This window comes from Sphaeramia orbicularis, chromosome 5, assembly GCF_902148855.1.
Source record: "Sphaeramia orbicularis chromosome 5, fSphaOr1.1, whole genome shotgun sequence".
NCBI classification, from domain to species: domain Eukaryota; kingdom Metazoa; phylum Chordata; class Actinopteri; order Kurtiformes; family Apogonidae; genus Sphaeramia; species Sphaeramia orbicularis.
In genome coordinates this window covers 31,215,733-31,501,116 of record NC_043961.1, presented here as the reverse complement: position 1 = coordinate 31,501,116, position 285,384 = coordinate 31,215,733, and the positions used below count along the sequence as shown (strand labels likewise).

The 285,384-nt window shown below is 36.9% G+C and overlaps 21 protein-coding genes and 1 long non-coding RNA gene across 61 annotated transcripts; 10 read left to right on the top strand and 12 right to left on the bottom strand.

Annotated features, from left to right (window-relative positions):
* Positions 1-3,571: 3,571 nt before the first annotated feature.
* On the top strand, positions 3,572-46,909 carry LOC115420014 (voltage-dependent calcium channel subunit alpha-2/delta-3-like). Of its 3 annotated transcripts, XM_030135132.1 has the most exons (40): positions 3,572-3,701; positions 4,002-4,260; positions 5,990-6,071; positions 8,243-8,467; positions 9,920-10,036; positions 11,942-12,001; positions 17,924-18,086; positions 19,216-19,347; positions 21,289-21,349; positions 21,466-21,616; positions 21,813-21,887; positions 21,991-22,080; positions 24,076-24,189; positions 25,109-25,187; positions 26,242-26,375; positions 26,817-26,834; positions 31,625-31,696; positions 31,806-31,886; positions 31,983-32,057; positions 32,900-32,983; positions 34,786-34,857; positions 34,951-35,012; positions 35,117-35,184; positions 35,302-35,347; positions 35,454-35,551; positions 35,661-35,754; positions 37,521-37,616; positions 37,738-37,859; positions 38,427-38,504; positions 40,010-40,071; positions 40,156-40,200; positions 40,300-40,362; positions 41,994-42,064; positions 42,175-42,250; positions 42,367-42,407; positions 43,303-43,358; positions 43,490-43,607; positions 43,759-43,871; positions 43,981-44,063; positions 46,063-46,909. In XM_030135132.1, exons 2-40 carry the CDS (start codon positions 4,136-4,138, stop codon positions 46,153-46,155), a joined length of 3,495 nt encoding a protein of 1,164 aa, XP_029990992.1. In that variant the 5' UTR covers positions 3,572-3,701; positions 4,002-4,135; the 3' UTR covers positions 46,156-46,909. The 3 variants fall into 3 exon arrangements, with proteins under 3 accessions (XP_029990992.1, XP_029990995.1, XP_029990993.1); XM_030135133.1 differs by lacking the exon at positions 3,572-3,701 and having other exon boundaries at positions 3,998-4,260; XM_030135135.1 differs by lacking the exons at positions 42,367-42,407; positions 43,303-43,358; positions 43,490-43,607; ... (1 more) ...; positions 43,981-44,063; positions 46,063-46,909 and having other exon boundaries at positions 41,998-42,064; positions 42,175-42,256.
* Positions 46,910-66,192: 19,283 nt separating this feature from the next.
* Positions 66,193-71,751, bottom strand: LOC115419888 (uncharacterized). Of its 2 annotated transcripts, XM_030134955.1 has the most exons (10): positions 71,715-71,751; positions 71,427-71,453; positions 70,993-71,289; positions 70,250-70,546; positions 69,371-69,427; positions 68,719-68,787; positions 68,171-68,230; positions 67,982-68,065; positions 67,400-67,501; positions 66,193-67,291 (listed from the first exon to the last, which is right to left on the bottom strand). In XM_030134955.1, the coding sequence occupies exons 1-10, from the start codon at positions 71,743-71,745 to the stop codon at positions 67,239-67,241; spliced, it is 1,077 nt and encodes a 358-aa protein (XP_029990815.1). In that variant the 5' UTR covers positions 71,746-71,751; the 3' UTR covers positions 66,193-67,238. The 2 variants fall into 2 exon arrangements, with proteins under 2 accessions (XP_029990815.1, XP_029990814.1); XM_030134954.1 differs by having other exon boundaries at positions 66,193-67,501.
* Positions 71,752-77,183: 5,432 nt separating this feature from the next.
* LOC115419977 (uncharacterized) lies at positions 77,184-84,371 on the bottom strand. Its single transcript, XM_030135054.1, has 16 exons — positions 84,083-84,371; positions 83,821-83,847; positions 83,340-83,612; positions 82,741-83,031; positions 82,326-82,625; positions 81,957-82,007; positions 81,713-81,790; positions 81,504-81,575; positions 81,355-81,429; positions 79,557-79,664; positions 79,351-79,369; positions 78,600-78,619; positions 78,471-78,511; positions 78,284-78,338; positions 77,455-77,495; positions 77,184-77,355 (listed from the first exon to the last, which is right to left on the bottom strand). The coding sequence occupies exons 1-16, from the start codon at positions 84,114-84,116 to the stop codon at positions 77,260-77,262; spliced, it is 1,581 nt and encodes a 526-aa protein (XP_029990914.1). The 5' UTR covers positions 84,117-84,371; the 3' UTR covers positions 77,184-77,259.
* Positions 84,372-86,407: 2,036 nt separating this feature from the next.
* LOC115419975 (uncharacterized) lies at positions 86,408-129,949 on the bottom strand. 10 transcript variants are annotated; one of them, XR_003935479.1, is made up of 25 exons: positions 129,862-129,949; positions 129,596-129,622; positions 129,115-129,387; positions 114,687-114,977; positions 114,156-114,446; positions 105,467-105,757; positions 105,052-105,351; positions 104,599-104,649; positions 104,356-104,433; positions 104,153-104,224; positions 104,004-104,078; positions 102,200-102,307; positions 101,994-102,012; positions 99,783-99,802; positions 99,654-99,694; positions 99,467-99,521; positions 99,314-99,354; positions 99,153-99,216; positions 88,821-89,070; positions 88,389-88,679; positions 87,973-88,272; positions 87,504-87,554; positions 87,260-87,337; positions 87,077-87,151; positions 86,408-86,471 (listed from the first exon to the last, which is right to left on the bottom strand). XR_003935479.1 is itself a non-coding variant. In XM_030135051.1 (19 exons), the coding sequence occupies exons 1-19, from the start codon at positions 129,893-129,895 to the stop codon at positions 98,107-98,109; spliced, it is 2,175 nt and encodes a 724-aa protein (XP_029990911.1). In that variant the 5' UTR covers positions 129,896-129,949; the 3' UTR covers positions 97,870-98,106. The 10 variants fall into 10 exon arrangements, 3 of the variants coding, with proteins under 3 accessions (XP_029990911.1, XP_029990912.1, XP_029990913.1); XR_003935481.1 differs by having other exon boundaries at positions 104,356-104,427; XR_003935480.1 differs by lacking the exons at positions 129,115-129,387; positions 129,596-129,622; positions 129,862-129,949 and adding exons at positions 115,119-115,391; positions 115,595-115,621; positions 115,869-116,025.
* LOC115419979 (uncharacterized) lies at positions 111,077-138,296 on the bottom strand. 7 transcript variants are annotated; one of them, XM_030135064.1, is made up of 14 exons: positions 138,040-138,296; positions 137,775-137,801; positions 137,294-137,566; positions 136,861-137,151; positions 136,446-136,745; positions 135,983-136,033; positions 135,739-135,816; positions 135,539-135,613; positions 135,151-135,252; positions 133,730-133,748; positions 133,324-133,355; positions 133,184-133,221; positions 132,969-133,025; positions 130,920-132,637 (listed from the first exon to the last, which is right to left on the bottom strand). In XM_030135064.1, the coding sequence occupies exons 1-14, from the start codon at positions 138,071-138,073 to the stop codon at positions 132,566-132,568; spliced, it is 1,449 nt and encodes a 482-aa protein (XP_029990924.1). In that variant the 5' UTR covers positions 138,074-138,296; the 3' UTR covers positions 130,920-132,565. The 7 variants fall into 7 exon arrangements, 6 of the variants coding, with proteins under 6 accessions (XP_029990924.1, XP_029990922.1, XP_029990925.1 ...); XM_030135066.1 differs by having other exon boundaries at positions 132,498-132,637; positions 132,974-133,025; XM_030135062.1 differs by lacking the exon at positions 133,730-133,748.
* LOC115419983 (uncharacterized) lies at positions 114,678-122,208 on the top strand. Its single transcript, XR_003935488.1, has 3 exons — positions 114,678-114,689; positions 118,675-118,680; positions 122,135-122,208. It is a non-coding gene; the product is annotated as an uncharacterized LOC115419983 (long non-coding RNA).
* Positions 138,297-140,518: 2,222 nt separating the features above from the next.
* On the bottom strand, positions 140,519-146,465 carry LOC115419982 (uncharacterized). Of its 6 annotated transcripts, none has more exons than XM_030135077.1 (14): positions 146,211-146,465; positions 145,945-145,971; positions 145,464-145,736; positions 145,033-145,323; positions 144,618-144,917; positions 144,156-144,206; positions 143,912-143,989; positions 143,712-143,786; positions 143,323-143,424; positions 141,901-141,919; positions 141,491-141,522; positions 141,351-141,388; positions 141,136-141,192; positions 140,618-140,808 (listed from the first exon to the last, which is right to left on the bottom strand). In XM_030135077.1, exons 1-14 carry the CDS (start codon positions 146,242-146,244, stop codon positions 140,737-140,739), a joined length of 1,449 nt encoding a protein of 482 aa, XP_029990937.1. In that variant the 5' UTR covers positions 146,245-146,465; the 3' UTR covers positions 140,618-140,736. The 6 variants fall into 6 exon arrangements, with proteins under 6 accessions (XP_029990934.1, XP_029990935.1, XP_029990937.1 ...); XM_030135079.1 differs by having other exon boundaries at positions 140,669-140,808; positions 141,141-141,192; positions 146,211-146,464; XM_030135074.1 differs by lacking the exon at positions 141,901-141,919 and having other exon boundaries at positions 140,519-140,808.
* Positions 146,466-148,502: 2,037 nt separating this feature from the next.
* On the bottom strand, positions 148,503-154,664 carry LOC115419980 (uncharacterized). 6 transcript variants are annotated; one of them, XM_030135070.1, is made up of 14 exons: positions 154,410-154,664; positions 154,144-154,170; positions 153,663-153,935; positions 153,231-153,521; positions 152,816-153,115; positions 152,353-152,403; positions 152,109-152,186; positions 151,909-151,983; positions 151,520-151,621; positions 150,098-150,116; positions 149,669-149,700; positions 149,529-149,566; positions 149,314-149,370; positions 148,503-148,983 (listed from the first exon to the last, which is right to left on the bottom strand). In XM_030135070.1, the coding sequence occupies exons 1-14, from the start codon at positions 154,441-154,443 to the stop codon at positions 148,912-148,914; spliced, it is 1,449 nt and encodes a 482-aa protein (XP_029990930.1). In that variant the 5' UTR covers positions 154,444-154,664; the 3' UTR covers positions 148,503-148,911. The 6 variants fall into 6 exon arrangements, with proteins under 6 accessions (XP_029990930.1, XP_029990928.1, XP_029990931.1 ...); XM_030135072.1 differs by having other exon boundaries at positions 148,844-148,983; positions 149,319-149,370; positions 154,410-154,663; XM_030135068.1 differs by lacking the exon at positions 150,098-150,116.
* Positions 154,665-155,073: 409 nt separating this feature from the next.
* Positions 155,074-162,811, bottom strand: LOC115419978 (uncharacterized). 6 transcript variants are annotated; one of them, XM_030135058.1, is made up of 14 exons: positions 162,615-162,807; positions 162,349-162,375; positions 161,869-162,141; positions 161,437-161,727; positions 161,022-161,321; positions 160,559-160,609; positions 160,315-160,392; positions 160,115-160,189; positions 159,726-159,827; positions 158,305-158,323; positions 157,885-157,916; positions 157,745-157,782; positions 157,530-157,586; positions 155,074-157,198 (listed from the first exon to the last, which is right to left on the bottom strand). In XM_030135058.1, the coding sequence occupies exons 1-14, from the start codon at positions 162,646-162,648 to the stop codon at positions 157,127-157,129; spliced, it is 1,449 nt and encodes a 482-aa protein (XP_029990918.1). In that variant the 5' UTR covers positions 162,649-162,807; the 3' UTR covers positions 155,074-157,126. The 6 variants fall into 6 exon arrangements, with proteins under 6 accessions (XP_029990918.1, XP_029990916.1, XP_029990915.1 ...); XM_030135060.1 differs by having other exon boundaries at positions 157,059-157,198; positions 157,535-157,586; positions 162,615-162,804; XM_030135056.1 differs by lacking the exon at positions 158,305-158,323 and having other exon boundaries at positions 160,315-160,386; positions 162,615-162,811.
* A 2,576-nt stretch (positions 162,812-165,387) lies between these two features.
* Positions 165,388-166,519, top strand: h1m (linker histone H1M). Its single transcript, XM_030134994.1, has 5 exons — positions 165,388-165,481; positions 165,625-165,878; positions 165,958-166,066; positions 166,163-166,206; positions 166,283-166,519. The coding sequence occupies exons 1-5, from the start codon at positions 165,388-165,390 to the stop codon at positions 166,517-166,519; spliced, it is 738 nt and encodes a 245-aa protein (XP_029990854.1).
* A 2,105-nt stretch (positions 166,520-168,624) lies between these two features.
* Positions 168,625-183,958, bottom strand: tmcc1b (transmembrane and coiled-coil domain family 1b). 4 transcript variants are annotated; one of them, XM_030133355.1, is made up of 9 exons: positions 183,862-183,958; positions 180,873-181,044; positions 178,775-178,818; positions 177,216-177,991; positions 172,791-173,210; positions 172,336-172,356; positions 170,999-171,483; positions 170,089-170,224; positions 168,625-170,005 (listed from the first exon to the last, which is right to left on the bottom strand). In XM_030133355.1, exons 4-9 carry the CDS (start codon positions 177,813-177,815, stop codon positions 169,691-169,693), a joined length of 1,977 nt encoding a protein of 658 aa, XP_029989215.1. In that variant the 5' UTR covers positions 177,816-177,991; positions 178,775-178,818; positions 180,873-181,044; positions 183,862-183,958; the 3' UTR covers positions 168,625-169,690. The 4 variants fall into 4 exon arrangements, with proteins under 4 accessions (XP_029989215.1, XP_029989216.1, XP_029989218.1 ...); XM_030133356.1 differs by having other exon boundaries at positions 177,216-177,986; XM_030133358.1 differs by having other exon boundaries at positions 177,216-177,478.
* Positions 183,959-188,622: 4,664 nt separating this feature from the next.
* LOC115418834 (proline-rich transmembrane protein 3) lies at positions 188,623-193,979 on the bottom strand. 2 transcript variants are annotated; one of them, XM_030133350.1, is made up of 4 exons: positions 193,669-193,979; positions 192,542-192,768; positions 191,176-191,722; positions 188,623-190,660 (listed from the first exon to the last, which is right to left on the bottom strand). In XM_030133350.1, the coding sequence occupies exons 3-4, from the start codon at positions 191,690-191,692 to the stop codon at positions 189,048-189,050; spliced, it is 2,130 nt and encodes a 709-aa protein (XP_029989210.1). In that variant the 5' UTR covers positions 191,693-191,722; positions 192,542-192,768; positions 193,669-193,979; the 3' UTR covers positions 188,623-189,047. The 2 variants fall into 2 exon arrangements, with proteins under 2 accessions (XP_029989210.1, XP_029989209.1); XM_030133349.1 differs by having other exon boundaries at positions 192,548-192,768.
* Positions 193,980-194,429: 450 nt separating this feature from the next.
* qrich1 (glutamine-rich 1) lies at positions 194,430-201,418 on the top strand. The gene is made up of 12 exons (XM_030133347.1): positions 194,430-194,890; positions 195,639-195,898; positions 195,998-196,072; positions 196,318-196,455; positions 196,630-197,421; positions 197,583-197,742; positions 198,349-198,503; positions 198,580-198,694; positions 198,773-198,881; positions 198,985-199,136; positions 200,132-200,222; positions 200,328-201,418. The coding sequence occupies exons 2-12, from the start codon at positions 195,650-195,652 to the stop codon at positions 200,515-200,517; spliced, it is 2,226 nt and encodes a 741-aa protein (XP_029989207.1). The 5' UTR covers positions 194,430-194,890; positions 195,639-195,649; the 3' UTR covers positions 200,518-201,418.
* A 203-nt stretch (positions 201,419-201,621) lies between these two features.
* Positions 201,622-204,603, bottom strand: rpusd4 (RNA pseudouridine synthase D4). Its single transcript, XM_030133367.1, has 6 exons — positions 204,126-204,603; positions 203,650-203,857; positions 203,447-203,540; positions 202,955-203,105; positions 202,769-202,866; positions 201,622-201,849 (listed from the first exon to the last, which is right to left on the bottom strand). The coding sequence occupies exons 1-6, from the start codon at positions 204,532-204,534 to the stop codon at positions 201,649-201,651; spliced, it is 1,161 nt and encodes a 386-aa protein (XP_029989227.1). The 5' UTR covers positions 204,535-204,603; the 3' UTR covers positions 201,622-201,648.
* A 460-nt stretch (positions 204,604-205,063) lies between these two features.
* LOC115418852 (WD repeat-containing protein 82-like) lies at positions 205,064-212,346 on the top strand. The gene is made up of 9 exons (XM_030133374.1): positions 205,064-205,441; positions 205,536-205,636; positions 205,752-205,818; positions 207,574-207,673; positions 209,825-209,941; positions 211,338-211,493; positions 211,591-211,660; positions 211,751-211,893; positions 211,986-212,346. The coding sequence occupies exons 1-9, from the start codon at positions 205,281-205,283 to the stop codon at positions 212,013-212,015; spliced, it is 945 nt and encodes a 314-aa protein (XP_029989234.1). The 5' UTR covers positions 205,064-205,280; the 3' UTR covers positions 212,016-212,346.
* Positions 212,347-218,559: 6,213 nt separating this feature from the next.
* twf2b (twinfilin actin-binding protein 2b) lies at positions 218,560-225,843 on the top strand. Its single transcript, XM_030133370.1, has 11 exons — positions 218,560-218,737; positions 219,534-219,611; positions 219,698-219,876; positions 221,196-221,291; positions 221,366-221,470; positions 221,565-221,579; positions 221,670-221,711; positions 222,387-222,512; positions 223,183-223,333; positions 225,381-225,502; positions 225,616-225,843. Exons 1-11 carry the CDS (start codon positions 218,713-218,715, stop codon positions 225,781-225,783), a joined length of 1,107 nt encoding a protein of 368 aa, XP_029989230.1. The 5' UTR covers positions 218,560-218,712; the 3' UTR covers positions 225,784-225,843.
* A 2,667-nt stretch (positions 225,844-228,510) lies between these two features.
* cishb (cytokine inducible SH2-containing protein b) lies at positions 228,511-232,808 on the top strand. 2 transcript variants are annotated; one of them, XM_030133380.1, is made up of 3 exons: positions 228,511-228,880; positions 229,610-229,769; positions 230,221-232,808. In XM_030133380.1, exons 2-3 carry the CDS (start codon positions 229,631-229,633, stop codon positions 230,730-230,732), a joined length of 651 nt encoding a protein of 216 aa, XP_029989240.1. In that variant the 5' UTR covers positions 228,511-228,880; positions 229,610-229,630; the 3' UTR covers positions 230,733-232,808. The 2 variants fall into 2 exon arrangements, with proteins under 2 accessions (XP_029989240.1, XP_029989239.1); XM_030133379.1 differs by having other exon boundaries at positions 228,512-228,880; positions 229,613-229,769.
* Positions 232,809-234,227: 1,419 nt separating this feature from the next.
* Positions 234,228-245,719, top strand: LOC115418861 (transforming protein RhoA). The gene is made up of 5 exons (XM_030133384.1): positions 234,228-234,345; positions 235,323-235,480; positions 243,275-243,395; positions 243,738-243,868; positions 244,974-245,719. Exons 2-5 carry the CDS (start codon positions 235,325-235,327, stop codon positions 245,145-245,147), a joined length of 582 nt encoding a protein of 193 aa, XP_029989244.1. The 5' UTR covers positions 234,228-234,345; positions 235,323-235,324; the 3' UTR covers positions 245,148-245,719.
* Positions 245,720-247,270: 1,551 nt separating this feature from the next.
* tmem43 (transmembrane protein 43) lies at positions 247,271-252,607 on the bottom strand. Its single transcript, XM_030133366.1, has 12 exons — positions 252,449-252,607; positions 251,655-251,801; positions 251,381-251,515; positions 250,827-250,921; positions 250,651-250,700; positions 250,440-250,509; positions 250,294-250,364; positions 249,514-249,641; positions 249,326-249,400; positions 248,733-248,834; positions 248,474-248,591; positions 247,271-248,373 (listed from the first exon to the last, which is right to left on the bottom strand). Exons 1-12 carry the CDS (start codon positions 252,464-252,466, stop codon positions 248,171-248,173), a joined length of 1,212 nt encoding a protein of 403 aa, XP_029989226.1. The 5' UTR covers positions 252,467-252,607; the 3' UTR covers positions 247,271-248,170.
* Positions 252,608-254,007: 1,400 nt separating this feature from the next.
* On the top strand, positions 254,008-258,240 carry LOC115418844 (rab GDP dissociation inhibitor beta). Its single transcript, XM_030133363.1, has 11 exons — positions 254,008-254,268; positions 254,466-254,573; positions 254,662-254,758; positions 254,867-255,001; positions 255,826-256,024; positions 256,109-256,240; positions 256,755-256,854; positions 257,254-257,425; positions 257,561-257,705; positions 257,799-257,853; positions 257,938-258,240. Exons 1-11 carry the CDS (start codon positions 254,227-254,229, stop codon positions 258,082-258,084), a joined length of 1,332 nt encoding a protein of 443 aa, XP_029989223.1. The 5' UTR covers positions 254,008-254,226; the 3' UTR covers positions 258,085-258,240.
* A 745-nt stretch (positions 258,241-258,985) lies between these two features.
* ndufaf3 (NADH:ubiquinone oxidoreductase complex assembly factor) lies at positions 258,986-264,717 on the bottom strand. 2 transcript variants are annotated; one of them, XR_003935364.1, is made up of 6 exons: positions 264,588-264,717; positions 261,640-261,835; positions 261,482-261,548; positions 260,538-260,638; positions 259,710-260,413; positions 258,986-259,671 (listed from the first exon to the last, which is right to left on the bottom strand). XR_003935364.1 is itself a non-coding variant. In XM_030133387.1 (5 exons), exons 1-5 carry the CDS (start codon positions 264,674-264,676, stop codon positions 260,306-260,308), a joined length of 561 nt encoding a protein of 186 aa, XP_029989247.1. In that variant the 5' UTR covers positions 264,677-264,717; the 3' UTR covers positions 258,986-260,305. The 2 variants fall into 2 exon arrangements, 1 of the variants encoding a protein (XP_029989247.1); XM_030133387.1 differs by having other exon boundaries at positions 258,986-260,413.
* Positions 264,718-265,831: 1,114 nt separating this feature from the next.
* On the top strand, positions 265,832-284,205 carry nckipsd (NCK interacting protein with SH3 domain). Its single transcript, XM_030133348.1, has 13 exons — positions 265,832-266,168; positions 266,956-267,068; positions 267,158-267,368; positions 270,922-270,997; positions 271,161-271,711; positions 273,086-273,256; positions 274,482-274,568; positions 277,175-277,313; positions 277,430-277,510; positions 279,281-279,409; positions 279,493-279,582; positions 281,418-281,590; positions 281,666-284,205. Exons 1-13 carry the CDS (start codon positions 265,998-266,000, stop codon positions 281,888-281,890), a joined length of 2,217 nt encoding a protein of 738 aa, XP_029989208.1. The 5' UTR covers positions 265,832-265,997; the 3' UTR covers positions 281,891-284,205.
* Positions 284,206-285,384: the final 1,179 nt, after the last annotated feature.

Below are 285,384 nucleotides of genomic sequence, written 5' to 3'. Positions count from 1 at the left end.
CCTTTAAATAGAAGAGTTTTGTTACAGTATACAGTAAACACCGCACAGTTAAACAAATGCTGATTATCTCTTTTTCTGCCTCTCATTATCTCCACTCCGAAGTGTTTCTTTTTTTCTCCCTGTCCCTATGAAAACCAGGGGTCAGTGAAAGTTACATCACTATTATTAGCAAATTGACTGTTTATTTCTGGGGCACATATGAGGATCACAGAAGAATACATGTCAATAATTTAAAGAAAAGGCATATGACTATACTGTTAGAATACTATTAATCATGTAGATATTTAACAGGAAAAATCTAAGTAATAATGTAGGTAGCTTTGCAGTTTAATTGTGTTCTTTCCTCTTGGATAGGAGCCTATTTCACTCAGAGCTGAAGGTGTGGAACAAATATCTGACTGACTCACAGCTGTCAAATAGTGATTTAAAAAAAATAATAAACCTCAGGGGAAACATGCATTTATCTTATGTGTCTTTTGATCATCCATTGATACTTCCTGATTACTTATCCAGAGCAGTAAAACCACTGTACTGCACTGTGCTGTAACAAACATCAAGCACAGATCTAAACACATTATCTATGTTTTTATGATTTGGTTTTTATAAAGCAAAATGATACTTCTGCATATAGATAATACAACCCTCACTGAGAGTTAAGTCACTCAGTTTCCCTTTTTTTGTTTTTGTTCTGCACCTCGTCTTAAGTCAAGAGGATACAACAGAGCAACCCGGTTTAACCTTATAGTAGTATTACCAGAGTGGTGAAGTAATGGGTTAAGCTTTTATTTATGTAATGTGTTGTCTGGACCCATGATCTCTGCATTAGACTGAGGCAGAGTTACACAAGTAATAATTAAAACATAATGAAACAGTGTGAGATGTGAATTTTGCTGTTTGGGATGATGTTTGACAGATTAAAAGGTCTGACAAAATAAAATAGTTTGATGCTGTTTGTTGGAATATTAAACTATATGACTGTTTCATATATACTGTATAAATCTTTACAAATGGACACTTTGCAGCAACTGATGTAATCTTTCATCAGTCACAGTTCACTTCTGTGACACCGCTGAGCATTTGAGGAAAAGCCAAGTGTCGCAGGTGGCCTTAAAGGAATTATTGTACATGTCTGCGACGAGGTTAAGCTGTGGGACTTAACAAGATTGGATGAACCACGTGCCCGTTGTTTAACCTTCTAAGAGGTTTACATCCAATCAAGTCAAGATGGAGATTACAACTGTTTGGTGTGAGAATACAAATAAGTCTGAGAAGAGAGTGGTTAGGAAACTTTTTTGTCTTTTGCTTTCATTTATTTCAGAAAAATACAAAAATATAATTACAGTTATATTAGATTCTCAAAAATGTAAAAAGAAAACAATTCTAAAATGGAGGGTTTATGTGTTTGCTTTTTAAAATATTAGGTTGAAGAGTAGAGTAAGTGAAATATACATGCTATAATTCACCTCAAATGTTATATTATTGCTTCTCTCTGTAACTTTTTATACACTGTTGCCCGTAAAGTTGGAATAATTTTGTTTTCAGACACATTCCTCGTTTTATGCCTATTCATACGCATCAGTAATTACCTTTGACCAGGTGCAATGATTACATTCTGAGTTCCAGTTACATTTAATCTATCAAGAATAAATCACTTTGTCACAATCAATTCATGAGGAGAGGTAACAGTATTTTATTCTAACTTGGTGGGCCACAGTGTATGGCAGTTAGCCTCCAACTTCTGTCACAAAGTTCTAACTTATTAAATTCTTATTGTCTTGTTGCATTCATATGCAAATAAACTAAACTCAGCTAAAATAAGCTACGGAAGGAGTGTGGAATACTGCTGAAGGAAATGGAAAAAGAGTTATGGTCTTACTGCTTATTCAGATTCAGCACCATGGACAGCACCTAAACACTGACAACACAAGGAAACAGAAATGTGGTCTGAACATAAACATCAGATATAGAAAACGGAAACAGATCATATTCTGTCTCCACTGATGCTGAAAGTCAAACCTGTAGAAAATAAATGTGTAAAGGCTTGTGTGTGTGTGTGTGTGTGTGTGTGTGTGTGTGTGTGTGTGTGTGTGTGTGTGTGTGTGTGTGTGTGTGTGTGTGTGTGTGTGTGTGTGTGCATATGACTTATAACAGTGCAGGCGTAGGTCATGACATTATGTAAGGAACCCAGTGAAATGGTGAATTATGGTTTGTATCCTCATCCTCAGATCAGGGATCACAAGTCTTGCTCAATGACCCTCCGGCAGGACTTGAACCTGAGTCAAACCCATCCCATTAAAAGAATAAAACTTGACGACTCTGTCCAGTATCGTGACAGAGAACCGCTTTTATTTGCCGTCGATACTTAATTAAAGCATTCAGAGAACCGGGTGTAAGCGGGGCCGGATGATATTGTCCGTCATCCAACACAAGCCTTATCGGCAAGTCCCAGACAGTACGGGCTCCTCACAACTTTGATGTACGATGCAATTACTAAACTAATAAAAGCCTCAAGTGGAAACAGGACTGCTGAGGTACTGGGATGGGGTGTAGGAGGGAGAGGAGGATGTATAGGGATACGGTGCATCATCCCGCCTACTATCTGACATCATTATCGCTTCCTAATCAGGGCGCGCGCAGATGGGAGTATCTTATCAGAATATGGAGTACCAACCCAAACTTTTTTTTTTTCTTTTTCTTTTTTTTTTGAAGCATGATGAGTTTAGCTCAAACATCTTGTCCCTGCAGCGATCATAATATAACACCATCAGTCGATTTTAAAATAAGCATCCAGTCTGAATGAATGAATGAACGAATGAATGAATGAATGAATGAATGAATGAATGAATGAATGTTTATTTCAGTTAAATACAAGATACAAAACACACACATATAAAAAAGACAACAAAACAAAACACCTACATATTAAAAAAGAAACAAACAAGCATAAAATTAACACATTTTGTAACTGAAAAAGGAAGAAGCTGAAGCCGGAGGCTTATTTCTGCTTCTCCTATTTACATCCTTAGTCCATGTCCACACCTTAAGTTGCAGCAGATAAATACTTAAACTTAAATTATACTACATTCAGTGTAATAAGTTATTTAATATAAGTCTGAACAGAGAAAAATGCAAAGTTTACATTAAATATTGCCCCTGGATATGTATCATTTGGCTTGTTTTGTAGGATGCATTATCCGACTCTGAGTGCCAGTACACTCCCAAACTCTCTAAAATGACTCCTGTGATAGATAAAGTGCATGCTTTCTTTTTCATTTTGCTGCTGGCAGTGCGGAAGCCTTCATCAAGTATCCGCAGTCTCATTATCACCCGCTCAGCCATTTTATGTCCCATCTTAAAGGCTTCTTTAAGCTTCTTATTTGAGCATTTGTGTATCTTAAAAGAACCAGTTTTGGTGTAGACTTATCACATGTTGGATATCTCTGCAGACACAATACAGTTCACTGAGCATGTGTGGAGTACTGTACTATAACGCAGCGTCAGCAAAAAATGCAGCAACTTAGGAAGAGTTCGGTGCAGATTTAAGTCAAGACATGTAGACGTGGTCAGGAAATGCATGGAGTGCGTCGCAAAGGAGAGGCAAAGGCGCAAGATTTTGCGATTTTATGCAGCTTAGTAGCACATGTTGTCCGTGCTAAACAGGTGAAAGCCAGTGGAGGAAGAACAGAGTTTCATCTTTTCAGGTAAAGAAGGATTCCACAAAATAAAAGCGTGCGTATTCTTATGCCATAATAGGACGGGATTCCTTTACAGATAAATAGAAAGAGCAGAGGAAGGAAGGAAAAACTGGAGGGTGAACCTCTCTCTCTCTCTCTCTCTCTCTCTCTCTCTCTCTCTCTCTCTCTCTCTCTCTCTCTCTCTCTCTCTCTCTCTCTGTCCGTCTGTCTTTCTCTATGTGTGTGTGTGTGTGTGTGTGTGTGTGTGTGTGTGTGTGTGTGTGTGTGTGTGTGTGTGTGTGTGTGTGTGTGTATGTGTGTGTGAAGGGGGAGGTCTACAGTCAGATACAGTAGGGGACGTGTCGGCCGGAGCGCAGCAGCTGGACTAGTCGCGCCGGTGTCCAGTTAACGGCGCTCTGACAGGATTTTACCGAGCACACATTTCCTTTACAGAGTTGAAGATGCAGGGGAATTGGAGGATCCTATTCTCGCACAAATGCAGCACCAGCTTCCTTCTGCTCTGGATTTTCATCGGGTTGAATGTGCTGGAGGTGGCGGGTTCACAGCAAGGCATCCCTCTGTCAGTGTGAGTAAGAAACAGCTCTGCAACTTTGTTTCCCATCGGCTGAGCTCCCAATCAGAGGAAATACCATCAGGAAGGCATGTTATTTAACCTGTCAAAATTAATTTAAGTTCAATCAAACAATTTAAAGTTGTAAAGAGCTTCTCTGGTTTCATTTCTTATTTGCCTCCTTTGTTTTTGTCTTGTGATGACCAACATTTGACCAGATCCAGATCCAGTCCTAGTCCTGCCTTTGTTTCTACACTCAGGCTGTTCACTTATTTAACTGAACACTGGTGATTAAAGTAGACACTGAAGGTGCTGAGGGGGAAAACACTCCAGGTTAATTTAAGCCACAGGATGTAGAAAAACAAAACCAACTCATGTTGGCAAAACAGCAAAGAAATGAAAACTATCTTACTCTGTTGAGTCATAATGTTTAACATATTCTTCAACTATTCATCCTACAACCAATAAACTGGCAAAAAATTATAAAGGGTATGAATAAGAAAAATAAGAGCAAATGCTACATTTAGGGTCCACTATATAGTTCTGCTTAAAACATGAAAAACATTTTCCAATCTCATGCACTTGAGGAAAAAAGTGTCTAAAAGTGTTTAAAAACATATCTTCATTTAATCCTACTGTTCTTTGAAAAGTACATAAAAATCATTGAAAAGCATCTATTTTGCACATTAGTTCTGTATAATTTTGTGGTGATGGAAATGTTTGCAGTCAGAGTCATACATTTTCAGCACTTCATATAATCCCAGCATGGAACACTGAACTCAGAATATATGTTTGATCTGCTGTGTATTTGGACATATACAGGAGGATTTCATATGGATACTTATTTGGGGCTTTTTTTTTCATCCTTTTGTTTATTAAAACAAACATCCCAAATAATCAACCAAAGATTTGCCCGTGACACCAGTTCTAATGAAAAAGATTTTTTAAACTCTTAATGGAGATGTGATTTCTTCATTTATTTGTCAGTAACGTTCACTTGCAATTTTCAAACAAAACACATCTTTGACCAGCAGTGTCTTTTATGTGATAAATTTAATGTTTAATCAGCCAAATTGCATAAAATAAACCAACAGAATACAGGACATTTACTTACTTACTTACTTACTTTGAGTTAAGTTGTTTTCCTTTTGATTTTAGGAATTATTTGGAAAAAGGCTGCAGAACCAAGCTTAGTAGGCATGCTTGGTTCTGCGGGCACTTGGGTTCTTTTTCACACTTTAAAGTCCTGCAGAATTTGGCGTGAATCGGCCTCTTGGACAGCTTTCTTCACCTTACATTAAAGCGCAGTGTTTTGTCGCCAAGCCGACTCATTTACAGTTTATTCTATTAAGAAGAAGCTCCAAGAACCACAGTATAGATCATCAAAATTACATACATTCATCTTTTGGGCGAGTGAAGGTCAGGGCCACTGGGGCATGACTATACTCATTTGACTGATGGATCTGGGAGAAAACACAGGACAAAATGATAGCTAAGGAGAAAGGAAAGGTGATTAAAGGCAGCTGGGGTGAAGGGAGGATAAGTATTCAGAGTGGAGAACAGACTTAACTTACATCAGTCTCCAACTTCAGACTTCCAAACATTTTTCATAAGTGTATGGTGTCAAATGTGTTTTTGTTAAACCATGCTTCCATGATGATGTTTTGTTACATTTCAGTCTGTTTTTCTGTTGTGGCACATGAGTTAAAGGGGCATTTGTCTTTCTGTGTTTTCTGTGTTGTAGTGTAAAGCTGTGGGCATCAGCATTTGGTGGAGAAATCAAATCCATTTCTGCAAAATATTCTGGATCTCAGCTACTTCAGAAGGTATCCCTTTTGTTTCCCAGTCGTTCCTTTGTCTGATGGCTATGTAGTTACACACATTGTACTGTACGCTGTAATGCTCTATTCTCTGCAGAGACATTTGGGTGTCTCAGCTGAATGCTGATGCGTTATTTTAGAGGAGACTCAGGTGTGTTTGGCAGAGATAGAACGATGTGTGTTAGTATGTGTGTGTATTTGTACGTGATATGGCCCATTAACCACAGCGCTGACCCCCCCCCCCCCCCCCCCCCCCCGCCCCCGTCTCATCCCTCCAGTTAAAAACTCTGTGAAGTCAAAAGTTTCAACCACTGGAAATGAATGTGACAATAAAACAAACTGAATAAGGGTTCAATAGGTCATAAGGGGGTGTTTTGAAATTATGAACAAGTGATACCAGCAGAGAATATGAGCACAGATTTAACTTTGTGGCCACTTGATGGCAGAGGTGGGCTCTGTTCACAGGCCTCATCTTTAAGAAGGTCGTCAGGTGGATGAATTGTGAACTGTCTGTTTCACTTAAATAGGACCAGAGCAGTGAGTGTGAAACAGCTGGAGGTGGAGCTACTCTGTGTGAATGCCGAATAACTGCAATGCAGTGTGAAGTGTGTGTCCAGGGTTAAATACTGTACACTGTGTGCATCTGTATGTGAGCTTCATGTGTCTCTGGAAAATGAACCTTTTTGTTTTAAATGAGATAAACAGCATAAATGCAAATGTTTAGTTATGCTTAATTTTGGCACATAATCCATAATACATTTATCACCACAACTTTTGTAAAGGAATCATGACGCTCATTGTTGTTCCTTTAGTACCGCCTTATGAAAAAGAAGGCTTTACATTTTCCAAATAGAGAAAAGAGATTATAGAATGATGAGACAGAAAGAAAGACGGACAGAAAGTTAAAGTAATAACACATAAAAAGACTTCATAGTTTAATAATCTACATATTTTATTATGTTACGCATTAAGAAATTCAAACCCAGAACACACAGCTGTGTTACATACTAAATACTAATTTAATGTCCAATATATATTTTACAAACTCTCCAGTATAATAAAAACACACCAACAAGTCATAATGTTCGATAGCAAATTATCAATAAAATATACAGTTAAGAGGAACTGATATTTTTACTAAGACTGTAACGTGACCAGTATAAAAATATTGGAACTGGATACATAATATGAGCTCAATGAGTGCTTATTGATATATGTAACCTATAGTGTACCTAGAATAACTCTGTACAATACTATGAAGAGGCCTGCTTCAACCTTTTTGTTAGCTTGTTAACTTAAAAAAAAAAAAAAAAAAAAAAAAAACATTGAAAAATGTTTAATGCAAAAAAAAGGGGAAAAAAAGTTAAACAACAGCTGTCAGACATTGCATTGTGAAAGACATTTTTCTGTTATCATCTCAGGGTGGATACGCAAAATGACTCCTAAGATAAATGTGAGATTACACCAGGTTATAATGTGATAGTTATTTAATTGGAAGTCAACTGATGTTTATTAAAATTATTGGATGTAAGTTTAAATACAAGTACTTCAGATATATCTTGTATAATTCTAATAATTCTAACAATGTATTGATCATACACCTTCAGTTCTTGACAGTGAACCAGAGGGAAGGTGTGTGTTTGATGGATTTTGTAGAAGGACGTAGACTTTAATCAAAGCAGTGGGGCTTTGCAGAGGTCAAGTGTTGACTTAGATGTCTAGGTTTCCTTTTAATGAGAAGCAAAAACCTGTGTATCTGTCATGCTGAACACTTTATTCACCTTTGTTGTGTCTATGATCAGCCTACAGGATATGACTTGGCTAAAAATGGTAATTACAAGATACACTGTTTTATTTTCACATCACTTTCATGTTAGCACATTTATGGGCTGTACTTGTATTCTATTATACTGACAAGTATTTTCTTCTGTACAGTGTCATTTAAAGGTGCATATACAAGGGACGTCATGTAATATACTGCAATCTATCCATTTTTCTGGTCTCTTAATGCACACAGAAGCCATTTTGCTCATGTTAGAGCATAAATCCTGTTTAGACCACTAACACACTGACCCCCTCATCTATAACACTCTTTACATGTCTCTTGTAGGTTAAATTCCTACGTAAATCCCTGCTACTCTTATTAATCCTCTGCATTTGACCCATTACTATTTTAGGAGCTGTGGGCTATCACAGCGCCTCGACCAGGGACCAACTCCAGTTCTGAGGCCACCACCACGATCAAGGTCAGCGGCAGGATGATGCCTAAAACCACAGTTGCGTGTCCTGGAGGGTGGGACGAGCCCATATCACCCAGAGGTCCACGAAAACACGGGGAGAGCGTTCAGACTGCGTTCAGAAAGAGGCTCCTGGGTTCAACCATCACACCAACCTGCCCTGAGGTGACAGCTCCTATGAATAAGAGGATTTAAGATGGAAATGCAGTGGAAGTTGAAGCACCATGTGTTATTTCCGTCCATTTTAATTTGTGTTTCTAAATGTGTATTCCATCTTTGTACAAAAACATTCGTTTTTTTCAATATGCCCTGCAGATTTGTTCCTTTTTTTGTGTGTATGTAAGCACTTTGCTCATGTTCCTGTTCATAGAGGCATGTCTGGAGAGAGCAGTGCAGAGCCAGTCAGCACAAAGCAGTGAGCTGTGAGGGAGCTGACGGGTCGTTAGGGGCTGGTCATTAAGGCTGATCATTAGATGCTTTTATGGTGAATTACCCGATTTCACAAGGATTTCTGTAAGAGGGAAACACTAGAGTTCTTCAGGCTCCCAGCAGGCAGGCCTCACTCTACACTGGTCATTACTCTAATCAATAATCATGATCAGTACCTTTGATGGATGGGGCTTAACCTCCACTTGATGACTGGGTGACTGAGGGAGTGGGGGTGCAGGGGGGACATGGCACAGGGGGTGCTGAGGCGAGGAGGACAGGCGTGAAATGAACTGTTCTGCTCCACTGCAAGCCCACACTCTTCCTTTCAGTAGGTAATTTGTCGCCTCATGTACTGGTGTGCGTGTGTGTTTTGTGTTCACACAGTGTGTTTGAATGAGTGCTACAAGCCCATCGTGCTTTATGTTTATTTTTAGATAAGGTTATGTGTGTGTGATGTGGCTGAGTGGACAGCGTGAGGGGATCAGCCTTTTGTTTTTAGTTGGTATTTGTGCATGCAGTACCAGGTACATGTGAGATTATGTAATGTTATATTCCTCCGAGCTGTGGCGGGCTTTGTTCTGTATCAGTGAAGGTCCTGTGCATCCGGCAAAATCAGCATTATGTGAGGTGTAGTTCATTACCCAGAATCGCCCAAGCTTGACACGTTATTATCTTTCTCCTGTGCTTTGACTCCATTTCAATTACCCTCTTACCATGCATAGCCCTCAGATCCGGCCCCGCCCCTTGGCCACCCAACATGGCCATCTCCAGCCAATCAGAGCCAAAGAGGCGGCATGTGCAGCCAATGACTGAGACCAGATAAAGACTATCAATCATTCTGTGTTGCAGCGTGGGTTTTATCAGCCGTTCATCTGAGACTGGCTGTGTGGAGCTTGTCACCCAATACATGGAGGCTTATAAGCCTGGTTTAACAAGTCTCTGTCTCTGTGTGCTTTGATGCACTAAAACAAGAGTCTCCTAAAATACTGCAAAACACAGAAGGAAAAGATAAGCATATAAATGTGTTTGTGTGTCTTAGTGTTAAGTAGCATCCAACTGTCACTTTGAATGGGTTTGCAAACCATGTGAACTCAAGGGTTTCATGTGTCCATTTTTATTAATATTTTTTTTATTTTTTCCCAACCAAATTCACAGATATTCTCTCTGCCAAACACTCTTTGTTTTTAGAAATATAAAGAGCTTGAAAAGTCAGTCAAGGTGGAAGAAATCGATGGTGTGAAACTGGTGAAAAACCTGGCAGTGAAGATGGAGGAAATGTTCAGGAGAAAAGCAGAGGCCACCAGGGTAGGTGTATGAAGTTATATTAATTATGTGAGCTTTCACATTTATTTCACAAAGGTTTAGCTCAGTGGTTCCCAACCTTTTTTGACTCGTGACCCCATTTTGACATCACAAATTTCTGGCGACCCCAGACATTCAAAATGAAGACATTTTTTCACAAAAATGCATTTGTTTTTGATCATGTAATAGTTTGCTATACCATGTTTCAAATAAACATTCATTTTAGATGACATTTAGACTACATAAAGTATGTTATCATGGACTGAGGCAGTAAAGCCAGGTGTAGATTACTGCACAAAGTGAGACTTTTATTTTCCTTGGTCAGGATATGTACAGTCAGTCCAGCTTGGATTTACAAGGCTGACAATTGATACTGAACAAACAATAACTCAAACTTTGAATTATGGAAGAGCTGCAGCGTCTGAAACCAACCACAACGAACATTTGACAGATAAACAGTACCACAGTGCTTCAGTTTCAGACTCACAGTTTGTCAGGTCTTTTATATATTGTGATTATCTCTCTCAACTCACCATAGATTTTTTGTTAGTAACTTTTTTTTTTTTTTTTTTTTTTTTTTTAAATCAATTACTAGAAATTTCAGGCGACCCCATTTGAATTCCAGGCGACCCTACGTGGGGTGGCGACCCTACGTGGGGTCCCGACCCCAAGGTTGAAAACCACTGGTTTAGCTGGTTAAAGAAGCAGGTTCACTGTTAAAAGTCTAATTCGGATGTAGAAGCTCCTTTTGGAATACATAATGTATCATGTAATGTATTATACTGTTGTCACTCTCAGCCTGGCTGCGACCTCATAGTGCAGAGGAGCTTGTAACCATTTTAATACTGCACCTCGCAGGGACTGCTGGGAAATGATAACGTTTATCTCGCGCCGCCTGATTCCCCTGCGCGACAATGTCATGACAATTCAGCCAGTAAATTACTCTCATGGGAAGAAGGTTAATTTAATAAACCAGGTTCGAATCCGCCAACAGCGAAAAGCGTGTTGATTATGAATAACATAATAATAATAATAATAATCATAATAATCATAATAATCATAATCATAATAATAAAGTCTACATTTTAATCGTAAATTGTGTCTTTAAATTGAAGCCATGACCTCAATAATCGGTGAAGGTGAAGGGTACATTTCAGAAAAAAAAAAAAAAAGAAAATATTGTGCGCCTCAAATCAGAAAATATCGTAGCCTATTTATTTAATGGTTTTTCTTTGCCGAGTGCTGACAACATGAGAACCCACCATGGGGTCAGTCTGGGCACCAGCCTCAGTTGTGTTTATATAGCAGTTATTTTGACATATGTGACAGATGTTAATTACCTGCTTGGCTCCGAAGACCGAACACCGTGTAGCGTTTTAGGAGGTGACATTTTCCCGGAAATACAGAGCCAAGCACTTTTCCAGAATCGAGTTATTATAGAAGCTGTGGCTGCTCGGTGCACTGTATGAAACCCTGCTCCACCCTGCCTCCATCAATCATTTCACAGCTGCTCTCCACACTAGTGGCCTACATTTTATGCGTAATTTTATTCTGAAAAAACTTGTCATGGAAGATGAAAATAATTTGGCACAATGTCCTTTTTTTATCGGGGTTTAACGTGAAACAAAAACTGAAGTTGCGGTTGATTTCATTAGGGATTAATGTGGAAATGGTCCTTGACCCTACTTCTCTTAATGACTTTTTTTTTTTTTTTTTTTTTGTAGGAATAAAAATATAAAGTGACAAAAGATTCTCTGTGGGTGTATTTACTTGAGGCCTTTACGAGTGCGATTATAAGGAAAGTTCATTTTATTTAGTCCATAGACTTAATAGGAAAAGGCTGTATATTTGGACTATCACCTTGTTTTGTTTTTTTTGTCATTAACTAAAGGTTTTGCCTCCTTTTAGCGGCTGGTGGAAGCTGCAGAAGAAGCGCACCATCAGCATGAGGATAATCCTGATCTGCAGGTAAGCTCTGACGGACAAAAGAAAAGAAAAGAAAAGAAAAGAAAAGAAAAGAAAAGAAAAGAAAAGAGGGCTCAAATTAGTAAAAATGTGGTGCGTCACTGCGTTAGATCAGGATGAATCATTTTTAGTCGGAGTGAGGAGGAGCGGCATCAAGGTGACACAAGGGTAATAGGCCCTAAAAGTCTTTAATTGCATTGGCATCGTCCTTCACACCTCTGTCCCGTCAGCGCTTTGATACATAATGCTCCTCAGATAAGAAATGCCGCACACATTGAAGGCTGCAGCGTCATCCCGTCATAACTCACACTGACTGTTTGTAACTGTAATCATATCTCAGAGGATGCGCTGCTCGACTTGTACTTTACCCCACAGCTGGTGGATGCAACGCCTATTTTTTTTTTTTTTTTTTTTTGGTCGGGCCTGTGCCATGATAGGATTCATCGTTCATAGTAAAATAATAGCAGGCCCACTTTTTTTAAAAATATTTTTTCTGCGTTATCTCATAAGTCTTGCATTCACAGAGGCAGAAACAGGCTTAGTTTACTTCTAAATTAAATCTATTTTTAACAGAAAACGCTCATGCGCTCTGGCTCTCATTGCGCATTTCCAGGACGCACGGAGCTTCTTCAGACTCTGCAGAGGGAATGCAGTATTTCTGTCGTTTCTTGGTCTTTCTCTCTCCCTCTCCTTCCTCTTTCTCCTTCTCTCTCTCTCTCTCTCTCCGTCCACTGGACAAAGATAAATGAAACTCTTTTGCGCGGCGCATTGTTTCACTTTCATGGCTCTAGATTGGAAACCCAGTCGAGCAACAAAACACTAAAATAACGGCAGCACTTTACACTTAATGGAAGCATTTACATCATATGAATACATTTCAGTCACCTTGTTCCCGGCCCGTTTCTCTGCTGTTCACATATCCAGAACAAGGCAGATTTTACTTTTAAAGCCTCTGGCGATAAACATGACAACTATTTCTTATACAAAAATATCACTCTATGTTTTATATGATGTTGTATTATCGAGACAGCAGTTTGCATTTTCTTAAGGTTGCATCATTTTATGGACAGTTTAGTATTTTTTTTATTCTCCATGAATATAAATTATACACAGCCTCTTCATAACTGAAGTCATGACTAAATTCTTAAAAATAAAACAATATAAACATATATATTCATAGACCTATATATATTTTGCCAAAGACATAGAGCTGAGACATCTCCTTTATGGACAGTTTAGTATTTTTTTTTTTTATCTCCATGAATATAAAGTATACACAGCCTCTTCATAACTGAAGTCATGACCAAACTCTTAATAAATAAATAAATAAATACATAGGGCTATATATATTTTGCCAAAGACATAGAGCTGAAACATCTCCTTTTTTATTAGCAATAGGTAAACATTTTGCTGTCTCAGATTGGATTTTGAGAGTATTTATGTAATGTGAACTGCTCCAGAATAAAATAATGATTGTTTTAATTTCAGTAAAATTCTATTAAGCTGTTTAATTGTATCCCCTAAGCTTCTGACAGTTCTCAGTGTGCAGCAAAAGGCCCATATCACTGAAATTTCATCTTTAAATACATTAAAAATAATAAGCAAAATCAATATCCACCTGTGATAATGATGCAGTGTCATGATAATCCTCCTCCTGGCATCATTTAGTCAGCCTCGCCTCCTCTGACACCACACATTTTTCACGCACCATTTCACTGACCACGGAGATAAGCCGGCTGCTCTTATCTCAGCTGCTTCATGTCAGGACGGTCGAGTGTTTGCATTGACCCCGAAGCACCGCTCAGTTCAAGGGTGTTCAGATCAGGGCTGACAGGTCCGCAACTTCAGGCTTACTTCAAAAATTTGCAGCTCTCTGTTTCTTAACAAAGAAAATCTGCTAGCATTTTGTGGCTTTAAAGGCCTAAACAACCACTAACAGATTTGTTCATAGGAATGTTGATTTAGAAGCAGCAGACTGTACTTCACATTGCAAATAAACCACCAGCAGAAGAAAAAAAAAATCATTAAATGTTTTTGAGTGTATTATTAACCCATAAACCAACCTCTCTAAGTTCAAGGCCTGCATTTCCAGTTTATTGATGGTCTGTAAATACTTGAACTATCCATGATGTGTATTAATTCAACCCCGTCCTGCCAACACAACAGAAACAGACAACTGAACTCCCTGGGGAACTGAATAAACTAATGCTAGAAACAACCATTTTAGAAAACACTAACCTTTTTCTTATCAAAACATTATTATTTCTGCAATTAATGCCATCTGAAATAGGTAAGAGATTATTGTGTCAGTTATTACTAATTTAGTCTACAGAGCACATAAGAAAATCTGTGTATTTTTATCTGTCTTCTTCAAAATAACCACCGCTATCCTTCGAATAAACCTAAACTTGACCTAGTACTTACATTTAATAACACTACACTGGCAGAAATTGATTATTTTGACTGGAATTCCCAAGGACCCACATTGAAAAGACAAATTACGACAGAAAATAATAATGTGTCGTAGGTAACCACGTTGGTAGGATTAAGGTTAAGAGACGGTTTTTGTTGTGCATTTGTGTTTTGTCTGTGAAAGAACAAAAGACAAAGGCTGCAGTTCCTGAACATAATCACTTTTTGACTTATCAGTGACTCCAAAAATAAGAAAACAACTAGGTACATTCATTTAAGTGAACGTGTTGTTAAACAGTGCCTGGGCTTTAGAAATACCTACTTATGACCATTAACCCTTAAAGACCTAGAACTAGTTTTGTGTCGACATCCAACTGAGTTTTTTTCTTAACATGTAACCTTTCCCACATGATTTATCAGCATTTATCATCTTTTTATTTTCAGTATTTTGCATTTTCAGTGAAAATCAGATATTTCCCTTCAACTGATGATGAAAGTCTTCATAAAACCTCAGAGTAAATTCAAAGATTATTTTATCAAAGCAGAAAAAGATGAAGAAAGAAGAGCTTTTTCTGGAAAATATATCATTAACTAAACATAAAAACAAGCATCTACAACCACTGCTGCATGTGTTTTAATAGTGAATTGATGTTGGAGAAGATGACAGTGTTTTCACGTTCACTACAGAGCTTCTGAACATCCATATGGGTCATGTCTGACAATGATGAAAAGCTGTATTTCATCTGAATTATTTCAATGTATTGATGAGATTAGTGATAAAACATATTAGATCAGTAGATGTTTTTGGTTTCCAGCAGCTGTTAAAATGTACTCCCTCAGTAGGGACATATATCATGCACTCCCACAAAGCAAGCAATAAATTATCTAATATCTATTATCTAAAAATGCATCAGGTAATTGTGTCATGAATCAAATTTTCACACTCTAACACAGCTCCAGTCACTGTTAAACTGACATTTCATTCTTTGGTGGATCCAGTGGATTCGATGTAATCCACAGCATCAGAGGAAGAAGGTTCGGAACAAACTTCCATGAAGCTGTTAGTTATAACAAACCCTCTGAGAGTGTGGGAGTTTCAAACAGGATGTGCACAGAATAAATCTTAGTGAAAGTGAGCCCCACTGTGTGCAGGAAGTGGATGCACTGTGGGGCCTGGTGGTCTGTGGTGAAGGCAGATTGCTGCAGTAGGGCCTCCAGCTAACTGCAGTGGTGTAAGAGTCAGTGGGGCGGCTCGGAGAGCTGCAGTGTCCCATGGCCTGCTCTACAGTAATAACCCTGGTGGTTAACGTGCCTCTCTACAGCACTATCAGTTCTGCTGAGGGTGCACGTTTCTCTCCCCCGCCGCTCCCCCTCCTCAGCTCTCAGCCCCCCCCCTCACCCACCCCACTGCAGCTCGTCAGAGAGCTGCTCAGGCGTGGTATGAGCTGTCAGGGGCTGCTTGATGGTGATGCCCATGCGGCCTCCCCCGAGTGTGATGCTATAGAGTCCATCACCAATCTCTCCCTCCTTCCTCCTTCCATCTCTCGTTCTCTCAGTGCAGACAATAAGGACCACCAGAGGCCACAGAGAGGCCGCTCAGACAGGATGAGGCAGCCTCTGTTCTGCAGCAGCAGCCAGTGAAGGACAGGACACACTAACTGCCAGATTTCACTTTAGGGAGGCCAGGCATTTCACTGGCAGTTACTCAGTTGTCTTTGTAGATCTAAGTCCTTATCATACAGTTAAGTGTGGCGATTGCAGCCACGGTAATACAAACGCATTTTGAGCAATAAAATACATTTCCATGTAACATAAAATCTGCATAAACTCATATTTCTGTGTAAAATTCTCTAAATTTGCGGCTCAGTTGCCAGAGGACATTATTTATCACCACTTTTTCCTGTACGTCAAAGCGTCCCTGAGCAAGACTTTCACTTGTGTATGTACTGAGACTGCCTCGGCAAAAAAGTATGAAACATATTCTATTCCATTATTTAAATTATATGAGAAACTGCGTCTGCTTTATATTCTTATTCTCTTTATTTATGATGCTACTTACTGATGTTGGCTTCCTTGGTAATATCAAATATATTCAATAATAAGATGCACATAATCACCATGCCGCTTATTAACATAGATATTGGTAGACTATTTTGCTAGTTATTATAAAGCACTTATTGATGCCTTACCCTGCATGGCCATAATCTACAACTACAAGGCCATTTAATAACTCTTTTCCCTCAATAACTTCTCAATTGCTACTTATCTATAGTAAGGAAAGCAGATGGTGTAAACAAAAAATATATTTATTGGGTGCTGTTAAGGGAGAGTGATGCTTCTTATTAACTTATAGGGTTTCACAACAGTTATTACAAGAGCTTCTCGGCTAATGAATATTAAAGACTCATTGTACTAAAAAGCAACCAGTAAAAGGTAAATATAAGTACCTTAATGCTGTTTTTATTTTAATCATTTTAACCTCTCCTTTCCCAGCAGATTGCTGGTGATCCAGTCACCATTTTGTATTACATACATTAAAGTTTCTACAATAAAATTGCTGTCAATATAAGCACCTTGCCTTGTCAGAAAGCTTAAAATCTTCACAGTTCAGTTTATTTTACCAAAACAAAACTAGTTCATCAATCAATAAGGTGAGGTGTCATTGATTAACTATGGCCTTGTGTTTCTTCAGTTATGAGCTTTGGAACTTGGTATGGTAAATAGGCAAAAATTAACACAAAGTAGGTGGGAAAAAACAGGTTAATGTATTTGTGGCCCTTTTTTATCTGTTCATTATCAAACCAATGCATTGATTTTGTTTCCCAATACATTTTTTTGTTTCAAAACTTTTTTTTTTTTTTTTCTGAAGCAGATAATTTCCTGAAATTTGTGTAGCAGTGTTATCATTAATATAGTTCAAAAGGATTCAAATGGTTCAAAGATTTTTTTTGTCATACCAGCACACATTTACACATGAGATGGCATGTAATTTGGTACTCAAGGTCCCAGATTTTAGCCCAATAAGATCTATATATAAAGAATATGTACATAAAAAGACTTTTGTATAATAATAATAATAATAATAATAATAATAATAATAATAATAATAATAATTATTATTATTATTATTATTATTATTATTATTATTATTATTGTTATAATAATTATAATACTATATTAATATACAGGGTGTCCCATAAGTCTCCATACATAGGAAAAATAAACGTTTCTTTACATAAACCATTTTTATTTATATAATATGCTCTATATGACTGCCATTTTGTCGGGAACACATTTCAATGTGTGTCCTCCACTGCTGAAGAATTATAAAGAAGAAACAAAGAAATACATGTTAGAACCATATGTATTATGTCTCCTATGTATAGAGACTTATGGGACACCCTGTAGTTGTTCTTTTTTATAGATAAATGAGAGCCAGGTTGCAGCCTTACATCTCTGCAGGCTTTATTTAACTTTTAATAATTTCTAACAATAATTTTCTATTTTCTTTAGTATGAATACTTCAATGCTGTCCTGATCAATGAAGTGGATGAGGAGGGCAATAATGTGGAGTTGGGAGGAGAGTTCCTCCTGGAGCCCAATGACCATTTCAACAACCTGTCTGTCAACCTCAGCCTCAGTGTGGTGCAGGTTCCCACCAACATGTACAACAAAGGTGAGAAATCTGCCAAAATATACATGTTCTTTATTCAAGTAGAGGTACAGATACATATGTGAGGGAAGGCTGAAAGTTGAAGGACTGATCAATTTCTTTACTGAAGTAGGAAAGAAAAGATATGAAAGTCAAAAGCTAGATGTTTATGTGAGTGGTTTCTGTGCAAAGCTACAGAACCTTGCATCACATTAATATGAGTCGATGTCAAATGAATTAATTAACACTAACAAAACTACAAATCAATATTGAGTGTCAGAAACAGACTCAGAACATCACACATTTTTTTTCATGTTTTTTAATGTTAAATCTGTTCATTGTTCTTGTTGCTGCATTTGTTATTGTTATGTACTGATGGTTACACTAAAGGATTTTTTATGCATTAGTTTCTCATACTTTGTCTTTGTCTGACTTTGATGCAAACTAAAACTAAGTAATTATTTCCCTCAGATGCTTCAAAACTGGAGTAGCGAGCCTGCTTAGAAAATGAAAGGAGAAATTACAGATATTTGTGTTAACATGTAGGGTGTTAAAATAGAAAGTTGACAGAAAAATAAATACTCAAGTTAAGTCCAGTTACCTGCTACTTCCTAGCTCTGCTGCAGCTGAAACACTGCTAGAGGGAGGGTTTTCAGAGTGTTATTGACCTGCAGAGCTGATGAGAAACGTGTAAAGAAGAAGGGCGAAGAGTAAGTAGTGAAAGTGAGAAATGGTAGCTGAAGCTGTATCACTGTCACAGGCTGGGAAAGGTGTAGTTTGAGGATCGATAACAGTCCAGACATAAAGCGAAAGCAACAGCAGACCTCTCAAACACTTCGGAAAGACTGCAAAGAAGGGGGGATGGGAAAGATGTTTCTCACACGCTAGCTGTCTAGTCCCTTCTTGTTTTATAACGGAGTGTGTCAGGCCGGCTGGGCTGCTTTTGTTTGGCTGTAATAGACTCCCCATAACTCTCTGTTTACAGCACAAAGGGAGGCTCCTCCAGAAGGAGCAAGGGAGGAGATGATGTGGTCACAGGCTTTGTATCTCCTTCAAAGGGGTCAATAAGGGACAAAGGTCAACTGTGCGGTCGGTAATGGTGACCAGGATGATTACCATTATCACCATTTAATTTACTTGTCTCTCTCCTCAGATCCTGACATCGTGAACGGGGTTTACTGGTCCGAGGCTCTGAATAAAGTGTTTGTAGACAATTTTGAGAGAGATCCCACACTTATCTGGCAGTACTTTGGGAGCGCCAAGGGTTTCTTCAGGCAGTACCCTGGTGAGTGTCAGTCTGCCGCTGTGTTTGTGCATTGAACAGAAAGGTCTGTCTCAAGGGAGCCGTCAGTGCGAGGAAAGAAACAAATCAGAACAAATGATAGAGAATGACTAAAAAGGGTAATTTGACTAATGTTGTAATTTTACAGACCATCAGAGAGGATGCATATATACAGACTGTAATTAATCAGAATTTGCTGGTGTGCATCTACAGCCCGTCTGAAGGAAAATCCAAGGGAGCTGAATCTAACCAAAGTTATCAGACTGTTACAATGGTATTAAATCTGTTCATTGCAGGGCTGCAGTGAAGGCACAAAGATGAGATGCAACTGATTATATAGGCCTATAAAAAAGCTTTGAACTGTCTGTGTTGAATGTAACAGGAATATAATAGATATTCTAAAGAAGAGAATGTTTGCAGCTGCTGGAAAGCACTCCTCATAATTCATAGTATATTTAAAGCCCTTTCTATGGCATATATTCTGTCATGTCTAAGTCAGGAGAAGTTAGTTTTATTTAAGCAAGATAAGAGATTAAGAATCACACTTAACATGCTTAAGTTTTCAGTCAGGATTGTATTTATACATGCATAACAATTTATGTGAAGATAAGAAAAATAATTGTATGCACTCTACAGCTCAGTAATAATTTGGTAACTGTGGGGTAATACAGAGGTAATAGTAATACTATGTAACTACCAGAGTAATTAGTATGTGATAAAATATAAATATTTTTGGAAGTAAATATTGCAATGACTATGTTATAAAAATTAAATTAAATTAAATTAAATGTTGCGACTTTCTGGAAACACCTTTGGTAGTTTCTGTAAAGATGAACCAGGGCTGAAAAACGGAAACTTTTTGGTTTGGTGTAGTTTAAGACTACTTTTAAAATTAAATAGACACAAACTATCTCACAGCTAGAAGGTTCCAGGTGGGGTGTCCCACTGATCTGAAGCCTTTCTGTGTTGAGTTTGCCTGTTCTTTATGTGCCATGCATGTTTCCGTCACGCCCTTCAGTTTCCTCTGCCATTGAAACAGTAACATTTAGGTTAATTCTCCTGTCATTGACCTTGACAGAGGTACTGATGAAGAGCTAGCATGCTAATGCTAATTGCTAACGCTAGGTGCTGTGTGTGTGGATGGGTAAAATGGAGAGACTAATGCTCCTACGGGCATACTAAAGTGAGTTAACCTTTAACCTTTCAAGCATAAACATTTGCATTCTGCAGCTTTGATTTGCGGGTATTACAGAGAAACTACTAAAAACATATTTCAAGGTTACAAATCACAGCATTAATTATATGGATTTACTACATTTTTTACCTGTGTATTACCAAACTATTACCATATTATTCCTGAGTTGTTACATAACGCGCTACCGAAATTATGCAATCATAAAATATGAGAAGTAATAACAAACCATCAGTGTGATTTTTCTATGTCCAAGTCCCTTGAAGCTCCTTAAAAAGGCATTCAATGACTGCGCCTCCAAAAGGTTAAGGTTGTTTTGTGACTTATTCCAAGCAAAGAGAGAAGTATATTTAAATGTCCTTTTCCTCAGCTCATTGTGGACTTTGGGGACGCACAGTATAAAGAAGTCACAGGACTCAAGGCAATAGCAAGGCTGTACGATTTTAATGGATGTAAATTTGTAGATGAGAATGAGGCAGACTAAGTATAATTTAATAAATAATAAAAGGCAGAACAATAAACAGTGATGACTGAATGCCTTGGTTAATATAATATATTCATCATGATCTAATAAATAGCAAGTTAAACAGATGTTTGCTTTGGTTACATGCTAAGTACTGTTAGACTTTTACTCAAAACCTTTCAATTCAATCAAGTATTGCTGGTGAGACTTTATGTAACACTGTGTTTGTCCAACTTTGCCTTTTTCTGCTTCTGTATTCAGTGAGTTCAGTTCATTATCTTCTCCCTAGGAGTAAAATGGCACCCAGATGAACACGGAGTCATTGGTTTCGATTGCAGAAACAGAAAGTGGTACAGTATGCCTCTTCAGACTTCACCAAATGACCTGCTTTTGTTAGATTTTCTGTCGACTCGCTCGCTTGAACACTCACAGAGTCCAACAATGTAATGTCCCTTTAATGTCACAGGTACATCCAGGCGGCGACATCTCCTAAGGATGTTGTCATCTTAGTTGATGTCAGTGGGAGTATGAAAGGACTGAGGCTGACCATCGCTAGACAGACTGTCTCCTCTATATTGGACACTCTGGGAGACGATGACTTCTTCAATATCATTGCAGTGAGTTTTGAATCGATATAAGTGCAGTGTTAGTATTTACACATCTACAGTATGTTTCTTTCCCCTCCAGTGTTAGTCATTGCTGCTGATTATTTTTAAGAGCTTTATATTTTTGGATACAATAACTGGAGTCTTACATGATAAAGACGGTGGTTATTATCTTTCTACCAGCTAAAAGTCATTTATATTTTCACAGTATAATCAGGAGATCCACTATGTAGAGCCTTGTCTGAATGGCACGCTGGTCCGGGCCGACAGGACGAATAAAGATGTGAGTCCTATCAAACAGACACATAATTAATGTATGTGGATCGTATCAGGTTGTGTGAGTAATGTTTAGACCTTCCCTTTCCACTCTCATCATTATCTGTCAGCATTTCCGTGAGCATCTGGACAAGCTGTTTGCCAAAGGCATCGGGCTGCTGGGTGACGCTTTGACCGAAGCATTTACAATCCTGAATGATGTGAGTTCCAGTACAGTAAACATCTTTTCATCAACCTGTTGATGTCTGTTAATAGGGATGCTTTATAAACATAAATCTTTCCAGTCTATAGCTCATAGAAATATTGTATCACGAAGAAAATCAACTTAATGCTTTTTCACTGGTTGGATGATTATGTGACAATGTGGTGGAGTATTTATGAGTTTTCTCAAAATGAATCATTCGTCTGTGGATTCATTTGACATGAAGTAATGAATCTGTGCATGTTCATGTGATCGGCTATCACAAATGCATTTTGTTTTCATTTAATTCATTGGCTCCACTTGACCAGAACATGGGGAAAACTTTTATTTACAAGCCGCATTTGTTTTAGCAAGCAAAGTGTTCAAGTACATCACTCTGTATGTTTTCAACTAATCATGAAAAGTAGCACACTCTAGTCAGATATATTAGAGTGTTTGGGTGGTGTGTTGCCTGTCGAAACGCTCCAGTGCTATCCCTGTTCCGCCCTCCAAACACAGACACATCTATTCTGAAGAGTGATTAATGGCTCTAATTAATGTCAATGATTAATAATGTGGCTGATTGGAACACAAAGCAGATAAGACCAGGAGCCACGCTGCACTCCTTTTATCTCCCTGTTTTCAGGCGAGCTTGGGCTGCGCTGCTGAAGCTGAGAGAGCGCAGCTTTTACCTCTGCTTTTGTCAGATTAATTAAAGCCCTGCAATGAATATGGTAATCAGGTAGCCAGTAGCCTACTGTTGAAATTCATTGGTACGCCGCTGCCAAGAGAATGAAGTTAGCCTCCAGCCTATCAGAGACCAGATCAAAAGCAAAAGCAAAGTCACTTCAGTTGAAGAGTGCTGCAGCATTTTCACTTGTGGTGCTTGTCAGCTGAAAGAGAAGCAATGATGTGATCCAAGCTGCACCCTCTCATGAGAGGATGGAAATAAATTACACTTACCTTTATTCATTTAATTATTTACCTTCTTATTCAGCAGGAGTATTCATTTAACTCTCAAGCCAGGGTTTGACAAGGCTGGAGATGAGTGTTATGGATGATTAATCTGACCTCACAGTCGTTCTGTTAGTAACTGGAAGTGTTAATTATATTTCATATGACCAAACATTTTCTGAGATAAGTAGAGTAATACTGAATAATAAGATTTCTTTTTTTTTTTTTTTTTTTTTTAATCCCATTCCTGTTAAACTGTACTTTACACAAGACAAGGCATTTGTTGCACTGTGCCCCAGTTTTGGAGGTGTGTGTCCTTTAGTTTGATCGAATATGGATAGAGTCACAAACTGTAATTCTGTAAATTCACTATTGCTGTTTTAATGTTTGGGCTGTATGCATCTATGTTAATATCCAGTCTATGTATGTCAAGTCAAGCCTAGTGACCTTTTAGACAATTTAGCCTCAAAGCACAATATAATCCATGCATTACGTGCTTTCTATCCTTGCTTTTCTCTAATGAATTGAGAGTCAGAGAATTGATTGTATAATATGCATGCTCCATCCTGCACTGCATTAGATGAAAAATGAGAAAGAACAAAGAGCAGAAAGGAGAGATACAGGCAATGTTATTACAGGACAAAGAGGCATAAGAGGCTGCAGGTTGACAAAAGGCCTTGTGATGCCTGACCCATGTGTTTGCAGAGCAGCCGTGCACAGCAGGTTTGAGCCTATGATCGTGTCACTGTGGGCTCCTCTTTCTCTTTCCACCCACCCCGTTACAGGTCAATAAACTGCTTAATTACTGCAATGCATCTTCTTCCATTAGAATAAAGACCACCACATTCCTGAGATGTATTTACCCTGAGAATCAGTGCATTTTATTATCTGATGATGTTATAGTTGCTGTACCAGATAACTTCATAATACACAATAGAAATGGATATTTATGAAATGATAATGTAGAAAAAGGTGGGGTTTTATATTAAAAATGGTTATAATATTTTCAAATACGTGCTTTATTTTTCATGTGTCTTCATATGTGTGTGCTTTCCTGCAGTTTAACCAAACTGGTCGTGGCAGTGTTTGCAGCCAGGCCATAATGCTTGTGACCGATGGAGCGACTGAAATGTATGATGATGTTTTTGAGAAGTACAATTGGCCAGAGAGAAAGGTGAGACTCTATTCCCTCTCGTCTATATTGTAGCTAATTTCTGATGTTACACATGTCCTTTTTGTGGATTTTCTGCTTACTCTGCAGTTTTTTTCCCTGCAGGGAATGATGTATATTTTAATACAATGTGCCAGGAGGAGCTCATGTCTTGACATTTTGAGGAATTGGTTTTTACTTCATTACCTGTGATGTAAAATCCACGTTGATATTAGGTTTTTCAGTGTGTTGACATGTTACAGAGCAATATTTTTCCCCAAGAGAATTAAGCAAGGAAATTAAGCACTTTCAAGGGCAAAGCCTGTACAAGCAGCTCAGTCTCAAAGGCTCTGAACCTCATTTCCCACAGCTCTGCTCTCCACACACTCACACTCAACTCTGACTTTGAAATCTTTTGTTCAGTTTCCCAAATGCAACTGGAATAAAATGAACTGCTGAGCCATTCATAGAGCGGTAAAAACAACAGCTTAGGGGCTTTTGTTCAATTCTCTCAAGCATATGTGTGTTGGCAACGTTTGGCAGGACACAGGGCAGTATTTGGCAGGATACCCATCCCCCCTCACACACCCTCAGGGTCCCTATATGGCAGCAATTCAGTGTTTTCTATATGCTTTATGCTTAGCAAAGCATCTGGAGTCAATGAGCCGTGTAGGTTTGGCAAAGTGTCACACAGCGTTCTTTAAAAGGACAGTGGGACATGCCCTTATGTCCTACCCCCGACAAAAGAAAATTAATTCAATTTAACTGCATAAATTCCTCTTTATCTAGTGTAAAAAAAAAACTAACATGGTAGGCCAGGATAAAAAATGAATGGCTAAGAATGAAAAAAGAAGTATAAAGGTAGTGAAACATTGTATGTTAGTCATGAGGATTTTTCATCCTGCCTTTATCTTAACTGTTAACATCTCTGTCCTCTACACAGGTGCGTATATTCCCTTACCTGATTGGACGAGAGTCTGCGTTTGCCGACAACCTTAAATGGATGGCTTGTGCCAACAAAGGTTTGGGACATTTTTTGAGTAACACTTTATTCGACAGCTCAGTATCAGATTGTTGAGTCTGATGTATAATTTCTGTACTTTAATGTGATAGCTGGAGGATGTGTAGGTATCTGTGTGGTTTGGTCGTGTATGTTTATGTTTTATGCGTGTATGTGTGTGTGTGTGTATGTGCTGGCTCAGGCTCCTTCTGCCAAGAGGCAATGAAGTGGCACTTGGGGGGTCAGAGGTCAATCCGCTCTAATCCCTCTTCCTGTCAGAGTGTCTCCCCCTCGGCTGCTCACTGCTGATGGCTCCCACGTGTCGATGCTCCGGATGAGTGCCCTCTGGAAGGGAAAGTCACAGCCAGGAAAACAGATCACAGAGGGATTGTGGGGAGACGAGCCCCAAACCCCCTTCCCCGTACAGTCCCCCACTGTGAAGTAACCTCACATGTCCAATATGAAAGATTGTCAGCAGCAGCAGGAGCTGACAGCAAGTCAAATGGCCGCTGTGTCACTAAAGCACAGCACAGTAGAGTGCAGAAATGTGGGAACCATCAGCAATACTGCAGCTTTTCACTAAACTGCACTTTTGCATTTTAGTTTTTTCTTGCAACTGCAAAACAGGGGAGTTTTTTCTCCTTTTGTTATTACATTTATGTCATAATTATACCAAGAGATTACTTTTCAGGTGGGATTTTAATAAAAACATATGATCATGTAAAGTATAGACCCAAAAGTATGACTAATGGAAGTCTAATATTACAACAGTTTTATGTAATTATATAATCTTTCAAGATATATTGGATTTTTTTTTTTATAAATAGAAAACTGATCAAATCCTGTTGAGACATTATATAGGCAGCACCAGGTCAAATGTATGGCTTTATAGATTGTGTATAGTGTTAAGACATAATAAACATCAAAGTTTTTATTTAGATTTTCTTTTAGTGAGGTATTTAATATGTTAACGTTTATAATAATTAAATACATCAAGTGCTCTTTTACTCTTAAATGCTTCATATACAGGTTGGACAAACTACAGAGGAGAATGTGAGCTTGTGTTTTTATTGCAGGTTATTTCAGTCAGATCTCCACCTTAGCAGATGTTCAGGAGAATGTCATGAGGTATCTTCATGTCATGAGTCGCCCAAAGGTTATCGACCATGAGCACGACACAGTGTGGACCGAAGCTTATGTGGATAGTGCAGTAAGTGTGTTTTACAGAAATGAGTTCATATTATCAGTTAACCACACTGTGTGTTTGTATGTGCAGTTCAGTAACATGCCTGCAGAGTGTGAACAAAAGAATAACAACGGATTATATGACAAGACAGGATATAATTTGGTCAGAAAGTTCTCATTAAAGTGCTGTTGGTGCTTATGGTGTAACTGTGCTGCATTGCAGGACATTGTAAAGCCTTCATGTTATTTTGTTCATCCTCGTACAGTATGTGTGTACATGTGTGTGTCTGCTCCCTCATCATTACTCTTCATGCAGCTGAAACGACTCCTCATTATGAGCTTCATTAATCTGCATGGATTTCCCCTCCATGTACATCTGTGTCCACAAAGTCAGCACAGAATATGAAAGCTTTAAAAATGCTGCAATGGACACTTCAGTCTCCATGTGTCTCTTCTTTTCCCTCAGCTTTCCCAGGCTCATAAGGTAAATATAAACCTACTTGTTACTTTTGAGACTTTTAATTATCCAGTAAGTGTGTGATTTTGCTATTACTCAACATTTTTACATCCTCACAGTTATAGGTTGATTGAAAACAGGTTTTTAAAGCAGATTTTTTGTTGCAGGAAAAAGTCAATACCTGACTATTCGGCCATTATATTACCTGCAGTCCTGCCCCTGAGCAATTATTTTCCTTCAAATTAAGTAGTTCTAATTTAGAAGGCCTGAATCATATAGCAGGCCTTTAATATTATCAAAGGCTTGAAACTTACAGAAGCATACTGCTGCCATATCAGAAATATAATAACTGGTCAGTATATTGTTAGAACAAACAAAGTTTCACATGATACTGTGATGAATTGAAAATTATCAAGTTATTATGTGATTATTTTGACACTGAAAAATTAAAACATTCATGTTACAATGCAATAAAAACTTGAAATTTATGCTTTAGTAAAAGAACAGATAGAGGGACATAGATTATCAAGATATAAATCAGTGTGTACTTTTCATTGATTGCATACAACATGTTTGATGTTGGTGACTTGTGTGTATTTGGAGAACACTGATTAGTCAGTAATGTCACATGACCATCACCCACTGTCCCTGGAGTTAGTGTAGTTGATACAGTTCATTTTGTAAAGGTGTAATATCACATTTGTAGATCATAAATTGACTCCTTTAGATGTACACCACAGTACATGGTTTTGCTGTTGTTGTGCAGATGATGTTATATGTGACTGAATAGAGAGTGAATCCAGTCAGCTCCAGGTGTGTTTGTTTGTCATTGATCAAGCGGAGGTTCAGGAGGATCTGTGGATGTGGTTCATGGGTGTATTAGAGACCTGCGCGTCCCTGATACCTTCAAATTATGATGTTACATCCTAATCTTGTTTCTCTTGAGCCCTATGCATCATAAAATCATCCTCAATGTGAATAAACTAATCCCAGTATTATTTATCAAGTTCATTACAGCACAATAACATAGAATTTAGATAAACTGCATAAATGATCTACATTCCTCTATTTATCTGTTCTCCATGCCTTTCCTTAACCATCAGTTTTGTGTTTTTACAGTATATCACATTACAGCTGTAAAGTTGTTATGTTATGCATCTCATCATGTTATGTGATCATTTTGATATCTATATTATAAATGCTAAGTGACCTCTGTGTGCATGCATGTATGTGTGTCCGCTTTATTTCTGAAAAACCAGAGAGAGCTAGCCTTTGCCTTTTGGAGTACTTATGTATTTTGGGTCAAGGATCAGACAGGCGAAAACTGCTTATTGATACAACCAATACTTTTTGAATTATTAGTTGTTTTTTCACGCAACAATGCAATACACCAAACCCCATTCACATACGTGGGGAACAGAATGCTGACAGCTGATTGGGTGAAATCATCCCTACTCTAACTTAGAATGGAGAGGGTTGGGTTGTATGTTATATGTTATAGAAACAACTCTTCATAACTCATATTTCTGGGATTTCAGCAATAATTCATACATCAAAATGTTGGGAAAACTCTTATCTTTGAAAGACTTTTCACAATTTAATCTTCAAATGTTTCATTTTCCATCTATGGGCCCCTAACTGCACAGAATGCCGATTTTCCGCTCATTCACTCCAGTGTTAAATTTTTGTCACTGACATGTTTGATGAACTCCATATTCCCACAATCACTAATTATTCAGTTCTGACTTTTTTCTGACATATTTTACATCAATATATTCAGAAGATTCACTACAAGCCTCACCTTCAAAATTTTTTAAGACAGGATGTACGGTTATGGATTGACAGCAGTTTGTTTGACAGGTGGTTTCTTAGTGAATTTAACACAGACACCAGGTTTCCTCCATGAAGACCCATGTTAGAAACTCTACAAACAAGTCTTTATAACTCACATTTCTTGGATTTAAGCAACAAATTATATATCAAATTATTGGAAGGGCTCTTTTCTTTCAAACATCATTCACATTTTTATCTTAAAACATTTCATTTGTGATCTAAGCACCAGATCAAGCAATGACACTGTGATGAAGTCATACAATAATGATGTAAAGCCCTTTCAAACCAATATATGAGGTCACTATGAAGATCCAACTATCAGCGCTGCCACCCAATAAACTCCATGACCAACTTCTAAAAAAACTCAGCTCCCCATTTTATCAACTCTACTGCTTCTAGAACCTGTGGATTCCCATGGAACATGCTAGCTATAACATATCTCTCCATACCTCAGGGTAGACCACGTTGTGCACCTCCATATTAGAAATCATGGCACCAGAAGAGCCACGTTAAGGCTAACATAATTTATTTGTTGAAATGAATTATCCAGGTTTGAATTATTTCTGAAATAGTAGCCACTGGCATCCACTGAGACTCTACATCACGTTGTATATAGTAGTGTGTTTTTCTGTTTGTCATTGTTTTTCAAATGTGTGTGTTAGTATTTCCTAGGAAGTATATAGTGAGTGGAAGCTCTTTTCTCTAAGGGGCAGAAGCAGTGGAGAAGCATTTATTGTACTTCTCCTCAGTATGGAGTCGATGAGCGTGCACACACTCACGCAGACACACACACATAAGGTTTGGGAGATTGTCCTCTGGAGTGTGTGCTCTTGTATCTCAGCCTCAGACACACCATTCATCATTCTGTGGATCATTGCATTTTATCTCCTAAAGCCCATAATAAAACTGACATTGGAGGAGAGACCAAGGGAGGGAAAGAGGGAATAGGAGAGCGAGAGAGAGAGAGAGAGAGAGAGAAAGGGAAGGATGGCAGTGGTGGTGGTTAGGCGTCCAAGACAAGCGTTACCTGTGTGTGTGTGTGTGTGTGTGTGTGTGTGTGTGTGTGTGTGTGTGGACTGAAGCGGTCCAGTTTCCACTACCATTGTGTGTTGTGATGAATATAAGGCCCAACCATTCTTCATTTTGTCAAGCAAGCTAGTACACACAACCATTCACAGCTCATTTGCCTCATATACATGCACATACACAAATGAACATCAAGTGTACACACACACACACACACACACACACACACACACACTCAGCTGTGTTCTGTGTTGACTCATGAGGTGAGGGAATAGCAGACCTACTTTAACAGTGCTCATGTGTTCATTTATGTCAGCTTTCATCCCACAGAATTAACCTTGTCTAACCCGGCTCCACATGAGCTGCACATGGTTCAGGTTTGACAACAAAAAGACCACAACCAGGATCAAAAAATCACAGTGCAGGACTTCACTCTGATGCATTTAAACATTTTGACCGGGAAACATGTTTATCTGTGTCCAATCTCTCTTGTGATTTTGACATGTTCTGTATTTGCATTCACTTACAGTAAAGTCATTATCAAGTACTGATGACACTGAAACCCCCTGGACATTTTTATAACACTAAATGTGAATTAGGGCAGGGATGGGCAGTGTATCAAGATTTGAATTTATAGCAACAAGGAATGTACTGATTTATCTGCAAATCAATATCAGACATATATAGGCCTATTAACTGACATTGGCCATTGGCAAATAAGAAGTTACTCCACCAATGGTACAAGCCAGTGTTTATCTGTTGTGTTCAATCGTAGTTTGTTGAAGACATTTCATATAAAGTCATTCAATGATTGTAAGGCCTGAAAGACTTATAATGAAGATCTCTGATGACGATTTCTTTATTTCTTCGGCACTAAAAAGCAAATAAACAAAAAATAAATTAATTAATATACTAAAGATAACATTGGTATGGGATATCAGTCCACTTACAGAATTTGGGCATCTTTTATTGCAAAATGTTTTAGGGTGAAATGTAGGAAGGACAGTGTTTTTTGCATTAATGTGAGGTTGCATTCCACACAATTTTATATGATTTTTCATTTACAAGTTGAAATGCTTTATATGGACAAACATATCGGGACACACTAATGGTTTTCCCATTTCTGTTAATGTTGAGTATTTCCATGATAAAAATGTTCACGTCAGTTTTTGTCAGTAATTATCAGAAAAAATGTAAAATCTTAAAGGCAGCTTTTTTTTCTCCCTAAGTCAACATTGTTGACAATGTAAACAAAATGGACTCCAATAGATGAAAAATCAGAGTTGAGGTCATTTTTTAATTTAGTATAGGGTGATTTTTTTATGTAAATGCTCATTTATGTAGCAGTCTGTTTTAAAATAAAGTGGTTGTGAAACTTGACACAACTGAACTCACTTGATAGAACATACATATATAGAACATGTCATCATTTGACCTAAAAATACAAAGGTAGGACTAAATATTAGATGTCTTTAAGTTATTGTACAGAATGAAAGAAAACAAATAAGTATTTATTATTAAATTAAATGTATTATTATTGATTAAAAAAAGAGTGCATTTTGTTTACGTTGTCAACAACGTTGACTCAGGAAGAAGAAAAACAGCCTTTAAAATTTGATTTTTTTTTTTTTTTTAATTGCTGACAAAAACTGATGTGAACATTTTTATCACGGAAATTTTCAACATTAATAGGAATGGGAAGACCATTGGTGTGTCCCAATATCTTTGTCCCTATAAAGCATTTCAACTTGTAAATGAAAAATCACATAAAATGGTATGAAATGAAACCTCACATTATAGCAAAAAATACTGTCTTTCCTACATCTCACCTAAAACATTTTGCTATTAAAAAAATGTACTGATGTTGAGTAAACCTTTAACCTTTAATGCAAAGTATCACAAAGTAAAGTAATGAATGAAGAACCTCAATATGAACTCTTTTTTTTCCCTTTTTTCAGCTGAATGATAAAGCTGGTCCAAGTCTGATGACGACAGTCGCCATGCCAGTGTTCAGCACAAAGAACGAAACTGTGAGTGAGTGAGTGAGTGAGTGGGTGAGTGAGTGAGTTGACTGACTGACTGTCCGTCCATGCACATTTCTGTGAAGTTTTTAATGTGTGTCTGAATCTTTTCATGCAGAAGAATCAGGGTATTCTGTTGGGGGTTGTAGGAACAGACATCCCACTGCAGGAGCTGATGAAGCTCATCCCCAAACATATGGTACAATCAGCTGTCTTGCACATTCACTCAAATGAAATGAATGTATTAATTAATATGCATATATTTTTTTAAATTCTTCTTGATTTGTGTCTCCAGTTAGGGATCCATGGGTACGTGTTTGCCATTACAAATAATGGCTACATCCTGACACATCCAGATCTCAGGCCTCTGGTAAATCATTTTCTGAACTTTTTTTTTTTTGCAACACGGCACAGCATTCCCTGACTTAACCCTGTTTTTCCTTTTTGTTTTGTCCATGCAATTGTATGCATAACCAAAATGATGACAAGGGCACACAGAGACAAATGTGTTTTCTGGATAAGAGTCTGAATGGGCTCGTATAGTCTGTAATCCCCACCTTTTCCTTTGATGTATGCATGCAGGGATAAAGGCCACTCATAGGGCTGGCTGGCCTGAGATTTCCCAGAGGTAACTTAACACTCGCTGGCAGAGACCACAGCCGCTCGCCCTGGGACCGCTGGTTCCTCAGGAGCTATGGCTGTGCTAGTGGATCTGTGTGTGCCAGTGTTAGTGCTATTCCTCTATGTGCAACTCTATCTGTGTGTGTTGGTCTGTGTTAGTTTCTTGTGAGTGTCTCTGTGGCTAAAACTGTGCTGTGGTTGTAGTCATTGACTTGTCGTTTTTTGTGGTCTGGACTACATACAGTGATATGACATGTACAGTCTAATGCACTGATGTAGACTTGCTTGAGCGTGAATTTCCTATCAATCATATTAATTATTTTTAATTTACCTGACAGTGTTAATTTCACAGATGATTTGTTAAATAATTACTCAGCAAAAACCTCCATCAGGGCTTAATAAATAACAGCCTACAGTGAGCCTTCAGCGAAACAAGAAAGGCATTTCAAAGTAAAAATCTGTAACATACTAATTTCACAGTTGGGTCAGGCTACATTAGTTATTTTTTCTGAGCCATGACTTTTAGTTAAAATGAAATGTCTCTACACAAAAACAATCTTTAAGTCTGGTGCATTGTGTTCCTCTGTGCAGTATCAGGAGGGTCAGAAGAGGAGGAAGCCCAACTACAGCAGTGTGGATCTTTCTGAAGTGGAGTGGGAAGACAAAGATGACATAGTATGTGTCAGACATACAGCATTCTGTAGATCTAGAAACATTTGAGCATATGTTTTGTACGGTTCACAGTGTTCTTTTATAGTAAATGCAATTTTATGGGATGCCATATTAGGTTTTCACCTTATTGTACATGCCTGAAAGAAAGAAAGAAAGAAAGAAAGAAAGAAAGAAAGAAAGAAAGAAAGAAAGAAAGAAAGAAAGAAAGAAAGAAAGAAAAGATAAGAATAGTTTTCAACGTCATTGTACAATGGCTATACAATGAAACTGGGTAGAGCTGACCCTCTTCAGTGAAAAGGGGGAAAAACATAAAATAAAAGAATAAATAAAAGGAAGAAAAGCAATAAATAAAACCCCCAATAAAATCTGCAAGTCAATAAAACATTCTATAAAATCCACATTTCAGACACTTTGCACACACATACGTATATTGCACAGGATTAGGGACAAAGAAAGAAAAAAGAAAGAAACAAAGAAAAGACAGCATAAGTTCACACATTCTTTACTTGAGTAGAAGTACTTATGGTTAAAATAAAAGTACTGTTTTAACATTTTTAATCAAGTAAAAATGTAATAATGAAGTGCAGGTATAAAAGTAAATGGTGACCAGTGAAGGACATTTATCTCTTATTTAACTTCAGATAAACAACATACTAGAAATAATAATGAACCTTAACTTTACAATAGTCCACAATTTATTTGTTCGATGTCAGCAACAGAGCTCTAAATGTGATGATGCCGTTTCTTTACAGTACAGTGATTATCTATGCTGTCATCATCTTTTACACCGTATTCATCTTGTTAATTTTATTGTGCATAATATTTAGAATTACTGTTTCATCACTTTAGGTTGAGATCAGCCGTGCAATGATGCAAAATAAAAAATAGTTGATGATTAAAAAACTAAAGAATTCAAGGTGTTTTGTTGCTAACAGGGAGCTGGGCTACAAAATGATAAAAGTCATAATGTCATACTATGGTGAATATTTTTATTTCATCTTTAGGATAAATTTGGTGATAGTGTCATCTATGCTGTCAGTATGCTTCAGAGTTTGTTTTTATTGTATTTTGCTCATGTCAGAAATATGTTTCTATAATATAAACCATAAGAAATCTTCTGATTCCTTCTACTAAACTATCCCTCAGGAATAAAAAACACCCTTAAAACTTTACATTTATTATGGTAAGTATCAACAACAACAAACTTAAACATTTTTTATCATGACAATATTTTAAATCAATAGGATTGGGAAGTCTTAAAAGCTGTAGTTGTGATGTGTCCCAATATTTTTGTTCATATCCTCCTGAGACTCAGCAATGCATTTGTGTCATCTGTAGGGGACAAGAGTTTCACAACTTTACTGAAAGAAAAAAAAAAAAAAAATTAAATAAATGCCATCCACTGCAAAGGACATTCTATAAGATATATATATAAAAAAATGCAGAAATAAACAAACAAACAAATAATGTATCTGAAAAAACTGCTGCATCATGATGTTTCAAATCCAGGCAATTATTTAAAGTAAAATAAAAAAAAATTAAAAAAAAGCCAAAACTTTTACTTTCCTGGATCTCAGGAGGATGTAGTGTAATTGTGTGAAACTGTAGGGACTAAAAGGTAAAAATATTAAAATGAAGATACCTGAAAGTCCTCCTCCCACATCCATATCCATGAAGTATTTGTACTTTTCATCTCCTCTCTGTTCTTCAGGATGATCAAGCTGTGACTGCACTGTTTTCAGTATCTCACAATCAATGACCTGCGACTTCTGCGCTCCGTGTGTCTCTTGTGCTTTATCTTTCAGCTGCGTAACGCCATGGTGAACAGGAGGACAGGGACGTTCTCCATGGAGGTGATGAAGACAGTGGATAGAGGGGTGAGCATGCAGATAAAGGTGTTTGATGCTTATCAGACGGAGGCTGTTCTCCCTGTTGTTTCTGCTGCTACGCTTCTTTTTCTGTTCCCTTAGAGACGTGTCTTAAAGATGCACAATGATTATTACTACACTGACATCAAAGGGACTCCATTCAGGTGCAGAAGACGTTTATTACATTCTTCATAGACATCCTGTCAGTTCACGTCTCAGTTCCTGACTGACTCAGGTTGGTTTTTCTCCTCTTTGTTTGTGTCGTCAGTGTCGGAGTGGCTCTCTCAAGAGGCCATGGCAAGTACTTCTTCAGAGGAAATGTATCAGTCGAAGCAGGTATGTCACTGTTTATTGACAAACGTCTGAGTACAGTGGGTTACGAGACCAGAGAGCTTATTGCTTCAGTCATCGAGGGCTGGCATTGCTGAAGCGTTACTGACTTGTGTTTTTCAGGGCTCCGTGATCTGGAACAGCCAGATGTCGCCCTGGCAGATGAATGGTAACACTGGGGTTATGGAAGCGGGCAGTCATGCGTTATGTAGGTTATTCCTCTGTGTTCATCGGGGATGATGTGATGTAACTATGTGGCTCTGTTTGGACCACAGGACTTACTGCAACACAGAGGAACAGCATGAGCATCGTCACCTGACCCAGATTCAAGCCATCAAGCTCTTCATGACGGGCCGTAGACCGCATCTCAAATGTAAGGACTTTATCAGACTGCATCAAAATTCACCTCAAGCACAGGCAGTAAATAAAACTCTTGAGGACAGATGAGTTGCATGATGTAGGTGTGTGTTTGTGCTGTGCAGGTGACAGAGAGCTAATCCAGGAGGTTTTATTTGACGCTGTTGTCACTGCTCCGCTAGAGGCCTACTGGACCGGACTGGCCCTCAACAAGTCAGAGTAAGAACAGTGGTACCACTTCACAACACAAGAATAAATACATGGTTGCAGGTTTTGTCATTTTACTGATTTAATTAAGGATGCACCAAATGTTGAATTCTATGTCAATGCCAACAGTGTAGTTTTTTTTCTTTTTTTTTAATTCCCCCTTTTATATGAGGGAATCTAAGAAATCTATATTATATTAAAAAAAAAAAACATTTTAAAGTCTTTTAGCCCTGACATAAATTCAGTCATTGATAAATTGTTAAAAAAAATGTTTTGCCACTGTTTAATACAGTTTAAGGTGGTACACAGAGCTCATATTTCAAAAGCAAAATTGTCTTCCATATACCCTGATATTAGTCCATACGGTGTCAAATGCCAACATGCAGAAGCTTCTCTCATCCACATGTACTGGTCCTGTTCAAGCCTTAACAAACATTGGACTGAAATCTTTCATACACTTTCTCAGCTGTTAAACATCAAGTTACAACCAAACCCCTTGACTGCTCTATTTGGTGTAATGGAAGGTGAAGTTAAGCTACCTACAGAAAAACAATACACTTTATCCTTTGCTGCCCTTCTAGCTCGACGAGCAATCCTGTTTAGATGGACTGATGCCCCCACCACCACCACCACTCATGCACAGTGGTTAGAAGACATTATGTCCTGCTTAAGACTGGAGAAATTTAGATACTCACTTCAGCAATCAAATGGGAAATTCCAGGAAGTGTGGGGTCCCTTCCTAAAAACATTCCAGACCCTGTAAATGCTTGACTTTTAAGTGCAGTTTAACAATGCTGCTAACTCCATACTTACTCCTAGCACAGGTTTCTGCCATGATAGTGACCCCTTAGTATTTCTAGTGCACTGGCAATGACTGAGGAGGGATTATTTTATGTAGATTGTTGTTTGCTCTGCTTTTTTTTTGTTTGTTTTTTTGTTTTTCTATGGTGCTAGCTGCGTTTAATTTACACCCATGCTCACTTAAGTTTTCTTTAATGACCATTCAGGACTGCACTTGTATTATATTGAGAAAACTTCAATAAAAAGATCTTGATAAAAAAAAAAGTTTAATACAACAAATCAGATAAATATCAAGCATTGACATCTGTGACATTGGTCACTTTCAGTCAACAACAGTAATACTGGTCAATTCCATGTTGTGATTTTAGCCTATTACTGTAAAATCAGGCATAATTACAAGTGCTTATCAGTTGTCATGGTCAGACATGGAACATATTGGGAAAGAAACATCCTTTTATGCCGCTAAATTCACAGACAGTCAGAAAAAATACAACATGAAGTACACTGATGACTGTAAGAAAATGCATGTTCTCTTTGTTCATATTTTTTAGAGAATTCATTATTTACTCTGGATAAACTTTAGCTAAAATAACTTTATTTCTGTTGAATATTTCATATTTGAGGGCAAATCCTTGTGTTTTACATAGAAAAATGCTTCCAGGTCAATAATCAAAATATAAAAGTACATAAATACTAAGAAAGAATAATATTTTTAAAATTTGCATTATATAAATAAACTAAAGTACAGAACTCAAGGCTTATAGTGCAAGCAAATGGTTGTAAGTTTTAGAGTTCAGTCATAGGTGTTTAATCTAAGAGCTACCTACATGTCAGACATGAATTCTGGGCCTAAACCATTTAGTGGTTTATAGACTTGTTAAAGGACGTTTTTAGTAGAAGGCATTTTAATCAATAATTTAAAGATTATTCCCGACACATTATCAACCTCCAATCCTTGATCTGCATTTTACGGACAGGAACTCAGACAAAGGAGTGGAGATCACCTTCCTGGGAACTCGCACCGGCCTGTCAAGAACGAAGCTGTTTGTAGCAGCAGATCAGCTCTCCAATCAGTGAGTGCCACTGCTCAACATTTCTCTAATCATTACTTACAGAGCGAGGCGCGACTGTGATTGAGTCTGATGAATCTAATCCTTGGCTCCTCACATCACTTCTCTCTGTGTGCTTCCTCAGAGATTTCCTGACAGCGGAGGACAAGGAGGGTGTGTTTAATGCTGATCACTTCCCTCTGTGGTACAAGAGAGCAGCCGAGCAGGTCCCTGGCACATTTCTCTATTCCATCCCCTTCAGCACAGGTACGTAGAACAAAAAAAAACAGCATCATCAAGAATCATCATTTATAATGTGCAGCTCTTTCACTGAGTCCACCTCTGTATAGTTTCTATAATCAAAATCAGCAGTATAAAAAGTACTGGAAAGTCATTTTGCATTTTAACATGTAAATCTGTCTTTTTCTACGTCCCACTTTCTGCCATGGTTTGTGGTTTTTACTGGTTTCCACTGATAGGATGCGCAGCACAGCAGTTAATGTGGCTCCTACTCAGAGGATGGAGAATTCAGATTCATTCTCTAGGGCATTTACCTCCTTCCCTCTGTTAATGATGACTGCATCCACTCAGGCTTTGCCATCATAACATAAAATGTCCTATCACAGCACCCATTTCAGAATTATTAGAGGCATCTGGCTGTAGAAAAAGCTGTGACTGGACTCCATTACAGTAAAGTAATGGACTGGTGCTGCGGTTACTTTTTAGCCACTCGGCTGAGGCTGAGTTCAGGACGCCATCTAGTGATCTGGAAGTGTAATTTTCTACACACACTTCCATCTGAATGATCTTTTTTCCCCTGCTCTATCACTTTAGCTCGGGAAAATAAGAGCGTGGTTCTGGCGAGTACAGCCATTCAGCTACTTGATGACAGAAAGTCTCCAATTGTTGCAGGTAAAAACATCTAAAACCATCTGTTATTTACTGCAGCTCTTAACATCAGTTATTATCCTGCTATAACTATTTTTAAAGAGGAGTTTAAAGTGAATGTATGTAGTATTATTTGTTTAAAATATTTAAAAATTGCCTGAATCGATCATTACAGTGTTGAGAATAAAGACATCTGAAGCTAAGCCAATGATACCAGAATGTATTGGATTGTACAAATATACAGTGAATATGAAAAGAGTCAGGAAGTGATAAGATGGGGTGAGAACTACAAAGAAACAACTTGTAGGGTCAAAGAAGGTGACAAAGTGATAAACCTAGAAGCACTGTTATTGTTTTCACCCCTGGACACAGCTCTAAATGTAAAGAATGGAGTATGATGCTGAAATCATTGCAGTTCTTCTAAATGACTGAGTTGGATTATGAGACTTATGCAGGTAAACAGTGATTATGTGATGTTATTATCTTTCCTAAATTGGCATCCACAGTTCAGACTAAACTGTGACACTTCTGTTCTTGTTTGGATGAGTCCAAACAGATCTTTAGGGACACTATTGACAACACAAATCATACAGAAAACTGATGTGATCTGTGATTTCACTGAGTCTGTTTTCTGTCTAAGAACAGAGCTAACAGAGATATCATATAAACCAGTAGTTCCCAACCTTTTTTGGCTCGTGACCCCATTTTAACGTCACAAATTGCTGGTGACCCCAAACATTCAAAACAGAGACTTTTTTTTGATCGTGTAATAGTTTGCTGTGCTATGTTGCAAATAAACATTAATTTTAGATGACATTTAGTCTATATAATATGTGTTATTATGGACAAAGGCAGAAAAGCCAGGTGTAGATTACTGCACAAAGTGAGAGTTTTATTTTCCTTGGTCAGGATATGTACAGTCAGTCCTGCTTGTATTTACAGGGCTGCAAATTAATACTGAACAAACAAGAACTCAAACTATGAATTATGAAAGAGATGCAGCATCTGAAACTGACCACAATGAACATTTGAAAGATAAACAGAACCACAGCACTTCAGTTTCAGCTTCAGAGTTTGTCATGAAAATTTATGTATTGTGATTGCTTCTCTCAACTGACCATATATTTTTTTATCAGTATGTTTTTATTTTTATCAATTACTAGAAATTTCAGGGGACCCCATTTGAATTCCAGGCGACCCCATGTGGGGTTCCGACCCCAAGGTTGAAAAACACTGATGTAAACTATCAGCTCATGTAGCACAGGAAGATTAGAAGACACACAGTGTTATTTTACAAACTGTCAAAACAACTGGCTGAGTTTTTGTTTGAAGAAAAAACTTGATGATACCAAAAAACAGATGAGCTTAATACTTTATCCAGTTCATACAGTTTGTCGATACATAGCCTTGACTTGTTGGTGGCTTTGGTTAACTTAAGTGTGTTCTGGAACATGACCACCCCCTGCTGTTGAGAGTTTGTAATATTATTACTACATGGAACCCCTTTAATATCCTTGTTTTGTGCTCAGCTGTTGGGATTCAGATGAAACTGGAGTTTTTTCAGAGGAAGTTCTGGACAGCCTGCAGACAGGTAGCAACACATCTACTGATGAAGTGTAAGAAAAACATGTATTTCATATAGGTATAAACTAAATACCATCTGTTTTGTGCTTAGTGTACAGCTCTTGATGGAAAATGTAGCATCAGCTGTGATAACGAGGTGAGAATGAGAGGAACTTTTCACTCTAGCCAGTTCCATTCAGTTTTATGTTTATTTTATTGTTGTGTTCACAAAGTCTTTTTATTTGCCCCCTGACAGGACATCAACTGTTATCTCATTGACAACAATGGCTTCATTCTTGTCACAGAGGACCAGGCTCAGGTACTGTGTACATGTCTGCGGATACAAATCTAAGAAAGTGTCACTAAATAATGGAAACAAACACACACCGTTTAAAGAGATACTGATCCAGTCACACATCACAACTGAAAATGACTGGATTTTGAAGGCAGCAGGATGACAGAAGCAGGTGAAAATGGGTTTAAGATGCAAGTTTTCATTAATATAAAATGTGATGAGCTGTGTTAATGACGACTTTAGAGCCTGGAAGAGATCAGCAGGATAAACTCCTCACTGTGTTGATTCAGAGTCTACACTGCTGTGCTATGAAGCTGATCTGTGTGTAAAACTCTTAATATTGGGGGTTCATGAGCAAAAAGAGTCATACTTGGTTTTTTTGTTTGTTTGTCTTTTCACAGTCATTTTTATTGAATTTTTTTACAGCAATAGTGCAGGAAAAACGTCTAAACAATAGGAACTGTTTTAATACAGTACAGAGCATATACAAAACACACATACAAAAAAAACAAAAACAAATTGCAAAACAGGCCACCTACCCTCCTGGACAAAAGTAACAGAGTCATACTTGAGCGCACAGACAGAAACATAGATGGCTTTTAAGGTGACTACAATCACAATACAATGTCTGGGTCTTGTTTACCAAAGTAGGATTAAACTCAGGATTTTATGTTTCACAAAGGTGGTTTACTGACTGGGGCAAATCGTCATGGAAATTTACCCTGTACCTAACTTTGTCTGGAGCAGGTTCTGTTTGCAATCTGAGAGTAAAGGCAAGGCAAATTTATTTATACAGCACAATTCATACACAGGGCAGTTCACAGTGCATTACAGAAATGGAAAAGAGACAAGTTAAAAACACATATTTAAAACATAATCTGTAAAACCTAAATAATAATCAATAAATAAAGTAAAGAAGAAGAGTAGCTTTGGCTCTGGAGGTAGTGCGGGTCGCCCAGTGACCAAAGGGCTGATGGTTTGAATCCCGTTCTGTCCTAGTCATATGCTGTCATGCCCTTGGGCAAGACACTTCACCCTCCTTGCCTGCTGTGCTGCTACTCAAACTGGTGTATGAATGTTCGGTGGTGGTTGGAGGAGCCGTTGGCGCAAATTGGCAGCCATGCTTCCGTCAGTCTGTCCCAGGGCAGCTGTGGGTACATGTGTGGTTTACCACCACCACCACAGTGTGAATGTGTGAGTGAATAATGGATCCACTGTATGTGCTCTGAGTATGCATTCATAGTAAAGCACTATATAAATCTAATCGATTATTATTAAATAGAACCCTTTCAGTTGTTATATTGACAGTTGAACAGAGCCATTTTCAACCTGGACTTAAACATTGTTAGAGTAGAGGTCTGTCTCATGTCATCAGGAAGACTGTTCCAGAATTTAGCTGCATGGAACTGAAACGCAGCTTCACCGTGTTTAGTCCTGACTCTGGGCACCAGCAGGAGACCTGTCCCTGAGGTTCTCAGGGTCTAAAATGTTTCATATGGGACCAATATGTCAGAGATGTACTTTGGTGCATCTAAAAATCATCTGAAAGCCTCTTAGAGCTATTGTCAGTGAGTTACAACCAGATGCTCTTTCCATCAGCGGCGGCAGTATTGTGTTTGTTAACTTCATAACTTGTGACAGTCCTTCTCTCTCAGACAGGGCTCTTCTTTGGAGAGGTTGAAGGTGCTGTGATGAACAAACTTCTGCAGATGGGCTCATTCAAAAGGTCTGAGCAGTAATATTTCCCAGAAGCACTCAACAGGACATCTCAGTAAAACTAACCTGAGCATGGTTTTATTTACTAATGACCTGTACTTGTTGCTGTTTGTGTTGCAGGATCACACTGTATGACTACCAGGCTCTGTGCAGAGAATATGCAGGAAGCATCGACAGTGCACGCATGTTATCAGATGTAAGAAAGATGCAGACATCAGAACAAATGATTTCACCCTGTGTTACATTCCATCTATATACATGCAGGATTTACTCTAGTGCGTGACAAAATGTTCTTCTGTCTCTTTGTTTTAGCCTTTCTCTGTTGTCAAGTGGCTCCTGACGGAACTTGTCATGTAAGGATTTTAAGAAACATGTATAAATGCATCACATGATCAAATTTAATATTGTAAAAGTATGTGAAAAAAAATCTAGAGAGATGCAAAAGGTACATTGGAGAGTATTGGTAAACTCTGGAAACAAGAAAAGCTCCCACACACTGTTTTGTTTCCCAGTAACACGTAAAATATCTATATACGGATGAAGGCAATGTGCTAAAAATATTCATTGGTTAATATTTAGTGGATCCTAAGGTAAATATTTACAAAGTCATGTAAATCTTTTAAAAATTGAAAATTTGCATGAAGTCCTCCCTAGAAAACTTAAATATTACATTTAATCAACTCTACGTTAATGTTCATCTTACAGTAGTGGAGAAAAGTTTTCAGACACCCCTCAAATTTTACACAATCTCAAATATTATCATGAAATACTTGCAGAAATATCTTTTTTGTATTTCAGAAGGTGTGGCTACATCAGACAGATACAAATAAATATAATTGTTTTTGATTATTATTACAAAGAAAAAATAACTAAACTAAATTCTTGACAGTTTCAACTTTTCATGTCCTGGATGCATTTCATTATTTTGCTGAAACATGCAGTTTTGACCTTGATTCAACAGAGCATGTGCAGAAGGGAACATGTGGGTTTGGAGAATGGAACAATACTTGGTAGAGTTCAATGACTAAAGAGTGATTCTTAATGCAATATATCACAAATACATGGGATGAACAAAAACTTTTTACCACCACTGTATTTGAGCACATCAACCAAAATAATTCCATGTATTATTAGTGTCAAAAATCCAACTATTCATTAAACTATCATTAATTAAGTTGGTGCTGCAAATTCATTGGATTACTCTCAGTAGAAATATTGTTTTTAAAATATTTGTGTTTCTTTCTCCAGTTTCCTGTTGGAGTTTAACCTTTACAGTTGGTGGAACGTTGATCTTTCAGTAAAAGGTAACAAAAGCTGATGGTCATAAATATAAACCAAGATGGATGTGAGACAGTGGAAGTGTCTTCTTAGATTATTTAGCTGCTTTGTCAGTCTTCTGTGCTTAAGTTAAACATTTAGTGTTTTACACATTCAGCGCAGAGATCTCGGGGTAAAACCATGATGGTGCCGTGCGACACCGAGTATCCCGCATTCGTCTCTGAACGCACCATCAAAGAAACAACAGGCAACATCGACTGTGAGGGCTGCATCAGGTACTGCTTCAGGCCGACTTAAATTAACTACACGATGACTCATGATGATTTTGTTTGTTTTCTTACCCTCATTAAAAGAGAAGCTGCTGAGTTTTTTGCTTGTATTATTATGACATTGTGACTCCGGTCTTTGTTTCTCCTTGGGCTGCAGATCTTTTGTCATTCAGCAGATTCCCAGCAGCAACCTGTTCATGGTGGTTGTGGACAATAAGTGTGACTGCAGCAGCGCACCCCCAGTGACCATGGACCCCATTGAAATCATGTATATCCTTTCAGTGATGAGCGATGTGAATCTGACTTCATGTCATTCTGTATATGTTATTGTTTGTTGAGTTAATATTTTGCACTTATGTTGCCCTTGACACCTCTGAACACAACGAGTCACTAAAGTGTGACAGACTGAAGTTTCAGAAGGACAGAAAGAAGCCCGAATCATGTCACCCGTTCCATCCCGAGGTATGACTGTGTGTTTATATGTAGTTACATAATGAACTTTGTACTCAATCACACGAATAACAGGAGGTCATTGACCAAAAGGAAATTAAGTTCTCAATTTTGTCTCAAGTTTTTCAGCTTGAGACTCAAAATAGTAATTGTGTGTTACATGTCTACACTGCCCCCTGCTGGACAGAATTGAATTAGCATTTTAAACATTGTTAATGAAAGACACTTAACAGGTCATATTTGATTGTATGTAAAATCATTAAAGTATCGTAATGTGTTGTTTTTTTACTTATATTTTATTGTTTCATTTTTGACATTTTACAGCACAAACATATAGAACAAAGTTTCAGTTGTCTTCCTGTATATTGTCCATTTTTTCCATCGATCTTGACATGTTGCTCGCTGTAGTCTTATGATATAAGTAAGTCTCTCCATGTTGTGAATTTCTTCCACAATGTCTCTCCAATTATTTAGAGTAGGGGGGTCTTCTTTACACTGTTTTCGTGTGATGGCTTTTTTAGATGCTACCAAAAGGATTTTAATCAATTATTTATCCTTACTTGGTATGTCTTTTCCTGTTAAATGACCCAGATATAGTACAGAACATGTCCTTGGTAGTTTGTATGCCAATGTTTTTCCACTTTCTTCACTGATATTATTCCAATATTGGGATAATTTTGTGCACTGCCAAAAAACATGCACATGACCCACATCCTGTGCACCACACAACCTCCAACAGGGCTGAGGTAATGATAGTAAACCCTTTTTGATCTTTGGTGTTATAAAAAAAAATCTCATTATGTTTTTCCAACAAAATATTTTCCAATTTCTGGAATTAGATGTAGTCACTTGAGTTTCACGTTATTTCATACCATGCATCATCATAATGTTAATTTTAAGTGAACATAAACTAATTTAAAGCTGCTTTTAGTGTCAGTTTTGTAAAGACTATGATGTGTCCTAAAGTCACTGCTCTGGCCATCGACGTAGGGGAGCCTCTACACAAAAACAATCATATTACAGCCTGAGAAGTAGTGAATGAAACCTCAGTTTGCATCTTTTATGAAAACTGAAACTTGGTGACCTCATGTGAGGATGCAGAGGGTATCAAAATGTAACCTCTCACTCCATTCTGTGTCCACATGTAGCTGGATGATATCCCAGTTATTATTTCCAATTTCTCCTAAATGTGTTTTCAGTGTTCCCAGTTAAAGAGTTGCAAACATACAAAAGAGGACCATTTAACCAGAACATTTTACTGGGCAGATCAAACCTTATTTGTTTTGTCATTTCAGCTCTGATTTTTTGGTCAAGCCAAACGCATTTCGCTTGACTGGCCTGTCCCTGAACTGATTCACCCAGGCTACAGTTGGACAATGTCCCTATGAGTTGGATTTACAAATGCCTAATTTTACTTATAAATTAATATAGACTTGGACTTTATTTGTTATTCCAGATTTTACATCAAAAATGAAATTTCAATGCAGTTGGCTCAGCAGGCAGCAGCAATAAATACAAACAAACACTATATATACAGGATAATATATGCAAGATAGAATAAATATGCATTAAAAACTATAGAATATGGAAAATAGAATAAATATGCATATAAAAAAAGAGTTATGTGTGAGTATAAAAACTATGGTTCTCTGATTTAAAAAAAAAAAGAATATGAATAATAATGAATCTTTTTTTTCCTGGTAAGTACTTTAATACTTAGATATTAAAGTGAAACTGCAAATGTAGGAAGAAGTACACATTTTAACACTCTCCTCCTCTACTGTAATGACTAAGTTCATGGGAAACTCCTATGATTGATGAAAAAAAATCACAAATGTGAATTAATTTGGTGATCTGCAGTTTTCTTGATGTTTTGGGGAAGAATAACTGTTTGACTTTTTTGAGATGCCTGTACAGTTTTACAGTTATTCTCAGATACAACCAAGTTACTGTTTGTTACTAAACTACTGTTCAGCTCAGTGTCTTTAACATATGATTGCATTTTTTCCAGGAAAATGCCATGGAGTGTGGATCAGCGACACGTCTCTCCAGCGCTCTAACGGCAGCTCTGTTCCCTCTGATAGCAGCGACCATCAGCAGGTGACCATGAAGCTGACACAGACTCAAGCATTAAAACTGGACTCAATCTGCAACAACGATGCTTGTAAACACATAGAGAACATGGTCAATCAGAAATGAATTGCTCATACCTCTGCAAACAGGCAACGCTCTACATCTATTACATTTATTATTAATGCAGAAAATATAAACAACGTGGTGCAAAATAAACTAATGTGAGAGCTTAGTGAGTTTGCACATCATGCCACTGAGAGTTTATCATTTTGTCCTGACTGTGTATTGAAAGACAAAAAAGAAAGAAATCTGTTAATAGCAAATAAAAAAAATGAAATGAAATCCTTTGCACAAAGGGTGACAGTAAGATATTAACTCTATATGTTTCTTTGTTGTGAGAAAAAAAAGGCTAATGTGACAGTCTGCAGAATGTAAAATGCACTTTTGTCATACATGAAAAGAAAGAAGAACGATTTATATTTTTGGCAGCAAATTGCTAAAAGCGGGTGTCAGCAGTGTCATAGTTCACAGACTTCAAATGTTTAAAGTTTATTTGCTGTTAAGTTATTTCTGTAAAATACCAGAGAGACAACAGTAAATCTGAAGTTGCTTTATTCTGTCAGTTTTGAAGCAGACAAGATAAAGATGCATGATGAAGATGAAAGTGTTTCAATGAATGTTATATTGATATGTCCATCCATAAGTTGTCGACGTGACCACATACTCTTAACCACATGTTTCAGAAAGCTGATAAATAAATACAAAGAAATATTTTCCTTCATTTATCCTGGGGTGTGTATATGTTTGTGGCAAATCACACACATGTGAGTCTCAGTTTCTGTGGTGAAAGGAAAGCTGAGTCACCGCTACAAGCCAAGACACAAGATCATTTGAACTTCTGATTATCTGTTCTACATGAAAATTTAGCTATAAATTATGAACAACAAGGAGGAGAGAAAATATACTGTAGACATATAGGTTTAAACATCTCCCAAGTGAAAACAAGTCATTGTTTCTATATGTTTTTTTCACACAAAAAATGTTACTTCAAAGCTGAAATAAACTGAATAGTAACCAATAATATGGATGAAATGAACCACTTTTACTGCTGGACAGTATTTCAGTAGCATTCTGAAGGCTTCATACATTACTTGAAGGAATGACAGCATACTTCTTCCACCACTGTTGTCATTACTAAAGCACTGAACCATGAAAACATATTTGAACTATTCAAGTGGTTTGAGTGTCACTAAACACTGATATGAATATTAGTACTTATGATACACAACATAAGTATATATCACTAATAGACCTCATGCATTCATCTTTCCTTTTCTATCCGCTAATTTCAATAGAGGCTGCTTAAAATGACTGATACACTTTGCATTAATAATCATCCAATCATGTCTTCGAAAAAGACTTCAAAGACATATCTATCTAAACAGGATGACTTCTCAAGCTATCCTCCACCAATCAAGATGAGTCAGGTGAATACTACATCTGAGTTGGGTGTCAAGTCCTAAAAAATGTGACTTCAGTCTGGCATATGTCAGGTCATGTTCTTCTAGGAGCAAGTAGCGATATGTGTTTAAAATGACACTTTAAATCTTGATCAAATTAAACTTCTATTAACACAATTATACATTACATAAAAAATACCAAAAATAAAACTTTTTAACCCATACAGACCCAAACAGCCACTGGCAACCAAAACCATCTACTGATGTACAGTGTTTAATAACTTCTGAACCACTAATCCTATTAATACTTTGAAATAATTGGTGTAAAATGCAGTTTGTCATCTTTTCATGGTCATCAGATATGACTCACTTGGACGTTCAGAAGCTCCGTGGTGAACATGGAAACACCGTCATCTTCTACAACATTGATTCACCAGTAAACCCATGGAGTTGGATCAATGACAGTGGTTGTTGAAACTTGTTCTTACATTCAGTTGCTCATATTTTTGCTGAAAAAGTCACGTTTTCTTAAATTTTCTCAGTTTCTGATATAATAACAATCCACTTTAATCTGAGCTTTTATGAACATCAGCAAAGAAAATATAGAAAAACATTATTTTCACTGAAAAAATGCAAAATACAGAGGATAATATATAGCAAATGGTGATAAAGCACATAAGGAAAGTTAAGTAGAGAGAAAAAATCATTTGGGAAGTGACATAAAAGCAGCACTGGGTCTTAACAAGCTAACTCATTTTGTTCCAAACTGAGGGAAACATTACACAACTACATTTGATTGACTTCTATCGTACACATCCTCGGTGTATTTTCTGTGCTCAGTGTTCTAGTTTACACATTTTTCTTCAGGCTATTGACTTTCTCTCTCTGAAAAAGCACCAATAGTTTCTCAGTACTTCCTGACAGTGCTGTACAGAACAGGCTGCAGGGCTGATGCAAACGCCTCCTCAGGGATGGTTTCGTACGTGTGAAACATGATAGACTACAAATAGAAAACAAAAACACAACTGCAGCAACAATGCAAACATATGGGACACAGCTTTAATACAGCCTCTCAGACTTACATTCTGCTGTTGAAGCTGTTGTCTGTTCGGTGCCTTTGAACCTGCACAGAAAAGTACATGTTAAACTAAGAGGGTTGGTTAAATGAATATATTTCAGCAAGAAAAGTAACAACAGAAATAAAAACTTCCAATCAAATAGATTTAAGAACATGATGGGCATGCATGATTATTGTAACACATCACAAATACATCCATGTTCTATGAGGAGCCAAAGTAACTGTTTTTTATCCGTTCATAGAAAACAGTGAATAAAGTGGATGTAAGAGCAGCTCACAAAGGAAAGGCTGAACACAGGAGGTTATTTCTGTTTCAGTGCAGTGGTCATCTCCCACGTATGAGGTTTTCACTTTCAGATGCATGTCTTACACACTCGAACTGTTATTTTAGTTGCTGTGAGTTACAAGAATTCTATTCAAATAATACCGCGCCAGCAATTTGTCGAGTACAAACTGCAAATGTCTTTTAATATCTAGAGCAGAGTGTTTGTGGTCCAAATGATAGACACTCACGAACATTGTACTGCAATAACTGCATATTATAATATACCACAACTCCTAGAACACGTTTCTGTTAAGTTAAGCTAATTGCAAATGTAATGTTCACAACCACTGTCTACCTTTAGGTGTTTGACCTGATCATCTCAGTCTGAAGATGTTTGTGATTTTGTGTCAATACAAGGAATACATTTTACACTCTTCACCTTATGCCAAATGTCATGATCAAATGGAAATTCAAGCCCAAAGTAACTATGAATTACAGTAAAGTCCATAATATTTTGATGAGTATATTTGGGATTTGTCTGCAGAAGTTTATAATTATTTAAAGTTAGATTTAAGCTTAATTAAACAATCTCACCAGGTTTTTTGTTGCATAAAAGTGCAGAAACTAGCAGGATGGCCCCCACACCTAGTCCACAACCAGCCACAAGTGGGATGAACTTCCAGACTGAAGTTTTTATCTCTGTTCAGAGGAACACAGGTCTGTCAGTTTAACTGCTCACAATGTGAATGTAAAATTGTATTTAAGGTTACACTTAAACTCACCTGCAGGTTTTTTTGATGTTGTTTCTGAGACAGTGCTGCTTTCAGTGGTTGCCTTTTTTACATTTGGATCTTCAATACACAGAGAGTTTTAAAATATCAATAGAAATCTGTTTTAAGAAGATATGTAGTTTTTTTGTGGGGTGTGTATATAATCTTTTGTCAGGGTGGATGCAAAATGTACTCATTTTCATCTAAAATGACTCAGTTAATTGGAAAAGCACTTTGACGGACATTCAGGATAATGTATATTAATATTTTCCAAAGAGTAACTGAGAATCAGTGGAAAAATTGTGTTTATCTGACAGTAGTTTTACAGAATTTATAGATGTGAACTTTGAACTAAGAGTGAAACATAGGTTGAGTAAAAAATTCTACATCAGAATAAATAAATACATGAAATTCACAATTCACTACATGTCTGTAGTTTTCTTACCTGATGTAGGTCTCACAGAACGAGTTAAAGAAGCTCGGGCAGAGTGAACAGTCAGAACTAAATAAATACAAGCACACACATGTTAAAACACTTAAACTAGTCAATATTTGAGAAATATGTAAAATATGTTATTAGTTAGTAGAGACTATTAAGTAAAAAATGATCAACCTGTAGATGGACTAAATGTCAGCTTCGTTTGCATCAAACTTGTTTTTGTTTCAGCAAAATCTACAGTAAAACAGTTTAATATGAACACATAAAAGGAGCAGATCATGTGTAGCCAATATCTGTTCAGTGTAGTGTTTGTGTTATTATTGTGTACCTGCACCTTATACTGTGTGAGTTCACATGATTAATGCATCTGACGTGATATTTGAAAGTAAAATTAAAAACAGACACAAAAGTTTATAAATACAACATGATTGCTGCTGCAGTTTCATATTTTATATAACTTACTGGAGAGTGTAATTTATGAGTGTGAGTGTAAGAGACAGCAAGGTTACAAACGTAGGAAATGTTTCACTATAAAAAGAAAAAAGACAATAATATACCTTTACTGTTTCCTCCCACTGCTGGAGTGGGAATGAAGGTTGTTAATTTCACATTTTTCACACCTAAACACAAGTTATGCTTTGAAATTACATGCTCTCATTTAAGTTGTAATAATGACAATACCTGGAAATAGTGTTTACTTACTGTGAATAAAGATGGAGGAAATGGAGCTGTGTGGAGACTGAAAAAGAGCTCCTCCACGTTTTCCAGAGTAGTAGCATTTTAGTTCAATTTTAACTAGAGGACTTTGATTCGTGGTCAGCATCAGGTCAGTTCCTCTCAGTGTCTGGACACAGGATGAGTCCCTGACGTTTATTCCACTTAATGTGTAGAAATGACACCTTGATACAGACACAGATGATGGAGTCTGACAGTTTAATGTAACTGAGTTTGTCTCTGTGATCACTGGAGGATCCACGGTCAGAAGAGGAGCTGAAAGAAAACATGTAAGTACAGCTGAATATTAGAAAGTTTATATTATGGTAAGTTCAAATAATGGAAACTGAATTAGCTTGAAATCATCCACAATCATAAATTCATAATGTTTTGATATGTTCTTAAAATATTTTAACATTTTATTTATACTGTACTCATACTTGTATTCACAGTGTCACTATTACATGGTTTGAATTAAATACCTGAAAATAGTATTTACTTACTGTCAATAAATATGGAAGAGGTGTCACTATGTGGAGATCTGGAATTCGTTGTTGCAAGTTTTACATTGTAGTAACATTTAATTTGAACTTCAGCAGGTGAACTTTTACATGCTATCGAAACCAGCTCAGACCCTGTCAGTGTCTTATTCTGCAGACAAGAGACACTTCTGATACTATAACTTCTTAAAGCATAGAAAAAACACTGAGAGGTAGAAACAGATGGTGGAGTCCGACAGTTTAATGTGACCGAGTCTGTCTTTGTGATCACTGGTGGATCTACAGTGAGTTTAGGTGGAGCAGAAGCTGAAACAAACACACAAAAAAAGCTTAAAATCTATGTCCAAAGAGTGTCAATTTAATAACATATAGTCTACAATTAACTTCAGGTGTGGTACATAAAGGTAGTAGTGAAAAATGGAAATGAAAACTAATAATCAGAAACTGACCTTGAACTTTGAACCCATAAAAGAAACCTGTTGAAGGAACAATGTGTCAACAAGGCCCTTTCATGGAATTTTAATCAATCATAACCTTAACATTGAGACGGTATCTATATCCGTATCAGTACATTTACTACATTAGTAATAACTTACAATAGATCGAACTTACAAATGAGAACAACCAACAGCAGGTGTCGAGCCATGATGAAGCTGAACAGTCTGTAATCTCCCACAAATCAACTAAAGACCCAGTCTGTCTGACTCTAATGCATTGTTTAGTAGAACCTGGTCTCAGGAAAACCACAGCAAGCAACTGAACCAAATAAGACAATTAGACAAACCACACAGACACATTTAATGTAGTACATGATGACCTTCACTAAGCCCCAAGTACATGTTGTGTACTTAGACCTTCTTTCACACAGACAAATGTTAGAATGCAAATGTTGTCCATTTTTTGTCTTATTTCATTTTGAATAGTTCTACATGTCTCTGCTGGTAATTAACACTGTCTGTTATAACACTGTCTAATATATAAACATATGTAAATATTTCAACATAGAAGGAAACTTTAAAAACCTTCTGACTTCCTAATGTCATATTCTGACTCAGTATCAAGAATGACTTTATTGTTAAACTGTATAATATGCATATTTAATATATTAGTGCATCAGTGATGATGAGACTCATACTCAAGGCAGACAGTCTGGGATTCATGGAAGGTGCTTTATTATTTCACATTCTTTTTGCATATTCTGTATATATGTGTGGTTTACTCTCATATGCAGATACATGACTTGTAAAGGCTGAATAAAAGAAAGTGTGCAGCTTATGTAAACTGTTAAAAGCCTGTTGACTGCAGATGTAAAAGGGCAGCTTTCCCAGGAAGGGGCTGTGGATTTTCTTTCTGATCAGAAGGACAATCAGTGATTCAAGGCAGGGATTTGTATTAAAGAATCTAGAGTTGTAATTAAAATACAGAGTTAAGGGGACTATCACTCATTGTGGTTTAAGAGGAGAGTTGCATCATGAAACTATCAAACTGAAAGTGCTTTTACTTCCTTCCTCCTTAAAGGCCATGAACCTAAAAAGGCTGGAACGTGGCTTGCACCAAACATTAAAGTCACACACGAAGAGATATTAAAATGTACTTTTTATTAAAGCTCCAGGTTTTACAAAACACAAGGCAATACCAGCATATCCTGCACAGATTAACAACACTGACCCTCTAGATCAGTGCACACAGTTTTACAGCTTACAAGCTACTTAGAATAACAAAATGATTTACTAACACTAAAAATAGCTAAACATATAGTCATTTATACATATATACTGAGTATACTTTAAATATACAATATAAATGGCAGACCTTGCATAATGCCAATGACACAATGCAGTTCAATACATTTGTGGTCAGTCCTGTTCTCTGATGACTTCCACTGAATAGATTCATCCAGGGTTTCAAAGTGTGGACAGTAACTGCTGGAACCAGCCTCAAGCAGATCAACAAATGATCATCAGTCATGGTGGGATGGTATTTGGACTTAATAATGTCTATATAGGGGCGAAGTCAAGGCAAGGTTAACATCTGGTCAAAAAAAATAAAATTACAATAATCTAAACCAAAGTTATATTTTTGGGTAGGTAATTACTTATATTTTCAGAAAAATTTATTTTGAAAGAATTGTGAACAAAAAAATTGAGGAATTTTATGAGAGTGAATGTGTGGAAAGTGACTAAGTTTTCTGCCGTCATTCTGTGTTTGTTTTATAAACTCTCATTAATAAACTACATTTATTCCAAATACACTGATATTTGACGATTATATTATTTTTGGCACATTCTAAATACACAGTGTATAAAATTAATAAAAGCATATATCTATGCAAAATACATTTGAATATGTTAATATTATTTGTATGTTGTAAATATTGTAAAAATTTATATGATATTGAAATATCATATACATCATATATCACTGATATAAAAAATATTTAATTTGATATTTACTTTTGTTGTCCATCCGTGATGTTTTTGGCTTTGTCCATCTGAGACACTGACATTTTTCAAACCTCTTGCTGTTTACATATGATCAAATATTTTTTTCCTCTAACCAATTATTAGGTTGTGAAATAGAGGGTTTAAGGTATACACTGGAAACATTTTAGAATGAAAATGTCATAGGAACTTCACTTTTGAGAACTTTGTAATTCTTGCAAAAAAAATATATGTTAATTTTTTGTCCATCTGTGACACAGTAGTTTTTGATATTTTTCATTTAAAAATATTTGAAACTAAATTTTCCCTTTTGAGAATATTTCAAATGGCATTTAGACCCTTCCAATTACATGTAATATTTGTCTTAAACTTGTCTGGTTCAAAAGTTATGAATCAAAAAGTAGTGGGCTGTCCATCTGTAACGCCCTTTACTTCACCCATTGGAAAATGACTGCTCTCTGATTAACTGTGATTTTAGTTCCCTCACCGTTCTCTTTCTAGGCTTTTTGGAGGGAAGTCAGTGTTACAGTTTTTATAAGCAGTTCCAAAGTGCCTCTGTACATTTCCCTTCTATGGAATAGCAATGATAGACTGATAGATCAGGAAAAAAAGTCCTCATCCCATTCTGCATGGAAGTGATACGTTTTTGATTTTTTACTTGGTCCAGCTCTCCCAGTTATTCTTGTAGCCCTTCTTTAGTTGATATAAATGGGAAGTGTAACTAGTTCATTGAACTCACTGGAGTTTTGCAGGAGCTGGCTGATCACATGCTTGACCACATGTATGAGGTGACTCTGTGTTAGAAGAGAAAAGATCTCAGACTGGACTCAACATTTCAAATGAAAGAAATATCCAAAAATGTGGATGAAAGGTAATACATCACAGAGAAGGACATCACAGACACACATTTATACAAAAATACACAAATGCAGCTGAATAAAAAAGAATCAATGAAAAAGATTGTTCTTCAGGTGAAGCATTGAACATCATTTGAAGGTTAAACACAGTCCATTATGTCACTCTTCGCTGGTCCTGTTGGTTTGTCTGAGGTGCTGCTGTTGACATTTATCTACAAAATTAAGTTTTGTATAAAGTTTAAAAAAATCCCACAATGAAGTTTGATTTAACATCCAACTGTTTGTGTTGAATATTATTAGTCTTACCAGTCATCCATTTGGTGTAAAAATGGGTCCACACCACAATGAAAACACCCACTACTATTCCACTTAAGATCACAGCTGATCTGATCATCCATATGAGTTTGTCTGTCGCAGGAGAGAAGAAATGAACAAGTCTCACTCTGAATTTTCATACTGATTTTACTCACGACAACTTAACACACAACACACAGCTGGTTTCCTTCACTCACAGACTCTAGATTCAGTGGGTTTAATATGTCTCTTGAGGGTCTAAAAGAAATTAATAATGTGCAGTGGTTTGTCAGGCTGCCACTAACACTCATTTACATGTATCACAGAGCATCCATTATGTCCCCAAGACTTCAACTGGCATTTATTTTTCATACAACTATTCAGTCTAAAACATGAGGATGATCATTTATCAGTGTTTCTTAAGGAGAGAGAATGAATACTGGATAAGACTGAGAAATTACTTCACCTTTTTACAGGTTTTTTGAGAAATGAACATCAAATTAATAGTGATTTATGTTGCATTTATGGACCAGTTTTGGGAGCCAACAAAGGCATATTTAATTTCCCTGAAATAAACATAACATGTTTGACAATAACCGTAGGTTACAGTATGTGTTGATTTTGTCACCTGACGTTGGTTTCACAGGATGAGTTAAAGCAGTAAATGCTCTGGAAGTGTTAACACTCAGATCTAGTGATTAAAACAAGGAAATATGTTAAAACTCTTTAAGTGATCAGTACAGAACATGTGTGAAATAAATGTATCTTCTTCAAAGGTGAAAATGACCTGTGGATGGTCTTAACATCAGCGTTGTCTGAGTCACACTTTTCTCTCTTTCAACAGCATCTACAGTGACAGAACACAGCATTGAACAGTGAATCTGTAAAATCTAAACACACAAGAATGAGAATGTACACAACTGCATGGACAGTCAGACTGTGTGTTTATTACTTCCGCCAAGAAGGTTATATTTTTGCCAACGTTGGTTTGTCTGTCTGTCTGTGCATGAGATAACTCAAAAAGTTATGGACGGATTTGGATGAAAGTTTCAGGAAATGTTGATACTGACACAAGGAACAAATGATTAAATTTTGGTGGTGATTGGGGGTGGGGGGCCATGGGGGCCCACTGATCTGCCTTGGCAGAGGTCTGCGCTCTCCGAGTGCTTTTCTAGCTGTATATGATAAATGTAGTAAAAGCAGAGGCTTCATGCTTCTTGTTTGTGTGAGTTCACATAATCCAAATCTTCTATAATGATTGAAATTTAACTGTTAAACAATAAAATAAATAAGATTAAAAAAAACAATCCTGAACCTAAAATTATTCTAAACTGTTTATTCATAGTTTAATATGTTACATCATGTACCTTTTTCTGAACTCCACTGTTACTTTTGTCCTCTGAGAATAACTGTACATAAACTATCTTTTTTTGTCAATATTATGTGACATCCTACAATTATTGCTGATGTAGTTTAATATTTTACATAACTTTACTATAGAGCATCCTACTACAGACACCTCAGTGGGAGATATGTAGTTAATTGTATTAAAGGTTACACGTAAACTCACCTCTCGGTTTTTTTGATGTTGTTTCCGAGACAGAGCGGCCTTCAGTGGCTGCCTTTCTTACATTTGGATCTTCAATACACAGAGAGTTTTAAAAGAAGACAGTTAAAACACAAAAATGAACAAAACTACACTTTTGTCATGTACTCCCACTGTGGGATTGGGTATGAACGTTATTAAATCAACATTTTTAACACATAAACACAGATTCACACCTGCAGATTACACCGTATCATTTATGATGACGAAGATGTTATAATGAAAATACCTGTAAATAGTATTTACTTACTTTGAATTAAGATGGAGGAAGTGGAGCTGTTTGGAGATGGAGAATTTTTTTCCCCATGATTTACAGTGTAAAAGCATTTTAGTTTCACTTCAGCCGGAGGACTTCGATTTGTGATCAGGATCAGGTCAGTGCCGCTAAGTGTCATCACACAGGATAAGTCTCCAAACTTGATTCCACTTAAAGTGTAGAAATAGCAACGAGACACAGATGGCGGAGTCTGACAGTTTAATGTAACAGAGTCTGTCGCTGTGATCACTGGTGGATCAATGATCAGTGTAGGTGGAAGAAGAGCTGAAAAAAAAAAAACAACAACTTGAAAATATGACTTATGACTTTATTTTTCCTATTTTTTCCTAATCTGATCCTTTAAATGAACATTATTTCAGTAAATCCTGATTAAAACTAGAATAATAATGCAGTGTTGACATTTACAGAAGAATATAGCAACTGGAACTGAGGATGGAAACAACCTGGTTATTAAACAGATTTTAACTCTGAATTCACTGTAGACACTTACTTTGTACAGTGACAGATGTAAAGGCACTGTGTGGAGACGGAGAATCAGTCTCTCCTTGGTTTACAGTGTAATAACATTTTAGTTTAACTTCAACAGGAGGACGTTGATTCACCACCAGATCAGTCCCTGTCAGTGTCTGTACACATGATGAGTCTCTTAAATTTCTTCCACTTAATGTGTAGAAATAACACCTGGATACAGACACAAATGAAGGAGTCTGACAGTTTAATGTAACTGAGTCTGTCTCTGTGATCACTGGAGGATCAATGATCAGTGTAGGTGGAAAAAGACCTAAAAATGGAAAACGGCTGAGTCAAATACTTGCACTGTATTTACTTTTTTAAGTAATAGTTAATTTAGAGTACACAGTTATGCAGTACAGAGGTTCATATCTATATTAAAACTCAACTTGTTGCTTTTGCTGATACTTAGGTTGAATGGTGATGGAGAACGAGTCACTGTGTGCCGATGCATATGTGTGAAGGTAAAAACATTTTACATTAATTTCAGTTGGTGGACTTTGTTTCACAATTGACAGCAGTTCAGTTCCTGTCAATTTCTTCAGACATGAAAACTGTTTGGCAGGATTTCCTTCAATAATGTAGAAACACTGAGATACAGACACAGATGATGGAGTCTGACAGTTTAATGTGACTGAGTTTGTCTCTGTGATCACTGGAGGATCCACGGTCAGAAGAGGAGCTGAAAGAAAACATGTAAGTACAGCTGAATATTAGAAAGTTTATATTATGGTAAGTTCAAATAATGAAAACTGAATTAGCTTGAAATCATCCACAATCATAAATTCATAATGTTTTGATATGTTCTTAAAAATATTTTAACATTTTATTTATACTGTATTCATACTTGTATTCACAGTGTCACTATTACATGGTTTGAATTAAATACCTGAAAATAGTATTTACTTACTGTCAATAAATATGGAAGAGGTGTCACTATCTGGAGATCTGGAATTCGTTGTTGCAAGTTTTACATTGTAGTAACATTTAATTTGAACTTCAGCAGGTGAACTTTTACGTGCTATCGAAAGCAGCTCAGACCCTGTCAGTGTCTTATTCTGCAGACAAGAGACACTTCTGATACTATAACTTCTTAAAGCATAGAAAAAACACTGAGAGGTAGAAACAGATGGTGGAGTCCGACAGTTTAATGTGACCGAGTCTGTCTTTGTGATCACTGGTGGATCTACAGTGAGTTTAGGTGGAGCAGAAGCTGAAACAAACAAACAAAAAAAGCTTAAAATCTATGTCCAAAGAGTGTCAATTTAATAACATATAGTGTACAATTAATGTCAGGTGTGGTACATAAAGGTAGTAGTGAAAAATGGAAATGAAAACTAATAATCAGAAACTGACCTTGAACTTTGAACCCATAAAAGAAACCTGTTGAAGGAACAATGTGTCAACAAGGCCTTTATTTGCGATATTAATCAATCATAACCTTAACATTAATAAAGTTAACTTTAATCTTAGCTTATCTCCATTTCAAACTGTATCTGTATCCGTATCAGTACATGTACTACATTAGTAATAACTTACAATAGATTGAACTTACAAATGAGAACAACCAACAGCAGGTGTCGAGCCATGATGAAGCTGAACAGTCTGTAATCTCCCACAAATCAACTAGAGACCCAGTCTGTCTGACTCTAATGCATTGTTTAGTAGAACCTGGTCTCAGGAAAACCACAGCAAGCAACTGAATCAAATAAGATAGTTAGAAAAAACACAGAGACACATATAATGCAGTACATGATGAACTTCACTAAGCCCCGAGTACATGTTGTATATTTAGACCTTCTTTCACACAGACAAATGTTAGAATGCAAAAAATTTTCAATTGTTGTCTCATTTCATTTTGAATAGCTCTACACGTCTCTGCTGGTAATTAACGCTGTCTGTTATAACACTGTCTAATATATAAACATATGTAAATATTTCAACATAGGAAGGAAATGTTAAGAGTTCACAAGGCTTGGACCCAAATGCACAAGACAGAGACTGATGGAACTTAATTTGAGTATTTATTTACTCCAAAGGAGGAACAAAAATGTCTTCACAAACATGGAATCAAACTAACAAAAGATCTTCACAAATCAAAAAACAAGGCAAGGCAAGGCAAGTTTATTTGTATAGCACATTTCAGCAACAAGGCAATTCAAGGTGCTTCACACAGGACATTGAAATAAAAGAAACAAAAAGAAACACATTTAAAACATTATAAAAGAAACATATAAAAGGTGATTAAAAACAGCAAGTAAGAAAACAACACATAAAATAAAAATAAATAAATAAATAAATAAATAAAATAAAATAAAATAAAATAAAAAATAAATAAAAACACACACATATTAAAGTAAAAGTTGCAGTGCAGAGTTTCAAAGAGAATATAAAATTTAAAAAGTCAAAAGCCTTTTAGTCAAAGGCAGCAGTGAACAGGTGAGTCTTTAACCTGGACTTAAAATAACTCAGACTCTCAGCAGACCTGATATTTTCTGGTAGTTTGTTCCAGATATATGGAGCATAGAAACTGAACACTGATTCTCCATGTTTAGTTCTGACTTTGGGAACACAGAGCAGACCTGCACCAGATGACCTGAGTGGTCTGGATGGTTCATACTGGACTAGAAGGTCTCTAATATATTTTGGCCCTAAACCATTCAGTGCTTTATATGCTAGTAAGAGAATTTTGAAGTCTATTCTCTGAGAGACAGGGAGCCAGTGTAGAGACCTCAGAACTGGGCTGATGTGGTCCACTCTCTTGGTCTTAGTGAGGACTCGAGCAGCAGCATTCTGGATCAGCTGGAGTCGTCGAATAGACTTTTTAGGCAGACCACAGAAGATACTGTTACAGTAGTCAACTCGACTAAAGATAAATGCATGGACAAGTTTTTCAAGGTCCTGCTGCGACATCAGTCCTTTAATCCTAGAAATGTTCTTGAGGTGATAGTAAGCTGACTTTGTAATTGTTTGTATGTGGTTTTTAAAATTCAGGTCTGAATCCATGACAACACCCAAATTCCTGGCCTGGTCTGAGGTTTTTAACTGAAGTAACTGGAGCTGTATGCTGATTTTAAGATGCTCCTCCTTGGGTCCAAAAATGACTACCTCAGTTTTTTCTCTGTTTAACTGAAGAAAGTTATGGCCCATCCATTCAGATATTTTCTCCATGCATTTACCCAGTGCTTGTATGGGGCTATGGTCACCTGGGGACATTGAAATGTAGAGCTGTGTGTCATCTGCATAGTTATGGTAATCTATTTTGTTTTTTTCTATGATCTGAGCCAGTGGAAGCATGTAGATGTTGAACAGAAGGGGCCCCAGGATGGAGCCTTGGGGGACTCCACATGTAATTTTGGTCTGCTCAGATTTAAAGTTACCTATTGACACAAAATAATCCCTGCCCTTTAAGTAGGATGCAAACCAATCAAGAACTGTGCCAGATAGTCCCACCCAATTTTCCAGTCGATCAAGTAATATATCATGGTCAACTGTGTCGAATGCAGCACTGAGGTCCAGTAACACTAAAACTGAAGATCTGCCATGATCTGTGTTTAAGCAAATGTCATAAAATACTTTGAGCAGAGCTGTCTCAGTGCTGTGATGTGGTCTAAAACCTGACTGAAAGACGTTAAAGCAGCTGTTGACTGTTAAGAAGTAATTCAGCTGTTGGGACACAGCCTTTTCAATGATTTTACCTAAAAAAGGAAGATTTGATATCGGCCTGTAGTTGTTCATTGAGGTCTTTTCTAGAGTGTTCTTTTTTAGGAGCGGCTTAATAACAGCTGTTTTTAGGGTCTGTGGGAAGACTCCTGAGCTGAGAGACACGTTTACAATCTCTAACAGGTCAGATGCCATGACGTGAAACTTTTTTGAAAAAATCTGTGGGTAAAACATCTAGACAGCAGTAGGAAGAGCTCAGCTGGTGTAGAATGTCCTCCAGATTTTTGTCATTGATTGGATTAAAGTGTGTCAGGGTGTTTAAATGGTTTTCAGACAGCACAGATCCTGAACCTGGTGTTGAGGAATTCACGGCCTGTCTAATATGCTGAATTTTCTCTGTAAAGAACAAGCAAAGTCATTGCAGGCCCTGGCAGAGTGAAGTTCAGGTGCTATTAACACAGGGGGGTTTATTAGTCTGTCAACAGTAGAAAACAGTGCTCGAGCATTATTTTTGTTTCTGGTGATAATGTTTGAGAAGAAAGACTGCCTTGCATTCCTCAGCTGTAGATTATAAGTGTGAAGTTTCTCTTTGTAGATGTCAAAATGAATCTGGAGATTTGATTTTCGCCACCTGCGTTCAGCTTTCCGACACTCTCTTTTTTCATTTTTCACTGCCATGGCATTTCTCCATGGAGATCTTTTCTTGATAGACACAACCTTCAACTTAATGGGAGCAATGGCGTCTATCACATTTAACATTTTAGAATTAAAGTTATTCACTAGCTCATTGACTGAACCACAAGGCAGGGTTGCTGTAGAAGAAAAAAGCACATTAAACATTTCACTGGTGTTTTCAGTAATGCATCGCTTCTTGATAACTTCTCTCTGATTACTTACTGTGTGCACAGAGATAGAGCTCTCAAAGAAAACACAACAGTGATCAGACAGGGCCACATCGCTCACAACAACCTTGTGTATGTTTAAACCCTTGGAGATAAGCAGGTCCAGAGTATGCCCCCTGTTATGTGTGGGTTTTGACACATGCTGACTCAGCCCAAAGCTGTCAAGAGTACAGTACAGTTCTTTAGCCCCTCTGTCCTGGGGGTTGTCAACATGGATGTTAAAATCCCCAACAATGATTATACAGTCATATTCTGTACAGATTATGGACAGCAGTTCATTAAAATCATTGAAAAAGTCTGCACAGTATTTAGGTGGCCTGTAGACATTTACTAATATGGCTCGAGGGGAGGATTTTAGCTGAAGAGCCACATATTCAAAAGTAGAAAAATTACTGAAAGATAATTTTTTAAATTGGAAAGAGTTTTTGAATAAAACTGCTACTCCCCCTCCTCTCCGATTTACTCTGGCCTCACTAATAAAACTATAGTTGGGAGGGGTTGACTCAATGAGAACAGCTGTGCTGTTGTTTTGATCCAACCAAGTCTCAGTTAAAAACATAAAATCAAGGTTGTGTTCCGTGATAAAATCATTGATTAAAAAGGTTTTTCCAGCCAACGATCTGATGTTCAGTAAAGTAAGTCTTAATGTCATAGGAACATCCTCTATAATTGTTGGGACAGACTGTGATTCACAGGGAATGTTTTTTAAGTTTAACAATCTAGTGCCATCACTTTTGTGCCCCCAGTTTCTCAGCACATTCACCCTTGTTCTTCTGTGACCAATCAAGACAGGAATTTTGTAAACTGAAAGCATACAGGGCCCCGGCTTGGCCTGGGACGACTCATGACTGCTGGTAATCCTGCAGCCTGGACCCAGGGCACATCAGTTGGTATGAGTCTTTGGAGTCTGTGTTGGAGGTGGTGGAGGGGCGGGGGGTGCTGGGCGGTGAGTCTTTGGAGCCTGTATTGGAGGTGGTGGAGGTCGACGTGGAGTGCTTATAGGGGAGAAGATAGGAGAGGGATGGGGGGTGCATCTTAGTCCAGCACTGACCAGTTCCTTCATCTGGTCAGTGAACTCCAAGTGGGGTGAGGAGAGAGAGAGGGAGGGTAAGGAGGAGAGAGACCTGGTGGGGGTTTCAGGGGGTGAGGCAGGTGGACCATCAAAGGTGCTGTGGTTGTTGAGGGAGATGGAGGCCTGTGGAGACCCCTCCGCTTCTTGACTCTGACACCTCTTTGGCTCAGAGCACTTCTTGGGTGGGGGTGAATGTTGCTCTTCCTCTGGGTTTTTAATCAGTCGTGTTTTGTCTTTGCCTCTGGATGGTGCCTGTTGTTTAAAGTCCTTGGCAGAGGCGACTGATGGGTGATGCAGGAAGTAAAATAGATTAGATGCCAACAATTTTACTCCAGGCTTGTTCAGGAAAAGTCTGTTCCCTTTGAAAAGGTGTCTTCGCTCCCAAAAGATGTGGAAATGTTCAATAAAATTCACTGGGTAGGCAGTACAAGCAGTAGCAAGCCACTTATTTAGAGCCCACAGCCTGCTGAATCTCTCCCCTGCATATCTGACCGGTGGTATAGGTCCGCTGATAAACACACCCGCTTTCACAGAGCTCACTGTATTCAGCAACTCGGTGAAGTCCTGTTTTAACACTTCAGACTGTTGTTTAGCAACATCATTCCACCCTACGTGTATTATGATGTTCCTCACAGTTGGGTGTTCAGCCACGATACTCAGAATCTTTTCAGTCATGTTGGAGACCACATCCTTGGGGAAGCAGATCACTTTGGTGTTTTTACTGCACACCCTCTGTACATCTCTAATAGTATTGTCACCCACAATCAAAGTTTGAGGCCCAGGCTTTAGCTTTCCCTGTAGCCTTTTACTGTTCGACATGCTATCAGTCCTTACCCTGCTGTCTGAGGATGGATGGTCTGATGGAAATTCAGGGTCCTTCATCAGTGGAGAATACTTGTTCTGCATTTCAATGCTTGATTGTTTAGGAGGTTTGTTGTTCATCCTCCCTTGTACAGTTTTCCATGGCTGTGTCCTTCCAGGTACGGGGGTTGAAGAGGCACTTTGTCTGGGAGGGAGTGCAGGCCAGCCGGTCTCATCACATACCTCAGCTCGCTGTGCTCTGCCTGTTTAACATCCTCCCATTACCCATGGAAATGATTTGTTCTTTGGCTTTGCTCCAAGGTGGTTCCAGGGAGGACTACAGTACTATTTGTAGATTTATTAAACAGAACAGAGCCTACCTGTTTCGTGGTAACTTTGTCTGTGCTCATTAGCAGTCTGTTAGCCAGCCCCTGTCCACTAATTTGAGCCAGGGGTAGGATGGTGTCATTTCCACCTAGTCCGTTTACCTCCACATTAACTTGTAGGCGGTGAATTTTAGTCTCCAGCACAGCAATTTTCTGCAGAAGTTTGTCGAAGTCGTCGGCAAATAGAGGAGGCATCTTGAAGCTAATTAGCTTAGCTGAGGACTGTCTTTCCAAGTGAGGTGGTACAGGCCTGTGCTGTTGACAGCCCATGGTCAAGAAGCACTGAGGTGGTCATAAAACAGTAAAAATGGCAAAAAAAAAAAGTCCTTTGTCTTTTAAGAAGTGTCTCTGCTCATTAAAGAATATCAGAGACCTTCTGTCTGCAACTTTTAGTCCAGAATAAGAAAAAAAAATCATCGAAAGAATGTAAGCAAAGCAGGGAGCAAGCAGCAAAAGCGTCTGCACTGTAGCAAAGCAGGAAGTAAGGGAACAAAAAGTCTTCACGAATGTCGAATCAAAAAATTCACAATAAGAACTTGACAACACAGCAGAGCAGGAGAAGGTCGAGGGAGATCTTGGCTTGGCATGAAAGGCGCACCAACAACAGACAAGAAGAGAGGAGGGTATATAAAGGAGTGAGGTAATGAGCCCCAGGTTCAGATAATCAAGGGAATCAAGGAGGATGCAGACAAGACAGACACAGTGCACATAAGCAAACAGAAACCCCTCACCAAAATAAAACAGGAAGTGAACAAAACCAACTAACATAAATTGCTAACACTGCTGAGGGCAGTGCCGCACAGGAAAAACCTTCTGACTTCCTAATGTCATATTCTGACTCAGTATCAAGAATGACTTTATTGTTAAACTGTATAATATGCATATTTAATATATTAATGTGCCAGTGATGATGAGACTCATACTCAAGGCAGACAGTCTGGGATTCATGGAGGGTGCTTTATTGTTTCACATTCTTTTTGCATATTCTGTATACAGGTTGGGGAAGCAAAATTTACAATATTTTGAGGCAGGGATTGAAAGACAGTGTATGACCAATTAGTTTATTGAAAGTCATGAGAATTTATTTGCCACAAGAAAATGTACATAATAGAAAATGTTTTTATTCTATGTGTCCTCCTTCTTTCTCAATAACTGCCTTCACACGCTTCCTGAAACTTGCGCAAGTGTTCCTCAAATATTCGGGTGACAACTTCTCCCATTCTTCTTTAATAGTATCTTCCAGACTTTCTCCTAATAGTTTTGCTCATAGTCATTCTCTTCTTTACATTATAAACAGTCTTTATGGACACTCCAACTATTTTTGAAATCTCCTTTGGTGTGACGAGTGCATTCAGCAAATCACTCTTTGACGTTTGCTTTCCTGACTACTCATATGGGCAAAAGTTTCTGAAAAGGTATGGATAATAGTGTTAGGTATGATTATGACATCAATATATGTTTGGTTTCAAAACAATTGACGAAGTGCCTGCTGAGAAAAAACAACTAAATGTTCATTGTAAATTTTGCTGCCCCACCCTGTATATGTGTGGTTTACTCTCATATGCAGATACATGACTTGTAAAGGCTGAATAAAAGACAGTGTGCAGCTTATGTAAACTGTTAAAAGCCTGTTGACTGCAGATGTAAAAGGGCAGCTTTCCCAGGAAGGGGCTGTGGATTTTCTCTCTGATCAGAAGGACAATCAGTGATTCAAGGCAGGGATTTGTATTAAAGAATCTAGAGTTGTAATTAAAATACAGAGTTAAGGGGACTATCACTCATTGTGGTTTAAGAGGAGAGTTGCATCATGAAACTATCAAACTGAAAGTGCTTTTACTTCCTTCCTCCTTAAAGGCCATGAACCTAAAAAGGCTGCAATGTGGCTTACACCAAATATTCACACACATGAAGAGATATTAAAATGTACCTTTTATTAAAGGACCAGGTTTTACAAATGTAATGTATCAGCTGAGTTGCCAGAATGGCACTAAAAGCTAAACTTTTAGCTTTAATATGAACGTAACATTACTGAAAGTGACTGAAAAAGGTTTTAAAATGACATGAAACATCCAGTGTTTCTGTAACAGAAAATGATGGTTATTTGATGACAAATGACCAACTATTTAAAAACAGGCAATACCAGCATATCCGGCACAGGTGAACAACACAGACCCTCTAGATCAGTGCACACAGTTTTACAGCTTACAAGCTACTTAAAATGTAAGAAAGATTTACCAACACTAAAAATATCCAAACATACAGTCATTTACACATATATACTGAGTATACTTTATAAATACAACCTAATAGGCAGACCTTGCATAATGCCAATGACACAATGCAGTTCAATACATTTGTGGTCAGTCCTGTTCTCTGATGACTTCCACTGAATAGATTCATCCAGGGTTTCATAGTGTGGACAGCAGCTGCTGGAACCAGCCTCAAGCAGATTAAGAAATGATCATCAGTCATGGTGGGATGGTATTTGGACTTACTAATGTGCATGTAGGAAAAATGACTGCTCTCTGATTAACTGTGATTCTAGGCTCTTTCTAGGCTTTTTGGAGGGAAGTCAGTGTTACAGTTTTTATAAGCAGTTCCAAAGTGCCTCTGTACATTTCCCTTCTTTGGAAAAGCAATGATAGACTGATAGATCAGGGAAAAAAAAGTCCTCATCCCATTCTGCATGGAAGTGGTACGTTTTTGATTTTTTACTTGGTCCAGCTCTCCCAGTTATTTTTATAGCCCTTCTTTAGTTGATATAAATGGGAAGTGTAACTAGTTCATTGAACTCACTGGAGTTTTGCAGGAGCTCATATGGTTGATCACATGTTTGACCACATGTATGAGGTGACTCTGTGTTAGAAGAGAAAAGATCTCAGACTGGACTCAACATTTCAAATGAATGAAATATCCAAAAATGTGGATGAAAGGTAATACATCACAGAGGAAGGGCATCACGGACACACATTTATACAAAAATACACAAATGCAGCTGAATAAAAAAGAAGCAGTGATAAAGGTTGTCTTTCAGGTGAAGCATTGAACATCATTTAAAGGTTAAACACAGTCCATTATGTCACTCTTCGCTGGTCCTCTTGGTTTCTCTGAGGTTCTGCTGTTGACATTTATCTACAAAATTAAGTTTTGCATAAAGTTTCACTTGTGGTAACAAAAAAAATCCCACAATGAAGTTTGATTTAACATCCAACTGTTTGTGTTGAATATTATTAGTCTTACCAGTCATCCATTTGGTGTAAAAATGGGTCCACACCACAATGAAAACACCCACTACTATTCCACTTAAGATCACAGCTGATCTGATCATCCATATGAGTTTGTCTGTCGCAGGAGAGAAGAAATGAACAAGTCTCACATTGAATTTACACACGACAACTTAACACACAACACACAGCTGGTTTCCTTCACTCACAGACTCTAGATTCAGTGGGTTTAATATGTTTCTTGAGGGTCTAAAAGAAATTAATAGTGTGCAGTGGTTTGTCAGGCTGCCACTAACACTCATTTACATGTATCACAGAGCATCCATTATGTCCCCAAGACTTCAACTGGCATTTATTTTTCATATGTCTATTCAGTTTAAAACATGAGGATGATCATTTATCAGTATTTCTTAAGGAGAGAGAATGAATACTGGATAAGACTGAGAAATTCTGTCACTTTTTACAGGTTTTTTTGAGAAATGAGCACTGAAGTAACAGTGATTTTTGTTGCATTTATGGACCAGTTTTGGGAGCCAACAAAGGCATATTTAATTTTCCTAAAATGAAAATAAAATGTTTGACAATAACCGTAGCTTACAGTATGTGCTGATTTTGTCACCTGACGTTGGTTTCACAGGATGAGTTAAAGCAGTAAATGCTCTGGAAGTGTTAACACTCAGATCTAGTGATTAAAACAAGAAAGTATAGAAAGTATGTTAAAACTCTTTAAGTGATCAGTACAGAACATATGTGAAATAAATGCATCTTCTTCAAAGGTGAAAATGACCTGTGGATGGTCTTAACATCAGCGTTGTCTGAGTCACACTTTTCTCTCTTTCAACAGCATCTACAGTGACAGAACACAGCATTGAACAGTGAATCTGTAAAATCTAAACACACAAGAATGAGAATGTACACAACTGCATGGACAGTCAGACTGTGTGTTTACTGTATATGATAAATGTAGTAAAAGCCGAGGCTTCATGCTTCTTGTTTGTGTGAGTTCACATAATCAAAATCCTCTACACTGACTGAAATTTTACTGTTAAACAATAAAATAAATAAGATTAAAAACAATCCTGAACCTAAAATGATTCTAAACTGTTTATTCATAGTTTAATATGTTACATCATATACCTTATTCTGAATTCTGGTGTAATTTTTGTCCTCTGAGAATAACTGTACTTAAACTATCTTTTTTTGTTAGTATTATGTGATGTCCTATTATTATTGCTGATGCAGTTTAATATTGTACATAACTTTACTATAGAGCATCATACTGCAGACAGTGGGAGATATGTATTTAATTGTATCAAGGGTTACACTTAAACTCACCTGTAGGTTTTTTCAATGTTGTTTCTGAGACAGAGCGGCCTTCAGTGGCTGCCTTTCTTTTATTTGGATCTTCAATACACAGAGAGTTTTAAAAGAAGACAGTTAAAACACGAAAATGTACAAAACTATTGTAGGTGGAAGAAGAGCTGAAAAGAAAAAAAAAATTACAATAAAATAAATAAATAAATACTTGAAAATATGATTATTTTTCATATTTTTTCCTCATCTGATCCTTTAAATGACCATTATTTCAATAAATCCGGATTAAGATTTGTGTTGAATCTTTTAGTGTTTGTACCCTAAGTAAACTAAAATAACAATGCAGTCTTGACATTTACAGAAGAATATAGCAGCTGGAACTTATTATGGAAACAACCTGGTTATTAAACAGATTTTAACTCTGAATTCACTGTAGACACTTACTTTGTACAGTGACAGATGTAAAGTCACTGTGTGGAGACGGAGGATCGGTGTCCTCGTGGTTGTTCTTACTCAAAAAATACTCTGGTGCTCATTTTGTAATAATCTTTCCTTCATAATTTCCTTCAGATCCCTATGTTCAAACTCAACTAGTCACTTTTATTGATATGATGTTTTAAATGATGGAGAAATATGAAATAGACGTTGGAATCCAGAGGTTGAAGTGACCTACCTGTGGACGTACTAAATGTCAGCTTTGTTTGGGTCACACTCGGTTTTATTTCAGGATCTACAGTAAGAGATGATATAGTTTGGTGTTAAATCTCTAACAAATTCACTGTTTCCAATAAAGTTGGAATAAAACGTTTTTACCTTTACACATGAAACGAGTGTGACAATGTGATTTATTCTTCACAGATAAAGTGTAACTGGGACTCAGTATGTAGTCATTGCACCGGGTCAAAGGTGATTACTAATGTGTATAAATGGGAATAGAAAGAGAAATGTGTCTAAAAATAAAATTATTTGAACTTTATGGGCAATAGTGTACAAATAAATATAAACACAACATGGGACAGCCAGTTTATGTGTAGACCATATTTTTGTACACTGTGTGTGGAAAGGCTGAGACGTTCAGGAAATCAGCAAAAGTGGGTTTCAAGTTCCTCAAATGAACAAAGACATAACTTGCAACAAAAGCCCTATAGCTTATTGAATGTGTTGAGTTTGTCACCTGACGTGAGTCTAACAGGATTAATTGTTGCTTAAAATAAAAATATATGGTAAGTCTTAGCCCTGAAACAATATAAAACAAAACGATCTACTGTGAAGTTGAAAATGTCCTACATGTCAATCTCTAATATGTACAAATAAGTGAATACGAACATGTACTGTATGCATATTCTAAACTACTGTTTTTAATATAATGTCATAGTCTGTCAGTTACACTTCATCTGTGAGTGTGAGATATGTAAAAGTAACAGTCAGTTCAGTCAAATCTATACATAACCAAAAAAGAAACCCTAGACCTAAGTAAAAATACACACATGCAAATTATGCCATACCTTGTAAGATGTTGTATTGATAATACCTGAAAATAGCACTTACTTACTTCCAATAAATAGGGAGGAGATGTCACTGTCAGGAGATCTAGAATTTATTTCTGCATGTTTTACAGTGTAGAAGCATTTCATTTTCACCTCAGCAGGTGACCTCTGATGTGCCATCGACAGTAGCTCAGACCCTGTCAGTGTCTGCAGACAAGACAAGGTTTTGACAATCCCACCACTCATAATGTAGAAAAGACACTGAGACGCAGAAATAAGTGACGGACTCTGACAGTTTAATGTGACCGAGTCAGTCTCTGTGATCACTGGTGGATCCATGATCAGTTTAGGTGGAAGAAGAGCTGAAAGATGAATAACAACGTGTTTTAAAACTTAGGTGTATTATGGTTTTTAACTGTGAAAACTGCATTTGTTAGGGAGTTGGGGTTAGTCAGATGCATAAAATACAATAAGGTTAGGCTGTTTAAATGTCTATGATTCAGATTAATTTTATTTATATGCCACAAATTATACAAATCACAGATCCTCCTCTAATGGCTTTATAATCTGCACAAATATAACTCAGTGTATCCCTTGAAATGTCCTGTTAATAAGCTTTAACAGAAAAAAATAAACTAAAGTCACAAAGCCATAGAGGAGGGATTTCTCATTCAGTATAATAATAAAAATATATAGAAAATTATATAAATGTAGTCATTTCACATAAATCCACGCCAACAACATGACACCATTACAATCTTAGATGTAATACAGAAGCAGACAACAGATTAAAACAGTATTTACTTACTTGCAATGAAGATAGTGGTGGTGTCACTTGGCATAGACGGAGACTCAGTTCCTCCGTTCTTCACAGTGTACAGACATTTCACTTTAACTTCAGCAGGTGAGCTCTGGTTCGCCATCAACAGCAGCTCACTGCCTGTCAGCGTTTGCAGACAAGAGACACGTTGGAGAGTTTGTCCTCCAACTGTGAAGAAATAACACTGAGAGAAAGGACCCGATGGTGGAGTCCGACAGGTCAGTGTTACTGAGTCTGTCTCTGAGATCAGCAGTGGATCCACAGTCAGCTCAGGTTGAAAAGGAACTGAAAGAAAAAATATTTAAGATAGATGTTAACATATATATGTCAAAAAATAACTCACTCATAATGAGCCTCCACCATTATTTGTAGATGTAGCAGTGCAAAATTGAAAAAGAAAAATAATAAAATCAAGAGCTGACCTTGGACTGAGAACCCAAAAAAGACACCTGCTGAAGGAACAATATGTAAATGAAAAATTTTAAGCTTGATGGTGGTTATTAAAATTAAAGTTACTAATTACAATCGCAAAGACTCAAATACATGCTAATTCTTGTGCAATTCTGTCAGATTTCCAGTGCTGCAATATAATACAAAGCAATAAATATCATCACCGTCAATTTGTTCCTTGCATATTGGATTCTACCTGTAGATTTGTATATTGGTTACATTGGTTACATTAACAGTAAGTGAAAAGAGATTTAACTTACTGAGAACAACTAACAACAGCTGTTGAGCCATGATGAAACTGAACAGTGTAATTATTCAGATGTCAAGACCACGTCTGTCTGAGTCTGACATATTGTTTAATATATCCTGCTCTCAGAAAAACCACAAGCACCTAAAACAAATAATACACTCAGAAAAACCACAGCACTGTGCACAGTTGAATATGTGACAACCTTTATAAAGCCCTGAGTACATCTGGTTTATTTGCTTCACACAGACAGATAACCAAGAGAAAATTGTATTGGTTTTGGTTCAGTTTGTTTGTTTGTTTACACTTTAGCAGCAAAACTATTGGTTGAATTCATACCAAATTGGGTTTATAGATTACCAGTGACTCAGAATAGATGTGGTTACATTTTGGGGAAAAGTAGGTAAAAGTTAAAATAGATTAGATTATAGATTTAATTTATTGGTCCCCGTGGGGAAATTCGTCTTCACTGACTGAAACATTACAAGAAAGACATTACATAACATACAAGAAAAAGATAACATAACATTACAAGAAAAAGACAGTAACATTATACAACACAGACAACAACAACAAAAGTAGATCTATGTACGTATGTTTGTATGAATTGTTTAAATCTTGTTTTTCTCCCATTTACTTATAATGGGCGAAATTTAAAATGTCTAGAAAAATATCCATTTTGTTGCAATTTACTTCAAATTTGGCACATATACAGAGGCAATTGATATTCTGACATCACCACATGCATAGACATGATGACATCAGCTGGATCGATGCCAAAATAAGCTACAATATGTGCGAGGGGTGGGGTTTGTTGTGCCTGGTACCATTTGTTTCATTTTGAGTAGCTGTCATTAAATATTTGCTGTGGAAAACAAGCTTGGGATGTCTTAAAAGTGAAAGTATTACACTTAAAGGGGACATATTGCAGATTAATGTAGGGCAAGAAAGTTCAAAATATCTCACAGATTGTAAAAAGTGCATGTTAAATACTTGATGCAATATTTTACTTTTTTTGTTAAAAAAAGAAAAGGATCATGTTTAATTTATAAAATGATGCTTTGAGGCAATATAACAGTCATTATTTTTTTTAAATTGAGGTGAAAGTGGTCCTTCCTTGTTAGCTTCCTCCATCCAGATGGTTGTAACAAGATGCATTAACACAAAGTCTCAGGTTTTACAGAATAAACTGGATGAAATAGGTAAGTTCAGTTGAGAAATTCTGGCACATGGAAAGGAAAGATTTATAACTAAGGAAGGCTCTGACTGAAAATTTCAGTCAGCAGTGAGAAAAAATGACATATCTTCTTATTTCTCTATAGTTAGAAATAATTTGTGCTAATCAACTTAAAAGTCCATAACAAAGTCTAACCCACATCATTTTTTACAACTCCATATCTAAGCAATATTATGGTTTTATACCAAAGTCTGACTTGGATTAATTTAATTATCAATAGCATTTAAAATAGTATTAAAAGGTGCCCTCAATCCAATGCTTAATATAAAGTGTTTGTTAAATGTTCAGTGGTTCATCATTAAAATAATTATTTTAGTATAAACTCTCATCGCTTGTTTATAGACAGTTGAAGCCATGCAATATTGACATTTAGAAAAATAAATAGATTAGTGTTTATCAGTAGCTTACTTTGTACAGTGACAGATGTAAAGTCATTATGTGAAGAAGGAAAATTCAGCTCAAACTGAAGCAGAGTCAGAGGCATTTTAAAGTCATAATACCACTATTAGCCACTAGGAGCAACTTAAAAAAAAAAAAAAAGACAGACACAGAACTTCAAACTTCTCTGAAAATAGCTTTATTTATAAAGCACCTTAAAACAACCACAGTGGACCAAAGTGCTGTGCAGAAGACTAAAGCACAATACATAAAATTAATAAAAGCATTAAGAAGCAATAAAATCAATTAAAATAAAACAAGTTAAAATATAAAAACAGAAACAAAATGTCAACATTGCAGGAGTGTTAAAAAGCCATGGAGAACAGGTGGGTTTTAAGAAGAGATTTTAACATCCTAAGACCCATGAAATGTCACCAAAGAGCAAGCTTTTTTAGTTTTTTATTAAATAAGTGCCTATATTGGAAACATCATGATGCAACAGTTTTTTCAGAAGCAGTTTTTAAAAATTTTATGGAATGGCCTTTGTGGTGGACAGTTTTCTTTTCCTTTTTTTTTGTATAAAGTTGTGAAACTCTTGTCCACAAATGTGGACAGAAAACCCATAGCTGGGTCTTAAGAGGTTAATAAAAACAGGCAACGAGGAGGCCTGGGAGCAGCAACAGCAAAGGCCCGATATCCTCAGAACTTACAGGTTGTTCTCGGCACCATCAAGAGCAGCTGATCAACTGATCTGAGAGAGCGAGTCAGTGTGTATGTGTGAAGGAGCTCAGAGAGGTGGGGTGGTGTAAGACCACCAAATCCACATAATGTAAAGAATACACTTTGACAACCTGAACTGACACTTAAGAAACTTCAGTTTGTAATATAACTTGTCTCTGCTGCTCAGTTTTATGACAGATTAAAACCTCTGCATGTGCTTTGTTCAGGATACTCCACTGTGTCCACAGTTTTAAGTCCACCTGAAACAAGTCTGTCTGAGCGTTTGCATCACTTCATAATTATTTCTGCATTGTCATCTGGACAGAATTATTTTTCGAAGATGGGGTGTAAGATCGAAAATTAATATCTTTTAAATCTCACAATACTTTGTATTTTCACAAAAAAATATTACCCGGCTTTTGTCACATTACCATTCAAAAGCTGTGTTAAAAAGTAATGCTTTAACATATATAACAAGGAACTAACACTTCTTGGTACTTTTATACACGTACACTGTGGCCTTTGTCTTCTCTATGGTTAGCTAAAAAAACTATGTGGTCTGTGAAGAGACCGGTAGTGTTAGTTTCACAACCTAGAAGTGTAACAAAGTGGTTATACAAAAAAGCACCATATGTTAACTGAAAATGCACCTGATGTTTAGTGCAAAGTTGTTCCATGTATGTTTTACAAGCTGGAGCTGATAAGAACACAGTCAGCATGGTCTTTGTCTTTGTCGTGCTGGAATTAGTTATTAGTCCTAAGTTTGTCATTAACAGCAGTAAATACAAACAAAACACTGGCTGGAAGTTTGTTGGATCATGATGATTTTGCTTTAATACATGAGTTGGATATACATTTAGATGCAGGATTTTAGGTTTTGTTATCACAGATGGAGATGGACTGAATCATAACAGTAATCTAAAAATGTAAATTACTTTAGCTGTTAATAATAAATGAGCAATTGTAAATGAATGTAATCACCAGTAGAAACAACTCTAATAAAAATACTGCTGCCCATTCAAGCAGTAGCATGTGACATGTAAATGACTTCATAAAATTATCATCATATACCAGTAACAGTAACATAGATAAATGCAAACACAAAAACAAAAGCTCAGGTTATACTAGAAATGATCATTTATCTTGTCATTTTTGCCATTAAATACAGCTGATTGACAGAGACACATTTAAAGACAATGAAAACCCTGCTGCTTTAGATATAGAGGACATTTCATTTAAGAATAAGTTTAATACAGCCTTCCTGGTCATATTCATGTTCTTGCACTGAATTATAGGCATGAAAAGTACAAGTAACAGTTGAAAAGACACAGTTTAACTTCAGCTATGTTCTCTCTTCCACACAGCTTAACAATCACAACAAGAGATGGTAATGAAGGTAAAGTCAGATTGATGCTGTTGAAAAATTACACAATCTGTCAAAGAAAATGGTCCAAGTTCAATGTTGGTAAGGTGCTGAGTGAGAAACTTATTCAAGAAAAAAATTCATCACTGTTTCATGTTCCACAGACTTATTATTGTAGCCCAGTGGTTCTCACTCTTTTTCTGTCAGGCCCCCCTTTGGAGAATGAAAAATCTCCAGCCCCCCTCAACCCCAACAACATTGTAACAGTGGTGCAATTATAAATTTTATTCAAAGAAACATCAATATTGTAACAATACTTTTTACTCTTCGTTGAATAATTTGTTGTGCAAATTAAAAATAACTTACATTTTTGTTTGAATAATGCAAATGAACTCAATAAGACTGCCCCCTGAGACAATATTTATCCAAATAAAAATAGGAAATGTGCAATTATCTTACAACTATGACAATAAAGTTTCTTTTTTTAGAACAGCAAACAAATTTTGGCAACAAAGATGAACCTTTTAACCATATCAGTGGCTGCAATGAACATACATTACATTGCACATCTCAGAACATTAAAGTACAAACTGTGCAAAAACACAAACATTGCACATTTTTCATTTACAGTCAAATCCTTGTCCATTCTCCAAACCTAAACTCTTTGTCTAGTCTAGTGACATGTCACCATGGCAGTAGATTTGTTTGTTGTACGTCCCTAATACGAGTCCCGGGTGCTCCAACACTAAAACATTAGTTCCACCTGTTACATTTTTTAACCTGAAGAAAAAAAGATTCAGGAGTGATCCCATGCCCCCCTGGCAAGCCTTCGCATCCCCTCTATGGGGACCGCCCCACAGTTTGAGAAACACTGATGTAGCCCAACACAACCAAAAGGTAAGATCCTTACATTGGATAAATAATAATGCAGTGATTAATATGTTTCATCTGGGACAATTTATTTAATCCTAACTGGTGCAATGAGTAACTTCTCATTTCTTAAACAAAATATCAAAAGACATATCCCAATATTATTCTCTTTCGGATTCCATGACTAAAACCAGGAATGATAGTGAGCCATCGTCTGCAGGGAAGAACTGGTGTCAGAAGTGATCATGACTAGAAATAACGTGAACCTTTGAAAGAAATTCCACAGACACAGTGTGAAGAGAACTAAAGGGATAGGGATTAAATTTATCAGTGACTCTAATCAGAAAAATGGGATCGATATGCTAAAAAAAAACAAAAACAGAGACTTCTTCAAAACCATAATTTTGCTGGAGAGCAAAAAAACTGGACTATGTTTCAGGTCATGTGGTCTGAGGAGTCCAGACTGACTCTGTTCCAGTGTGGTGGGGGCATCACGTTGAGAGGAGAAGGGGATGGAGTGATTACCCATCATGCCTAGTGCCTACAGTACAGGCCTGTGGGGACAGTGTTATGATCTGGGGTTGATGTGTTTTGTCAGGTCAAAGTTCAGCAACTTTATGTGTCAAAAACATGTGGTTAGCTGAACCTGAATATACTGAATGAGCAGGTTTTTCTATCAAAGGATATTTATTTTGGGAAGATGCCAATGACAGGATTCATCAGACTAACACTGTGAAGAGCAATTCAAGGAGCATGAGACATCATTTTCACACATGGATTTTCCACCAGAGTCCAGACCTGAACTCCTCTGAGAATCTTTACAAAGCAATTTGAGTCTCCTATCACTGATTCAAGAACAATTAATGCAACAATGGATGGGAATAAATGTTGTGATATTATATAAAATTCTTGAAAAGATGCTACAGTGAATATTTTCATTTTCTGCTTTTTTTTTTTTTTTTGTTTTTTTGGCCAAGCTGTGCATTTGTCTCATATTGCCTGTACAGTGCTATAAAACATACCCAGTCCATCAGCAGGTGAGGTTTGATCATCAGGGATAGTGGCATAAACATGGTATACATCAGGCTAAAAGAGAAAAAAAAACAACCGTAAGACATCTTCACATAGATGGTATCTCTTAACCTGTACAGTAGTCATGTTTAGTACAGTGCAGGGCTCACTCACATCTGTATTTTGAGGCTTTTGCTCGTTCAACATTTCAGAACCTGCCAGAAGAAAAAACACTTGTTTAACCAAAGAAAAAAAGAAAAAAAAAAAGAATAGTCCCATAAAATGTGTAATTGTATTACCTATAAACCTCAATGAACACTTTCAAACTGTTGTAGGTTTTCAGTTCCTGATACCTGGAACAAGCTTCAGCCTGATCTCTATCAACAGACACTGATTCCTTTGACTGATTTTAAAGACAGTGTTAAACCTCTGGAATCAAGGCTGTTGGTCTGTAAATGTTTGAACTGATTGTTCCTTTTTTTCCTGTTTGCAAATGCTTTTATTATTGTAAAACTGTAATTATGTGACTGTATGGCTGCCGCCTTGGCCAGGTCTCCCTTGAAAAACAGATCCCCCCCATATCAGTGGGACCAACCTGGTTAAATAAAGGTTAAATAAATAAATAAAAAAAGGAAGTGACTAAAACTAAAAGACCTTTATCTTGATTGACTCAAAAATATACTCCAGATTTAGATCTCTAATAGATCATGAGACCTGTAATTCTTTTCAAGCATTTCCTCTCATTTATGTTACTACTGTTTTTATGTTGAATTTATAGAGGAAAGGGATTTATTGTTGCCTTTTCTTATGTAATGACCAAGTATTAAAAGCTTTTCCAAATTACTTCATATTAAAGTTACATTCTACACCCTTCACTCTGCAAATGGGCTGAGAGCTATGACACTTGTAGAAAAAGTATTCATAGAAATATGCAGATAAAAACATAATCTCTGTCTGTACATATAGGTGAAAATGAAAAGCTCAACAGTAGAGCTGAAGGTACCAGGTACACAGGTGATCTGACTGTAGGCTGTGTTGTTAGCAGGAGGATCCTCTCCCTTAAAATGGAGAAAGTCTTGATTAAGCGAGAAAAAAACACAATAATAACAGAAACTGATTCCCATGAGGCTGCAACTCAGTTATTTTATCATTGTAATATTACAGAAAATAGATCAAGTCTGTTCAGTTACCATTTCTCCACAGTGAAGTTGTGTTGTGAGCATTAAGTCGCCTGCAACAGAGGCCAAAACACATAAAATATGGAACAATGTGGTTTGCAAATACTGTGATGCTGCATGACCAATGTATGTGCACATTACCGTTCCCTTTTGCTCGTGACCTGAAGGAATAAAGAAAGAAAAAATGTTTTTGATAAAGACCATGTTGTCAGTGTACAAGAATGCAGGACAAACAAACAACAGATGAGACCAACACAATTTGGGGCATTAAATAGTCTAATGTAACACTAATAAGTAATTACTTCATCAAAATTTAAAAAAAAAATAAATAAATAAAACCTGTCCTGATACTTTCATTTTATTTCAACTCCAAATACAAATTTATATGGAAAAAGCCAATCAAAAAAGAAAAGTAAATGTACTTTGACATGATGTATTCATTCATATATCACATTCATGTTTGTAAGTATAGATCCATTCCTCATGTACATTCAGGCTCTTACACATTGAAGAAAATGGGACAGTAAAATATTTATCACCATTTCTTTCAAGGCTGGAGGCACCAAGTGATAAAGAAATGGTGAAGGTGTGATTTGGCCCCATTTTTTCTGCAGACAAGTCTACAAACATGGTGTGCAACATAATATAATGGATGGTCTGAGCACAATTCATGTTTCCACTGAGTGGTGGACCATCCCAGGTGACTCCGAGTCCAGAGACGACACTTCTGGACTCTGTCAACATAAGGCCTGTTTTCATTTCAGTAAAGCTGGGCCTTTATGTCTGTAACTCTGGAATGTAGATCTTGAACATGCTTTGATCTGTGGTAAAGTGTGGTGATGGTGAAAAGAACCCAGTCACACAGTTTGAGAAACTTTAAATTAAGACTTACCTCTTATGAATGCACTTATCTGTAAAATTAAACAAAGTAAGCATTTAGATCACAACATTTGGGGGAAAACAAAACACAGAGGGTAATCTGAATACTTAATGGATGGAGGTTGTCATGGAAAACACAACTTTAACTGCATTTGTATACACTGGATGTACATGTTTATTCAGACTTTTATGATACAACACGATCGAGAGCGTTCTCACCACTTTTTCCTTTGTTGCAACAAACTACCAGTCCCAGAGAGATGACTCCCAGAATAACTCCACAGGCAGCCACTAATATTACCCACTTCCATATCCATGGTACTGTTTCTAAACAAAAGGCCACAAACAACCATCACTTTCAGTTCTTAATGAAAGTAGAAAGATTTACATAATCTACAGTACCGCTCACATCAGAGCCTGTCACAGCACAATGTAAACTATGCAATATACAGTGATGCTTTGGTGATAATGTATGTGAATATGTAAATTAAATTAGAAATATTAAAAACAGGTATCTGGACTGTGACATGTCAATCCTGCAAGAAGTCATATGTATTTTTTGTGTTGTAGAAATAGGGCCTGGCCAAGCGAGTAACAGAGTGGAAAAGCACTGTGCAGCAATACTAATCATTCCATATCTGTTATTAAAAATTAATTTAGAAACAACCATAATAGCTCAAATTATGGGTCTAAGCAAGTTCTTTAACATGCCATTAAGGAATAATTAACCAAATATTTAATAAAAACATGAATTTATCATCACTGACAAAGTAAGGAAGTGAGGAAAAAGATACAGCAGTTATTCAAGGTTTGGAAAAAACAAATATTTAGCATACCACACTTTTCTTAATATATGAAAGTACAATATATCCAAAAATGTAACTGATATCATTTTTAGTTTAGTTTTAAAGACATTAATTCATGGTTATGGAGTGAGAATCCAAAAAAGTACAGTGGCGACTCGAGTGAGGTGATGCACCATAAAAATAATCAAAGATTTTATTACGATACTGATCAAATGATCAGTCTTTGGCCACATATGTTTCATTACTATATTTAATACACATCTTTCAGCTGTTTTTTTTTTTTTTTTATAATAAATAACATTCAAAATCATTATAGTATTTGATTATTATAAAATATAAGATTAGACACAGGCATATATTTTGAACATATTTATTTACACATTGGTATTTACACTCTGAATTTATGCTGTATACGTGCATTTACAACCTTTACCATTCTTAATTTACATTTTATTCTCATATATTTTCTTATCCACTTGTAATTCAGGTACAAATTAAATTAAGACAGTTTTAGAAACTAGAAATAGTTGTCTTTTATGCTGAGTAATCAAAAATATTATTTTAGATTAAAAAGAAATTGAACCTGATGTTCAATTTCGTTTGGCCAGGCCCTATAATAATAATACTAATAATAATAATAATAATAATAATAATAATAATAATAATAATAATAATAATAATAATAATAACAACTTCTTTGTACTATGACAGTAATCGGGACAGTTAGAACAGTAGTGAGTTACCAGTTAACTAAACAGTAGTGAACGAACAAAACCAAATTTTTTTAAAGGCAAAAATATAAATATTTACTTTAAATAATTAAAAGGAAATAAAACAAAAATGAGTGGGAACTATACCCAATCCCGATAAAAGTGCAATAAAAAAACAAAAAGAGACAACATCACGTCATAAAAATAGTGAAAGTGGTTGACAGTCATTGTGATGGAATGTACTAATTATTATCTTATGTTATTATATATTATATCTAATAATCTTATTTGTATTTTGTTTAATTTAGCTAAAGGACAGTCATATTTCCCTTTGGGATAAATTAAGTGAATCTAAATCTCAATGTCTTCCAAACTCCTACTTAGTTCAGAAACTACCAGCAGAAAATAAAATGTGGAAGAGACTGAATATCTAAAATTAAAGAAGTATTTAAGTATTTAGTGTTAGTGAGATGTATGAGGTATTTTGCTTCATTTTCTCACCTTTATTACTTGAGTCTTGCTTTTGTTGGGTCACATTCAAAACACTCACTTTAGAAGTACACAGAGGTGTCTGATCTAATAAGTAGAAACATTTATAACAGTGTTATAATGTATCTTGGAGTATTTGACGCTGTTGTTGTGAATCTCACCTGTAGGTTTGTGTTCTGATGTTGGATGTAGAGCAGCAGAGGTCAGACTGATGGTAGGATCAGTCATAATTTCTAAAGGACACAAACAAAAGTGTGAACCTGTGTAGTAGGCTGAGGTGACTGATCTAATGAATAGTCGCAAAGATTTATAACATATATAGTGTTGTGTTGTATCTGAGAGTATTTGATGCTCTTGTTCAGAATCTTACCTGCAGTGTTGTGTTCTGATGTTGGGTTTAGAGGAGACTCATCAGAGGTCGGTATGTTTGTGAAATCAGTCACTAGTTCTCAAGGACAAAAAACAAAAGTAAAGTCAATTTTTATCATATACATTTCTTCTCTAGAAGTGCTACTGTCACATGGTTTATAAATGGTCAAAGTATCTCACGGACAGGAGTTACAGGATCAAAAGTACCAGGTCAGAATACAGTGGACATGTAGAGTGGATCCTACCTGGTGTCACTGTGAGAACTGGTTTCTTGTTGGACTCTGTGTTCACAATATCTAACAATTAAAAAAAGAAAACTCTGATTGGTGTCTGTCAATTTAGTATGTATTGAAATATCTTGCATACAAAGAAGTGACTCTAAACTGAAACAGTTTACAGTTAGACATCTTAATAACTGTATTCGTATTCATCACAGATACAGTGTGGCCATAAAATGTCATTTTGATTATATTTTTAACCATTTTAATTGACATAAGTACATTTTTGTAGATACAATATGTGATAGTTTTCCATTTCATATATTTACCTGCAGCTCATTTTAGAAATAGAATCACATACAGTTCAGTCTCTGCAGCGTCTGAATGGTGACTTACCAGTCAAACTGTATCCATCACTACGAGGAGACACAGAGCTGTCTGACAAACTGTAATCACAGCTCACATCTTTCTTCTGGACTACATCAAGGAATCTCAACAACTCATTCACTGGGACAGAAAACTGGCAGATCCTCTGTTTGTTTGAGGTCTTTTTACCCCAGGTAGTTGCTGTTATTTGGGGACGAGTTGATTCTCCAAAGTACAGGTTACATCGTGTGTCATCCTTCACATGTTCAGGTAGTGAACACACAATGACAAAACTTTCATCACGATGAACACTTATCTGTGGTTTTTGACCTAAAAATTATAAGTAGTTTAGTATAAATGACAATGAATAAGCTGTTGGAACAAACTAGTACAGTCACTGACAGAAGACTACCTTCAAAGATAAAAGAAACATAAGAACACTTACTTTGTACAGTGACAGATGTAAAGGCACTGTGTGGAGACGGAGAATCAGCCTCCCTGTGGTTTACACTGTAATAACATTTTAGTTTAACTTCAACAGGAAGATGTTGATTCACCATCAGATCAGCCCCTTTCAGTGTCTGTACACATGATGAGTCTCCTAAAATTCTTCCACTTAATGTGTAGAAATAACACCTGGATACAGACACAGATGAAGGAGTCTGACAGTTTAATGTAACTGAGTCTGTCTCTGTGATCACTGGAGGATCGATGATCAGTGTAGGTGGAAAAAGAGCTGAAAAAATATACAATAAAATAAATAAATACTTGAAAATATGACTTATGACTTTATTTTTCTTTTTTTTTCCTAATGTGATTCTTTAAATGAACTTTACGTTAATAAATCCTGATTAAGATTTGTGATGAATCTTTCAGTGTTTGTACCCGAAGTAAACTAGAATAACAATGCAATGAAAAAAGGCTGTGCCAAATACTTGCACTGTATTTACTTTTAAATTATAGTTAATTTAGAGTACACAGTTATACAGCATAGAGGTTCATATTCATATTAAAACTCAACTTGTTGCTTTTGCTGATACTTACATTGAACAGTGATGGAGAATGAGTCACTGTATGATGATGCATATTTTTGAAAGTAAAAACATTTTACATTAATCTCAGTTGGTGGACTTTGTTTCACAATTGACAACAGCTCAGTTCCTGTCAGTTTCTTCAGACATGAAAACCGTTTAGCAGGTTGTCTTCCAATAAAGTAGAAACACTCAGATACAGGTGATGGAGTCTGACAGTTTAATGTAACTGTGGCTTTCTCTGTGATCACTGGAGGATCAACCAACAGTTTAGGTGCACGAAGAACTGAAAGATTAAAAATACATAGATTTAATACCTGTATGATCACTTAATGAATAGAAAATGTGATTTAAATGTGATCAATGGAGGTTATTATACTATCAGAGTATAAAACTGCATGAAAATATTACAACAAAATAATATTAATAGACTACAATAATACAATTATAGCAGTACATCAGACTTCGTAAAGTCAAGTCAAGAACTTACATACCTCGTCCTTTTACTTCAAAAACTAAATCTGTTGGGGAAAAAAAACAAAGAAATACAAAATGTACTGTTTTTTCCACACAGTTTACTAAAATCATTCATTCTAATATAACAGCCATGTACATTATTTGACTTTAGTAAAGTTATACAACTATGTTCCGTTTTTGCTGAAAACAGAGATGTTTTATGCTTCATAGAGACACAATTTGAGTTTGATTAAATGGATCTGTTTTGAAAGTGAAAATCAAATAAGAGATTAAACTCACATGTGAGGATGAGTATCAGCAGATGTCCAGCCATGATAAAAGCATAAAAATGTAAATGTCCTATAGTCCTTTAAAGGCTAAACTGGTTTATCTGACTACACAAACTACAGATCACTTGTCACTCCCTGATTCACTCTAGAAAACCACACACAGAGGTGAAAAAGGCCTCCCACACCAGTGACACCACTGAAAAGACCCAATAAGTGCTTTGTATTTAGATCAACTCTAGTGTAGTGTTGAGTTTCTCATACACAAAACTAAAGAGTGTTCATCACCTTCCCCTTTTTTCTTGCTTATTGTTTGTCTGGACGGACGGACGGACGGACGGACGGACGGACGGATGGATAGATAGATAGATAGATAGATAGATAGATAGATAGATAGATAGATAGATAGATAGATAGATAGATAGATAGATAGATAGATAGATAGATAGATAGATAGATAGATAGATAGATAGATAGATAGATAGATAGATAGATAGATAGATAGATAGATAGATAGATAGATAGATTACCAGCCAGTGGTGGCTTTTGTTACAATGATGATAGCTGTTTTTTTTTTTTTTTTATCACATTTTTTTTTTTTATTTTCTTGAAGACAAAAAAGAAAAAATGTATAACACAGCAAATTTACAATACATTTCATGCATGTATGATATGTTAAGATAAAATGATGACCCCAGTGAGTAGCGGATTTGTATTCTCTCAGTGTTAAACTAAGCTATGCTAAGCTAACTGGGTGCAGCTGTGAGTTCAGTGTGTAAGATTCAGATTTTTTTTTTATTGATGCACAGAGAAAGAAACATATATATACATGAGCAGTTTACAACAGATATACATGAAAGGGAACCCCAAAGAAGCAAGAGTGCTTATAGATAGGGGATCCAAGCAACCAACAAATAGAATACAAACTCAAGTGGATCAAAATAAAGAAATAGAATATAATATTCATAGCTACGCTTCTATGAGTATATAATCTCCAGAAAATAAGGACAATATTTCTGTTATGTAGAAAAGGCACTGATATGTGAAGAGTGAATGTCCCACCTTCATGTTGAACCACCTTGTTTTGCTGAATTTTATTGTCTTTTCTTTTTTCTTTTTTTTTTTCCGTAACAAGCAGTAACTCTGAGGTGCCTTAAAAGCTCCTACCAAGAAGGGACCGGTGCTATTTTTTCTTTAAATATACAACCCAGAACAGACCAAACACCTACTCCAAGGAGGGTCTGTCATGTTTTTAGTGGCCACAGCTGGAGTAGCTGGGGGTTTTCAGTCTGCATCTTCACCACTAGATATCACTAAATATCATACATTAAACATTTAAGGAAGTAGCATAGTTTAACAATAAGAAAACAGATTCCCAAGAGAATATGAACACAGCAGTTATAGTTTTGTGTCAGTCGGTTGCTAATTCATAATCGTATATGACTGACATAGTTGAAAAGCCAAGTGGTGTTTGGCCTCCTACTCCAGTCCTTGTGGTGTAAAACCCAGAGGTGGAGGTGACTAAACAGAGATGTAATGGACTGAACACGACTAAACTTTATTATCTGTGACATCAGAGTGGGTTAATCAACTACTTCCTGTTATTTCTGGAGTCCTGAAAGTGTATCTCACTCAAGGCAACTTGGCAATCCTGCAAAAATCATCCAATCATGTAACAATGACAAGTAAAAACAACTCTGATTGGCTGCAGGGCACAAAAATGCACCCAGAATGAATCTTACATTCTCCAATGAGAGCACAGCCTTGTATCACCTGCTCAGCAACAGTTTTAACAACCACGTATACACTGATCAGTCCATCACCCTGAAACCAGGAAGTGAACATAGTCATGCAGAAGTTAAAGTTCACTTACAAACAACATGACTAAATGTTGATGTGAACTATAGGAGACAGGATGAGTATTATAAGACAGTAAATTAACATGTAATTTTAATTTTCCTGAAAATAATATGGTTAAACAGCTCTTCTACAAGTAATTTTAAGTGGGTGCAGCTCTTCCTTTGGAGCAGCACTCAGATTATCTTATCATTTAAACTAACTTTTATTTAAACTAATAAGACAAAAATACTTTATATATTTATTTCAATTTCTTACTATAATTATGCACAGTTTTTATATTTCTTAGTCATGTTGTCATTTCATGTTTTCTTATTTACATCTATTACAAATCCAATGAAGTAAATACAATTTACAGTTATATACAGTAAATGTGTTTTCTAATGATTAACATCTATTAATTTACATATAAATGACAACATGTCTTCTTCTTTGCAAAATAAAAACAAGACACAGTGATTGGATTTGACGTCTCAGTCCTGCACACGGTGGGTCTGGACTGATGAGCTCCCTCCTTTGGTGTGATTCTGGTTGTATTTGTTATTCTAAAAAAAATAGTGAACCAGATATTAATGGGGGTTTTTCTGCATGGTGTTTTAGTTAAAATCATTACATCTTATATATCAGTTTTTTGAGATCCAGTTTACAATATACAGTTTACCTAATACATTTTTATGATAATATAAGTATATTTATTTGATGTCCACTGTCCATCAGCCACTGAAATATTTGGTTCTCACCAATACATTTCTGAGCGAACAGAGCTATCAATCCCAGCAAGACGACGCCCACAGATCCCTCACAAACACATACAACTATCAGCAAATTCCACATCCATGTTTCTGTTTTTAGAAAAATAAAGTCAGTTTCACCTCTTCCAGAATGTAAAAAGACTTTCTGTCAGTCTATGGCATCCATCCCATGATATTATAATAATATACAGTAATATATGATATATCAAATACATGATGCCAGTTTTTGGTGAACATGTTTAAGACAATAAAAAATAGAACAAAAATGTATGATAAAAATAATGAATTTTTAGTGTTAATAAGAAGCATCATGTGTGAAGTATTCTGTTCTCATTTCTCAACTGAGCATGTGAAGTAGGTTGAGGCTGAGTATTTGATGCTGTTGTTGTGAATCTCACCTGTAGATTTGTGTTCTGATGTTGGATATGGAGGAGCAGCAGAGGTCAGACTGATGGTGGGATCAGTCATTATTTCTAAAAGGACAAACAAACGTATGAGCCGGTGACTGATCTAATAAATAGTCACAAACATTTATAACATATATAACATTTTATTGTATGTGCTCTTGTTCAGAATCTTACCTGCAGTGTTGTATTCTGATGTCGGGTTTAGAGGAGACGCATCAGAGGTCAGTATGTTTGTAAAATCAGTCACTAGTTCTCAAGGACAAAAAACAAAAGTAAAGTCAATTTTTATCATATACATTTCTTCTCTAGAAGTGCTACTGTCACATGGTTTATAAATGGTCAAAGCATCTCATGGACAGGAGTTACAGGATCAAAAGTACCAGGTCAGAAAACAGTGGACATGTAGAGTGGATCCTACCTGGTGTCATTGTGAGAACTGGTTTCTTGTTGGACTCTGTGTTGACAATATCTAACAATTGAAAAAAGGAAACACTGATTGGTGTCTGTCATTTTAGTATGATTTGAAATATCTTGCATACAAATGAAAAGCTATTTATATTATTTGTCTGAACTTTTCTCTGAATTTGACTTTTTGTTATACAGTATATACTGTAAATTTCACTGAATTCACCAAAAAAAAAAAAAGTGACTCTAAACTGAAACAGTTTACAGTTAGACGTCTTAATAACTGTATTCGTATTCATCACAGATACAGTGTGGCCATAAAATGTTATTTTGATTATGTTTTTAACCATTTTAATTGACATAAGTACATTTTTGTAGATACAATGTGTGATAGTTTTCCATTTCATATATTTATCTGCAGCTCATTTTAGAAATAGAATCACATACAGTTCAGTCTCTGCAGCATCTGAATGGTGACTTACCAGTCAAACTGTATCCATCACTACGAGGAGACACAGAGCTGTCTGACAAACTGTAATCACAGCTCACATCTTTCTTCTGGACTACATCAAGGTATCTCAACAATTCATTCACTGGGACGGAAAACTGGCAAATCCTCTGTTTGTTTGAGGTCTTTTTTCCCCAGGCGGTTGCTGTTATTTGGGGACAAGTTGATTCTCCAAAGTACAGGTTACATCGTGTGTAATCCTTCACAGGTTAAGGTAGTGAACACACAATGACAAAACATTCACCACGATTAACACTTATATGTGGTTTTTGACCTCAAAAAATATAAGTAGTTTAGTATAAATGACAATGAATAAGCTGTTGGAACAAACTAGTACAGTCACTGACAGAAGAATACCTTCAAAGATAAAAGAAACATAAGAACACTTACTTTGTACAGTGACAGATGTAAAGGCACTGTGTGGAGATGGAGAATCAGTCTCTCCTTGGTTTACTATGTAACTACATTTTAGTTTAACTTCAGCAGGAGGACGTTGATCCACCATCAGATCAGTCCCTGTCAGTGTCTGTACACATGATGAGTCTCCTAAATTTCTTCCACTTAATGTGTAGAAATAACACCAGGATACAGACACAGATGAAGGAGTCTGACAGTTTAATGTAACTGAGTCTGTCTCTGTGATCACTGGAGGATCAATGATCAGTGTAGGTGGAAAAAGAGCTGAAAATGAAAAAAGGTTGTGTCAAATACTTGCACTGTATTTACTTTTTTAAGTAATAGTTAATTTAGAGTACACAGTTATAGAGTACAGAGGTTCATATCCATATTAAAACTCAACTTGTTGCTTTTGCTGATACTTACGTTGAATGGTGATGGAGAACGTGCCACTGTATGATGATGCAGATGTGTAAAGGTAAAAACATTTTACATTAATCTCAGCTGGTGGACTTTGTTCCACAATTGACAACAGTTCAGTTTCTGTCAGTTTCTTCACACAGGAAAACTGTCTGGCAGGATTTCCTCCAATAATGTAGAAACACTCAGATGACAGTAACTGTGGCTTTCTCTGTGATCACTGGAGGATCAACCAACGGTTTAGGTGCACAAAGAACTGAAAGAAAGAAGAGCTTAAAATTCATGTCCATGAAGTGTTATAGTTTATTAATAAAAGAGTACCATTAGTTACCAGTGTTATATACAGAAACAGTAGCAACAAACTTGAAAATAAAATAAAATAAAATAAAAGATAAAAATTAGAAAATAGCTGAATACACTTAATACTATTCAGTGTAACATGGGGACATATTGCAACCATGGAAGTTAAAGTGGATCATGAGTGCATATGAAGTTGAAGACGTCTCACAGATTGGTCATTACACACAAGTTCATTAGAACCTGATTTTAACTTTTCACACTGTTTCAGTTTCTGTCACTTTAAAAATATGTGAGCTGCCCATGCCCATGCCTTTCCTGTTGGTGCCATTCGATACCATTATCTAGACACCAAAGGTTAACAACCACAGCTCAAACTGAAGCTGATTCTGGGGCTTTTTAAAGATATAATACCATTATTAGCCACTAGGAGCAGCTTAAAAATAACCAAACAAACAAGAACTCTGGCCCCATAGACTTACACTGAACTTCTCTCTAAAAATATTAATTCAGTTTGTTTTTTTTCCAGGACTCTGGTCTTGTGTTTTACTTGAAACCTCTAGTAAGTAATGTGGTGGTCCCCCCTTAAATTACTGCTCTGTTAATGAGATCTCAGGTCACATGTAAATCTTTGATATGATGTCATCATGGTTCCTCTGTTCCATCATAGTTAGTCTATGATTAACACCCTGCTACCCTGCTAGTATGCGAAGGCTGGGTCCTGGAGGACACACCACATACACCAATATCTAAATGGCTTGTTCCAGGTGCAGTTATCTGTAGGCCTCAAATTTCTCTGTTGAGGAGACTTTTGGACAGACTTTCTGTTTAGAGGCCCTAGTTTTATAACTGAGAAACAGATTCAAACCTTATCTGTCACAATCAGACTTGGGAGTAATGTGTTACAAAAGTAATACATTACAGTAACAGATTACTTTTTGCTGTAACACAGTGGTGTAAGGCATTACTAATCAATTTTCAGTAATATTTTACTTGGTTCATGTTCAACAGCGCTTGCACTATAACACACTTTTCTCCTATAATTTAACAGCTCAAATGAAAAAAAACAAAAAACAAAAAAAAACAAAAAACAAACAGCAAGACCGTGAGACCTTAAGGAATCAAAAATGCAGCAGGAAAGTTCTATTTCCTGTTGGTGTTCACCCAATGGGTGAAGATGGCAGAAGCCAGTACATTCACGGCATGGATGCAAGGTCATTACTAACCCTATCCCTACTTTCAAAAAGCTACTTAGCATGATCCCTGTGATCAGCAGTTCATCAGATTGGGTTCTACTGCGTTGCGTACACACCATATATGATGAGAGCTTGTATGTAACTCAAAAGTAATACAGGAGTCATGTAATGCATTACAATTCTGAGACAGTAATATTGTAAGGTAAGGAATTACTTTTAACTTCCTGAGACCCAGGAAATGTCAGCAAAATACAAGCTTTTTTTGTTTTTTTATTAAATAAGTGCCCATATTGGAAACATCATGATGCAACAATTTTTTCAGATGCAGTTTTTAAATTTTTTATGGTTTGTCCTTTGTGATGGACAGTTTCTTTTTTTTTGTTTTTTTTTTTTGTATAAAGTTGTGCAACTCTTGTCCACAAATGTGGACAGAAAACCCATAGCTAGGTCTTAGGAGGTTAAATAACAGTAACAAGTAATCTGTAATGAATTACAGTTTGGAAGTAACTTGCACAACACTGGTCACACTGTGTCTCCTGTAATAATACATTACAATAGTGTTTCTGCTTTACACAAATAATGACTAAATTATAATATAAGTGTAATGTCATCAGAAAGGCAAGAAAACTGACCTTGTCCTTTAACCTGAGAAAGGCAATCTGGTAATGGAACAACAAAACATACAATATTATACATGCAGTATTTTATTAAAAAAAACAACAACAACAACTCTAAAGCAGGATGTTTCATTCACTTACATATCAGGAGAACTAACAGCAAAGATTGAGCCATGATGCAGTTAAATACTGTGAGTGTCAAGAAATATCCCAGACTATACCATTCTTTTAGATACAGTAACAAGGTATCATTTCACTGAACGTGCTCTGCAAGAGAAAAAGATGCAGAAAAGCATGATATACAAACATCCACGTGCACGTCTAATGTAACTAACAAAGTGCTGTTTAGATTGGATTAGTAACACTGATAATTCTGTAACAGTAATAATCACAGGTTTTTATAGTGACAATAAAAACTACTGTAAATTTCTTCCAGCAAAGTAATATTTTGATATAAAAATGTTAGTTTGAGTGCATGAGGATTAAAATCTCTGAGACAACTGCCTTTAGTAAAATTACTTGTTAATCTGAATGTAAACAATGTTTTGCTCCTTGACCTATCAGATCTAAACATCATTGAAAGCTGCACAATAAACAGATGAGTAAAGATACAGTAAACACTGAGGCAACAGAAACTATTTTTAGGCAGAAATAATTCAAAGACATTCCTTACTTTGATAAAGTTATGATCCTTTCTGCTCTGCTTTGGTCTCCATTATTGTGTGAATGACTAGTTTTAATTCTACTGTTTCTCTGCTTGTTTCCAACACTGTCTCTGGGGCTAAGCAGGTCACAGAAATGCTCATGGTGTTCAAAATAGCTTCTAACTGCCTGCTGTGGCTGAAAATGAGAAAACAAGAAACAGCAACAGTCGGTGTCACATTCTCACCAGGTTCAAAACTGAACACACTCACTGAAGACTGTTTTGGCCTGAACGATAACCTGTACTGGCTTCTGTCAAGACTCAAGACTAGCAGGAAGTTCACAGATGATACTAATAATATTTATGACGACGCATATATGACAGTGAGGTATATCAGCAAAACCAATGCCTCGTCCACACTAATGCAGATATTTTGCAAAGCTGACATTTTCCTCTACTAGCGGAATTGTACCCGTGGTGCCGTTGTATGATCTTGTGGTACAACAGCGGCATTGTACCCTGTTATGTTCATTGTAGATAATGCTGTTCACAGCTTATCAAAATACGCCATCTAGTGGCCATTGTCAGTTCGCTTCGTTTAGAATAGTAGAAGAAGAGTTAGACAAGAAGTCATTAAAAACGTTCTCACCGCAGTACGTGGCAGCTCTACTTTCCTTAGTTTCTTTTATTTTGGTGTTTGTTAAAACATCGTCTGTAAGTATTATACAGTACAAATGATTCCACACTTTATACATTGTTGTCTGGTTGTGCATTTGAGTGTCAGAACGTTCTCAACAGGGCCGTGCAGAGAGCTATAAAGGGGCAGGAGCTCAAACTTCCAAAAGGGCACATGAAAACGAATAACCCCCAATTACATATGATTTGAAATGTTTAATAAATCATTACACAAAGTATATATTTTTACATTAGTTTGGCAGACAGCTACAATAACAATATGTAATAACTTACGAAGTTGAATAAAGTGATAAAAATTAGGTTTGAAATTCTTTCTTGTTGTAGCCTCCTTGCAGGCCAGGTGAGGATCACTCTGAAAAGGATGGTCTCACTGGTCTTGAATAATCCCCACCCCAAATTGGCAAGTTCTGGAACTGCAGACATTTACAGGAAGATAATTAATGCGTGTGAATGGTGTCCCTAATGCCCATGAATTGTATGTAATGTTATTCCTTATATTGTGCTTACCTGTAGTACTTTTTTTCACCCAGTGGGTAAGGGATCTGCTACTTTTAGCAGCTTCAAGTAGCTCCTTTCTTTTTTGTTTAATGCGTCTTTGTTTGCGAGGCATCTTCCAACTAAATAATAAAACAATAAAATATATAAGAAATACAACAAATACACCCACATACACACCATGCATGTCAAGTTATTTTATTATTCATGAGGGAATGCAAGTGGTGAGTGAGTGGTTGGTGGTGGGCAGATGTGGCTACAACAGTAGTTTGCCACCAGTGTGTATGGAATGAATACAAAATCCAATGAAAAGTGTCACTGAGTTTCCAAAAAAGATATATAATACTAATGCTACATCTTCATCATCATTATTATTACTGTATTTATTATTATCATTCAGTATTATCATTATCAGTATTATTATCATTCAGTATTATCATTATTTTCCATACTCCACATTCTAAGCAAGTCCTTGGAAATACCTTGTTAAAATTATTTGAAAACTGTGAGCTGGCTGTTGCTTATTTTCATTCAATAAATGTATCTGACTAATTAGACTTGACTCAGACTGCACCTATTCTGTGTATAGTAGGCTACTGTAAAAGATGTGCATTTTCTACAATGTAAAAATACATATATCTCAGTCTCAACAGTGAGGACTATTACCATGTGTTACAATTTTGCGGGTATAACTCAACAGTTTATGGAAATAAAACATAAGCAGACATGCGAGTGCTGCAGCAGGACTCAGACTCAGGTGGGCACCAGCTGTTACAGTGGGCTAGTCTGGGAGCTAATGCCATGACGTGATGATGATATTGAATTATTTACTCACTTACGATCGGTTTTTGGCCCCAAAACTATAGTTGTTGAAGAATAGGACCAGGACTGAAAGCGACAAGTGAATGTTTTGCCACATAATGGGGTGGACTCTCACGTACCTTGAATCACGGAGCTCCTCCTCCTCGTTCATTCTCCAGACCAGGACATGTGCGCGTGTGTGTGTTGCAAGGTTGTACAGGAGGAAGGGGCGGGGCGTGACAGAGATGAAAGGGCACCATGACCAGGTCCAGTGACAGCCAAAGTAAACCACTCTAAACATTCATTATCATTGAACAGAAATTTAGTCACGAACATTTTAGTCATGCAGTTTTTTGCTAAAAAAAAAAAAAAAAAAAAAAAACCGGTAAAAAGGGCACTCAAGGGGCTCAAGCCCCCCCCCCCCCCCCCCCCCCGGCCCTCTGCTTTGCACGTGCCAGCTGTGACCTTTGTCTTCTCTATGGTTAGCTAAAAAACTATGTGGTCTGTGAAGAGACCGATAGTGTTAGTTTCACACCCTAACAGTGTAACAAAGTGGTTATACAAAAAAGCACCATATGTTTATATAAAATGCACCTGATGTTTAGTGCAAAGTTGTTCTATGTATGTTTTACAAGCTGGAGCTGATAAGAACACCATCAGCACGGTCTTTGTCGTGCTGGGATTAGTTATTAGTCCTAAATTTGTCATTAATAGCAGTAAATACAAACAAAACACTGGCTGGAAGTTTGTTGGATCATGATGATTTTGCTTTAATACATGAGTTGGATATACATTTAGATGTAGGATTTTAGGTTTTGTTATCACAGATGGAGATGGACTGAATCATAACAGTAATCTAAAAATGTAAATTACTTAGCTGTTAATAATAAATGAACAATTGTAAATGAATGTAATCACCAGTAGAAACAACTCTTTAATAAAAGAGCTGCTACCCATTCAAGCAGTAGTATGTGACATGTAAATGACTTCATAAAATTATCATCATATACCAGTAACAGTAACACAGATAAATGCAAACACAAAAACATAAAGCTCAGGTTATACCAGAAATTAGGACTGTAACGTTACACGAACCGAACCGTTTCGGTACACACCTGTTCGGTACACAGCTGTTCCGAAACGGCACAGTATATTGAGAAAAAGAAAAAGGAACGAAAGGCGTCGTTCGATGCGGAACTTTAAATCCGCGCAAGTTCCACATGGACATATGGAACTAGCGCACAATGACTCGAAACATAAATAGCTGCTTCCATAAGGTTAAAAAAAAACAACAAATATGATGTGAACCTGAAGGGAAGACACTGAAGACCCTCCACCATCATTACAGTCCTGTTTGGGATCAGTACGGGTTCAGGTGAAAGACAACAACGAGGAAAGAGACGTTAATAAGACGGACGTTATCTGGTCCCTAGGAACTACGGTAGTTCTAAAACACTGACACTAGCTCTCTCTCTCTCTCTCCCTCTCTCTCTCTCTCTCTCACACACACACACACACACACACAGACACTCACACTCACACACACACACTCACCTACACACACGCTGTATAATAGAGGAATAGAACCCGGGAGTTGGAAGTTGTAAAGGAGTTGAAAGGATGTAAAGTTTCACTTTCGTTTCACGCCAGCGTTAGTTATTACGTTAGTTATGGACCAAACACTCACGTATAACACCCCACCCCACCCCACCCTTTGACGAAAAAAAAAAAAAAAAAAAGAAATCCCCCCCTTCTGTGTTTTTGACAAATTGCACCCTGCACACACACACACACACACATACACACACACACACACACACAAAGTGGCCTAAACAGTTTATCTATCCTAAAATAAATAATTAGGTTAATTTATTTGTCCATGTTCCTCTTCAGTTTGTTTTAACAGAATACCAGTTTGCTCTCTTGTTAATGTTGCACTTCATGTGGAATTTTTTTTTCTTTTTTTTTTTTTTAAAGCAGAATGTGAACTGACAGAAAAGTGATTAGATTTTTGTTGTTTGTTCAAAACTCCCTTTCAGGAAAAAGTGCAATACTAATGTTTAAAATACATTTAGTAATATTTTATTTTCTATTTGATTTATAGCAGCAGAATTATATTATTCCTGTTTTTCTATATTCGATTGTCTCCAAAAATCAGTGGAAGAATGTTCAAAAATTCATAAATGCATTAAAGACATTTTGAGGGGTTTTCTTTCTTCCCGTACCGAACCGAAAAAAACTGAACCGTGGCTTTCAAAACCGAAAACGCACCGAACCGAAAATTTTGTGTACCATTACAGGCCTTCTAGAAATGATCATTTATCTTGTCATTTTTGCCATTACATACAGCTGATCCACAGAGACACATTTAAAGACAATGAAAACCCTGCTGCTTTAGATATAGAGGACATTTCATTTGAGAATAAATTTAATACAGCCTTCCTGGATCATATTCATGCTCTTCCACTGAATTATAGACATGAAAAGTACAAGTAACAGTTGAAAAGACACAGTTTAACTTCAGCTATGTTCTCTCTTCCACACAGCTTAACAATCACAGCAAGAGATGGTAATGAAGGTAAAGTGAGATTGATGCTGTTGAAAAATTACACAATCTGTCAAACAAAATGGTTCAATGTTGGTAAGGTGCTGAGTAAGAAACTTATTCAAGAAAAAAACTTCATTGCTGTTTCATGCTCCACAGACTTATTTATGTAGCCCAGTGGTTCTCACTCTTTTTCTCTTGGGCCCCCCTTTGGAGGATGAAAAATCTCCAGCCCCCCTCAACCCCAACAACATTGTAACAGTGGTGCAATTATAAATTTTATTGAAAGAAACATCAATATTGTAACAATACTTTTTACTTTTCGTTGAATAATTTGTTGTGCAAATTAAAAATAACTTACATTTTTGTTTGAATAATGCAAATGAACTCAATAAGACTGCCCCCTGAGACAATATTTATCCAAATAAAAAAAGGAAATGTGCAATTATCTTACAACTATGACAATAAAGTTTCTTTTTTTAAAACAGCAAACAAATTTTGGCAACAAAGATGAACCTTTTAACCATATCAGTGGCTGCAATGAACATACGTTACATTGCACATCTCAGAACATTAAAGTATAAACTGCAAAAACACAAACATTTCACATTTTTCTTTTCCAGTCAAATCCTTGTCCATTCTCCAAACCTAAACTCTTTGTCTAGTCTAGTGACATGTCACCATGGCAGTAGATTTGTTTATTGTACGTCCCTAATATGAGTCCCGGGTGCTCCAACACTAAACATTAGTTCCACCTGCTACATTTTCTAACCTGAAGAAAAAAAAAACACCCAGGAGTGATCCCATGCCCCCCCTGGCAAGCCTTCGCATCCCCCCTATGGGGACCGCCCCACAGTTTGAGAAACACTGATGTAGCCCAACACAACAAAAAGGTAAGATCCTTACATTGGATAAATAATCATGCAGTGATTAATATGTTTCATCTGGGACAATTTATTTAATCCTAACTGGTGCAGTGAGTAACTTCTCATTTCTTAAACTAGAAAAGCACTCGGAGAGCACCGACCTCCGCCAAGGCTGATCAGTGGCCCCCCCCACACCAAGGAGGTTATGTTTTTGCCAGGGTTTGTCTGTCTGTCTGTCCGTTAGTGTGCAACATAACTCAAAAAGTTATGGAGAGATTTTGATGAAATTTTCAGGGTTTGTTGGAAATGGGCCCCCCGTGGGCCCCCCCACCCCCGATCACCACCAAAATTTAATCATGTCTTCCTTATCCCATTTCCAGCAAACCTTGAAAATTTCATCAAAATCTGTCCATAACTTTTTGAGTTATGTTGCACACTAACGGACAGACAGACAGACAAACAAACAAAGCCTGGCAAAAACATAACCTCCTTGGCAGAGGTAAATATCAAAAGACATATCCCAATATTATTCTCTTTCAGATTCCATTACTAAAACCAGGAATGATAGTGAGCCATTGTCTGCAGGGAAGAACTGGTGTCAGAAGTGATCATGACTAGAAATAACGTGAACCTTTGAAAGAAATTCCAGACACAGTGTGAAGAGAACTAAAGGGATAGGGATTAAATTGATCAGTGACTCTAATCAGAAAAATGGGATCAATTTGCTAAAAAAAAAAAAAAAAAAAAAAAAAGAGATTACTTCAAAAACCATCATTTTACTGGAGAGCAAAAAAACTGGACTATGTGTGATAGGCTAAGTACAAAGGCTGAACCCAAAAGCAAGACCACAAAATACAAGTAAAGTTGAGTGTTTTTATTAAACACTTTAACAGGTGAAATTATACAACACAGATATAATATTAATTCTGTGATGCCACTGAGTCCGGGGATAAATGTCTGGGCTGCGGGAGGATACGGCTGACGACCGGCTTGGCCGGGCCGGGAAAACCCCAACGGAATCCCCCAACGGAATCCCCACTAGGGACAAACAGAGGGTGGTCAAAAAACAAGCCAGGTCATACACGGGGAAGCAATCAAACAAGCAACGGTACATGGGGGACAGGCAGAACTCATGGTCAGTAATCCAGGCGGTGGTTGAAGCACAGGTAAACGGTGGAGGCTGAGGTATCAAAGGGAGTAGGCAGAATCAGAGTCGGGTACACGAACCAGGTCGTTGACGAGCAGGCAGGATAGGCACAGACAGAATCAGTGGTCGAGGGACAAAAACAGGTCAAAAACGGCAAACAGACTAACAGGATCCAAAAACGCTGGTGAGTGAGAACAACAAGTTGTAGAACACAAACTGGCAAATAAAAAGGGGAAGACACAGGGTTTAAATACACAAGAGGGCGGGAAGACAATTGGACACAGGTGGAGACAATCAGGGAGGAGTCAGGTAATCAGCACAGGTGGAGCAATCAGGGAAAGGAAGTAAAGACACCAGACATGACACATGAGGGAAACTTAACAAAATAAAACAGGAAATGACAGACAAAACAGAAAAGACAGACACAGTCTGGGAGCAGACATGACACTATGTTTCAGGTCATGTGGTCTGAGGAGTCCAGACTGACCCTGTTCCAGTGTGATGGGGGCATCATGTAGAGAGGAGAGGGGGATGGAGTGATTACCCATCATGCCTAGTGCCTACAGTACAAGCCTGTGGGGGCAGTGTTATGATCTGGGGTTGATTTGTTTTGTCAGGTCAAAGTTCAGCAACTTTATGTGTCAAAAACATGTGGTTAGCTGAACCTGAATATACTGAATGAGCAGGTTTTTCTATCAAAGGATATTTATTTTGTGAAGATGCCAATGACAGGATTCATCAGACTAACACTGTGAAGAGCAATTCAAGGAGCATGAGACATCATTTTCACACATGGATTTTCCACCAGAGTCCAGACCTGAACTCCACTGAGAATCTTTACAAAGCAGTTTGAGTCTCCTATCACTGATTCAAGAACAATTAATGTAACAATGCATGGGAATAAATTTTGTGATATTATATAACATTCCTGAAAAGATGCTACAGTGAATATTTTTATTTTATGCTTTTTTTTTTTTTTTTTTGGCCAAGCTGTGCATTTGTCTCATATTGCCTGTACAGTGCTATAAAACATACCCAGTCCATGAGCAGGTGAGGTTTGATCCTCAGGGATAGTGGCATAAACATGGTATATATCAGGCTAAAAGAGAAAAAAACAACTGTAAGACATTTTCAAATAGATGGTATCTCTTAACCTGTACAATAGTCATGTTTAGTACAGTGCAGGGCTCACTCACATCTGTATTTTGAGGCTTTTGCTCATTCAACATTTCAGAACCTGCCAGAAGAAAAAACTTGTTAAACTTAATATAACATATATATAATATAACATAATCTCTGTCTGTACATATAGGTGAAAATGAAAAGCTCAACAGTAGAGCTGAAGGTACCAGGTACACAGGTGATCTGACTGTAGGCTGTGTTGTTAGCAGGAGGATCCTTTCCCTTAAAATGGAGAAAGTCTTGATTAAGCGAGAAAAAAACACAATAATAACAGAAACTGATTCCTATGAGGCTGCAACTCAGTTATTTTATCATTGTAATATTACAGAAAATAGATCAAGTCTGTTCAGTTACCATTTCTCCACAGTGAAGTTGTGTTGTGAGCATTAAGTCGCCTGCAACAGAGGCCAAAACACATAAAATATGGAACAATGTGGTTTGCAAATACTGTGATGCTGCATGACCAATGTATGTGCACATTACCGTTCCCTTTTGCTTGTGGCCTGAAGGAATAAAGAAAGAAAAATGTTTTCAATAAAGAGCATGTTGTCAATGTACAAGAATGCAGGACAAACAAACAACAGATGAGACCAACACAATTTGGGTCATTAAATAGTCTAATGTAACACTAATAAGTAATTACTTCATCAAAGTTAATAAAACCTGTCCTGATACTTTCATTTTATTTCAACTCCAAATACAAATTTATATGGAAAAAGCCAATCAAAAAAGAAAAGTAAATGTACTTTGACATGATGTATTCATTCATATATCACGTTCATGTTTGTAAGCATAGATCCATTCCTCATGTACATTCAGGCTCTTACACATTGAAGAAAATGGGACAGTAAAATATTTATCACCATTTCTTTCAGGGCTGGAGGCACCAAGTGATAAAGAAATGGTGAAGGTGTGATTTGGCCCCATTTTTTCTGCAAACAAGTCTACAAAATGGGTGTGCAACATAATATAATGGATGGTCTGAGCACAATTCATGTTTCCACTGAGTGGTGGACCATCCCAGGTGACTCCGAGTCCAGAGACGACACTTCTGGACTCTGTCAACATAAAGCCTGTTTTCGTTTCAGTAAAGCTGGGCCTTTATGTCTGTAACTCTGCATTGTAGATCTTGAACATGCTTTGCTGCAGTGATCCTGGCCCATGTGGTTCTGTCATCTGGATGACGGTCCTTGATACAGCGCCATCTGAGGGATCAGTGATTGTTTGCATCCCCTTAGAATCCTTCAATCTGTAAATGATCTTCACAGAAGGTGAAATATCCCAAACCTTTCCCATATTTCTTTCAGGAACATTTTTAAACATTTTAGTGATTTTAACAGTTCACAAAGTGGCAATCCTTATTATTTTCACACATTATTATTAGTCCTAAAATTGTCTTCAAATACGTCACAGCCTGAATGTGAGAAATAGAAATGTATCTACAAATAAAATGTCAACCATATGACACGTGGAATATGTTGTGTTCATACTGTCTACAATAAAATACAGAATGTAATGTACCTTACAGAATGAAAAAACAAATTTCATTGCACTGTACAAGGTATTTTGCAATGACAGTAAAGTCTATTCTTTTGTATTCTATTCTGTTGTATTGTATTATCATAGCTTTAATAATAACAGCTTTATTTATATAGCACCTTTAAAAACGAAGTTTACAAAGTGCTTTGACAGACAAAGTAGAAGGGCACAACAGGACACAAGATAGAAGTAAAGACACTAAAACAGAAACAATACAATAAAAGAGATATGTTCAGCAAAAGCAAAAACATGACACTTCGAATAAATTGAGTGAATTGGAGTAAAGAGGGCAGGGATAACGTAACATGATGCTGTCAAATCAATGCAAAAATGAAGGAGTGAGATAAAACAACATCATGTATGAGAATATAAATTAATAACCAAACAAGATAAAATGAAAAGTAAAAAAAAAAAAAGAAGAAATATCACATAAAGGCAAGTCGATAAAAATGTGTTTTAAGTAGTGATTTAAAAGATGTCACTGATTTCACAAGCCTTATCTCCTTGGGCAGGCTGTTCCAAAGTCAAAGGGCCCTGATGGAAAAGGGGCAGTCACCTTTCAATTTAAGCCTCAACTTTGGAACTGGTATTGTATTGTATTGTATTGTATTCTATTCTATTCTATTCTATTCTATTCTATAAATTAGAAGTCAAATTATATGTTAATATCACTACTGTGTTTTTAATTTTCATTTTCCATACTGTCTGAACTTTTTCTTTCTTGAGTTGTATAATACTATTAAATACTTCAATGACACACTGAAATGTAAAAAGTCGGCACCTTACAGGGTGCGAATGATTCACTGCATTTTTATGCTAGTTTACATTCTAGTAATGCATACTGTATGATCTATATATTTTGAAAGTATAAGTGAAAGTAACATGAAATAAAATTGAAGAATAAAGTCTCTTAACTGTTTATTTGAAATATAAAAAGGTAGAAAGCTGCTCATCAAACACTTATTGAACCTTTGAGTACATATCAGCCATTAAAGCAGTAAAATCTAGAACTGTCAGAGGAAGTGTAAATGGAAAATGTTCAACAGTAGTGAGAACGTACATGAAATACACAAGTAGAAGTGATCTGTGGTAAAGTGTGGTGGTGGTGGAAAGAAGCCAGTCACACAGTTTCAGGAAGTTTAAATTAAGACTTACCTCTTGTGAATGTGCTTGTCTGTAAAATTAAACAAAGTAAGTATTTAGATCACAACATTTGGGGGAAAACAACACACAGAGGGTAATCTGATTACTTAATGGGTGGAAGCTGTTATGGAAAACACAACTTAAACTGCAATTGTATACGCTGGATATACATGTTTATTCAGACTTTTATGATACAATTCAATCGAGCGAGTTCTCACCATTTTTTCCTTTATTGCAACAAAATGCCAGTCCCAGAGAGATGACTCCCAGAATGACTCCACAGGCAGCCACTAATATTACCCACTTCAATATCCATGTTACTGTTTCTAAACAAGAGGCCACAAACAACCATCACTTTCAGTTCTTAACGAAAGTAGAAAGATTTACATAATCTACAGTACCGCTCACATCAGAGCCTGTCACAGCACAATGTAAACTATGCAATATACTGTGATGCTTTGGTGATAATGTATGTGAATATGTAAATTAAATTAGAAATATTAAAAACAGGTATCTGGACTGTGACATGTCAGTCCTGCAAGAAGTCATATGTATTTTTTGCGTTGTAGAAATAGGGCCTGGCCAAGCAAATAACGGAGTGAGAGAGCACTGTGTAGCAATACTAATCATTCCATAACTGTTTTAAAAATTAATTTAGCAGCCACCATAACAGCTCAAATTATAGGTCCAAGCAAGTACTTTAAAATGACATTAAGGAATGATAACCACATATTTAACAAAAACATGAATTTATTATCATTGACAAAGTAACAGAGTGAGGAAAAATATACAGCAGTTATTCAAGGTTTAGAAAAAACACCAGAAAGTGCTGTTCCTCAAGGAAAGTGCAAATGTTTAGTATACCACACTTTTCTTAATATATGAGAGTATATTAAATCCAAAAATGAAACTGATATCACTTTTAGTTTAGTTTTAAAAGACATTAATTCATGGTAATGGAGTGAGAATCCAATAAAGTAACAGAGTGAGGTGTTTGTCCAGTGTAATGCACTATAATAATAATCAGAGATTTTATTAACATACTGATAAAAGTATCAGTCTTTGGCCACATATGTTTCATTACTATATTTAATACACATCTTCCGGTTGTTGTTTTTTTTATTTTTTATTTTTATAATAAATAACGTTCAAAATCATTATAGCATTCAATTATTATAAAATACAAGATTAGACACAGGCATATATTTTGAACATATGTATTTACACATTGCTAGTTCCATTCTGAATTTATGCTGTATACGTGCATTTACAACCTTTACTGTTCTTAATTTACATTTTATTCTCATATATTTTACTATCCAGTTGTAATTCAGGTACAAATTAAATAAACACAGTTTTAGAAACTAGAAATAGTTGTCTTTTATGCTGAGCAGTCAAAAATATTATTTTAGATAAAAAAGAAATTGAACATGATGTTCACTTCTGCTAGGCCAGGCCCAGTAATAATAATAATAATAATAATAATAATAATAATAATAATAATAATAACATCTTTGTACTTTGACAGCAATCAGGACAGTTAGAACAGTAGTGAGTTACCAGTTAACCAAACAGTAGTGAACAAACAAAATAATTTTTTAAAAGCAAAAATATAAATATTTATTTTAAATAATTAAAAGGAAATCAAACAAAAATGAGTGGGAACAATACCCAATCCCAATAAAAGTGCAATAAAAAAACAAAAAGAGACAACATCACGTCATAAAAACAGTGAAAGTGGCTGACAATCATTGTGATGGAATGTACTAATTGTCTTATGTTATTATATATTATATCTAATAATCTTATTTGTATTTTATTTAATTTAGCTAAAGGACAGTTATATTTCCCTTTGGGATAAATTAAGTGAATCTAAATCTCAATGTCTTCAAAACTCCTACTTAGTTCAGAAACTACCAGCAGAAAATAAAATGTGGAAGAGACTGAATATCTAAAATTAAAGAAGTATTTAAGTATTTAGTGTTAGTGAGATGTATGAGGTATTTTGCTTCATTTTCTCACCTTTATTACTTGAGTCTTGCTTTTGTTGGGTCACATTCAAAACACTCACTTTAGAAGTACACAGAGGTGTCTGATCTAATAAGTAGAAACATTTATAACAGTGTTATAATGTATCTTGGAGAATTTGACGCTGTTGTTGTGAATCTCACCTGTAGGTTTGTGTTCTGATGTTGGATGTAGAGCAGCAGAGGTCAGACTGATGGTAGGATCAGTCATAATTTCTAAAGGACACAAACAAAAGTGTGAACCTGTGTAGTAGGCTGAGGTGACTGATCTAATAGTCACAAAGATTCATAATATATAGTGTTGTGTTGTATCTGAGAGTATTTGATGCTCTTGTTCAGAATCTTACCTGCAGTGTTGTGTTCTGATGTTGGGTTTAGAGGAGAAGCATCAGAGGTCGGTACATTTGTAAAATCAGTCACTAGTTCTCAAGGACAAAAAACAGAAGTAAAGTCAATGTTTATCATATACATTTGTCTCTAGAAGTGCTATTGTCACATGGTTTATAAATGGTCAAAGCATCTCATGGACAGGAGTTACAGGATCAAAAGTACCAGGTCAGAATACAGTGGACATGTAGAGTGGATCCTACCTGGTGTCATTGTGAGACCTGGTTTCTTGTTGGACTCTGTGTTGACAATATCTAACAATTAAAAAAAGGAAACACTGATCGGTGTCTGTCGATTTAGTATATCTTACATACAAATGATATGCTATTAATAATATTTATCTGACCTTTTCTCTGAATTTGACTTTTTGTTATACAGTACATGCTGTAAATTTCACTGAATTCACCAAAAAAAGTGACTCTAAACTGAAACAGTTTACAGTTAGATGTCTTAATAACTGTTTTCGTATTCATCACAGATACAGTGTGGCCATAAAATGTCATTTTGATTATGTTTTTAACCATTTCAATTGACATAAGTACATTTTTGTAGATACAGTATGTGATAGTTTTCCATTTCATATATTTATCTGCAGCTCATTTTAGAAATAGAATCACATACAGTTCAGTCAATGCAGTGTCTGAATGGTGACTTACCAGTCAAACTGAATCCATCACTACGAGGAGACACAGAGCTGTCTGACAAACTGTAATCACAGCTCACATCTTTCTTCTGGACTACATCAAGGAATCTCAACAACTCATTCACTGGGATAAAAAACTGGCAGATCCTCTGTTTGTTTGAGGTCTTTCTTCCCCAGGTAGTTGCTGTTATTTGGGGACGAGTTGATTCTCCAAAGTACAGGTTACATCGTGTGTCATCCTTCACAGATCCAGGTAGTGAACACACAATGACAACACTTTCACCACGAAGAACACTTTTATGTGGTTTTTGACCTAAAAAATATAAGTAGTTTAGTATAAATGACAATGAATAAGCTGTTGGAACAAACTAGTACAGTCACTGACAGAAGAATACCTTGAAAGATAAAAGAAACATTAGAACACTTACTTTGTACAGTGACAGATGTAAAGGCACTGTGTGGAGATGGAGAATCAGCCTCCCCGTGGTTTACACTGTAATAACATTTTAGTTTAACTTCAGCAGGAAGATGTTTATTCACCATCAGTTCAGCCCCTTTCAGTGTCTGTACACATGATGAGTCTCCTAAAATTCTTCCACTTAATGTGTAGAAATAACACCTGGATACAGACACAGATGAAGGAGTCTGACAGTTTAATGTAACTGAGTCTGTCTCTGTGATCACTGGAGGATCGATGATCAGTGTAGGTGGAAAAAGAGCTGAAAATGAAAAAAGGTTGTGTCAAATACTTGCACTGTATTTACTTTTTTAAGTGATAGTTAATTTAGAGTACACAGTTATACAGTACAGAGGTTCATATTCATATTAAAACTCAACTTGTTGCTTTTGCTGATACTTACGTTGAATGGTGATGGAGAATGAGTCACTGTGTGGCGATGCAGATGTTTGAAGGTAAAAACATTTTACTTTAATCTCAGTTGGTGGACTTTGTTTCACAATTGACAACAGCTCAGTTCCTGTCAGTTTCTTCAGACATGAAAACTGTTTAGCAGGTTTTCCTCCAATAATGTAGAAACACTGAGATACAGGTGATGGAGTCTGACAGTTTAATGTAACTGTGGCTTTCTCTGTGATCACTGGAGGATCAACCAACAGTTTAGGTGCACGAAGAACTGAAAGATTAGAAATACATAGATTTAATACCTGTATGATCACTAAATAAATAGAAAATGTGATTTAAATGTGATCAATGGAGGTTATTGTACTATCAGACTATAGAACTGCAAAGAAATATTAAAACAAAATAATATTAACAGACTTCAATAATACAATTATAGCAGTACATCAGACTTTGTAAAGTCAAGTCAAGAACTTACATACTTTGTCCTTTTACTTCAAAAGCTAAATCTGTTGGGGGAAAAAATCAAAGAAATATAAAAATGTACTGTTTTTCTCACACAGTTTGCTAAAATCATTCATTCTAATATAACAGCCATATACATTATTTGACTTTAGTAAAGTTATACAACTATGTTCCGTTTTTGCTGAAAACAGTCAGAGATGTTTTATGCTTCATAGAGACATGATTTGAGTTTGATTAAATGGATCTGTTTTGAAAGTGAAAATCAAATAAGAGATTAAACTCACATGTGAGGATGAGTATCAGCAGATGTCCAGCCATGATAAAAGCATAAAAATGTAAATGTCCTGAAGTCCTTTAAAGGCTAAACTGGTTTTTCTGACTACACAAACTACAGATCACTTGTCACTGTCTGATTCACTCAGGAAAACCACAGACAGAGGTGAAAAATGCCTCCCACACCAGTGACACCACTGAAAAGACCCAATAAGTGCTTTGTATTTAGATCAACTGTAGTGTAGTGTTGAGTTTCTCATACACAAAACTAAAGAATGTTCATCACCTTCCCCTTTTTTCTTGCTTACTGTTTGTCTGGACGGACGGACAGACAGAGATATAGCTAGACAGCTAGACAGCTAGATAGATAGATAGATAGATAGATAGATAGATAGATAAACAAACAGCCAGTGGTAGCTTTTGTTACAATGATGATAGCTTTTTTTTTTATCACATTTTTATTGCTTTTCTTGAAGAAAAAAGAAAAAAATGTATAACAGCAAATTTACAATACATTTCATGCATGTATGATATGTTAAGATAAAATGATGACCCCAGTGAGTAGTGGATTTGTGTTCTCTCAGTGTTAAACTAAGCTATGCTAAGCTAACTAGCTGTAACTGTGAGTTCAGTGTGTAAGATTCAGATATTTTTTTTTATTCATGCACAGAGAAAGAAAAATATATATACATGAGCATTTTACAACAGATATACATGAAAGGGAACCCCAAAGAAGCAAGAGTGCTTATAGATAGGGGATCCAAGCAACCAACAAATAGAATACAAACTCAAGTGGATCAAAATAAAAAGAATATAATATCCATAGCTGTGTTTCTATGAGTATATAATCTCCAGAAAATAAGGACAATATTTCTGTTATGTAGAAAAGGCACTGATATGTGAAGAGTGAATGTCCCACCTTCATGTTGAACCACCTTATTTTGCTGAATTTTTTTGTTTCTTTTTTTTTTTTTTTTTTTTTCGTAACAAGCAGTAACTCTGAGGTGCCTTAAAAGCTCACCACTAGATATCCCTAAATATCATACATTAAACATTTAAGAAAGTCACATAGTTAAACAATAAGAAAACAGATTCCCAAGAGAATATGAACACAGCAGTTATAGTTTTGTGTCAGTCGGTTGCTAATTCATAATCCTATATGACTGACATAGTTGAAAAGCCAAGTGGTGTTTGGCCTCCTACTCCAGTCCTTGTGGTGTAAAACCCAGAGATGGAGGTGACTAAACAGAGATGTAATGGACTAAAAAGGACTAAACTTTATTATCTGTGACATCAGAGTGGGTTAATCAACTGTTTCCTGTTAATTCTAGAGTCCTGAAAACGTATCTCACTCAAGGCAACTTGGCAATCCTGCAAAAATCATCCAATCATGTAACAATGACAAGTAAAAACAACTCTGATTGGCTGCAGGGCACAAAAATGCACCCAGAATGAATCTTACATTCTCCAATGAGAGCACAGCCTTGTATCACCTGCTCAGCAACAGTTTTAACAACCACGTATACACTGATCAGTCCATCACCCTGAAACCACGAAGTGAACATAGTCATGCAGAAGTTAAAGTACAGTTACAAACAACATGACTAAATGTTGATGTGAACTATAGGAGACAGGATGAGTATTATAAGACAGTAAATTAACATGTAATTTTAATTCTCCTGAAAATAATATGGTTAAACAGCTCTTCTACAAGTAATTTTAAGTGGCTCTTCCTATGGAGCAGCACTCAGATTATTTTATAATTTAATCTAACTTGCATTTAAACTAATAAGACAAAAATACTTTATATATTTATTTTAATTTCTTGCTATAATTATGCACAGTTTTTGTATTTCTTAGTCATGATGTCATTTGATGTCTTCTTATTTACATCTATTACAAATCCAATAAAGTAAATACAATTTACTATTATATGAATGTGTTTTCTAATGATTAACATCTATTAATTTACATATAAATGACAACACGTACAAACTGTTTTCTTCTTTGCAAAATAAAAACAAGACACAGAGATTGGATTTGACGTCTCAGTCCTGCACACGGTGGGTCTGGACTGATGAGCTCCCTCCTCTGGTGTGATTCTGATTGTATTTGTTATCCTAAAAAAATAGTGAACCAGATATTAATGGGGGGTTTTCTGCATGGTGTTTTAGTTAAAATCATTACATTTTATATGTCAGTTTTTTGAGATCCAGCTTACAATATACAGTTTACCTAATAAATTTTATGATAATATATGTATTTGATGTCCGCTGTCCATCAATCACTGAAATATGCATTGATGAACAAACATTACATTATGACACACATATTTTTTTAGATAAATCTAACTATTGAGCTCCCACTGCTGGTTAAACTTGTTTATATTGTATGCATACTAAGAAATAGCAGCCACCAGATGTGTTTAGACTGAAATGAAAAAAATCACCTTACCAGTAATCTTTGATTCATAGGTGACAACACTGTAAATTTCATCATAATCAGCCTGCAAATTGTGTCAAACAGAGGGGAAAAATACTCTGATTAATATAGAAATTAGTGAAACATAATGACTGTATATTATATTATTCTAAGGCATGATTTTTAACAAAGCAAGGAATTTTAAATCTTTTAATAGGATGGATGTAGAGGAGATTATATTACCATTCCAAAGTTGTCACCTGGCACATATCCACAGTCATCTGAAACAGTAAAATCAAGAGACACAATATATAATACTGAACTAAATAAACTGTATTAAAATCAGTAATTTTATATAGACATGTTGTTGAAGCATTACGTACATTTACTTTCATCAGCAATGCTGCTCCTTGACCTAAATGTTAAAAAAGAAAGAAAGAAAGAAAGAAAGAAAGAAAGAAAGAAAGAAAAGGAACATTCATTTAAACAGAAGATGAGGAATTTGCAAATATAGAAAGGATAAAGCATAATAGTCTTGTCCAACATCTATATAATGTAATTCTTGAGTCTGTTACATTGATTCAAGTCAAATTGTTTAGAAACAAGGGGAGATGTGTTTCCATCAGTGTATTAATAATAACAGGATATTGAAAGGAAAGGAAAGGAAAGAAAAGGAAAGGAAAGGAAATTCTCACCTCAGGGGTCCACATTTCTCTAAAAAAAATACAAAAAAAAAAATGCAGTGAACACAAAAGACTACCATCCCACTGGGTACCTTTAAAGGTCCCGTATTATGCTATTTTTCAGTCACGTCATATAGGTCTCAGAAGCCCAAAAACATAGTATTTAAGTTTGTTCGCCCCAAAATCATCCTTTTTTCAGAGTTTCAGCGGTCGAAAAAGTCACTCTCACCAGCCCTCCTCAGAACAGGCCGTTTCTGGGCCTGCTTCCGGGTATGCAAATGAACGCATCTGTCCACGCCCACTCCCCCTCCCCTCTCTGGGAGAGGACGCGGCTTCCGCTAGCGGTACTACGCGCTAATGTTGACTGTGAAGCCATGGCTCTCTCGTCTACAATACACATGTCTCAGACAGAACGTCTTTCCAAACACTGGCTTTCTTTGCCTTGAGGCGTGATTGAGCCCCGACGGAAAACGGCGGTGTTGTGTCGGGTTCATGGACCTGACACGGAAAGACACCTGCCGCCACTAATGCAGGCAGCTACTAACAAGCTTGATGCTAACTATACTGATGCCAACCACAAAAGGCCCGTGTTCAAAGTAGTTCTGTTGAATGTCTCTCGATATTGTCAGCTCTTGCATGTTAACGGGGACGCAAACGTTAGCAGCAGTAACCGAGCTATGTTAGCTGCCATGCTAACGTTAGACGTACACATCAACAAACACAAGCTTATCCGTAATGTAGGGTTATGCAGTAAAGATACAAAAAAAATTATAAGAACTTACATCTCCCACACTTGTACTTGGGTCACGAAGCGTTGTTACTGTGTCCTTCTTGATTTGGAGTCTTTGTGCTAAGCCGGAGCTGTATGGGCCCATGTTCGAAAAACACTCATCCGTGAAATGCCGGGCACACACATACAAGCGTTTGGGAATGTTGTTTGGTACATGACCATCACAGATATAATCCAGCCACTTTTTTCGGAGAGGCTCGGAAGTGGGGAGCAAAAATAAACTTTCGTGTTGGTGTGTGCCGCCAACAACACCACAACTTGCGTGTCTCGCCTTCCCCTTGTTTGTTGTCCAAGAAGTACTTTGCCAGGGCGGGGCTCGCTTTGCCAGGGTGGGGGCACAGTCAGGGGGAGGAGTTAAATCCGCTTATGTCGTCATAAGCGGACCCAACTCAAACTCGGCCGTTTGAGCAGGCATTTTCACTAAATGTGGTGTTGCAAGGCAGGGAGGAAACAGACAGTTTTCAAATTCGAACCTCATAATGAGGCTACTGCAACACACGCTACTGTAAGAAAACTTTCACAAAGTGAGATTTGCATAATACGGGACCTTTAATTAAATAACTGTTCAATCACATCATTATCACTAAGATAAAAACACCATCATGTGCAAAAGAACTTTTGGGATTTCTGATTTATTATTAAATAGAGATGGCCAGTTATTTACTTATTGAAGTCAAATAATTAAATCAATTTAAGTCCATTAGTCTTGGTTAATAACAAAAACAAAAATCATTGCACAAAATCACACAAAATCATCACAGCATTGGGTGGGACCTCATGCAGTTCGTTCCACCTCCCGTCACCATCGACACCTCAGCTCTTCTCAAACCTCTGTGTCCCAGCTCCAGCCCCCACCCTTTCATGTCCATCCTCCTTTCATCCCTACAGAACATCAGAACCCCTCTGCTGAAACCACTATCACCTTTTAATGAGGCTTTTATTTTGAAAAACCCTACTGTGTCTGTGTGCGTGTCTGTGAGAAAGCATCATATTTAATTAATTAAAATTGTACAAACAGTTGAGTGGTTGGTCATAAAAATCAAGAAAAGTTATTACTAATCATTATTTAGCTTTTTTAAAGAGGCTTTTATTTGAATAACTCCACTGTGTGTACGCTGTACTCTGTATACAAAATGTCACATACCCTCAATCAGCCAATCAGCTTTTAGTGTTCTGTTCTCATCTGTGCCTGTACGTTTGTAACATGGCCCCTTATGGAGCAGACGTGCGTCTGTTAAATTCAGTGACAAACCACCTCTCAAACAAACTGCGATAACTCCATAACCGTACATCCTATCTGAAAATTTTTTTCACATGAGGCTTATGGAAAGTCTTTTGAACTTATCACTGTATAAGTTGGAAATATGTTATAATATATGCTGAAGAACACATCCAATGTTTCTTATTGTTTGAGATACTGTTTGTCATGGGAACCAAAGACACATTAAATAGTGACTGTTTTCTGTAGAAGTCATGTAGTTTTTTTTTTTGTTTTTTTTTTGTGAGTTTGTGATGCTGGCCACAACATTCCCCTCTATTTTTTGCAGAATTTTAATAAAGAGACTGAGAGACATTCTGCTCATTACAACCATGTAAAAATAACTATGGCCAGGACTTCTGCACAACACTGTATGCAGTACTCTGGCACTAATAGTACCAGAGGCATTAGTTTTACATCTCTATGAAATAAAACATAAATTGTCTATATCAGCCTTCACAAATATAAATTCAACTCTACTGTTTTGACTGAGTAATTAGCTGATCACATTGTTTTGCATATCCCTATTATTTCTACACTGAAAACAGCAGTTAAAGGATTCCAACATTTGTGTTATCAATAAAAACAAAAAGTAGCATGTGATGTAATATATGATTAGAAATATCTGGTTCTCACCAATACATTTCTGAGCGAACAGAGCCATCAATCCCAGCAAGACGACGCCCACAGATCCCTCACAAACACCTACAACTACCAGCAAATTCCACATCCATGTTTCTGTTTTTAGAAAAATAAAGTCAGTCTCACTTTTTCCAGAAAGTAAAAGATTTTCTGTCAATCTATGGCATCTATCCCGGGATATTATAGTAATTTACAAATAATATATGATATATCAAATACATGATGCCAGTTTTTGGTGAACATGTTTAAAACAATGAAAAATAGAACAAAAATTTATGATAAAAATAATTAATTTTTAGTGTTAATAAGATGTATCATGGGTGAAGTATTCTGTTCTCATTTCTCAACTGAGCATGTGAAGTAGGTTGAGGCTGAGTATTTGATGCTGTTGTTGTGAATCTCACCTGTAGGTTTGTGTTCTGATGTTGGATATGGAGGAGCAGCAGAGGTCAGACTGATGGTGGGATCAGTCATTATTTCTAAAAGGACAAACAAACGTATGAGCCGGTGTAGTAGGCTGAGGTGACTGATCTAATAAATAGTCACATACATTTATAACATATATAACATTTTATTGCATCTGCTCTTGTTCAGAATCTTACCTGCAGTGTTGTGTTCTGATGTGGGGTTTAGAGGAGACGCATCAGAGGTCAGTATGTTTGTAAAATCAGTCACTAGTTCTCAAGGACAAAAAACAAAAGTAAAGTCAATTTTTATCATATATGTTTCTTCTCTAGAAGTGCTACTGTCACATGGTTTATAAATAATCAGAGCATCTCATGGACAGGAGTTACAGGATCAAAAGTACCAGGTCAGAAAACAGTGGACATGTAGAGTGGATCCTACCTGGTGTCATTGTGAGACCTGGTTTCTTGTTGGACTCTGTGTTGACAATATCTAACAATTAAAAAAAGGAAACACTGATTGGTGTCTGTCAATTTAGTATGGATTGAAATATCTTGCATACAAATGAAATGCTATTTATATTATTTGTCTGATCTTTTCTCTGAATTTGACTTTTTGTTATACAGTATATGCTGTAAATTTCACTGAATTAACCAAAAAAAAGTGACTCTAAACTGAAACAGTTTACAGTTAGACATCTTAATAACTGTATTCGTATTCATCACAGATACAGTGTGGCCATAAAATGTCATTTGATTATCTTTTTAACCATTTTAATTAACATAATCACATTTTTGTAGATACAGTATGTGATAGTTTTTTCCATTTCATATATTTATCTGCAGCTCATTTTAGAAATAGAATCACATACAGTTCAGTCTCTGCAGTGTCTGAATGGTGACTTACCAGTCAAACTGAATCCATCACTACGAGGAGACACAGAGCTGTCTGACAAACTGTAATCACAGCTCACATCTTTCTTCTGGACTACATCAAGGTATCTCAACAACTCATTCACTGGGACGGAAAACTGGCAGATCCTCTGTTTGTTTGAGGTCTTTCTTCCCCAGGTAGTTGCTGTTATTTGGGGACGAGTTGATTCTCCAAAGTACAGGTTACATCGTGTGTCATCCTTCACAGATCCAGGTAGTGAACACACAATGACAACACTTTCACCACGATTAACACTTATGTGTGGTTTTTGACCTAAAAAATATAAGTAGTTTAGTATAAATGACAATGAATAAGCTGTTGGAACAAACTAGTACAGTCACTGACAGAAGAATACCTTGAAAGATAAAAGAAACATAAGAACACTTACTTTGTACAGTGACAGATGTAAAGGCACTGTGTGGAGACGGAGAATCAGCCTCCCCGTGGTTTACAGTGTAATAACATTTTAGTTTAACTTCAACAGGAAGATGTTTATTCACCATCAGATCAGCCCCTTTCAGTGTCTGTACACATGATGAGTCTCCTAAAATTCTTCCACTTAATGTGTAGAAATAACACCTGGATACAGACACAGATGAAGGAGTCTGACAGTTTAATGTAACTGAGTCTGTCTCTGTGATCACTGGAGGATCGATGATCAGTGTAGGTGGAAAAAGAGCTGAAAATGAAAAAAAACAAACAAACAAAAAAAAAAGCATTAATTACATTACAATGCTGTAAATAAACTGACAAACTGCTCAATATTACTTCAATAACTCCTCATTAAAATGTACCTTATATAGAGTGTATTAACAGTGGAATACTGACATTTACAGAAGAAAGTAACAGCTGGAACTGAGGATGGAAACAACCAGGTTATTTAACAGATTTTAACTCTGAGTTCACTGTAGACACTTACTTTGTACAGTGACAGATGTAAAGGCACTGTGTGGAGACGGAGAATCAGTCTCTCCTTGGTTTACTATGTAACTACATTTTAGTTTAACTTCAGCAGGAGGACGTTGATTCACCATCAGATCAGTCCCTGTCAGTGTCTGTACACATGATGAGTCTCTTAAAATTCTTCCACTTAATGTGTAGAAATAACACCTGGATACAGCCACAAATGAAGGAGTCTGACAGTTTAATGTAACTGAGTCTGTCTCTGCGATCACTGGAGGATCGATGATCAGTGTAGGTGGAAAAAGAGCTGAAAATGAAAAAGGGTTGTGTCAAATACTTGCACTGTATTTACTTTTTTAAGTGATAGTTAATTTAGAGTACACAGTTATACAGTACAGAGGTTCATATCCATATTAAAACTCAACTTGTTGCTTTTGCTGATACTTACGTTGAATGGTGATGGAGAATGAGTCACTGTGTGGCGATGCAGATGTTTGAAGGTAAAAACATTTTATATTAATCTCAGTTGGTGGACTTTGTTTCACAATTGAACACAGTTCAGTTCCTGTCAGTTTCTTCAGACATGAAAACTTTTTGACAGGTTTTCCTCCAATAATGTAGAAACACTGAGATACAGGTGATGGAGTCTGACAGTTTAATGTAACTGTGGCTTTCTCTGTGATCACTGGAGGATCAACCAACAGTTGAGGTGCACGAAGAACTGAAAGATTAGAAATACATAGATTTAATACCTGTATGATCACTTAATAAATAGAAATTGTGATTTAAATGTGATCAATGGAGGTTATTGTACTATCAGACTATAGAACTGCAAAGAAATATTAATACAAAATAATATTAACAGACTACAATAACACAATTATAGCAGTACATCAGACTTTGTAAAGTCAAGAACTTAGATACCTTGTCCTTTTACTTCAAAAGCTAAATCTGTTGGGGAAAAAAATCAAAGAAATACAAAAATGTAGTTTTTTTCACTCAATTTGCTAAAATCATTCATTCTAATATAACAGCCATGTACATGTACATACTTATTTGACTTTAGTAAAGTTATACAACTATGTTCCGTTTTTGCTGAAAACAGTCAGAGATGTTTTATGCTTCATAGAGACATGATTTGAGTTTGATTAAATGGATCTGTTTTGAAAGTGAAAATTAAATAAGAGATTAAACTCACATGTGAGGATGAGTATCAGCAGATGTCCAGCCATGATAAAAGCATAAAAATGTAAATGTCCTGAAGTCCTTTAAAGGCTAAACTGGTTTATCTGACTACACAAACTACAGATCACTTGTCACTGTCTGATTCACTCAGGAAAACCACAGACAGAGGTGAAAAATGCCTCCCACACCAGTGACACCACTGAAAAGACCCAATAAGTGCTTTGTATTTAGATCAACTGTAGTGTAGTGTTGAGTTTCTCATACACAAAACTAAAGACTGTTCATCACCTTCCCCTTTTTTCTTGCTTATTGTTTGTCTGGACAGACGGACGGACGGACAGACCGATCTGATAGATAGATAGATAGATAGATAGATAGATAGATAGATAGATAGATAGATAGATAGATAGATAGATAGATAGATAGATAGATAGATAGATAGATAGATAGATAGATAGATAGATAGATAGATAGATAGATAGATAGATAGATAGATAGATAGATAGATAGATAGATAGATAAACAGCCAGTGGTAGCTTTTGTTACAATGATGATAGCTTTTTTTTTAATCACATTTTTATTGCTTTTCTTGAAGAAAAAAGAAAAAAATGTATAACACAGCAAATTTACAATACATTTCATGCATGTATGATATGTTAAGATAAAATGATGACCCCAGTGAGTAGTGGATTTGTGTTCTCTCAGTGTTAAACAAAGCTATGCTAAGCTAACTAGCTGTAACTGTGAGTTCAGTGTGTAAGATTCAGATATTTTTTTTATTCATCCACAGAGAAAGAAAAATATATATACATGAGCAGTTTACAACAGATATACATGAAAGGGAACCCCAAAGAAGCAAGAGTGCTTATAGATAGGGGATCCAAGCAACCAACAAATAGAATACAAACTCAAGTGACAGAGTCACTCAAGTGACTCAATAAACAGAATACAATATCCATACCTATGTTTCTATGAGTATATAATCTCCAGAAAATAAGGACAATATTTCTGTTATGTAGAAAAGGCACTGATATGTGAAGAGTGAATGTCCCACCTTCATGTTGAACCACCTTGTTTTGCTGAATTTTATTGTCTTTTCTTTTCTTTTTTCTTTTTTTTTTTTCGTAACAAGCAGTAACTCTGAGGCGCCTTAAAAGCTCCTACCAAGAAGGGACCGGGGCTATTTTTTCTTTAAATATACAACCCAGAACAGACCAAACACCTACCCCAAGGAGGGTCTGTCATGTTTTTAGTGTCCACAGCTGGAGTAGCTGGGGGTTTTCAGTCTGCATCTTCACCACTAGATATCACTAAATATCATACATTAAACATTTAAGAAAGTCACATAGTTTAACAATAAGAAAACAGATTCCCAAGAGAATATGAACACAGCAGTTATAGTTTTGTCAGTCGGTTGCTAATTCATAATCCTATATGACTGACATAGTTGAAAAGCCATGTGGTGTTTGGCCTCCTACTCCAGTCCAAAACCCAGAGGTGGAGGCAACTAAACAGAGATGTAATGGACTGAACACGACTAAACTTTATTATCTGTGACATCAGAGTGGGTTAATCAACTGTTTCCTGTTAATTCTAGAGTCCTGAAAGTGTATCTCACTCAAGGCAACTTGGCAATCCTGCAAAAATCATCCAATCATGTAACAATGACAAGTAAAAACAACTCTGATTGGCTGCAGGGCACAAAAATGCACCCAGAATGAATCTTACATTCTCCAATGAGAGCACAGCCTTGTATCACCTGCTCAGCAACAGTTTTAACAACCACGTATACACTTATCAGTCCATCGCCCTGAAACCAGGAAGTGAACATAGTCATGCAGAAGTTAAAGTTCAGTTACAAACAACATGAGTAAATGTTGATGTGAACTATAGGAGACAGGATGAGTATTATAAGACAGTAAATTAACATGTAATTTTAATTTTCCTGAAAATAATATGGTTAAACAGCTCTTCTACAAGTAATTTTAAGTGGGTGCAGCTCTTCCTATGGAGCAGCACTTAGATTATCTTATCATTTCACCTAACTTTTATTTAAACTAATTAGACAAAAATACTTTATATACAATAAACAGATGAGTAAAGATACAGTAAACACTGAGGCAACAGAAACTATTTTTAGGCAGAAATAATTCAAAGACATTCCTTGCTTCAGTAAAGTTATGATCCTTTCTGCTCTGCTTTGGTCTCCACTATTGTGTTGAATGACTAGTTTTAATTCTACTGTGTTTCTCTGCTAGTTTCCAACACTGTCTCTGGGGCTAAGCAGGTCACAGAAATGCTCATGGTGTTCAAAATAGCTTCTGACTGCCTGCTGTGGCTGAAAATGAGAAAACAAGAAACAGCAACAGTCGGTGTCACATTCTCACCAGGTTCAAAACTGAACACACTCACTGAAGACTGTTTTGTCCATGAACGATAACCTGTACTGGCTTCTGTCAAGACTCAAGACTAGCAGGAAGTTCACAGATGATACTAATAATATTTATGACAATGCATATATGACAGTGAGGTATATCAGCAAAACCAATGCCTCGTCCACACTAATGCAGATTTTTTGCAAAGCTGACATTTTCCTCTATGTTTGGGCCTCTTGTCCACATATAAGAGTTAGGTTGCAAAAATAGAGATTTTTCAAAATGTTTTTCAAAATGAACATCATTAAAAACTCTGGAAATAGATAGACTGGAAAATGATGGTGTCACACCCTATTTCCCTTGTGTTTGTTATTGCTTTGTGTAATAAACTTGCACCTGAAACATTAAATCCAGGTGTATAAATCACTGTATGACCCGTCGTAGATCAAGGTCAGCACAGGTACCTCTCAGAGATAATGTGGACTGGCCCAGTGAACAAATCCAATCCAATCCAACTTAATTTATAAAGCACTTTAAAACAACCACAGTGGACCAAAGTGCTGTCCAGAAGACTAAAAGAACAATACATAAAATTGATAAAAACATGAAGAAACAATACAATCAATTAAATGAAACAAGTTAAAATATAAAAACAGAAACAAAATGTCAACATTGCAAGAGTGTTACAAAGCCATGGAGAACAGGTGGGTTTTAAGAAGAGATTTAAAAACAGGCAATGAGGAGGCCTGTCTGATATACAGAGGCCGGTTCTTCCAGTCCGGGAGCAGCAACAGCAAAGGCCCGATATCCTCAGAACTTACAGGTTGTTCTCGGCACCATCAAGAGCAGCTGATCAACTGATCTGAGAGAGCGAGTCAGTGTGTATGTGTGAAGGAGCTCAGAGAGGTGGGGTGGTGTAAGACCACCAAATCCACATAATGTAAAGAATACACTTTGACAACCTGAACTGACACTTAAGAAACTTCAGTTTGTAATATAACTTGTCTCTGCTGCTCAGTTTTATGACAGATTAAAACCTCTGCATGTGCTTTGTTCAGGATACTCCACTGTGTCCACAGTTTTAAGTCCACCTGAAACAAGTCTGTCTGAGTGTTTGCATCACTTCATAATTATTTCTGCATTTTCATCTGGAAAGAATTATTTTTCGAAGATGGGGTGTAAGATTCATGATTAATATCTTTTAAATCTCACAAGATTTTGTATTTTCACAAAAAAATATTACCTGGCTTTTGTCACATTACCATTTAAAATCTGTGTTAAAAAGTAATGCTTTAACATATATAACAAGGAACTAACACTTCTTGGTACTTTTATACACGTACACTGTGACCTTTGTCTTCTCTATGGTTAGCTAAAAAACTATGTGGTCTGTGAAGAGACCAGTAGTATTAGTTCGACACCCAAACAGTGTAACAAAGTGGTTATACAAAAAAGCACCATATGTTTACATAAAATGCACCTGATGTTTAGTGCAAAGTTGTTCCATGTATGTTTTACAAGCTGGAGCTGATAAGAACACCATCAGCACGGTCTTTGTCTTTGTCGTACTGGAATTAGTTATTAGTCCTAAGTTTGTCATTAACAGCAGTAAATACAAACAAAACACTGGCTGGAAGTTTGTTGGATCATGATGATTTTGCTTTAATACATGAGTTGGATATACATTTAGATGTAGGATTTTAGGTTTTGTTATCACAGATGGACTGAATCATAACAGTAATCTAAAAATGTAAATTACTTTAGCTGTTAATAATAAATGAACAACTGTAAATGAATGTAATCACCAGTAGGAACAACTCTTTAATAAAAATGCTGCTGCCCATTCAAGCAGTAGTAGGTGACATGTAAATGACTTCATAAAATTATCATCATATACCAGTAACAGTAACACAGATAAATGCAAACACAAAAGCAAAAGCTCAGGTTATACTAGAAATGATCATTTATCTTGTCATTTTTGCCATTAAATACAGCTGATTGACAGAGACACATTTAAAGACAATGAAAACCCTGCTGCTTTAGATATAGAGGACATTTCATTTAAGAATAAGTTTAATACAGCCTTCCGGGTCATATTCATGTTCTTGCACTGAATTATAGGCATGAAAAGTACAAGTAACAGTTGAAAAGACACAGTTTAACTTCAGCTATGTTCTCTCTTCCACACAGCTTAACAATCACAACAAGAGATGGTAATGAAGGTAAAGTCAGATTGATGCTGTTGAAAAATTACACAATCTGTCAAAGAAAATGGTCCAAGTTCAATGTTGGTAAGGTGCTGAGTGAGAAACTTATTCAAGAAAAAAAAACTCATCACTGTTTCATGCTCCACAGACTTATTATTGTAGCCCAGTGGTTCTCACTCTTTTTCTGTCAGGCCCCCCTTTGGAGAATGAAAAATCTCCAGCCCCCCTCAACCCCAACAACACTGTAACAGTGGTGCAATTATAAATTTTATTGAAAGAAACATCAATATTGCTACAATACTTTTTACTTTTCGTTGAAATAATTTGTTGTGCAAATTAAAAATAACTTACATTTTTGTTTGAATAATGCAAATGAACTCAATAAGACTGCCCCCTGAGACAATATTTATCCAAATAAAAACAGAAAATGTGCAATTATCTTACAACTATGACAATAAAGTTTCTCTTTTTAGAACAGCAAACAAATTTTGGCAACAAAGATGAACCTTTTAACCATATCAGTGGCTGCAATGAACATACATTACATTGCACATCTCAGAACATTAAAGTACAAACTGTGCAAAAACACAAACATTGCACATTTTTCATTTACAGTCAAATCCTTCTCCATTCTCCAAACCTAAACTCTTTGTCTAGTCTAGTGACATGTCACCATGGCAGTAGATTTGTTTGTTGTACGTCCCTAATATGAGTCCCGGGTGCTCCAACACTAAAACATTAGTTCCACCTGCTACATTTTCTAACCTGAAGAAAAAAAAAACACCCAGGAGTGATCCCATGCGCCCCCTGGCAAGCCTTCGCCTCCCCCCTATGGGGACCGCCCCACAGTTTGAGAAACACTGATGTAGCCCAACACAACCAAAAGGTAAGATCCTTACATTGGATAAATAATAATGCAGTGATTAATATGTTTCATCTGGGACAATTTATTTAATCCTAACTGGTGCAGTGAGTAACTTCTCATTTCTTAAACGACATGTCAAAAGACATATCCCAATATTATTCTCTTTCAGATTCCATTACTAAAACCAGGAATGATAGTCAGCCATCGTCTGCAGGGAAGAACTGGTGCCAGAAGTGATCATGACTAGAAATAACGTGAACCTTTGAAAGAAATTCCACAGACACAGTGTGAAGAGAACTAAAGGGATAGGGATTAAATTTATCAGTGACTCTAATCAGAAAAATTGGATTGATTTGCTAAAAAAACCCAAAAAAACAGAGACTTCTTCAAAAACCATAATTTTGCTGGAGAGCAAAAAAACTGGACTATGTTTCAGGTCATGTGGTCTGAGGAGTCCAGACTGACTCTGTTCCAGTGTGATGGGGACATCACGTAGAGAGGAGAGGGAGATGGAGTGATTACCCATCATGCCTAGTGCCTACAGTACAAGCCTGTGGGGGCAGTGTTATGATCTGGGGTTGATTTGTTTTGTCAGGTCAAAGTTCAGCAACTTTATGTGTCAAAAGCACGTGGTTAGCTGAACCTGAATATACTGAATGAGCAGGTTTTTCTATCAAAGGATATTTATTTTGGGAAGATGCCAATGACAGGATTCATCAGACTAACACTGTGAAGAGCAATTCAAGGAGCATGAGACATCATTTTCACACATGGATTTTCCACCAGAGTCCAGACCTGAACTCCTCTGAGAATCTTTACAAAGCAGTTTGAGTCTCCTATCACTGATTCAAGAACAATTAATGCAACAATGGATGGGAATAAATGTTGTGATATTATATAAAATTCCTGAAAAGATGCTACAGTGAATATTTTTATTTTATGCTTTTTTTTTTTTTTTTTTTTTGGCCAAGCTGTGCATTTGTCTCATATTGCCTGTACAGTGCTATAAAACATACCCAGTCCATGAGCAGGTGAGGTTTGATCCTCAGGGATAGTGGCATAAACATGGTATACATCAGGCTAAAAGAGAAAAAAAACAACCGTAAGACATCTTCACATAGATGGTATCTCTTAACCTGTACAATAGTCATGTTTAGTACAGTGCAGGGCTCACTCACATCTGCATTTTGAGGCTTTTGCTCATTCAACATTTCAGAACCTGCCAGAAGAAAAAACTTGTTAAGCTTAAAATAACATAAATATAATATAACATAATCTCTGTCTGTACATATAGGTGAAAATGAAAAGCTCAACAGTAGAGCTGAAGGTACCAGGTACACAGGTGATCTGACTGTAGGCTGTGTTGTTAGCAGGAGGATCCTTTCCCTTAAAATGGAGAAAGTCTTGATTAAGCGAGAAAAAAAACACAATAATAACAGAAACTGATTCCTATGAGGCTGCAACTCACTTATTTTATCATTGTAATATTACAGAAAATAGATCAAGTCTGTTCAGTTACCATTTCTCCACAGTGAAGTTGTGTTGTGAGCATTAAGTTGCCTGCAACAGAGGCCAAAACACATAAAATATGGAACAATGTGGTTTGCAAATACTGTGATGCTGCATGACCAATGTATGTGCACATTACCGTTCCCTTTTGCTCGTGACCTGAAGGAATAAAGAAAGAAAAAATGTTTTTGATAAAGACCATGTCAGTATACAAGAATGCAGGACAAACAAACAACAGATGAGACCAACACAATTTGGGTCATTAAATAGTCTAATGTAACACTAATAAGTAATTACTTCATCAAAGTTAATAAAACCTGTCCTGATACTTTCATTTTATTTCAACTCCAAATACAAATTTATATGGAAAAAGCCAATCAAAAAAGAAAAGTAAATGTACTTTGACATGATGTATTCATTCATATATCACGTTCATGTTTGTAAGCATAGATCCATTCCTCATGTACATTCAGGCTCTTACACATTGAAGAAAATGGGACAGTAAAATATTTATCACCATTTCTTTCAGGGCTGGAGGCACCAAGTGATAAAGAAATGGTGAAGGTGTGATTTGGCCCCATTTTTTCTGCAAACAAGTCTACAAAATGGGTGTGCAACATAATATAATGGATGGTCTGAGCACAATTCATGTTTCCACTGAGTGGTGGACCATCCCAGGTGACTCCGAGTCCAGAGACGACACTTCTGGACTCTGTCAACATAAAGCCTGTTTTCGTTTCAGTAAAGCTGGGCCTTTATGTCTGTAACTCTGCATTGTAGATCTTGAACATGCTTTGCTGCAGTGATCCTGGCCCATGTGGTTCTGTCATCTATAGGTGGATGACGGTCCTTGATACAGCGCCATCTGAGGGATCAGTGATTGTTTGCATCCCCTTAGAATCCTTCAATCTGTAAATGATCTTCACAGAAGGTGAAATATCCCAAACCTTTCCCATATTTCTTTCAGGAACATTTTTAAACATTTTAGTGATTTTAACAGTTCACAAAGTGGCAATCCTTATTATTTTCACACATTATTATTAGTCCTAAAATTGTCTTCAAATATGTCACAGCCTGAATGTGAGAAATAGAAATGTATCTACAAATAAAATGTCAGCCAGATGACACATGAAATATGTTGTGTTCATACTGTCTACAATAAAATACAGAATGTAATGTACCTTACAGAATGAAAAAACAAATTTCATTGCACTGTACAAGGTATTTTGCAATGACAATAAAGTCTATTCTTTTGTATTCTATTCTGTTGTATTGTATTATCATAGCTTTAATAATAACAGCTTTATTTATATAGCACCTTTAAAAACGAAGTTTACAAAGTGCTTTGACAGACAAAGTAGAAGGGCACAACAGGACACAAGATAGAAGTAAAGACACTAAAACAGAAACAATACAATAAAAGAGATATGTTCAGCAAACGCGAAAACATGACACTTCAAATAAATTGAGTGAATTGGAGTAAAGAGGGCAGGGATAACGTAACATGATGCTGTCAAATCAATGCAAAAATGAAGGAGTGAGATAAAACAACATCATGTATGAGAATATAAATTAATAACCAAACAAGATAAAATGAAAAGTTAAAAAAAAAAAAAAGAACAAATATCACATAAAGGCAAGTTGATAAAAATGTGTTTTAAGTAGTGATTTAAAAGATGTCACTGATTTCGCAAGCCTTATCTCCTTGGGCAGGCTGTTCCAAAGTTGAAGGGCCCTGATGGAAAAGGGGCAGTCACCTTTCAATTTAAGCCTCAACTTTGGAACTGGTATTGTATTGTATTGTATTGTATTGTATTGTATTGTATTCTATTCTATTCTATTCTATTCTATAAAATTGAAGTCAAATTATATTTTAATATCACTACTGTGTTTTTAATTTTCATTTTCCATACTGTCTGAACTTTTTCTTTCTTGAGTTGTATAATACTATTAAATACTTCAATGATGCATTGAAATGTAAAAAGTCGGCACCTTACAGGGTGCGAATGATTCACTGCATTTTTATGCTAGTTTACATTCTAGTAATGCATACTGTATGATCTATATATTTTGAAAGTATAAGTGAAAGTGACATGAAATAAAATTGAAGAATAAAGTCTCTTAACTGTTTATTTGAAATATAAAAAGGTAGAAAGCTGCTCATCAAACACTTATTGAACCTTTGAGTACATATCAGCCATTAAAGCAGTAAAATCTAGAACTGTCAGAGGAAGTGTAAATGGAAAATGTTCAACAGTAGTGAGAACGTACATGAAATACACAAGTAGAAGTGATCTGTGGTAAAGTGTGGTGGTGGTGGAAAGAAGCCAGTCACACAGTTTCAGGAAGTTTAAATTAAGACTTACCTCTTGTGAATGTGCTTGTCTGTAAAATTAAACAAAGTAAGCATTTAGATCACAACATTTGGGGGAAAACAACACACAGAGGGTAATCTGATTACTTAATGGGTGGAGGCTGTTATGGAAAATACAACTTAAACTGCGATTGTATACGCTGGATGTACATGTTTATTCAGACTTTTATGATACAATTCAATCGAGCGAGTTCTCACCATTTTTTCCTTTGTTGCAACAAAATGCCAGTCCCAGAGAGATGACTCCCAGAATGACTCCACAGGCAGCCACTAATATTACCCACTTCAATATCCATGTTACTGTTTCTAAACAAGAGGCCACAAACAACCATCACTTTCAGTTCTTAACGAAAGTAGAAAGATTTACATAATCTACAGTACCGCTCACATCAGAGCCTGTCACAGCACAATGTAAACTATGCAATATACTGTGATGCTTTGGTGATAATGTATGTGAATATGTAAATTAAATTAGAATTATTAAAAACAGGTATCTGGACTGTGACATGTCAATCCTACAAGAAGTCATTTGTATTTTTTGCGTTGTAGAAATAGGGCCTGGCCAAGCAAATAACGGAGTGAGAGAGCACTGTACTGCAATACTAATCATTCCATAACTGTTTTTAAAAATTAATTTAGCAGCCACCATAACAGCTCAAATTATAGGTCCAAGCAAGTACTTTAAAATGATATTAAGGAATGATAACCACATATTTAACAAAAACATGAATTTATTATCATTGACAAAGTAACAGAGTGAGGAAAAATATACAGCAGTTATTCAAGGTTTAGAAAAAACACCAGAAAGTGCTGTTCCTCAAGGAAAGTGCAAATATTTAGCATACCACACTTTTCTTAATATATGAGAGTATATTATATCCAAAAATGAAACTGATATCACTTTTAGTTTAGTTTTAAAAGACATTAATTCATGATAATGGAGTAAAAATCCAATAAAGTAACAGTGAGGTGTTTGTCCAGTGTAATGCACTATAATAATAATCAGAGATTTTATTAACATACTGATAAAAGTATCAGTCTTTGGCCGCATATGTTTCATTACTATATTTAATACACATCTTTCGGTTGTTGTTTTTTTTTGTTTTTTGTTTTTTTTATAATAAATAACGTTCAAAATCATTATAGCGTTCAATTATTATAAAATACAAGATTAGACACAGGCATATATTTTGAACATATGTATTTACACATTGCTATTTACATTCTGAATTTATGCTGTATACATGCATTTACAACCTTTACTGTTCTTAATTTACATTTTATTCTCATATATTTTACTATCCAGTTGTAATTCAGGTACAAATTAAATAAACACAGTTTTAGAAACTAGAAATAGTTGTCTTTTATGCTGAGCAGTCAAAATATTATTTTAGATAAAAAAGAAATTGAACATGATGTTCACTTCTGCTAGGCCAGGCCCAGTAATAATAATAATAATAATAATAATAATAATAATAATAATAATAATAATAATAATAATAATAATAATAATAACATCTTTGTACTTTGACAGCAATCGGGACAGTTAGAACAGTAGTGAGTTACCAGTTAACCAAACAGTAGTGAACAAACAAAACAATTTTTTAAAGGCAAAAATATAAATATTTTTTTTAAATAATTAAAAGGAAATAAAACAAAAATGAGTGGGAACAATACCCAATCCCAATAAAAGTGCAAAAAAAAACAAAAAGAGACAACATCATGTCATAAAAATAGTGAAAGTGGCTGACAATCATTGTAATGTAATGTACTAATTATCTTAGATTATTATACATTATATCTAATAATCTTATTTGTATTTTATTTAATTTAGCTAAAGGACAGTTATATTTCCCTTTGGGATAAATTAAGTGAATCTAAATCTCAATGTCTTCAAAACTCCTACTTAGTTCAGAAACTACCAGCAGAAAATAAAATGTGGAAGAGACTGAATATCTAAAATTAAAGAAGTATTTAAGTATTTAGTGTTAGTGAGATGTATGAGGTATTTTGCTTCATTTTCTCACCTTTATTACTTGAGTCTTGCTTTTGTTGGGTCACATTCAAAACACTCACTTTAGAAGTACACAGAGGTGTCTGATCTAATAAGTAGAAACATTTATAACAGTGTTATAATGTATCTTGGAGTATTTGACGCTGTTGTTGTGAATCTCACCTGTAGGTTTGTGTTCTGATGTTGGATGTAGAGCAGCAGAGGTCAGACTGATGGTAGGATCAGTCATAATTTCTAAAGGACACAAACAAAAGTGTGAACCTGTGTAGTAGGCTGAGGTGACTGATCTAATAAATAGTCGCAAAGATTTATAACATATATAGTGTTGTGTTGTATCTGAGAGTATTTGATGCTCTTGTTCAGAATCTTACCTGCAGTGTCTTGTTCTGACGTCGGGTTTAGAGGAGATGCATCAGAGGTCGGTATGTTTGTGAAATCAGTCACTAGTTCTTAAGGACAAAAAACACAAGTAAAGTCAATGTTTATCATATACATTTCTTCTCTAGAGGTGCTATTGTCACATGGTTTATAAATGGTCAAAGCATCTCATGGACAGGAGTTACAGGATCAAAAGTACCAGGTCAGAATACAGTGGACATGTAGAGTGGATCCTACCTGGTGTCATTGTGAGAACTGGTTTCTTGTTGGACTCTGTGTTGACAATATCTAACAATTAAAAAAAGGAAACACTGATCGGTGTCTGTCAATTTAGTATATCTTACACACAAATGAAATGCTATTTATATTATTTATCTGACCTTTTCTCTGAATTTGACTTTTTTTTATACAGTATATGTTGTAAATTTCGCTCAATTCACCAAAAAAAGTGACTCTAAACTGAAACAGTTCAAAGTTAGACATCTTAATAACTGTATTTGTATTAATCACAGATACAGTGTGGCCATAAAATGCCATTTTGATTATGTTTTTAACCATTTCAATTGACATAATCACATTTTTGTAGATACAGTATGTGATAGTTTTCCATTTCATATATTTACCTGCAGCTCGTTTTAGAAATAGAATCACATACAGTTCAGTCTCTGCAGCATCTGAATGGTGACTTACCAGTCAAACTGTATCCATCACTACGAGGAGACACAGAGCTGTCTGACAAACTGTAATCACAGCTCACATCTTTCTTCTGGACTACATCAAGGCATCTCAACAACTCATTCACTGGGATAAAAAACTGGCAGATCCTCTGTTTGTCTGAGGTCTTTTTTCCCCAGGCGTTTGCTGTTATTTGGGGACGAGTTGATTCTCCAAAGTACAGGTTACATCGTGTGTCATCCTTCACATGTTCAGGTAGTGAACACACAATGACAAAACTTTCATCACGATGAACACTTATATGTGGTTTTTGACCTAAAAAATATAAGCAGTTTAGTATAAATGACAATGAATAAGCTGTTGGAACAAACTAGTACAGTCACTGACAGAAGAATACCTTCAAAGATAAAAGAAACATTAGAACACTTACTTTGTACAGTGACAGATGTAAAGGCACTGTGAGGAGACGGAGAATCAGCCTCCCCGTGGTTTACAGTGTAATAACATTTTAGTTTAACTTCAGCAGGAAGATGTTTATTCACCATCAGTTCAGCCCCTTTCAGTGTCTGTACACATGATGAGTCTCCTAAAATTCTTCCACTTAATGTGTAGAAATAACACCTGGATACAGACACAGATGAAGGAGTCTGACAGTTTAATGTAACTGAGTCTGTCTCTGCGATCACTGGAGGATCAATGATCAGTGTAGGTGGAAAAAGAGCTGAAAATGAAAAAAGGTTGTGTCAAATACTTGCACTGTATTTACTTTTTTAAGTAATAGTTAATTTAGAGTACACAGTTATAGAGTACAGAGGTTCATATCCATATTAAAACTCAACTTGTTGCTTTTGCTGATACTTACGTTGAATGGTGATGGAGAATGAGTCACTGTGTGGCGATGCAGATGTTTGAAGGTAAAAACATTTTACTTTAATCTCAGTTGGTGGACTTTGTTTCACAATTGACAACAGCTCAGTTCCTGTCAGTTTCTTCAGACATGAAAACTGTTTAGCAGGTTTTCCTCCAATAATGTAGAAACACTCAGATACAGGTGATGGAGTCTGACAGTTTAATGTAACTGTGGCTTTCTCTGTGATCACTGGAGGATCAACCAACAGTTTAGGTGCACGAAGAACTGAAAGATTAAAAATACATAGATTTAATACCTGTATGATCACTTAATGAATAGAAAATGTGATTTAAATGTGATCAATGGAGGTTATTGTACTATCAGACTATAGAACTGCAAAGAAATATTAAAACAAAATAATATTAATAGACTACAATAATACAATTATAGCAGTACATCAGACTTTGTAAAGTCAAGTCAAGAACTTACATACCTTGTCCTTTTACTTCAAAAGCTAAATCTGTTGGGGAAAAAAATCAAAGAAATACAAAAATGTACTTTTTTTTCACACAGTTTGCAAAAATCATTCATTCTAATATAACAGCCATATACATTATTTGACTTTAGTAAAGTTATACAACTATGTTCCGTTTTTGCTGAAAACAGTCAGAGATGTTTTATGCTTCATAGAGACACAATTTGAGTTTGATCAAATGGATCTGTTTTGAAAGTGAAAATCAAATAAGAGATTAAACTCACATGTGAGGATGAGTATCAGCAGATGTCCAGCCATGATAAAAGCATAAAAATGTAAATGTCCTGAAGTCCTTTAAAAGCTAAACTGGTTTTTTCTGACTACACAAACTACAGATCACTTTCACTCTCCGATTCACTCAGGAAAACCACAGACAGAGCTGAAAAATGACTCCCACACAAGTGACACCACTGACAAGACCCAATAAGTACTTTGTATTTAGATCAACTGTAGTGTAGTGATGAGTGTTTCACACACAAAACTAAAGACTGTTCATCACCTTCCCCTTTCTTCTTGCTTATTGTTTGTCTGGACGGACGGACGGACGGACGGACAGACAGACAGACAGACAGACAGACAGACAGACAGACAGACAGATCTGATAGATAGATAGATAGATAGATAGATAGATAGATAGATAGATAGATAGATAGATAGATAGATAGATAGATAGATAGATAGATAGATAGATAGATAGATAGATAGATAGATAGATAGATAGATAGATAGATAGATAGATAGATAGATAAACAGCCAGTGGTAGCTTTTGTTACAATGATGATAGCTTTTTTTTTTTTTTTTATCACATTGTTATTGCTTTTCTTGAAGAAAAAAGAAAAAAATGTTTAACACAGCAGATTTACAATACATTTCATGCATGTATGATATGTTAAGATAAAATGATGACCCCAGTGAGTAGCGGATTTGTGTTCTCTCAGTGTTAAACTAAGCTATGCTAAGCTAACTAGCTGTAACTGTGAGTTCAGTGTGTAAGATTCAGATATTTTTTTTATTCATGCACAGAGAAAGAAACATACATATACATGAGCATTTTACAACAGATATACATGAAAGGGAACCCCAAAGAAGCAAGAGTGCTTATAGATAGGGGATCCAAGCAACCAACAAATAGAATACAAACTCAATTGAATCAAAATAAACAGAATACAATATCCATACCTATGTTTCTATGAGTATATAATCTCCAGAAAATAAGGACAATATTTCTGTTATGTAGAAAAGGCACTGATATGTGAAGAGTGAATGTCCCACCTTCATGTTGAACCACCTTGTTTTGCTGAATTTTATTGTCTTTTCTTTTCTTTTTTTTTTTTTTTTTCGTAACAAGCAGTAACTCTGAGGTGCCTTAAAAGCTCCTACCAAGAAGGGACCGGGGCTATTTTTTCTTTAAATATACAACCCAGAACAGACCAAACACCTACTCCAAGGAGGGTCTGTCATGTTTTTAGTGGCCACAGCTGGAGTAGCTGGGGGTTTTCAGTCTGCATCTTCACCACTAGATATCACTATCATACATTAAGCATTTAAGGAAGTCACATAGTTTAACAATAAGAAAACAGATTCCCAAGAGAATATGAACACAGCAGTTATAGTTTTGTGTCAGTCGGTTGCTAATTCATAATCCTATATGACTGACATAGTTGAAAAGCCAAGTGGTGTTTGGCCTCCTACTCCAGTCCTTGTGGTGCAAAACCCAGAGGTGGAGGCGACTAAACAGAGATGTAATGGACTGAAAAGGACTAAACTTGATTATCTGTGACATCAGAGTGGGTTAATCAACTGCTTCCTGTTAATTCTAGAGTCCTGAAAGTGTATCTCACTCAAGGCAACTTGGCAATCCTGCAAAAATCCTCCAATCATGTAACAATGACAAGTAAAAACAACTCTGATTGGCTGCAGGGCACAAAAATGCACCCAGAATGAATCTTACATTCTCCAATGAGAGCACAGCCTTGTATCACCTGCTCAGCAACAGTTTTAACAACCACGTATACACTGATCAGTCCATCACCCTGAAACCAGGAAGTGAACATAGTCATGCAGAAGTTAAAGTTCACTTACAAACAACATGACTAAATGTTGATGTGAACTATAGGAGACAGGATGAGTATTATAAGACAGTAAATTAACATGTAATTTTAATTTTCCTGAAAATAATATGGTTAAACAGCTCTTCTACAAGTAATTTTAAGTGGCTTGTTAGAGCCATAATGCAAATTAGTGTAAAATAGTTTAAATTTATAAGGTACAATGTTTAGGTTGAAAGTTCAAAGAAATAACTGTCACCTAATTTGTAGCATTAATCTTTAATATGCTTGATATGAATATCTGCATTGTGTTACTTGTTAAAGCAGTAAGCTGCATCAGCCAGTAGGGGGGTCAGAGCGCAACAGTCTTTGACTGTGACTACAAGGCTTTACTGATCTCCTGTAATGGATGAAAGATTCTTTATTTTTTGCAATATTTTTGTTGCAATGTGAATCATTTCTTCAGTAAATACTTCAAACTTTCAAAGAAGTCTCGCGTCAATGACTCTAACTCAAGAACTGGACACAAAACGGAGTTTTAAGAAACTGCACCTACAGGCTCTTCCTATGGAGCAGCACTCAGATCATCTTATCATTTAATCTAACTTGCATTTAAACTAATAAGACAAAAATACTTTATATATTTATTTTAATTTCTTGCTATAATTACGCACAGTTTTTATTTTTCTTAGTCATGTTGTCATTTGATGTCTTCTTATTTACATCTATTACAAATCCAATGAAGTAAATACAATTTACAATTATATAAATGTGTTTTCTAATGATTAACATCTATTAATTTACATATAAATGACAACATGTACAAACTGTTTTCTTCTTTGCAAAATAAAAACAAGACACAGTGATTGGATTTGACGTCTCAGTCCTGCACACGGTGGGTCTGGACTGATGAGCTCCCTCCTCTGGTGTGATTCTGATTGTATTTGTTATCCTAAAAAAATAGTGAACCAGATATTAACAGGGTTTTTTTTTCTGCATGGTGTTTTCATTAAAATCATTACATCTTATATGCCAATTTTTTGAGATCCAGTTTACAATATACAGTTTACCAAATAAATTTTATGATAATATATATATTTGATGTCCGCTGTCCATCAGTCACTGAAATATGCATTGATGAACAAACATTACATTATTACACACATATTTTTTAGATAAATCTAACTATTGAGCTCCCACTGCTGGTTAAACTATTTTATATTGTATGCATACTAAGAAATAGCAGCCACTAGATGTGTTTAGACTGAAATGAAAAAAATCACCTTACCAGTAATCTTTGATTCATAGGTGACAACACTGTAAATTTCATCATAATCAGCCTGCAAATTGTGTCAAACAGAGGGGAAAAATACTCTGATTAATATAGAAATTAGTGAAACATAATGACTGTATATTATATTATTCTAAGGCATGATTTTTAACAAAGCAAGGAATTTTAAATCTTTTAATAGGATGGATGTAGAGGAGATTATATTACCATTCCAAAGTTGTCACCTGGCACATATCCACAGTCATCTGAAACAGCAAAATCAAGAGACACAATATATAACATTAAACTAAATAAACTGTATTAAAATCAGTAATGTTATATAGACATGTTGTTGAAGCATTACGTACATTTGCATTCATCAGCGATGCTGCTCCTTGACCTAAATGTTAAAAAAGAAAGAAAGAAAGAAAGAAAGAAAGAAAGAAAGAAAGAAAGAAAGAAAGAAAGAAAGAAAAGGGACATTCATTTAAACAGAAGATGAGGAATTTGCAAATATAGAAAGGATAAAGCATATTAGTCTTGTCCAACATCTATATAATGTAATTCTTGAGTCTGTTACATTGATTCAAGTCAAATTGTGTAGAAACAAGGGGAGATGTGTTTCCATCAGTGTATTATAATAACAGGATATTGAAAGGAAAGGAAAGGAAAGGAAAGGAAAGGAAAGGAAAGGAAAGGAAAGGAAAGGAAAGGAAAGGAAAGGAAAGGAAAGGAAAGGAAAGGAAAGGAAAGGAAAGGAAAGGAAATTGTCACCTCAGGGGTCCACAATTCTCTAAAAAAAAAAATACAAGAAAAAAAATGCAGTGAACACAAAAGACTACCATCCCACTGGGAACTTTTAATTAAATAACTGTTCAATCACATCATTATCACTAAGATAAAAACACCATCATGTGCAAAAGAACTTTTGGGATTTCTGATTTATTATTAATAGAGATGGCCAGTTATTTACTTATTGAAGTCAAATAATTAAATCAATTTAAGTTCATTAGTCTTGGTTAATAACAAAAACCAAAATAATTAAAGCTACAAACAGCATTAGGTGGGACCTCGTGCAGTTCGTTCCACCTCCCGTCACCATCGACACCTCAGCTCTTCTCAAACCTCTGTGTCCCAGCTCCAGCCCCCACCCTTTCATGTCCATCCTCCTTTCATCCCTACAGAACATCAGAACCCCTCTGCTGAAACCACTATCACCTTTTAATGAGGCTTTTATTTTGAAAAACCCTACTGTGTCTGTGTGCGTGTCTGTGAGAAAGCATCATATTTAATTAATTAAAATTGTACAAACAGTTGAGTGGTTGGTCATAAAAATCAAGAAAAGTTATTACTACTCATTATTTAGCTTCTTTAATGAGGCTTTTATTTTGAATAACTCTACTGTGTGTACGCTGTACTCTGTATACAAAATGTCACATACCTTCAATCAGCCAATCAGCTTTTAGCATTCTGTTCTCATCTGTGCCTGTACGTTTGTAACATGGCCCCTTATGGAGCAGATGTGCGTCTGTTAAATTCAGTGACAAACCACCTCTCAAACAAACTGCGATAACTCCATAACCGTACATCCTATCTGAAAAATTTTTTCACATGAGGCTTATGGAAAGTCTTTTGAACTTATCACTGTATAAGTTGTAAATATGTTATAATATATGCTGAAAAACACATCCAATGTTTCATATTGTTTGAGATACTGTTTGTCATGGGAACCAAAGACACATTAAATAGTGACTGTTTTCTGTAGAAGCCATGTAGTTTGTTTTTTTTTTGTTTTTTTTTTGGTGAGTTTGTGATGCTGGCCACAATATTCCCCTCTATTTTTTGTAGTATTTTAATAAAGAGACTGAGAGACATTATGCTTAGTACAACCATGTAAAAATAACAATGGCCAGGACTTCTGCACAGTACCGTATGCAGTACTCTGGCACTAATAGTACCAGAGGCATTAGTTTTACATCTCTATGAAATAAAACATAAATTGTCTGTATCAACCATCACAAATATAAATTCAACTCTACTGTTTTGACTGAGTAATTAGCTGATCACATAGTTTTGCATATCCCTATTATTTCTACACTGAAAACAGCAGTTAAAGGATTCCAACATTTGTGTTATCAATAAAAACAAAAAGTAGCATGTGATGTAATATATGATTAGAAATATCTGGTTCTCACCAATACATTTCTGAGCGAACAGAGCCATCAATCCCAGCAAGACGACGCCCACAGATCCCTCACAAACACCTACAACTACCAGCAAATTCCACATCCATGTTTCTGTTTTTAGAAAAATAAAGTCAGTCTCACTTTTTCCAGAAAGTAAAAAGATTTCTGTCAATTTATGGCATCTATCCCGTGATATTATAGTAATATACAATAATATATGATATATCAAATACATGATGCCAGTTTTTGGTGAACATGTTTAAAACAATGAAAAATAGAACAAAATTTTAAATGTTAATAAGAAGCATCATGTGTGAAGTATTCTGTTCTCATTTCTCAACTGAGCATGTGAAGTAGGTTGAGGCTGAGTATTTGATGCTGTTGTTGTGAATCTCACCTGTAGGTTTGTGTTCTGATGTTGGATATGGAGGAGCAGCAGAGGTCAGACTGATGGTGGGATCAGTCATTATTTCTAAAAGGACACAAACAAATGCATGAGCCGGTGTAGTAGGCTGAGGTGACTGATCTAATAAATAGTCACAAACATTTATAACATATATAACATTTTATTGCATCTGCTCTTGTTCAGAATCTTACCTGTAGTGTTGTATTCTGATGTTGGGTTTAGAGGAGATGCATCAGAGGTCGGTATGTTTGTGAAATCAGTCACTAGTTCTCAAGGACAAAAAACAGAAGTAAAGTCAATTTTTATCATATACATTTCTTCTCTAGAAGTGCTATTGTCACATGGTTAATAAATAATCAGAGCATCTCATGGACAGGAGTTACAGGATCAAAAGTACCAGGTCAGAAAACAGTGGACATGTAGAGTGGATCCTACCTGGTGTCATTGTGAGACCTGGTTTCTTGTTGGACTCTGTGTTGACAATATCTAACAATTAAAAAAAGGAAACACTGATCGGTGTCTGTCAATTTAGAATGGATTGAAATATCTTGCATAAAAATGAAATGCTATTTATATTATTTGTCTTATCTTTTCTTTGAATTTGACTTTTTGTTATACAGTATATGCTGTAAATTTCACTCAATTCACCAAAAAAAGTGACTCTAAACTGAAACAGTTCACAGTTAGACGTCTAAATAACTGTATTTGTATTAATCACAGATACAGTGTGGCCATAAAATGCCATTTTGATTATGTTTTTAACCATTTTAATTGACATAAGTACATTTTTGTAGATACAGTATTTGATAGTTTTCCATTTCATATATTTACCTGCAGCTCGTTTTAGAAATAGAATCACATACAGTTCAGTCTCTGCAGCGTCTGAATGGTGACTTACCAGTCAAACTGAATCCATCACTACGAGGAGACACAGAGCTGTCTGACAAACTGTAATCACAGCTCACATCTTTCTTCTGGACTACATCAAGGTATCTCAACAATTCATTCACTGGGATAAAAAACTGGCAGATCCTCTGTTTGTTTGAGGTCTTTCTTCCCCAGGTAGTTGCTGTTATTTGGGGACGAGTTGATTCTCCAAAGTACAGGTTACATCGTGTGTCATCCTTCACAGATCCAGGTAGTGAACACACAATGACAAAACTTTCATCACGATGAACAGTTATGTGTGGTTTTTGACCTAAAAAATATAAGCAGTTTAGTATAAATGACAATGAATAAGCTGTTGGAACAAACTAGTACAGTCACTGACAGAAGAATACCTTCAAAGATAAAAGAAACATTAGAACACTTACTTTGTACAGTGACAGATGTAAAGGCACTGTGAGGAGACGGAGAATCAGCCTCCCCGTGGTTTACAGTGTAATAACATTTTAGTTTAACTTCAGCAGGAAGATGTTTATTCACCATCAGTTCAGCCCCTTTCAGTGTCTGTACACATGATGAGTCTCCTAAAATTCTTCCACTTAATGTGTAGAAATAACACCTGGATACAGACACAGATGAAGGAGTCTGACAGTTTAATGTAACTGAGTCTGTCTCTGCGATCACTGGAGGATCAATGATCAGTGTAGGTGGAAAAAGAGCTGAAAATGAAAAAAAGGTTGTGTCAAATACTTGCACTGTATTTACTTTTTTAAGTAATAGTTAATTTAGAGTACACAGTTATAGAGTACAGAGGTTCATATCCATATTAAAACTCAACTTGTTGCTTTTGCTGATACTTACGTTGAATGGTGATGGAGAATGAGTCACTGTGTGGCGATGCAGATGTTTGAAGGTAAAAACATTTTACTTTAATCTCAGTTGGTGGACTTTGTTCCACAATTGACAACAGCTCAGTTCCTGTCAGTTTCTTCAGACATGAAAACTGTTTAGCAGGTTTTCCTCCAATAATGTAGAAACACTCAGATACAGGTGATGGAGTCTGACAGTTTAATGTAACTGTGGCTTTCTCTGTGATCACTGGAGGATCAACCAACAGTTTAGGTGCACGAAGAACTGAAAGATTAAAAATACATAGATTTAATACCTGTATGATCACTTAATGAATAGAAAATGTGATTTAAATGTGATCAATGGAGGTTATTGTACTATCAGACTATAGAACTGCAAAGAAATATTAAAACAAAATAATATTAATAGACTACAATAATACAATTATAGCAGTACATCAGACTTTGTAAAGTCAAGTCAAGAACTTACATACCTTGTCCTTTTACTTCAAAAGCTAAATCTGTTGGGGAAAAAAATCAAAGAAATACAAAAATGTACTTTTTTTCACACAGTTTGCAAAAATCATTCATTCTAATATAACAGCCATATACATTATTTGACTTTAGTAAAGTTATACAACTATGTTCCGTTTTTGCTGAAAACAGTCAGAGATGTTTTATGCTTCATAGAGACACAATTTGAGTTTGATCAAATGGATCTGTTTTGAAAGTGAAAATCAAATAAGAGATTAAACTCACATGTGAGGATGAGTATCAGCAGATGTCCAGCCATGATAAAAGCATAAAAATGTAAATGTCCTGAAGTCCTTTAAAAGCTAAACTGGTTTTTCTGACTACACAAACTACAGATCACTTTTCACTCTCCGATTCACTCAGGAAAACCACAGACAGAGCTGAAAAATGACTCCCACACAAGTGACACCACTGACAAGACCCAATAAGTACTTTGTATTTAGATCAACTGTAGTGTAGTGATGAGTGTTTCACACACAAAACTAAAGACTGTTCATCACCTTCCCCTTTCTTCTTGCTTATTGTTTGTCTGGACGGACGGACGGACGGACGGACGGACAGACAGACAGACAGACAGACAGACAGACAGACAGACAGATCTGATAGATAGATAGATAGATAGATAGATAGATAGATAGATAGATAGATAGATAGATAGATAGATAGATAGATAGATAGATAGATAGATAGATAGATAGATAGATAGATAGATAGATAGATAGATAGATAGATAGATAGATAGATAAACAGCCAGTGGTAGCTTTTGTTACAATGATGATAGCTTTTTTTTTTTTTTTATCACATTGTTATTGCTTTTCTTGAAGAAAAAAGAAAAAAATGTTTAACACAGCAGATTTACAATACATTTCATGCATGTATGATATGTTAAGATAAATGATGACCCCAGTGAGTAGCGGATTTGTGTTCTCCTCAGTGTTAAACTAAGCTATGCTAAGCTAACTAGCTGTAACTGTGAGTTCAGTGTGTAAGATTCAGATATTTTTTTATTCATGCACAGAGAAAGAAACATACATATACATGAGCATTTTACAACAGATATACATGAAAGGGAACCCCAAAGAAGCAAGAGTGCTTATAGATAGGGGATCCAAGCAACCAACAAATAGAATACAAACTCAATTGAATCAAAATAAACAGAATACAATATCCATACCTATGTTTCTATGAGTATATAATCTCCAGAAAATAAGGACAATATTTCTGTTATGTAGAAAAGGCACTGATATGTGAAGAGTGAATGTCCCACCTTCATGTTGAACCACCTTGTTTTGCTGAATTTTATTGTCTTTTCTTTTCTTTTTTTTTTTTTTTTTTCGTAACAAGCAGTAACTCTGAGGTGCCTTAAAAGCTCCTACCAAGAAGGGACCGGGGCTATTTTTTCTTTAAATATACAACCCAGAACAGACCAAACACCTACTCCAAGGAGGGTCTGTCATGTTTTTAGTGGCCACAGCTGGAGTAGCTGGGGGTTTTCAGTCTGCATCTTCACCACTAGATATCACTATCATACATTAAGCATTTAAGGAAGTCACATAGTTTAACAATAAGAAAACAGATTCCCAAGAGAATATGAACACAGCAGTTATAGTTTTGTGTCAGTCGGTTGCTAATTCATAATCCTATATGACTGACATAGTTGAAAAGCCAAGTGGTGTTTGGCCTCCTACTCCAGTCCTTGTGGTGCAAAACCCAGAGGTGGAGGCGACTAAACAGAGATGTAATGGACTGAAAAGGACTAAACTTGATTATCTGTGACATCAGAGTGGGTTAATCAACTGCTTCCTGTTAATTCTAGAGTCCTGAAAGTGTATCTCACTCAAGGCAACTTGGCAATCCTGCAAAAATCCTCCAATCATGTAACAATGACAAGTAAAAACAACTCTGATTGGCTGCAGGGCACAAAAATGCACCCAGAATGAATCTTACATTCTCCAATGAGAGCACAGCCTTGTATCACCTGCTCAGCAACAGTTTTAACAACCACGTATACACTGATCAGTCCATCACCCTGAAACCAGGAAGTGAACATAGTCATGCAGAAGTTAAAGTTCACTTACAAACAACATGACTAAATGTTGATGTGAACTATAGGAGACAGGATGAGTATTATAAGACAGTAAATTAACATGTAATTTTAATTTTCCTGAAAATAATATGGTTAAACAGCTCTTCTACAAGTAATTTTAAGTGGCTTGTTAGAGCCATAATGCAAATTAGTGTAAATAGTTTAAATTTATAAGGTACAATGTTTAGGTTGAAAGTTCAAAGAAATAACTGTCACCTAATTTGTAGCATTAATCTTTAATATGCTTGATATGAATATCTGCATTGTGTTACTTGTTAAAGCAGTAAGCTGCATCAGCCAGTAGGGGGGTCAGAGCGCAACAGTCTTTGACTGTGACTACAAGGCTTTACTGATCTCCTGTAATGGATGAAAGATTCTTTATTTTTTGCAATATTTTTGTTGCAATGTGAATCATTTCTTCAGTAAATACTTCAAACTTTCAAAGAAGTCTCGCGTCAATGACTCTAACTCAAGAACTGGACACAAAACGGAGTTTTAAGAAACTGCACCTACAGGCTCTTCCTATGGAGCAGCACTCAGATCATCTTATCATTTAATCTAACTTGCATTTAAACTAATAGACAAAAATACTTTATATATTTATTTTAATTTCTTGCTATAATTACGCACAGTTTTTATTTTTCTTAGTCATGTTGTCATTTGATGTCTTCTTATTTACATCTATTACAAATCCAATGAAGTAAATACAATTTACAATTATATAAATGTGTTTTCTAATGATTAACATCTATTAATTTACATATAAATGACAACATGTACAAACTGTTTTCTTCTTTGCAAAATAAAAACAAGACACAGTGATTGGATTTGACGTCTCAGTCCTGCACACGGTGGGTCTGGACTGATGAGCTCCCTCCTCTGGTGTGATTCTGATTGTATTTGTTATCCTAAAAAAATAGTGAACCAGATATTAACAGGTTTTTTTTTCTGCATGGTGTTTTCATTAAAATCATTACATCTTATATGCCAATTTTTGAGATCCAGTTTACAATATACAGTTTACCAAATAAATTTTATGATAATATATATATTTGATGTCCGCTGTCCATCAGTCACTGAAATATGCATTGATGAACAAACATTACATTATTACACACATATTTTTAGATAAATCTAACTATTGAGCTCCCACTGCTGGTTAAAACTATTTATATTGTATGCATACTAAGAAATAGCAGCCACTAGATGTGTTTAGACTGAAATGAAAAAATCACCTTACCAGTAATCTTTGATTCATAGGTGACAACACTGTAAATTTCATCATAATCAGCCTGCAAATTGTGTCAAACAGAGGGGAAAAATACTCTGATTAATATAGAAATTAGTGAAACATAATGACTGTATATTATATTATTCTAAGGCATGATTTTTAACAAAGCAAGGAATTTTAAATCTTTTAATAGGATGGATGTAGAGGAGATTATATTACCATTCCAAAGTTGTCACCTGGCACATATCCACAGTCATCTGAAACAGCAAAATCAAGAGACACAATATATAACATTAAACTAAATAAACTGTATTAAAATCAGTAATGTTATATAGACATGTTGTTGAAGCATTACGTACATTTGCATTCATCAGCGATGCTGCTCCTTGACCTAAATGTTAAAAAAGAAAGAAAGAAAGAAAGAAAGAAAGAAAGAAAGAAAGAAAGAAAGAAAGAAAGAAAGAAAGAAAAGGGACATTCATTTAAACAGAAGATGAGGAATTTGCAAATATAGAAAGGATAAAGCATATTAGTCTTGTCCAACATCTATATAATGTAATTCTTGAGTCTGTTACATTGATTCAAGTCAAATTGTGTAGAAACAAGGGGAGATGTGTTTCCATCAGTGTATTATAATAACAGGATATTGAAAGGAAAGGAAAGGAAAGGAAAGGAAAGGAAAGGAAAGGAAAGGAAAGGAAAGGAAAGGAAAGGAAAGGAAAGGAAAGGAAAGGAAAGGAAAGGAAAGGAAAGGAAAGGAAATTGTCACCTCAGGGGTCCACAATTCTCTAAAAAAAAAAATACAAGAAAAAAAATGCAGTGAACACAAAAGACTACCATCCCACTGGGAACTTTTAATTAAATAACTGTTCAATCACATCATTATCACTAAGATAAAAACACCATCATGTGCAAAAGAACTTTTGGGATTTCTGATTTATTATTAATAGAGATGGCCAGTTATTTACTTATTGAAGTCAAATAATTAAATCAATTTAAGTTCATTAGTCTTGGTTAATAACAAAAACCAAAATAATTAAAGCTACAAACAGCATTAGGTGGGACCTCGTGCAGTTCGTTCCACCTCCCGTCACCATCGACACCTCAGCTCTTCTCAAACCTCTGTGTCCCAGCTCCAGCCCCCACCCTTTCATGTCCATCCTCCTTTCATCCCTACAGAACATCAGAACCCCTCTGCTGAAACCACTATCACCTTTTAATGAGGCTTTTATTTTGAAAAACCCTACTGTGTCTGTGTGCGTGTCTGTGAGAAAGCATCATATTTAATTAATTAAAATTGTACAAACAGTTGAGTGGTTGGTCATAAAAATCAAGAAAAGTTATTACTACTCATTATTTAGCTTCTTTAATGAGGCTTTTATTTTGAATAACTCTACTGTGTGTACGCTGTACTCTGTATACAAAATGTCACATACCTTCAATCAGCCAATCAGCTTTTAGCATTCTGTTCTCATCTGTGCCTGTACGTTTGTAACATGGCCCCTTATGGAGCAGATGTGCGTCTGTTAAATTCAGTGACAAACCACCTCTCAAACAAACTGCGATAACTCCATAACCGTACATCCTATCTGAAAAATTTTTTCACATGAGGCTTATGGAAAGTCTTTTGAACTTATCACTGTATAAGTTGTAAATATGTTATAATATATGCTGAAAAACACATCCAATGTTTCATATTGTTTGAGATACTGTTTGTCATGGGAACCAAAGACACATTAAATAGTGACTGTTTTCTGTAGAAGCCATGTAGTTTGTTTTTTTTTTTGTTTTTTTTTTGGTGAGTTTGTGATGCTGGCCACAATATTCCCCTCTATTTTTTGTAGTATTTTAATAAAGAGACTGAGAGACATTATGCTTAGTACAACCATGTAAAAATAACAATGGCCAGGACTTCTGCACAGTACCGTATGCAGTACTCTGGCACTAATAGTACCAGAGGCATTAGTTTTACATCTCTATGAAATAAAACATAAATTGTCTGTATCAACCATCACAAATATAAATTCAACTCTACTGTTTTGACTGAGTAATTAGCTGATCACATAGTTTTGCATATCCCTATTATTTCTACACTGAAAACAGCAGTTAAAGGATTCCAACATTTGTGTTATCAATAAAAACAAAAAGTAGCATGTGATGTAATATATGATTAGAAATATCTGGTTCTCACCAATACATTTCTGAGCGAACAGAGCCATCAATCCCAGCAAGACGACGCCCACAGATCCCTCACAAACACCTACAACTACCAGCAAATTCCACATCCATGTTTCTGTTTTTAGAAAAATAAAGTCAGTCTCACTTTTTCCAGAAAGTAAAAAGATTTTCTGTCAATTTATGGCATCTATCCCGTGATATTATAGTAATATACAATAATATATGATATATCAAATACATGATGCCAGTTTTTGGTGAACATGTTTAAAACAATGAAAAATAGAACAAAATTTTAAATGTTAATAAGAAGCATCATGTGTGAAGTATTCTGTTCTCATTTCTCAACTGAGCATGTGAAGTAGGTTGAGGCTGAGTATTTGATGCTGTTGTTGTGAATCTCACCTGTAGGTTTGTGTTCTGATGTTGGATATGGAGGAGCAGCAGAGGTCAGACTGATGGTGGGATCAGTCATTATTTCTAAAAGGACACAAACAAATGCATGAGCCGGTGTAGTAGGCTGAGGTGACTGATCTAATAAATAGTCACAAACATTTATAACATATATAACATTTTATTGCATCTGCTCTTGTTCAGAATCTTACCTGTAGTGTTGTATTCTGATGTTGGGTTTAGAGGAGATGCATCAGAGGTCGGTATGTTTGTGAAATCAGTCACTAGTTCTCAAGGACAAAAAACAGAAGTAAAGTCAATTTTTATCATATACATTTCTTCTCTAGAAGTGCTATTGTCACATGGTTAATAAATAATCAGAGCATCTCATGGACAGGAGTTACAGGATCAAAAGTACCAGGTCAGAAAACAGTGGACATGTAGAGTGGATCCTACCTGGTGTCATTGTGAGACCTGGTTTCTTGTTGGACTCTGTGTTGACAATATCTAACAATTAAAAAAAGGAAACACTGATCGGTGTCTGTCAATTTAGAATGGATTGAAATATCTTGCATAAAAATGAAATGCTATTTATATTATTTGTCTTATCTTTTCTTTGAATTTGACTTTTGTTATACAGTATATGCTGTAAATTTCACTCAATTCACCAAAAAAAGTGACTCTAAACTGAAACAGTTCACAGTTAGACGTCTAAATAACTGTATTTGTATTAATCACAGATACAGTGTGGCCATAAAATGCCATTTTGATTATGTTTTTAACCATTTTAATTGACATAAGTACATTTTTGTAGATACAGTATTTGATAGTTTTCCATTTCATATATTTACCTGCAGCTCGTTTTAGAAATAGAATCACATACAGTTCAGTCTCTGCAGCGTCTGAATGGTGACTTACCAGTCAAACTGAATCCATCACTACGAGGAGACACAGAGCTGTCTGACAAACTGTAATCACAGCTCACATCTTTCTTCTGGACTACATCAAGGTATCTCAACAATTCATTCACTGGGATAAAAAACTGGCAGATCCTCTGTTTGTTTGAGGTCTTTCTTCCCCAGGTAGTTGCTGTTATTTGGGGACGAGTTGATTCTCCAAAGTACAGGTTACATCGTGTGTCATCCTTCACAGATCCAGGTAGTGAACACACAATGACAAAACTTTCATCACGATGAACAGTTATGTGTGGTTTTTGACCTAAAAAATATAAGCAGTTTAGTATAAATGACAATGAATAAGCTGTTGGAACAAACTAGTACAGTCACTGACAGAAGAATACCTTCAAAGATAAAAGAAACATTAGAACACTTACTTTGTACAGTGACAGATGTAAAGGCACTGTGAGGAGACGGAGAATCAGCCTCCCCGTGGTTTACAGTGTAATAACATTTTAGTTTAACTTCAGCAGGAAGATGTTTATTCACCATCAGTTCAGCCCCTTTCAGTGTCTGTACACATGATGAGTCTCCTAAAATTCTTCCACTTAATGTGTAGAAATAACACCTGGATACAGACACAGATGAAGGAGTCTGACAGTTTAATGTAACTGAGTCTGTCTCTGCGATCACTGGAGGATCAATGATCAGTGTAGGTGGAAAAAGAGCTGAAAATGAAAAAAGGTTGTGTCAAATACTTGCACTGTATTTACTTTTTAAGTAATAGTTAATTTAGAGTACACAGTTATAGAGTACAGAGGTTCATATCCATATTAAAACTCAACTTGTTGCTTTTGCTGATACTTACGTTGAATGGTGATGGAGAATGAGTCACTGTGTGGCGATGCAGATGTTTGAAGGTAAAAACATTTTACTTTAATCTCAGTTGGTGGACTTTGTTCCACAATTGACAACAGCTCAGTTCCTGTCAGTTTCTTCAGACATGAAAACTGTTTAGCAGGTTTTCCTCCAATAATGTAGAAACACTCAGATACAGGTGATGGAGTCTGACAGTTTAATGTAACTGTGGCTTTCTCTGTGATCACTGGAGGATCAACCAACAGTTTAGGTGCACGAAGAACTGAAAGATTAAAAATACATAGATTTAATACCTGTATGATCACTTAATGAATAGAAAATGTGATTTAAATGTGATCAATGGAGGTTATTGTACTATCAGACTATAGAACTGCAAAGAAATATTAAAACAAAATAATATTAATAGACTACAATAATACAATTATAGCAGTACATCAGACTTTGTAAAGTCAAGTCAAGAACTTACATACCTTGTCCTTTTACTTCAAAAGCTAAATCTGTTGGGGAAAAAAATCAAAGAAATACAAAAATGTACTTTTTTTTCACACAGTTTGCAAAAATCATTCATTCTAATATAACAGCCATATACATTATTTGACTTTAGTAAAGTTATACAACTATGTTCCGTTTTTGCTGAAAACAGTCAGAGATGTTTTATGCTTCATAGAGACACAATTTGAGTTTGATCAAATGGATCTGTTTTGAAAGTGAAAATCAAATAAGAGATTAAACTCACATGTGAGGATGAGTATCAGCAGATGTCCAGCCATGATAAAAGCATAAAAATGTAAATGTCCTGAAGTCCTTTAAAAGCTAAACTGGTTTTTCTGACTACACAAACTACAGATCACTTTTCACTCTCCGATTCACTCAGGAAAACCACAGACAGAGCTGAAAAATGACTCCCACACAAGTGACACCACTGACAAGACCCAATAAGTACTTTGTATTTAGATCAACTGTAGTGTAGTGATGAGTGTTTCACACACAAAACTAAAGACTGTTCATCACCTTCCCCTTTCTTCTTGCTTATTGTTTGTCTGGACGGACGGACGGACGGACGGACGGACAGACAGACAGACAGACAGACAGACAGACAGATCTGATAGATAGATAGATAGATAGATAGATAGATAGATAGATAGATAGATAGATAGATAGATAGATAGATAGATAGATAGATAGATAGATAGATAGATAGATAGATAGATAGATAGATAGATAGATAGATAGATAGATAGATAGATAGATAGATAGATAAACAGCCAGTGGTAGCTTTTGTTACAATGATGATAGCTTTTTTTTTTTTTTATCACATTGTTATTGCTTTTCTTGAAGAAAAAAGAAAAAAATGTTTAACACAGCAGATTTACAATACATTTCATGCATGTATGATATGTTAAGATAAAATGATGACCCCAGTGAGTAGCGGATTTGTGTTCTCTCAGTGTTAAACTAAGCTATGCTAAGCTAACTAGCTGTAACTGTGAGTTCAGTGTGTAAGATTCAGATATTTTTTTTATTCATGCACAGAGAAAGAAACATACATATACATGAGCATTTTACAACAGATATACATGAAAGGGAACCCCAAAGAAGCAAGAGTGCTTATAGATAGGGGATCCAAGCAACCAACAAATAGAATACAAACTCAATTGAATCAAAATAAACAGAATACAATATCCATACCTATGTTTCTATGAGTATATAATCTCCAGAAAATAAGGACAATATTTCTGTTATGTAGAAAAGGCACTGATATGTGAAGAGTGAATGTCCCACCTTCATGTTGAACCACCTTGTTTTGCTGAATTTTATTGTCTTTTCTTTTCTTTTTTTTTTTTTTTTTTCGTAACAAGCAGTAACTCTGAGGTGCCTTAAAAGCTCCTACCAAGAAGGGACCGGGGCTATTTTTTCTTTAAATATACAACCCAGAACAGACCAAACACCTACTCCAAGGAGGGTCTGTCATGTTTTTAGTGGCCACAGCTGGAGTAGCTGGGGGTTTCAGTCTGCATCTTCACCACTAGATATCACTATCATACATTAAGCATTTAAGGAAGTCACATAGTTTAACAATAAGAAAACAGATTCCCAAGAGAATATGAACACAGCAGTTATAGTTTTGTGTCAGTCGGTTGCTAATTCATAATCCTATATGACTGACATAGTTGAAAAGCCAAGTGGTGTTTGGCCTCCTACTCCAGTCCTTGTGGTGCAAAACCCAGAGGTGGAGGCGACTAAACAGAGATGTAATGGACTGAAAAGGACTAAACTTGATTATCTGTGACATCAGAGTGGGTTAATCAACTGCTTCCTGTTAATTCTAGAGTCCTGAAAGTGTATCTCACTCAAGGCAACTTGGCAATCCTGCAAAAATCCTCCAATCATGTAACAATGACAAGTAAAAACAACTCTGATTGGCTGCAGGGCACAAAAATGCACCCAGAATGAATCTTACATTCTCCAATGAGAGCACAGCCTTGTATCACCTGCTCAGCAACAGTTTTAACAACCACGTATACACTGATCAGTCCATCACCCTGAAACCAGGAAGTGAACATAGTCATGCAGAAGTTAAAGTTCACTTACAAACAACATGACTAAATGTTGATGTGAACTATAGGAGACAGGATGAGTATTATAAGACAGTAAATTAACATGTAATTTTAATTTTCCTGAAAATAATATGGTTAAACAGCTCTTCTACAAGTAATTTTAAGTGGCTTGTTAGAGCCATAATGCAAATTAGTGTAAAATAGTTTAAATTTATAAGGTACAATGTTTAGGTTGAAAGTTCAAAGAAATAACTGTCACCTAATTTGTAGCATTAATCTTTAATATGCTTGATATGAATATCTGCATTGTGTTACTTGTTAAAGCAGTAAGCTGCATCAGCCAGTAGGGGGGTCAGAGCGCAACAGTCTTTGACTGTGACTACAAGGCTTTACTGATCTCCTGTAATGGATGAAAGATTCTTTATTTTTGCAATATTTTTGTTGCAATGTGAATCATTTCTTCAGTAAATACTTCAAACTTTCAAAGAAGTCTCGCGTCAATGACTCTAACTCAAGAACTGGACACAAAACGGAGTTTTAAGAAACTGCACCTACAGGCTCTTCCTATGGAGCAGCACTCAGATCATCTTATCATTTAATCTAACTTGCATTTAAACTAATAAGACAAAAATACTTTATATATTTATTTTAATTTCTTGCTATAATTACGCACAGTTTTTATTTTTCTTAGTCATGTTGTCATTTGATGTCTTCTTATTTACATCTATTACAAATCCAATGAAGTAAATACAATTTACAATTATATAAATGTGTTTTCTAATGATTAACATCTATTAATTTACATATAAATGACAACATGTACAAACTGTTTTCTTCTTTGCAAAATAAAAACAAGACACAGTGATTGGATTTGACGTCTCAGTCCTGCACACGGTGGGTCTGGACTGATGAGCTCCCTCCTCTGGTGTGATTCTGATTGTATTTGTTATCCTAAAAAAATAGTGAACCAGATATTAACAGGGTTTTTTTTCTGCATGGTGTTTTCATTAAAATCATTACATCTTATATGCCAATTTTTTGAGATCCAGTTTACAATATACAGTTTACCAAATAAATTTTATGATAATATATATATTTGATGTCCGCTGTCCATCAGTCACTGAAATATGCATTGATGAACAAACATTACATTATTACACACATATTTTTTAGATAAATCTAACTATTGAGCTCCCACTGCTGGTTAAACTATTTTATATTGTATGCATACTAAGAAATAGCAGCCACTAGATGTGTTTAGACTGAAATGAAAAAAATCACCTTACCAGTAATCTTTGATTCATAGGTGACAACACTGTAAATTTCATCATAATCAGCCTGCAAATTGTGTCAAACAGAGGGGAAAAATACTCTGATTAATATAGAAATTAGTGAAACATAATGACTGTATATTATATTATTCTAAGGCATGATTTTTAACAAAGCAAGGAATTTTAAATCTTTTAATAGGATGGATGTAGAGGAGATTATATTACCATTCCAAAGTTGTCACCTGGCACATATCCACAGTCATCTGAAACAGCAAAATCAAGAGACACAATATATAACATTAAACTAAATAAACTGTATTAAAATCAGTAATGTTATATAGACATGTTGTTGAAGCATTACGTACATTTGCATTCATCAGCGATGCTGCTCCTTGACCTAAATGTTAAAAAAGAAAGAAAGAAAGAAAGAAAGAAAGAAAGAAAGAAAGAAAGAAAGAAAGAAAGAAAGAAAGAAAGAAAGAAAGAAAGAAAGAAAGAAAAGGGACATTCATTTAAACAGAAGATGAGGAATTTGCAAATATAGAAAGGATAAAGCATATTAGTCTTGTCCAACATCTATATAATGTAATTCTTGAGTCTGTTACATTGATTCAAGTCAAATTGTGTAGAAACAAGGGGAGATGTGTTTCCATCAGTGTATTATAATAACAGGATATTGAAAGGAAAGGAAAGGAAAGGAAAGGAAAGGAAAGGAAAGGAAAGGAAAGGAAAGGAAAGGAAAGGAAAGGAAAGGAAAGGAAAGGAAAGGAAAGGAAAGGAAAGGAAATTGTCACCTCAGGGGTCCACAATTCTCTAAAAAAAAAAAATACAAGAAAAAAAATGCAGTGAACACAAAAGACTACCATCCCACTGGGAACTTTTAATTAAATAACTGTTCAATCACATCATTATCACTAAGATAAAAACACCATCATGTGCAAAAGAACTTTTGGGATTTCTGATTTATTATTAATAGAGATGGCCAGTTATTTACTTATTGAAGTCAAATAATTAAATCAATTTAAGTTCATTAGTCTTGGTTAATAACAAAAACCAAAATAATTAAAGCTACAAACAGCATTAGGTGGGACCTCGTGCAGTTCGTTCCACCTCCCGTCACCATCGACACCTCAGCTCTTCTCAAACCTCTGTGTCCCAGCTCCAGCCCCCACCCTTTCATGTCCATCCTCCTTTCATCCCTACAGAACATCAGAACCCCTCTGCTGAAACCACTATCACCTTTTAATGAGGCTTTTATTTTGAAAAACCCTACTGTGTCTGTGTGCGTGTCTGTGAGAAAGCATCATATTTAATTAATTAAAATTGTACAAACAGTTGAGTGGTTGGTCATAAAAATCAAGAAAAGTTATTACTACTCATTATTTAGCTTCTTTAATGAGGCTTTTATTTTGAATAACTCTACTGTGTGTACGCTGTACTCTGTATACAAAATGTCACATACCTTCAATCAGCCAATCAGCTTTTAGCATTCTGTTCTCATCTGTGCCTGTACGTTTGTAACATGGCCCCTTATGGAGCAGATGTGCGTCTGTTAAATTCAGTGACAAACCACCTCTCAAACAAACTGCGATAACTCCATAACCGTACATCCTATCTGAAAAATTTTTTCACATGAGGCTTATGGAAAGTCTTTTGAACTTATCACTGTATAAGTTGTAAATATGTTATAATATATGCTGAAAAACACATCCAATGTTTCATATTGTTTGAGATACTGTTTGTCATGGGAACCAAAGACACATTAAATAGTGACTGTTTTCTGTAGAAGCCATGTAGTTTGTTTTTTTTTTGTTTTTTTTTTGGTGAGTTTGTGATGCTGGCCACAATATTCCCCTCTATTTTTTGTAGTATTTTAATAAAGAGACTGAGAGACATTATGCTTAGTACAACCATGTAAAAATAACAATGGCCAGGACTTCTGCACAGTACCGTATGCAGTACTCTGGCACTAATAGTACCAGAGGCATTAGTTTTACATCTCTATGAAATAAAACATAAATTGTCTGTATCAACCATCACAAATATAAATTCAACTCTACTGTTTTGACTGAGTAATTAGCTGATCACATAGTTTTGCATATCCCTATTATTTCTACACTGAAAACAGCAGTTAAAGGATTCCAACATTTGTGTTATCAATAAAAACAAAAAGTAGCATGTGATGTAATATATGATTAGAAATATCTGGTTCTCACCAATACATTTCTGAGCGAACAGAGCCATCAATCCCAGCAAGACGACGCCCACAGATCCCTCACAAACACCTACAACTACCAGCAAATTCCACATCCATGTTTCTGTTTTTAGAAAAATAAAGTCAGTCTCACTTTTTCCAGAAAGTAAAAAGATTTTCTGTCAATTTATGGCATCTATCCCGTGATATTATAGTAATATACAATAATATATGATATATCAAATACATGATGCCAGTTTTTGGTGAACATGTTTAAAACAATGAAAAATAGAACAAAATTTTAAATGTTAATAAGAAGCATCATGTGTGAAGTATTCTGTTCTCATTTCTCAACTGAGCATGTGAAGTAGGTTGAGGCTGAGTATTTGATGCTGTTGTTGTGAATCTCACCTGTAGGTTTGTGTTCTGATGTTGGATATGGAGGAGCAGCAGAGGTCAGACTGATGGTGGGATCAGTCATTATTTCTAAAAGGACACAAACAAATGCATGAGCCGGTGTAGTAGGCTGAGGTGACTGATCTAATAAATAGTCACAAACATTTATAACATATATAACATTTTATTGCATCTGCTCTTGTTCAGAATCTTACCTGTAGTGTTGTATTCTGATGTTGGGTTTAGAGGAGATGCATCAGAGGTCGGTATGTTTGTGAAATCAGTCACTAGTTCTCAAGGACAAAAAACAGAAGTAAAGTCAATTTTTATCATATACATTTCTTCTCTAGAAGTGCTATGGTCACATGGTTAATAAATAATCAGAGCATCTCATGGACAGGAGTTACAGGATCAAAAGTACCAGGTCAGAAAACAGTGGACATGTAGAGTGGATCCTACCTGGTGTCATTGTGAGACCTGGTTTCTTGTTGGACTCTGTGTTGACAATATCTAACAATTAAAAAAAGGAAACACTGATCGGTGTCTGTCAATTTAGAATGGATTGAAATATCTTGCATAAAAATGAAATGCTATTTATATTATTTGTCTTATCTTTTCTTTGAATTTGACTTTTTGTTATACAGTATATGCTGTAAATTTCACTCAATTCACCAAAAAAAGTGACTCTAAACTGAAACAGTTCACAGTTAGACGTCTAAATAACTGTATTTGTATTAATCACAGATACAGTGTGGCCATAAAATGCCATTTTGATTATGTTTTTAACCATTTTAATTGACATAAGTACATTTTTGTAGATACAGTATTTGATAGTTTTCCATTTCATATATTTACCTGCAGCTCGTTTTAGAAATAGAATCACATACAGTTCAGTCTCTGCAGCGTCTGAATGGTGACTTACCAGTCAAACTGAATCCATCACTACGAGGAGACACAGAGCTGTCTGACAAACTGTAATCACAGCTCACATCTTTCTTCTGGACTACATCAAGGTATCTCAACAATTCATTCACTGGGATAAAAAACTGGCAGATCCTCTGTTTGTTTGAGGTCTTTCTTCCCCAGGTAGTTGCTGTTATTTGGGGACGAGTTGATTCTCCAAAGTACAGGTTACATCGTGTGTCATCCTTCACAGATCCAGGTAGTGAACACACAATGACAAAACTTTCATCACGATGAACAGTTATGTGTGGTTTTTGACCTAAAAAATATAAGCAGTTTAGTATAAATGACAATGAATAAGCTGTTGGAACAAACTAGTACAGTCACTGACAGAAGAATACCTTCAAAGATAAAAGAAACATTAGAACACTTACTTTGTACAGTGACAGATGTAAAGGCACTGTGAGGAGACGGAGAATCAGCCTCCCCGTGGTTTACAGTGTAATAACATTTTAGTTTAACTTCAGCAGGAAGATGTTTATTCACCATCAGTTCAGCCCCTTTCAGTGTCTGTACACATGATGAGTCTCCTAAAATTCTTCCACTTAATGTGTAGAAATAACACCTGGATACAGACACAGATGAAGGAGTCTGACAGTTTAATGTAACTGAGTCTGTCTCTGCGATCACTGGAGGATCAATGATCAGTGTAGGTGGAAAAAGAGCTGAAAATGAAAAAAGGTTGTGTCAAATACTTGCACTGTATTTACTTTTTTAAGTAATAGTTAATTTAGAGTACACAGTTATAGAGTACAGAGGTTCATATCCATATTAAAACTCAACTTGTTGCTTTTGCTGATACTTACGTTGAATGGTGATGGAGAATGAGTCACTGTGTGGCGATGCAGATGTTTGAAGGTAAAAACATTTTACTTTAATCTCAGTTGGTGGACTTTGTTCCACAATTGACAACAGCTCAGTTCCTGTCAGTTTCTTCAGACATGAAAACTGTTTAGCAGGTTTTCCTCCAATAATGTAGAAACACTCAGATACAGGTGATGGAGTCTGACAGTTTAATGTAACTGTGGCTTTCTCTGTGATCACTGGAGGATCAACCAACAGTTTAGGTGCACGAAGAACTGAAAGATTAAAAATACATAGATTTAATACCTGTATGATCACTTAATGAATAGAAAATGTGATTTAAATGTGATCAATGGAGGTTATTGTACTATCAGACTATAGAACTGCAAAGAAATATTAAAACAAAATAATATTAATAGACTACAATAATACAATTATAGCAGTACATCAGACTTTGTAAAGTCAAGTCAAGAACTTACATACCTTGTCCTTTTACTTCAAAAGCTAAATCTGTTGGGGAAAAAAATCAAAGAAATACAAAAATGTACTTTTTTTTCACACAGTTTGCAAAAATCATTCATTCTAATATAACAGCCATATACATTATTTGACTTTAGTAAAGTTATACAACTATGTTCCGTTTTTGCTGAAAACAGTCAGAGATGTTTTATGCTTCATAGAGACACAATTTGAGTTTGATCAAATGGATCTGTTTTGAAAGTGAAAATCAAATAAGAGATTAAACTCACATGTGAGGATGAGTATCAGCAGATGTCCAGCCATGATAAAAGCATAAAAATGTAAATGTCCTGAAGTCCTTTAAAAGCTAAACTGGTTTTTCTGACTACACAAACTACAGATCACTTTTCACTCTCCGATTCACTCAGGAAAACCACAGACAGAGCTGAAAAATGACTCCCACACAAGTGACACCACTGACAAGACCCAATAAGTACTTTGTATTTAGATCAACTGTAGTGTAGTGATGAGTGTTTCACACACAAAACTAAAGACTGTTCATCACCTTCCCCTTTCTTCTTGCTTATTGTTTGTCTGGACGGACGGACGGACGGACGGACAGACAGACAGACAGACAGACAGACAGACAGACAGACAGACAGACAGATCTGATAGATAGATAGATAGATAGATAGATAGATAGATAGATAGATAGATAGATAGATAGATAGATAGATAGATAGATAGATAGATAGATAGATAGATAGATAGATAGATAGATAGATAGATAGATAGATAGATAGATAGATAGATAGATAGATAGATAAACAGCCAGTGGTAGCTTTTGTTACAATGATGATAGCTTTTTTTTTTTTTTTATCACATTGTTATTGCTTTTCTTGAAGAAAAAAGAAAAAAATGTTTAACACAGCAGATTTACAATACATTTCATGCATGTATGATATGTTAAGATAAAATGATGACCCCAGTGAGTAGCGGATTTGTGTTCTCTCAGTGTTAAACTAAGCTATGCTAAGCTAACTAGCTGTAACTGTGAGTTCAGTGTGTAAGATTCAGATATTTTTTTTATTCATGCACAGAGAAAGAAACATACATATACATGAGCATTTTACAACAGATATACATGAAAGGGAACCCCAAAGAAGCAAGAGTGCTTATAGATAGGGGATCCAAGCAACCAACAAATAGAATACAAACTCAATTGAATCAAAATAAACAGAATACAATATCCATACCTATGTTTCTATGAGTATATAATCTCCAGAAAATAAGGACAATATTTCTGTTATGTAGAAAAGGCACTGATATGTGAAGAGTGAATGTCCCACCTTCATGTTGAACCACCTTGTTTTGCTGAATTTTATTGTCTTTTCTTTTCTTTTTTTTTTTTTTTTTTTCGTAACAAGCAGTAACTCTGAGGTGCCTTAAAAGCTCCTACCAAGAAGGGACCGGGGCTATTTTTTCTTTAAATATACAACCCAGAACAGACCAAACACCTACTCCAAGGAGGGTCTGTCATGTTTTTAGTGGCCACAGCTGGAGTAGCTGGGGGTTTTCAGTCTGCATCTTCACCACTAGATATCACTATCATACATTAAGCATTTAAGGAAGTCACATAGTTTAACAATAAGAAAACAGATTCCCAAGAGAATATGAACACAGCAGTTATAGTTTTGTGTCAGTCGGTTGCTAATTCATAATCCTATATGACTGACATAGTTGAAAAGCCAAGTGGTGTTTGGCCTCCTACTCCAGTCCTTGTGGTGCAAAACCCAGAGGTGGAGGCGACTAAACAGAGATGTAATGGACTGAAAAGGACTAAACTTGATTATCTGTGACATCAGAGTGGGTTAATCAACTGCTTCCTGTTAATTCTAGAGTCCTGAAAGTGTATCTCACTCAAGGCAACTTGGCAATCCTGCAAAAATCCTCCAATCATGTAACAATGACAAGTAAAAACAACTCTGATTGGCTGCAGGGCACAAAAATGCACCCAGAATGAATCTTACATTCTCCAATGAGAGCACAGCCTTGTATCACCTGCTCAGCAACAGTTTTAACAACCACGTATACACTGATCAGTCCATCACCCTGAAACCAGGAAGTGAACATAGTCATGCAGAAGTTAAAGTTCACTTACAAACAACATGACTAAATGTTGATGTGAACTATAGGAGACAGGATGAGTATTATAAGACAGTAAATTAACATGTAATTTTAATTTTCCTGAAAATAATATGGTTAAACAGCTCTTCTACAAGTAATTTTAAGTGGCTTGTTAGAGCCATAATGCAAATTAGTGTAAAATAGTTTAAATTTATAAGGTACAATGTTTAGGTTGAAAGTTCAAAGAAATAACTGTCACCTAATTTGTAGCATTAATCTTTAATATGCTTGATATGAATATCTGCATTGTGTTACTTGTTAAAGCAGTAAGCTGCATCAGCCAGTAGGGGGGTCAGAGCGCAACAGTCTTTGACTGTGACTACAAGGCTTTACTGATCTCCTGTAATGGATGAAAGATTCTTTATTTTTTGCAATATTTTTGTTGCAATGTGAATCATTTCTTCAGTAAATACTTCAAACTTTCAAAGAAGTCTCGCGTCAATGACTCTAACTCAAGAACTGGACACAAAACGGAGTTTTAAGAAACTGCACCTACAGGCTCTTCCTATGGAGCAGCACTCAGATCATCTTATCATTTAATCTAACTTGCATTTAAACTAATAAGACAAAAATACTTTATATATTTATTTTAATTTCTTGCTATAATTACGCACAGTTTTTATTTTTCTTAGTCATGTTGTCATTTGATGTCTTCTTATTTACATCTATTACAAATCCAATGAAGTAAATACAATTTACAATTATATAAATGTGTTTTCTAATGATTAACATCTATTAATTTACATATAAATGACAACATGTACAAACTGTTTTCTTCTTTGCAAAATAAAAACAAGACACAGTGATTGGATTTGACGTCTCAGTCCTGCACACGGTGGGTCTGGACTGATGAGCTCCCTCCTCTGGTGTGATTCTGATTGTATTTGTTATCCTAAAAAAATAGTGAACCAGATATTAACAGGGTTTTTTTTTCTGCATGGTGTTTTCATTAAAATCATTACATCTTATATGCCAATTTTTTGAGATCCAGTTTACAATATACAGTTTACCAAATAAATTTTATGATAATATATATATTTGATGTCCGCTGTCCATCAGTCACTGAAATATGCATTGATGAACAAACATTACATTATTACACACATATTTTTTAGATAAATCTAACTATTGAGCTCCCACTGCTGGTTAAACTATTTTATATTGTATGCATACTAAGAAATAGCAGCCACTAGATGTGTTTAGACTGAAATGAAAAAAATCACCTTACCAGTAATCTTTGATTCATAGGTGACAACACTGTAAATTTCATCATAATCAGCCTGCAAATTGTGTCAAACAGAGGGGAAAAATACTCTGATTAATATAGAAATTAGTGAAACATAATGACTGTATATTATATTATTCTAAGGCATGATTTTTAACAAAGCAAGGAATTTTAAATCTTTTAATAGGATGGATGTAGAGGAGATTATATTACCATTCCAAAGTTGTCACCTGGCACATATCCACAGTCATCTGAAACAGCAAAATCAAGAGACACAATATATAACATTAAACTAAATAAACTGTATTAAAATCAGTAATGTTATATAGACATGTTGTTGAAGCATTACGTACATTTGCATTCATCAGCGATGCTGCTCCTTGACCTAAATGTTAAAAAAGAAAGAAAGAAAGAAAGAAAGAAAGAAAGAAAGAAAGAAAGAAAGAAAGAAAGAAAGAAAGAAAAGGGACATTCATTTAAACAGAAGATGAGGAATTTGCAAATATAGAAAGGATAAAGCATATTAGTCTTGTCCAACATCTATATAATGTAATTCTTGAGTCTGTTACATTGATTCAAGTCAAATTGTGTAGAAACAAGGGGAGATGTGTTTCCATCAGTGTATTATAATAACAGGATATTGAAAGGAAAGGAAAGGAAAGGAAAGGAAAGGAAAGGAAAGGAAAGGAAAGGAAAGGAAAGGAAAGGAAAGGAAAGGAAAGGAAAGGAAAGGAAAGGAAAGGAAAGGAAAGGAAAGGAAAGGAAATTGTCACCTCAGGGGTCCACAATTCTCTAAAAAAAAAAATACAAGAAAAAAAATGCAGTGAACACAAAAGACTACCATCCCACTGGGAACTTTTAATTAAATAACTGTTCAATCACATCATTATCACTAAGATAAAAACACCATCATGTGCAAAAGAACTTTTGGGATTTCTGATTTATTATTAATAGAGATGGCCAGTTATTTACTTATTGAAGTCAAATAATTAAATCAATTTAAGTTCATTAGTCTTGGTTAATAACAAAAACCAAAATAATTAAAGCTACAAACAGCATTAGGTGGGACCTCGTGCAGTTCGTTCCACCTCCCGTCACCATCGACACCTCAGCTCTTCTCAAACCTCTGTGTCCCAGCTCCAGCCCCCACCCTTTCATGTCCATCCTCCTTTCATCCCTACAGAACATCAGAACCCCTCTGCTGAAACCACTATCACCTTTTAATGAGGCTTTTATTTTGAAAAACCCTACTGTGTCTGTGTGCGTGTCTGTGAGAAAGCATCATATTTAATTAATTAAAATTGTACAAACAGTTGAGTGGTTGGTCATAAAAATCAAGAAAAGTTATTACTACTCATTATTTAGCTTCTTTAATGAGGCTTTTATTTTGAATAACTCTACTGTGTGTACGCTGTACTCTGTATACAAAATGTCACATACCTTCAATCAGCCAATCAGCTTTTAGCATTCTGTTCTCATCTGTGCCTGTACGTTTGTAACATGGCCCCTTATGGAGCAGATGTGCGTCTGTTAAATTCAGTGACAAACCACCTCTCAAACAAACTGCGATAACTCCATAACCGTACATCCTATCTGAAAAATTTTTTCACATGAGGCTTATGGAAAGTCTTTTGAACTTATCACTGTATAAGTTGTAAATATGTTATAATATATGCTGAAAAACACATCCAATGTTTCATATTGTTTGAGATACTGTTTGTCATGGGAACCAAAGACACATTAAATAGTGACTGTTTTCTGTAGAAGCCATGTAGTTTGTTTTTTTTTTGTTTTTTTTTTGGTGAGTTTGTGATGCTGGCCACAATATTCCCCTCTATTTTTTGTAGTATTTTAATAAAGAGACTGAGAGACATTATGCTTAGTACAACCATGTAAAAATAACAATGGCCAGGACTTCTGCACAGTACCGTATGCAGTACTCTGGCACTAATAGTACCAGAGGCATTAGTTTTACATCTCTATGAAATAAAACATAAATTGTCTGTATCAACCATCACAAATATAAATTCAACTCTACTGTTTTGACTGAGTAATTAGCTGATCACATAGTTTTGCATATCCCTATTATTTCTACACTGAAAACAGCAGTTAAAGGATTCCAACATTTGTGTTATCAATAAAAACAAAAAGTAGCATGTGATGTAATATATGATTAGAAATATCTGGTTCTCACCAATACATTTCTGAGCGAACAGAGCCATCAATCCCAGCAAGACGACGCCCACAGATCCCTCACAAACACCTACAACTACCAGCAAATTCCACATCCATGTTTCTGTTTTTAGAAAAATAAAGTCAGTCTCACTTTTTCCAGAAAGTAAAAAGATTTTCTGTCAATTTATGGCATCTATCCCGTGATATTATAGTAATATACAATAATATATGATATATCAAATACATGATGCCAGTTTTTGGTGAACATGTTTAAAACAATGAAAAATAGAACAAAATTTTAAATGTTAATAAGAAGCATCATGTGTGAAGTATTCTGTTCTCATTTCTCAACTGAGCATGTGAAGTAGGTTGAGGCTGAGTATTTGATGCTGTTGTTGTGAATCTCACCTGTAGGTTTGTGTTCTGATGTTGGATATGGAGGAGCAGCAGAGGTCAGACTGATGGTGGGATCAGTCATTATTTCTAAAAGGACACAAACAAATGCATGAGCCGGTGTAGTAGGCTGAGGTGACTGATCTAATAAATAGTCACAAACATTTATAACATATATAACATTTTATTGCATCTGCTCTTGTTCAGAATCTTACCTGTAGTGTTGTATTCTGATGTTGGGTTTAGAGGAGATGCATCAGAGGTCGGTATGTTTGTGAAATCAGTCACTAGTTCTCAAGGACAAAAAACAGAAGTAAAGTCAATTTTTATCATATACATTTCTTCTCTAGAAGTGCTATTGTCACATGGTTAATAAATAATCAGAGCATCTCATGGACAGGAGTTACAGGATCAAAAGTACCAGGTCAGAAAACAGTGGACATGTAGAGTGGATCCTACCTGGTGTCATTGTGAGACCTGGTTTCTTGTTGGACTCTGTGTTGACAATATCTAACAATTAAAAAAAGGAAACACTGATCGGTGTCTGTCAATTTAGAATGGATTGAAATATCTTGCATAAAAATGAAATGCTATTTATATTATTTGTCTTATCTTTTCTTTGAATTTGACTTTTTGTTATACAGTATATGCTGTAAATTTCACTCAATTCACCAAAAAAAGTGACTCTAAACTGAAACAGTTCACAGTTAGACGTCTAAATAACTGTATTTGTATTAATCACAGATACAGTGTGGCCATAAAATGCCATTTTGATTATGTTTTTAACCATTTTAATTGACATAAGTACATTTTTGTAGATACAGTATTTGATAGTTTTCCATTTCATATATTTACCTGCAGCTCGTTTTAGAAATAGAATCACATACAGTTCAGTCTCTGCAGCGTCTGAATGGTGACTTACCAGTCAAACTGAATCCATCACTACGAGGAGACACAGAGCTGTCTGACAAACTGTAATCACAGCTCACATCTTTCTTCTGGACTACATCAAGGTATCTCAACAATTCATTCACTGGGATAAAAAACTGGCAGATCCTCTGTTTGTTTGAGGTCTTTCTTCCCCAGGTAGTTGCTGTTATTTGGGGACGAGTTGATTCTCCAAAGTACAGGTTACATCGTGTGTCATCCTTCACAGATCCAGGTAGTGAACACACAATGACAAAACTTTCATCACGATGAACAGTTATGTGTGGTTTTTGACCTAAAAAATATAAGCAGTTTAGTATAAATGACAATGAATAAGCTGTTGGAACAAACTAGTACAGTCACTGACAGAAGAATACCTTCAAAGATAAAAGAAACATTAGAACACTTACTTTGTACAGTGACAGATGTAAAGGCACTGTGAGGAGACGGAGAATCAGCCTCCCCGTGGTTTACAGTGTAATAACATTTTAGTTTAACTTCAGCAGGAAGATGTTTATTCACCATCAGTTCAGCCCCTTTCAGTGTCTGTACACATGATGAGTCTCCTAAAATTCTTCCACTTAATGTGTAGAAATAACACCTGGATACAGACACAGATGAAGGAGTCTGACAGTTTAATGTAACTGAGTCTGTCTCTGCGATCACTGGAGGATCAATGATCAGTGTAGGTGGAAAAAGAGCTGAAAATGAAAAAAGGTTGTGTCAAATACTTGCACTGTATTTACTTTTTTAAGTAATAGTTAATTTAGAGTACACAGTTATAGAGTACAGAGGTTCATATCCATATTAAAACTCAACTTGTTGCTTTTGCTGATACTTACGTTGAATGGTGATGGAGAATGAGTCACTGTGTGGCGATGCAGATGTTTGAAGGTAAAAACATTTTACTTTAATCTCAGTTGGTGGACTTTGTTCCACAATTGACAACAGCTCAGTTCCTGTCAGTTTCTTCAGACATGAAAACTGTTTAGCAGGTTTTCCTCCAATAATGTAGAAACACTCAGATACAGGTGATGGAGTCTGACAGTTTAATGTAACTGTGGCTTTCTCTGTGATCACTGGAGGATCAACCAACAGTTTAGGTGCACGAAGAACTGAAAGATTAAAATACATAGATTTAATACCTGTATGATCACTTAATGAATAGAAAATGTGATTTAAATGTGATCAATGGAGGTTATTGTACTATCAGACTATAGAACTGCAAAGAAATATTAAAACAAAATAATATTAATAGACTACAATAATACAATTATAGCAGTACATCAGACTTTGTAAAGTCAAGTCAAGAACTTACATACCTTGTCCTTTTACTTCAAAAGCTAAATCTGTTGGGGAAAAAAATCAAAGAAATACAAAAATGTACTTTTTTTTCACACAGTTTGCAAAAATCATTCATTCTAATATAACAGCCATATACATTATTTGACTTTAGTAAAGTTATACAACTATGTTCCGTTTTTGCTGAAAACAGTCAGAGATGTTTTATGCTTCATAGAGACACAATTTGAGTTTGATCAAATGGATCTGTTTTGAAAGTGAAAATCAAATAAGAGATTAAACTCACATGTGAGGATGAGTATCAGCAGATGTCCAGCCATGATAAAAGCATAAAAATGTAAATGTCCTGAAGTCCTTTAAAAGCTAAACTGGTTTTTCTGAGTACACAAACTACAGATCACTTTTCACTCTCCGATTCACTCAGGAAAACCACAGACAGAGCTGAAAAATGACTCCCACACAAGTGACACCACTGACAAGACCCAATAAGTACTTTGTATTTAGATCAACTGTAGTGTAGTGATGAGTGTTTCACACACAAAACTAAAGACTGTTCATCACCTTCCCCTTTCTTCTTGCTTATTGTTTGTCTGGACGGACGGACGGACGGACGGACGGACGGACGGACGGACAGACAGACAGACAGACAGACAGACAGACAGACAGACAGACAGACAGACAGACAGATCTGATAGATAGATAGATAGATAGATAGATAGATAGATAGATAGATAGATAGATAGATAGATAGATAGATAGATAGATAGATAGATAGATAGATAGATAGATAGATAGATAGATAGATAGATAGATAGATAGATAGATAGATAGATAGATAGATAGATGATTACCAGCCAGTGGTGGCTTTTGTTACAATGATGAGAGCTGGGGTTTTTTTATCACATTTGTATTGATTTCCTTGAAGGAAAATATTGCTAACTAGCGCTGGCCATCTCTGCAACCTGATTGGACACCCCAGGTGCCAGTGCCACCCCAGTTGATTGACAGGTCACTGCACATCTCATTGAAAGATGCGCAATTATTGGAAATGCCAGTGAGAAAGGTAGAATAAACGTCTTTCAACTGAGTGACACATATCAAGAGAACTGACTTTCATGGAATACGGGATGTTTGTAAAAGTTTAATGTAACTGAGTCTGTCTCTGTGATCACTGGAGGATCAATGATCAGTGCAAGTGGAAAAAGAGCGGAAAATGAAAAAAAGATTGTGTCAAATACTTGCCCTGCATTGACTTTTTTAAAGTGATACTTAATTTAGAGTACACAGTTATACAGTATAGAGGTTCATATTCATATTAAAACTCAGCCTGTTCCTCTTGCTGATACTTACGTTGAACAGTGATGGAGAATGAGTCACTGTGTAACGATGCAGCTGTGTTAAGGTAAAAACATTTTACATTAATCTCAGTTGGTGAACTGCGTTTCACAACTGACAACAGCTCAGTTCCTGTCAGTTTCTTCAGACATGAAAAACCTTTGGCAGGTTTTCCTCCAATAATAATAGAAACACTCAGATACAGACACAGATGATGGAGTCTGACACTTTAGTGTAACTGTATAACTGTTCTCTGTGATCACTGGAGGATCAACCAACAGTTTAGGAGGAGGATAATAATAGATTGGATTTCTATAGCGCTTTCCAAGGCAGCCAAAGCGCTTTACATTATTGATCCATTATTCATTCACTCACGCACTGGTGGTGGTGAACTACATCTGTAACCACAGCTGATGGAAGCGTGGCTGCCAGTTCATGCCAAACAGACGCCAACCATCACCAAACATTCATACACATTCATACACCAGTGTGAGTGACAGTGGAGGCAAGGTGGGTGAAGTGTGTTGCCCGAGGACACAAATGCACATGACTAGGTTGAAGTGGGACAGAGCGGGATTCGAACCACTCTGTTATTGGGCGACCCGCTCCACCTCCTGAGCCACAGTCATCCCAATTAAAACAGTACATCAAACTTACATACCTTGTCCTTTCACTTCAACACCTAAATCTGTTGGGAAAAAAAAATGTATGAAAAAAATTAAAGAAATACAAAAAATGCCCACACAGTTTGCTAAAATCATTCAGTCTAATATAACAGCCATGTACATTATTTTATTTGAGTAAAGCTCAACAACAATGTTGTTTTGTTGAAAACCATTATAAAGATGTTTTATAATTCATAGACTCAGTTTGAGTTTGTGTCCACACAGTTACGTGTTCACATCATGACATGATGCTGAAAATAAAATGGATCTGTATTGAGAGAAAAACAAGAAAACAAATAAGAGATTAAACTCACATGTGAGGATGAGTATCAGCACATGTCCAGCCATGATAAAAGCACAATAATGTAAATGTCCTGAGGTGCTTCAAATACTTTCTCTGTCTACACAAACTGCAGGTCATTTGTTAGTTTTTGGTCATGTTATTATGTATAGACTTTGCAATAAAACCACAGAAAGACATGAGAAGTGAATCACACACAGTTCACATCATTAAAAAGACCCAATAGGTGCTTTATATTTGGATCAACTCTACCGCAGTTTTGAGTGTCTCATACTATCAAACCGTCATTTTCTATTTACATATCAGTGTTTATCAGAATAAATGAAACCACATATGTACAACAAAAGCACCTTGTATGTTTTATATTTACCCATTCAAAGACTTAATTACATATTAGGCTGTTTATATTCATAGTTATGTTCGCCCACACAACACAACTGAACAGATGTCAATTCCACAAATAGAGTATGACCACTTCACCATCTGATTGGCCTTCTATAAAGTAGGAGCTCACAGTCAAATCCAACAAAACTCTACCTTGCTTTAGAAATGGAGCCTTTTTCCCAGCAGCCCTTGGTGTTTCCTATTTACACACTAATAGACTGCACCTGGTGGGATGGGATTCACCTGGGTGTTTTCACCACAAGCAGCTGCATAAAGGTGAAACTCAGGCCCATTTGCACTGAATTAAAGCTGGCAGGAATGTACTTTTAGACTTGTCAGAGGCTGTTTTATGTGTCTTATATCTGTTTTCAAAAATGCCTCCTAAAAAGGCAGCAGCAGTAGCAGCAGCCTCAGCTGATCCTTCCCCTGCTGAGGCCTCACCTGAACAGAAAGAAAAAACAAAAACAGGTTAGTGTGTAAATGGTTTTAAATCAGAATACTACAATGAGAATGACCGCCTGATTGAAATGAATATAATAGACATCACTCCAAAAGTATAATGAGATCAGATCAGTGTTATGATTATAAATGTGTGCATGTTTGCCCTGCAGATGCTGCAAAGCTGCGTAAAATTGCAGATCATCCCTCTGTGAGAAACATGGTGATGGAAGCACTTAAAGTGTTGGACTCACGAAAAGGAGTGTCAAACCAGGCGATACAAAACTATATTAAACAGAAATGGCTGATGGATCCAGTCAGGTTGAAGCATTTTGTCCGCAAAGAGCTAACCAAAGGGCTGGAGAACGGCTCGTATGTGAGGCCTCCCGGATCCACAGTGACCACAGGCGTCATGGGGAAATTTAGAGTAAGAAGACGAGTGTATTAGACTCATTACAATAGGCCCGTGTGTTTTTTAACTGGTTTTTATTTTAATCTGTCTTAAGCTTGCATCAAAAATCAAGAAAGCCAAGCCAAAATCTGAGAATGTGGATCCCAATGTACAAAAAGCCTCAAAAGTAGCCAAGGATGGAGCCAAGAAGCTGAAAAAGACTGGTAAGCCTAACCTGATGATTCACTGCTACAACCAGTGGAAGAGTGTGTTGTTGTTTTGTTTTTTTTTAAATTTGTGTTTATTTTATGGAACTTTAGGGGACAACAAGAAAGATGCTGCAAGCAAAGAGGACAAGTCAAAGGTAATGTAGTCATATGGGACATTACTCACAACAAATGTAAGTTTTTGGACCTAAATATCCCCTTTATTTTTTTTAGGACCCAAAGCCTTCCAAAAAGGCAAAGAAAGCTGAGGAAGCCTCTTCTTCAAAGGTTGCCCCAGCAAAGAAGCCAAAAGCTAAAAAAGCTGTGCCTAAGGAAGGTGAGGGAGCATCTAATGCAGCCAAACCCAAGGCAAAGGCCACCAAGGTGACAAAGGAAAAGGCCGCTAAAGCTGACTGTGATGCTCCTGCTTCTAAAGCACCTGGAAAACGAGGGAAGAAAACTGCAGAGTAATGTTTTTAATTTTGTTACGCAATAAACACATGTATTTAGACATCTTAACTGTGTTTGGTCTCACTGTCTGAGCTAATGAGAAATGGACTTCACATGGAAAAGGTAGATGTTCCTCAGGGTTATAGACCAGCCTGTTACTTTAACATTTACTCTAGGCAAGTGTGTACTCAAGTGTCATAATTTGATGTAACTGAATCATTCTGCACAAAATGCTGTAAAATATATTGAAGCATTCTGGTAATATTCTAATATAGGAAAAATAATCTAAATTTGACTTCATTTACATGAAGTGCAGTACCTTGGTCAAGAACACTGACACTTTTTTGATTTGGGGGGGGGACTTCCTACAATGCAGAATGTGAACTGTATTCCAAAAGGCCCTCATTCATCTGGGAACCTAAAGGGGAGCTAAGTGCCTCAGTAAGGCAGAGACAGATGTTCTCACTGAGGAGATGGGATTGAACCTGCCTCTGTACGACATTCATTTGAAAGGTGGTTGATATTGTATAAAATCATCTCATTTGCAAGAATAGACTGAGCTCAACACGCCTATTAAGATATGATGGATTATGTTTCTGTTGAATACACCCAGCTAAAAGTCACCGCTTCATTGGACTGTCTTAAGCTTTGACTACAGGAAACATCTGCCATGCCATAATGCTAATGCAATTAAATTAATGCCCTGTCAACCTTTATTTCTTCTAGAGGTTGTATTACTTTTTCACCAGTATCTTGTATTGATGGGAGAGTTGGATGACTGTGTAAAGTCTCCTGTTATATCCTAAAGCTTCTTAACGTGGTTCAGATCTGAACTCTGGGGTGGTCAATCCATGGGTGACTGTCATATTCCCAGAACCACTCTCACAATTTCAGCCTGATGAAACCTGGTGTTGTCAGGGAAGAATACAGTTCAGACTGGGTCATTCATTATATTCAGGCAGATGGCTGACAACATTTTTTGGACACATGACATTGCTGAAATGTATTAATCATTGCAGTAATTATCTACTGAACTACTTGCCTAGTTGGAGGTGGAGACCTTTTTAATAGAATATACACAGGCAATCTATTTCCTATGTCATACACCTACAGTCATCTACAAAATGTCTGAAAACATGGGCGTAGCTGAGTTTGAGTTTTACTTTTGTTTTTCCAGGTTTTATTTTTACTTTCCCTCTACTTTTGGCTGTAAAAGTGTGCAAGTACATTCACTCTTGAGTTGACTAGTTGTAGTGTCTTTCAGTTTGAGGATGGGCCTGATTTCTAGATGCTGAATAGGTATGATAAAATAATGGGGTAATTTCTGGAAACAATAGATTTGAAAGTTCATTTTACCTGACATTCTTCTTCACCTTTCTTTCACGCTGCATTGGACATTATACTTAATTTTTTAATTCTTTAAAATTATTTTTATACTGCTCAATTTAGTTTGCCTTCGTTTTCACATTACCCCAGCCTTTTTCTCTTTTGCCATCATCTCTGCTTAACTCTTAGGCCTCTTTAAAAGTCCCCCCCCCTGCATATTTAAGGGTAAAGATGTTTTGAGAGTGACTTATCTTTACTGGGGTCTAGTCTTACACTTACAGGGAAATCTTAAGGAAACATAATTCTATGATTTTTCGTATGTTCTCTTACTAATATCAACTCTTTGCACTACACACCTTCACGAATCTGCCCTCAGAAGTGTGTCCGCTTGACAAACTTACCTGCAAGGTTCTGTCTTCATTGGTTTTACTTTGACATTTAATGCAGTGCAAGCCATCTTGGGTTTCATAAACTAAGACTTTCTGATCCATGTTACAATTGACCTAGTTTATGAAGTGCATTTTGTAAAAATCTGACAAAATACTGGAACATTCAGTTTTTTTTTGTCAAGCTGACATGTTACCTATGTGAGGTGATAAAGTAGGAAGAAACATGAAGATGTACAATGTCAAAATAGCATCTTAGTGCTTTCAGAGTTACAGTATGAAGAGTGAACTACTCTCATTGAATTACATGTTTTTGTGGATCATGAGACATGTTATAAAACACATTATGTAGGCATAATCACTTGATTCCAACATTCACATTTCTGCTAAGAACAAATGTTTTTTCTTACACAATTTCACCTTTTAAACAGCAAATTTATTTGTTTTTAAAAAATAAAAAAATCAACTAAAAAGTTACTATTTCATTGTCACTAATAGAAACAGTACGGAAGCACTGAGTCTTTGAGCATTTTAACTGCTCTTCAAGTATGTTATTTCAGTTCATAGATTATTCTTCTGCAGTGGGAAAAGCCACCAGGATAACAGGATCCGGTTGGCCCAGTGGGCAGGGTCGCAACTCCAAATGAACTGTTCTTGATAGTAATGTCCTGGTTGTGGCAGAACCAGTGTTACTGACTTCACACATCCAAAGGAAACGAGTCAACAGCCTATCATTCCTTGATCCAGTGGCAAGTCTGATTCCAGAGCTAAGTAGCAGATGTGCAAGTACCCCGTTCTTCAGAGTGTAGTGAGTGAGAGGAGGAAGAGTTGGTCACACAAGCTGACATTTAAAAAGGTTGAGTAAAAGGGGAAAGAAAGAGAAGATTGATGGAAAACCAGGATGGCAAGATTAGAAGCGAGAGAACTTACAGAACAGCAGGAGAAGAAAGTGGACAGCTAATTTAGCAGAACACTGTCAGCTCATTACAGTCAAAAGGAAATAAAAGCCACCTATAATCTGTATTTAAAAACAATGACTTCAAAACAGTATCACTTGAATTAACCAGAAACTAATAAAACTTACAGCTTTGTCTGTGGGGAAACAATGCAAAGTTTTCCACATGTAAACAAATTCACTCAGAAGAGAGAAATCAAGTGTGCAGTTCTCTCAGCCCCTCCTTCAACCCAGTTACGCTCGTGCTCGTACCTCAAATGCACCAAAGACAGCAAGTCAATATCAAACATCCAACCTTCTCTCCCTTCATTCTCCTCTTATTCTTCTCAAAACACACTTCAAAAGGTGATAAAGTGACAGCAAACCTCTGATGCAATCCTGAGTGTTTTGAGAAGCGACTTAAAAAAAGAGGAAAAGGTAGGACTATTGAGATTTAACTCCCTGTATGGGTTAATGTCCACCTTTTACACATCAGCCCCCGAACCCCCTGTACCTTCATCACATAACTAGGCCTTTTCAAACCGGTCATCTGGGGTCCTGGAGAAAGCGATGTAGATACTCTGAAATAGCATCCCAGTGCCTCCAAAAAAAGGCAAGGATAATTACAAGGAGCAGCGTAGAAAGTGTGCGGCTGCGCGTTTTCATTAACGGGACAACACAATTAGCCACCGTGGACACAAATACCAGAAGGACAGCCATGACAGCTAGCAGCACATTGATTAGTTTTCCAAGAAGAGTTCGTGCCGTGGCGTTCTCCAGACCCTCAAGCTGTACCACCTGCTGTTGCTGCTGCTGCAGCTCCATCTTGGAGATGCGTGTTTGACATGCCTCCAGCGCTTCCTACAAGTTATAGATAAAACTGAGTGAGCAAAAGTGCTTTGATGACAAGGCAGAAACATAATGTTAACAGCAGTCGTGTTTACCTGTATGTCCCGTGCTCTTTCATAAGACTGGTATGCAATCTTCTCCTCCATGCTGGCTAGTTCCTGTTTCAAGTTCAGAATTTCATTCTGGTGCAGTTCTGTCAAGTCATTCAGTTGTTCTTCTAAACGTTCACATCTGCAAAACAGTAACAACAGTACATCAGCAAATGCACAGTTTTCAGCCCACAGCTAACTTACTTAAGAAAAGAATAAAATATTATTGGTTAATTACTTATGGAGGTTAAAATCAAAAATGTTTACAAAGATGGCCCATTATGGTCCTATGGCGACCTCTTGCAGTCGTATGAAAAAGTGTCTGAAATGTGTCAAACAGTATAACACTAGTCTTATTAGTCTGATTATATCGAGGAAGTTGAGGTAAATATGGCAGCACGAGAAAACCTGTGACATTTCACATAAGATTAGCACTCATGCCCTTTCTAAAACTGATGATTGAAGGTAAATGTTTTCCTTAAACCATGTCTGTGTGTTATTATTGCAACCATCCCAAAGGCCATCATTTACATTTCTCATTTTAGTTGTAACAGCAACCTTTCCATCACCTTTGCCATCTTTCACTAACCTCCCCTAAACTTAATCAAACCTAAACTGTGGAATTATCACAGTCTAAAGCAACACTCATTGGTGTACTGTTACATTATCTGAGGTATTTTGCGTATGTCATTTTTGGAGTCATTTTGCAATCAACATATTGTGAAAAGAAGTGATCAACACGCCCATCCAGTTATTGAAAGGTGTGCTGGATCCCAAAAAAGTAAATGAAAAAATTAAATAAGGTCCACACAACCTGTGAGCTCCCAAAAATGTATTCACCACAAGTGACGTTTCGGGCTGACACTGGCGGCGTCAATCAATCTATTGTGTCATGAAGGTTTTAGGTCTGTTCTACCTGTATCGTTCCTCTTGTAGTGCCTCCATGATCATAGTGTAGTCCCGCTGATAATGGGCTTTCAAGTTTTCAAAGGACTCCTCAAGTCGACCTTGGTTGTCCCGCAGCTCTTGGATCTCGTGGAGTACAGCGTCAAAGCCTGATGCCTGGCCATGTTCAAGGGTGTTGCCCTTAGAGCTTGGAGGTCCTCCAGGAGCTCCGGTAGTGCTGTTAGCTCCTGCAGAGCCAGATGTTGCACTAGAACAGTCATCATCACTGCCGTACTTTGGGCTGGACTGCAGCTGCCCTGTCCCAAGGGCCCTTGTTGCCCCAGGACCAACACCCTCATCCCCCTGGGTTTCATCCAGAGAGTTATTCAAGGCTGCAATGTTATCAGCGCTGCCGAACTTGTTACGGATGAGGGAGGCGATCTCTCTGGGCTTGGACACCACAGCTCCAGCAGCAGAGTGAGTGGCTTGAGAGAAACTGGAAAGGCCACCTGTCACCTGGAATGAGGAATATCAAGTCACTACTGAGGCTGCATCTGCTGTTGTAAAGTATTTGTAATGGCACTATATAACCCTATGAGCTAATTATGACGCAACACACTACTGTAAAGGAGTGATATTTTGCCTTTTTAAATGGAATTATACATTTTAAAACATTTCCCTGTGGTCTACATAAACTGTAAATGCTATGCTTGGGTTTGAATTCTTCATTAATTAAACTCTGCAGGCCCATCTTTAACCCCATTTTTGAGTAAAGACATGAGAAAGGTTGTTCTGAGCACCAGCCCCTTAAATGCACATGACCCCACCCCCTCCAAGTTGTTGGCTGTGCCCGTTCAGCCACTTGAGTTCCTTAATACAACCAACAACTGAGCATTTTAGGTAATTAGCTCAATGTTTGGACATATTTTCAGTATGGACTACAACCACTGCCGCTGACAAACAATTATGGCGTACTCAGAGAAGTATTCGTTGGACGTCTTGACCTTATATATGCTAATGTCATGATGTAACTACTTATAAAATGTAACAAATTAAGAAGGAATTGAAACAGTTTGTGGAGATCCACTTGATTTTTGCCAAAATGAATATAAAAATAGCTTTGCAGCACCTGGAGGGTTCAAATGTAAACTTTTTGAACTACTAGGGTCCAAATACACAAATAAATGTACCAAAGACTAATAAAAGTGGGGTTAGCAAAATATGACCCCTTTAACTCAGTCTTACTCAGCACGTAGTGCTGTCCTTAAATTCAAATGTGTGGAGCAGTCTTGCCATGGCTGTGTAGTCTACTCTGCTGAATAAAATACACTGAATAACTAATTCTTGCTTGATGGTTATCTGACACAACTGAATATACTGTGTACTGATCTGGCAGCATAAAACACAGAGAACTCTGATACAATATGAGTACATGGACAACATAACAACCTCACTTCGGTCACCTTCTTCAGTGTTTCTCTAAAAGTGATAGACTTTACTATAATCTTACATATTAAGAAGCATCACTCCTTAAATATCAGTTAACAATAAGTGATTAGTTTGTGTGGTGTTCCAGTAGTAGAAAGTAATTGCTACTACTTTACACAGTATTGGACTAGCTGCAGTTTCAGCAGGAAAGGTGTCAAAACTGCACAAATCAAACTAAAAGGCCCCAGTATGGTATCTGGGAGGACTGACTTAAGAAGCCAACACCTGTGTAGTACTGCTGCCACTATTAGCTATTTTTATGTGTTCATAAACCATGCTGGCAGAATGTTTGGCAAATCAATTCAGTCTTACTTTAGTTTTTCATTTCCACACACCTTGGCTCCAACACCTTTCAGGCCCTGGTGCATGTCTCGGAAAACATCTTTGGGCTGACGAGGGATGCCGTTGTGTTCCACCTCTCGAAGCTTCCGGTGGTAGTGTTCTAACTTCTTCTGCAGTTGTTGGATAGTGAGAGCTGACTTTTGGTTCTTCTTTTCAAACACTTGTTTGATACGTGCGCTCTGCTGTTTGTCTGCATTATTAGCCAGTTTTAGGTACTCAGCCACATTGTCGTCACGTGCGGTTTGTTCGATCTTGATTTGTTCTGTGAGCTTGAGGATCTTCTGCTGGAGTTGAGCGATGGCCTGCTTAGTGCGCTGGGGGTCTGGGGTGCTGTCAACTACATCGTACCCATCTGCACCATAGGAGAGGGCGTTGGGTGACACAGCAGGGCCTGATCCGTCATAACGATCCGACTATATGAAGGAGTGAACCAGAGAAAAAGAAAATACTGTGAAAGAATGTTAATTACAGGTGCATTTACACTGAGAGCAACACAGAGTGACAAAGCATCTCTACCGAGACATGGGGGTCTGAAAGGGTTTCTTTGATTTTTTTTATACTGCTGTGAACAGGGGCAGCTGCAAAAAGGTCTCTTAAAAAAATCAATATCAGTTTAAATGTAGGCTACGTTATATGTAGAGGATTTTCTCCACTTTACCTTACAGTCAAACAGTCGTTTCTGAAAAATGGAAGCTCTGAGGTGCTCTTCAAAAACACCAGACATCCTTAACTAAAACAGGAATTCCCCAGAACCCTTGCACTGCCTGGTTAGCTCATCTGTATTAGCTTGACTTTAAGATATTTGTTCAAATACAAACAAGTCAAGAAAAAAAATACTGAATTTGATAAAGGACTCTGTTGGTTGTGTATATAATCCACTAGGGCTGCTCGATTATAGAAAAAAAAAAAAAAATCACGATTATTTTAGCAATAATTGAAATCACGATTATTAAAAACGATTATTTGTTAACCTTAAAGTTATTTATTTTTTCTTGCAAAACAATGTAAAATATACTCTTTAAACATAAATAAAGCTTTTAACCACTAAAGCAAAGTATGTTCACTTTTGTACGAAACAAAAAAATCTTTGAATGCAAATAAATGTACTGTAAATTCAAGTATGTTTCCTTTTGTAAATAAATAGTGCACTGTAATTAAACTGCTATAGACTTGCCATAGAACTGTAGCAATTTAAAAAAAAAAAAAAAAAACTTACGTCAAGTGCAAATTATAAATTCAAGTATGTTCAATGTAGTATGACACATAATAAATTCAGTGGCGTGCCGTGAGGTTTCAGTTAAGACCTTCTGTATACATCAGCCATCTAGAATGCGTACGTTAGGGTTATACGGGTTAGGTTAATACGGGAGTTGCAGCGTAAAGAGATTCGGAAACTGAAGATTGCATTGCGGACGAAGTTATTTTTATGTGTTTTAGTTTTTCATAAGATTATGATAACGGTGGCGGTGGTTAAACTTTAGATGGTTAAAAAGGTTTGTTGTGTTACCGGTCGGTGCGGACACAACTACGAAACACTTTTTGCACGTGATGTGTTTTTGCTCTTCGTCTTCTTCATCAAACCCAAAGTGATTCCATACAATTGAATTTGACTTGCCTTTTTTGTTTACCGAGCACTTCTGCTGTGATTCTCCTACCATTTGTCCAGACCGCTAGGTACAACTTTCCTCTTGGGGTGGACCTGCCGGCTAGCAGGCAGCAGTAGCTTAGAGGGGGGCGGAGCAGAGCAGCTCATGGTAGCTTGCGTGCGCGTGAATTAAAAGAACTCAAAATTAATAATCGTTTTTTCTCGATTACATAATTTTTGTAATCGTTGCGTCTAATAATCGAAATCGTAATTGAATTTCGATTAATTGCACAGCCCTATAATCCACAATCAATATAATATTTTAATTGGAAAATTAATTTCACAGACTCAAGGGCAGGTAGGCCACACACCTCTGATTAGAGGTTTTACTTTTTTTTTGTTTTTTGTTTTTTTTTACACCTTAATTTGCAATGGCATGTTTATCAGAGTAGAGTGATATGTCAGTACCTACTTAACTATATTGTTCTGAGAGTACAAACTGATGAAATAGTTCTCTCAGTATCTACTATCTACTTTAACTACTTACTAATTTAAGCACATCTGTCATTTTGCTTTCACTACAGCAGCTGGTACATGTTTTAACAAAATCTCTAGGTCTCTAGCCATTTCATTTTTGTTATTCCAGGAGATAATGGAGGAGGGACATATAACTGTTAATCAGACAAAAATAGACCAAATAAACCTGGAATTAACGGAGACTTATGAGAGGAATTTGTCTTTACCTCGCGGCATGTGGTTGTCAGTAAATGGCGTAACCCAAATACTTGATACCACTAAAAGAGAGCAATATTTTAAACTCTGCCCATTCCACTGTTGTTTGTGGTTATTTTTATACATGCATTTTTAGCCTGATAAAACTTTTAAGTCAAAAATTACCAAGACAACGCAGCATGGGACTGTACAACACTAAGGTCTATAAAAAAAAATCCCCACCCTTTCACAGTATTGTTTGGTTTAAAGCCAAACACTGAAAGTTAATCAACAATAAGTGCACTCGTAAAACAATAATTTAACAACACAAGCGTTTAAAGTCCTTAAGTAGAGGTTAAGAAGCAACAAAGAGGCCATTACTTTAGGTAGACTGTGAGTGCCTGCAGAGTGATCAGCTCTGTCAGACCTAATATAAAAGAACGAAAAGTTCATTACACAAGTTTGACTTTGTTCAGGCCTGCAAGCCTTCTCTGACCTGAAGTACACTCAGAGACAGCAACAGCTAAATTTAGAAAGGCTTAAAGCACATAGTGACCAACCACTCAAAGGCAGTCTCTGACCTTCCACTGCTGACAGCTCATCTTCACATTCACCAGTTCATCCAGGCACATCTAAACCATTAACAGGCCTTTAATACGTAACAACAATTCACGTGGTTATGACATTCTTTTACAGATATGATGCATGAGTCAGTTTTACATTATTCAGGCATTCCTGTATTTTGCTGCTAAAAATCAATGCATTTGATTCCTCATGAGTATACTGTGTCTGTAGTCTGAAAGTACAATGTCCTCCAGTCATGCTTGTTTTATATAAACATTCAAGGATTTGATTTAATAAAATATCTGAATCCTGTAGAGCTGCATTAATAACCAGGATCTTTGCAAGTTTAATTTAAGACTTTTTAAGACCCTTTAAATGGCTCTAAAAATACAGGAAAGGATATATATAAGGACAGGAACGAAAACAGGACTCTGGCTTCTGTGATGCTTGTGCCATAAATGCAGAATAATATTGGATGGTGGGAGGCAGCAACTTATTTTTGTTTTCCCATACAGCTCTAATGACTTTATATGTGAACTTCTACACAAACTTTTCTTGCAGAAGGTAAGGGAGGTTTTCTATTCGTTATTTTCCACAGGTCTCAACCACACATTAAATGCTCTGTTCTCAAGCCAGATCTGACTGAATTTGTACTTGTCCATATGACACAGAATTCACCTTAACAGACATTATTTCAACTAATTGCTTGTAAAAGAGGCTACTTGATGAGGGGAAACACCACATCCCAACACACGAACTAGGAGTGCTTTGATAAATTCTGAGTAGGATTCCAACTTTTCAGTATTGGTTATTGGCTCTGTGTTTTTGGGGTTTTTTTTGGTTCTGATCAATGACCCCCCCCCCCCCCCCAAAAAAAAAAAAACAAAAACAAAAAAACATCTCAAAGTAAGACTGAAGTTCATGCAACTTTATAAAAATAATGATATCTTTTAAAATTGATTTTGAGACATTTTAAGATGCAAAATAATGATTTTTGTATTTTAGACTTCAGGCTAGGTTCATTGTGCTATATTTAGTAGACCGAGTGGGTTTCAGACTGCAACCTACAGAATACCCCAGCTCACCATCCCCTACCATGGCCATATTAAAAGGCCCACCATCACGCCACTGTTTGCTTTGCTTATTGTACGTAGGCTTTTGTTTAAGGGGGTACTAACACTGGAAGCCATGTGCTAGAAAACAGAACAGGCATGAGTTCAATTAGATGCACTGACTGTCACTGCATCATAATCCGTTCAGTTACTAGCAGTTATATTCATGTCTTCTGTGAGTCACAACAACCTCAGACAAACTGTATCTATAAAAAGATAAGCCCAAGTCCATTCTGTTACTGTAGAAACATGGCTGTCCATTTTAAGTAATGAAAAGATAACCATTTTTGATTTCAGGTGAGAGCGTTATAAAACCAAATTCTGAATATTTTATTTAATGTCTAAAATTAGACTCTCGTGAATAAAATCCCACTTTGATTTTCCACTGCATTGGTCTCTACACTTAAGAAATGGGTTGTTGTATCATTTATTTTGTCAACACTCACCTTGTCTGGCTCCTCAGTGGAGTGGTAGCCAGAGGTCAGCAGCATATCTGCTAGAGCAGGGCTGCTGGGTGTATCTGTGGTTGAGGAGGAGCGCGGGCGTCCAGCCTGCAGCAAGACTTCATGGGTGCTGCGCCGGTGGATCTGGGGGCTCCCTTTCTGGGGAGGGTCCCCACTGCCCGTCTTGCTGCGGCGGCTCTGCAGGCTGGTGCCTCGCTTCATCATTGGTGGAGCACCACGGATCTGCTGCAGAACACGGCTCAGAGCTGCAGGAGGGGCGGAAGCAGCAGGGTTGTCAGAATCCAAAGGGGTGGCCGAGGAGGCAGGAGCTTCCCCTACTTCCGACCCTACATCAGTGGGTTCGGAGGGAGGGGCGCCTGTGCAGGACGAGGCAGAGTCATGTGGGGAAACGGAGGAGCGTCGGCGCTGTGGCTGGAAGAACTGCTTCAGACCATGGCCCAACGCTCCCATGTTCTCCAGGGCATTATGGGTGATTTTGGACAAACCGTGCTCTGACTCAGACGCCCTCCTGCCGACTTCCAGCTCTGCTCGGCCTCCTGTGTCCGGCTCCTCTGGACTCTGCTCACTACTACCCTGATCCATCTGAGACCTCCAGTTTCACAGTGAGGTTCTACTCGATGTGCAGGGGAGACTAGCTACGCCCCGTCGACACCCCCCCTCTGAGAGGCTGGTTGAAAGCCGCGAAGCAGAGGGGATGGCGCTCAGTTGGGCCTTTTGAGTGGACATGCATCTGTGGCTGGACTCAAAGTCATGCTTTTCTACCACAAAAGGAAAATAAATGAATTATGACATGCAGCAGTGAATGATGAACATAATAAGCAGCAGCAGAATAAATAAAATAAGCAACACAAACTGGGTTGGCACAGGCATGACCACTTTTACAGCTGCTTGATAATGTTTGTTGTTCATTTTGTCCATAGGTCTTAAAGACATTCTGCAATTGAAAATGCCTTAGTATTGTCTCTCTACTGAAGACAGCAGGACTTCATTTTATCTACGCAGCATGTGGCATGTCTAACCATGCCAACCCAATAATGCAGAAACACAAAGTCTAAAAAATAAACAAGTTTGTGAGAACAGTTTCTGAAAGGCTGCGTGTGTTGAAAATCAGTGGCTTTCTTCAGCATTTTCTGTTGTTTATTTCTGAGGATTCAAGCCTCACAAAAGCCTCTGCACAAAATGCATAATTACATTTCAGAAAGTGTTCAATATGGTAATTAATAATCAACATAATAGAAAGTGCTTGGATGATGCTAACAAAGAGACTACAGAGTGTGAAAAATGTAAATGAAATACTACATAGGAAGTGAATGATATCCAGTGCTAAACTGTTTAATGTGTTAAATGATCCATAACGGTTTCTTCTTTGACCTTTTCACTTTATAATGAGGCTAAATCCTGAACTGTAAAGGTCCACTCCCAGTCTTCAACCCTAAGATGACAGCTTATATAAAAGCCCACTGGTTTACTAACACGTCATAGGACAATGAAAAGTGAAGTAAGAGAGAGAGAGAGAGAGTGAGATACAGTGCAACGCTTACCATCAGCCCAGCCTCTCCTCGTCTGACTCACAGCTCAGAATTAGCTAAATGAGGCAGAAACAAATAAAAAGAAACTGAATTAGAATAACGTGCACAGAATTACATTAGTGCAGACTTTTAACAAAAACCTTTTCACAGCTAGATGAGACACTGAAAGGCTGCTATAATGTTTATAGCTATTGGTACTGTACTGTGGTCTAACCACTGCAGAGCAGCTCACCTATGACACTGACAGGATTTGACAATATTTACATGACATTCACTCTGCACACAGATCACATAATGCTATGCCTTGAAACAACACGACACAAACATTCTGCTCAAATGTGCAGTCAGGAACTGTCAGTCCTCAACTAATCTGTAGCTCAAAGGAGTGGTGAATGTTTACTCCTGAACACAACATTGTCTATAGATTTGCATTTAATGATTTTTCACACAATAACAAACATACATACAGGAGATTTTTAACAGTACCTGTTGATATTACTAATTTACCAAAACATGCCCTAAACCCTGAACTACCACCAATGTGTTTTTAGCTTCTGCTGCTCTTTGTTTATATTCAGAAATGTGTATTATCAATATGTTATGGGGAGGTATCCTTTACAATATTCGTAATATCGTTTTTACAAAATTACATTACAAATATTGTTATCACTCATTTTCATAGATGTACAGCCAATTGTAATGCAGTACCAGCTTCTGTTACATGTCAGCATGCCAGAATAACATAGTAGCATAACCCAGACACTGTCTGTCTGACACATCAATATAGTATTATTAAGGTGCAGCCTTACTGCATTTCACAGTGTCATGATTTATTTCTCAAAATGCATATTTCTGAAATACTCATCTCCAGCCTTTTAACACCAAGTGAGATGCAGTTTTCTCAAGGGAAAATACCAAAAGCTTAAACTGACGGGTCCGATGATGTAGTACATGGATTATTTTGCAGACAAATTGAAAAATGATTCCAAGAGTCAGCAAAGCTACAAAGTATCACTTAACAAGCCAGCAGCACATCTAGCAACAAAAACACTGAGATGCTCTGTGAGTGGTACACACTGACTCATTACGTGTTGGTCCTGCTGTTCGATCTGCAGAGCTGGATAAGAAAGCCCTTTGTTTAAGGATGAGGTGGTGAATAGTTCAATAATGCAAAAAGTCAATATTATCCATTTTTAAAAATCAACATCCTTGACTAACTTGCTGCTGTTCATTTCTCACTCATTAATCAAAACATAAAAGCTATGTGCAGGTTTTCAAAAATAAAGATTTAGCCTAGAGCTCACAGCAGCTATATATATATCACTCTCTTTAATAAACTTCCCATAATGTAAACACTACAATTATCATTTACAGGCTCAATCATCAACAACATACTCAGAATTTCATTTTCAGGATTTAGTTTCATGTATGATCCTGGATGAAAAAGCAATATTGCTCCAACACCATTTTCTGATCCTCAATCACTGATCTAGGGACAACCTTTCAGTATAATGTACTGCACTAAGCTTTGTTAGCTTGAAACCTAAGACTGGAACAAACACTGCACGCCGAATTGGAACTATATCCTTCTTCTACAACGAAAATACAATGGCGTCCGACTCCTCTAGGCCGAGGGCAAAGTGTTCTCTTTGAAGTGGGTCAGCCAACATTCGCCTATCACTCTCCGTTCATACAGTGCTCCAAGGTCACTCCATCCACAGGGAGTGCAGTGCATGTCTACAACACTGAAGCCTCTTCAACAACAGTGCAGTGCAGGTCTTCACACAGCGCAGTTTGACTTTAATACAGAAGAAGCCTGTTCAATAATCTCAGTTATAACATATAGGAGACTGTATTTTAGAGCATACCTGATTTTGATGCATCTTCATTTGCAGAATTAACCTAAATTTGTATGTTGAAGTTGAGAGAATCAGGCTAAATGTTAGCCTAAATACTACAAAGATTTTGCAGCAAGTGGAGTGAACAGAATCAGGCTTATCCTTTTATCATACACTTTATTGTGGTTTAATAATATCCAATAACTGAAACAGTGAGATTGTCCTTGGTTTGAGTCTAAGTCTTATCTCAGCAGAACTGTAGATAAGCATACCTTCAGTTGTGTTCATCAGCAGATGAGGGGTGGGGTCTACTAACACAGGAAAAGATCTAATAAGCCAAGCAAATTTCCAGCAGCACTTCTTCCCAGCAAATCTTCCAAATGTGGTGGGGCAGCTGTCAAACTTTAGTCAGCTGTTTCCATGGACATTTAGAAAAATCACATGCTGCAATGAAGAAAGAAGGAACATCAGAAATGCAACATAAGCACCTACTGGAAAAGAAATGCCCATGTTACTACAATGCAAAATTTTTAAACCCATGATAAATCTTTTCGAACAATGTACTGTAGAAGAGCATAGCACTTTTCTTAAAACAATGAGACCACGGCTTATGGTACAATGTAGAGGCTTCCATCACTCATTGTTCAGTAAAACTATGTTTCTAGACATTGGAAAGATGAGCAACTCATGGTTAATGAGTGATTTTACAGTGATGCTTCAGCTTCTACATGAAGTCAGCCAGCCTTTGTATTACTGTACAAGCGGTAACAAATACCGCTCAGCTTGGGCCCACATTTAGCAACAGCAACGAGTGAATTCAACAACAAACTGACAAAATCAGTCACATAAATGGACATCTTTGAAGCCTATCATCCATACTTTGTCAACTTTTGACATTCTTCAGATTATCAGAGATCAGACATAATAAATGCTCTTTTACTCTTCTGGATATGCACACAAACAACTGCTTGCTCACAACACAGTGGCTTTTATCTTACTCCAAGGAGGTAAATAAGTAATTGATGTGGTGGTACGTTTGTTTCCTTAAGGCAAACACAATATAGTAGTGCGTTTGTTCATTCAATTTAGTGTCAGGCCATCATTACATTTATCAAGGCACAGTATGTGTCTGTAATAAGACAAGTAATGCCATTCTTACGAACGAGTACAGCTGTTCTTTAACAAGAACATAACGACAAACCATAAATTCCTTGTTAAGTCTTGGCTCAAGAGAATAATTCACAAGGCTAAATGAAAATCTGTTTCAATTTCGCACACTACAGGCCTGCCAGGCCTTTTATATAATTAAATGTGTACTGTTAATTAATACTGCAGAATGCCTCTTTGGGATTTTCTGCAGGACAGGAAGAGTGTGCCTGACTTACAATAGATAAAATAATTTATTAATGAGGTTAAGTTAAACTTGACACTGTTAACTAACCACATGCATCAATACAAACACTTCCGCCGGATGACATCACCATCACCTCGAATGATTTATCTGACTTAGGTTAACAATGGGGGGTCTTTCCACAAGACAAAAATTTAATTAAAGCACAATTAACACCGACTTTAACATCTCATCTTTCAACCAAGTTAGAGCATAGTTAACCTAACCGTTAAACATGAAGTAACAGGTGCATCCATTGCTATAATATGAGAGGTGGGAGTAGTAAAGAGAACGCTTAAACAAGACAATAACAGAAAAAGTATGAGTCAAAACACTGGGTTTTGTTTATGATGCGTTATTACGTTGCTGTAACTAGTCCGGGCGGTGCGGTTTAACGTTGGCTAAGGATAAGAAGAGGATGAAATTAGCAACTTGCTAGCTGACGTTCCTTGGCCTAACCTTAAAAACACCCAACTGAGTGGTATTTATTTGGTGAGTCTGTGTATAAATGAGTCTTATTTTACTGTACTCCTGAAGATGGAGGAATTTAAAGCTTTAATACAACATTGCCCCTGTTTTAGTGGCGTGTCTACTACTAAACCAGCTAGCACCACAAGCTAACGTGGTACAGCGAGGGTGTTGATTTCAGTGTACGGGACACACCGGTGTAGTGGTGTGGGGCGAGGTCATAATGTGTTACTTTGTGTACTGAAATTTGAGTCCATATATTGTATAGTTCGTATTCATATGAGCTGTGGGTGTCACGACGTCAAAAGGCTGTCTTTAAAACAAAATTCAGACAGCAAAACAGTGTAGTTAGCTTACCAACCCTGTGAATTATGTGAGCTCACCACAGGACATGTCCGTGTCAAGTTGGTAATAAACTGCTGCAGCTGCTAATAAACACACTGACGTGCTTCTAACATTACTGATTTTGGAGGCATAGATCAGATTATGGCCACTGTAATAAACACTTAGATAAAACATGACTTGATCAGATGGATTACCTACTTGCTGACAACGGGATTTTTTTTTATATTATCATGTAACTAAGAGCTACAGTTAACTATCATGCCCAAATGTCACACTGGCAAAATAAAGATTTGCTCAGTAATGTTGTGGTAAAGCAGAATCTTTTCCAGATCCACTCCACCTGACCATCATAAGGTCCCCACAGGTGTGAAAAGCTCCAGTTGACAGGAGTGACTGTGGACTGAAGGTACAGGGTGGCCATCTGTCACACACTCCCACCAGGTTTCTTAATCACACCTCAGAGTTGTATTTCACAGTGGCGTATTTAGTTCGACAGTCACACAGTTACATGAGCTAGACATCTTTTCTCTGCACTGGTAATACGAACCAGCGTTTTCTTAAGGACATAATAGAGAGAGAAATTACATTCAGATAACGCTAGTGCCATTACAAATACCTATCCTGGCCCGCTTGTCTGTAAAAAAACAAAAAAACAAAAAAAACAACAACACTGAACCAGGCCTGGGTGTTGTCTCCAAACTTACACCTTTAAGAGTTTCATCAGTAAAAGCAAGAATTCGTCGTTCTCAACTGTTCTACTGTAAATACTCGTTAACATCGCCCGTCCAGACTATGCTGTGTGCTAAAACAGACGCTTACTCTCCGCCTGGCCGCTCTGCCTGTCAGTTAGCCGACTGGCTAAGGCTGACTAGCTAAAAAAACATCCTTCAGCTTCAGCCATGGTTAGCTACAGGCAAACAGGGCACATCGCCAGGCGGCAACCCGAAAAACAACCTCAGCCACCCCTAACCCCTGTGCAGGCTGAACAACAGCAACTGGAAACACATTTCATTCAAAAACTAGTTCGTAAAATGTGTGTTTTGCTGGCTTCAACTTACATGGGCGCTGAGAGGATTGTGTTGATGACCGTTCATTTCTCCGATGGTGGGACACTCCCACGGTGACGTCAAATAGCGTGCTCGACGTCAGAACAGCTGAGTACCAGACAGACAGCTAACATCACAAATGATCCACGCAGGTGAGACACTTCAGTGGGTTCAGCACTGTGTTGTACATTAATTACCGCTATTTTACATGGAGTTGGAATGTCTGTGGCAGTGGGATCATAACTACAGCATTTTGCAGCAATTTTAGTGGTTTATGATGAGTAGACAATTAACAGGTATTTGTACTAAATAAAGTAGGCCTATAGGTATGTTAGGTGTAGCAAATAGTATGTCTTATCCTTAGTTATTTTATAAGTTCAGCAACATTTTCGTGAGCAAAACCAGTCCAGCTGGACTTTGAAAACAACTAACGATGCACAATGACCTGGAAAAATGAGAACTGACACACACAAAGGGTATCTCTTCTATTCAATATTAGGAACGTTTTATTCTTTTCTAAACTTTTTTGCACCTTTGACCCATTACAGCACTTCCCTTTTTTCTCCATGTATCTTTTCCATGTCTGAATCTGGACAGTGACCTAAGTTTTCCTACAATTCCAGCTATTTTAGACAGTCACTTCATTTGTCCTCAAAAGCAGCAATCAGCTACTCTATGGCACAAACAAATGAAGTGGTGTCAGTCTGGATCACATTGAAATATTGTTCAGAAAAGAAAATAGGAGGAGACAAAAAATTGGAGTCAGGTTTTAAAATTACCTATATAAACAGTATTGTTGTCAGATTGAGTCTGTCTGTTCAAGGAGACATAACACACATAGATGATGATGGCAGGGTGTACGTTTTGGATGTTAAGGTGTGAAATTCTAACAGAGTAAAACTTGAAGAAATTTGCAAATAACTATCTTTTCCTATGAAGACTTTAAGTAGAACATGGAAGAATGTCTATAAAAGTGTTTAAAGCTCTTGATTTTGGTTATTGACATCCATCCAAATGTTCTCAAATAATACAGTAATTTAAGGGGACTAATAATCTAACTGTTTGACACCAGTGTTTAGGGAAAAAAACACCTCACTGAGATACTCAGTAGAGGTTTATATGAAAGCTAGGGATTGCAGTAGCGTTATATGTTTGTTGTTTATTCACACCCCCAGGTATGATAGTACGGTTGTAGCTAAACTTGCTTTTTATTTTTCCTATAGAAAATTGCATTCTGTTTTATCTTGCTACATATAATAAATTTGTATCTGAAGGTTACAGCTGTGAACAGCAAAAATCTCTCAGATGTATCAGAATGAATGAAGGACAGGTTGTGATGCCTCTGGGGACAGTCAGCTAGTATTTTTAAAAGATCCTGCAGCTTATTTTCCAAAAATATAAAATGGGGACATGGTATTACAATGCTGGAGATGCTGGTCAGACAAGGGTGGGCTTTGGGGAGGTAATACATGCATATGAGCCTGTTTAGGAGCATAATGTAGTGGGGGTGAGTAGCACTGTGGTTTTTGAGCAGCAGGGTTTAGAGTTGTAGCTGCACCAGCTGCTGAACTGGTGGAAGGAGCGTGGGGGATATAACGGAGGGTATGGATAGTTCTAAGGATGCCCATGATGTGTTTGGGACCCCTATGTTAGGGGTGTGGGATTACACACAGCTTGAAGTTGCTCTTCCAGAGATGGAGGAAGATTAAGGAAAGGAGATGGAGGATGCACTGTAAACTGAGGCTGTTGGGGAAGTGATCAGGCTTCCCAGTATGCTCTGTGGTTGGGGCAGGTGTACATGTGGCAGGAGGAGGTGGGGGTTGGATGGAAAATTCCAGGTACTACAGGGAATTGTTGGATAAATTAAAACAGACATATACTGTGGCAAATGCAGCATTTGAGGTAATAGGCACAGGGAAGCAGGAGAGCTTTTCTTAAGCATGGATTGTGTTACTGGGTCAGGTGTGGAAAATGGGAGGTGTGGGAAACTGTAAGTGCTGCTGACGTATGAAGGGAAAACGCAGCGCACAGTCACTCCTTGGCTTTAATTGTGAGAGCTGGCACCTGCAGTAGCACCGAAGGTAACTGCTGTTTTTGTGGCAGCTGTGTCTCTGGTAGGAGCTGAAGCGTGTATTTTAGAAGAGGGCCAAGGAAACACTGGGTATTGTGGGAAACTGGCAACTGAGGATAGTGCAGGATGCAACCACTACCACTAGGAGGCAGAGTTGTCACAGTCAGTTAGTGTAATGTCTGGTGAATAAGGGCATGTGACTAAGTATTCCACATCAGCAAACAGAAAAGTAAATACTCTTCATTCTGTAAAGAAAGGTTAGATTGTGAATAGAGTCGTTTATTAACCACCAGAGGGCTCAGTGTAACTTAATCTGAATACATAAACATTTTTTGGGTGTGGTGAGTGTCAGCCCCGGGAGCTCTTCATCTGTGTGGCAGTTGAGCAGATCCAGTTGCTACATAACAGTGCTCATCACAGGCACTTCCACATGACAGTTTTATATCAGGTGGAAAAAAAGGTTGAGTGAATGTTGGTAACACAGCAGGATGGGGCATCTTCACTGGGGCCTCCAATAAATGCAGCAGCAGCACATAATGCATGCAATTAATTTACAACAGTTCAAAGAATGAGGTAATATTAGGAATACATTCACTGAATTTAGTTTGTATTTGTTTGTGTGAAAGCAAGTGCAGGAAGATTTGTGGGCATAAGTGTGTGACATAAGATCATTTAATTTATTGTTGTTATGAAGCATCCACAACCTTCAGGCGATCTGGGACAGGTTTTGCAGTGTTCCCAGGATCAAAACCAAAGTGTAGCAGCCTTAGTTTCCGTAGAGCACACTTCCTAAATACCTGAGATCTGCTAAAATTGTTAAATCATTCAAATCAAGACTAAAAATATTTCAGTCTCTGTGTTGTTTCAATGAATTAGACACATAATATTGTTTTTAATCTGTAATTGTAATTGTAATTGTTTTTGAAAATAAAAGTTCAATGAATACAACAACTGCTTACTTTTGTTTTTATTTAATAATATACATATATACAGTATATATTCACCAATGTCACTTTTTGCTTTTAAAATGCAACTTTAATGTATTCTTAATGGTCTGTGCCCTCTAGTGTTAGTTGCTTTATTTACCTTGTGAATATTGATGTGGAAAATTAACTGTAACCTGTTGGGTAACATAGCAGCCCTGGTGAGGTGCTGCAGACGGGGCATCCCTGTGCTGGAGGGCATTTCAGGTAGGAACATATGGCTCCTCCCTTGTTTAACACATGAAAAGAAGTTGACTCTAAACAATGTAGTGAGTATTCCAGTTTCCAAACTTCTTATGAGTAACCTACTGCTACCCACAAGAAAATGTATGAATTTATTTGACTCTAAGGCTGATTTACGATAGAAGAGTCGTACATGCTTTTGTACAGGACCTCAGCATTGTCTGAGGGGTCAGGTAACCAGGCCTTAGTCATTGATTGATCTCTCTTTTCATGCACCAGCAGCAAATGGCAAAGCTGAAACACAATCTTGACTATTAAAGTTTTATCTGTTAGATTAAACAGATGTTTAAGGGAGGGGTGTCGTATTGGATAGAATACCATTAAAGTATGTACTGTATAATGTTATTGATATTACATAATAAAATAAAATGTATTGTAGGACATAGTCAAAATACAGTGATTTGTTTAATACTAATAAACCTGTTCAGACTGTATAAAGGGTGACTCTTGTTTATATTCTATGATTTCCTTCATGCAGACACATTTGCAAGAGATAATCACACATATCTTATCATTTTAGGTTAATCTCACCATAGGGCAGTGACACAGGGTTATCATTTAAATTAATATGAAACCATATGGGGTAATAAGTCAGCAGTGGTTAATGTGTGTTCACCCTGCCAGACAAATCTGAACAAACCTCCATCAAGGTAGTGCTGCAAATCCATCATGCTGCCTCGGACAGTGTTCTGAAGAGACAACTGCCCTGTACAGGCCATGAGCCAACAGACTGATCGACCTGTCCATTACAAAGTTTTAAGAGTATCAGAGTCTCCATCACTAAATACAACACAGATGTTTTTCTAAGCATGTCTTGGCATTGGAGTGCTCAGGTTTATCTATGGGATCACGGATTACACAATGTACTGTAATATTTTAACAGAAGAGATGGCAGCCTCCTCAAGGTGACAGCTTGGTAATGTGTGTCATAGGCTATAGATTTTCTGAAGGAATAGCCTAGAATATTCCTGGATCTAAACCCAGGGAAATACAGGATGAAGGAACATCAAGCGTCCAACATTCACAGGTCATTAACAGAGGAGCGGAAGAACATCTCAGCAAAGACCTGTGCAACTCCTTTGAAAGTCAAATCTCTGAAAAACAAATGGTCTCACACAAAAACTTGATGCTGATGTAGACTGCATAGTAATAATAATTCAGAATTAGTTCATTAGAAGTATGAGATAAGAGCTATAGGATGTAGTTCAGGTGTCCCGTTTTGCAGGAAAAACAAAAAGAAAACCCTGCCTCGAGTCCTTTGCTAAACATGAGTTCATGTGGCTTAAACTAAGGTGCCATATGATTGTTATCTTTGATACATAACTGTATTATTCACAATCCATATAAATACTTTATTTGCTAATAATACATTGAAAATACACTTAAATAGCTACACATAATGAGCATAAAATAAAGTTTAATGCTTTTAACCAGTCTGATGTACCCTGATGTGAAACAAAAGAAATTTTTACACAGTTAATGGAGAAACTGGTCTTTTATTGTCCCAAATACACAGACAATATATGTATATTTGAAAAAAATTCTGTGAAATACACAGCACATTTTTGGGAGGAATTAACCCTTTGCACATTTATTGTTTTCATTCACTTGACAAAGAAAAGAGCTGGGGTCCAGTACTTTCACATTAAGAAAACTAAAGTATGTAATGACATATGTACGTGTATCTGCACTTTTATAACGTTCATGCTTAAAGCAACAAAGATAAGTTTGTGTGACATGGATTATTGCTGTCCCTTAAATTAAATAAAAGTAAACACTTAAGTTATTCAAATGTAGAAACATGAATCAACTCCTCCACTGTTCACTGTCCTCCTGAGATAAAACTGATTCAAAGTAACAGCAGCCTAGATGTTTTATTATGAGAAGTAAATGTCTACAGCTTAGAGGTCTGTAACATCATCTTCAGACCAATCATACGCATGCATCAGTGTGAGCCCTGATTTAGTTTCTTCTCCCTGATGTGCATTATTTGCAGCATCGCTCTGATCATTGGTACCACTGAATGACTGTGTCAACTCTTTAGTTTGAAAATTGTCTAGAGATGCAGGAATAGATTCTGTATCCTCCATCCACCCATAGCCAACATAAGCTGGAGGAAATACTCCTCCATCTTTGTCTGTGCCAACACTGTGAGTCCAAGAGGGAGGAGGAGGTGTGAACAGACCTCCAGCTACAAGCTGTCCGTGATGGAGAGCATTGTCAATGCTGCGCCTGAGATTAATAGGAGAAGGGGGGCACATGTCAAATTCTATAAGGGAAAGAACACATTCACGTTCACCAACTTTTTGCCACAGCAATGCAGCTTGAGAGTCATAGTTGCTGCTAACAGAATCAGTCTTGTGTTCTGGCTTTGATGGCTGATTGTCGTACGGTTGCATTACATTGTTGTTGATACCTGTTCTAAATAGGTTATATTTTGCCCAGTTGTTTGGCATCAGGTCTTCCCAGGTTTTCTCTGATTTTCTTAGATGCTCTTTCCTTATACGTGATAAGATACGACCCCACAAGCCTGTTGCATCCTCTCCTTTACATGCATCACCTCTGGAACAGGCTCTAGAGGGTGTCCAGAAAATCCATGATCCCAAGACAAGCAGAGAAAATCCCCAAGATACCTCAAGAATTCTGGCACAGAACTGACTAAGCCACCATCCCCAGCCGAAGCGTCTCCAGTTTCCCAGCAGCCCATAAAGCCAGAGGAGGCTATATATCTGAAGGCTGCAGCTGAGAACTCCAATGAAGGCACAGGCTGCCGTTACCCGCTTTGCACGCCTCTCAATCCTATGTGAAGGAACCCACTGTGGTAAAGACGACCTGAGCAAATGTGGCAAATTAATGAGAGATTTGGTGATAATTCCCATACAGAATGGGATGCCCCAGCAGAGGGACAGAGTCTGGAGTAACAACGGGAGTGAAGGGGATAAAACTGAGGAAAATAAATCTGCTACAAATAAAGAAGTGCAATGTGCAATAGCCAGGCCTCCAACCACCCACAGATGCCTTAGCTCTAGTGGGAAAAATAATAACTTCAACCCTCTGAGTGTGACGAGAGCGAGAATGACCTGCGTCCACAGAAGGACCTGCAGGGAAACATTATGCAGTGCTGCTAGAGACGCGCGAGATAGGATCTGACAAGTACCATAAGGATCAAGTAGAAGAAGTACAGCACGTAGAGTACCGCTCAACACCAGCAGACTGTTTGTCAGGGCCAGGGCCTCACAGAGGGGATGAGGAAGTGTGAACGCACCAGCCAGCCCCAAAACTGCCAGCAGTGCCATCAGTATGAAAAGGCTGGCGGAGCCAAAGACGTGTAGTTCCCAGGCGAATGCCAATGTACGCTTCATGTCATCCCACAGAAGACTGGTCCCATTGAAGTTTGTGAGAACAACACAAGGGCTAAGGCCAAGCAAACAGGATCCTCCAGATCCTGCCAGGTTCTGGTTTGTGTTAGATGTAAACACATTGTTTTGGGAGGGTAGTTTAGGGCTGCCTCCACCTGAAAAAAAAAAAAAAAGGTTGAAAAGAAATGCATAAATGCTGATGCAGAACTGTTCATCGGTCAATTTCAAGCAAACTTTTTCCTGTATTTTAATTTGTTTATTGCAAAGACTTATATTTTGCAGTAAATTTGAATGATTTAAATGCATACTATATAATTTATGTCACTGTAACAATCAAAACAATAACAATAGTCATAGTATTAGAATGATAGAATTAACATTAGAATGTGAAGAGGCACATAATTATGGGGGGGATGTTTTCACCACTATTTCCAATGAAAATCTACCTGATCTTACTCAGGCTGAAATTAGATTTATAAAGACAATAAGGTAAGGTGTGATTTATTTACATTACAATAGTGAGATTATGCAATATCATTCTCATGAAGTACTTGCAAGTACCATGAAACATTAGTAAAGGGGATATAATGCCACTATTTTATGATCAAATTAAATAGATGATACAATGAATAAAATATTACAAATTCGAGCATGTGCAGCATATACTTACCGATCAGGAAACCATTATTAACAGTGGACGTCTGACTGTCATGTAACTGTCCATCAGCTTTGATCAAACCACCTTTCAAAAACGTTTCTTCTGAGACTGTGTATTCACTAGAGTGAGTTTCCCCCGATGTTTCCAAAATTGATGCATGGGTTTTGTCAACTACTTGGTCATGAGCCTCTGGTATTGTGGGAGCTGGTGTTGTATCTGATCCTGTTCCAGACCCAGAATGGTTTCTGGTGTTGGCCCACTCAGGCTTCTTTAAAACTGCACTCCTATTGATGAATTTCTGTTGTAGTGTTCTGTCAACACTTTGTCCACTGCCTTCCACAGACTCACTCCTGGGCTCTGAATAGTAGATTAAATCTCGGGCCAAGCTGTCCATGGCAATTTGGCCTCTACCTGTGCTGTGAACTCTCCAGACTGGATCAGTGTTGCCAAGAGAATGTGTACTTCGAATAAGGCTTTCAAGTGGTGAGAGAAACACAGTTAAAGTGATGAACAGCACAGAACATCCCATTCTTTTACACCAACGTTAATATTCAAAGACCTGGGAAACAAAAAAGACAGGAAGTGATGAAATTTAATGGAATACACCTGAGTACAGACTTTTTAAACAGCACACAATTGTTTTAAAAGAGCAACCTCTATAGTGTGTCAGTGTGGGATTGAAAGGTTATGGGGTAGAGCTAGTGACAGAGGTTTCCAGATAATCTTATGCTCCAATCCTGTAAGGGACAATAATTCCCCTCTGTAATCCAGTTGGTTTGCACACTTAACAACATCTGTGAAAGGCTTGTCTGAAGATAAATGAAACACACCTTGGCAAAAACATTAAAGTTCACAGCATTAGACTGATCTGTGTTTTGGATGTTTGCCCTACGGTTACAAATGTCAAGCTGCCACTTCAATGATATGCAACACCAAACATGACACAAAACAGATGTAAACATGATTTTTACATACTTTTTAAATACTTACAACACCAAGCACATATTCTAAAAAGCTTCCTCAGAATTTTTCATTTTAAGTCACCTGATGTCTCAAATGCAACTTTTAGAAAATCCAAATATGTAAACAAATGTGTATGGGTCTATTTCAACCCTGTATGAATCATAAATTTACATGTTGTAATTGTGATAATATGTGTTAGAGTTCCAGACATACTGTATGGAAAAGGCATTACTATTTAATAAATTAAAATTAAATAATGAAAATTCCTGTTAAATATCTAAATGCTTTATATGTGAAGCTATCTGTAGACTCCAAAAGTGTTAGCATGCAATTCCCATCTTATCTGATAACATTCCCAAAACACAATATTCCAGTGCCAAAATTATAAACTATGTAGACATTTCATAATGCTCACTGATACCTGGTGCATCAGATGTAACTGCGACTCCTCTTGTTAACACTTCTCCTCAGGACACCATGCAGCACTCCATCTCTGTGCAGTTCACCATGTGCAACGTCTGATTTTGATGTTTCATTAGGAGCATCACCGTGAGTGTGACTGCTTGTATCCTCTTCAAGCTGACGTCTGTCTCTCATTACTGCACCGGCTGTTTACTTGGCAGCCTCCCATTACGATGTCTCCTGCAAATATGAAGTCAGAACTTAAACATTGACATATATGATTCAAAAAGCATTTGCATAATCACATTCCTGATTATCATCTTCACAAACCCAAAAAACATGAATATGTGACCTTAATTAAAACTCCATATACCTCACATGCTTCTTCACAGTTGTGTTAAAGTAAATCCCCTCTCTAAAGGATTACATTAAGATTCTTACAGGAGCACAAAGTCACATAAGTGTTAATGTGGAGTCAACTAGGTATGACCTGTAAGTGTAGAAAATGTGCCAACATACGGCATGCCATTTTATTTAGAAAAAAAAAAAATGTATTTGCATTCAATTGCTTCAGATATGGCATGAAATTATGGGCATGATATTCACACAAGTGCATATATTAGATATCTACAGTGTATATGCTTTTAGACAGATACAATAGGTTATAGTTGTAAACAAAGAGTACTTTAAGTCTAAATTATTCAGACATATTGAATTGAGATGGTAGTTGTGTTTTTGTTGTTGACTTTTTTTTATTTCTTTATTTGTTATTATAATGGTGTAAATCCTTGATGCTGTACACATCTAAGCTGACGTAAGCAGTGTATTAGGTGAAAAGGATAGGCAAAAAAAATAAGCTTTTGCTTCTAGCCTATTCCTTTTTTGTTTTTTATGTTTATTACAACTGATGTACTGAGTACAATGATTGATGTAAAACCAAAAATAAGTTTCTTCATTCATTCATTCATTCATTCATTATTCATAGTTGGAGTTAGTTGGAGTTCTTAAAATGTCATTATTGATGTGTAACATGAGGAAAACATGACTATACAAATAAAAGTACCACCACCACTTCCACCAGAGAGCCCTTGCAGAGCCACAGTTAGTCTGCAGCGAGTGTGGGAATTAACTCTTTCATACCCAGGGTGTAGCAGGGATAGCCCTTCCTCACAGTGCATCTATCAGGGTCCACCTTAAGAAGGGTGAGAGGCAGTTTGTTGTGGGGAGAACAGGGGGAGGCACTCAGTAGCACATGCCTGGCTCTTTAAGGCAGACTGGGGAAGTTAGATTCTGTTAAAGGTACATGCAGTCAAATGTTTACTAGACATCACCAGAGCCCTCCAGGAAGGATTTCACCCACTGTCTAAAATAAGAGATATACTAAGATTTACCCCACTAGGATAATAAATGAGCATATGTCTGTTTTAAACATTTAGAAATAAAAGTTTAACTACCTACCTATCTATCTATCTATCTATCTATCTATCTATCTATCTATCTATCTATCTATCTATCTATCTATCTATCATTTATATATTTATCATACTTATAAGATCATAATTTCACTTCTATAATCTTAATTTTCTCCAACTTTCTTATATATTTATATAATATTATATAGTGGGGGGGAAAAATACATACATATATATATATATATATATATATATATATATATATATATATATATATATATATATGGACTATGCAGTATATACATATTCTACATATACATATACCCCAGTGTTCATCTGAATGGTTATAGTGAAGTTTCCTGTCCCATTTTATCCCGAACATAATGATAACTTTATAAAATGTGATTTATACTGGGCTGTGATTTGGAGTGTGATTTGGGCAGCCGGCGTGTTGATATTTCCTTTCAGATTTAATTCTCGGTTTTGTTCAGCCTCATTCTGTCAGTGTTGGTGTGAGGATGGAGCTGCAGACCTCCGTCGGGCACAGGCTGAGCAAGAATCGTGTCGTTTTTCGGGGCCTACTTCCGTCATTTTGTATCTCCCTGGATAAAAACAATACACCTGATAGCATGGGTCGTTGTGTTGTGTAGCCTGTATTTACCTTGTTGGATATACAAATCTGCGCTTTGCGGTATTTATGAAACTTATTTTAACCGGAGAGCTGCCTGGATCTCCTCCTGAAATAAGCAGACGTCAGAGAGCTCGGCTGTTCGCTGCTGCTACATTTTATTGCAAACTAATCACAGCATATTTTGCGGGATTATACTGCTGCTACACACGCTATGTAGCGAAGTGACTGGCATCCTGGTGGTAACTGCTAGACGTTTATCGGCTTTTTAGTTTTAAACACCGTGCCTTGGCGGAAAGGAGAGGATTTCGTTTTATTTAAGGTAGCATGACAGGATCCAGAGCTACAGAGCTAGCTAGCTAACATTAGCATAGTGGTTAGCTAGCTTGCAATGAATGGACTGTTGCTTTGATATTTGTTGCTCTCAAGTGAAATTGTGTGGTTACATGTCTTTAATTTACGCTAGAAGCCTCAATACTAAACAGCGATGTCATGCACAATAAGTGCTGATTTGTCGACCAACAACCCATATGGGTTGCAACGAAACTGTGTCTTGCTAACATAGTATGCTAACCTAGCTTGCTAACAATTATAATGTCACGTTAGGCACTATTTTTAGCTAATTGTGCGCTGCCAGGGATACCATAAATAGTTCCCTGATGAGTAACACTGTAAATATTTAATTGAAACTCTGTTATGTTTATAATTTGTGGATTAATTTTACAATTTATCTGTGAATAGAGTATAAGAAGTTGATTAAATCTTGGCACAGTCATTGCACTACCAGCCAAAAGGACTTTGTTCCCTGTGTTTACCATGCCAACTCTACACCCACTTCTTAACTAGCAGGAATTTAAATTGCACGTTTAATTAATAATTACTGATCTTTTCACAAACGCTGATGCGGCTGTAAACAAAGGTGCTATTTGATAGAACATTGCACAATAGACAAGTCTTCAAGTAAAATTACAAATATATTTTACTATATACTTAACTACATAAATACTGCAGGCTGTCATAGATCTTCAGCTACATTTTCAGTGTTACAAACCACGGTCTCATCCATCTAGGTGAAGCAAAGATGAATGAGCAGGAGAGTGGAGTAGTCTCCTTTGATGAATATGTGCGGCAGAAGGCCCGCACTGTGCCTCAGCACAGGATGAAGGAGTTCCTGGAGTCTCTTGCAAAGGGCCCAGAGGTGCTGCAGGAGTTCAGCCAGCAGGAAGGAGCTGCAACCACCACTGCCATGGTGTACCAACAGCAAGGCACCAACTGTATCTACACAGACAGCACAGAGGTGGCTGGTTCTCTGTTAGAGCTGGCTTGTCCGGTAAGAGCAAGTTACTTATCATATGGTTGATGTTGAATTGTGTTAACTGGTATCCTTCATATTCATGTCTGGCACATTTACATATATGGTTTCTAACAGGTACAGGTGACGTCAGCTGAGATCTCACCCCAGCTGTCTTTACACCAAGGGTCAGAACAGCAGCTTCAAGTGCAGGTCTGTGTTGATGCTGGTGACGCTTGAGAGAAATGTCTGATCAATCATAGAATTTTAAAAAGTCAAACCCCTTTGTGGAAATGTGCAAAAAATCTAATAAGACTGCAAGATTCACATCTTACCCTTTCTGATTAATCTATTCCCATAATTTAATGGACTCCTCCTTGGCCTATGTGTTTGCCTTCCACCAATTGCTTTGCGCAATTCCGGAAGGTTTTTATTTTTACTCCTTACCTCTGTGCCAGGTTCAGATCCAGGGACAGCAGGGCCAGACAGTGGGCCAGGTTCTTCAGGTGGCCTCCCCCTCTCAGCAAGATCTGCAGGGAATCTCCACAGCCCAGCTCATCCAGCATGGAGAGCTCACAGAGGAGCAGCAACAACAGGTACTGTCCCTATTAAATTAAATTAAAGGAAAAATATGTAGGATTTTTAAATAGAGTAGAGAGGTGATGTTTGAATGACTTGTTTTCAAACACATCTGAGAAATATAACATGCCTTTAATCACCCATAGCAGCCACTACTGTTGCTTTGGCACTAACCAGTCTGCGTTTCACAGATACAGGCACAGCTGGTTGCAGCTGTAGCTGGGGGACAACAAATCCAACTGTCAAGTGGCCAACAAATCCAGCAGATTCAGCTGCCAGGGGGCCAACACATTCAGCTTCAGCCTGGCCAACAAATTCAGCTACCCTGTGGGCAGCAGATTCAGTTACAAAGTGGCCAACAAATCCAAATCCAGACCATAGAGGATACTCCTAGGGAGGGAGATCGGAGGTCCAACACTGTGTCAACCGTTCTACAACCTGCCAAAAAGCGCAAGGTGGATGTCCCTGTAGCTGTGTCTTATGCTGTTCCACAGGGTCAACAAGTGGCCACAGTTCTAGCCATCCCTCAAGGGCAGCAGCAGAGTTATGTGTCACTACGTCCAGATTTGCTCACTGTTGACAGTGCTCAGCTGTACAGCACTACTGGTACAATTACAGGTCCTACAGGGGAAACCTGGACCATCCCTGTGTACTCCACTCCACAGCAGCAGGGTGTAACCCACATCGCCATACCACAGGAGTCGTACAACACAGTGCAGGTTGCCACCACCAATGGAAAGGACAAAGTGTCCTCCAATTCCTCATCAAGGTCTGCAGATGGGCAGTCAGCATCTGCTGGAACACAGGAGGAAATAGTGCAGACACTGTTCCCAGCACAGTTTATGAACGGGAACATTCACATCCCTGTGGCCGTGCAGACTGTAGGAGGGACATACAACTCCACACAGTCAGTCCACATATGGGATCCAAATCAGCAGCAGAGCCAAGGTGAAGAGGGACAAGAACAGCAGCTCCACCTGCAGGTTAGAGCACACTTTTTAATAATGATCCTGAAGACCTTCAGCTTGTCCAGTGCTTTGTATCTCATTTTCACTGCAGTGTGTGTAAAAATGCATAAATGTATAACACAAGTTGAGCCTCCTGAAAGCAATAGTTTTGCAATTATTGTTTTGATCTTATACAGGGTCAAGTTGAGGCAGAGGCTCAAGCTGAGCCCCCTTCAGAGATTCTGGTTCCAGTCTGTCTAAAGCCAGAGGAGGGCCTTGAGGTCTGGCGTCTTTGGGTGAAGCGAAAAAATGCAGACCTAGTCAAGCAAGAAAGTACAAAACTTGCGCCTATTGGACGTGAGTCAACTCATAATTATTTCAGCAGGCATTAGTATTTAAGTTTGCCAAAATAGTAATGTGTTTATAAAGCTGCAGTTGCATCATAAACACTGCCTGTGTCTTTAATGTAAATAGTTAATTACATTTTTTCCCCTGCGGTGTTTTTTGGTCATGTACTGTTGGTGTTTCCTTAATAACACAATTTAAACTAGTACATAACTCATCTGAAGTCCATTTTCCAGAAGAGTTGGAAATGTAAATACTGTTATTGGGCAACATTTATTTTGTTGTCTCTACATCCATCTAATGTATATGATAGACTGTATATTACATTTTTATAAACTGTTTAAAAGGCCATTCTCAGCCAGTGGGTGTCTATTTTTTCTCACCACAGTCATTTAAGTGTGTTGCCAATATCTGCTAGGTAGCATTCTCTCTGATTTACACACAAAATGAATCAGTTCCTCAATCAGAAAATAAAAATGGATGTATGAACAAAAATATAAAACACTGAAAACTTCCTTTTCTTGTACTTTCTCTAAAGAAAACATACACATAATACTCAAACTATGGTATTGTGCTGTTGTCTGCTTAATAGCTTATTATATTCCTGTCTACATCCAGGTCGTCAGCCTCTGCGTTTTCAAGAAGACCTGGTGTCCAGTGCAGTAGCTGAGCTAAACTTGGGTCTTTCCCTGATGACTCAGGAGGCACGGGGAGCAGAGGAAGAACAGTTTGCACCTGATGTTCTTTATTATGTCTTCTTATGTATACAAAAGGTTAGTATCTACATGTTGCAACCCAAAGACTGTGTACTTTGCCCTAAAAGATTTTTACATCTGTTTCTTTTCATAGTATCTTTCTGAAAATGGGCGTGTGGATGATATTTTCTCTGATCCATATTACACACGTTTCTGTGAGAGTTTACACAAAATCCTGGATGGTTGGAAACCCAGTGTCCATCCTTTAGGTAAGTAAGACTCCCCCTTACAGTTGTGTTCAGACTTTTTAAAACGTAGTTATTAATTATTACATGTCATGTTCTTAGGTTACATCATACCAAGTCATGTGACAGAGGAGATGCTGTGGGAGTGTAAGCAGCTTGGTGCACATTCACCAGCTACATTGCTCACGACTCTAATGTACTTCAACACTAAGTGAGTCACACCCTTTTAACATTGAATGGCTTAAATACAGTCTCTTGTGTAATTATGTTTGCATGCTAATGACACTGACCTGTAAAATGTATCTTTATGGCAGGTATTTCCGCCTACTAACAGCTGAACAGCACATGAAAGTAGCTTTCTCTAAGGTCCTAAGACACACAAGGAAGAACCCAGCTAATATCAAGGACAAAGCAACCAGTATCCGTCTTCTTAAGGGACAAGGGCCACACAGTGGTGGACAAAAAGGTGATCAAAACTGTTTTAAAAACCTCATTTTAAAGGGGTTACATAATTTGAAGTGGGGTTGTATTAAGTATTTATTGACAGCCAGTGTATTATGCACAGTGCCTCACAGGAAGCACAAGAGTAAAGGGTACAGGAGTTAGTGATCTACTTTTGGGCAGGGCTAGAAGCACAAAACTATATTTTAGCCATCTACAAAATCCATATCACCCCAAGTGTAAGCTATACTTTGAGATTTTTCACCGTTTATGTTGACACACAACCCTTTCCAGCAGAGAACTGAAGCCGTTGTATTGGTCACCTCAAAGCCACAAAATATCCTTGACAGAAGCTGCATTTTTAGTCGTAGGTACAAGATATCTCAATTGCCTAATTTGTGCCACTGAGAGACTTTGGTGTTTTAACACAATGGTTTGATTAGGGCGAGCTAACTAAGCCATGAAGGCAGCAGGACACCAGCCATTCTGGTGTTTTGTGAGCTTAAAAAAAGTCTTAAGATAACGTTCACTTGGCTGTTTTCTTGTTGGTTGGGTGGCTAAAATAAAGTTTTTGTTTCATTTTTTTTGCCTCTGTTGTGGTAGTCTGGCTCACAGGATGATGTCCTCTTCTGATATGTCATTTGATATCCATTTCAGTCAGGATTCTCTTCCCTTTGTGTATTGCTGCAACTTAAATTTTGATTAAGGCACACTTTTTTATGTGACACTCTTTAGCAGAGATTTAACTCACTGCCCCATCAAAACAGCTTCTTTTCCAACCCTATTTTGTAAAGACACTACTGCTCCATCCTGCACTTAACCCCACCCAAGACAAGTATGCTTTGTTACAAACTAGCCATACAGCCCACATAATTTTTTTTACCCCATTCTGGAATGATGGTGCTGAATGGTGATAGATTTATCTCTGCTTAGAAAATCTGATCTAAATCTTTAAAAGCTTGCTCTAAAATTATCCCCAGCAGAAACATACTGACAGGCCTGTTGTGATTCATGTTACAGGAACCGATGACATGTATGAAGAGCAGGTGGAGGATCCTGAGAACCCTCTGCGTTGTCCCATCAAACTTTATGATTTTTATCTCTTCAAATGGTAAGGGGCAGTTTATTCCACACGTGTCCTGTATTTTGGTAATAATACTCCAATCAACCTTAAGTATATGATGAAAACAGTAATCTTCCCCTCCTCCTTTCCCAGTCCTCAAAGCGTTAAAGGCCGTAATGATGCGTACTACATGACTCCAGAGCCCGTCGTTGCACCCAACAGTCCCATGTGGTACTCGTCTCAGCCCCTCACGAGTCAGCAAGTGGAGCAAATGCTGGCTCGCATCATCGTGGTCCAAGAGATCCAGGAGTTATTCAGCGCTTGTCCAGAGGATGTGAGCTAAGATGAGAGCGCTGACTGGACTCATGGGAACTCAACTCACTGAATGTTGACTATGCAGTAGCCATCCTGTTTCAATAAACCTCACCGGCAATCTCAACACAAATGGAGCACCTTCTGATACAGTCCTAGAGTGTTTCTGAAAGCACTTGATAAATTCAGACTTTTTTTTTTTTTACATCTGTTTTCAGCTGAAGCAATGGACTGTTCTTAACTACCTTTTGCCTCTGAAACCTTTGAACTAGTGAGTAAGCAACTTTTTAGTCTCATCCTTGATGGTTCATGATTGACCTCAGGGCCTGCTGCTCTCTACACTGATCAGAGGTGGTAAATATTTTCTGTAAAAGTCAGTCTTATCAGTATGATGTGAGGATATTTAACCCTTCGTTCCTTAACCTTACAGACCATTAACATGTCTTATTTCCCTTCAAGGTCCCACTATGATACATCTTAATGTTCACTGTCAGGGACCAGCACTCACTTTTTTGTAAACGGACTGCATATTGGATCACATATTGATATGTTCAAAGCTGAAAAACTTGTGCCTGTTTTCAAAAGCGAGCTCATAATTTATGCTTGTGGATTGTTGAGTGTTTAACAAAGGTTAAAACTCAAATATTCACAAGGACAAGTGCTATATTATAGTCATTCAGGAGATTGGAAACACTTTTCTCAGGTTAACGTTAGTGAGTCGAACACCCACCAAGGACATTTGCCAACTTGGTCCTGTATGGATGTATGTAGGTCATTAAACAAAAAATGGAGATGGAAACACTTTGTGTAGATAAGTATTAATCCTTGTATCCTGAGTTAAAGTCAAAAATTACAAGCATTTAGTGCTGTTGTTGCCTACTTTAAATAAGGGTTAAATGTCAGCCCATTAAAATGTACTGATTACACCAACAGACTTGCAGCAAATGAAAAAAAAGTTATTCCTGAGGGGAAACAACTATTGGAAAACAGTTCTGTTTTGTTTCTTATTAAAATACTTTTAGCACTGTATAGTCACATTATTACTTTACCAGTCCTTTAACATCACCTTTTCTGTAGACAATATCTTCAATGTCCCATCTACGTTTTAAGTGATCATAAAAATGCACAGCACAGACATTTCTAACAAAAGGCAGGAAGGTCTTTATTCTTCTTTTTCATCAGGAAACTTTAAATGTAGCTGACTCAAAGTCTGGCTGAAGTACTTTGGCAGGGGAGATGACACATTGATGTCATTTTGACTTGTTCCTGGCAGTGTTAGCTGTCGAGCATGTAAATGAAGAGGAAGATACCGGATCTTACTCTGTTCCAGTCCGAGTCTTCCCAAAACGCGCTCTGGCAATTTCTGTCGATGAGAGTGAAACATTATTAGAAGGTAGAGATATATTATTACATAGAACAACAAAAATTGGATTTGATCTCACACATTCTTTTTGAAACCAACATAGTGAGCTAATTTAACATCTGGACTGTAAAGTAGCTGTGGGAAACAACCCGAGGCAGATTACAAGAAGAAGATTGTACTGTTGAGGCATCAATCACAGTTAACACAACACTTAAGCTTGGGGTACAAATAGTCTATATTTAGAATACACTACATCTCACATTTGGCAGCAGTGTAAATCGAATAAAGGAGCACAGGCTTTCTCACACTCTGATTTAGATCTGAGCTGATTGATGATGGACTGATAAATGTTAGTTCTTGCGGGACTGTCTAAGTAAAACCAGTGTGTCTACAACTTATCAGCAGATCACAGAGGTCATACTGGTTTTGGGAATGTTTAATTAATATGCATGATGGGGAAATGCCAGGCTCAATGTCTTTGTGCTAAAGTACACTACAGAGCAGAATAAGTTTTTACTTCCTCTGCCATCATATAATGCTACTTTTAACTTTTTTTTTTTTTTTGGCAACACATAACACTTCAACATGAGATATGCCTCAGCTTCAAAAGGCATCTAACATTAAGTCTCATTGTTCACTATATGTACCGTGACATACTGTCTAAGCACATACATGTATTTGGTCATAATGGAAGAAAAGCACACACAGGCAGCTATAATGAGCAGTGAATTCTCACTTTGCAGTTAAAAAGGAAGAACACTAATTATACAACTAAGAATCAGCATGAATCTCAGTCAACAACTGTAACATACATATTAGGATCAGTATGTCACTAAGGCAAGGTGAAAAGCTTTCTATATTTAATCCTTCCCATTTTATTTCTCTGTAATCTCTGTTATATAACCTAAACATTTGTTACCTGTGGTGCCAGTTTGCTCCAGTGGGAATATTTATGGTCACCAAGAATGGGGCAAGCCAAAGCAAATGCCAAATGAACCCTCATCTGATGCTTCACTCCTACAAACAAACAAAAGTGCAAAGTCACCTTTAAGATACATTTACCAAACTGATTCCCCACCTGTAAGCAGCATAGTCTTTATTTTACCAGATAATGGCTGAAGCTCCACCAGGCTGCAGCCACTGCTACTGTCCAGAACTCTGTATTTGGTTGCTGCAGACTGGGCTTGTCGATGGGCTCGGACTTTGATTACACTGTCTCCTGTATCATTCATTCTGAAGAGAGGACTTAGAGCCATCTGAAATTGAAAAACATAGTTTAAACTAGAAAAGCACTCAGAGAGCGCAGACCTCTGCCAAGGGAGATCAGTCCCCCCCCCCCGATCACCACCAAAATTTAATAATTTGTTCCTTGTGCCAGTATCAGCATTTCCTGAAATTTTGAGTTATCTTGCATACGGACAGACAGACAAACCAACACTGGCAAAAACATAACCTCCTTGGCAGAGGTAAAAATAAAGACATCAAAAGTTATAAAATGTACATACTGTTGTGACAAATGTACATATATTAACTGATCATTTTTGATTATTCCCATTTGTTGAGCCACTGAAGTGTAAGTCAGAACAGAAGAGGAGACCTTGAAATGAGGCTGAGGACCTGTGACCTCTCTTTCTATAATGGGAATGTCAATCAGTCCTTCAGATGGCACTGGTACACCGACTGTGATGACCCTAACGAAAAACACCAAAAGACATCAAGAGTCACGCTGTTATAGCACCATCAGATAAGACAATCTTTCTCACACACAATCTGTATTTATGTCCACCTGCTGTATCTTACCAGTATGTTCTCCTCACTTGGTTGTTTCTGTGCTGGTTGAGTATCTTCTCCAATGCTTCTTCAGTCCTTGCCAGCAGGAGAGCTCCTGTTGTCTCCTTGTCCAGACTCAGACAGGGGAGAAGCTGAGAGTCAGACTTGACCTTCACCCCATCCATCAGTTTAGAGAGGACAGGAAGTACAGAAGAGATGGATGTGGCTCCAGAGTCATCTGAGAAGACAGCAACAATATTAAATGAAAATGCCTTCATTACCAGTCAGTCATCTACTGAACTGCTTTATCCTCAAGAGGGAAATACTGACAGGCTAACACTAGAGTTCAAAAATTTAACACATTTCAACATAAAAATATGTGTTAAAATATATGAATATGCTCATTACCAGACCTCAGAGGTGGACTCTGAGTAAGTTGAATATTATGGGTAAATTACACTAAGCCTTTGAAATGCTGACAGTCTACCAGTTACAGGACAGTTTACCTCGAACCGGGACACCATAAGGTTTGTTGATAATAACCACATCTTTATCCTGGTAAAGCACGCTTCTTCGGAGATGTTTGGCCAGCACGTTTGGGTGAACATTTTGTAGCTGCTGACTGAACCGTTTCAGCTCCATCACCCTCTTCTGCTGGGCGGACACTGGTGGAGCCTGGGCCCGTGTCTCCGTCCTCTGCTGCTTGATCTTCCGCGCCAGGTCGATCGCTCTGAGCCGGGGTTTGTCCTCTGTGCCGGCGTCCGGGGCATGTCTGGTCCCGGCAGCCTCAAATTGGCTGAAGGGTAGTGATCCCTGAGGACAGAGCCGGCACTTTGTGTGTGTTTTGACCCGAGAAATGATGACGTTCAGGCCGGGGCCCCGGTCACTACAAATTATTCTTCTACAGCTATTCATAATGTCCAAATGTGGAGCTAAATGATCCACACTAGCTTAACTTTAGGAGACGCGTGCTATCATGTCAACTTCCGGTTGACTCTTTCGGAATAACAGCACATAAAAATTATTAAAATATTAATTGCTGTAATTAAAACCAATGAAATGATAATAGAATACAATTATTCAAACGCATAAATAGATTTTTTTTATTGTTAAAGACAGGATTATATGGTGAAATGTAGGTATTTTGGTTTCCATACTTACCAGTCGGTACTAGCCGTTATTATAGAAGTTGTAAAATTACATAAAATATAGTTTTCAAACAAAATTCTGTGACTAAACCACAAAACTAATAATAATAATAAATGATACAATTTATTAATTTTATCTTCTTTAATGTTTCTAAAGTGAGAACTTCCGCACTTGTCGTCATTTCCTACTTTCTTAAGGCAGATGCGTTTGTTTTATGTATCATCTCCTCCCGTTGCATTGAAACGATCTTGTTGTATGTATATTGAAATTCACCGCCCAATTGGCAAGGAATGAATAACAAACCAAACTTACCACAATGGCTCCTAGTTGATTGTTGCATGCTGTGAAAATGCCTGCTTTTTGTTTTGATATTTTTTTGTCTTAAAATGACCATTTTTCCTCTTCGAACACAGAGAAAACAAACATGACTGATCAGCTTCCATAAAAACCAGGAAACTGATGGCGATACCAACTTTTTGTTTTTATGCAGAACCTAATTAAAAAGCTAAAACATGAAGATTACCGACAGCCTATTAAGAAGTTTTAGGGTTGCAAGGACTTATCATGAAAACTCCCATAAAGTGAACTGTGTGGATTTCAGCTCTAATGGAGAAAATGCTGTTTCAAGCAGTGATGACGACTGCATTGTATTATATGACATGCGGGAAGGAAGGTAACTCTTACAATTCTTTCAGGCACGTTATTGCATTAACGTCGCTGTCATTGCGTTTATCTAAATTGAAAGTTTTATTCTTATGTTTCATCAGACCTGCAGGGACCTTATTCAGCAAGAAATATGGAGTAGACCTGATACGCTATACACATGGAGATGCAGAGACTGTGGTTTACAGCTCCAACAAATTAGATGGTATTTAAGTATTTACATTCATCTGTTTGCACAGTGAAAGTTAAAGTATAACGCAAACATATTGTTGTATTTTACGCTACAAAGCTTTGGTAATAAAAATATTTTATGTTCATAGATACCATCAGATATTTGTCCCTCACTGACAATAAGTTCATCAGATATTTCCCAGGTCACACTGCAAGGTGAGTAAAGCCAACCACAAGGATTCGAAGGTATTGTGTATAGACTTTGTAGAAAAGTTGGAACATGGTCTAAAATCAAGCATAATCTAAAATCGGTGATGCTAATTCGCTAGGTTCTTGATTTAACTGAAAACACTACAAAGAAAAGATGATCAGTGTTTTCACTGACCAACTTAATTGTAATTTATTAAAGTAAACTTACTCAGATTTAGATTTTAGATCTTTTTTTACATTTGATTTTACTTGTTCCATTTTTTCTGTAAATGGGGATTTAATCATAGCCATAGAATGAAGTGACATGTAGGAAATGGTTCAGCATCTGGTGTCAATTTGGTGTGAATCGTACAATTTACAATAATCGTAAAATACATTCCGTGTTATTGTCCTAAGGAAAGTTGGACTCTGAATATGCAGTGTCAAATATCAACAACAAACTATCCACATGTACATGTTTGAGAGAAACTATAGCTGTAGGTCCACAAAGTAATGCTGCATGAGTTGTTGTTTTTTTGGTTCTTTTTTTATGTCATTGTGATTTTTATGGATAATATAGTGGTTGTGGTTTGGAGCTATTTGCTTGTTTATCAAGTAAAATACACATTCTTGACTCCTGATAATTTAGACTTTTTTTTTTTTCAACTCAAACATGAAAAGTTAAAAACAATTTTGATATTGTAGTGATTTTTAATTTTCAATGTTTTACACCGAATCCCTCTCTTCTCACTGGTACTGAAAATATCATCATTTTGCAATTGTTTGACTGCACAGGCTCACAGTTTGATTGTATTAATTGTGCAGCTTTAATACTATACTAAGCAGTGAACAGTTTTTCTCATTGTCTTGTTTGGTTCACAACCCATAGATATTTAAAGTACTGTGACACAGGAGGAAACAAACAACAAATTAATTAAAATTTAAGAGGCTGCAATCAGAGAATTCAGTTTTTTTCCTTAAACAATTGCTCAAAGTCAATTATGAATATCCAAAAGAGTTCTTGATTATTTTAATTTCCAACAACTGATCGATTAATCTTAACACTGGACCTTTGTATTGCAACCTTTTGCAGCTACATAATTCCACAGTCTCTTATAATACTGTGCTGTTCTTCTTAATTAAGTCTAAATCATATTTTATAATCAAAATGGTTGTTGGCTTTGCAGCTGGTTACTGTCACTTTATTATGACTGATGCATACATTATGAAAATATAAATTAAAGCTCAATCACTATATGCATTTCAGAGTAGGTGATCTACCAGCCATCTACTGCAAAATGTTGTTAAAATATATGCTTTACCATGGTAGTGTCATAACTATAGACCCAACCTTAGTAATTCTATGAAATTGAGGAGGTCGTCTTCACCCCTGAGCAAAGAATGGGATGAGGAATTGAAGGGTTGTTATGGTTGGAGTAGAGACATTTGACCTGGGCTCCAGGTCTTTGTCAGCCATCTCCAGCTCAACTATAAGAGATTTAGAGAATTTTTTTTAGCCGCTGCTAGAGAGAGGGTCTCACATGCTTAATTGGAATGGTCTCTGACTTTAGATGCTTCATCATTTTTTTGTCTAAAGCATATTCTTAATTTTATCTTAAATTAAATGGAAAAGGTCTAAAATGTTGAAGGTTCAGCAGACATCTAGATCATTTAAGTTTTGTATCTTGACTTTTCTCTTCTTATATTTCTTTATTTTTTTTGTCTTATTATGTTACTGTTTATTGTTTAATAGTGGTTTGTTGCTTGTGTGTTATTTTCCAGGGTAATCGCTCTCTCCATGTCACCAGTGGATGACACATTTATTTCAGGTTCACTGGACAAGACGATCCGGATCTGGGATCTTCGTTCTCCAAACTGTCAAGTGAGTGGACAGAATCTCTGTCACATTTATGTAACACAAATGCAAATCGTAACTCTTAGCACTTAAAACACACTGAATAAATCCATGCACATTATATACTGAACAAAAATATAAACGCACCACTTTTGTTTTTGCTCCCATTTTTCATGAGCTGAACTCAAAGATGTAAAACTTTTTCTGTGTACACACAAGGTTTATTTCTCTCAGATATTGTTCACAAATCTGTCTAAATTTGTGTTAGTGAACACTTCTTCTTTGCTGAGATAATCCATCCACCTCACAGGTGTGGCATATGAAGATGCTGATTAGACAGCAGGATTTTTGCACAGGTGTGCCTTAGGCTGGCCACAATAAAAGGCCACTCCAAAATGTGCAGTTTTATCACACAGCACGATACCACAGATGTCACAAATTTTGAGGGAATATGCAATTGGCATGCTGACTTCAGGAATCTCCACCAGAGCTTTTGCCTGTGAATTGAATGTTCATTTCTCTACCATAAGACATCTCCAAAGCTGTTTCAGAGAATTCATGAAGAAGACTGTGCGAGGAAAATGGTGGTCACACCAAATACTGACTGGTTTTCTGACCCCCCTGGACCACCCAATACAGTAAAACTGCACATTTTAGAGTGGCCTTTTATTGTGGCCAGCCTAAGTCACACCTGTGCAATAATCCTGCTGTCTAATCAGCATCTTGATATGCCACACCTGTGAGGTGGATGGATCATCTCAGCAAAGGACAAAGGAGAAGTGCTCACTAACAGATTTAGACAAATTTATGAACAATATTTGAGAGAAATAGGCCTTTTGTGTACATAGAAAAAGTTTTAGATCTTTGAGTTCAGCTCATGAAAAATGGGAGCAAAAACAAAAGTGGTGCGTTTATATTTTTGTTCAGTGTAGTTTTCAATATCCATGGGCAACATGGCTGCTTCTTTCTCTGTGGCCACTTGATGTCACCAGACCTGCCACAGCTTCTCAAACTTAAAACAGCAACGACATATGTGAGTTTATTTTAGTAACAAAATCTGAATCTCACACATCCTGGTAGGTCTGGAAAAAAACACTGTTATGATAATAATTGAATCAAAAACTGAAGTATTATGTGAAATATTTTAACATGAAATTAGGAGTGCTGCTCTAGTCAGTCCAAACAATATGAATAACAACCCAGTATGTCAGAAAATAGAATTACAAAAGAAAGGTAAAATAAGAAAATAGAATATAAAATTACCAAAAGTAAAATTAGAATAGAACTAAAGTAGAATAAAATAAAAATAGACATATAATGTGAATTGACACAATATGTACAATATTAACAGTATATATATCTTTGAATATTAATTTTATGTATATCTCAACATTAACAGTATTAACAGTTAGGTAAATTCATGAAAGTCTACTAAAATATTGCATTTGTATCTGAATAAATATTGAATAAAATATTGCATTGTTTCTGTAAGAACAGAGGATTATTGCACAGTACTTATTGCACATATTTCATATTTTGCAGGGCTATTGCACTTTATTGGAAGTGATTGCATGAGGATGAATTGAGGGAAGTGACTGTACAGAAAAAACACAAGAGTTTTTACTTATTGCGGTTGAGTGTGATGACAGCTCTTGGGAAGAAACTGTCCTTGAATCTATTTGTCCTTGTTCTGAGGGACCTGTAGTGTCTGCCAGATGGCAACAGGTCCGACAGATGGTGACTGGGGTGGGCTATGTCTTTGATGATGTTGCTAGCTCTGTAGTGTTAGCAAGAGCTAGCAATGTCCTCCAGGCTGGGCAGAGGGCAGCTAGAGATCTATTGGGTGGTGTTGATCACCCTCTGCAGACCCCTCCTGTCTGCTGCCGTGCTCCTGGCATATCACACTGAGAAGCATATGTCAGGATACTCTGGCTTAGTGGAAAGCCACCAGCAACTTCTCAGGAAGTGAAGTCACTGCTGAGTCTTCTTCACTACTGCAGTTGTGTTTGCAGACTAGGAGAGGTCATCGGCGACGTGGACCCCTAGGAACCTGAATGAGTGGACTCTGTTCCACTGGGTCCCCGTTGATGAAGAGCGGGGCCAGGACTGCACTGTCTTTCCTGAAGTCCATGTTGTCAATTCTGTCTGCTGATGTGTCCTCTGGTGTCTGTGTTTCAGGGTCTGACGAATCCTCTGGGGAAGCCTGTATGCTCATTTGATCCAGATGGGCTGATATTTGCTGCAGGTGTCGAATCACAAGCCATTAAGTTATATGACCTTCGTGCATTTGACAAGGTAGAATTTAGATGAACTCTGTTCATGGTTGTAGGTGTGTGACATTTTCATGGTATGACAGGTTCTCAGAAAATGTCATGGTTGTATTTGTCCACAATCACTGTTATTTTTTTGTTATCAGTTACATCTTCTCTGACAAAACTACTGGTCAGATTCATTTAAAATTTTAAATGTTCCTTCCTTAGAACTATGTCTACAAAGTTTGTTCACAGTTTTTAGAAATTTGGATTTTTGACAAATTTTTGAAATATAAAAAATGTACCTTTACTTATAAAGGGGATGTTTTGATGGCTTATAACATCAAAATTGTTAGAGATATCATATAAGTTACTATTGAGCACTGATAGGATGTCATATATGGACTTTCATTTAATTTAAGTTCTCCTCCAGTGAAAATACCACCCACTTCTATTGGGAGATCGATCTCGTGTTTCCAGACCACAGGACTCTAACATAGCGGCAGAGCCTGAGAACCTCGCAAATTCAAGTTATTGATTCTTGATAAAACATGCTGGTGAGCTACAGGGACACTGGTCCTATTTTTTAAGATGAGTAAATGTACAAGGTGGAGAAGCAAAATTTACAATGAACATTTAGTTGTTTTTTCTCAGCAGGCACTATGTCAGTTGTTTTGAAACCAAACACATATTGATGTCATAATCATACCTAACACTATTATCCATACCTTTTCAGAAACTTTTTCCCATATGAGTAATCAGGAAAGCTAACGTCAAAGAGTGTGTGATTTGCTGAATGCACTTGTCACACCAAAGGAGATTTCAAAAATAGTTGGAGTGTCCATAAAGACTGTTTATAATGTAAAGAAGACAATGACTATGAGCAAAACTATTACGAGAAAGTCTGGAAGATACTATTAAAGAAGAATGGGAGAAGTTGTCACCCAAATGTTTGAGGAACACTTGCGCAAGTTTCAGGAGGCGTGTGAAGGCAGTTATTGAGAAAGAAGGAGGACACACAGAATAAAAACATTTTCTATTATGTAAATTTTCTTGTGGCAAATAAATTCTCATGACTTTCAATAAACTAATTGGTCATACACTGTCTTTCCCTGCCTCAAAATATTGTAAATTTTGCTTCCCCACCCTGTACATGATACAGCAATGGGAAGTTTAAGTGAATACCCCTACCTTCAGCTACAATGGCTGCAAAAACACACAAGTTCCTCATTCCAGTTAGTATTTAATATGTCTGGCCTGGATATTAAAAATTCTTTAAAAGTAGTTAAAATCATTTCTAAAATTAACATGCAACCAGCGCAAAAATGCAGGTGCTGATGTTATAAATTCCTGTTTTTTTTTTAGTTCCTCTAAAATTGAATGAATGAAAAGATTGTTGGTGTTATTTTGTCTCATATATTCAATTTCTCTCTGAAAAGGGTCCATTTACCTCCTTTGAGACGAGGTTTAATCGTGTCTGCGACTGGACTGGACTCAAATTCAGCAACGATGGGAAACAGATTCTCATCTCTACCAATGGAGGGATGATTCGTGTTCTAAATGCCTTCACTGGAGCAGTGATGCACACTTTTTCTGTAAGAGATATACTGTACTAAATCTCAATGATTCATGTGTTATTATTGTATTACTAATTTCCTGTATTTGTTACTTCTTATCTCTGTTTATTTTCAGGGCTACAACAACAGCAAAGGCATATCCCTGGAGGCTTGCTTCACTCCTGACTCACAGTTTGTTATGATTGGTATGTCTACATATCTCAGCTTTCTCAAGTGTCTCTTCGTGTACTGCATGACCTCTGCTGTGACCATGATGACCTGTGTCTTCACTGCAGGCTCAGAGGACGGGAGAGTCCATGTTTGGAGCACAGAGAGTGGAATGAAGGTGGCTGTATTGGATGGGAAACACCCAGGACCCATTAACACTCTGCAGTTCAACCCCCGATACATGACGTTCGCCAGCGCCTGCACTAACATGGTAACATCCTGAAAACATACAACGTCAGCAGCTGCTTGAAAAACCAACAAAACAGTGACCACTCATAATTTTTTCTTTTCTTCTCTCAACAGACGTTTTGGCTTCCTTGTGTCGATGACTAGTAGAGCGACACACCCGGTGTCCTTGTTTAAAAAAAAAAACGAAATTATCATTGTGCAGTGATGTGACAGACCATCATCTATCAAACATTTTCACCAATGATAAGATCTTCAGTCAGACTTTCTATCATGTGGATTAATCTATTTTGTTAAACTTTTAAACAATATTTTTCAATCTTCAAAAGGTTCAGCACAGCTATAACTTCCACATACCTCATGTTTTTAATCTTTTTATATCATATTTACATTTTTATGCTGTTGTTTTATATGTTTTTATGTATTTGCCACTGCAGTTATTGTACATGTAAGAATAAACCGATTCAGGTGAAACTCACAGCAGTGATTTATCTTTTTTTTTTTGGTCAATAATCAAATAATAGTGTGAGAATAATATGATAACAGATGCATGAAATCCTTTAACTTAAATAACTTAAGTTTACTCGTTCACTGAACCAATCTGAACTCACAGGCAGCTTTTATCAGTGTATGTTTTACCTTTATCTGCTTGTTGTCACTGAATTGATAACATATATACACCAGACCAGTTGTTATTATATTATTTTCATTGTTGATAAATATGTAATTATTTGCTTGCTTATTCAGTTAACTGTTTGTTCTATAAAATGTCAGAAATTGGTTAGAACGTATCTCCCAAAACTGAAGATGAGATCCTCTAGTGTGGGTGAACCCTTATATTCTTATATTTTTGGAAATAAATAACTAAAAGTTAAGAAGATTGTTCAAATACTCAAAACTGATTACCCATCACTTATCAGAATAGTTGGTGATTCTTTTAATTGTCAGTAATTGATCAGTTGATTGTTGGAGTTCTGCACTGGTCTACACACAAAGTCTAAATTGTGATGTTTTATGGTGGAAATAATAGCTGTTTCTGGCTGACACTGTATTATTAATGTTAATCAGTCACTTAAAGTTGAATCACTACACACATGTCAAAGTATTTGAACTACCAGCAATCTACTGAGAAGTATAGATAAAATACAGGTTCATGTTGCAGCCAGAGACATAAACAAAGATTCATGTTTAGGTTTATTTCTGCTAAGCAAGGTCAAAAACAACCTGTGTTCAGCGACAGATCTCATCACAGTGCATTGGAAAGAGAGCACAAAAACTCAGAACATGAAAATACTATCTTGTTCTACAGGTTTTGCATGAAAAAACAAAGCATTGTAGTAAATGCAATGTATTACTTTACTACAGTTTACCACTGTTAGTATCCATAGATCCCTATTTAGTGAATGTGAGAAATTTAGCAGGTTTCGACATACTTAGTTGTGACTAACCCATAAAGACCCAAACATCTACCAGCAACAAAAAACATCTACTGATCTAAAATGTATAATACCTGTTAATCCATTAATCCTATCAATACATGTAAATAATTAGTGTAAAATGCAGTTTGTCATCTTTTCATGACCATCAGATATGACCCATCTGGACGTTCAAAGGCTCTGTGGTGAATGTGGAAACATCGTCATCTTCTACAACATTGATTCACCAGTAAAACCCATGGAGTTTGCTTAATAACAGCAGCTGTAGACACTTGTTTTATGTTCAGTTAATGATATATTTTATTGAACAAGTCACTTTTTCTTCAGTTTTCACTGTTTTTGGTATAAGAAGCCTCAAGTTTAATTTCAACTTTTATGAACATCTATATGAACAGTGAATTAAATATTGGAAAATACCTGATTTTCACTTGAAAAAATGTAAAATACAGAGGATTATTTCATAATAAATGGTGACAAATCACTTAAGAAATGTGAAATATAGAGAAAATCATTTGGGAACTACCGCAAAAGTAGCACTGGGTCTTTATGGGTTAAAAAGAAATCCAAGTCAAAAATATGTTGTTTCCTATATGATGTTTCTTTACAAATACAAATGAACTTCATGATCCCCATTTACTGTCATCAGCTTAAGAAAAACAAACAAGAACCAAATTAATAACCAAGCAACCATCAGTCTATCAGTCCTCAGGCTAAGTCATTTTAGAGTCTGATGGTGGTGGGGATGAAGGATCTTCTATATTTCTCAGTCTTTTTAATGAGGTTAGTCGTCCACCGCAGCTGCTTTTCTGGTTCGTCAGAATAAAATGAGGAGGATGATCTGGATTGTCTAAGATGCTCTCCAAAATATTCAGTGTATATCTCTCCACCACAGTCCAGCTTCTTTCCAAACACTGAATCTACTTTTTTCACCAGTTTGGCTAAAGTCAGTTTAGACTTTCAGAAATCCACCATCATTTCTTTGGTCTTGGAGGTGTTCAGGAGGAGGTTGGTTTTCAGATCAGGTCCCTGTACTCTCCTTCCTGTCCATTCATGACACACACCACAGCAGCTGTGTTTTCAGTGCATTTTTAGATGTGACAGGACTCAGAATTAAACCTGAAGTCCACTGTGTACAATGTGAAAAGGAAGGGATTTTTAAGTGTTGCTGTTGTAAAAAGAGTCAATAAATATGAATTTGTGGCAAGGTTTGCTGTTTCTCCACAAGCAGATCCTGATTGTATGCTGCCCTCTAACAGTACTAAAAAATTAGTAAATTATTATGATCTGTTTGTTTATTTTGTATTATTTGGAGCCACTTTTAGCTGCAGTAAAGCAGCTGCTATACTTCCAGTGGTCGATTAAAAAAAAAAAAATCACAATTTATAAACAAAGCAATACTAAAACATATTTGAAAAGCAACTGAAATCACATCCTCCAATTGAAGTATATTGAAGTATATTTCTTCCCCAGCAATCTCACTGAACACACAACAGTATTTTTTTTTTTTTTTTTTTTTTTAAATATATATATATATACTGTTTATATTGAAAGCAACCAGCCCAAGCTCAGTAAAAAGACAAGGACAAACTCCCAAAAAGAATATCTGGAGACCACAGGAGTAAACCATGGGAAGGTAAATGTAAAAATGGCAAAGTGGGAAGGGTTTCAATTATAGGCAGGGGTTAAGGGGTTAATGTGTTTAGAGGGTTACAGGGGTTAGAAGCACAGCCTGTCCTGTTCCCTGATCAGAGGGCAGAGTTGAGCAGGCCGTAAAGGGGTTATCGGGTCGTGGGGTTAAGGAGATCAGTGGAAGAGCCACGTCTTCATCTTGTTGTCTTCTGCCTCCTCTTCATCAGACTGCTCTGAGTCCATTCGTTCTCCCTCTCCAACTCTGCTTTACCTCATCAGTGGCCTGGAGGAGAGCTGAATAGGGTTTCTTCAATTTAATTAGCTGGAGGTTCAGCTACCACACGTTTCACTTTTTCATATATCAGTTCTTTCATCCTGACTGCAGTTCCATTTATCTAATCTGAGCTCCAGGTCCATGTCAGCCATCTCCAGCCGCAAGCATTTCATTCTTGTAGTTGATTCTTCCAGAAGAGCCTCACTGGCAGCTCAAATTTTCATAGTAGCTGCTGGAGAGAGGGTTTTCCTACTTCACTGGGGCCATTTCTGATTTCAGATGCCTCATCATTTGTTGCCATTCTTCTGACCCTGCCTCCTCCTTCTCTTTGTGCAAAGGTTTCTTTATCCTCAGCTAGACATCTTTCCTCTGGGATTCTGCCCACTCCAACTCTAAATCCTGAAACAGTGCAGTGTCTTTGTCAGGCTGACTTATGTTATCAAACACTTTTTTCTGCCTTTAGTCTCAGCTGTTTCTCAGCTCTGAGCATCCCTCTCTTTGTGCAGTTCCTCATATACTGTTTCTGTCAGAGTATGTGATCATTAGCTTTGTGTCTGCACAGATATAAATCCAATTTTTCTACCTCCTCTTTCTGTTTATGCATAACAAAAAAAACAGCAGCTCTTCTTAGATTTAACTCACTCCAGCTCAACAGCCTCATTCAGCTTTTACTCTTTTGAACAGTTGTGCTTTTCAGTCATTTTCAGCTTCAGGAGGACCAGGTTCATGTCCTGCTTGTCTTCATCATTTTTTCTCAGCTGGTTCTGAGAGCTGAGTTCAGACATGAATAGTTCTGACTGAGACTTTCTCTCTCCATCCATTGGTTTTCTGATCTGTTGCTGAAGAACTCTGTGAACTCAGCGAATGTTTGAGGTCCTCTGCTTTTTAGATAGGCTTCAGCAAGGCTCTCAGATTTTTGGGTGAGGGAAGCTGGTCCAGTGTTGAGATGTATGGGGTGCCCTCCCCCTGGAAAAGACACCAGGATGTCATCATCCTCATCATTGTGCTCTTGGTTTTCTGAGGGTGTTCATAATAATCTGATAGAACCTATTTCAAATATGAACATGTAATGTCTGACATAGAATAGAATAGAATAGAATAGAATAGAATAGAATAGAATAGAATAGAATAGAATACAATACAATACAATACAATACAATACAATACAATACAATACAATACAAAAGGGTTTACTGTCATTACAAAACACAAGTAGTTCAGTGCAGCGAGATTTAGTTTATATCTCTGTAAATTGCCCAATATTAAACAACAAATTGTTATCATTTTTATCAATGGTGTACTGAAATAAGAGTGAATACCAAAACCTTTATTTATTACTTTATTTATTATAATTACATGTCATGCATAACATTTTTTTCTCAAACATACAGTAGCATAGCATATAATACAAAAGATAAATAAAGATAAAACCTGTTACTGCATATGACAAATTTGCTTTTACTTCTTTTACCTGCAAGGCTTAAATTAGAAAAAAGATCATTTGCCTAACACAAATTCATCAACAATTATCTTGAAAGAGTCTTTAAAATTACTACCTATACCTTGAGATTCTGATTCCTGAAGACGTTAATTATTATTTTTAGCCTGACTATTCCTGTGTTATTATCTTGTGATGTAACTGTATTGTTTATTCTTTAAAGATTGTTTGCTGGTTTTGTAGAATTTTCAGGGTAATCACTCCTATTTATCCCAGGTTCACTGGATAAAATTATTATCACCCCACCCCTTCCCAAGGGGCAGGCAAGGGGTATTGTTTTTGGTTCGGTTTGCTTGTTTCTTTGTTTGTTTACACTTCAGCAGAAAAATTCATACTAAATTGGGTTTATAGATTGTGATTGTCAGTGACCTAAAATAGATGAACATTTTGGGAAAAGAAGGTCAAAGTTCCATTTTTTATTAATTTTTTAAAAAATCTTCCCATTTACTTATAACGGGTGAAATATGTACTAGGGGCAGGGCTTGTTGTGCCTGGCACCACTTGTTATAACCTGGAATTGGTGTTCTCCAGTCTGTTACATAATTACAACAGAACTATGAGAGGGTAAAGTGTATCCACAGGTGAGAATAAATAGAAGAATAAAAGAATAAAATGTATCAGATCAAACATATAGGGCGGTTCTACCTAAATGTTTTCAGTCAGTGACAATGTGTACGTACTTTGACATTCAAAAATGCCAAAAATAATACTTTACACTGATATCTTTTAGTAAGTGGATGATTAAAATGGCACAACAACAGGATTACACATGCATGAAATCCCTTAACAGAAGTAAACCCTTTCAGTAAGACAATCTGTGAACAGGAAGCTTTAATGGGTTTGATGAATGGGTGTTTTTCTGTTTTTTTATTTATTTATTTTTTTGCTGCACATTAAGTGTGTCTTCCTGAAGCAGGGGGGAGGGGGGTCTGCTGAATAATGTATAAATGCTTGGGTTGTGTACTCACCACTGAGTAAATAATGGATGAGCCCATCACAGGTAACCTCACAGGTACACACTTATCTTTCTCTCACCCACCTCCGCATGTGTGTGTGAGTCCAACAAAGACGTGTCAGAGGAATAAGGCGTGGTAGTTTAAGTATTTGTTATTCAGTTGGTGTTAATATTAGTACATTTCTCCCTTGGTCAGAATCAGTCCCTTCCTTATGCTGTTGTCAACTGTCCTGTCTGGCTTCATTTGTGTTTTTTCATAAGTAACCACTAATGGATTTATGAATCAAACCTTCAAGTGTGCTCATAAGATGTTTGAAGCTCCTTATTTTGCATTTTCTTGCTATGAAAACCCTCGCAGACTCTTTGTTTCAGGTGTTTCCTCATCTACCAGTTCCAATCTCATCTGTCTGTTTTAAACATAACACTGCCAGCAAATATTCACTAAATGTCTTGATCATAAATACCTGAAACCCCCCATTCTTGGTCCGGGGAACAGTGTTGAAAAGTAGCGGTCAGTTTCTGGCTTGGTGTCACATTTCTCTGACCAGGTGGCTGGAATTTGAGATCATGCGGTTGCATCTGCTTAAGCTGAGCTCTATATGAATGAGTGATAAAATGTCATGACATGTGGCACAGTGACAACATGTGAAAACACTGACCACTGATGTCATGAGTGGCGGATTTCTACACAGCTCGCCCGGCCCCTCAGTGTGCACACAGTACAGTATGTGACCAGGGAGACGCTCCCCCGCCGAGACTTTTAAAGTTGTGGTCATCGATACGCAAAGAGTTTTAGATCAGTGGTTAGGGTGGCATATCCACTGACAGGCACGTTATTACTCATCAGCCACAGTTCCGCAGATTATATTTCAAGTGTTAGGAATCTCCTAAGTCACCCTCGAGGCATTTATGTCACAGGTGTGCGTGGGTCCATCTGTCTGCCACCAGAGGAGAGGCAGCCTACCTGCTGAGCAAGAAGAGCGAGGACACAGAGACCCAGACCTGGTCCTTGTATGAGAGGAGTGTAAAAAGGTGAAACTGACTGCCAAAAGATGTCACACCAAACTGGAATTAACGGTAAGTTTATTTATAATGAGACACTTTAGAAACTTTCTTAAAGGCAGGTTTATGGTAGTTGGTACATATTTGTAGTGTTTGCCAGTCTTTGCTATTTTCTTACTAACTTTCAGTGTCTATTTTCAGTCTCTAATAATACATCCTCATCTTAAGGGTGGGATCCTCTTAGTTTTTGTTTTACATCATTTTCTGTTTCATCTTAAACTGTTCCTTATTGTAAATGTGATACAAATGTATATAACCTGTGAGGGAAAACATCTGTAATAATGTAAGCATACACAGGACAGTTAAAACGTGTCTCTTCAATTAATTACTGTCTCCAGACCTTTACGAGCCAGTTTAAGAGTAATGTATAAGATTATGTGTGTGTGTGTTATGGCATTTGGTAATTGGAGCGTAGGGGGACAGGCTGGCGGAAGCATACCTCTCTCACCTTTCTCACCTGATCTTACATCATTTATGAGACCGCTGTGTTTGGTAACCATGGTGAGAGAGAAGAAGACAGTACAGTAAATTCCTATATCTAGTTTTCAGTGCTAATACACCTGGTGTGGATGTGAAATCTGTAAAACAACGAAGTGTTTAATTACTCCAACTCACTTTAGTCTGTGTTTCTTGTTTTGTCTACTTGCTCCCTGTGTGAGTTTGTTGAGGTAATAGCGTGACTATCTGGCAGTGGATCAAATTTTCTCCCTGAAGTGGAGGCTCAGGTTCTTACTTACCCAACTCTGTCTCACTTGCTTTCAACCCCCCATCTTCAGTTTTGACTTGTCTGCCTTATATCTGGTTACTTTAGCAACACCTGAGCTGAAAGAGTTTCTGGCCCGAGCGAGGGGAGGTGCCATCAGAATAATGAAGATCATCATCAGAAACGGTAAACACAGAGTGTGTTTGTTGTATTCAAATGTTTTAGAATCTAATCCTCACATGAGTTTTTCTCACAAATGTCTCGTACTGCAGAGGAGTTGGTGCTAGATTCATGCAGAGAGCCGACACAGAGCTGGGACAAGGACTATGACCAGTTCCTGCTTCCACTGCTCACACCTCAGGAGCCGTGTTACATCCTCTACCGTCTGGACTCCCAGAATGCACAGGGATATGAGTGGATCTTCATTGCCTGGTCACCTGACCAGTCACCAGTACGTCTACTTCACAAACTCTATTTTTATTTGATCTTATTGTAATTTTTTTGTTTGTTTTTTTTTTAAATGCATATATCTTGTTCTGTTCTATTTTATGCTGGTTTTGCTCAATTTGTTTTCATGATGTAGTCTATTTTATATTATTTTTCCATATTTATTAATTTTTTTAGTCTTTTTCTGTCTCATTCTTTTATGGTGCAGTCTGTCCTACTGCCCTATCAATCATGTGTCATAGCATTAACCTGTATAAAAGATGCTGAACAATAAGTTTTATTGATTGAACCTTCAGATATCCAGGACACTGAAAAAAATATGTTTAAAAAAAACAATTATAAGCAAGTTGGAGTGGAAAAAAACTACATTTATCTTGCACATCTGCATGTCATCCATTTAGTTTCAACTTTTGTAACAAATTACTTTTTTTATGTGCAAGAAACCTTTATAAGTGTAATAGAAATATTTCATTTTTAAAGTTTTTTGCACAGATTACTTGAGGTAAACTAATTAGCTGCATCACTATAAGTTATTTAAAATAGTAAATCAAATGAAGTATTTTAGCTGAATATTTGTATATAGCAATCAAAAAAACAGAATAGATTAAAAACAAATAATACAGTAAATAATGATTATACTACATACACACATAAATAGGTAGGAAAGAACTAAGGAAAAATAACAGAACTGATAAAATACACTAAAAGAAAATGTAACAAGGAAATAATTCATTTAAAAAAGCATGTGGGAGCCTCTGATTTATCCTAAACAGAAATACAAAAACAGCTTCAGGAACATGAAGATATATAATTTACCTTCAATGTCACACCATCGTTGGTCAGATATTTAATAACTAGCATTCTCCATGCCACTGCCTTTAGTTTGGTGATTGGTCTTTTTCATTACTCAGATTCTATGGGGTCTAAATGCACATTTTAACCTCCTGAGACCCAGGAAATGTCAGCAAAGTACAAGCTTTTTTAGTTTTTTATTAAGTAAGTGCCTCTATTGGAAACATCATGATGCAACAGTTTTTTCAGATGCAGTTTTTAAAATTTTTATGGAATGTCCTTTGTGGTAACCTCTTAGGAGGTTAAAGCAAATAAACCAAAGTGAAAATGACCATAGTGTCCAAGAAAAATCAATCAGTTATTTTCAAAATGACATACTGTATAATCAGGCTCAGATTCGACACAACACCAAAAACTTCAACTAATTCTGGTAAACATAAAGTCTACTAACAAATAATGATAAATTCCAAAACAATAATACTCATATTCATTGTTCATAATATTATTTGCCCTTCTCCTTGTCTCTTCCAGGTGAGGCAGAAGATGGTATATGCAGCAACGCGTGCCACCCTGAAGAAAGAGTTTGGAGGCGGTCACATCAAAGATGAAGTGTTCGGCACAGTTGAGGTTTGTTTCGTCCTATGAAACTTGATGGTGAACCTGTAAACCTGGTCAATAATTGTTCCTGTGTTTGTCTGCAGGATGACCTGTGCTTCCAGGGATACTTACGGCATGTGTCGTCCCACTCTGCCCCAGCTCCTCTAACATCAGCAGAGCAGGAATTACAACGAATTAAAGTCACAGAGGTACAGCACAAAGAAACTACAGTGTCATAATATTACAGCTACAGGGATGTGTTTCATGTGTTTATATGCACTTGTTTGTTCTTATCCTTTGCAGGATAAGGTTGTCTGGGTATGTTCATTTCATTCTCAATAACATGTTCTCAGAGAATGTTTTTGTTTTTGTGTATGAGTATGAAACATGATTAATATGTGTCCTCAGGATGAACGTAGAAGAATCGGGACTCCAACAGCACGAGCGAGGGTCAGTTACTGTGCTTTTTAAAGTTTTTATTCAGGCAGTTATGTTATTTTATTTGATTGAAAATATCCACGGTGGTCCAAATCTTCAGATTATTTACTGAAATGTAAGAAGGCATAAAGTATCGGTATAATGTAGTTAAAAGATGAAAAGTAGCAGTCCTTGTGGAGTAAAATGGTCCCTGTCAGTGTTTAAGTGATTGTTTTACATTGGTACTGCTTTATTAATATGTATGTTGCATTGAGGTTTACCTCATTTGAACTACTTCATCAACTGCTGTGTAATTTAATCTACAATAATGCATCAGACCATGTAACATTGTCATGTTTGTGCTGTCACTGTCCTGTTAGAACCATGCATCTCTAAAAATTCAGCATTTCATGAGCTTATTTAGTTTGTTTAGTTCATATAGGAGGATAATTTTTTCTCAACCCATAAAGAAACAATTGATCCTTCAGTTTATTCCAAGTATTCAAAATCAGTACATTTGCTTGTACACATTTGTGGTTTTCACTGGACATGAAAAAGATCTAGCGGGGGAAAAGTGCAATATTTGCCTCAGGATGTAGAGGAGCAGAAGCATATGCAGCTGGACAAAATGAGACTACTCAAGTAAAAAAGTACTTAACCACCACCGGATATTCACACAGAATTGTCTGCATTTTATTGGTTCTGCAGGTTACAATGGAGTTTGGCTTGGATAAGAGGGCTCAGACTCTTCAGGGTCTTGCATTCCCGTTACAAGAAGAGGCCAAACGAGCTCTGCAGCAACTGAAGCAGAAGCGGATCAACTACATACAGCTGGTGAGCCCTGACAGAAAAGCCTCATTACTAAAGACAGCATACTGAGGGCTTTATTTTAACCCTTTCATACTACTCATACCTTCAGTGTATTGTCAACTTCACATTTGACCCCTAAAACAACTGTGTATAACAATGTTTGAACCATAGACTTATTTAAAATATATAAGCACCCTATCTGACATTAATAAATGAGTGGTTAATCAGAGTTTCAGGAAACAGGGAGAGTGTGTTTTGTAACTTTTCCACAACTCCTACATGGAAAAATCTATTATCACACATTATCATGTCCCCTTTTACCTTGGGAGACTTGGGAACTTCTTTTTTCTTCTTCTTATTTTATTATTAAAAATTAAACTTAAGATCCATTTCAGATTAGGTCAAATTTTACCCAGAATCACATCAATATACAAACAATTATGAAACCTATGCAAAACTGTACATATTTATGAAAAATATTTTCCTTTTTTTACTTTCTTGGACACTTTATTAAAGGCAATTAATTTTTAGAATGAAAAAAAAACAAACAAACAAAAAGCTGTCAATTAGGGTGCTTTTACTGCTGGCAGATGTCAAAATTGGTCAAATTAAGTGTGATGTTTGTCAGCTACATACAGTATACTGGGTGACCTCTGACTTGAACTTGGCGTGTTGTGTTGTTGTTGTGATGCAGAGGCTGGATGTAGAGAAAGAGACCATTGAACTGGTTCACACCAAACCCACAGAGACTCATGAACTTCCCTACAGAATTCCTACAGATTCTCCCAGATACCACTTCTTCATCTTCAAACATTCCCACCAAGGCCAGCTGCAGGAGGCACTGGGTCAGTACAGTCTCACTGTAGGTGTGTGTGCACCACAACACGGAAACTATCATGGGGTTATTATTTATCTGATTGATCTGAATTACCCAGAAATATCAAATTTATCATCAGTTTGCTAAGTAGAGTGGAGTCAGACACAGTTCACTTACTGGGAATCCCCCACAGTTTCATAACATTATCAAGTGACTCAGTAGGAGATGCCAGCCCTGAGCTAAACAGAATAGTTGCATATTTTGAGGAAATTGGCTTTTTGCTAAGAATTAGATGAGAGGCTTGATAGCACACTAAAGTCTGCACAGCTGTATTGTTGCTTGACCACATACATTAACATCCTGGATACTGGTAACCAGGGGAAATTTTCCAAACCATTCATCCAGTAAATCTAAATTAATGTTTTTGCTCTTAAATTAATAAAAAGGAAAACAAATTAAAGATTTATTTCTCATAATTATGTGAAAGCAGTAACGCTACTCTGTGGAACTACTCCTTCGTGAATAAAAAATCGGCATCAGCAAGTATGTAACTATTATTGGTAAAATATGATTATAGTAAAATGACCCCAGTTCATCACAAATACTGATCAGGAGGATCAGACAATATGTAAAATAAATTAATACTTATAATATTTACCTCTAAGATGTGGTGGAGAAGCAGCATAAAGCAGTGGTCAGGTGACTTACATTCCACCACTGACTATACAATACTTATTAAGAGTTTGGATTCAAAACAGCAGCTGCAGAGTAATTTTAATAGGCATTTACCGCATTTACGGCAAGTATTAATACATTTACAACCAATGAGACATACCCCTGATGGGAGTGGTCTCCTTGGGGATGATAATGTCCCCCTCCACAGGGCACAAGGGCTCACAGAATGGTTTAATGACTATAAAAATGTGAATCATATGCTGCAGCCTCACAGTCACCACATGTCATTGTTCAAATACAAAAAGAGACTTATTCAGAAAATGCCCCGCTGTTCTCTTTCGGAGCAACAGCAACAATATCATTCTTGGAAATTTAGTCTGAGTAAACAAAAATATCAGAAACCAACAAGTACAACATTGTATTGGAGAGCATGTAATAAATAAAAAGATTAAAAATAAATAATGGACAAATTTTAGAAATTTAAAGATAATGGGAATTTTTAGAAATCATGAATCAGTATTATGGGGAACAAATACATTCTAATAAGATGTATTTAAACAGTCATAATGTAAAAATGAATAATGACAGACATTAGCCAACACAACACCAATTTTTTCAATGACATAATAAACCTATTGCTTTTTGTTGTTTGTAAGAGTCTGAGAGCTATAATTGACTTAGATTCAATTAAACCTTGTGAACCCAGAAACCTCTGGAAAAGAAAGATTTTCCTTTTAAAACGCAGTTCAAGGGTTTGTTAGTCATTCTTGGAAAGTGATGTCCATACTATAAATATAATTACTTCTACTTCTCTGTACTTTTAAACCACCACCTTTTGTTAAACTCATCTTAAATGTGCAATTCATGAACACTGTTTGCAGTGCAAAATGGTGTTTTTTATTTTCATATGTCAATACTGTTTGTCTGTTAGACATAGGACACAACCATTCATTTACTTTTTTATTCACTTCATGTATTTATATTTATGTTTGTGAAATATAGCTCATATCTCAACCCAAATGAACACCTTAATGGGATTTTGAACTAATGTGGAAGACATTATTCTTCATCACCATCAAAACACATCAGAATACTTTTATTTGTTACATTGAGTTAACTTGATGTTTACAGTTTTTATTACCTGTTACAGTAGAGTTACATCTGCATTGATAACTATTTGTATGTATAGGTTAATTCTCCTGTCAGTGCCATTGACCAAGGAACTGATGAAGATCTGGAGTTGGTCCACATTATCTACACTGGCAGTTCATTAATATGCTACATGCTAATGCTACATGTTGTGTATTGAGATGCATAAAATGCTGAGGTTAAATTTCCCCCCAGGGATAACGAAGTAAGTTAACTTTTACCTTATTTTTTATCTATTTATTTTTTTTCAGTGTTTATATATTCAATGCCTGGGTACACCTGCAGTATCAAAGAGAGGATGTTGTACTCCAGCTGTAAGAACAGACTACTGGATGAGGTGGAGAGAGACTACCAGCTGGAGGTCACCAAAAAGGTACAAATCACCCAAAAACAGCCACTGTATTTTTACCATAAACTTAATAAGGGTGACTATGCATGATGATATTGAAAAAAGTAGCTAATACAGGCTATTCTTTGTGCCAATAGATGGAGATCGATAGTGGCGACGGCCTCACAGAAGAGTTTCTGTATGAAGAGGTCCATCCGATGGAGCACACCTTAAAGCAGGCCTTTTCTAAGCCTCGAGGACCTGGAGGGAAGAGGGGCAACAAACGCCTCATCAAGGGAGCAGGGGAGAATGGGGAAGAAAGTTAAACATCATGCACACACTTCAACACAACATGCACACACATACCAAAACATTATCTTAAATTAACTTATTATCTCACAGTTCAACTTTAACACATTTTTCTTTTCTTTCTTTTTTTTTTTTTTTTTTGAGGACATACACATCACAGTGAAAACGAATAAAAATACATCCACCGTGAAACAGAGTTTATAAATATTTTCTTGTGAACAATTTTTGTAAAAGAATCCAAATTATTACTGTTTCACTTTAATGGCTGCTTCATCAAAGCAAATCTGAAACTTTGATTTCAATCAGTGAGCTTCTCTTACAGCATGGACACAGGTTTTGGTTCATAGAAAAAAAACTACATTTCATTGTATATGAAAACATGTTTAATTCATTATTAAGTGTCAATACTTTGAAGTATATGCACCATTTTGCAGACCTGAATGACTTACCAGTATGTCACAAGCTCCTAATGTGCTGCCAAACTCTGTTCAAACTAATGCACAAGACATCGAAACATTTTCATGTGATGGAATGGTGCAGCCATAAAACACTTGGAGTCCTACATCACACCATCATATATCACACCGCTTCAGTATGCAATAAAAAAAAAAAAAAAATCTGTCAGATACAGTGAGAAATGCAACAACTATAAACATATTTATGGCAGCACCAATAAAAAAGAAAAACTGAACATGTCATGGTATTTTTATTTTATTTACTTTTGCCAATAACTGTCCAACATGAAGGCAAATTTTTCCCATCTGCATTCATTTCTCCTGCCTCTTCCCCCCACTCACTTTTTGATTACTAACATTGTCTGATCTAATCAAGATAGTTGGATCATTGTTTTAGGATGGATTATCCTTCATGTTGCCTTGGTACAGGCCAGTGTTTCACTTGTCACCACATGTAAATTGCCCAACATCATACATATACTTTTACCATCTGCAGTCAGTTGGCCCACACACAGCTAAACAAAGTTGTTTTACATTGACCTACAATAAAATATTTTCTTTATTTTCATGTGTCTGTGTCCTCATTTTTTTTTTATTTTTTTTTAATTTATTTTCATTATTTGTGATATCCTGTAGTCGTGCAGCAGGGAGCAGCAGGGATCACGGCTCAGTAGTAGAGGTCAATTTGTTGTGTGTGTTTTCCAGGAAAGCCCTCTACTAGGAAGCCTTCAGCTGAGTGCTGTGCTGCTTTCATATCACACAGGAAAAATGGGTGATGTGATCGTTTTTCTTGGAAACCCAGTTCAGAGACAAATGAAGGCTTTCAAGTGGTCATTATCCATGTGCATGACAACTGTGGGCTACGTTGGGGATGAACTTTTCTGACTTGTGGTATGACACAACTCAGTAAATTTCAAGGAAAACAAAATCAACCCACTACTTTTTCTTTTCTTTTTTTTTTTTTTTTTTTTTTTTTTTTTTTTTTTTTTTTTTGAGTTACTGACTAAATAAGCCACTTCAGTTTAAGTCATGCTGAGGTAACTGAAGAGAGTGTTAGATTTAAGTAGCTAAGTATTATCATTTAATTTAATTTAGTAACATTAACCTAAATCAACTCAAATAATGTGGGCCTATTGATATTTTTTAGGAAAATGTCCTGGTAAATCTCAAGTAAAACGAACTCATAAAGCTGCAAGGTTTATACAATACGCCTTTAATAAATGGTACATTAACCACTAAGCAATGTAAGTTAAAAGTTGATTTTTCCCTCGGTCGTGAATGCAGCATCAAATACACGATTGCGGGCAGAAGCAACAAGACACCATAAGGCAACACAAACACAACAGGAAGCTTTTATGTTGTCCTTCACAATAAGAGATGAGCGAGTTACACAAAGAAGAATAACCGAGTTTAACCAAAAAAGAAAAAACAAAAACAAAACACTGAAATCTGTCTCTTAAGTTTGTACATGTTAAGATGTAAAAATATTCTCCTTTTTGCCGGTCATTTTATCCAATAAAAGTAAAAATTTCAAAATCTTGATGTCTATTTTTTCACAATCATCAGAATCAGAATCATCTTTGTTCACCAAGTACATAAACACATACAAGGAATTCTTAGCCAGTTGTTGTCTCTTTATAAATACAAGATTTAAACAAAAGTAAGGCAAGTAAAATCAGAAAATAAGAAACAATATACATTTAACCTCCATATACATATAGACACAGTATCCCCTTATAGACAGTTATAGTGCAGTGTTTTGTGCAACTGTGGCTAACAAAGGAACCGCAGGATATTTATTTGCACCATTTTAGGCTGAATTGCAGCAAGTCTTTAATAAATTTAAGTGGCAACAGGAGTTTCAAAGATTCAAGATTCAAAGCATTTATTGTCATATTCACAGTGAAATTCTTGCTTTGCTTTCCATAAAATGCAAAATATATAACAACCAAGAGTAAATAGATAAGATATTTAAAGATACAATAATAGAACAAGATAGATTAAAAATAAATAGTTTGAAAATATACAGTGCAGATGTAAATAGTGTAATAATTTTTGTGCTGATGTAAATAGGAAATATAAATAATTAATATAACTTTGTAAACTTCTGCACAGATCACTGATTTGCAAACATTCAAAACAGACTTGAGATGATAATAAAAAGAAATTGCCTCATGTGAATTCATTGTCCTTTGCAGGTACCGCATCCTATTTTATTGTGAAAGTCCCGAAAGGTGTCGTGTGTCGGTTGTGTGTGTGTGTTGTGTGTGTTTTGACAGACTCCAGTGAAGCCTCTGGCAGCAGACTGTCTGTCAGTGCGGGCGCTGAAACATAAAACCTTTCTTGGAAACAGATTCCCGGAATATCCGTCAGTCAAACTAGAGCTGTTTCTGTGCACCAGTTTACTGAATAAAGAGCAGCAGCTCCGCTCCTCCGACACATTTTACTGAACACAACTAGACTTGTGCATGAACTGGAAATTCTGCCTCATTTTCATCACTTTGTCATGACAACGGATAGGCTTTTTTGCTTTTATTCGACACTATTCAGCATTTGAGAATTAATTATTTACTGCGAGACCCCCAGGTTTTCCGTCTGCACTTCTTCTCCAGCTGGAAAATAAACCGGACGTATTCCATATGATTTTTCTGGATCTAAGGTGAGACTATTTCTAACAGCCCGATAGTAGAAATAGGCTGATATGAATTAGTAATAGACCATTTTTTACATTTTGTTTTCAATAGTTGACTTTAATTCCTTATTTAATTCCTGAATTTCTCTTTCCTTTCTGCCTCTTACCATTAATTTTTATAATTCCTTACTTGTCAGAAGCCTCATATGAGTTTTGTTATGTTATTTTTTTCCTGATTAAATATAGGCTAGTATCGTGTTTCTTTTTGCGCGTGTTTAAAATGACATCTGAAATAAAAAATTTTGTTCCCAAATATAGGCTATGCATAAAATTTGAGGCGCAGTGACCTAAAGATCATAAATTATCTGCTCAAAGGTTTTGACTTGATTCCTCACATGGATTTTAAATGCGTAATAATATGTATTGTACGTGTATATTATGTAGCCTATATAGTATAATTATAATCATAATATAATAATATGTTGTTAATACTAAACCATTAACAATGATACACTGTTGAGAGATTAACTAATAATAATAATTGTTATAATAATAATAATAATAATAATAATTATTATTATTATTATTATTATTATTATTATTATTATTATTATTAATGTTATTATTATTTATTATTATTATTATTATTATTATTATTATTATTATTATTAATGTTATTATTATTTATTATTTATTATTATTATTATTATTATTATTATTATTATTATTATTATTATTTCCTGAATATTGTCTTGGCAGGGCTGTTGTTGATCAGAAATGGTTGCACGAGCAGTAACCGTTTTCCATCATGAAGAGCGAGGAGCTTCCTGTCACCCACATCCTTCTCCTCCACCCTGGGACCCAGCACAGGACCTCTGCTGCATCACCACCAACTTCCAGTATCTGCAGACCTCAGGTACGCCATCAACGGATGTAATTCATGATTCAAATTATATCAGTCAAAATCTTTAGACAAATTTATATTAGACAAGCTCCAACTCTCACAATGTTTAAATCCAAGCTGAAAACATCTCTTTTTTGCTCTGGACATGCCAACTCACATGGTTTTATCTGCACTCATTTCTTTTTATTTTAGCAATTTTATTTTTAAATATCCTGCTTAAAGTTTTATATTTTACTGTTTTTTATATTCATTTTTGTCCATATATTTTAACTTGTCTTTTATTTTTGTAAAGCACTTTGAATACCATGTGCATGACTTTGCAATTCAAATAAAGTTGCTTTGTTTAAGATCAGCTGTGGTAATGTGGAGGAAATTTCTAATTAATCCCAAAAGATCAAATCATTTCAATGGATGTATTCAACAGAGCTGCATTCATGTAATATCCATATTTCTGATCTGACAGGATGGTACTGGGGTTCCATCTCAGCGGGCGAGGCTCGAGATGCTCTCCTGACAAAAGCTGAAGGAACGTTCCTGGTCCGGGACAGTAGTCATCCTCAGTACATACTGGCTCTGTCTGTGAAGACCCGCTTTGGACCCACCAGCATTCGCATAGAGTACAGCAGAGGATCCTTCTGGTTGGACTCTATTTCCCCTGGAGCTTCTCATCTCCAAGCCTTCCCAGATGTTCTCAGCCTCATTCAGCACTACACAGACTCTGATATCAGGTCATCGGACCAGAGAGCCAACGAGGACAGTATTCAGCACAAATCAAATCCTGACCCTGCCCAGTCCTCAGCTAAGGACGGTGGAGTTCCTCTAAAGCTGAAGCTCCCTTTGCACAAACCTGAGGCCTTCCCTTCTTTGCAGCACATTACACGTCTCACCATCAACAGACACACAAACTGCCCTGACCAGCTGCCACTCCCAAAGCCGCTGCTTCACTACCTGCAGGACTACCCGTTTCACATATGAGGGTCTTCATCCCTCAGGACTCACATGGGTGAGGGTCACACTCCATGACTATACACACCACTCAACAGAGAACAGTGCAGATGGAGAATGTTGCCATTACTTTTCTAAATATCAGTGGATCCTACCACTCAGTCTTCCTACCGTGATGCTGCTGGTCTCCATAATATAATATTGTTTAATAATTTTGTTATGACTTTTTAAAGGTCTGTGTGTAATAATTAGTAGTGAAATTGCAGGTTACAACCAACTGAAACCCACCTACACAAAATACGTATTGCAAATTTTTAGACAATTGGGAACATTCAGTGCAAACTGATGTTACTTTCCATCCAGTGGTATTACATGAATATTAACCCATAAAGACTTAGAGCTATTTTTGTGTTGAATGAATTTTTCTCTACATTTGATCATTTCCAAGTGATTTATTGCCATACTTTACAATATTCTCCTTGCATTTTTGAAGTGAATATCAGGTAGTTTTTTGTATTTAATTTACTGACAATGTAGATGTTCATAAAAACTTGGTAAATTCAAAGGTTATTATGTCAAAAAGAAGAAACTTTTTAGAAAACATGACATTTTCAGCAAAATATATAATGAACTTTACATTTAAAAAAAAAAAGCATCTACAACCGTTGTCATTTGACAAACTATATTCGTTTGTCGTCATGGTTTTGCCCATTAGTTGTGGTGTGTTATACAGTAACATGCAACCTGAACCTTTGATTGAGGAACTGACAGACTAACATATTTGGAGAAAAATCTGAAGCTGGCTTTATCTTTTATGTCACGAACCGCTGGTCTGGATCATGTAACCTCAAAGGCTTTTGTCATTTCTGCAGCTCTGCATTCAGTACATTGTGGCATTTTCCTATAGTAATGTAGAATTTATGTTCACTGAATGTTTCAGTTTCCTTAATGAGCCACACATGCAGTCCTTTTTCACATTTACTTTTTACTGATAAATAATTTTTCCTCTGCTATCAAGAGTTTAAACTTTTTTGGAGGCAACATTTCCAGTCTTTTTAAAATGTTCAAACAACTGCATGAAAATATTTTTTGTCTGTTCCATTTTTTAGTTATGGGAATTATAATTTCAGTCATAGTAGCTTATTGTAATACACCTTAATGCTGAATCCACCCACCATAAAATAGGAATAAGACGAAGAGGACTCCTTTCAGACCATCTATAGAAACACACTGGTTCAACATGGCAAAAATGTTGCCTTGCAACAAAAGCAATTTTCATTTTCATATAAAAAATGAAAACATACAGTATTTATGAATATTCTATTCTATTTATACACCTAGATTGCCCTTAATCCCCTTGAGTGTTACATATTGGACCTTTCAACTGTTCAGAGTTTGTAAAATGCCAACATCTGTTTTATTTCTTTTTTGTTGCCCCCATTTAACCCCAGTAACAAGCAAGGATATTGGTTTTTGCATGTTCAGGGGCCCCAAAGGTTTTTACATATTTCAGCAACTACTTATCAATAATAAATCAGATAAGAATAGAGCAACATTAGAAATAATGTTGTGTTCAGAGCTCTATTTATGCTTGGTTTAGAGTCATGAACTTAGAACAGGGTGAAGAGTGTTTAACAATGCAAGTTAATTCAATCATCATTAAATAATGAACCTGATGACCTGTGGTTAATTCACATATATAAGATATCATAAGAGTTGCAAAGGTCTAGGCCACAGTGTTTTCATCACAACATCTCAAAAGACGTGTTGACGCCATATATGATCAGTCAGTTTGGTTCTGGCTGTAGTGACTCTACCTGCTTTTTTGTGTTGATTCAACATGTTCAAAGCCAATTACAATATGATTAAGATTCTGAACATTTGAATCTGGTTTGTTGTAATTATTATTATTGAGGTTAAACTTGACATGTGGACCCATAATTATAAAGATAACATGAAGAAGAAGTGCATTGTGTTTATTCTGTTTTCTAAATAATGAATAATTATCCCATGTAAGATATCTGTAATTCAAAGATGTGAAACATACAAAAAATAATTACATTTATGAATACTTTGTGGAAAACCATTAAAGGAAATTTATTCTCAGAGGAGGCATGTTCTTGTCTATGGAATTCAAAGAAATAAACATTCAACCTTGGCATCTTTCTCAAGTGTATGTTTTTCATTGTTGAATTATTGGTATCTTGAACTTGCACATGAATGGACCATTACTATACTGTTTTCATGGAAACATGTCTGAGTTGATTTCCAAGAGGCTGAATTGAGCAGTGTTGAGAAAGCCTCTTATCAGGATTACAGCTGCAGTTATTAACACACTGTTGCACCAGCTGAGAACAGACTATCTCTCTGTGTCTCTTTTCTACAGCCTATCAGTTTGATACGTTCAATCCATTTGTCAGTATAGATTTAAAGCTCCGAAGCAGGATCATTTTCACACTTTATCAAGTGACAGGTTCCACTGCACTGCAGAACACCTGAAATACCACAAATGTGTGTCATTTACCTGTAGAAATGTTTATGTTACACATTAATATCCAGAGTGTGTGCTTTGTAATGTAAGTATTTATTTTTAAAAACATATTTAGACTCTATACATTCACAATGTCTCTAAAATATTCCATTATATCTGTGCATTCAAAATTATACTAAGTAACAGCCCCAGTTTATTAAAAATGACATTATGTCACAGTTAGTTGTGTAGCCTATACAAATCGTTCATTTTGCATGCAGAAAACACATGGTTGTCTTTATATGTTTAATGTATGTAATTATTTTTTAGAAAGTAAAATTTTATCTAATATTGCAGAATATCAAATAATTTGAAAAAATGGGAAAAAGTGGAAAAAATGTAAAATGAGTGATCTGAATAACCTCCTGAGATTGTCTCCAAAAGCACTATGTTAATTGATCTGTATGTATTTTATTACTTACTATATAAGAACATACATTATAGCAAAAGCAAATTATCCACTGATATGAATAGTGGTTCTTTGTCAAACATCTTTTTAAATGATGCATATTCACAAATTAATTTATTGAACCAATAGAAAACCCAAGCCTCATAAGTCTATATATGGTTAATGATGGTTAATGATGTTCTATGAAATGGGTCATAAAACTTGAACCTTCTACTTCTGGCCTCTGGATCTCCATTTGGATAGAAGATAAAGATGTTAGGTTTGGCCAGAAACTGAGCTGAGAAAGAGAGGTATTTTATATTTCATTATATCATTTTACATTTTCTTAATTTTCCATGGAGGTTATCAGCTATGGTTGTTATGACTGGATCGTACAACAATAATCACCAAATGTTTTGTCTGTGGTTTATATTTTATTGTTTCACTCATGGATGTTTTACAATGATAATGATGATGATGATGATGATGATAATAGTTATTATTATAATTATTATTATTATTATTATTATTATTATTATTATTATTATTATTATTATTATTATTATTATTATTATTGATGTGGGGTGTTGTAGATGTATTGTTGTCCCCACCCCCTCACTTCCCTCCTGTTAATCCTCAGTGAACAGCCCATTCAGGGAGCAGCGACGGAGGCCAACAAAGCACTACTTGAAAATCATTTGGATAGATTTTTGAACAATCACCGGGTTAGTATATAATTTATATACGTAAAACAGAGTTTCTGGTCCTTTTCTGGCTCCATTATTGCCAGTTATATAGTTATATATTGTGTTAACCTATATTTTCTTCCGATATTCTGCTAACGCTAGCGTATTAGCTCAAAGTCGTATTGACTTCCGTTTTACTAGCTAAGCTAACCCTGTACTAGCAAGCCGGAGCCGGTTAATCTTTTATAAGGAATATGGGACGTTAAAATCATTAGTTACAAAAAATACCGCATATTGGTATGGTAGAGGGTACATGTTGTTATGAATATCGTACAAGTATCCCGCATTACGTTAGAAAAAAAACATCAAAAAGTAAACATAGCTAAACATGCTAGTCGGATATCCGTGCTAGCTATAGCTGTTAGCGTCAAGTCTTTTGTAAACAGAGCGACCACTTAACTGACTAAAATCTAGGTTAGGCAACATTGCGGATGTTCACAGCGGCACTTAAACGCTATGTATCAATACACAGACTTTAAGTATTTGTTGGTAGTTTTGGGTGTAGGGCCACCAACGTATAAACAGAATAATTAGTGAGGCTTTCTGCCGGGGTGGGTCACTAACACTCAAGCGGAAATGTATCATGAAAGAAGAATCCAAAGCGTAAATTTTAAGCCAAAGGCAAGTTAAAGTTGGATGATCTAGCTCTGAACCCTTTAGCTGGTTTGTGTACCCTTCCCTTGACCAAGCATCCTGTATAGTTCACGTACTGGCAGTAAACAGTCGTTTGTTGATGTTTCTACATGAAGCTAACAGTTAGCCTCGGGTGTTGGTTTCAGACAGGTCTGGCGTTGTGTCAACACAGCTGAAGGTTACACGCTGCTCATTTTTCACAGGGATCGTGCGAGTAGTTGCGTAATGCCTGTTACTGTATGCAATAAATTGCTCCTCCTCGTTGGTGTAGATAAAATGTTCATATGTTCTAACCTTTGCATGTTTCTATCTATTGATTGCAGCTATGGCAGCAATCAGGAAAAAGCTGGTCATAGTGGGAGATGGGGCTTGTGGAAAGACCTGTCTGCTCATCGTGTTCAGTAAGGACCAGTTTCCAGAAGTCTATGTGCCCACAGTCTTTGAGAACTATGTCGCTGACATTGAAGTCGACAGTAAACAGGTATGAAGTATTTTACAGACCAGCATCAAAAGTCAGTAAATGGTTGTGTGTTGTCTTATTTGTGTATGTTGTAATAAACAATACAAAATGATGAACTACCAATGTTGTTTCAACAACTCAAGCTTACTTTTAATCCACCATTTAGTAACATTTTATATTACGCATAACTACCCCATCTCTTGCACCAACATTCTCAACTTATTAGTGTTTAACATTATATTCTTATATGCCAGGGTTTTGCCTATAATTATAACACTCAAGTGCTTCACCCTAGTATTTTTTGCACAACATCTTAGCTGAATGAAAAGGGACAAATAATGTAAAGTTTTTTCTAACACATTTTACTGTCATTTATGGATGCACATGGAATATTATTTATTATACACACATTTTGCATCAGTTTCCAATGAGATATTATGTGTGTTTATCGATTATTGTTGTTGCTATAAACAGTGTTTAGTCACATTTAAATTATTAATAAATTTGGATTATTTTTTTTTAAGGCATCTAGTAAATCCACTTGCAAAACTTTCAAGGATTACTGAAGTACACAGTGGTTACTTCATCAGTGAACATATTTCATTTTTTTCTGTTTATGAATGTAATGTAATAATCTACAACCAGTGTGTTTGTATAAATATAGTAATGATATTAATTTAAAATGATGTAAAAACGTTTTAGTTACTACAGTGCATAAACCTTCTGTTACACCTAGTGAGATATCTGTATGTTTTAATGAGTCATTATACATTCATCCATTACAGCTCTAAAATTAATGTTTTAATGAATAATATACCTTTATCGTTTGCCGTACACTACCTGTCCAAAGTTTTAGGTCAACTTAATTTTCTCTGTAGGTCTAATTTGTATGTATAATTTTGTTTATTGCTCTTGCACTTGGTTTTTGTCTCACTGTTATGAAAATATTATACAACTTCCTATAGTGTGTTGTTGTCCAAGTAATGCCTCTAAGTGTGCAATCTATTCTAAACACTGCTGTTGTAGAAAATGTTTACTCAACAAATATGATGCATCCAGAAGTGCTTGCATCAAATTTCAAAGTTTAATTTAGTTGCCGTTATAGAAGAGCAAGGGCTTTAGGTTGTTCACCAATTACTAGCTCCCTGGTCATGGCTAACTGGTTAAAGTAATACTTTTGTAGCAGTGGAACTAAAATAAGCCCAAACGCTGTTGCCAGCACTCCATACAGAGTGGTCTGACTTCTGTTAATTATGTAAATTCCCTCAGTAAAATCTCTGTTAGAACTTACACTTCTACACCATCTGAAGCATTATTTGGGTAATTTTGTATAATGAGAACTAGTATATAGGTATGGTGATGGCAAAAATCTAAACTAACAGTCAGACCTTTGTAACCCTTAGGAGTGTTGGTCCTTCCTTTATGCTTGGGACACACTGTGGCAGCTGCGTCATCTTGCTGTGCTGCTGATCAGATTAGTTGTGTGTTATTACTGTGATGCTGTCACTGTTTGTCCTATTTATTTACATTGAGCTTCCCATTGATACTTTATTAGTATGATATAATTTCACAGTAAATTTGGTTTCTAAGGACAGTGAAGAGTTCAAACAGTTTTGTGATTTTTCAACAAAGACAGAGAAGAAACAAAGATCATGCACTAAAATTTTTTTCACGTTTGTGACACATTGAGATCTAGACTTTGAAACTTGTAAAAAGTGTCAGTTATGTAAAATAGTGTGGGTATGACACAGCTGACTATCAGTTGGGCTTTTCTCTGTCTATGGCTGCATTTTATATATACATATATATATATATATATATATATATATATATATATATATTAGGGGTGGGCAAGTTAAAGCGTTATTACCACGTTAATGCATTCATTAAATAACGCCGACAATTTTTTTATCTCACGTTAACGCCGTTTTATTATTGTTCTGCCTTTCAAGCAAGTCTTAGTTGATTTATACATACAGACTCTTATTTTGAAACTCATGCTTTTATTTTGCCGGTCCACACACCGGTGCTGTGTGTATGTGCCGGCTGAGAGGAGAAAACCGGCGAACTTTACAAGTAATGCTGATGTTTAAGCTAATTTGTTTATGCAAGCAGTCGGAGATGGGTTGCTAATTCTTTATGCAGGCTCATGCTAAGTTTATGTAAATTCATTGGTTGTGTTTAGGTCTAATATGTCAGCCTTTGAACTAACCTTTACTCATTTACGATGTGAATGTTGTATTAGCAGTCATTTTATCTCGATGCTAACTTGAATGGGAAAATCCATAGACACGCTAACGATTAGCATTTACAGGTTAATTAAAGATTTACAACGTCTTTTTAGTCAGCAACAAAGGCTCACATCAGAGATATTTGATACTATTCATTCTTACAACAACTGAACATAAAATACTCACAGGCAAACGTTTTTGGGGCCATACAAAGAAGAGTGAAAGAAACATGTCTGTTAGTTCTATGTCCGAACTAACTACGGTAACACGGAAAGGACAAAACATACGTTAGTGCCACTTATTCTGACCACTTCAGGGCCCCTTTTGCTTGCTTTGAACAACTGAACATCACATATTAATGGGCTTATTACTATTAGTACTGATTAGTGGGCTTAAGACTCCTGTCAGTCACTCACAATTGTAAATACACTGGTGGGTACATAAACATGTGTAAAAGTAGTGGTTTTTTACATGGACATTTTCATTTTAAATGTCTTCAGATGGCGGGGTTGAGAAGGACACAGTTGTTTGGAAGCACTGACGTGCAATTATTTTTATCACCGGAGTACTTCCATACTTCCAGTCTGGAATATCACTGAAAGGCAATACATGCTGTTGATGCGTCCCCCCCCCCCCCCCCCCCCCCCCCCAACAACTATGCGATTAATCGCGATTAATCGCAGAAAGCCATGCGATTAATCGCAATTAAAAATTTTAATCGCTGCCCACCACTAATATATATACACATACTGTGTTCTCGCCCACCAGGGTGGTGCCACCTTTGGGCAGGGTCCTCTGGGTGCCTGAGGGTTCTGCGTAGGATCGTAACTGTTCCTAGAACTGTGCTCTTTTGGACAGAGATCTCTGATGTTGTTCCTGGTATCTGCTGGAGCCATCCACTCAGTTTGGGGTTACTGTCCTTAGTGCCCCGATCACTGCTGGCACCATTAGGCCCTTTTCCACCAAAAGCCCAGGAACTTTGTTACCAGGAACTTATTTACCAGGAATTTATTTGGGTAAAAAAAATCCTGGTAATTGCATTTCCACCCCACCCCAGAGTTCAGGGTAATTTATTCAAATCAGGTTGATTATGTATGAGGGAGCAGTAAAAGAAACTGCAGTACAGTTCATGTACATTCATAAAATAAGCTCTAGTTCAATAAAATGACAGTACTTTAAGTGGACGGTTTGGGTTTAACATTTTACTGGTTGTTGAATCACTTAATCCATCTGGAATACATTTTAAATGAAGTTAACCATCATTACATATCCTTAATTTCTATTTACAAATGGTAGAACATGTGTTTTCAACTTCTCTTAAACTAACTCACATCTGACTTTAAGTGTGATGGATGGTTCTTTTTCATTTCTATTGTTTTATAGATATAGTCCAGGTTCAACCCTAAAGTCATACAGATTTACTTAAATGCCTGCATTTAATTCGACTGCATATTACTTATAAAAGTGCTTATACTCATTTTGATGCCTTGCAAATGAACAGACAGTATTAGGTTAGAATTTTTTTTTTAATTAAAAATTGAAACAAAGAAAAGGTGCCAAAAAAAAAAAAAGTGCCTTGAGATTAAAAGGGAAACAAACGTGTGAAAGGTTCGGGCTTCTGGATCAGTGTGTGGACCAGCTGGTCCAGAACAGCCGGTCTGGAACTCCATGGTCCCGGTCCCTTTTTCACTTTCTTACATGAAAAGTAATAAAAATGTTAAAATGAATAACAGAACACGATGACAGATTCCTACTACTATGATGTGGCATGTGAAATGTCTGACCTGGGCCGTTGTAAACAGCAGTAGATGATGGACCAGGGCACAAATGAGCCGCAGGTTTGGAAAAAGAGGCAAGTCCGTCCAGTCCATTTCAGGTGGAAATCACAATACATAAAGAATAAATCAGTGTTCCGCTCACGGCGACAACACGAATACATCCAGTTCTCTGATTTAGGTTTAGCATCAGACTGTTGACCAGTTAGCATCAGGTTAACTGGACTTTTGACTAAACAGCTAATGTGCCGTGGATTACTGTTACAGCATGGAATGAACTAAATAGTGAATATATCTGTCATATTCATACCATTGGTTTGTTTGGATCCACTGTGACTGTTGTGGTCCTTTAGTTTCTTTTAATCCTGCATGAGTTTCTTCTTCTTTTCTTGTATTTCTTTAGGCTTGTGTCTTACATTTAGCTCCAACAGCTTTTACTCGAACCTTGCTCATTTCATGTCAGCGGTGCAAAGTCCGTCTGAATTTCCTCCTTTGCAAAAATGCTCAAAAGAGCCTGGACCTCGTCATCCGTCTACTTGTAGTAGCTTCTCTTCTGGTCCATTTTCCAAATGATCACAATACAAAGCTTGTGGAAATTAAATAAAGAATGAATTAAATAGCGGCTGGTGAACGGAATGCGGAAACACTGTGAGTGTAGTCCACCACTCAGTGTTCTCCAGCACACAACCCTGCCCCTAAGAGTTCCTGGTAATCTGAAAAGTACTACCTCCCTACCAGGTACTTCTTCAGGGAAAGTTATTTACCCGGGTAATTTTTGGTGCAAATGCACCGGGGCTTTTGAAAATTCAGGGTAATGCTCAAAGTTCCTGCAAAAGTTCCTGCTGTGGAAAAGGGCCTATTGTTGCCTTCACACCCCACATTTTCTCTGTCTCCTCTTTCTGCCCTTGGTATTTCTCGAGCTTCTTGTGTTCTTTTTTTCTGATGTTGGTATCACTTGGAGTTGCTACATCTATCACTACCACTGTCTTCCGATGTTCATAGACCACTACTATATCAGGCTGATTGGCCATCACCATCTTGTCAGTCTGGATCTGGAAGTGCCACAGGTCTTGGCCTGTTTGGTCTCTATCACCTTTGGGGCGTCTCCCATCTGGACCCTGGGACCTCCAGTCCATACTTGGTACAGATGTTCCTGTACACTATGTCCGCTACCTGGTTATGCCGTTCCATGTATGCCTTGCCTGCCAGCATCTTGCACCCTGCAGTGATGAGCTGGACTGTCTCAGGGGCTTCTCTACACAGCCTACACCTGGGGTCTTGTCAGGTGTGGTAGACCTCAGCCTCTATTGCTCTGGTGTTCAGGGCCATGAGTGGTGCCTCTGTGCTGTCTTTTAGTTCAGCCTTTTCCAGCCACTGGTATGTTTTCTCGATATCAGCCACTTCCTCAGTTTGCTGGTGGTACATGCCATACAAGGGCTTGTCCTTCCATGATAGCCCCTTGGGCTCCTCCTCCTTACTGGGCTTTTGTTGCCTGAGGCATTCACTTAGCAGTTGGTCATTGGGGGCCATCTTCTTGATATATTCCTGGAGGCTTGTTGTTTCCTCCTGGACAGTAGGTCTGACACTTATCCCCCCCCCCTTTGGCTTTGTGTACAACCCCAGGATGCTGGACTTAAAGTGAAACCCTCCATGCATGGTAAGGAGTGTTCTTGTCTTATTATCAGTGGATATATCTCTTCCAGTGGCCAGGATATTATGCCAGTGGGTTATCTGATCACTGGCTGGGCGTAGGTGTTAATGGCCTGGATCTTACTTTTGTCGTTCAGCTGACTTTTCAGGACTTGCCTTACCCTCTGTAGGTATTTGGCTGTGGCTGATGTCCAGGCTGCCTCCTCATGATTACCATTTGCCTGCAGGATCCCCAGGTATTTGTAACTGTCCTGCACATCTGCAATGTTCCCTTCAGCTAGTTCAACCCCTTCAGTTATCATCATTTTCTAGATACCATCCACCCACATTTATCTAGTCCGAATGACTTCCCAGTGTCTAGGCAGTGCACAGGTTGGTGTTCCTTGTCTTATAGTCTCAGACAATTGCCCTGTTAACCAGTAGCTGGTGTTGTTGCCAACTCATTTCTATGCTCTGCTCATGTATTGCTCCATGTGCCTACGCATCTTAGCCACTATGATACTTTTCATGTCATGCTGAGGCAGGTTATAGGCCACTAGTTGGATGGTGTTGTTCTTTTCTGGGGGTCCTTCATTATGAGGACTGTCCGGCCTTGGGTTAGCCACTTAGGGTGGTTTCCCAACATTAGCAGCTGGTTCATCTGTGCTGCTAGGCATTCATGGAGTGCAGTTGGCTTCTTAAGCCAGTAGACGTGAATCATGTCAGGCCCTGGTGCTGTCCAGCTTTTCATTTTGTACACTCTTGTTTGGACATCTGCTAGGGTGACCATCCCCAAGCTGGCCTGCCGTCTTGGCTCCCCCTTGCTGTAGCATCTTTGTACCGTGGATGAAGTACAATGCTGTACCTCATCATTGTCTGGCTGTGATTCAAACATTGAGCTAAGAGCTGTTTCTTAGTGAAGATGTGGGGTTTCGAAGCAATCATTTCTCCCACATTCTTGTTCTGGAAGTTGGCTGTGCTCTGCTTGTAAGTCTAGTCTGCTTGTAAGTCTGTCTCTATCAGCCATTGGGTGTTAGTGTTATGTGCTGCCTCTTTCTCCCAGATACTCTTCCAGTATTGCTCAGTGTCAGCCCTGGGTGGATCTGTTGTCACCTTGTTGCCCTGCCATTGAGAGTAGACCTTAGCTGGGTTGTTTATTCTTCTTGCCTCTGCTACTCTTGTAGTACTACTCACTTCTCTCTGTGCCACCACAATCTTTTCCTCTAGCCTTCTCTTCCATGGGGTAATTCACTCCTTCTTGCTACTCATGCTGATCATCTTGTAGCCAAGCATCTCTAGGATGACTGTTGCTGCTTCATACATCAGCCGATTGGTCTCAGTGATGTTTGTGATTGCGATAGTTACTACTGGAGGAGTAGTCCTACTGGAGGGCTACTGCTAAACTTTGTTGTTTATCCTTGGCAAGCAGGAGGTAGTTGTGTTCCCTTCTCTCTGGTCAGCAGCCCTTGTGTTTAGTCTGTCTGTCTTTGGGACTTGGTACCCAGTCTCGATATTTGTGGGTGATGGTGAAACCACCCCCAAGCTGACCTGTCGTCTTTGCTTCCCCTTGCCGTAGCATCTTTGTGCTGTGGATGAGGTACAGCATTGTACCTCATCCACAGTACTCTAGCCATGATATCAACTTTTTATTGCAAACATTCAAACACTGAGCTAGCAAACTGTTTCTTAGTCAGTGAAGATATGGGGTTTCAAAGCAACCATTTCTCCCACATTCTCTGCATATATCCCCTCTCAGTGGAATTGCTACCACAGTAACACTCAATCAGTACCATGTTCTCTGCCCTGCTCCATGAATGTTTTGTTCCAGTAGCATCAGAATGTCCTGGTTCCCCAACACCTGACATGGACCTTGTTGTCCTGGGCGATGTCCGAGCTGGTACTCTATCATTAATTGTACCACTCATTCCCAGGTATATGCGTATAGCGTAAAGGGCCTTGCCCAAGGGCCCACCTGTATCCATGTTTCGCTCCTGCCAGAATTTGAACCTCGTACCTTCCACACCAAAGTCAGTGGTGTAGACCACTGAGCTATCCAGTCCAGTATATGTGTGTGTGTCTGTGCTCAAATTACAAAAAAAGTCATTATAGCACCTGAGCCCTCCACAAATCCATGAAAAACTCTGTGTGTGATGATGAATGTGTGACCTCTCTTTTGGCAGGTCGAGTTAGCGCTCTGGGATACAGCTGGTCAAGAGGACTATGACAGACTGCGCCCACTCTCTTATCCAGACACTGATGTCATTCTCATGTGCTTTTCTATTGACAGTCCTGACAGTCTTGGTAAGTAGAAACAGAGAGTAGAAAAACGTAACACTTTTCTTTTTTTCTTTTCTGTTCTTTTTTCATTTTTCTTCTTTACATTCTTGTCAGTACTTTTGATGCATCATTTTGAATTAACTAAGGCCTTTTAGAGAGTTAGGTGGACATCCTGACAGTAATGAGTTCTAGTCTGGACGTGACAAATGTGTAGAGTATTTTTTTCACATCAGTTCAGAATTGAATCACTTTAGGAATTCTTCAGTGATATCCAGTCTTAGTCCAGTCCTGTCTAAGTCATCAAATCTCACCACTCATAGCCTTTGCCTGGGCTCTGACTGACGTGGCTTTCATTGCCTTTTCTAGAGAACATCCCTGAAAAGTGGACTCCAGAGGTGAAACACTTCTGCCCCAATGTTCCCATTATACTAGTGGGAAATAAAAAGGATCTGCGCAATGATGAGCACACCCGAAGGGAACTTGCCAAAATGAAGCAGGTAAAAATACATAATAATACATAATAATAGTGTTTAACACAGAACAAAAAAGAAAAACACTAAAAGTTGGCTTTTGTCGTCATTGTGAACGTGTAAGTTAACAGTCAGTCAAATGACTCTACTGCAGTTACAGGTACTTAACGCCAACTCTGATGGGCAGTGATTTGGGCACAATGCTAATGATATGCTACATAAATAGCCAGGCAAGAACATTATTTATTGTTTTTCACAATCAGGAAATATAGAATATAGCGCACCCCTTGTTTTTTTCAGTCTGTTTGTGATGTTGAAAGGGCTGCACTAAAATAAAAACATGCAAATGCAAACTCAATCACTTTGTCTCTGTGGAAAGGTCTGTCACAGCTGCACAATTTATCAAATCACAATCACAAAAAGCTGCAATTTAAAAAAAAAAATCAGATGTGTAAGGTTTAGATGGATTTACAATGATTGATTTGCAGAAATTGAATATTGTTTTCATTATTGTGTTTTAATCAGAGTGTAAAAACTGGTACATTTACTTTATCTTAAAATGAGTGGCTTGTATTTTGTGGCAAAAAAAATATATGTGGCCCCTGTTGTGTTGCTCTATTTTTGATTCATTGATCCTATGTAGAAAAAGGTTCTATGTAAAACATGTAAATTAAAGTTGCTATGTTGTTTTTGCCTTTTTTCATGTTAGTTTGAGTTGGAAAAAAGCTCACCTTCATACTACCCTTTAACACAGTCAAAAATTGCAATACTGTCCGCAACAACTGCAAAACGATATTTTCACCAAATTTAAGCAGAGTTAAGCATTTTGATCCGTGTTAAAAGAATATCATCACCTTCTTGGAATAATGGCCTAAGTCATAATTTTCAAGTTTTTAAAAAAACAAAAAATTCTGATCCAAATATATGTGTGTATGATATTTTTTAGTTTTTAAAAAAACCTGAAAATTATGACTTAGACCATTAGTTTTAGAACATGACTATAGTGAAAAGCAAAATAATGACAATTGAAATATTGTAAGAAAAGCCTGAAATGCCTCAAAACGTGCTTTTGAGTCAGTCTGCATTCTATTGCTGATTTCATGTTTTCAAAAAATTTTGGCGTTTTCTTTAGGAACCGGTGAAACCAGAGGATGGGCGGGACATGGCTAACAGGATCGGTGCCTTTGGATACATGGAGTGCTCCGCGAAAACAAAGGATGGTGTGAGGGAAGTGTTCGAGATGGCCACCAGGGCTGCACTACAGGCCAGGCGGGGGAAGAAGAGCAGTAAATGTGTCCTACTGTAAGAGGGGGCACGAGGACTGCTCCCTGCAGGGGGAACCAAGAAGGAGCATTAGGTCAAACCTACCCCCAAACACACCCACACAAAAGACTGCTCTACCCCAGTTTTTACTAAAGGTGTAATGCTTTTACTTTTTTGTCTTAAGCAAAAGTAGTCAGGTTCTGTCAGTATTCAAGTTTGAGGTTATGGAAACTACTTTTTTGTACTTTAACATGAGTAAATCTGCCATAATGAAACCTCCTTTATCAACACATACTAAGTAATCAAAGAGGTCAGCCAGGGGACCTGTTGAGTCATAGCTGCCAACTACAGTAAAGTGCTTAAGCCCTGCCTGCTGATCTGAGGAATGTTTCCACAGCCAACTAGGGTGAAGTACCTACACACTGTGACCCGTAGTCCTTTAATTATTTCAACAAACAGATGCACACGCCGAGTCAAAATGTGTTTGTGCGTTTCAGATACAAATCCTCTGTGCATTATTATCACATGCACAATATGAGACTGGAAACTCATTTTGTTAAAACGCAAATGGAAACTTAGTGTTTTGTGAAATAAATTACTTTGTAAGAATCTTGATCATTTGCATTACTTGTTTGATTAACGCCATCTAACGTGGCTGGTGAAATATAATCTCACTGAGATTCAAGCAGATTTTTATGAGGCCTGTATTGATGCTTGAGAGTCAAAAATATAGTGAGCATTTTTAAAGACTCCTTAAATTCGTTAATAAAGGATTACAATAACACAGATTAGTTGCCCAGGAGGTCGTTGGACAAACAATAAATAAAGCTGTCACTGCTTTGTGATCAACAAACTGATGATTTTTACACTAATGCCAAGACTTAAACCTTTCTACTGAATTTTAATGGCAGTTAACATATTTACACTCCTACTGTTTGCCTCTCTGGTAAGCTAACACGGTATAATAGTTTACTCAACTAAAAGTACCAATACTGCAGTGTAAAAATGCTCCACTCCAGTGAAAATCCTACTTAATTAGAAGTATGCAAGTATTTTCAGTACAGCTATTGGTTTGGTCCAGCTGAGGTACTGTTATATTCAGAGACACTGGATTTTTAATGAATGATTGATGTAGACTGAGATTGTCTGAAGTAATTAATATGCAGGTTTACCTTCAATAATACCAGATAACACATGATTGATGGGAGACAAAAGAAGTTCTAATACACAAATCTGATGTTGGATCATTTGAATGTTTATTGAAATGAAACCATGTGAAAAGTTCAGAGAAAAAAATAATTAATTTTATCTGTCAGCAGCTCAGACACCTGGACTGTGCATCTAACTGCTTTTATAAAGATGTCAGAAGACAAAATGGTTGGTTTTTATCTTTAGCAGTGTCATTTTAATCATCTTTTGTGTAAAATCCTCTTCACTACATTTGACAGGTTTAATGGAGTAACAAATACAGGGTGGGGAAGCAAAATTTACAATATTTTGAGGCAGGGATTGAAAGACAGTGTATGACCAATTAGTTTATTGAAAGTCATGAGAATTTATTTGCCACAAGAAAATTGACATAATAGAAAATGTTTTTATTCTGTGTCCTCCTTCTTTCTCAATAACTGCCTTCACACGCTTCCTGAAACTTGCACAAGTGTTCCTCAAATATTCAAGTGACAACTTCTCCCATTCTTCTTTAACAGTTTCTTCCAGACTTTCAGATTTTTGTAATAGTCTTGCTCATAGTCATTCTCTTCTTTACATTATAAACAGTCTTTATGGACACTCCAACTATTTTTGAAATCTCCTTTGGTGTGACGAGTGCATTCAGCAAATCACACACTCTTTGACGTTTGCTTTCCTGATTACTCATATGGGCAAAAGTTTCTGAAAAGGTATGGATAATAGTGTTAGGTATGATTATGACATCAATATATGTTTGGTTTCAAAACAATTGACGTAGTGCCTGCTGAGAAAAAACTAAATGTTCGTTGTAAATTTTGCTTCCCCACCCTGTATAGTATCTCCATCAGAAATGTTGGAGGTTTTAAGTATAAAAATTCATAAAAGTATCCTAAGTTTAGTACCTTGTAAATGCACTGGTTCATTTTCCTCCACTGGCTTTTGTGCTTCAACTGGAAAAATACCAAAAGCTAGACAAAATGTTTTACAAGTGCTTTATTTAACAAACAGTGCAAACAATAATGCAACAACTAGGTTCTTTGGCATTCATTTTAAAAAAGCAACACAATGTACATTCAAGTGTTGGTGTCAGGGAGGAAAAGTGGAAAAAATAACTTGAGCAAATTGACATAATGCACTCAGTTCAGCAGCTTCTTTATGATACTGCATATGATGAGATACATCCAATGCACCCAAACAACAGCCCTGCAATACAGCTTACCTCCACTAGGGAAATGACGCCCATTTCTGATGAAACTAATGCTCTGCCTGTAAGAAGGAAGGTAGATTAAATATTTGAAACACCTAATGAAACGGTATATGCCAGCAGCTCACAAACTGAAGTAAACATGTCAATAAAACAGTTACTACTAAATAACCATGAATGATTGACTCCAGTTTAACTAAGGCAATAAACTGGCACCTTATGAGTTGACGAATATACACTTTGCTGAATACTAAAGAAAAAATATACTACAGTAATGTTGCTCATTATGAGCATCTGTAAATGAAATGAACACTGCAGTTTTGCATTGAAAGGCAACACTGATAACATCTGAGGTCTAACAGGAAACCACTTCCACTGCTCTTCAAACACACAAGTGATCTTTCTTATGACTGACATGACCACAATGTTAAACCGAGGGAACTATTTTTGCCACAATTTTAACACAGATAAATTTAACTAATTTTAACTACACTTCATAGGCTTGTACCAATAAAACCAAAATATATTGACACAGGTTTGTTTAATAGTTTTATCAAAGAAAGCAGATTGTGTACAGTCTGTAACCCACTCTGGTTAAACTGAGTACCATCTCTGAAGGATGGAGGAAGCCTGCCATGATCAAAACACACCACAAACTGTTATTAGTCCACTAGTCACTCATGCTTCTTAGCTGGAAGTCCTGAACGGGCAAGAAACACCGGAACCAGAGCGAGTGCCCCTAGAGCCGCCGCCACCAGGGGTCGGTAAAAGAGCCAGCCTACTCCGATGGTGAGGAGGGACAGGGAGCAGGAGACGCACAAGGCAAAGACCTTCAGGCCGACAGAGACCAGCTCTCTGAGGACGGGAACCCAGTCCACTGCAGACACAAAACAGAAACATACAGTATGTGACTGACACAGGACTGAATGAAAACCATGTATAAAGAATCCTTAAAGTGACAGCAGGCGTTCGTTTACCCAGTGTGTAGATGATGCGCATGGTCAGCTGAATACTGAGGAACATAAGAGCCCAGCCAGCAGCTCTGAGGCCCCAGGTCTTCATGCTGTTGTACTGATGTTCCTTCGCAAAAATCTCCTACAGGGAACAACAGAGCTGGATCAACCACGGGTACCATGCATGGATATCAATCTGTGAATATTCATGGCTTTTTCCAAAGTAATTCCATTGCAAAAATAAGAGCAGGGTCTCAGAACAAAAGAAAACCAACACATGTACCTCAGCAGTCAGCTCTTCCAGGTACAGGATCTCCAGAGTGTCTCCAGACTTTGTTTTAAAGGGCTTCAGCTGCTCTCCTTTCTGCATGGCAATAATGCTGACCTGAAATACAAATACTGGTTAACTGGCTTGTGTTATTGTGTTTAAAAATACCCATAAACTCTGTATTACTGGGTGATGAAATAACAGACCGTTTCTGCAGAGCTGACAAATTTAAACTGAGGCTTTCTAAAACCTGTTCTGCAGTTATACTTCAAATTCAGATGGCAGGTTATTGTAGCCAAAATATTCCAGAATAGTTTGCAGTACTTTGTGGCAAAAATTAAGAAAAAATCAAAATTATTTTACATTACATTTACGCAGCTCATCCCCAAATAAATTGAAAAATAAATACACTGTCACAGAAATTGTACTTTTAACATAGAGTGAAATATCTCGTGGGGCAGGTTGAAATAACTAGTTTAAATGTTTTAATACTTTTAAGACTGAATTCTGTAGAGACTGAAATCCAAGTACAGAATGCAGATACCTTCTAAAATACTGAAATATGACCATGATGAAGGGATACAGTGGATAGGGTGTGTAGAACTCACAGTTTGGGCTGGGCCAAGGTAGGACGTCTCCCCACTCAGTCCAGCAAAGGAAAATCTCACACGCACATCCCCAACCTCCCAAATGAAACCAAACAAAACATGAAATCAGTACGAACACTATGTGGATATTATTACACAATCATAGATGCCAGTCCGTATGTATTGAGGACAGGGGTCTGGACTCTCACCTCTGGTCTGCGTGGGGACTGAGTGTGATAGAAATAATCATCATCAATGGTCAGAAAAGGGTCCAAGTTAATGGCAGGAAAATCCTTCAGACTGAAGGTCTTGAAATTATTAATCTGCTCCACCAGGCCTGAGGATGACACAGCAATGAAGTAGTGACATTTTAGTGAAATCGACATTTTATGGCTCACTGAGTGGGGTCTAGAGTCCCACCTCAAGGGGGCACCAAATATCACAGAGAGTGTACAAGACTTTCTGAATTGGTCACAATCAATAAAATCACCAAAACCACAGCTGCTGGATAACCAGTAGTCTGTGTATAATTTGGTCATCACCTTGCAAGCCACACCTCTGTGACATCTTAATCTCTCAAAAGTGTAAATTATTCTAACCAGATACAAAGGATGAAACAAAGAGAAAAGAAAAAACTATAATTAATTGCCAAAAAGATCCTGAATTAATCTCTTTATTCTAGCTGTTGAACTGAAAATCAAAGACAAAGCAAAGAAATCTACTAAATAAATAAATAAATATGGATCACTGAAGGTCAAACTCAAAGTCACGAAGCAATAAATCTGGAACTGGAAAATAAAACTAACCACGTTTTTAGGTGTTATTTTCTCTCAAAAATAAGTAATTCACACCAAGGAAGCATATATTAGCCTTCAGTCTCTATCAGAGTGAAGTTCTGAAGTGGGGTCATGAAAAACATTGATCTGAACAGTGTGATAGATGCTATAGTCGTGTAATCACTGTATATGTGATGTGTTTGTGTCAGGTACCTGTAGACAAAATGAAAGGCCCAGTTCTGACTTCAGGAGCCACCACTGTCACACTCTCCACTGCCATGGCACTGACATTTAAAGACACTTACGTTATTCCCAAGAGCACAGAATAGAGCAGAATCATATAAAGAGCAGTTTAGTACCTTGGGTTTTGGTGACCGATTTCCTTGTCAAAATTGCGACTGTTGATCAAGTCTGATTTCCATTCTGTGTCTATGAACAAAAAGGACTTCTTCATTTCAAACCAAACATCTTAACTATTGTTCTTTAAGTCTCTCAATGGGGAACAAATATCAGCAGTAGACAGGTCATGTTGTTACTGACAAATGCCCCATTTGGTAAAAAGTGACTCACTGTATGTGTATGTCGTTTCAGTCTTGGTCTCACCATCTTCTTGGTAATCTCTGGAAAAAAAAAGGACAGAAACGAACTCACTACAGTCTCTTTATGCTCTGCATTCCAGCCAACATTTTTTAAACCACACCCCGCCCTGAGTTTACACACAGTTTACACACCAAGAATATCCTCACCTGCTCTCATGGTACTCCACCCACTGATACATCTCCACCTCTCTTTTCAGCTTCACTGCCTGCACCACCACTCTGTAGTTGGGGTCATGAAGGGGCTAAAAACACACAGAGAGCAGATAAATTAGTTCTAGAAAAACTAGTATGAAGATTACATTACCACACTACATTTAAGTTTGGTTATTGTCAGTTCTTATAAAGATAGAAAACAGGCCACTTCATACTGCTGTTTATACTATGTACCTGATTTGACTTATCATTTATACTTGTTTATTTTTTATTCATTGTTTAACAAATTTCTACACAAGGCATCTACCTCTATACGTCCCAAGATAAACCAAAAAAAGATGAGGAGATAATGATAAAATAAGAGGCATATCTCATATAATTTTCAAATGACAGAATTGCAAACAAAATGTACCTACACATGAAATCTATAGCTACAACTTAGTCTTTTACACATTCAGTTCTATCAGGTGAAACGTTTGAGAAGATGCATAAAAACTATTTTTAATTTCTGAATGAGATAAAACAATCAGAAAGTGCACACGGTGTACCTGTGCCGTTTTCAGCTGTGCAGAGAAGTGAACTAAACGGTAGTTGTTCTGAAGGTCGAGCCCAGATAAAGGCTCCAAAGACACAACCTGGGAAAGACCTTCATCCAGAGAGGAAGCGGTTTGTAAAGCCCGTCCCTGAACAGAGGAACAGTTGCAAAGGATATGCACTGTTAGTTAACTGAATATCATTATAAATATTATTATTATTATTACAATCTGTAACTTAATGTCATAAAGTCAAGAGCAAATGTTATCCAGTGAGAGTGTTTCTTACCTCATTAGTGAAAAGAACATAAATTGAGAGGAAAAACAGTCCAACACCAACCAATGTCCCTCCTGCAGTCTCACTCAGCCGCTCCAGAAATCCTGGGTTGGATTTAACAGACACACGTCTGTGCACATTTGGATCAGTATCTGAAAACTAAGACAACATAAAGCATTTAGATTTACTGTCCATACAGATGTTCATCACTAGTTAACATGCAGTGAAATACACTAATATTTCAATCATGTTTTGCCTGCACATAACTAATGTTAAAAGTTACACTTTTACACTGTAGGAAAACACTGCATCAATAATAATGGAATGAGTGACGTTACAGGTGGTTTCAAGATGGGGGGTAAACCACTTTTATTCATATTTATTTGAGATAGAAAGCTTCTACAAAGAACATTTGTGAAGGTAGGCAGATGAACTCTTGATTTATGAGCCCAAAACTATGACATCATGTCCCATGTGGCAGATTAAGGCGTACATAGCTGACACACCTCTTTTATCTTCTGCTAACTTCACTTCCTTACCTAATTTTCATGTTTCAAATAATTTAAACTTCAGCCTGAAGAACTGCATTTCAGTCACATTTAAGATTTTAAGGAAGTCAACGTTCATGTGTTGATACGTCGCCATTAAAAAGAACTCGTATGAGTGAAAAGTTTCAGTTGATGGAGATGAACTGAAGCTGGTGAATAAAAAAGCGATAGTTTACACTAAAGCACGGCCATTACTCTGCGGTGTACCCCAAACTACGAAAAGTTACTGTTAAACAAATTAACGCCTTTGAAACTTACTGGCTGTGAAGAGGACATTTCTGTGATAAAAAGCTCCTCTGACAGGCAGCGATGTTCTAGATGTTTGCAGGGATGCCTTCGTTCACTAACCGGTAGTTCATACAAAATTCGCTTTCAGTAAAAAGCAGCGTACACCGAAAATCATCCAGGGAGGCGGAGCCAATATTCACTGCTCTCGTTTGACCTGTCTCAACTGCTTTTAACTGGACAGTAAAGGAAAAAAACATATAAACAAAATCAAAATACAGTAGAGGTAGATAAAGTCGTATCTTAACCTTTTTTTTTTTTTTTACATACCTTTCTGTAAATAATTTTTTCTGGGTGCGCCGGTGTATAAAACAACCGCAACTGCAGAGTGAAACAGCGAACGCCGACCCGGATATGAAGGTATGATGGGTAATGTAGTGTTTTGTGACACAATGTCAAATTAGGACATGTAGCTAATGACTTAAGAGGCTAGACCTAGAGATGATATACCGTAAAGGAGGATGGAAATGTATATATGTTTCTTAACAAGACGAATTCAAATATATTAAAACTATATTTGACTCCCAACAGATTGTTATGCTAATCTTTTCTCCTTTTTGTCTATCAGTCCCACCAGTCAACTGTGGTTACCATGGTAACAGAGTTTTTAATTCTGATAAGACAAGAACGCTAATATATTGTTGCATAGTACCATGATTACGCAGCAGCAGAGCTACTTTTTCAGCAGTTGTGACTAGAAATTATGACAGATTTCTATTTTCTTCTGTCTGCTGTGAAACTGTCAAAACTTATATTGATAAGTTAAAGCCAATTTGTTATTTCATGTCAACATCAGTGTGTAGCAGCAGAGCTACATTCATGCCATCTTGGACTGAAAGTTGTCCAATATGTTATTTTATTTTATTAAGTATTATTGTTAATATGTTTCTTTCTTTTTTTTTCTCCTTGTCTGGTGGGATGATCATTGTTGTATACTGTACTTGCAGCTTAAAATAATGTCTGCATGTTGAAATGTTGTAATATATGATTTAGGGGAAAGAGGTGAAATTAAAGAAGTGTTTACTTTCCTACTCCTTTTCAGATGTGTAAGTAACACTAAAATGGTATTAAGTGGGTTATTTGTTTTGTATAACATTACAAAATGTATGATTTATTTATTTGGTTTCTTCTTTTGCTTGCTTTTGTAGATGGTAGTATTGTGTTATTTATATGTCCAAAATACAACATTCATTTGTTCAAAGCTGTTCTCTAAAAAGAGTTTCTTTATGTCCTGTTCCTCTAATGTATCAGTTGGGGAAAAGTGCTGGTTAGTATAATATAATTATCAGTTTATATTTTTTCTTAAGTGGCTGGTATTATGTTCCATTCCAGCCTTCCTCTACATTTAATAGGTTTGCCTTTGGCCCATGCCCTACCCTTCCACCAAGTTTCGTGAAAATCTGTCCAGTAGTTTTTGCATATTGTTGTTGACAGCCAAAAAGAATTAGGACCCAATTGGGAGTGATCACCCAATCCCTGATCTGAGGTCATTATGTTAACTTAATGCTTAAATCCACATGCAGGGTCCAGCCCAGGCACACTGGTTTATTCCCCTTCTCTCCATCTTCTTGGCTCTCTCCCTTTTACTCACACACTGTTACATACAGTATATGCCACTGTGCCACTCTTAAAGAGATTATCACAAAGCATTTGCCGCTACTCAACACATGCATACAAAAGCACGCACACAATAGTACAACGGATTACACTCAGACGAGACTGCTGGACAAACAAGTGGAGAGCTGGTTGTGATGGAGGAGTATGATGTTATTGTGCTTGGAACTGGACCAAAGGTAAGAGAACATGAATTTATTGTAAAATGACACAAAAGGAAAATAATAAACTGTCGGTTCACAGGGAATTGTTGTCTCTCAGCTTTTGATGTATGAGAAAAATGCAAATACTTGGCCAGATTTTAATTTTGTCTCATACTTTTCTGTACTTCAGATCATTTTCACAGTGTTTATTTCTCTGCCTGTGTCTCTTGCAGGAATGCATCCTTTCTGGTTTAATGTCACTGAGTGGAAAAAAGGTTCTTCACATTGACAAGAATCCATACTATGGAGGAGAGTGTGCATCCATTTCTCCACTTGGGGAGGTGACACAGATACACATCCACATTGCTTTCTTTAAATGATATGAAATCACTGCTCTGTCCTGGCATAAAACATTTTCTGTATTTACAGCTCTACAAAAGGTTTAAGATTTCAGGTCCTGATGACTCTGCGTGCCGTGGAAAGGAGTGGAACATTGATCTAATTCCCAAGTTTTTTCTTGGCAACAGTGAGAGCCTAAAGCTATTCTTCCAAATTATAATTCATACAACATGTAAAACCTGTTACTGTGCTGTGGTGAAAGTATTAATTTTGCTCTGTTGTGCATTTGCTTTAGGTGAGCTGGTGAAGATACTGATGTTTACTGAAGTCACTAGATATGTGGATTTTAAAGTTATTGAAGGCAGCTATGTATACAAAGCAGGAAAAGTGCACAAAGTACCAGCTACAGAGGAGGAGGCGCAAGCTTCAGGTGACACAAAAAGACTTCTTACAATTTTTGAAAGTAATTTTCTGTAAATATGTGCATGGTTGTAGGTTTCATCTGAACATTGGGATCAGGGATTCTTTACCCGGTAAAATTATCAACATTAACCCAGTGACCATTGACCCAGTGCTATTTTTATGGCAGTTCCCAAATGAATATTTTTTCTCTATTTAACCTTTCTTAAGTGATTTTTCACCATTTATTATAATACTATCCTCTGAATTTGACATTTTTCACTGTAAATCATGTATTTTCCTACATTTAATTTAGATGCTCATGAAAACTCAGAGTAAATTCAGAGGTTACTTTTTCATTCAGAGTTACTTTTTCAGCAAAACCATCATTATCTGAACATGAATCCAGTGTCTCCATCCACTGTCATTGATCCAACTCAATGGGTTTTACTGGTGAATCAATGTTGTAGAAGATGACGGTGTTTCCACATTCACCACAGAGCCTCTGAACATCCAAATAGGTTGTATCTGATGATCGTGAAAAGATGACTAACTGCATTTTACATCAATTATTTAAATGTATAGCTGGGATTAGTGGATCAACAGGTAATAAACAGTTTATATCAGTAGATGATTTTGGTTGCTGGTTGCTGAATGGGTCTTTATGGGTTAAAAACTTAATTTGTACCAGCATGATTTATGCTCATGATCAAAACATATCACATGCATCAGTGTTTTGGGATGGTTGATCTACAATACATCATGGCCATAAGAGATTGAAACATTAATCAATGGGCTCATAACCTGGATTGTAGAAATTAAACTGTGCTGAAGAAGACATATATTATGTTTCAGATCTCATGGGCATGTTTGACAAGAGAAGGTTTAAGAAGCTTCTGCTGTTTGCCCTGAACTTTGACATGGCAAACCCTCGAACCTACCAGGACATGGATCCTATCAAAACCACCACGCGGGATATGTTCTGTCGCTTTGACCTGGGACTAGATGTTATGGAGTTCACAGGTCACGCCATAGCCTTACACAACAGTGAGGGGTCAGTCACAGAAACATCATAAACCATAGAAAACATGAATGCGTAACTGCAGATGAAACAAAGCTTGTGTATGTCTCTCTTTAGTTACCTGGACCAGCCCTGTGTGGAAACCATCAAACAGATCCGGGTGTACACAGAGTCTCTGAGCCGCCACCAGAAAAGCCCCTACCTCTACCCTGTGTACGGGCTGGGGGAACTACCACAGGGATTCGCAAGGTCACATGAAATATCAGTATTTTAGAGGACTTACAATTAATCATTCAGATGTCAGTTATCAAATTAATCACCAACGACTCTGAGTATTTTTTTTGGTAAACTCTCTAAAAAACTGAGCTCCTTAAATGTGATGGTTTTCTGGTTTCTTTACTCCTCTGTAATACATAATTTTTGACTAAGCTCATTCACTATTCAGGAAAATAATCTACAGAACAATGAAAATAATCATTTCCTGCTGCCCTAATATTTCACATGACCTATCTTTCAAATTATAAAAAAATGAAATATTCTGAATCTAAAACTGCTCTAAATGAACAGAAAATAGGCAATACTTAATGAAAGAAGTACTATACTATATGATACTATACTATACTATACTATGCTATGCTATGCTATGCTATACTATAGTATTTTTAATAGGTCATCAGTCAGTTCTGTTAAATATGCATGTATATGTTCAAGGACTCGCACCAGAGGCTGTGGTCATCAGCTGTATGTTCTTTGTTGACTTCAGGCTGAATGCAGAGTATGGAGGAACGTTCCTGTCAAACAGGGCAGTGGATGAGATTGTGATAGAGGGCGGCGAAGTGAAAGCTGTGAAATCTAAGGGCAAGGTATTTGTTCGAAAAATTCTACCTTAACCAGTTTTTTGTTTTTTTGTTTTTCAACAATCTTTTAGTTCTGAGGTCAGGTTGGAGTCATGGTTTACAAGGAGACAGAGGAACATTTTATTATTTATCTCAAATTATATTTCTGAACCCTGGTCTGTAGACGTCTTTTCTGCAGATCCGGATGGAGGACTGAGCACAAGGAAAAGTGTACAGACAGCAGCACACCATGACTGACATCTGACCTTAGAACTAAGAGATGAATAAATCCACTGGTTAAAGTAAAATTTCTCACTTATTCATTTATGTATTAAAGCAGTGGAGAAGATGCAGGGTTTTAGTAATCATAAGGGTGATTAAGTAATGCCTCATTTTCCTCTTTTTTCTGTTTTTTTTTTTTTACAGGTGTTCTCCTGTAAACAGCTCATCTGTGACCCCAGCTACGTTCCCGGCCGAGTGAGGAAAGTGGGGCGTATTATACGGGTCATCTGTTTACTAAATCATCCGGTTAAAAACACACATGAGGCCAACTCCTGTCAAATTATCATCCCACAGTCGCAACTTGACAGGAAATCAGGTATTTGTTTTTAATCCCCTTGTATTGCTATTATCTTGCTTTTTTTCTGTCCAGTAATTTTTCTAGATTTCAGCCATAACAAGCTCATCAGTACCATATCGTTAACGGAAAGCTACTTGTTTTTTGTGCTTACAGACATTTACATATGTGTAGTGTCCTATACTCATAATGTGGCCTCAGCTGGGATGTACATTGCCACTATAAGCACAAAGGTAGAAACCAATAACCCAGAGAAAGAGGTGCAGCCAGCGCTGGAGCTTCTGGAGCCCATCAAGCAAAAGTAACTTACACACAAAAGGCTAATTTCACCTTGGATTTGTTACGATTATGATACATTAAGGATATTTTTTTCCAATAAACTTCTTGATTTTAGATTTGTTTCAGTCACCAACCTGCTAGTTCCCAATGAAGATGGAAGAAAGAGTCAGGTAATGAGAACCTTCATCTAAAAGAACAGTAAAATACAGACTGTTTGAGGCGGGTTCAGATTAAAATTGAACTTTCCTTGTCAGATATTTGTGTCTCGCTCTTACGACGCAACCAGTCATTTTGAGTCCGAGTGCGAGGACATCAAAGATCTCTACCATCGGATCACCGGAACAAAACTCAGCCTCGGACAATCCAGCAGACACCAGTCTCACAACTCTGACGATGACTGAATGAGAATGTGAACATCAGGAAAAAGTGACCGAACAACTGGGAGGACGTCGTGACATGATGATCCTAACGGGGATACAGCAGAGGTCATTGGTCACATGTGGATTGAAATGTGTTTGTCCTGTGACATGATAAACGTGATAAAATGTTGAACATCCCTCTTTGCCTGTTGTGTTTTCTTTAATTCCCTTTTATATCAAGTAAACATCTGTGGTTTGTTACTGTTTAGAGACATTTTCTTTGCATTTTTCAGTTCTTACACATATTGATGCAATGCTATAGAAGCAAAAAAACACATTTATCTGAAAAATAGATCTTTTTGACATGTTAATACATAATCTTCATCACGCTGTTTAACTTTTTAACTCATCAATGTTATTTTGTCAAATTCACTGAATGGTTCATGTATATATTTGGACCAAAGTGTAAATGTACCCACTTTTTCCTACTTTTTAACTCCAAGAGGTGAAAATAATCTCAGTTCCCTTTGTATGAGTGGCAGGGCATTAAGGTTCAGCTGGGCATGAGGCATTGAGGCCGATGATTAGAGATGAATCCCTGGGATGGGCAGAGGATTTATGGATTCTCTTATCTGCAGAGCTTATGAGTGAGAAGGACAAAGCTTCTGAATTGTCATACGCTGCACATACTCAGTGCGTCAGTGCCAGTGGTGCTGGAGCTACAGGACACACAGACGTACAGATTTAAGAGGCTTATCTAAATGAAGGACAGCGATCAGCACCCCACACTGAAACGATGCTGGTGGACGTTGTTTCACACACACTTATTTTCTACCTGCTACACAGACAGCAGCCACTTTTTACAGACTTAAAAATAATAATATAACATTTATTTCCCTACAGTTAATCTCTGTGTGAAAGGAAAAAAAACATTAAAAGACGATAAATAAGCACATTATTATTTATTGCGTTTAAAGCATTTAAATAGATATTTTACACATAACAGTATGTCTAGACAAGAAAACAGTTATGGGTTATTGCAATGGAAGACACTTTTTTTCCACAAAAGACATTTTGACTTTTTATGGCAAAAAATAAATAGATGCATTTACATTATATTATTATAACAGTGGCTGTGGTTTGTACACATTGGAAAGCACAAACAACAGCACACATTCACAAATACCAAAACCACCAAGGGATTAATGGTATGTCTCCAGACTGTATCACCCTTTAAATAAAGTGTGTATTTCAGTGTTTACACACATCTGTATTATGGTATTGTCAAGTTTTCTCCTCAGTTGACCAACAAAATAATGCGTCTTATAATCGTCATGAATGTTACTGTGTTAGCTGATAGCTTAGCTTAGCTCTGTTTTTAGACAGAAAACCAAATCATCTCTGTTTTCTGTACAGTCTGTGTTGTCAATAACTGTACAAAAGATCTGTTTGGAATCATCTAAACAAGGTCAGAATTGTCACAGTTTAGTCTGAACTGTGAACCAGTAAGCAAAACATGGTAAATTTACTCCTTCATAAACTTCATAATAAAACTGACCAGTGCAAAAGTCCATTAGACATCATACTTTTAATTTACAGCTGTGTTCAGTGATGAAAATAGCACTGCTTCTATTTTTATTTTATTTCAATTTTTAAATTGTTGTCACTTTCCTCAACCCTGAAAGTTGTTTATTAGCAGTTCTCAATTTCAACTTTGACTTGGCATGAGTTTTCATCACCACTGGAGACCCACAGAGTGACTCATTACTCCCTATAGTGGTCATATACATTCACACCCATAGTTCAGTCCATGGCTGTGAATAAATTTAGTTTATATCTCTGCAATACAATACAGTAATCTTTGGTACAGCATCATAAATGTTTAAACACTCTGATGACACTTTAAGGTCATTGTTGAATATTTGAATGTAGAAATACAACACATAGCCCCTTGAATGTTATAAGGATATCTTTCATGTTTCCTGCTAAGATAAGCCAAAATGTCTGCTGTGAAAAAGGTCCACTCTCAGTCATATTTGTGTACTGTTATCACACCCACACTCACTTTCACACCAAGATCATTAAACAGACATCTAACATCGTCTGTACACAATACAGCTGTCAGACATTTGAGTGCAGAAGTTCACTGTGAAATGGAAATGACTGGTTTAACCTCATTTTATAAAATAACTAAATACCAGCACTGGAATCTGAGGAGTTTGTTGTTTTGGGAGCTCAGTGCATGTTGTTGACATCACTACTTTTATTCCTCTGTCACCTGCAGGGCTGTGCTGACTGGTGGAGGGATCAAACCAGCTGCTGCTATTCTTCGTTCACTAGTCAAAAAGTTGAATGTTGCACATGCGTTTGGCTGAAGAAAAAAAGACACAGGTAAATAAGTGTAGGTCATTTCTCTAACAAGTAGAAGGACTTGAAAAAATCAATCAGGATAGACATATATACTTCAGCACACAATGACAGTGGGTTCACTTTACCGTGTCTTGCACCTCCACGGCGATCCCTTTACGCTTAAGCAGGGCCAAAACGGAGGGATTAATACGTTCAAGCTTTGCACCTGTTCCCAGCACAAGAATCTCTGCAGAAGTTGGAGCAGATAATTATGATGAATATACTGTCAATCAGGGGTGTCAAACATATGGCCTACGGGCCAAAACCAGACCGCCACGTGGTCTAATCCGACCCACAGGATGAATTAGCAAAGTGCAAAAGTTGTACAGAAGATTTAATATGTGTGTGTGTGTGTGTGTGTGTGTGTGTGTGTGTGTATATATATATATATATATATATATTAAGAGAGAGAGAGAGAGAGAGAGAGAGAGAGAGAGAGAGAGAGAGAGAGAGAGAGAGAGAGAGAGAGAGAGATCTATTATTTTTCAGTTCCAGATGCCTTGTACCAAATGTTTTGTGCCTTTGTAGATCCCACTGTGATCTGTAAATTGTAATGTACACGTGTAAATAATAAGCTGAGGCACAATATTGCTGAAATTCATTTATTTTTCTTAAGAAATTTCAGGTTGTTGATGGATGTTTAGGTTATTTTTTATGAGAGGATAGTTTGTAAATGTAAACATTTTCATAATGGAGTTTTACTATTTTCTGCACTAAAACAAAGACAAAAACCTTTAGTTGTCATTGTTTATAGGTTATTTTACTGTTATTTTACTGTTCCAACCCACTTGAGACCAAATTAAGCTGCATGTGGCCCCTGAACTAAAATGAGTTTGACATCTATGCAGTTCATTAACTAAAAAAAAAATTAGTAGCAAATTTAAGAAAAAACAGAATAAGTGATGGTGGTGGTCATTCATATTCCTTAAATTACAATTTTTTTAGCTAAAAGCTTTAAAGCTGAGGTCTGCCATGGCCAGTTGAGGGCCCCATTAATTTTTTGCTCTAAGTGTTTATTTATTTTTCGTACCTATTCTTGGCTCAAGCATGTGGAAAAGTGAGATGCTTTCTTCTGTTATGTCTCGATGACTGCCAACCTGCAAACAAACATTTTACGGATCATCTCAAACCCAAAAACCAAGAAAGCGGTGAGACAATAATCTCAGACATTCGGGAGATTCATCTCACATTCCACTGTAAGATCGATGGAGGCAGTACAGCGCAGGGCCCAAACACCTTGTTGCCGTCGATGGTGAATCCTCTCGAACTGTAGCTTTGAATCATCATGCCGCTGCCTGGCTCCTTCTGCATGACCGACACCGTGGTTCGTTGATACGTCTCATCATCGCTCGGACCCAATCGATGAGCACGACACAAAAATGGACTAGAGAGAAACACAAAAAGATGATGTTACTTCCATGTGTTCATTACATAAACAAATCATCTTTATCATTTAGTGTTAATACCACTATTTCAAAGGCTGCCACTAACTTGAACAACATGACCATCTTTCATTTTCTGTAGGAATGCAATACAGTAGACCTTCAACATGACATTTGTAGTGGCAAGTTACATATATTCCATATATCTTTGCATGCATTCCATATGTCATATAGGCTTTTACATCTATTCCATATATCTTCACATACATTCCACATGTCATATAAGATTGGGTGACTTTGTCTGTAGTTTATGGAACGGGTTAACCTTTCTAGTGTGTTGTGTCGAATGTCGAAGGCCAGTCTGACACCTGTGTGGAATAAAAATTATTTCTCACAGAGTCTCACAGAGACCTTATCTCTGTTCCGGGACTCCCTGGCACCAGCTCGACACAAAATATTTCATTCATTCTTTTCATATAAGAGACAAAGACCCAGTGTGATTTCTTGTACTCTCCTGCAGACCGCTCTAGCCTCTGTATGACTGTACCTTTTTGGAGCTCCAATTACAATTATACTTAAAAGACACTGACCGCCTGAATGACCTTTTCTTATTTTGAGGACGAATGAGGAGAGTATTATTTTTTCCATAACACATTTTATATTAATTTCCTGAATGTCTAGATTGTTTTTCAGTGTCAGATGTTCTAAATCTATGTTACTTAGAAAAGTAGATTATTGTTTTCATTAATTTAAATACAGCATATACCTCCATTACATCCATGAAGCATGGTTCTTTTACCAGATTTTTACCTCACATTTGGCCATAAGAAAACCATGGTGGCTTTAAAGAACACATTTATGGAAATTTTTCTTTTAGTTTTGACTGCTTTGTCATAGTGGCATTAATTATTTCCAAAGTTGTATAAATTTTTACATGACTTACTTGGCCTGTTTGTATTTATTGAACAGATAAGACATTTTGTGTCACAAAACCAGGCTGAGCTGCAGAGCGGTTACAATATGGCCATGTTTAAGAGCCAAGTATCTAATGCCAACATGGCCAGCGGCCAAATACTCTAAGGCTGTTTTCTGCAGATAAGAAAGAGTCACGAAAAAAACCTTTCTGTTCATTGAAGGTGTGGTGGCAAATTTTATAGGAGGTTCACACTTCTATATGATTACAGACAAACTGCAAATAAATTCAACCTATTCAAATAAAACATTCTTTGTTTTAAAGACGTGACACACTGTCAGCTGCTGATTCACCAGCTGGTGATTAGAGCAGTGCGAAGTCAAGGACTCATGAGGTGAGCTGGCCTGAAGACTGTGAATGTAAACAACTCCACCAGATGGAGCCAGAGCAGCTCTCAAATCAGCAGGAGCACATTAACACTTCACCCCCCACTCAGCTTTGCTTTACTGTCATTTCAGCCCCATACAAAGTACAGAGTGAAATTAAACTGCATTTCTTCAGGACCTTGAAGTGAGGCAGACAAAACAACATAAACTTAGGCCTTGTGAGGGTCAAGGGGGTGTCAGAGCTTATCCTGGTGACCTATGAGTGAAGGCAGGGTACACTCTGAGCATGTTGCCAGTTCATCACAGGGCTCATATACTACATACATGTATAATACAAAAAAAATGCAGCCAGAGAAGACTGTGTACAGTAATTGGACATTACAGCATATAATTTGATGAAATGACAATTGTTGTGCAGAAATTATGCAATTAATTAGGAAAGTATACAAAACATGAGCAATATATAAAAATAGTGCATCATAAATATAATATTTAAAATAACTATAACATGAATACAACATTTGCTTTTCACGCACTGTGAGCAGCAGGTTACACATATAAACACTGAATGTCTACATGATATAGTCCTCCTTAGATTTAAAGTTGCTAGATACTGAGCACCTTCTCTTGAGAAGGCATTTAGACTCTCAAGAGCCATAAAAATATCTACAAGAAATCATTAGTCCCAAGTGAAAGTAAGTTGTTAGACTGTTGAACTGGATTAAATATGTGTAGTGGATTGACTTTTCTGTAAATGAACCCAAAGTCTGTAGTTTTGTACTGTCCTTTTTATTGTTGATTTTGATTTCTGTATAACTATGTCTATACCTTTTTATGTACATCCTGTTTGCTTGTGCAGAACCATAAGTCGACTTTCCATTTTGTGGCTAAATTGTGGATGACAAAGTTCAACTCAACTCAAAGGAGGCTCAAGAAAACAAACAAACACTGGAATATTTGACTCCACTGAGATTAACACTGCACAAATTACTAATACGACTGTGTTAATATCAATCAGTAACTTTATTTCATGTTAGGTTGGATTTACTTCTTTTCCATTACAACTAAGAGGGAAATTTTTTTCATTTGCATCCCTTCAATGAACTGTCAAATGAGCTCCATCTCACCCAACACCATCCACTAAAGTGCACTGGAATATAGTCTAGGTGTATAAATGTAGAGCTATAAATATAAAACTAAAATAATATAACATATAGAAAGTTGTGAAAGAGAGATAGGAGTTTGACATGAACTAATATAGCACAGCCTTTACTAAAACAAGAAAAATTACAGTAAGATACTAATAATATCAACATTTTCGTGTCTCTGGGTTCAGACCGGAAGAAGGAAAGTCGACATTAGGGACAGTTACTTAACTCAGACTCAGGCTGACAGATTTATTTTATTCATCATTCACCCTCAGACATTTTTAATTATTTAGTTAAAACTACTGACCTTGACAAAGCCGGTGTTGCCCTGGAGGAGAAGACAAAGCTTGGTGTTGATCTCTGGAGAAGGAATCTGACGCACACTGCGGCGGCCATGTTGACTGACGGACCAGACGGGGGAGGAGTTCATTGTGACACCATGGAAGGTGCTGGCTTCCGGTATGTGTTCGACGCAAAATCGATCATTGATAAAGCTTTGTATTTTCACGCTGATGCAACCATAATGTCAAGTTTCTACCTATCTATAAAAAATATCTATAAAATTAAGTAATTCATTAATTAATAATTAGTTTGTCTATATTATATGCACTCGAGTCTACTGATCTAATTAAAAAGTGTTGCTTGTACAAGGTAAATGGTGGATTAAATTAATAAAATAAAATCTGCATGCTTTTCTGGATTTTTGGGTTGTAATAAATTCCTTTATTATTGATCATAATATTTTACCTAATTGAAACATTTTTCTTAGAAACCTCCCGTGTACCATTTAACCAATGGAACATAGATTTAGTAGATTTATCCCAAATGTGGATATTTTTGTGTCCAAGTTAAAGTAGTTCTTCTTCATTGTTTATTGTCATTGTCAAGGAGTTCAGTGTAGGAGCAACATGAACATTTTGTTTACACTGCTGTAACGTTCCTAATAGAAAGCAAAATGCAAGGCAAAGCAGGTTTATTTCTTTAGCACATTTCATGTACAAGACAATTCAAAGTGCTTTACATAAAACATTAAAAGCATTTACAGCAGAAGGCATGAGAAAAACAAACAAACAAAAATCAGATAAATAGATAAAACATAAACAGATACAAGCAGATAAAACAGATAAAAACTTTTAGCTTAAAAGGAACAGTGCAGATCTGAACTAATGAATAAAAACTAAATTCAAATGCAGCTGAGAACAGGTGGGTCTGTAACCTGGATTTAAATAAACTGAGTCTTTCAGCTGATCTGAGGGTTTCTGGGAGAAAACTCAAAAAATAAGAAAAAAATCAAAATAAATAATCCTGACTGAATAAGTAAATAAATAAAACCTGACTAACACTGAGGTCAGTGACATTTTATTTTATTTTATTTTGCTGTATTGTATTTGGCTTTATTCTGTGCTTAAACATCTACCCAACAGTAATATTTGGTTGATCATATGCGTATATGAATGGGATGATATCAGCTCTGTGTTTGATTGAGAGTCCTGGGGGGCGTGTTCAGGTGTAACAGCGCCCCCTGTGGTGGTTCTGTGTATCGTCCCCGGGTCAGATGATCTTTATTACATAGTAAATAGACGGCTGATCCTCCGTGGCCATGCCTTCTTAGCCTGTTTAAACCACCGCCACCACAGCACATATTTCCACTCTCAGACTCTCTTTGCCTCCTGTCTGCGGTTCTCCTCGTGTTCCGGTTCGTTCGGCTTTCTGCAGCATGTACCGGTCTCTGTACGCCTTCCGATCCGCCGAGCCCAACTCGCTGCACTTCTCCGCCGGAGAAAGCTTCCTAATCCTGGAGAGGAGCAACAAACACTGGTGGCTGGGGTCCCGCTGCAGCTCGGGGGAAACCGGCTACGTCCCTGCCTCTTATATCGAGAAGATCCAGGTAAACAGCACTTTGTGGCCTGGATCTGCTTCACTTTCCTGCCGCATCCTGATCTGGACTCAATGTATTCAATGCGATGAGGTTTGGATACATTGACGTGATCCGGGGAGACAGTTCCAGAGTCTCTGTGCGCATATGTGCTGCAGTGCAGGCCATGTTGAAGCCGCTGGGTATTGCCAGGGAGAAAATGCATGCTTTGAGTACAACACATGAATTATTGTTAAGGGCTGCTTTATGTAGGGACATGGTCTTCTGTAGCTACTGCAGCTGCTCACATGATGCAGGATGGGTCTGACAGGACAGGATGACAGCACCAAGGACAGCAAGTCATCCTCCTGTTAATACAAGTACACCTCCCAGAGTCACTGTAAAGCCTTCTTCTTGTTTATTTGGAGCTGCTTCTTTTGCAAAAGCTTTGGCTTGTTCTCAGTCACACCCACACGACTCCTACCAGGGATCCACATTTACAGTCAACTAGTCACAGCATGTATTTGGTGAAATCATAGGCAAACAGACAGGAATGCTCTCTTCTGTTGTTAGTGACGGTGCAGCTTTAATGAGTGTGAATTTGAGGCCTCACTGAGCATGTGTGTGTGACTGTGTGTTAAAAGGCTGTTTTTGTTAGATAACTGCCCTAGTTTGTCTCTGCCTGGAGTCACACACGTCCCCAAGCTGTCATTTTGTTCTGTTTTGTTTAAAGTTTAATAATTACACATGCTACCATTGTATGCATATTTAATGTGTTTACCTTCTTTGCCCTTATGTTCTGTTTGTGTTCTTCTGTCAGGCTCCAGAGCAGGATGAGGTGTTACAATCTATTGACAGAGCGATCGAAGGAATCCATAATGTGGCCTTAAAAAACGGAGGCAAATACAACCTGGAGCAGCGAGATGTTCTACAGTGAGTGAAAATAAGCACATCCTCATTGTCTGACTGACCCTGACATGCTTTTCCTCCTGACTATGAGTCTGTGTTCACTCTATTTACAGGAAGCTGATCCATCACCGAAAGGAGACCCTTGCACGGCGAAGTTCCTCCTCGGCCAGTAACAAACCAGGCATCCCAACATCCAGCAGTGAAATATCTCTGAGTCAAACTCCTCCTCCACCCAATGGCCTTAATCGAGACTATGGACGTCAGGGAAGCATGCCGATATCAGGAAGCATGGACAATATGCAGGGAGAACAGGGCTTTTACCAGGTAACTATGAGGCTAAATCTGAATATATTTTATAAGAAATCTGTCATGGAGTTTGCAGATATCCCTAATTTCCAACTCCTGTTCATGGTTTGGTTTGTACACATACATTAATGATCAAAATATGCAGTTTTCATTCATAAAAACACAGTGAAATACAGACAAACAGTACGGTACAGTTAAAGTTAGAATGAGCGTACACAGGCATTTCTCAATCTCTTTCTCAAGATACAGTGGCAGGAAAAGTTTCTTGGACACCACGTGCATTTGTGGTTTATTGCATTAAACATCAATTGTTCCATTCTGCAAACCCACATGCCCCCTTCTGCACATGCTCTGTTCTGTCAAGGTCAAAACTGGATGTTTCAGCAAGATAATAGAACACATCCAGGGCATGATATGTTGAAACTGTCAAGAATTGAGTTTGTTATTTTTTCTTTTCTTGTTGATAGACCAAAAAAACCCTACTTTATTTGGTTGTGTTTGATGCATCCACACCTTTTGAAACACAAAAAAGATTTTCCTGCAAATAGTTCATGATAGTTTTTGAGATTTTGACCTAAAATTTTAACGGTGTTTGAAACCTGTTTCCCATTATTGTAAGTACAACTGGAATATACAGGATATATGTAAAAGATGTCAAAAATAAAACGCTCTATGCAATCATCTAGACAGAGAAAAAAATAATAGACGTTCGTTTTATAAAGAAACACTCTAAGCCCCACTGATGGAAGCTTGGTTTGATAAGATTATTTAAGAACATTTCTAGAGAAGCTGATGTATTAAATCCAAATGGAGGTCACATGAAACACTGACTTTTATCTGTAGGAAACATTTAGTTTAGTTTTTTTCAGTGCATATTTTATTACTGTGCACATATTTCCTGACTTTTGTCGTACCTTAATGAAAAGACTTAAATATCAATATGTAAACTGTAAAAAAAACAAAAAAAAACAAAGCTAAAACAGAAAACATAGTACAATGAGCTAAAACCACAACTCATTATCTGTGTTATAAGTGATTTTATTAGTGTTATTTCAGTTTATCCATCAATATTTAATCTAAAGTTGGATCTCTAATGTTATGGTATTCTGTTCTTGTTACACTTTTTTTGCTGTGTATCTAATGAATCTGTAACGAAGCTCTGGGGCTGAACTCTGGGTATTTTAAGGCTTGAGAAAACAAAACATTGACTCTCAACACTGTAGCAAGTAGATTGTATCTTTACAGGACTGACAGTGATGCCACCAGACGGGTTTTTGTTTATTATTTTCAGTGTTCAGAGTCTGACTGTATAAGAATGTGAGGTTTCTGATCGTAGTTGGTGATGCTTGAGCATATCCTGTTGTAGAATTTCTCAAACTGCACCAACTATTCACAGTCCATAGGTTTTTACCCCTCAGCCAACTTTGGGCCGAAGGGTTATTGTAATCGTTTTGTTGTCCATCTGTCTGTCTGTCCATTCAACAATGTAATCACATTATCTGAAGAATGCTTTGAGATATCTGCACCAAATTTATACTGTGGATGCATCTTGGCATGAAGCAGAAGCCTATTGAAAATAAGTCATCTTGACCTACTTTTTCAAGGTCAAATGGTGACATGTCCTTTCAATGACATAATCGCATTATCTGAAGAATGCATTCAGATTTCCACATCGAATTTACACAAAGACCATCTAATGTAAATTATAGGTCGGTAACTTTCAACAGAATCTTACACTATATTTGGCCGAGGGGTTTTGAAAGTGTGCAGCACGTTATGTTACAATAGTTAAACTAATGATCATATTCAAATGTGTCATGTAGCCCAGTAGCAGGTACAGACCATGAACTGAAACATCCTCAGTTTTATTTCTGGTACAAGTGACCTTTGTTGCATTTCATTCTCTTCAGTCTCTTTACCCTTGTTTCCTGTTTCGTCTCTACTGTCCCATAAAAACAGCTAAAAATTACCTCGGTTAGACAACAAGCACAAGTATTTAAGTATCATCATCCAGCTGGACTTTAACAATGAAAACTAAAAGTCATTTTTATTATTTATTTTATAACTTTTACTGTTAAAGGTGCGGGAGACTTTCGTGACCAATTTTTCATCATATCTGTAAAACTCCAGTCATAGCCTAAGTGTCACAAATCTGTAAGTCTTTCTGTGTTTACTCACCTGAATCTCTTGCATTATGGTGAACAATTTTGAAGTGCCATCCACCATAAACAAACCATGTGTTTCCAAACAGAGCCAGGAGGTAACTCGGGCATCTTTGGAATTTTGTCGCAACGTGCATTGTGGGAAAGGGAGATTCATGCAGCCGCCTGGCAGTGGCAGCACAACCATATGATATTATATGGATGAAACAAACACAATTCGGAAACGTGTGAAACGCGAAAACGGCTGGAGGAATAGGCATTGAGGGAAGGGAGCTCCTGCCGTTTCTGCGTTGTGTCTGTAGCAGCTGCCGCTGACAGGTGGCTGCGCGAGCCTCCGTTTCCCACAATGCGTGTCGTGACAAAATTCCGAAGATGCCCGAGTTACCTCCCGGCTCTGTTTGTAAACACATGGTTTGTTTATGGTGGATGGCACTATGAAACTGTTCACCGTAATGCAAGAGATTCAGGTGAGTAATCACAGAAAGACTTACAGATTCGTGATACTTAGGTTATGACTGAGGTTTTACAGATTTGATGAAAAACTGGTCACGAAAGTCTCCCGCACCTTTTAAATGTAATGTTTTTGGATACATTTTACTGCTGCATTAATATTTATGTTGCATTTTACTGCTGTATTTGTTAAAGGTGGAGCTCATTTTTATTGCTGTCAACTATTTAATTATTTTATAAGATCATCATGTGCCTCATAACTCTAAAGCAGAGCTGTCAAACATATTATATTTCAGGGGCCACACACAGCCAAATATGATCTCAACTGTGCCGCATCAATAAAATAATAACATGAAAAAAAGGAAAATTAAATTAAAAATGTTTGAATATAAGAAATGAAATTTATTAAGAAATGTAAGTACAATCTTAACAATATTATACCTCAGTTGATCATTTACACATGTGCATTACAACATACAGATCACAGTGGATCTACAAAGACACAAAACCTTCAGTAACAGGGAGAATATTGTTAAAATTGCACTAAGTTCTCTGAAGACAGTTCATGTTCATATTTGTTCAGATTAATCAAACTTTTTGTGAAAGGATAATTTGTAAATGTAAACATTGAGACACATTTTTTGTTACACAAAAACAGACATTTTTGGAGTTGTCATTATTTATATGTTATTATGATTGTATCTTACTGGTCGGGTCCACTTGAGATTGAATTTGACTCTCCTGCTTTTTAATATCTTCAGTGTAAGTGTTGTATTTCACAAATTCATCCCGCGGGCCAGTATGGACCCTCAAGCAGGCCGATTTTGGCCCACGGGCCGTATGTTTAATGCCTCTGCTCTAAAGAGTCACCTTTTCATTTGCTCTGACAACAACAAACGTCTCTTAAACATTGACTTTTTGACACCACAGAACTTTCACACTCGGTCTCGTCCCTGCAGGTGCCTCCCCAGCCTCGCCGTGCGGCCCCCGTCACCCCCCCACCCCCGGAGAAGCAGCGAAACAGCCGGCGTCCAGGTTGGTCAAACAGAAGTATATAACCTCCGATGGCCACGGCTGCAGCGCTGTGTTTTTGCTGATGCTACCTGCTGCTCTGTGCTTCATAAACATACTCTATTCTTAGTCGGGTCATTCCTGCTCATGCTCTGCTCTCTGTAACTGGAGATCTGTCTTTCCACAGAGCCCGAGGTTCCTTCCAGAGTGTCCTCCCTCCCTGCGTCCCCTGCCCCCTCCCTCTCAATCAGCACCACCTCTTTAGAGTCCGGCTCCTCCCACTCCCCGGTGTCCTCTGATGTCAGCCTCCCCAGTGTCTCCAGCACCCCCCCCCCTCCCGTCCCATCCCGTGTGAAGCCCTCTGCGCCGCTTCTGGACGTGGCGCCCTCTGACTCCTCTCCTCATTCAGCTCCTGCTAAGAAGAGCCCAGCTCCACAGCCTCCTCAGCCCACCCAGCCCACCCCCCCTCCACAGCCCTCAGCAGAGGACCAGCCAGAGACTGAATGGCCTGTCGCTCCCCCTTCTGTCGCTGAGAGCCCCCCTGGCAGTCCCACAGTCTCCGAGCCGGTTCCCATGACGATCGGGGCCGAGTTGATTGAACTGGTTCGGAAGAACACCGGCCTGAGTTACGAGCTGTCACGGGTGGCCGTGGGCGTGGTGGTGGGTCATCTGGAGACCGCTTTACCTCAAGCCTCCTCGGCCTTGGAGCAAGTTCTCCTCTCGCTGGTGGAGAGCAAGGTCAGATTTGTTTTCATTGCATCATGTGGATTCAGCAGCTTGGATCAGGTCCAGTTCAAAGGAGAACATCAGTGTCGGTTAGAGTTTCAGCTCAGCCTGCATTTAGCTTACAGGTCATTTTTAAAAGCAGAGGACAGCGCTCACAGTCCCACTGGTTTCCTGTTGTCAGACTCTGCTGTGTCTAACCAACCTTAAAATTAACTGCTGATTGTTTCCTGGCAGACAGATCTGTTTCTTTTTCTGCGTGTTAAGGTGGTTAACAGTGGATAGTGTGAAATCCAACCTCAAACAGCAGCTGATGCTGACAGCGTTTGTCAGCATCCTGTCCTGATGCAGTCGTACACACACACACACGCACACACACACACCTCACTCACCAAATTAACATGCCTGAAATAGTCTGTGGTTGTTAGACACCTCATCGATGTGCTTTTAGTCATGAAATATGCAAATAATGATACATTTAGTTTGAAGCAAAACCGACCTAAGGTTTTAATGCACACAACGTTCAGTTATATATAAGATGCGTGTGGTATTTTTTGCATCCTCTAATACAGAGCGACAAACGGTACTAACCACAGTATAGTCATCTACAACTGGCCTCATCAGTTTTCAGTTTTTACCGTTAGATGGTTATTTGCAATGTCTCCAAGTGGACAAAAGTCATTAAATGCAGGTTTTAAAACAAAACAAATAGGGTTTTGCAATGTTTTTATTTGTTTTCCAGATATTCAGGTATGAAACATGGTGCTTGGACACATGATGACAAAATGAAAAATTTTAAACAAAACCAAACTGACTTTTGTTTTTGAAGAATCACACCATCCCCTAATAAGGGATATAGACCTTTAGATGTACCTTTTAATATTTTAAAGCTGTCCCAATGAGGGAAAATAAATAAGTTTAAAGAGATAAAATTAAGATTTTGCAATTTTGAGCTGAGCTATGAACAGATTTTGAGAAAATTCCTCAATAATGTTTTATAGATATGAAGCATGTAACTTATACATAAAAAAACAATAGTTGTAGACAAACCAAACCAAAATGTCTTTTTTTTTTTTTTTTTTAAGAAATTCACCATTCCAACATGCACAAGTACAAACATTAAAAATTGTAATATATAATATAATCTTTTAAAGCTGTCCTAATCATTATTTTATATAACACTGGATAAAATGTCTATCGTCAAAGATTGGACATTAAATGCAGGTTTTGAGACATGAGCTCTATTCACAGCTCATTAAAACGCCTCAGTAATATTTGATCTTGTTTAAATATGTTCTGTGTTTGCCAGAGGAAAGACAGAATTCCTGTGTTCTGGTATTTCTGGTTGTATGAATGATGTGTGGGTCCTGATGGTTCATGTCTCTGTAGGATCTGAGTGCAGCGCTGCCGCAGGGTCAGGTGTGTCATGATGAGCAGCGGCTGGAGGTGATATTCAATGACCTCGCCCGTCATCGCGAAGATTCTCAACAGCGGAGTTGGGCGCTTCATGAAGACCACGCTCTCATCGCCTGCTACCTGGAGGAACTGCTGAAGATACTGGTACGAAGCACTGTAATGCTGAACCCAATGTTAGAGGACACATAATGACGGGTTTCACTTATGTTTTTAATGGTCATCCATAAATAATCATACACGACATAACATAAGAAGAAAAGGACACGAAACACAGAACTGACTGACTGAGCTTACACTATATGGACAAAAGTATTGGGACACGTTGAATTCAGGTGTTTCTTTTCTAACAGGGGTCTGGGCTACAAAACAATAATAACAACGTCAGAACATAGTTTTATATTGTGATAAATATCATTGCATTGTTTGTTTTGTTTAAATTGTTATCTTTGCCTCCAAAATGCCTCCTGATTTTCCTTTATTTGTCTCAACATTGATTTTGTTTTTTGTTTGTTTTTTTTATCCAAGACTATGATTTTAAATGTTCTACCTCAAAATTTCTAAAATATTTTTCACACTCTGACTGTAAATAATTATTTTCTACCACAACTAACCACCTACTGTCTTCACATCTCACTTAGGAAGAAAAATCTCTCTTTAAACTTTAAGGAAATATTGATGTTTATAAACAATATGGACAAAAATATTGGGACACATCATGGCTACAGCTCATAAGATGTCCTGTTCATGCTGATTTGAGATAAAAACATCAATATTCATTCAGTTTTCTTGCCTGAAAAATTACACTTCATCTTCAAACTATAATGTGGAACTAATGTGGATTTATTTGACATAATGTTGTGTCTTAATATTGTGATACATATTTCATGCTGCCTAGATGTAAATAAGCACTAAAAACTTATTTTACGTTAAAAACAAAAAACAGAAGTGAAAACATGAAGAGAGGATTTGGGTGAAGTCATGCAGTTAGAGTGAGATATTTATAGGACCTGTTTATTCCATTATGCTTTTGACATTTCACAGTTTTCAAAAGTTTCCTCTTGACCTGAGTCCCTGATCTGACTCGCCCAGATGTGCTGTTTTAAACACAGACATGTTTGATAGGATCACACCGGCTCAGACGAGTAAATCCAGAAGTACGATTAAAGTCTGAATCTCTAAACACTTCAGGCGGCCAAATATTCTTTGTTGGCAGTTTAGTCTCGACCAAAACTCAGATAAGGGTCGGGATGTTCAGATGAGTCGTTAATGGGCCCCATAATCCCATGGTGCGTTCAAGGACTCACCAACAGATTTACAGTGAAAGAGTTATGTCACTGCTGTTAAGAGTTAAAGGGTTTTGTTTCCTCAGACTGATGCAGATCCAGAGGTGTGTAAGAGGATGTGCAAGGCCAACCACTGTGAGAATGTCCTGTCTCTGGTTACGTATTATCAGATGGTAAGTCTTTACAAATACACAGTATTTCACTTTTCCCACATATAAAGGACAAACTAGGGCTGCATTATATTAGAAAAAACTGACACTGCAATTTTTTTTAACCCTGTGATATATATTGCGATATGAAAAAATACTCAGGAGAATATAATAGCTGTGTGGCACCTACATAAACGGTCAAACAAATTAGTTGTTTCCTGTCGTTGTGGCAACAGGTGCAAGGCACTGTCGACACAGAACACGTGTTTCAGTATCATCCTTCTTGTAGCTGAAATAATTCCAGATAACTGACACTGCTTTTCTTTTTGGCACCAAGTCTTTGTTTTCGGTGATTTTCTCTTGTTCATTGCTCATTTTCCAATGTTGTTACCAGCCACTCATTCCATATGCAGGGGCGTGGTCTGCTTCGGCAAACTGATTAAGAATGATTGTGATTGGTGGATCGCTGCATGTAGTGTGTGTCAGGTATCTAGGTTGAAATTAGATGAGAACACGTTGAGTTCATTTGCCTCCTACATTGCGGGACCTGCGATGTGCCTATTGCGCACAATACATTGCAATGATGATGCTCAAATGCTATATTGTGCAGCTCTATGAACATTGAATAAACACATCTCAAAAAGTCTTAAGAGTCTTGAATTTACAAATCTGCATTTAACACCTTCAAAAAATCTTTGAAAGGTATTAAATTTGGTATGGTAGGTCTTCAGTTATGTTGCCATAAATTTGTTGGCTGTGTTGTGTTTAAATGCGTCTGTTAAATGTCCAAGCTGCAAAGAAAATAATGTTAGTCTACTCAGTGCCACCTGTTCCAATCCGACAATTTATATTGAAAGTAGGAACCAATCATCGCTAACTTTGCAGCCCCCGGTGAGAAATGACCACAGAAGTGAAAAGTAAGCATGGGGAAGTGCAAATTTAATAACGCCTGGTTGGTGAAAAGATCATTGTTGATTTGGTTGACACAACTGAGGGGGAATGTGTTTGACGATGGCTGCACCTTGTACAAGGAGTAAATAAGTACATTTTCCTAAATTCTAGGAGTCACGAATTTTAGCCAATATGGCCGTGAAATGCTGTGAAATGAGCATTAAATTCTATTCTAAGTAGTCTTAAAAAGGTCTTAAAAAGTCTTAAATTTAACATGTAGAAACTTGTAGGAATCCTAAAGAAAGTAACAGTGACAGCAAGAGAGCTCATTACTTATACTTTATTTTGATTTGAGTATAAAGAGGACAGACCTCTTCTTTCTTTGGTCATCACACCCAGATTTCCCATGTTGGTGTAGAGAAAATCTATTCAACTCTTCTATTCAACTTTTTTTTTTTTCAGTGAAAGTTTAGATTAGATGCTCTTAGTTCATTTAGTTTTGCCTGGCTCGTCTCACTCACAGGGCAGTAAACATGTGACTCTGGTGTCATTTTGCTTGTTCATTGTAGTGGTCGACTAACTGACCAGTACTTCTAGGATGTTTTATAGGCTGTTACAGTGGGACTTGGCTCCGATAGTGGTTGATTGTTATGCAGCCTCCAGTGGTCACATGGGATGTATGAAACCCTTAAAGAGCGATGAGGAGTTACATCCAGTAAATACTAGTACTAGTTAAGTAAAGGGGAAGCTTTTGTGTACATTAGGTACTTTATACTACCTGTCACTCGATGCATCAGTATTTTTGATGTGTGCAAAAGGGAAACAATGAATTAGAATTAAACAATTGATATACTAATAAATATAGCTTAGTTGAAGATACCAACTTTATAATATGTGCATATATTAATGCCAACTTTCTCTTTCCAATGAAATAATTGTTTTTAGGGTAGAACTTTCATGAATAAACAATATGCATTTCAATTGCAGATGAGAATTTTGAATCCATGATTAATTTACATTTTTTACATTGTTTATTTTAGACACATACTTAGTCACCACAATAGCACTCCAACATGAGAAATAAATACAGGAATTTGCCAGATCTGATATTTCTCAATATGGAGATATACTGAGCTGAAATTGCTCTGAAATAGCACAACCTTTTTTTTCCCACAGTTTTCAGAAGACAGTAAATTGGCAAATATGCAACTGTGGACCTATTAATAACTTTTGAATATTTTATGCATTTATCATAAACAGGTCAAAATTAATGACTTTTGAATGCAGCATCTTTTTCTGTACTGTTTATTTTTACAGTAAAATCAGTGTCAAGTCCCACTATCTGAAAAACAACCAAAGACATAAGGCGGAAATTCTGTGTGGTGTTTACTAGGACTGACAGTGTTGTTTTCTGAATGTGTGAAGTAAGTCAGAGATGGTCAGTGTGTAGGCCTGCAGTGATTTCACATAAACTGACTCTATAGTGTCATTAATGAGTCAAACTGAAGATAACTGCTGCTCTGCTGAAGGTACAGCATCTCATATCATATAGGTATTTATCACTTATTCAGTTATTCATTTTGTAATAAAATCCAACAGTTAGTTTTTCAGCAGATTAATTGGATTTTTCCTTTTTCCAACTATTACATCAGCTTAAAAAAGTCACTCTCCCTTAGCTTGTAGCTCAGTGTGAATGTGTTTCCTTGTGGCTTCATTGTCGTTGTCATGTGACCGTACAGGAGCATCGTGTTTCTTTGCGACTGCTGCTGCTTAAAGTGTTCGGGGCGATGTGCAGCCTGGACGCCGCTCTCATCTCCACCCTCCTCAACTCCATCCTCCCCATGGAGCTCGCCAGAGACCTGCAGACCGACACACAAGGTCCAAACTTCTTCTGTTCTCTGCCCCATTGTCTACATGCCTTATTTCCTTAGTTTACAGAAATAATCCCTAAACTTCATAGACTGACTATTTTTGGTCTGTTTTTCCTTCCACAGAGCACCAGAAGATGTGTTACACGGCCTTGGTTCTCACTATGATTTTCTCCATGAGTGAACAGGTGCCATATCATCACTATGGTATGGAAACTTTCTTAGCATGTAATCATGCATGTTATTTAGGATGAATTCTAGTTTACAGTGGCAACTTAACAAAAGCTAAAGTATCTTAAAGAAGAGGAGTATGGGCAGTCAAACATACAAACAGGAACAACATCAGCAGGACAATCGTAGTATCCACAAGGAGTGAAACAAACAAGCTAGTGTGCATAGAACAAACGTAAACAGCAGAAAAACAAAGGTTAGCAGATATGACTCAGTCGGAAAACAGCATGTATCAGTGAAAACATCCATTATAAAGACCATGGACACATAGTTATCTAATTCAATGTTTTTTTGCTGATTGTTTCAAACCAAATAAGCTATTTTAGGACACTGAAAACCTGGAAAAACAGACTCAACAGGTTTAATGTTAAACTGTGAAGATTTTCAGAAGTCATTGTGTAGTAACACAGATCAGGACAGTGCATTACTTGCAATGTGTGTGTGAGAGAGAGATTGATTTTTACCTCCACCAAGGAGGTTATATTTTTGCAACTGATCTGCCTTGGCAGAGGTCTGCGCTCTTCAAGTGCTTTTCTAGTTTTATTACTGTTTTTAGGTTTATTTATTTCTAATGGTTTTCTAGTATTTTTATATTTATGGTATTTTCTCTTCATGCACCTTAAGGATAGTATAGTCAGTTTTGTTATACATGTACTATGACAATAAAGTCAATCGTTCATCCAGGATCAGGATAAACTTTATTGTCCCATACGGGAAATTTGTTTTGGACAACAGTGCTACACATTGCTGCATTCACATTCGGACACATACAATCACAAAACAACTCAGTCACAAAATGTTGACATAAGCATAATCACGATTATGTATTGCACCTACTTCATATATTGCACCCTTCCCTCCAAGATACAAAAAAAAGAATGAATATAATTAATACAACAAGTTGATTTAAAAAGGGTGGGAGTAATTTCATTCCTTAAAGAGTAAAAAAATCCATTCATTCATTCATTCATTCGTTCATTCATTCGTTCATTCATCCATTTGATAATGGGGGAAATAGACCAAGAAGGGTTTTGTAAATAAAAAGGAACCAGTAAATATGATGAAGCAGGATGACCAGTTAAAAGTACAGTGATGCATTTTGAAAGGGACATTTGAAGAAAAACGTCTCCAACTTTATTTAGATACAGTTTCTGTTACATATTTGCTTACTGTACTTATGTATATATTGTTACTCGTACAAGTATCACTGTCTAAAACACCAACTGCATTTAACTTAATGCCTTTGTTACTTTGTGTGAGAAATTATGGAATAGATCTAAAAATTATGGCTTCCATTAGGGCTGCAAATATCACTACTTTTATTATTGATACATATGCCGATAAATGTATTTCTATTTTTGATGTAGTAATTTATAGAAAAGAAAGAATGCAATTTTCTATTTCTTACATCCATGTCATTCTCTACACATTTTTAGTTTTGTCTGAACGTTCCAAAACACATATGTGTGAAATATATAAAATGAGATGAAGTGATTTTCTACAACTTTCTGAATAATTATAATATACAAAAAGCTGGACAAAAAGACAATAAATTAAACTGCACTGAAACTCATAGGCTTAAACTCCCTTTCTCTTTTTTCTTTTTTCAAGTGGCATATTTTCAGAAAGAAAGAAAGATAAAGCAGCAGATATTAATAGCTTAAAGGGTGGGAGCCAGTTACGACTACATGAATTAAAAGGATATGATTATTGTTAAGACATAATCCTGCCGCTCCTTCCTTTCAGAACACTTGAATGCTGAGTTTGTTCGGTTTCTCCTGGGTGTGGTGGAGGACGGGCTTCCCTCTGATCCCACAGAGCAGCTGCCTGACATCTTCCTCAACCTCCTGCTGTCCTTCAACCTGCACCACACAGGTGAGAAAACGCACAACACATGCCTTTTAGTCTTGCTGTCTTTTACTACACTATGAACTATAAATATTATTTCTGTTGTCCAGCTCCAAACAACAACGTTATCATGCAGGAGCTGAAGAACAAAAATGTCAAGATCCTCACTGAAAAAGTCCTGCTGCTTCTAAACCGAGGCGGTAAGACATTTTTGTTGTTTTTTTTTTCATTTCACATCAGTTTTCTCAGAGTGAACTATTCTTCCAGTGATGAAAGAAGTATTTAGACCTTTTACCAGAGCTAATGTCCAGTCATGGAAAAAATTATTGGACCATCAAATGTCATCAAAAACAATGGTTACACAATCAAGTACTAACTCCTGTGTGTATCATGTGACTAAAACAGACAGAAAAGAAAACAGAATGTCTAAAAGCACTGTTTTTGGCAGTACAATGCCATAGATATTGGTGTAAGAACTTAAGTGATTTTGGTTATTATCAAGAAAACATGGAAAATGGATAGATATCAGCTGTGAAATTAAACTCTTAGGAGCTATTTTTGTTGTTATCATTATATTTGTTCAAACAAATGGACCTTTAGTAGTACCAGGCATTAAAATGAACAAGAAACTGAGGAAAACAGGGGTGGTCTAATAATTTTTTCCATGACTGTATGTGAAAACACTACACTACAATAGACATTCTGCATTCAAAACCATTACCTTAAAATAAATATTATCAGCAAATTGTATTTAAAACATAAAATAGAAGTAATTTACTGTTACATATGTTTTGGATTAACTTTAGTGGTGGTTTAATGTTTCGATTTAGTGACGCACATGTTGAAGTTAATTTGAGATACTTATAAACTATCTTTAGTTTGGCCTACAGTGACATATCGTGTTCTATAAGATCATCAAATGTATCTCTAAAAATCATTCATGAGCTCAGGCCTGTTTTCAGCTTTGTTATTATGCATTTTTCTGCTAATGAAAGAGCATTTTTCAAGTGTTTATTTATCTTAAAGATGAGAATTTTTTTTGATTCATAAAAGAACATTTAATCTTTTATTTCATTACAGAACCAGTTCAAATGGAAAAAAGTTTTCAGATACTCTGAAAATTTTACAAAATCTGAAATATCATCATGAAATATCTGTGGAAATCTTTTTGTGTTTCAAAAAGTGTGGCTGCATCAGACAGACATACAATTTTTTTTAAATTTATTGTTAACAAGAAAAAATAACAAACTAAATTCTTTAGTTTCAACATGTCATGTCTTGGATGTGTTTCATTATCATGCTGAAACATCCAGTTTTGACTTTGACAGAACAGTTCACATGCAGAAGGCAGGATGTCGGTTTGGAGAATGGAACAATACTTGGTTCAATAACTTAAGAGTAAGTCTTAATGAAATATCCCTCTGAGACAACATTTTTTATTGTTCGTAGGGGACAAAAATTTCACAGCTTTACTTAAAAAAATTAATACATACAATACCCTATCCACTGCAAAGGACGCTCTATAAAAATGTAAATGAAAAAACTGTTGCATCATGCTGTTTCCAATCAAGGCAATTATTTCATATAAAAATGCCAAAACTTTTACTTTTACTCCTGGTTCTCAGGAGGATATATCACAAATACATGGGGTGTCTAAAAACTTTTTCCACCACTGTATCTCTAAATATTATTCATGAGCTCAAGCCTGTTTTCAGCTTTGTGATAATTTATTTCTTTACTAATGCAAGAGGGTTTTCCAAGAGTTGAAGCTTATTTAGCTTAAAGAGGAGAATTTGACTCATTAAAGAACATTTAATCCATTATTTTATCACAAAAACAGTCAAAATCAACACATTTGGAGATACTTGGATACTTTGGAAAGCAAGGGGATAAAAAAGCTAATCTGAAAAAGAAATGAAGCTGTCAGATAAATGTAGTGGAGTAAAAGTCTATACAAAGTGGTGCTTTAAAGGTACTTGATTACATTTCATTGCATATCTGTATTGTTTATTCACATTTTCTTCTTCCTTCTCAGACGACCCTGTGTGCATGTTCAAACACACTCCGCCTGCGCCACATTCAGTGCTCAAGTTCCTCCAGGATGTTTTTGCAAATCAAGAAACCGCCAACATCTTCTACCACTCAGACATGATGGTGATGATCGACATCGCTGTTCGACAAATATCTGACCTTTCACCCGGAGACAAGGTGAGACCTGACGCCTGATGTAACCTCATGAAGTACCTGCTTGTTACCTTGTTTACTTATAATGTTTTCTTCCAGCTGCGGATGGAGTATCTGTCCCTCATGCACTCTATAATTCGCTCGACGGACTACCTCGAGCACCTGCACCGTCTGTCTGACCTGCAGGGGGCGCTGCAGAGGATTCTCAGGGAGGAGGATGATCCAGGAGAAGACGAGGGCGGAGCTACAGCTAAACAGATGGATAAGCTAATTGTACAGCAGATCTACAAGGAGTTTCCACAGATCTGTGAGAACAAGGACTAACCATATCAGTATCATGCTCACACACTGTAGTCTGCTCCCTCCTACTGCAGGGAGGTACAATAAAGCTTGAAATGGAACAGCTGACGATTCCATGGGACGCCCCAGGTTTCAGTGCCAGTTTATCCTGCAGGAAGCAAATCAGTGTTGCCAATTGTTTCTGGGACTTGTAGTCCAGAGCTGCAGCATGCATGTGATGTTGAACTGAAAAAGCTGTCACTGTTTTTAGCAGCTTTTCCTTTCCCAAGTGATTTTTTTTTGTGACAAAAGGAGAGCAAGCTTTTCATCTTAGGTGTTTGTAAGAAGGGAAAAAAATATGACAAATGCACAAAAAAACCTGCAAGGTTTAGTCATACTAAGAAATTAAAAAATAACCTTGATATAGGTCAAACCATGGAGCTTCTCTTCTCACAGTGAATTTTAGCAATAATGACCTTATAAATAATATAAACTAACTGTAAGAACTATTAAAAGACATATTTTAAAATTTAAAAAATCTGCTGTAAAGGGGTTCTATGTAGTATTGATACTGCAAACTCTCAAAAAATTCACATATCGTGACTCTCTTATGACTACCAAAACCACCAAGGAATCAACGCTACATGTCCACAAACTGTATCACTCACTGAATAAAGTATAGACGTCATTGCTCATACACGTCTGTATTATGGTATCATCAAATACACTCCTTCAAATAAAAGAATTTGCAGCTAGTTATTTTGACATTCTGTCAAATAAGACTGTTTTATAATCGTCTGTACGGTTTGTGTTGACAATAGCTGCACTGGAGATGTTTTTGGAATCGTTCAAGGTCAGAACTATGACAGTTTAGTCTGAACTGTGGATCAACAAGTGATGAGCATAGCAAAGACAATAACATCACATAATAACTTTCTACCTTCATAGGCCTTATAATTAAACTCACCCATGTAGAAGGAATGCAACAACTGTGCTTCTAGCTTTTATCACTTTGTCACATTAGTTGTCTGTAAAAGTTGCTCCTTAGTGGTTCTCATCCCATCTGGTCACTTTAGGACACTTAGGTCAAAGGCCCTGTGGCATTAGTTTTACTCACCATGGAAGACTGGCAGAGTGACTCACTACTCCCTCTAGTGGTCACACATAAATCCAACAGATCACTGGTGTGTGTATATTTGTTTCATCTCTATAATTCAATACACTGGTATCTGTGGCAGAACTTCAGAGCTCCTTTTTTCTATACACTGTAATGATACTTCTAGGTCATATTTTAACATTTCAAAGTACAAATACTACATATAGCCCCTTTTAATATAACCAAAATAGCCAAACTGATTTGACCCAATAAGAAGTTTATATTTGATGTGCCATTTTATGATCAGTTGTGAGGATTCTCAGACCCTTTATGTGCTTCCCTTTTAGTGGGACCAAACTACTGTGTGTTGACGAGAGCATTACTTTCCTTATACAATACAGTAATAAAAAACTGACTTCCACTTTGACTCATCCCAGCAGATGTTAGGGTTAAATCTCATGTCATTTACTAATCCTGGTGAGAAAAGCACACTCTGACTAGTGTTATCATTACTGAGCTTTGAGCTGAGTAACGTGCTGCTATGTATTAAGTCTCTCCTGTGGCTTCATCTGCAGTTTTCTCAGTCCAGTAGTTTGTCTTTACAGCTTCTAAAACCATTTCAAATGAGCGCTCTGTACCCACATATGCAAAACTTCTAGCATCTGAAGTCTTACTGGTTAATGTAGGTGGGGACTGAACAGTGTTGTTCATATGCTGCATTCACATTCAAACTAAATACGCTGCAATAATGCTTTATAACAACATTTAACTCTGCTGTATTTAACTGAGTCTTGGCTCCTTGGCTGTGGCTTTGTGGACAGAAAAGACATTCTACATTTAATATCTGAGAAAAAAAAAACATCAGTCAGTGTGGTTATTCTCCATTCTAATGGTCCTAATGAAAATCAAGATGAGAGCAAAGAAATACAGGACATTAATTTTCTTTTACTCAAGTATTTTACCAGCAAAATGTACCTTTTACCAGTTTTTTTCCTCATGATGTAGTGACTGTTTTTTCTTCAACTTACACTTAACTTATTGTCCCTGACATGATGTTTTCATCTCTGAGAAGGTAGACTAAATCCAGAAGTGATGTCATCTTTTTAGTTGGTGTCTGAGTATTCATTCATTCATTCATTCATTCATTCATTGTGTGTCTGTTTACAGCTTGTGAGAGAGATGTCCCCTTTCTATGATTAATATTGTCTGCAAAAGTGCTGCAACTGTGTTATAATAAAACTAATAAAGCTATATTTTAACAGTGGAAGAGGTCAGAGTGGTTGTTTGAAAGGGGGTGGGGGGTCAGAGAATATGGTTATTTAAAATATTTTAATTAAAACTTGTATTAACATCTCACACAAATCTACAAATTCAAACCACTCTGACACAGAAATGAAAATTATCCAGGAGAAGGAGAATCTACATGGGGAGTATTGTGTAGTAGATTCAATTCAATTAGTTCAAAGTTTAGTTTTATGGAGAAAAAAAACAGAAGTGAAAGATACATCAGCACACAAACAAATTCTGGCAGATGGATGCAAATGAAATTCACAGATGTATACGACCAACCATTACTCAGTCTGAGAAATGCTGTAATGTCTTCTTGTGGAGGTGTACTTCAGTATTTAGTATATCGTGTCAATGATAGATAAACAAATGTGCATATATGCACATTTGTGCAATAATCTGGTTTAGTTTTTGTTTTTATATTCATGCAACTTTGGGAATAATAGTTGGACCATTGTAATAACAGTGAAAATCAATACATTTGTCATAAATTAGCTTACAAAAGCTTACAAAATCATCAGATTTTTCTTGTGTGCAGATGTGAGGCAAGAAATCTGACAAGTAACACAAATATTTGACAGTTTAATTGAGAAACAGGCTGTATGCCACTTCCTCAATAAGAAGTAGCATACATTATGCATAGAAATTGTTAACATTCATGGAGAGAATACCAAAAGGTCATATCCAAGGGATTTTATCTTGAGTTTCTACACAAACTTACAAACAGTTTAATAATTATTCCCAAAGCTGTATGTAAGACTGGGAATACTGTAATACTGAAATGCATTGTAATTCATATGTTTATATTATATATGACACTTCTACCTGTTACACAAAGACAGATATACATCTATTAATTTATTTCTTACATTAGAATTGAGAAAATATTTATTTTGCAAATAAACACAAATAACAGAAAGAGGTCCAGTTTCCTTCTATTAAAGCAACGCAAGTTTAAGTGTCACTGTAATTTAATCCAAAGCGTAATAATTTAGTATTTTGGCTATTAGTTTCTCTTTTCTATGGAGTTGTTTGTTTGTTTGTTTGTTTGTTTGTTTGTTTGTTTTGATTGTTTGTTTGTTTGTTTGTTTGTTTGTTTGTTTGTTTTGGGGGGGTTGTATTTTTATATAGGGTCTTAAATTTTTAATTGTTCTTA

Bases quoted from the DNA above. Each gene is read 5' to 3' on its own strand.
- LOC115420014 (XM_030135132.1), top strand. From the start codon at position 4,136: ATGCAGGGGAATTGGAGGATCCTATTCTCGCACAAATGCAGCACCAGC. The intron at 42,408-43,302 runs GTAAGGATTTTA...TTCTTTCTCCAG, and splicing joins CTCCTGACGGAACTTGTCAT to TTTCCTGTTGGAGTTTAACC. The intron at 44,064-46,062 runs GTATGACTGTGT...CATTTTTTCCAG, and splicing joins GTCACCCGTTCCATCCCGAG to GAAAATGCCATGGAGTGTGG.
- LOC115419888 (XM_030134954.1), bottom strand. From the start codon at position 71,745: ATGGCTCAACAGCTGTTGTTAGTTGTTCTCA. The intron at 69,428-70,249 runs GTAAGTAAGTGC...CTCTTACTGTAG, and splicing joins CTCCTCCCTATTTATTGGAA to ATCCTGAAATAAAACCGAGT. The intron at 68,788-69,370 runs GTAGGTCACTTC...TGTGTATTGAAG, and splicing joins GACATTTAGTACGTCCACAG to ATCCAAATAAAAGAAAGGCA.
- LOC115419977 (XM_030135054.1), bottom strand. From the start codon at position 84,116: ATGGCTGGACATCTGCTGATACTCATCCTCACAT. The intron at 82,626-82,740 runs GTAAGTGTTCTT...TATAATTTTTAG, and splicing joins TACATCTGTCACTGTACAAA to GTCAAAAACCACAGATAAGT. The intron at 78,339-78,470 runs GTAACTGAACAG...CTCCATTTTAAG, and splicing joins AACTTCACTGTGGAGAAATG to GGAGAGGATCCTCCTGCTAA.
- LOC115419975 (XM_030135051.1), bottom strand. From the start codon at position 129,895: ATGGCTGGACATCTGCTGATACTCATCCTCACAT. The intron at 129,623-129,861 runs GTGAGTTTAATC...TTTCCCCAACAG, and splicing joins GCTGATACTCATCCTCACAT to ATTTAGCTTTTGAAGTAAAA. The intron at 104,225-104,355 runs GTAAGATTCTGA...TGTGTCCTTTAG, and splicing joins ATCAGAACACAACACTGCAG to AAATTATGACTGATCCTACC.
- LOC115419979 (XM_030135062.1), bottom strand. From the start codon at position 138,073: ATGGCTGGACATCTGCTGATACTCATCCTCACAT. The intron at 137,567-137,774 runs GTATGTAAGTTC...TTAATCTTTCAG, and splicing joins TTTTGAAGTAAAAGGACAAG to TTCTTCGTGCACCTAAACTG. The intron at 133,222-133,323 runs GTACGTAATGCT...TTGCTGTTTCAG, and splicing joins CATCGCTGATGAATGCAAAT to ATGACTGTGGATATGTGCCA.
- LOC115419982 (XM_030135074.1), bottom strand. From the start codon at position 146,244: ATGGCTGGACATCTGCTGATACTCATCCTCACAT. The intron at 141,389-141,490 runs GTACGTAATGCT...TTGCTGTTTCAG, and splicing joins CATCGCTGATGAATGCAAAT to ATGACTGTGGATATGTGCCA. The intron at 141,193-141,350 runs GTAATATAATCT...CACAATTTGCAG, and splicing joins CAGGTGACAACTTTGGAATG to GCTGATTATGATGAAATTTA.
- LOC115419980 (XM_030135068.1), bottom strand. From the start codon at position 154,443: ATGGCTGGACATCTGCTGATACTCATCCTCACAT. The intron at 151,622-151,908 runs GTGAGATTCACA...TTCTAAAAACAG, and splicing joins ATCAGAACACAAACCTACAG to AAACATGGATGTGGAATTTG. The intron at 148,984-149,313 runs GTGATTTTTTTC...CTATTTTTTTAG, and splicing joins AATCAAAGATTACTGGTAAG to GATAACAAATACAATCAGAA.
- LOC115419978 (XM_030135055.1), bottom strand. From the start codon at position 162,648: ATGGCTGGACATCTGCTGATACTCATCCTCACAT. The intron at 157,587-157,744 runs GTAATATAATCT...CACAATTTGCAG, and splicing joins CAGGTGACAACTTTGGAATG to GCTGATTATGATGAAATTTA. The intron at 157,199-157,529 runs GTGATTTTTTTC...CTATTTTTTTAG, and splicing joins AATCAAAGATTACTGGTAAG to GATAACAAATACAATCAGAA.
- h1m (XM_030134994.1), top strand. From the start codon at position 165,388: ATGCCTCCTAAAAAGGCAGCAGCAGTAGCAGCAGCCTCAGCTGATCCT. The intron at 165,482-165,624 runs GTTAGTGTGTAA...TTTGCCCTGCAG, and splicing joins GAAAGAAAAAACAAAAACAG to ATGCTGCAAAGCTGCGTAAA. The intron at 165,879-165,957 runs GTAAGAAGACGA...ATCTGTCTTAAG, and splicing joins GCGTCATGGGGAAATTTAGA to CTTGCATCAAAAATCAAGAA.
- tmcc1b (XM_030133355.1), bottom strand. From the start codon at position 177,815: ATGGATCAGGGTAGTAGTGAGCAGAGTCCAGAGGAGCCGGACACAGGA. The intron at 173,211-177,215 runs GTGAGTGTTGAC...TCCTTCATATAG, and splicing joins CCACTGAGGAGCCAGACAAG to TCGGATCGTTATGACGGATC. The intron at 172,357-172,790 runs GTGTGTGGAAAT...TTATGCTGCCAG, and splicing joins TGAAAGGTGTTGGAGCCAAG to ATCAGTACACAGTATATTCA.
- LOC115418834 (XM_030133350.1), bottom strand. From the start codon at position 191,692: ATGGGATGTTCTGTGCTGTTCATCACTTTAACTGTGTTTCTCTCACCA. The intron at 190,661-191,175 runs GTAAGTATATGC...TTTTTTTTTCAG, and splicing joins TAATAATGGTTTCCTGATCG to GTGGAGGCAGCCCTAAACTA.
- qrich1 (XM_030133347.1), top strand. From the start codon at position 195,650: ATGAATGAGCAGGAGAGTGGAGTAGTCTCCTTTGATGAATATGTGCGG. The intron at 196,073-196,317 runs GTCTGTGTTGAT...CCTCTGTGCCAG, and splicing joins AACAGCAGCTTCAAGTGCAG to GTTCAGATCCAGGGACAGCA. The intron at 196,456-196,629 runs GTACTGTCCCTA...TGCGTTTCACAG, and splicing joins CAGAGGAGCAGCAACAACAG to ATACAGGCACAGCTGGTTGC.
- rpusd4 (XM_030133367.1), bottom strand. From the start codon at position 204,534: ATGAATAGCTGTAGAAGAATAATTTGTAGTGACCGGGGCCCCGGCCTG. The intron at 203,858-204,125 runs GTAAACTGTCCT...CTGTCTTCTCAG, and splicing joins TTATGGTGTCCCGGTTCGAG to ATGACTCTGGAGCCACATCC. The intron at 203,541-203,649 runs GTAAGATACAGC...GTTTTTCGTTAG, and splicing joins CAAGTGAGGAGAACATACTG to GGTCATCACAGTCGGTGTAC.
- LOC115418852 (XM_030133374.1), top strand. From the start codon at position 205,281: ATGAAGATTACCGACAGCCTATTAAGAAGTTTTAGGGTTGCAAGGACT. The intron at 211,494-211,590 runs GTAAGAGATATA...GTTTATTTTCAG, and splicing joins CAGTGATGCACACTTTTTCT to GGCTACAACAACAGCAAAGG. The intron at 211,894-211,985 runs GTAACATCCTGA...TTCTCTCAACAG, and splicing joins CCAGCGCCTGCACTAACATG to ACGTTTTGGCTTCCTTGTGT.
- twf2b (XM_030133370.1), top strand. From the start codon at position 218,713: ATGTCACACCAAACTGGAATTAACG. The intron at 218,738-219,533 runs GTAAGTTTATTT...TGGTTACTTTAG, and splicing joins ACACCAAACTGGAATTAACG to CAACACCTGAGCTGAAAGAG. The intron at 221,292-221,365 runs GTTTGTTTCGTC...GTTTGTCTGCAG, and splicing joins AAGTGTTCGGCACAGTTGAG to GATGACCTGTGCTTCCAGGG.
- cishb (XM_030133380.1), top strand. From the start codon at position 229,631: ATGGTTGCACGAGCAGTAACCGTTTTCCATCATGAAGAGCGAGGAGCT. The intron at 229,770-230,220 runs GTACGCCATCAA...CTGATCTGACAG, and splicing joins CCAGTATCTGCAGACCTCAG to GATGGTACTGGGGTTCCATC.
- LOC115418861 (XM_030133384.1), top strand. From the start codon at position 235,325: ATGGCAGCAATCAGGAAAAAGCTGGTCATAGTGGGAGATGGGGCTTGT. The intron at 235,481-243,274 runs GTATGAAGTATT...CTCTTTTGGCAG, and splicing joins TTGAAGTCGACAGTAAACAG to GTCGAGTTAGCGCTCTGGGA. The intron at 243,396-243,737 runs GTAAGTAGAAAC...TGCCTTTTCTAG, and splicing joins TGACAGTCCTGACAGTCTTG to AGAACATCCCTGAAAAGTGG.
- tmem43 (XM_030133366.1), bottom strand. The intron at 250,510-250,650 runs GTGAGTCACTTT...TTTTGTTCATAG, and splicing joins TGAAACGACATACACATACA to ACACAGAATGGAAATCAGAC. The intron at 249,642-250,293 runs GTACCTGACACA...TGTCATCCTCAG, and splicing joins GCCTTTCATTTTGTCTACAG to GCCTGGTGGAGCAGATTAAT.
- LOC115418844 (XM_030133363.1), top strand. From the start codon at position 254,227: ATGGAGGAGTATGATGTTATTGTGCTTGGAACTGGACCAAAG. The intron at 254,269-254,465 runs GTAAGAGAACAT...TGTCTCTTGCAG, and splicing joins TGCTTGGAACTGGACCAAAG to GAATGCATCCTTTCTGGTTT. The intron at 257,426-257,560 runs GTATTTGTTTTT...TTGTGCTTACAG, and splicing joins GCAACTTGACAGGAAATCAG to ACATTTACATATGTGTAGTG.
- ndufaf3 (XM_030133387.1), bottom strand. From the start codon at position 264,676: ATGGCCGCCGCAGTGTGCGTCAGATTCCTTCTCCAGAGATCAACACCA. The intron at 261,549-261,639 runs GTGAGATGAATC...GTTTGTTTGCAG, and splicing joins CATCGATCTTACAGTGGAAT to GTTGGCAGTCATCGAGACAT. The intron at 260,414-260,537 runs GTAAAGTGAACC...TTTTTTCTTCAG, and splicing joins CCGTGGAGGTGCAAGACACG to CCAAACGCATGTGCAACATT.
- nckipsd (XM_030133348.1), top strand. From the start codon at position 265,998: ATGTACCGGTCTCTGTACGCCTTCCGATCCGCCGAGCCCAACTCGCTG. The intron at 273,257-274,481 runs GTACGAAGCACT...TTGTTTCCTCAG, and splicing joins AGGAACTGCTGAAGATACTG to ACTGATGCAGATCCAGAGGT. The intron at 281,591-281,665 runs GTGAGACCTGAC...GTTTTCTTCCAG, and splicing joins ACCTTTCACCCGGAGACAAG to CTGCGGATGGAGTATCTGTC.